Raw genomic sequence first — 288,358 nt, 5'->3', positions numbered from 1 at the left:
GTTCATGAACAATTTGGAGCTTAAAATGTAAGGATCCTAATGTTAGCCTTCATTTAGCCTAAGTCAAGACCCTTTTTTGCTATTGTCCACAATATGTATGAAAATAATTTAAGTTTAGAATATTTGATCCAAGAAAGCATATATTTTGGAAATATATGTTTGGTTGTTACTGTATGGTTGTGATTGATGTATAGCATTAGTCCGTAGGTGTTTGTTCAAACATTGTGGTCTAAGGTATTTGTTGATGTTGAATGTCCATCCATATCTTTTGTCTGAAATAAGTATTTTGGTTCGGAAAGAAGTAAGGTTATTTATTAGAAGACAAGGATGTATTTAGGTGTATAGAGAAATGGAAGACATATATGTATCCAGAAAAATGGAAGATAAGTATGCATTTAGAATAGTGGAAGATGAGTATGTATTTTGGGGAGTGTGAGAATGATGTTTTTCAATGCTTCATTAAGTTGTTTTGCTTGGTCAAAAACTCAATATTTTTGTTTGGATTTCAATGGTTCAATGAACAAGTTATGAAGTTAAAGATGATAGTTGTTTCAATTGTATTTTTTTGGAAAGTTTCTAATCCATAAATCATGCTAGATGATGCATAGATGTGATTTGAATTGTATTCAAGCTTTGGTTTTGGTTGTGGCTTTTCACAGTGATTTAAAAATCATTCTTGGTGATCTAGAAACATGTGCTAGTTGTATATGAGCAATGTTAGTATGCTAATAGAAACCAAATTTAAATAAAGCTTCTACAAACTAAACAAAATTCATAAACTTCAAGATAGACTAAGATGAGATCTCAATTGAGAATATGAGCCATTAATGGGCTCTCTCAATGAGAAGCTCTCTTGTTGAGTAGCTTTGTCTAAATAGATAGGATGTATGCTCAAGCTTATGCTTCAAAAAGGGCTTCAAATGGAGTTGGAATTTGGGTGTGGGTGTATGGTTTTGATGTAAAATGGCTTCTTAAAATGGCATTATGACTTTACTTCATGGATTGTGTTAAAATGGCTTGGGAGAGGATTCTTTAAATAGGCAAAGGGCTTGAGGGATTAAGGGCTAGGATGCAAGGATGGGAAAAAGCTTATGGAAGGCTCAGATTGCATGAGAGGAGAGCACATGGATTGTGCTTCCTTACAGCCAATCAGGGAGTGACACATGTCACAGGGTGAGAGGATGGAGGAAAGGGGAAGGATGAGTCAACAAAGGAGGCTCAAGGGATAAAATCTTCATAAAGACCCTCATAATGACTTGTAAGAGCAATAAAAGGGCTTGTAAGAGTCATTTATGACCTAGTGGACTTCATAAAGTTTTATGGTTGAGATATTTTGAGGGAGATGAGAGCAATTTCGACTTGGGCTTGATTAGGAGGGTTTTAAGCTTGCTTAGGCTTGTGCAAATGATTAGAGGATGGATTAGGATGGTTTAGGATTAGCTTAGGGATAGGTAAGTGGATGGCATTTAATGAGGGTGGGTGAAGGAGGAGATATTTGTTAACTTTGGCTTGGGTTAGGAAGTTTTAACTCATGTTTAGGGAATGTGACAAGGTTAGGAGGGGATTAGGATTAGATGGCTGGATAGGATGGTAGATAGCTAAGATTATGATGGATATAAAGAGATGGCATTGGGTTTGCATGAGGATAGCCTAGAGCTAGATACCAATGACAAGGGAGGATGGACAAGACAAGATCTCCAAGGAATATAGTGCCCCCAATCAGAAGATAACATGCAGAAGGAGGTCTTATGATGGATGTGATAGGATTGAAGCTAGGATGGAAAAAGCTGAAGGGGCTAGGGAGATGGATGATAGCTGGGATGGTTGGCTGAAGCTGCAAGAGATAAGTGGATGGTGTGATATGGAAGATGGAGGGTGGAGGATAGGTGGATAGATTGGAAGATGGAGGTGGATGTCAAGAGATGACCAAAAGCATGAGGGTGATAGGCTAAGCTGGGGATGGCAGGATTACGCATGACACTTGTTTGCCAAGTTTTCATCATGGTACTTGTCCAAGGCGCTTGAATTGCCAAGTTTTCACCAGTGGACGCTTTATTTTTCTTTTCTTTTTTGAATTTTTGACTTTGGACTTAGCTGGAATGATTTTGGCTTTCTTCAGCTATTTTGGCTTTTTTGGGATTTGTCACTGGCTGTTGGAATGTTCAATTTTGTTGCTAGCTGTTGGTACACCGGATGTGTGATTTATGCAATAGATCGGATTAGATGAGATTGATGGTAGGAGATGGAGAGATGAAAATGTTGGAAAGGAGCATGAGATGGGGATGCTTGCAAGAGCAACATTGGCACATGTTGGGACGGGTGTGAAAAGAGCATATGGGGGATAGATGGTAGATGCCGGCGTGATGGAGGATTTGTGGAAGCGTGCTTGGGGATATAGGCACCCAAGATGGAGTTAGGAGATGGGGGACATGAGTCACTAGATGGGGGATTAGCAATGGTGGATGCCATTATGCATTGGGTTTCAACTTTTTTCTTGGGGATCCACATGGTTTTGGATTTTCTTTTCATAGGCTTTTGCATTGTTTTGCATTCTTTGATTGGATTTTGCCTTTTTGGAGTATGTCTTTTAGAATAGACATATGATTGCCTAGGATGTGGATTTTTAGCTTTATGCATTTTGAAGTTGGCATTCACATTGGTGTGGTAAGCTTTGGGAAGATGGTTAGGAGAAGCTTTGTGAGATGGAGAGGATATGAAAGAGCATGTAGGGGGATGATGATGGATGATGTGCCCTGATATGTGCCTTTGTTGATCTTACATAGAAATGGATGGAATAGGATTTTTATGATGGCTGATAGGAGGATGGAGGATGGTAGATTTTGGGACATAGGGACCCAAAATGGATTTAGCGGATGAAGGGGGGATATGGTAGGTTGTTTTGGGTTGCAAAGATGGTGGAGGGGGGATGACATAAGATTTCCTGAAGGAGTGATGGGAGGCTGGCATGGTGGGCTTGGAGATAGGCTTGGTTTGGGGGTGTGGTGTACCAACACCTTTAGATGGTGAGCCTTTGGATATATATCCAAGACCATGAAATCCTAGATTTTTTTGTGCAATAATAGGCTCTCTGATTCCTTGCTCTTTTGGTCCTAAACCTTGACCTTGATAATGCCATCGATTGAGCATTTGAACAAGCTGAGGAAACTTTTTGCTTACAGAAAATGGTAGAAGTGATTTATTAGGTGTATTGCAATGGGGAGATACTGTTCTTAATTCTTCTACTGAGAGAGGGCCACCATGGATGAATGTAAGTGAACCAAGAGGGTAGATTATAGGTGGTGGAATAGCTTGGATAGGTGGTAAGATGGAAGCATGGAGCGGGGGAGATGGAAGGATAGGATCTTGATGTAGCTGGTGGGATGACAAGATATCTTGTAGTGGAGGAGATATGGCTTGAGGTTTTGGAGATGGAGGATATGGTGACTGCACTATGGATGGAAGACATGGTACGATGATATCTTCATTTATGCTTTGGGGGATGTCAACATGCTTTTGGGCAGGATCTTGATAGGATTGGTTTGGAGTGGATGATGTGATAGGAGGTGAAGGGATGGATTCTTCAAAGGCAGGGGATGGATAGATGGGAGATTCAATAGTGGAGATGGGTGAGTAGAAGATGGATGCATAAGTGTCATTACGAGAGATTTGGGAAATGCTTGGAGGCGATGTGGATAGGATTTGGAGGGATTTGACAGGTGGTGGGATTTTGATGCTTGCGGGAAGTGGAAGGATTTTAAGCAATTTGATGGATGGTATGGGGATAATAGCTATGGGAGATGGAGGTGATATTATAGATGGGGAATCTTCATCACTGACTACTTCACATGGTTGGATTAGATGACATGGCTTATCGACTGTTGGAGGCAACTTTTCTTGTATTTCCTCTAGGAGATTCCTTGGAGACTCGTGTGTCGAAGGTGGAGGTGGATTGACAGGAATAGCTAGTGTGATGGGGGTGGAAGATTGGAAGCTTGGTTGATGGGGTGATGGAGGGGAAGCTGGAATATCAGATGGCATGACTAGATAGTTTGGAATAACTCTTGGATTTTGGGGGATGCTTGGGGGAATGTTTCTAAGGCTTTCAATATACCCATCATAGTCAACAATTTTCATCATCATTGGAATAGGAGGTGGTGGGAGCAAGGACAATGTGACCAAACACATCATGATAGGATTGGTACTTCATGCTTTGATGATGATTTTGATGGGGATGGGGTCTTGCATATGGATGAACACGGAAGCTCATGGTTGGATTTGGATTAAGCAAAATTTTTGGATTGGCTGATGAAAGATTTCCTAGGGAGAGTCAAAGCTGTATGATAGACCTAAGGAGGATTGGCTGGAGATTTTTGGCTTTCTTGTGGGTGGAAGACTTCAAGGGTATGTTATCAAAAAGTGAGAGTTTTTCTTTCCTATGCACTAGATTTGGTGGTGGCTGTGTCAACTTGAGGATAGACTAATGATCCTATGGGCATGACACGAGATTGATCACTTGTGGATCCCAACCTTTAGCTCAAGGTGATGAGGGATAACAAGTGACAAAGCTAGATTACCCTAGACAAAGCTCTGTCAAAGGGATAACCTTGGTGATGCTGGTGGATTGGTCAGATTGATTAGATAGAAAATTCTAGCAGAATGACAACAACTCTCTAAAGGCTTGGGTGTGATTTTGGATTGGGTTGCTAGCTGGCTGGGGGGGATGATTTGGAGAGACTTTGGATTTGAGATTGTTCTAAAGCAAGGAACTAGATAGATTTGGTTGCAGCGGGGGAGCTTGGATGATTTTCTAATAAGGCAGTGACCACGCTAAGTATGCCTTGAGCTGGGAGATTTCTGCTTTTCTGGGATTTAGACCAAAGTTGGCAAACATTCATTCAAAAGCTATGAACAAATAAGCAAACAAAAGTTTTGAGCAAGCATGTCAAACAAACCAACATCTTAGGAAGCTTTCTACAAGGATGAAATTTGGTTTAGCTAGGGAGTCCTCGATATACGCAAGGTATGTGAGGCCCAAATCCGTAGATGAAACCAAAAAGATGTCACACAGCCGAGAGGAGCGGTAACCCACTTCTCCTCTTTCACTTCTCAAGGGTATAAAGTTCCTTGAGGCTTAGCCCGAGTGACAAAATTTTGATCCCAAGAGAGGTGTCTTTGGATTCACCTCCCGATCTTTATACTCCGCTAGAACGCTAGAGTTGAGGTCGTCCCAAGGGGTGATGAAATCCCCAAGAAGGCCTCCTAAAAAGCTAAGACAAGATTTTGGATCCTAATATTATGCACCCAAGATGGCCTCGAAAGACGACAAGGGGAGAGAAGACTTGGATGATCTTGGGCTAAAAAACAGAATTCTTTTCCAACTGATGCTTAAGTTTTATGATCTAGACTTTGCAAGCACTCATGTTTAAGATACAATGTTTATTCCAACTTTGAAGCATCGACAAAAATAAAATCGATCGAAGAATGCGAACAAGAAGAAGAGTTAGGGTCAACAAGAAAGTAAACTCGCACGCCCGGAGGCCCTCCACGTCAAGTATCGATTGATTTTTCTTTAAGGCATTCAAGATTGAGTGTGAGTTTATTTTAAGCCCAAAACAAAGGTGTGTGAGATTCGACTTCAAGCGCGCGCCCGGAGGCCCTCCACGTCAAGATTTGTCCAATTTTTATGCCCAAATGAAATGTGAGCGAGATTAATGCGCATTCAAGGAATTTTCTAACTTAGAAAAACCACTAAAAACCCAAGTGAGTGGAGTTTGATTTGCGTGGAGCACTTAACACCCTCTTAGGTGGACCCATCCCCATAGATGGCACTGAGATTGCAACCAATGGTTAAATTGATGGGTGATTAAAGAGGGTGAGTCCAACTACAAACTTACTCAAAGCGTCTTTATTAGTTTTTATAACTTAGAAGATTTCAAAAATGTGGATTCTTTTTATGCTCCAAAAGATGATTATTTGATCTATGGCATTCAAGAGTGATTTTAGCAACATGCATCCAAAGACAAGTGATTAAACATTCAAGTTTTTTCCTTTGAGCATTCAAGATTGAGATTTTGTGTGTTGTTTTAAGAACTTTTAAGTGCTTTGTTTTAACCTTAGATCATTCAAGATTGTTTTTGGACTAAAAAGTGAAAATGACTCTTTGGACTTTGCTTTTCATTCAAGATTTTGTGTTCTAGTTTGCATGTTTTAAGCCCAAAAATGATATTCTTAGATTGTTTTGATGCATGAAAAACCTAAGAAACATTCAAGATTTTGCAACAAGACATTTGTTTGGAACAAATAACAAAGCTTTTTAGAACAATTTTGGCAACCATTTAGGACTCTTAGTTTTCATGAGATTTTTAAAAGAACTTTAACATATTTGCAAATGAGGTTCATTTTATCCTTGATTGATGCTTTGAGTTTGATTTAGATTTTAGTGTGCACTTAGTGTTGATTTTGAACCTTTTGAAATGGAAACTTAAAGTTCTTTTTAAATTCCCAAAAATTAAGTGTTCCTAACTTTGCATGAATGCATCTAAAACCTTGATGTTGCAAGGATGCAAATGATTAGATTGGTTTAGTTTCACTTGTTAAAAGATTTTTTCTTTTTTGCAAATTTTTAATTTTTTAATGGATTTAAGTATGATTTGGGGGTTCATTTTAAGCACTAAAAAGAAGTGTGTATGATTTTGCTTCCTTAAAAAAAAAATGGCCAAGATCTCCCACAAGAAGAAGAAGAAGAGGTAGATGGAATAAGAAGAATATAAACAAGAAGAGGAAGAAGAATTCCAAGTGCTTTGTCCACCTATAAGCTTGAAAAATCTGCAAATACTATGAGATAGACTATGAGTTCCTTTGTCTTCTTCATGCTCATGTGGACCTACAAAACCAATTTATACAATCCTACCAATCACAAAAACAAGAAAAATTAGCCAAAATCAGCAAATGACATACAAAACTTGACTTAAAAAGCTAATGAAGATAACCCATGCGGGGTCCCACCGGGCATGCCAAAATGTATATGAGCAATGTTAGTATGCTAATAGAAACCAAATTTAAATAAAGCTTCTACAAACTAAACAAAATTCATAAACTTCAAGATAGACTAAGATGAGCTCTCAATTGAGAATATGAGCCATTAATGGGCTCTCTCAATGAGAAGCTCTCTTGTTGAGTAGCTTTGTCTAAATAGATAGGATGTATGCTCAAGCTTATGCTTCAAAAAGGGCTTCAAATGGAGTTGGAATTTGGGTGTGGGTGTATGGTTTTGATGTAAAATGGTTTCTTAAAATGGCATTATGACTTTACTTCATGGATTGTGTTAAAATGGCTTGGGAGAGGATTCTTTAAATAGGCAAAGGGCTTGAGGGATTAAGGGCTAGGATGCAAGGATGGGAAAAAGCTTATGGAAGGCTCAGATTGCATGAGAGGAGAGCACATGGATTGTGCTTCCTTACAGCCAATCAGGGAGTGACACCTGTCACAGGGTGAGAGGATGGAGGAAAGGGGAAGGATGAGTCAACAAAGGAGGCTCAAGGGATAAAATCTTCATAAAGACCCTCATAATGACTTGTAAGAGCAATAAAAGGGCTTGTAAGAGTCATTTATGACCTAGTGGACTTCATAAAGTTTTATGGTTGAGATATTTTGAGGGAGATGAGAGCAATTTCGACTTGGGCTTGATTAGGAGGGTTTTAAGCTTGCTTAGGCTTGTGCAAATGATTAGAGGATGGATTAGGATGGTTTAGGATTAGCTTAGGGATAGGCAAGTGGATGGCATTTAATGAGGGTGGGTGAAGGAGGAGATATTTGTTAACTTTGGCTTGGGTTAGTAATTCTTAACCCATGTTTAGGGAATGTGACAAGGTTAGGAGGGGATTAGGATTAGGTTTAAAGACATATTCTAGAAGAGTCTAGACTTTGGATGAGGATAAAGACTTTCTAGAATAGTCTAGAATTTTCTAGGATGAGGATGAAGACTTTCTAGAAGAGTCTAGAACTTCTTAAGATGAGGATAAATTAGATTTTTAGGAAATAAATAGAGTTTTATTTATTTCAAGGGTTTTGGTTGAGGAGATATTTATTAAAACTTTTTTAATAAACATGAGGATTAATATTTAATCTTAATTAAATATTTTGAGTTGGGATTAGGGGTAGGAAATGATGGGATTAGCCTTTAATCGAAATTAAAGAAGGATTAGAAGATTTTGGAAGAGGTTATTGGTCATAAGGAAATTGGCCAAGTTTTGGGCAAAAAATACATTTTTTATTTATTTTAGGATTTTTGGTCAATTTATTAATTAAATAATTAATAAATAAGGAAATAATGTTTAAATAAGATTTAAACATTTTTGAGAGGGATTCCTTAATTAAATATTTTTAATTAAGATAAAGGGATTTAATGGCATAAAAATTAATTAATTAATTAATTAACTAATTAATTAATTAATAAATGATGATGTCATCAGGGATTTTTTAGAAAATAAAAATACTTTATTTTCTAAAGGTTTTTTAGGTGTCTACACTAGTAAGTGGCATAGTTATGAATAGTTTGTGTATGATCTAAAAATATATTGATATGGCTTATGATGTGGCATTTAGAGGCACAAATACAATTGGCAGGTGATATGGTTCTTAGAGAAGTGTATTACTATATTTTTGAGATGATTGTAGAATTTGTTCCAATAATTGTGGATTTGGTGTTTGACTATGTGAATTTTGAGTTCATGGTCCCTCTCTCTCCTTAAGTAGATCATGCTTCATGTTTTTAGTTTGGATTTTGAAATTAATATTTATCTCTTATCTGAATGGATTTGTATTATATGCGACCTATGTAATTTATGTTTATCTCTTATTTGGATGGGTCCATGTTATGTATAATATATGTTTTTCTCTAAATAATTTTGGTATTGAACCTTATTATATTATTTTGGTGACATGGTTGAGTTGTAACTTAATTGTACTATGATTTTAGCATGGATGAGCTTGTTGTATACTTCAATCATATATATTCTATATGAGTATTCTATGTGCTTTGGAAATGTAAGATAGAAGCGAGAAAGTAAGAGAAGGTCTATAAGAAGAGTCTCAAAAGATAAGATTTTGGTTTATGAGGCCACTATTTTTGAGTTAGTGGCAAAGACTAAAAGAAACTAATAGTGTGTGATTGATATTGATAGTGTTATGCAAATCAACTACATTATTCAGAGAATTTCTCTTTATGCATTGTGAAGGAGTCCATGTACCTTATTCCTAGGACAAGGAATCTTAGGCGCACGTGTTCATTACTATATCTTGCTACTTTAGCAATGAGCCTCTAGTAATGAGTTTGGATTAGTGAGCTCCTTCTATCTTTGTAATCATACTATATACACTAACGAATTATCTTTGAGGGCACGTGCTGACAGTGGATTTTCCTAGTTTGGTTTTTCCACATATAAATGTTTTCAATTAATATAAAAAAATAACTTTCTTAAATGCATTGGAAACTAATAAAAATTATATGGTATGTTTATAAATTTTGTTAGATAGTCATAAGAGTTGGGTGTTTATTAATGAGTGTTGTAGATGTGACTTTCTATGCATATTAATTTGTGGGTACTAGCTAAATAGCTAACTAAAATTTAAAGTAATATAAAGTGGAATGGAATTAAAACTATCTCCCTTGGTAAGATATGTGTTTTAGTTTGTTGTTTAGATGTTTTGTGACATGCAAATGTGAACTAATAAACATGGATTCTCAACATGTGGTCATCTTGATCTTTAAAGTCTCATAAACTTGTAACAACCATGATATTCACAATCATTAACCAATGGAAGCTAGGCAAGTATGCAAAATGTGCATTCTTAAATTAGAGTAATCCTAATTGTCTACCTTATTAATTGTACAAAAAAAAATTAAATATCAAGAAATTGTAAAAATAAATACCAACTTTTTTCAATGCATTTGATGCATATTGATAATATGTACAATATATATTCCTAAATTTTGGTAGATAGTCATAAGAGTTGGTGGTTTAATAATCACTGATCTTGATCTTTGTATGTATAGTTAATTTGTGACATGCAATTTTGAACTAAGAAATATAGATTTGCAAAATTAGTCATTTTAATCTTTAATGTCGTATAACCTTTGTAACTACTATGTTGTTAAAAATTATTAGAGCCAAGTTTTAATGCTCAATAATGTCAAATCAATCGTACAATTATGAGTCAACCTAGTATTGGCAAGCATGTTGTAGATCTAACTATTTTATGCATAGTTAATCCCCCAAATGCATATTTAAATTACTAAACATAGACTTTCAAAACTTGATCATCTTGGTCTTTGATTCCTCATAGACTTGTATCAACAATGTTATTTACAACACTTAAGAGGCAAAACTACCTAGTCAACACTTGTCAACCCATTATATTAGCTTACATTGTTTAGCATTCGGTATCATTAGAAGTTGTATTGGTATAATTAATTTGAAAAAGTAATACAAGTAGTATATTTATCATTTTTCTAATTGCATAAAACTATCACCATATTTTATTGCATAAAACTATCTTAGTATATTTTCCCACAACAATCATGAGCTAAGGATAGAAGTTAGTATCATCATATTTTTATGTAGTTCCTCTACCACCACTCTCAAATGCTCCACTCTTGGGCCCCTCATGATTCCTTCGATGGGGGAAGAGATCTATGGAGGTGTTTCTCAATTTCTCCACCTTGTGGTGGTTTTGTCTTTGATTGGCCTTCTGCTAGCTCTACTCTTGCAACCTCTGGTGGCTCTAGTTGCCTAGATCCTATTGAAGATTCTTCTTGACCCGCATCTTCCAAGTGGTTCTTGCAACTAGCTCTTCCAAATTACCCTGTTGATGTATGGGGCAAGAAGGATGACCATGATCTTGTCCCTTGATTGACATTGCATTGACCAACTATGCTAAAAAAAAAAATTGATAAATAATTGATGTTAATTTTGATTTTTGGGCTCGGTCCCATGCAAATTCTAATAGGATGATCTTATATCCCCATTTTGTGAATATGTTATAAATTAATTGAAAAAAACATGTTAACATGAATGTAGATGATACTACATTGTGGGAGTATCTTGAACATTGGAGAGTATTGATATGTTGCATTCATGATTGTGTTTGTCATTGATGTCAACATAGCATTGATTCTGTAAATACTGGTAGAGTAGCAAATATAGATCTTGATGGTACAAAAAATGGTTTGATTTTCTAGTTACGTGTAGTTATGGACATGTACAACATAGTGTCTTGATGACATGGTTAAGTGCCCATAGTCTAATTCAAAGATGTACAAAAGTTGTACCTGATTTATAGAGAGTAGTTTAGAGACAGGGTATTGGGAAGTAGTTCCTAATGTTTGTTGCCTATCTATCATCTGAGATGTAATGAAGAGATGTGTAGTAAGATAGTGACAGAGGATAGTCAGATGATGACATCAGTGAGTGCACAAGCCTTAGTATCACATGTGTGAATTTTTGTATAGACTATGAGCCGACAATGCTATTATAATTGTAATTAATTAATTATCTTATTTTAATTAATTGAGAAAGCCTTAAGGCCAACTCAAAGAATTATTATGAAGATATGGTATAAAGAAAAGATGTTTTCCTTGATTTCAAAGAGTATCTATGGTAGCAAGAAGTGCGAAGTTTGAAAAGGAGTCAAGTGCTTACTAAATGTGTGTAAGCGATCCAAGGGATTATTGGATGCAAGATTTGAGATTTTTTTACAAGATCTGATGGAGCAAAAGTCCATTTGACAGGATAGAGATAGAGCAAGGAAGTACAATTCAATTCTATTATTCTACAAAGAATAATATAGAGATCATTTAGATAGTGGATTCATTGGTTTTTCCATTGAAGCTACTTCAGTAGTGGGTCCAATTGTCTTCCACAACTCCTAACAAGGTTGGAATCTCCTAATAGGGATTCAAAGTCTCCAAATAGGGACTCATATGTACTAAATGTTGTAACAAAATCCTAACGGGGTGTATCCTCTAACAAGGAATATTTATATTAATACATCATCTTGTGGGTACCATCCCCACTAGGGTTTTCCCTCTGATCAATGGTTTCCGTAGTTAACATATGTGGTGTTATTATGTATGAGTATCTTGTTGTGGTTTTCATTTATATTTCTCATATGGTTAAGATTGTTTAAGGTTGTTAGTTATAATATTAGTTGGGTAACTAATACCACACCCCTCCTCCCCTCTTAGTTATATCAATAGACTATATATTCTAGCAATTGGTATCAGAGCCTTAGGTCCTTGACAGATAAGATGAACAACTTTGAGAGATCTATGGAAAATATTTTTAGAAAGGATAGTCCTAGATTTGATGGGCCAACTATGATAGTTGGAAGGAGAAGATGAAGACTCATCTATTGTGCATGGGTCTAGGATATTAGATCTTGACAAAGAGTGAGAAGACAATCATTGAAGAAGAAAAGATTGAAGGTTGTAGTGAAGAAGAGAGACATCTATTCATGTATAACATGAGAACAAGAGAATCCCTATTGACAACTCTTCTAGAGAATGAATACAAATAGATAAAATCACTTGTAACATCTCATGAAATTTTGAAAGCATTAGAATCTAGTTTTGAAGGTGATGATCATGCTAAGAGAATGAGATTGTAGAATTGGATATCTGCATTTCAAGATGCTAGAATGATGGAAGATGAATCTGTAAGAAGTTATATTGGCAAAATATCAAAAATTATTGTAGGAATTCAATCTCATGGTGGAACTAAGGAAGATGATGAAGTCATATGGAAGATCTTAAAAAGTTTGACTCCACCATTCAAGCTGATAGCTCAGATGATTCAACTAGTGAAGCCCTACACTAAGGCTTTCACAAAGAAAACATTGCTTGAAATATTAGACTCAGTAGAAGAAGATCTAAGATAGTTTGAAGAACTTACAAGAGTCAAAACTACTTTCAATTCCCTAAACATTCGACCTAATTTGACAAGGAGTATAAGCACCCATGGAGATTTTATTGGCAGCAGCGGAGCTAATGAAGACAAGAAGATTGAGGAAGGAATAACCCTTCTAGTGAGAAGAGAAAAAGATGGTAAGAAAATATTTAAATGTTAGACTTGTAATGAATTTGGTCATTATGCATCCAAATGTCCTAAAAGAGAGAAAAAGTATAAGGGAAAGTTTAACCCTAGAAGAGATGAGATAGAAATTGTTTCTATGCAAATGAAGATGAAGAATCTAATGAGAAAGGTCAAAGTGAAAGTTATGATCAATTAGGATTTGTGGCTATCAAGGAAGATGATCTTGATAGAGAAATTAGAGAAGAAAGAGCTCTAGTTACCCAAGTAGAAAAGAAGTCTGAATTGATAATTGATAATGGTTGTTCACATCACATGATTGGTGATATGAATAAGTTTTTTAATTTCAAGATCATGATTGAGGAATTGTTAGAGTTGGTAACAATCATCCTGTCATATAATAGGAATTGGATCCATTACTCTTGAAGATAAAACTAACACTAATGATGTCTATTTTGTTGATGGGTTGAAGCATAACTTTTTGAGTGTTGGATAGTTGGTGGACAAGGGTTATCAGTTGCAGTTTAATGAGAAGACCTGCACTATCAAAGACAGAGATGGTAAGATGACTGGAACTAGAACTAGATCTAGAGGTAATGTATTTTACTTAAATCCTACTAAGATGACATTTTTGGTAGCTAAGTGGATAATAGCTGGTTGTGGCATAAAAGATTCTATCACATAAACTTTGATAATATTGTGAAGGTTAGTAGCACTTTTGTAGTTAGAGACTTTCCTAAGATTGTTAAGCCTACTAATGTTGTGTGTAAGGAATGTATTTTGGCTAAGCAAAAGAAAGTATCATTCCCTAGCAAGAAGTTCACTACCACTGAGAAGCTAGAGATCATTCACACAAATCTAAGTGGTCCTTCTAGAACAAGAGGATTCTATGGTGAAAGGTATTTTATGATTTTTGTTGATGATTTCACTAGAATGATGTGGGTAGCATTTCTTAAAGAGAAATCTGAATCTTTTGGGAAGTTCAAGATATTTAAGAATAGAGTTGAGAATGAATCTAATGTTAAGATTAAGTGTTTGAGATTTGATAGAGGAGGAGAATTCACCTCTAAAGAATTTAATATATTTTGTGAAGAAAATGGAATCAAAAGACAGTTATCTGCACCTAAAACACTTGAGCAAAATGGGACTGTTAAAAGAAGAAATAATTATATAGTAGAGGTAGCTAGAGTGATGTTATTTGAGAATGATCTTTCTAAGACATTCTAGAGAGAAGCAGTTAATACTGTAGTATATACTCTGAATAGAGTATAGATTAGAAAAGGTATGGAAAAGACACCTTATGAACTATGGTTTGGACATTCACCATTAGTCAAGTATTTAAGGATATCTGGGAGAAAATGTTATATTAAGAGAGACAATGGCATTGGTAAGTTTGATCCAAGAAGCAATGAAGGTATGTTTCTTGGTTATTCATTGAAAATTAAGTGATGGGGACACAACCCAAGCACAAAATGGACACAACAAGAAAGAGAAAATTTTATTAACTATGAAAATATGCTAGTACACTTAGTGTAGAGAAATAAACTCCAAAACATGCCTTGTGGGCTTACAATAGCATAAATCTGGAGATAAATTCTTCTCCCAGTACCTTCTCTCAAACTCTACTCTGAACTACCTTTTACAATGCTAGAAATGTTCTTAAATAGACCCCAAAGGGTTAAGGATTAGGAATACATTCTAGAAAGTGCTAGTTGGCATCCACCGCCAAAATGGAAGGTTCCAGAAGTCACTTTAGAAGTCAGTGCAAAATTAGAAGATTTCAGAAACGGTAGCCAAACTTCTGGGAGGCATAACTTTTGAACTGTAGCTCTGATTGACGAACCATTTACATTTCTGAAAAGCTCTCAAAGCACTCTATAGCCCTATGGACAAGCTTCATTTGTCCCCCATTTTTTGGCCCTATTTGAGGTCATTTAATGCCCCTAACTTGACTTTGAAGCATTCTTAGGAGGTCTCCAAAAATCAAAAAATTGCAATAACTTTCAAACCATGGGGCCTTTTGTCTTGTTTCTTTTTCTGGAATGCTCTAAATTACAATTACAATCATCTGACCATTTTACACCTTCTAATTCACCAAAATTATGGTTCAATTAAATACTCCTATTTTTTTGGCATTTACACATATCCCAAGGTGCTCAAATACTCTATCCTAGAACACTGATAGTGGAACTGTGAGAGTTGGAACCTTTATTTGACTCAAATGGGTATCTAGAAATGAAAACACATGAAATAGAAACTAAGTCTAAGTACATTTTTTTGGGTGACACAGGATTGCCCTTATACCTCTGGATGCTCCTGCATCATTAAGGCTTACAGATGCTTTAACTATTGAACTAAGACAATAGTTGAATGTGCAATTTTAAGGATTGATGAGAATTTTGGAATTAAAGAAAAGATGGTAAATTATAATTTAGATGAAGAAGAGGATAACTCTAGAATTGTTAGACATAATGCTAAAGTTTTGTTTAAGACTAATAATGACTTGCAGAATGATGTGCTAACTTTTGAGCATAGAGGAGAACATAGTTTAGAACCTAGAGAAGAGGTAAGAGTTGAGATGTCAACTCCTACCCCTAACAAGAATTTGACAAAGAATTACCCTTCTAAGAAGATAATTGGAAGTAAAGATAAAGGCGTAATGACAAGGAATAGAGTAAATGAGGAGATATGTTTGATATCTCAAGTTGAACCCAAGTGCACAAATGAAGTAGTCAAAGATAATCATTGGATCAAAGCAATGAAGGAAGAATTGGATCAAATAGTAAAGAATGACACATGGGAATTAGTTCCTTGACCAAAGGACAAGAATGTGATAGGAACAAAATGGGTTTTTAGGAATAAGATGAATGAACAAGGAGAAGTTGTGAGAAACAAAGCCAACCTAATTTGTAAAGGTTATTCACAGAAAGAAGGCATTGATTCTGAGGAAACATATGCACCCATAGAAAGAATGGAAGAAGTAAAGATCTTCCTGGCTTATGCAACGAATAAGAAATTCAAAGTTTATCAAATGGATGTTAAATCAACTTTTCTAAATGGAGAACTAGAAGAAGAGGTTTATATTGAGCAACCTGAAGGGTTTTCTTTATTTGAAGATAAAGACATAGAATGCAGATTAAAGAAAGCTCTTTATGGTCTGAAGAAAACACCGAGAATCTAGTATGTGAGGTTAGATAGTTACTTGGCAAAGCTTGGATTTGCTAAAGTTATGGAAAACATTGACTTGTATCTAAAAGAAATTGAAGATGGATTGTTGATAATTGCATTTTTTGTTGATGACATCATTTTTGGGGGTAATGATGAAGCTAATGATAAATTTTCTTTGGAGATGAAGAATGAATTTGAAATGAGCATGATAGGAGAAACAAAGTTTTTCCTAGGTTTGCAGATTGTGCAAAATAATGATGGTATATTCATTTCACAAGCTAAGTACCTAAAAGATTTGTTGAAAAGGTTTGGTTTGGAAAGTTGTAAACCTGTTGACACACCTATGATAACTGGTCACAAGTTATCTAGTAAAGATGAGCCACCCATAGTGGAGCAGAAGAAGTATAGATCCATGATTGGAGGTTTGTAGTATCTAACTCACACTAGACAATTATAGAAAATGTAGTTGGGATTGTAGCTAGATTTCAAGCTGATCCTAAGGAATATCATTTTGTAGCAGTAAAGAGAATATTTATATATTTGAAAAGGAAATCTGACTATGGTATTTGGTATAAAAAATTAAATAATTTCACACTTTGTGCATATACTAATGTTGATTGGGTCAACAGTATGGATGATAGAAAGAGTACAAATGGTGGAGTATTCTTTTTTGGAGGAAGATTGGTTTCTTAGTTAAGCAAGAAGTAATCTATTGCATTTCATAGAGAACTATTGAAGCAAAGTATGTTGTAATCAAGTTATGTGGATGAAGCAGATGTTGAAGGATATCAAAATCAAGATTGAAGAACCTGTTATCATTTACTGTGATAACACAAGTACAGTGAGTATGTCTAAGTGATGCAGGAGCATCCTAGGTTGCCTTGTTATCCTGCTCATTTTTGTTCATTCTATAGTTAGTGTCCAGTTACCTAGTTGATACCGAGTGATGCTAAGTAACCAATTTCTAGTTGATGCCGAGTAACCAATTTCCAGTTGATGCCGAGTGACCAATTTCTAGTTGATGTCAAGTAACCAGTTTCCAGTTGATGTCGAGTGACCAGTTTCCAGTTGATGCCGAGTGACCAGTTTCCAATTGGTGCCAAGTGCCAATTTCCAGTTGATGTCGAGTGATGTTGAGTGCTAGTTTTCAGTTGATGTTGAGTCATCCAATGGGTGCCAAGTTGTTTGTGTCTAGTTCCTATTTGGGCTGACTTTGCTCACATTTAATTTTGGTATAGGTAGTTATATTTGCTGAGAGCCGACTTGTGGCTTCTCTATGTTCTAGAATGTTCTGTAATCTATTTTGGAAAGTATAAATAGAGTGCTTAGGCTTAGATTAAAGAAGACTTTTTTTTTTTTGTGGGGGGGGGGGTTTAGAAAGAGCAGGGTGTGAGTTTGGAAATGTGAATTTGAAGCTGGATCATGGATCTGGAAGTTGTATTCTATATCTGGCAGTAACCTAGAAGGCCTTGCAGTTGGGCATGTATGTTGTTTACTTGATGAATTAAATAAAGATATCTTGTTCTCTCTCCTTGGTGTTGTGTTCGTGTTTTTTTTTTTCATTGTGTTAACTCTTGTAGGGTGGTTTGGATAGTTGGGTGAGCCATTTGCCCTAGTTATTCATCCTACTTGCCTACGTCAGTTGGTATCAGAGAAGAGTTGTTCTTGAGTGTGCAAGCAGATCACTGAGTGTGAGGCAGTTTGTACCAAGACCTTATTTGCATTAAGTTTATTAGAGCTTGAGGTTCATCCTTATGGAGATTAGATCATGTAGAACCCTAATTTGGATTTGGTTGTAGGGTGGCAGATTTTTGGATTTGACCTATAACTTACAGAGGGTTACGATCTTGCAGGAACCTAATTTGTAAAGATGATTTGTGGTAGAGGAAATAATGTTGATAATGCTATATTGGATCAGTTGAGATAAATTGTAGCCAGATTAGATGTTGTGGAGACAACCCAAAGGATCTTGATGATGTAAGTGATGATGAAGCAACATCACCAAACCCTAATCAAGAACCTAAAGAGGACCAAGATGAAGCAAGATTGTTGAGAGTATTGTCTAGAGTGAATTCAAAGCCTACTGTACAAGTTGTTCCTTATGATGGAAAATTGGACACCAATGTTGTGTTGGATTGGATCTCTAATATGGAGAAGTTCTTTAAGTATGAAAACACTCCTGATAATAGAAAGGTGAAGATTACAGTCACTAGGTTGAAAGGTCATGCATCACTATTGTAGGAGCATTTGCAAACTGATAGACAAAGGAGAGGAAAGGAGAAGATCAAAACTTGGCCAAAGATGGTGAACAAGGTAAAGAACAAATTCCTTCTTGCTAATTACCAAGTTAGCTTTTTGAGAAAGATGCAAAATTTGAAGAAAAAAGACATGACTGTGAAAGAGTATACTGAGGAATTCTATAGATTAGACATCAAATCTAGACTGTGGATGATGATGTTGAGAAAATTACAAGGTACATTAATGGATTGAGATCTAGAATACAAGATGAAATAAGTTTTGTGAAGCTGGAAAGTGTAGAAGCAGCATATCAATATGCCTTGAAAGTTGAGGAGATCTTGACAAAGAAGCATGAACAAAGACAGAGACGTAGAGGTGGTAGATTCCAGAGGTAGAGGTAGATCTTATGGAGAAGGTAACAGATCTGATAATTTTGTGCAAGATAAAGGCAAAACTGAATGGAAGAATGATGACAAAGGAAAGACTGAGTGGAAAGGTGGTAATTCTTATCGAGGAGGCACTAATTCTTATCGAGGAAGAGGTAATTCTTATTCTAGAGGTGGATTTCATGGTAATTGTTTTAGATGTGGCAAAGAAGGGCATAGATCCTTTGAATTTAGATCTTCTAAAGGTGGGCAGAATAATAGAAATGTTGTGATTCAAGAAGACATTGAGAGTTCACCAAGTGGACCTGAGGCTGGAGAAAATTTGATGGTGAGAAGAACCTTATGTAATAAGGAAGGTGATGAGGAACCTATTTTAAGGAGAAAGCTTTTCAAGACAAGATGTAAGATGGCTAGAAAATGCTGCAAAGTGATCATTGATAGTGGAAGTTCTACTAATCTAGCATTAGAAGAGTTGGTTACCAAGTTGTAGTTGTAGAGGCTAAAACATCCCAAACCTTATCATGTTTTGTGGATCAAAGATGAGCATAAGATATTGGTAAGTGAGTAATGCCTTGTGAAGTTCAAAATTGGACATTACTTTGATGAAGTTTTGTGTGATATTATGCCCATGGATTGTTGTCATATTTTGTTAGGTAGACCTTGGCAATATGATAGATATGATGTATATGATGGAAGGTTGAATCAATATACTCTTTGGGTAAATGGGAAGAAACAAACATTGTTGCCTTTGATCGAAAGTTCAGATGAGGTTAATTGTACTACTATAAAAATTTGCATGGTTAATTGGAAACAATTTGAAAAGGAAATGAAAAAGAATCAAGTTTGTTTTGCTATCTTTCCTAGAAGACCTAGTTGTATCAATGGTGACTGAGTGACAATAGAGACCAATGGAAGCCGAGTACCAGAAGAAATTATTGAATTTCTGAATGAGTATAAAGAGATTGTTGTAGAGGACATTCTTGATGGTTTACCTCCTATGAGAAGTATCAGTCATTGTATGGATCCGATCCCTGGAGCTAGTTTGCCAAACAAAGCACCATATAGATTGACACCTATAGAGAATGAAGAACTTAACAAACAAGTGCATGAATTGTTGTAGAAAGGCTTGATCAGAGAAAGCTTGAGTCCATGTGTTGTACCTATTGTATTAGCACCTAAAAAGAATGAAGAATGGAGAATGTGTACTGATTCCAGAGCCATTAACAAGATAACAGTGGAATATAGGTTTCCTATGCCAAGGATGGATGACATAATGGATTGTTTGAGTGGAGCAAAGTATTTTACCAAGATTGATTTGTAGAGTGGCTATCATCAGATCAGAATCAGAGAAGGTGACAAATGGAAGACTGCTTTCAAGACAAAAGATGGTTTGTATGAATGGTTGGTTATGCCTTTTAGTTTGACTAATGCACCTAGTACTTTCATGAGGTTGATGACTAATATTCTAAAAAGATTATTGGGTAAGTTTGTGATTGTTTATTTGGATGATATTTTGATATTCAGCAAGACTAAGGAAGTACATCTTGAGCATATTAGACAAGTATTGTAGAGGTTGAAAGAGGAAAAGTTGTTGATTAATCTGAGTGTTCTTTTATGCAAGAGGAGATTGTGTATCTAGGATTTGTGATTTTAGCTAATGGATTAAGGATGGATCCTAAGAAGGTTAAAGCAATTTTGGAATGGCCTACACCTGAGAATGTGAGTGAGGTAAGATCATTTCATGGTTTGGCTAGTTTTTATAGAAAGTTTATAAAGACTTTTAGTGTTGTTTGTAATGCTATGACTGAAACAATGAGGGGAGATAAAAAGGAATTCAAGTGGACGCATGGAGCTGATAAGAGTTTTGAGACTTTAAAACAAAAGGTTGCTAAATTACCTATATTAGCTTTACCTAATTTCAAAAAATTATTTCAATTTGAATGTAATGCAAGGGGTAATGCAATAGGAGCTATATTAAGTCAAGAACGTAAGCCTATTGCTTTCTTTAGTGAAAATTTGAATGATGCTAAAAGGAAGTATTCTATGTATGATCAAGAGTTTTATGCTATTGTTCAAGCATTGAAGAAGTGGAGACATAATTTGATGCCTAAGGAGTTTGTGTTGTATACTGATCATAAAGCTTTACAATACTTGGGAAGTCAACATAAATTGAATCAAAGACATATGAAATGGGTTGAGTATTTGCAGAGTTTTACATTTGTGATCAAGCATAAGAGTGGAGTTACTAACAAAGTTGTTGATGCATTGAGTAGAAGACGTTCTTTGTTGATTGAAATGAAGGTTGAAGTTCTTGGTTTTGATGAGATGAAAGAGTTATATGATGTTGATCCTGATTTTTATAAGGCATGGAGAGAGTGCAGAGCACCAAATCTAATAGATAATATAAGTAAGTATGATGAGTATTTCATTCAAGAATGTATGTGGTTCAAAGGTATTTAGTTGTGTATTCCTAGAAGTCCTATGAGGTTGAATTTGATTGAGGAAAAGCATAGTGGTGGATTAGCTGGACATTTTGGAATTGATAAGACATTGAGTTTGCTGAAAGAGAAACATTATTGGCCACAAATGTATAAGGATGTTCAAAAATTTGTAAAGAGTTGTGGAGTTTGTCAAGTTGCAAAAGGAGTGAGTCAAAATACTAGTTTGTATACACCTATTACTATTCCTGAGAAACCGTGGACTGACATCAGTATGGATTTTGTTCTCGGATTGCCTAAAATAGTGAAGGGGTATGATTCTATATTTTTTGTAGTGGATAGATTTTCTAAGATGGCTCACTTTATACCATGTAAGAAGACATTAGATGCTGAGCATGTTGCTGAACTTTTCTTTAAAGAGATTGTGAGATTGCACGGATTACCAAGAAGCATTATTTCAGATAGAGATAGTAAGTTTGTTGGTTATTTTTTAGAAGACTTTGTGGAAGAACATGGGTATTGAATTGAAGTTTAGTTCTACATTCCATCCACAAATAGATGGAGAAACAAAGGTTGTGAATAGAAGCTTGGGTAATTTGCTAAGATGTTTAGTTGGGAATAAGTCGAGTAATTGGGAGATAGTATTGGCACAATTTGAATTCACATATAATAATTCTGTGAATAGGAGTATAGGGAAGAAACCTTTTGAGATTATTATTGGAATGCATCCTAGAGGTATATCAGATTTGAGAGATGTTGCTAGTGAAGAAAAGAGAAGCACTGTAGGAGAAGAATTTTTTGATTTCATGGAATCTTTGCATAAATAAGTGAAGTTGAGGTTGGAACAAAGAAATTAGAAGTATAAGGAGAATGTTGATCAGCCGAGAAGACACCATGATTTTCAAGTTGGTGATGAGGTGATGGTTCATCTAAAGAAAGGAAGATTCCCAGTTGGAACATACAGTAAGCTGAAGATGAAGAAATTTGGACCTTGTAAGATCTTAAAGAAGTTTGACAGTGGTAATGCTTATGAAGTTGAGTTACCTAATGACATGGATATATCACCTAAATTCGATGTTGCTAATTTGTATAAGTATCATGAGTCAGAGGATGAAGTTGTTATACCAAATGATTATCTTAAGAAACAGATTGAGGAAGTTGAACAGATATTGGATCAGAGAGTTGGCAAGAGTACAAGAGGAAAAGATTACTATGAATATTTGGTGAAGTGGAAGAACAGACCTATTGAAGATGCTTCATGGATTTCTCAATTTGAGTTGGATTCAGCTTAGTTTGGGACATCACAATGATTCAGGAGAATCATTTCTTTCAACCCCATTTGTCTAATGCAAGAGCATTCTGGGTTGTCTTGTTATCCTACTCATTTTTGTTCATTCTATAGTTAGTGCCAAGTTACCCAATTGATGCTGATTGATGTCGAGTAATCAGTTTCCAATTAATGCCTAGTGACTAGTTCACAGTTGATGTTGAGTAACCAGTTTCCAATTGATGCCGAGTGACCAGTTTCCAGTTGATGCCAAGTGACCAGTTTCTAGTTGATGCCGAGTGACCAGTTTCTAGTTGGTGCTGAGTGCCAATTTCTAGTTGATGTCGAGTGCTAATTTTCAATTGATGTCAAGTCATCCGGTGGGTGCCAAGTTGTCTATGTCTGGTTCCTGTTTGGGCTGACTTTTCTCACATTTAATTTTGGTATAGATAGTTATATTTGTTGAGAGCCAACTTGTGGCTTCTCTATATTCTAGAATGTTATGTAAGCCATTTTGGCAAGTATAAATAGAGTGCTTAGGCTTAGATCAAAGGATTTTTTTTTGGGGGGGGGAGAGAGTTTAGAAATAGTAGGGTGTCAGTTTGGAAATGTGAATTTGAAGCTAGATCATGGATCTGGAAGTTGTATTCTATATCTGGTCGTAACCCAAAAGGCCTTACAGCTGGGCATGTATGTTGTTTACTTGATGAATTAAATAAAGATATCTTGTTCTCTCTCCTTGGTGTTGTGTTTGTGTTGTGTTTTTTGTTGTGTTAACTCTTGCAGGGTGGTTTGGATAGCTAGGTGAGCCATTGGCCCTAGTTATTCATCCTACTTGCCTGTGTCACTAAGAATCTTGTATTGGATTTTAAGACTAAACATATAGCTATTAAGTATCATGTGTTGAGAGAGAAAGCAATAGAAAAGGAGATCAAATTGGAGTATGTAAGTACTAAGGATCAAATTGTACATATCTTTATGAAGCCTTTGCCTAAAGATACATTTGAGCACTTGAGAGGTTTGCTTGGGGTTATGTCATTGCTTACTTTTGAGTAGGTGATGTAGAGAGTGCATCAGTCTAGTGGTAAAGAGCAATTTTATTTGACTAGACTAAATGATGATGCTTCTTGTATAGGGGAGTATCTAGTATGTACTGAGTCATTGAGGACTCTTGGTGTTTGATATTTGATATTAAATAGTGTATTTGGACACTTGAGCTGGTTGATGTCTTGGAGCAGCTAATTAATTATTGGTATGTAACAATTGGTAACATTGAGATTGAGACCTTTGACATTGATGTCAATGGGGGAGAATATGCATGAAAAACATTTCCTAAAGCATGGGGGACAGTATGCATGAGATAAGGACAGAAGCAACAATAGAGTACTACTTAGTATTCTTGGAACTTAGATGTTTTCATCTATATTTCCATCAATGCCAAATGGGGATATTGTTAGCATGAATGCCAATGATACTACTTGTGGGAGTATCATGAGCATTGGAGAGTATTGATATGATGCATTCATGATTGTTTTTGTCATTGATGTCAACACAACATTGTTTTTGTAAAGACTAATAGAGTAGTAGACATAGATCTTGATGGTATAGATAATGGTTTGATTTTCTGGTCATGCGTAGTTATGGACATGTACGGCATGGTGTCTTGATGACACGGTTAAGTGTTTAGAGTCTAATTTGAAGATGTATGGAAGTTTAACCTAATTTACAAAGAGCAGTTGAAAGATAGAGTATTGGGAAAGTAGTTCCTAATGTTTGTTGGCTACCTTCCATCTGAGATGTAATGAATAGATATGCAATCAGGCAGTGATAGAGGACACTTAGATGATGATGTTAGCAAGTGCATAGGCCTTAGTATCACATGTGTGAAGTTTTGTATAGACTTTGAGCCAACAATGCTATTGTAATTATAATTAATATTATCTATTTTTAATTAATTGAGAAAACCTCAAGGTCAACTCAAGGAATTATTATGAAGATATGGTATAAAGGAAAGATGTTTTCCTTGATTGTAAAGACTGTCTATGGTAGAAAGACATGTGAAGAGTGAAAAGTAGTAGAGTGCTTACTGAATGCATGTAAGCAATCCAAGGGATAATTGGATACAAGATTTGAGATCAGGTTACAAGATCTGAAGGAGCAAAAGTCTGGTTGACAAGACATAGACAAAGGATGGAAGTACAATTTAGTCCTATTATTATGTAAGGAATAATACAAAGATCATTTGGACAGTGGGTTCATTAGTCTTGCCCTTGAAGTTGTTTGAATAGTGGGTCCAACTATCTTCCACAACTCCTAACAAGGTCGGAATCTCCTAACAAGGATTTACAGTGTCCAAACAAGGACTCATATGTACTGAATGTTGTAACAAACTCCTAACAGGGTCTATCCTCTAACAAGGAATATTTATATTAGTACATCATCTTATGAGTACCATCCCGGTCAAGTTTTTTCCTTTAATCAAGGGTTTCCCTAGTTAACATATTTGGTGTTGTTGTGTATGAGTATCTTGTTTTGGTTTTAGTTTATATTACTTATATGGTTAAGGGTATGTGCAGGATCATGGTGTACCAAACTAAGGCCTTAAGTGGCAATGAAAAATTAGCAAATCAGGGTTATGTCAACTTGACATATAATTTTAAAGTGGTTATGGACTTTATATCAAAAAGTTGTAAGAAAATAATCTATAGGAAAGTGAATGTAGTTTCTAAACTACTAGGCCTTATCTGGAGAAAAAAATAATTGATTGGTCAAAAGTTTGGATTTTAATGTAGTACTACGAAAATTTTAGGGCAAAAAAAAAAGTACGTGTATGTCTGACCACCTTAATCAAAATCAAACGATAATATTTTTTTAAAATAATTATAGATATAAAAATTAGACTTATGCCCAGATGTGATGCATATTTTTGGGTATTTTTATTCCAAATAAATAATTAAATATGAATTTTCTCCCAAAACTTTTTTGAAAAAAAAAATCCCGTGTCTGACCACCTTAACTAATAGAAAATTTTACCCAATTAAATTTTCTTTTTTCTTATACTCAGCGAAGCATAGAATGTGACGCAACTTTTATATTTAAAAAATGTTATACCATTTGAAAGTTATAGCTATTTTTCAATCAATATGTCAATCAACACTTTGCAATAAATTTCATTAAAAATTAACTAATAAATACTTATCAAACTCAAAATTTGATAGAAATTATATCGACAGAATCTCAAGAGTGATATTAAAAAACCCTTTTCGTTTCATTCAATTTCGATCAAAATAACATTGTCAAATGGCTACCTGAAGTCTAAGTTTCACTAAAACCATTTTCAAACACATTTTTTGGGTTGATCGAATAGGCTTGGTAAATACCAGGCCTAATTGGATATCTAATTTGAAATCGGATATCTGATTAGGTCTGGCAAGTTCACACTCATATTTGGAGGGAAATTTCAAAAAGGAAGTTTTTTTGAATTTTAAATTTGGAGGGAGACAAATTTAAAAGGAAATAAACTTCAGAGGGCGACTTTAGACAGTTTTAGAGGAAAATTTATTTCGTGAATGTGTGGACATTAATATTGTTATTATTATTATTACATTATAGTAATATGTATAATTATTATTACATTATAGTAATATGTATAATTATTATTAAATATAATATAGTTCTAAATATAATATAGTGATATATATGATATATATTATTATTATTAAATATATATAGTAGTATTACATGACAAAATTATTCTATATAATAATATATATTGTTATTATTATTATTAAATCTATAATCTAGTAACATGTATGATTATTATTGTTATATAATCTAATAATATATTATTATTATATTAAAATATACAATATAATATAATTATTAAATATAATATTGTCCCTTCGACCCATATGAAGGATTCTAATATGTCCCTAGGGGTCCTACAACCCCTAGGAACATATGTCGTCATGTAATGTGTCGAAGAGGGTCATAGGTCAACCTATGACCCCCTTTGACCCATATACAGCATTCTAATGTCCCTAGAGGTCCTAGGACCCTTAGGGACATATGTCATCATGTAATGGGTCGAAGGGGGTCATAGGTCAACCTATGACCCCCTTCGACCCACATGAAGCATTCTAATATGTCTTTAGGGGTCCTAGGACCCCTAGGGACATATGTTGTCATTTAATGGGTGGAAGGGAGTCATAGGTCAATCTACGACCCCCTTCGACCCATATGAAGGATTCTAATATGCCCCTAGGGGTTCTAAGACCACTAGGGACATATGTCATCATGTAATGGGTTGAAGGGGGTCATAGGATGACCTATGATCCCCTTCAACCCATATGAAAGATTCTAATATATCCCTAGGGGTCCTAGGACCCCTAGGGACATATGTCATCATGTAATGGGTCGAACCCATATGAAGGATTCTAATATGTCCCTAGGGGTCCTAGGACCCCTAAGGACATATGTCATCATGTAATGGGTTGAAGGGGGTCATAGATCAACCTATGACCCCCTTCGACCCATATGAAGCATTCTAATATGTCCCTAGGGGTCCTGGGACCCCTAAGGACATATGTCGTCATGTAATGGGTCAAAAGGACCTATGACCCCCTCCGACCCATATGAAGGATTCTAATATGTCCCTAGGGTCATAGGACCCCTAGAGACATATGTCATCATGTAATGGGTTGAAGGGGGTCATAGGTCAACCTATGACCCCCTTCGACCCATATGAAGCATTCTAATATGTCCCTAGGAGTCCTAGGACCCCTATGGACATATATCATCATGTAATGGGTCAAAAGGGGTCATAGGTCACCTTATGACCCCTTTGACCCATATGAAATATTCTAATATGTCCCTAGGGGTCTTAGGACCCCTATGGACATATGTCATCATGCAATCGGTCGAAGGGGGTCATAGGGTGACCCATATGAAGCATTCTAATATGTCCCTAAGGGTCTTAGGACCCCTACAGACATATGTCATTTTGTAATAGATTGAAGGGGGTCATAGGTCACCCTATGACCCCCTTCGACCCATATGAAGCATTCTAATATGTCCCTAGGGGTCCTAAGACCCCTAGGGACATATGTCATCATTTAATGGGTCGAAGGGGGTCACAGGTCACCCTATGACCCCCTTCAACCCATATGAAGCATTCTAATATGTCCCTAGGGGTCCTAGAACCCCTACGAACATATGTCATCATGTAATGGGTCAAAGGGGGTCATAGGTCACACTATGACCCCCTTTGACCCATATGAAGGATTCTAATATGTCCCTAGGGTTCCTAGGACCCCGAGGGACATATGTCATCATGTAATGGGTCAAAAGGGGTCATAGGGTTCAACCCATATGAAGCATTCTAATATGTCCCTAGGGGTCTTAGGACCTCTAGGGACATATGTCGTCATGTAATGAGTCAAACGGGGTCATAGATCACCCTATGATTGCCTTCGACCCATATGAAGGATTCTAATATGTCCCTAGGGGTCTTAGGACCCTTAGGGACATAATGGGTCCAAGGGGGTCATAGGTTACCCTATGACCCCCTTTGACCTATATGAAGGATTCTAATATGTCCCGAGGGGTCCTAGGACCCCTAAGGACATATGTCGTCATGTAATGGGTTGAAAGGGGTCATAGGTAAACCTATAACCCCCTATGACCTCCTTCAACCCATATGAAGTATTCTAATATGTCCCTCAGGGTCCTAGGACCCCTAGGGACATATGTCATCATGTATTGGGCCGAAGGGGGTCATAGGTCACCCTATGAACCCCTTCGACCCATATGAAAGAATCTTATATGTCCCTGGAGTCCTAAGACCCCTAGGGACATATGTCATCATGTAATGGGTCGAAGGGGGTCATAGGTCACCCTATGACCCCTTTTGACCCATATGAAGGAATCTAATATGTGTATGTCATCATGTAGTGGATCCCCTTCGACCCATATGAAGCATTCTTATATGTCATCATGTAATGGGTCAAAGGGAGTCATAGGTCACCCTATGACCCCCTTCGACCCATATGAAGCATTCTAATATGTACTTAGGGGTCCTAGGACCCCTAGGGACATATGTCATCATTTAATGGGTCGAAGGGGGTCATAGGCTCTTCAACTCATATGAAGCATTCTAATATGTCCCTAGGACCCCTAGGGACATATGCCATCATGTAATGGGTCAACAAGGGTCATAGGTCACCCTATGACCCCCTTCGACTCATATGAAGGATTATAATATGTCCCTAGGGGTCCTACGACCCCTAGGGACATATGTCATCATGTAATCGGTCGAAGGGGGTCATAGGTCACCCCCTTCAACCCATATGAAGCATTCTAATATGTCCCTAGGGGTCCTAGGACCCCTAGGGACATATGTTGTCATGTAATGGGTTGAAGGGGGTCATAGGTCACCCTATGACCCCCTTCGACCCATATGAAGGAATCTAATATGTCATTGGGGGTCCTAGGGCCCCTAGGGATATATGTCATCATGTAATGGGTCGAGGGGGGTCATAAGTCACCCTATGACCCCCTTCGACCCATATGAAGCATTCTAATATGTCCCTAGGGATCCTAGGACCCCTAGGGACATATGTCATCATGTAATGGGTTGAAGGGGGTCATAGGTCACCCTATGACCCCCTTTGACCCATATGAAGGATTCTAATATGTCTTTGGGGGTCCTAGGACCCCGAGGGACATATGTCATCATTTAATGGATCGAAGGGGGTCATAGGTCACCCTATGACCTCCTTCAACCCATATGAAGGATTCTAATTTGCCCCTAGGGGTCCTAGGACCTAGGACCCCTAGGGACATATGTCGTCATGTAATGGGTTGAAAGGGGTCATAGGGCTTCGACCCATATGAAGGATTCTAATATGTCCCTTGGGGTCTTAGGACCCCGAGGGACATATGTCATCATTTAATGGGTCGAAGGGACCTATGACCCCCTTTGACCCATATGAAGGATTCTAATATGTTCCTAGGGGTCCTAGGACCCCTAGGGCTTTGACCCATATGAAGCATTCTAATATGTCCCTGAGGGACATATATATTAATATATGTATTATATTTATAGATTATAATACTAATAACATAATATATTATTATATATTAATAACATAGGTCATAATAATAATAATAATATATTATAGATAATAATAATAATATATATTAATAACATATATATATATATATATAATATTATGTTATTATATTTAATAAAAATATAGTAAAAGTTATAATAATATAGTATAATAATATATATTATATTTATAGATTATAATAAGAATAACATAATATATTATGATATATTAATAGATTATATGTTATATCTTTACATTACGTTATTTGATATATATATATATATATATATATATATATATATATATATATATATAACTTTACATAGTAATATAACTCAAATAATTGATAACTCAAACTATGACCCACATATTCATTTTTCCCTCCAAAATCTTTTTTGCGGCACATCACTTTTTGAGATTTTTTTCATGGGTTTTACAAAAGGTCGTGTTTTGGGGCCTAACTAATCGAAAAAAGTTTGAAAATATAACCCTAGGTGTCTGATATTGTCGTCTAAATGGGGACCAGCAGTTGTTGAAAGGCTAAATGCAAAAGGAAGGTATCCAATGAAGAGATTGCATCATATAGGGAAAGGGACAAAATGGAATGCCGAAGGAAAAGATAAGATATGTTTAATATCAGTCAAGTTGATGATGAATTAGTTGAAGGTGAAATCATAGAGTCAGATAATGAATATATACAGTTGGGGAATGAAAATATACCTATTGAAAATGATAATGTCAGAATTAAAAATTTAGAGAATAAAAATTTTGAGGAAGAAATGCTATCAGGTCATAATGCAAATTGTATAATTGACCATGTTGAACATGACAATGCACATGAACCTAATGCACAAGAACCTTACATATCTCCTAATTATAATCGACATGAAGGTTCTAAAACACCAAAATGGATAATTGAAATTGATGAAATGATCATTACCAGTTTGGAAGAGAAAAAATTAGAAAGAACCATTCGGTTATGGGCTTCAAGACTATATAAGATGTTTTTCAAAAACAAGACAGTGCTAAAGCAATGTCACCTTTTCATGCACTTATTAAAGATGCAAAAGATGAGACCTATGCTTTCCAAATTGAAGATTCATGTCAATAAAAAGTTAGAAAGAAATGTCATTATTGTGAAGAATCTTTTCAGTACTCTCAATAGCATTGGAAAAAATAGTAGGGAGAAGGATAATAGAGTTGCTTGAAGGGTTATTACAACCTCTTTGGTAAGTCATCATTTGAGAAAGGGTAGATATATCAGACAAACTTGTATTGATTTGAATCTAAATCGTACTACTTTGAGAAGAGCACTTAGTTGACAAGAGAAAATTTATGATCCTCTTCAAAATGAAACATGGGCATTTGGTGGGAGACTTTCATGTTTTGATAAGAAGCTATCTAATGATGTGAAGGAAGAAATTACACAATTTTGGCACTCTAGCTCACAAGTATCACCCAATGCTAAAGATGTGTTAAAGTTGAGAATTGGCATCAAAGACCGCATGCCACATTCTAAACACTATTTGGAGGTAAGTCAAACTATGTTGTTCAAACAATTTAGAGAGTCATCCAAGTCTTCATATATCATAAAGGGCTTTTGAATCTTTGAAGCCATTTTATTGTGTGCCACTGAAAATTCAAAATACAAGTTGTCGCAAATATCATGTTGAGTTTTCTATGCAACATGAACTATTATGCTCCATCCATTCTACTTTGCATAGTAAAGAAATGTTGGAAGATTGTGGTGCTAGTGGGCTTCCAAAATCATCAAGAGACTTGCTAGATCAACTTTTATGTCGTAGAGTTGATGGTTGTTTCTTTTATAGAAATGCTTGTTTAAATGAGAAGTGTTCAAAATCTAGTGGCTTATCCAAGTTTGACACATGTTTCCATGAGGGGTGCGAACAAGATCTTGGAAAGACAATAGTGAAAAAAAAGGTATATGAAACGGTGAAATACACATTGAAGAGTGGGGGTGAGAGCTCTAGATATGAATTGGTTGGAAAAGATATCAGTGTGGCTAGTTTTATTTCAGACTTCAAGGCAAATCTTTTCTACAAGTATGCAAGACATAGTCACAGGTCTTAGTGGTTGGATCAACAATTTAGAATGTGTAAGGAGACTTTTCCCATTGGCACTATTATATCAATTGTTGATTTTTCTGAGAACTACACATTACAACCTCAAAATGAGACACAATCTCAGTATTAAAACTCCATTCAGATTGCTATTTTTGTTCACATAACATATAAACATGCCCCCGATAGTGCAGAAGATTATCGAAAGATTATTAGAGAGTATCATTTTTATTTGAGTGATGATAGATCTCACTCTCGCGAGTTTGTGCAACATTGTTTCGAGAATTATTTTGATTTCTTACATGAGCATGCAATTGATATGGATAGACATATCATTTGGTCAGATAACTATATAGATCAATTCAAGAATGCTCGTATGTTTTATTGGTTGTGTAGAATGCACATAGAGAGAGGGGTGCCTCATATTTGGAGTTTTTTTGAGTCTGGCCATGGAAAAGGGGAACATGATGGTGCAGGGGCATGTGTGAAGAGAGCTCTAGTTAAGGAGCAATTGAAGATTTTAGCAGCACAGCTTCTTGATGCTCGTAGCATTGTTGATTGGTGTAGTTTAGCATTATCATAGGGGGGGACTCTTGATTCAGTGGTATGTAGGTTCTTTTGGTTGGTTGAGGAAGGATCCATAGCTGATAGATTAGATTGTGCTACAATGAGAAACTCATCAAAAATGCATTCATTTCGAAGCTCTGATTCTAGTACATGGACCATTTAGACATGACAGCTAGCTTGTTTTTGTCCTAGTTGTTTTTAGTGTGATTGGGATCACTGTGAGTCAAGTGATAAGGTTGACACATGGGCTCCACATTATCTTACTCCATTGTCTATCATACCCTCTATCAGAAATGATGACATGGAAAGTTCACTATCTATCAAATCTACTTCAGCTAAGACATGTCTTTCCATTGGTTGCACCATAAGGGAATGATGAGAAATTTGATTATTGGTTAGTACGTTGTGTAAGAGGTAAACAAAAACTTGCTCAACCAATAACAGATGATGATGGATTCACATATCCTACTGGTTCAGTGGTTGTCGCTGGAACATGGCTACCGACATACATGCTTAGAAGGAATGGAATAACTACATTCAAAGACTATCAGAAGAACAAAATAATTCTCATATATTCACATCTTATTATAGCAACAAATGTAAATTTGTTGAAGCATAAAGGAAGACTAAAAGTAAAAGAAATTTTTACTATTACTAATGCTAATCATGAAGCCCTATTGAAGATCCTAAAATAGAGAGAGGACTCTACTGGGACACTCGACTAGGTATATTTACTTCTTATGTTATTTTCTTCATAATAATTCAATGAACTGATGATTATCTTTTTTAATACAATAAGTTACTAATTTTTTTATGATATTGAAATGTAGGTACATCATGAAGAGTTTTGGAGGGGGGGGGGGGGGGGGGGGTGTGGTGTTGGGGAGAATTCCTAAGATTTATGATGTATTATGATGTAAAATGTGAACTTTTTTTGTATATGATTTTTGTAATAATGAAAAAGACAGGTTAAATTAGTTGCACATTCTAATTTGTATTTTGGTAGGTTCTTTGTAAGGAATTATAAGAGGAAGATATTGAACAAGTTCTTTCAAATCATATGTTTTCTATGTTTTTTGGTTATCTCTATGTTTTCTAGGCAGTCTAGGTGTTTATAACAGTAGTAGGGTCCCTAGGAGTTTGTGGAATTCATTTACAAGCAAATTTGCAATAAAAATTGTCTTAGTGCAAAAATTGCAAAAAGTTGCTTAGCAACTTTTGCAATTTTCTTGACAACTTTTCAAAATGTAACTCCTAATAGAAAAATCCTCATTATGCCCATTTTGAGGGAGGTTGTCATATTTGCATTGAATTGGGTGCATGTGGTTTTGGGTCATACTTTTGGAAGGTAAGTCTAGAAACCTTTTTTAGTGTTTGTTAGGAGGAGTATCCATTCAAGGAAGTAGACCAAGTCTTTTGTTAATTCCTTGTAAAAACCTTGAAGGTTGTGTAGGAGTTGGCTTGATCCTTTCTTCCATTGTGCTATCTTTGCATCATCCATGGTGAAAGAGTCCCCTCCTTTTATTAAGGTAGCTCAAAGTTCATAACAACTATCAACCTGCTGAATGCTCTTGAGAAATGGATCCATCTTGCATTCATGCTTAGAATCATTAGGAAAAATGTATATACTCTGACTTTTTAGTAGTAAGGTTCTCACGAAAAACTTTTACAATACTATAAAAATAATCTTCTAAGCTTTGGTTAGCTACCATCTCCAAATGATCTATTCATTAATATGGTGATTTAACATCACCAAAACATGTTGAGCTCTTAGGCCCACCCCTTGAAACAAGAGTAAAATTGACAAGAATCCCTTTGCATGCAGTCTCAAGCCTCCTCAAATGAACTAGTCATTACCAAGGTGATTCAACATCACCCATTAGTGTTGAACCCTTAGGCCCACCCTTCCAACTGAGAGGAAAACTAGTTCTTAGTCCAATAACATTAATGAAATACAAGGTTGTTGATCATCCACATACCTACTACATCTAATAAAAATAATTTTCAATAATGCATGACATGTTTCCAAATGCATATCCATAAAAATGCACAAAAATGAAATTCTATAATATTAAAGGATGCTAGTCCCTTTGCATACACCCTTTAGCATCTCTAGAAGAGCAAGTGATTTTCGTGTGGATTCAATATCACCCAAACATATTGAACCCTTAGGCACACCCATTTGAAGTAGTAGGAAAATGGATTGGTTATCCAACAATTCTCATGCTAAGAAAGCTTGTTAATCGATCAAATACCAACCACATCTCATCAAAAATATAAAAATCAAGTAACACATACATGAGGTATGCACAATCACTAAATCTATAAATGGAACACTAGTGCAAAGCACCTAATCATTTTTATTTTCTTGATGTAATAAGGTCTAGGGATAGATCTAATGATCTCCCTGTGACCATCCACATTTGTAATAGACACAAGACCCCATGGTGCAACTATAAGCCTTGGCCATCAGTTGGTCCAATAAAGTGGATTTTTTAGTAAATTCCATGTTTTTTAGGTAAGTCTAGATGTTTAGAACATTATTAGGATCCCTAGGAGTTTGTAGAGTCCATTTGCAAACAAATTTGCAATAAAACTTGTCTTAGCGCAAAAATTGCAAAAAGTTGCTTAGCAACTTTTGTAATTTTCTTGACATCTTTTCAAAATCTAACTCCTAACGGCTAGAACTATTTGAATCATTAGTGCCATTAGCTCTAGGTGGGTAGGTGAACCTTAGTCACACCCTTGTTCCATCCATGGAGACCATCCATCGTCCGCGGCCACCTCGTTCCAAGGAGTCTCCAAGGTGCTCTAAGTGTGTTTCAAGGTCGATCTTTCAAGGGTCATAACTTGGAGCTCGTGAGGGCTATCATTGAATTGTCAAATGTTACAAGATGGTGATGTTGATGCCTAAAATAACCTATCTCATTCTTAAGAGATCACATTCTATTTGGATTCAGCACAGCGATCTCGCTCGATGCCAAAACTCATAGTGTGCCTCAGTTCATAGGTGCACCACAGCGTAACTTTGAAATTGTTGATCATGGCATCAAATTGTCAGTGCCATTAGCTTCGAGTGGGTGGGTGAACCCTAGTCACACCCTTGTACTAGCCATAGAGACCATCCATCATCCACGGCCACCCTGTACCAAGGAGTCTCCAAGGTGCTCTAAGTGTGTTTTGAGGTCAATCTTCCGAGGGTCATAACTTGGAGCTCGTGAGGACTATCGATGAATTATTGAATGTTATAGGATAGTGATGTTGAGACCTAAAATAACCTATCTCATTTCTGAGAGATCACATTTTGTTTGAATTTGGCACTACGATCTTGCTAGATGCCAAAACTCGCAGTGTGCCTCAGTTCATAGGTGCACCACAGTGTAACTTTGAAACCGTTGATCTTGGCATCAAATTGTCAATGCCATTAGCTCTAGGTGGGCGGGTGAACCCTAGTGACACCCTTGTTCTAGCCACAGAGACCATCCATCGTCTGCGGCCACCCCATACTGAGGAGTCTCCAAGGTGCTCTAAGTGCATTTTGAGGTTAATCTTCTGAGGGTCATAACTCAAAGCTCATGAGGGCTATCAATGAACTATTGAATGCTACAAGACGGTGATGTTGAGGCCTAAAATAACCTATCTCATTTTTGAGAGATCATATTCTGTTTGGATTTGGCACAGTGATCTTGCTCGATGCCAAAACTCGCAGTGTGCCTCAGTTCATAGGTGCACCACAACATAACTTTGAAACCGTTGATCTTGGCATCAAATCGTCAGTGCCATTAGCTCCGAGTGGGCAAGTGAGCCCTAGTCTCACCCTTGTTCTAGCCATGGAGACCATCCATCGTTCACGACCACCCTATACCGAGGAGTCTCTAAGGTACTTTAAGTCCATTTTGAGGTCAATCTTCCGAGGGTCATAACTTGGAGCTCGTGAGGACTATGGATGAACTGTCAAATGCTATAGGATGGTGATGTTGAGACCTAAAATATATTATTCCATTTTTGAAAGATCACATTCTATTTGGATTCGGCACAGCGATCTCACTCGATGCCAAAACTCGCAGTGTGCCTCAGTTCATAGGTGCACCACATCGTAACTTTGAAACTGCTAATCTTGGCATCAAATTGTCAGTACCATTAACTCTGAGTGGGTAGGTGAACCCTAGTTACACCCTTATTCTAGCCACGGAGACCATCCATTGTTCGCGGCCACCTCGTACCAAGGAGTCTCCAAGATGCTCTAAGTGCATTTCGAGGTCGATCTTCCGAGGGTCATAACTTGGAGCTCATGAGGGCTATTGATGAACTGTCATATGCTACATGACAATGATGCTGAGGCCTAAAATAACTTATCTTATTTTTTAGAGATCACATTCTGTTTGGATTTGGCACAGTGATCTCGCTCGATGCCAAAACTCACAATGTGCCTCAGTTCATAGGTGCACCACAGTATAACTTTGAAACCACTGATCTTGGCATCGAATGGTTAGTTCCATTAGCTCCGAGTGGGTGGGTGACCCCAAGGCTCACCCTTGTTCTAGCTATAGAGACCATCCATCATCCGTGGCCACCACGTACCAAGGAGTCTCCAAGGTGCTCTAAGTCTGTTTCAAGGTCAATCTTTCAAGTGTCATAACTTGGAGCTCATGAAGACTATCAATGAACTGTCAAATGCTATAGGATAGTGATGCTGAGACCTAAAATAACCTATCTCAGTTTTGAGAGATCACATTTCATTTGGATTTGGCACAGAAATCTCACTCGATGCCAAAACTCGCAATGTGCCTCAGTTCATAGGTGCACCACAACATAACTTTGAAACCGTTGATCTTGGCATTGAATCGTCAGTGCCATTAACTCCAGGTGGGTAGGTGAACCCTAGTGACACCCTTGTTCCAGCCACAAAGACCATCCATCATCCACGGCCACCTCGTACCGAGGAGTCTCCAAGGTGCTCTAAGTGTGTTTCAAGGTCAATCTTTCGAGGGTCATAACTCGGAGCTCATGAGGGCTATCGATGAACTGTCAAATGCTACAAGACGATGATGTTGAGACCTAAAATAACCTATCTCATTTTTAAGAGATGACATTCTGTTTGGATTTAGCACAATGATCTCGCTCGATGTCAAAACTCGCAGTGTGCCTTAGTTCATAGGTGCACCACAACATAACTTTGAAACCATTGATCTTAGCATCAAATCATCGGTGCCATTAGCTCTGGGTGGGTGAGTGAACCCTAGTCACACCCTTTTTCCTGCCACAGAGACCATCCATCATCTGCGACCACTCCGTACTGAGGAGTCTCCAAGGTGCTCTAAGTGCATTTCGAGGTCAGTCTTCCGAGGGTCATAACTCAGAGCTCGTGAGGGCTATCGATGAACTATCAAATGCTATAGGATAGTGATGTTGATGCCTAAAATAACCTATCTCATTTTTGAGAGATCACATTCTATTTGGATTCGGCACAGTGATCTCGCTCAATGCCAAAACTTGTTGTGTGCCTCAGTTCATAGGTGCACCACAATGTAACTTTGAAACCACTGATCTTGGCATCGAATCATCAATGCCATTAGCTCAGGGTGGGTGGGTGAACCCTAGTCACACCCTTGTTTTGACCACAGAGACCATCCATTGTTTGTGGCCACCTCGTACCGAAGAGTCTCCAAGGTGCTTTAAGTGTGTTTCGAGGTCAATCTTTTGAGGGTCATAACTCAGAGCTCGTGAGGGCTATTGATGAACTATCAAATTTTATAGGATAGTGATTCTGAGACCTAAAATAACCTATCTCATTTTTGAGAGATCACATTCTATTTGGATTTGGCACAGCAATCTCGCTCGATGCCAAAACTCGCAGTGTGCCTCAGTTCATAGGTGCACCACAGCGTAACTTTGAAAATGTTGATCTTGGCATCAAATCGTCAGGTGCCATTAGCTCCGGGTGGGCGGGTGAACCTTAATGAAACCCTTGTTTTGGCCATGGAGACCATCCATTGTCCACGGCCACCCCGTACCAAGGAGTCTCCAAGGTGCTCTAAGTGTATTTCAAGGTTGATCTTCCAAAGATCATAACTTAGAGCTTGTGAGGGATATCAATGAATCGTTGAATGCTACAAGACAGTGATGTTGAGGCCTAAAATAACTCGAAGCTCATGAGGGCTATCGATGAACCATCCAATCAAGTCTCTTAAGTTGAGATATTTTGAGGTTATGTTGAAATTGAAAAGTCATAGTATGAGGATAGTAACAAAGTGAAGTGCTAGTTAATAAAAGATTATGAATCTATGAATGACTTGGTGGTTGGGAATAGAATCCATGGTTGAGGAGTGGAGTCCTTAACTGTGTTGAGATTATATTTGAAGCCAAGAGTTAGTTTCAAGGTTGAAGATGGTGTTTAAAATCAGATTTGGGGTTATCTGAACCTTGTGTAAGAGGTTAACAAGTGTGTTTATGTCATGATAGCATTTCAAATTATACATTGCATCCAAATTTGATAATAAAGGTTGTTAAAATGTTATTAAAAAATATTGCATTTGAATCAAATATAACAAACATAATAAAAATTAATGATATTCCATAAACATGAACAATACACATGATCTACGATAAATTGAACAATACTAGATACTAAATTAATATGTATATCATTTTGCACATAAATGAAAATGTGGTATATCCCATCTCAAAATGTCTCATGATGCATCCTACGACAACTATACTATCCTAGGGTGCTAGTGGATGATCAAAATGCAACCTCTTCACTGCACTAGGTGGATTGGATGCCTCCTACATAAACAAAAAGGGAAAACCCAAAGTTAGACTACTAAATTTATATGATTCTTTGTATCTAACATTGAATTACTCAAATGCATAATGATCTTTTAATAATGAAGATTTATACTATCAAAATTTCATAATAAATACCTCTCTCGTCAACCTCCTACATCGGTCAGGAGTCCTTTATATGCCCTTGCCAATGCTTGTACCTCATTGATTATGGATTTTATATGTTCAAATATGTTTGTCAGATGAATCTACAATTTAAACTATAACATTATAATTCATATCATGCTAAAATTATAACATATTTAATCATGAATTCAAACTACAACTTACTATTGTAGGCTCCTCCTCAGAATAGAGTGGCCACATCATCAAATCTACATAACTCTCCCGTCAGACCTCATGTGCACTAGGAGTCTCCTATGAGATACAAAATAGTAGTTGAACATTAATATCACAGAAATCAGCTTTGAATTTATTTATGAAGATAAGGAAAATAAAAAATAAATGATACTTATACATACAATGGGGCTCTTAGTGTGAATGGAAATCCCTGATCGTCTACGACGTGGAATCTGTATAGGGTCATCGCCAGTAGCCATGTCCTATATACAATAAAGAATGTAATTAAATGAGATTACCACAAACATTTTACAAGAATGCATCGATATTTAATCAAATAAAAAGCACCTAATTACCTTTCCTTTGTCAATGTGTGTTGGCTCATCCCCCACACTTTGTCCCCCTGGGATAGGTGGTACCTACAAGATAAAAGAAAGATTAGCAACCATATATGCTACAATATCAAATAGAAAAAAAAATGCGAACACAACATAATGTACCGTAGATGTCTCAAGGCCAAATGAAATGGCCGAGAGTGTGGCATCATCAATCTGTCTGAGCTCCTCCTTGGTCATCAACTAAACATGAATGAAGATCACATACATGTAAAAGTCAGTATGCTTAAAAATTAAAATTACTCTATTATAAAAATCAACTTTAAATCGCATATGTCATAACAAAAAAATGTATACATGTATCGACATCGAAGGAGTCCATGCCTCTGCATTCCTCTCCTCTCTCACATTAGGGTATGTAGCCTCTGCACGTGTTTGGTGTATCCTCTTCTAATACAAAATGATACTCAGGAAGATCACCTATGGGACCCAGACAAATATTCTTGCACGTAATGCAAGTGTGAGGCACACAAACGTGTGATGAGCTAGCCGATTATGAACTGGCACCAACATCATCAACACGAGGAGGCAGGACTGACCTAGCCTGAGATATCATTAGGCTACTCAGCCTATGAATGACTCTGATGGTCTGAGAGCTAGCCTCTACCATAATATTTGGATGTTGCACTTGAGGAGTGGGGGAGATATCAGTGGGGGGGACAAAAGTGCCAGCTTTCTTCCGTTGGGAAGAGGGTCTATCCTGAGGAGCTCCTAGTCCTATGCCCATGTTGGGCTTCATGCTCCAATAATTCACTTTAAGTTTCAACACAAATTTCACATATAATTTTCTAAGGAAGTAAAATGGTATGTCTAAATTGCCATGTGGAGGAATATCAAAGACCATCCACCAACGATCCCAAAAGTTTGCACGTATGGCATCATTTGTGCACCATTTAATCGATAGTTTAGATTTTTTTGAGTTGACTGGTAAACCTGTTTTTGGGTTCGCAAAAAGGCTAGCCAAATCGTCTTTGGTTATATTGAGGGCCGCAACCTCATCATAGTCCACACCATCATCAAACATCTCATGCATTTCATCATGCCAACGAAGAGCGGCATTTTGTTGGTTCGTAAGGGTTTCAATGTTATCCACTATGGTGTTTAACATGGATAACATAGGAGCCAATGTAGGTACATTATTATATGTTCTATGCAAACCTCTCAATTCGATGAGATTTTCATTTATCAAATCCTTGATTCGAGGAGGGTTTTGAGGGGGTAGAGGATCATTTGGTGGATGGTTTTGTGGGGGTACTGGATTGTTTGGTGGGGGGTTACGAGGAATATTATTCCCTGCCTCAGTCTCATCATTTTGATCAACCATTCCTATTGAATTGCAAAATGTAATATATATTAAAAAAAAAACCTAATATTTGATATCTGATTCTATATCGTATATCCAAAAGCTGGTGCAAATACTGGCCCCCAAATATGTGAAATAAGGGCCTGCGGGTTTGTGATTTTTTTAATGTAATAGCACAGGTATTGGATATCCGATATAATATCAAATATCCAATATTGTATCGGATATCTGATATTCGTTGCATATATTATATATTAATTATAACATATATTATATATTAATTATAATATACTACCTTTTTATTATATATTATATTAATATTACATTTTATTATTATATTATATTATATATATATATTATATTACATTATATCTTATTTTATATTATATTATATTTGTTAGGAACCTGTGTGTTCCTTCTGTTTATTTTGTTAGAGTAGTGTTGTTGGACGCATATGCTTTGTAAGTCGTCCCGTGAGTATATTTTATTATCCCACATGCATAGGTAGTATTACTTTTCTAGATCGTACTCAGTATATAAGAATAGGTTGAGGCCCTTGATGGGCACAGACGAATTTATTGTATTGAGCTTGCTCAAAGGAGGTTACCCCCTCGAAGTGGCCTGCGATCAGTAGATTCATTCTGAGTTCTGCTATCATTTTGTATTCTGTTATTTCGAGCATTCTCACGATAATGTTATAAGGAGGTTCATCACATCTGGTATCAGAGCACTCTCTTGGGCTCGCTGGGTGGAAATTACATCAATTTTTTTTTTTTCTGTCGTGGCCTTCAGGTTCCTCTCACTTCTAATATCTCTTGTTATTGCAATAACTCTTTTCAGTTGTTCTGTCTGTGAGTGAATTTTTCTAAGTCGATTGTTCAAAAAAAAAAAAAAAAAAAAAAAGAGTAAAAATTTTTCTGTTTTTTAGTCTTAGCTTCCTTGTTTGCTTTCTGTTTCTGCTCATACTTCCGCAGAACGTCTGCAATATCATTTCGCATACTTCCTTCCTTGGCGACCCAACCCCAAATTTTACATATCAAAGCCCTAAATCCCTCATTTATCTAATTTTAGGGTTTGCCTTATCTTTTTCACCTCTCATCCAATCGCCACCAAACTGAGCCACAAGATTCAATTCCTCATTTTGCTCCCTTATCCCTCTTGGACTGTTCGCCTCATTTCGCCTCCCTACCCTTGAAACCCTCATTTTTCTGTTTCCCTTGTCCCCAGATAGTCTCCCACCACCCGTCGAACACCCATTTCCTATCTGAGTTTTACCCAAATCCAAGTTTGCCGTAACTAAAAAAGTTTTTGTTTCTCATCTTCTACCCATTCCAAAAAAAAAAAAAAAAAAAAAAAAAAAAAAAAAAAAAACCTTGCTTTATGGTTGTTACGCGTACAGGAGCAAAAATCATGGAAGAAGAAATGGCATCCCTCAAAACCAAACTTCAAGATCTGGATGACAAAATTCTGGGTCTTAACTTTCAGCAGTCAGCCATGAGCCGAAACCATTCAGGAGATACTGGGTCCTCTTCTGGCAATTTCCGTGGACCAAAGCTTGATTTTCCACGCTTCGATGGTTCTGATCCGACTGGATGGATCTATAGGGCAGAGCAGTATTTCAGCTTGCATAATACTTTGGATAACCACAAAGTCCCCCTTGCATCTTTTCATTTGGAACATGAAGCTCTTCAATGGTTCCGTTGGTACATCAAGGCTAATGTAGGCCCAACGTGGAGAGAATTGTGCACCCTCATTTTGGAGCGCTTTGGCCCTAGTTCCTTTGATGATTTCACAGGAGCACTCACTAAACTGCGTCAAACAGGCACTGTCAGAGAATACCAGACAGAGTTTGAAAAATTAGCTAATCACACAGAGGGCTTGTCTGATGAATTCTTCCGTAGTTGTTTTGTCAGTGGTCTGAAGGATGCACTTCGCTCAGAAGTCAAAATGTTTCGACCTACTACAATGATGGAAGCCCTTGGGTTGGCTAAGTTAGCGGAAGACAAGATTAGTGCTCTACAACGCTCCAGATCTAATTTTGTTCCATTCAGAAATACAGGTTCTCACAACCCTCCAGTCATACCAGCTCCCAGAACTACTCCGATCAAGCAATTGTCTGAAACAGAGATGCGAGTCAGGCGAGACAAAGGGCTTTGTTATAATTGTGATGAGAAATGGTCTCGGGGCCATAGATGTGTTCAGCAAAAGCTCTATCTCTTGGATGTGGATTCTCCACCGGAACTGGAAGAATATGTAGATGCTCAAGAAACAGTGGATGATGAGGTTGAGCCTCACCAGCCTGAACCTCTTTCACCAGAAGCTCCACCAGAGATATCTGTCCATGCTTTGGCAGGAGTCACTACTCCACAAACCATGCGGGTCCAGGGTTTCTTCAAGAAGATCCCTCTTACTATACTCATTGATTCTGGTAGCACTCATAACTTCATTGATCCACGAATAGCCAAACAGGCTGATTGCTTTATCCATCCCTGCTCTAGCTTTGAAGTCATGATTGCCAATGGGGGCACTTTACCTTGTAAAGGGAAATGTCGCAATGTGCGTCTCTCTATTGGAGATTATAACATGCGCTCTGACATGTTTGCCTTACCCTTAGGTGGCTGTGATGTGGTTTTGGGTGCCCAATGGTTACGCACTCTTGGCCCCATTCTCTGGGATTTTGCTGAACTTTGGATGCAGTTTTCAGCCGAGGGGCACCAACACACTTTGAAAGGCTTACAACCAGGGTCTCTCAGCATCATCAGTTCACACCGTATGGAAAAACTTCTTAAGAAGAATTCACATGGTGTCATCGCTCAGCTCCATTCCATTCAGATGCAGCCATCAGCAGTCTCTAGCACTCCTGCCGATCTCCAACACATTTTGGACAAGTATTCTGGTGTATTTGCTGAACCTGTGGGATTACCTCCTTCTCGTCCAGAGGACCACCGTATTCAGCTCCTTCCTGGCAGTGTTCCGCCCAACATCAGGCCCTACCGCTACCCATTTCATCAGAAGACCGAAATCGAGATACTTGTCCGTGACTTACTGAAGCAAGGTATTATTCGCCCTTGTACCAGTTCCTTTTCTTCTCCAGTTCTGCTCGTTCGCAAAAAAGATGGGTCATGGCGACTCTGCATTGATTTCCGAGCACTTAATCATCTCACTATAAAGGACAAGTTTCCCATTCCAGTTGTTGATGAACTTCTTGATGAACTTCATGGGGCTCATTTTTTCTCCAAGTTAGATCTTCGTTCTGGGTATCATCAAATTCGGGTTAATGAGGAGGATATACCTAAAACTGCCTTCCGCACACATGATGGTCACTATGAATTTTTAGTCATGCCCTTTGGCCTCACGAATGCTCCTTCAACATTTCAGGCAGTGATGAATAACATATTTCGACCATACCTCCGAAAATTCATTCTGGTCTTCTTTGATGATATCCTCATATATAGCAAAACTTGGGCTGAGCATCTCCATCATCTGGAGCTTGTCTTGCAACTTCTCTCTGATCATCAACTCTGTGCAAAACTATCTAAATGTGTGTTTGGCCAGGAGGAAGTGGAGTATCTCGGGCATATTGTTGCACACCATGGAGTGCGGGTGGATCCTACAAAAATAGATGCCATGAAAACTTGGCCGCATCCTAAAACTCTCAAGAGCCTTCGGGGTTTTTTGGGGTTGACTGGCTACTACCGCAAGTTTGTCAAAGATTACGGGAAAATTGCAGCACCATTGACAGCTCTGTTAAAAAAGGATGCCTTCTCCTGGACCCCTGTTGCTGAGACTGCATTTGAACAACTGAAACAGGCTATGTGCAGTACACCTGTTCTCGCAATGCCCGATTTTTCCAAACCCTTCACTATTGAGAGTGATGCTTGCGGCAATGGATTGGGTGCTGTTCTCCTGCAAGATGACCATCCTATTGCGTTCACTAGCAAAGCCCTCTCTGGTAAGAATCTAGCCCTCTCTACTTATGAAAAAGAAATGATGGCTATTTTGCATGCTGTACAGAAGTGGCGGCCATACCTCTTAGGGAGTCATTTTTGCATCAGAACCGATCACCAAAGTCTGAAATACTTCCTGGAACAACGGGTATCCTCTCCTACACAACAGAAATGGGTCAGCAAACTCATGGGGTATGATTATGAGATCACCTACAAGAAGGGTAAGGAGAATATTGTGGCAGATGCTCTTTCTCGCACATTTGATAATCAAGCTTCCCTTTCCACTATTTCTATGCCCATTCCCAATTGGTTAGCGTCTGTTCAGCAGGGCTATGACAGTGACTCTTCTTTATCTCAAATCATTCACCAGCTAGCCAATAATCCTTCTGCTATACCACATTACTCTTGGGATGGTGCTTCTCTTCAATACAAGGGTCGGCTAGTGCTTCCTCAGAACCCAGCTCTACATCAGGCTATTTTTTATGAACTCCATGCTTCTCCTTCAGCAGGGCACTCAGGCTTCCTCAAAACTTATGAGCGAGCAAGGAGAAACTTCTTTTGGAAAGGGATGAAACAGACGATTCAACAGATGGTGGCTGAATGTGATACTTGCCAACGCCACAAGGGTGAAACGACCCTCCTTCCTGGCTTGCTCGAACCATTGCCCATCCCTACACGGATTTGGACTGATATTTCTATGGATTTCATTGAAGGGCTTCCTAAATCCGGTGGCAAGACAGTGATCTTGGTTGTGGTTGATCGTCTCTCGAAATATAGTCATTTTTGTGCCCTCAGCCACCCCTATACTGCCTCCTCTGTTGCACAAATCTTCATGGACCAGATATTTCGTCTTCATGGACTCCCTTCTTCCATTGTCTCTGATCGTGATGCAACTTTTACCAGTCATTTTTGGACTGAACTGTTTCAGAAAACTGGCACCAAACTGAAGATGAGTTCGGGCTATCACCCACAAACTGATGGTCAAACTGAAATTGTCAATAAATGCTTGGAAACTTATCTTCGTTGCTTCACTTCCGAACAGCAACATCAGTGGGCCAAGTGGCTCCCTTTAGCTGAATGGTGGTACAATACCTCTTACCACACTGCCTCTAAAATGACTCCATATGAAGCAGTCTATGGTCAGGCACCTCCAGTGCTCCTTCCCTACACTCCCAACAGCTCACCAGTCCAGGCAGTTGACATAGTTCTCCGCAGCAGGGATCAGATTCTTCGTACCTTACAGGATAATCTTCACATGGCCCGTAATCGGATGAAACAGCAAGCAGATCAACACCGTTCTGAGCGCTCATTTCAAGTTGGGGATATGGTTTTTCTTCGTCTACAGCCATACAAACAATCCTCCCTAAAGCTGAAAGGGCGTCATAAGCTGGCCCCAAAATTTTATGGGCCTTATAAGGTTCTGCAGAAGATTGGTTCAGTTGCTTATAAACTGGAACTTCCTCCTTCTTCCCGCATTCATCCAGTCTTTCATGTTTCTTGTCTAAAGAAAGTTCTGGGTACCACTGTCAGAGCACAAACTACTCTCCCTGAAATGGATACAGAAGGATCCATTATCCTGGAGCCGGTGGCAATCATTGACCAGCGCACTCGCCAGCTTCGCTCTTGCTCCATCTCTGAGGTCTTGATTCAGTGGCATGGCATGCAACCAGAGGATGCTACCTGGGAACCCCTTCTTCAGATTCAACAACAATTTCCGCACCTTAAGCTTTGAGGACAAAGCTTTTTTCTAAGGGAGAGGGGATGTTAGGAACCTGTGTGTTCCTTCTGTTTATTTTGTTAGAGTAGTGTTGTTGGACGCATATGCTTTGTAAGTCGTCCCGTGAGTATATTTTATTATCCCACATGCATAGGTAGTATTACTTTTCTAGATCGTACTCAGTATATAAGAATAGGTTGAGGCCCTTGATGGGCACGGACGAATTTATTGTATTGAGCTTGCTCAAAGGAGGTTACCCCCTCGAAGTGGCCTGCGATCAGTAGATTCATTCTGAGTTCTGCTATCATTTTGTATTCTGTTATTTCGAGCATTCTCACGATAATGTTATAAGGAGGTTCATCACAATATTATATATTATATTTTTTTAATACATTATATATATATAATATTACATTACTATATATTATAATATAAAATATTATATTATATTATTATAATATAATAATATTATTATTTTATATTATTATAATGTATTATATTATATTATTATAAATAATATATTATACTTTTTTATTATATATTATATTATAATATATTACTTTTTTTTTATTATATTATATTTTATATATATTATATTACATTACTATATATTATAATATAAAATATTATATTCTATTATTATAATATAATATTATTATTATAGTATAATATTATACGATTATAATATAATAATAATATTATTATATTATAATATTATAATAATAATAATAATAATAATAATAATAATAATATATTATATTATATATTATACTATTATAATATAATATTTTTATATTATTATAATATAATAATATTATTATTATATTATAGTATAATAATTATAATTATTATATTATTATAATATTAATATGTTAGTTATCGGATATCCGATAAGGCTCGGCCTTGCTTTCCAGGTTTGGTACCTGGATAGGTGAAAAAAAGTCAGAGCAGATTTTGAAGCACTTTTAGACGTTTTCAAACTCTATTTTTTTTACATCGCCACTTTTTGGCACACCATGATCCTACACATACCCTTAAGATTGTTTAAAGTTGCTAATTGTGATATTAGTTGGATAATTGATTCACCTCCCCACCCCTCTCAATTATATTAGTGGACTATATATTCTAACAAAACAATTTCCCAGGAATATGAATGGAGCCAACTTCAGTGTCTATAACAAGTATGCTACTTTTTATGTTGCCACAAAAACATTAGTCTAAAATTTGGTATATTGTTTCAAACTACTCAAGGAATTGTGTTGTAATAAATAAGTTTATTATTATATTAGTTTTGTGCATACTAAATCTAGTTAATTCATTTTGGATCAACCTTGTTTCTCTCTATACATAATTCAGTAAAATGGTGGTGGTGATGTAGGATGCTTGTTGGGTCACTTGGGTAAAAACTACTAAGGGTACTTTGTAGGGTCATTCGTTAATTTTGGTGCGAGTGAAGAACTAACTCAAACTGAATCTTTATCTTATGTTTTGGTAACTGAATCTACTCCATAAGGTTCTAGGCCAACAAATCGAATGCTTTGGCTTTTGACAACATCTGAACTAAACTATAGTTGCCCTCTTTTCTATCCCCAAAAAAGATCCATAGCCGGGAGCAAGCATAAAAGACAGAGTAAGAGGCTTCCCCCTTTAATAGTAGGGGGCGATAGAATAGTAGGGGAATAATCTAATAATAAGGCAGAACTATAGTGAAGGGGCCTATGTATGCATGTGTGCAGAGCATCACCCTAACTTGACACAATACACCAGGGGTAGGGGTCATTGCCAATCATCTCAACTATATCCTTCCTATGTGTGTGTGTAGAGTGCCCCTACTATTTGCCAAGGCATCGCCCTAACCCGACACAATGGGTCGGGGGTAGGGGGTCTAGCTAACAACACTCCTACCATTGCATGCGTGCAGAGTACCCCTACTATTATAAGGTGCATTAGATAGTAGGGGGCCTGACTTGACACAATAGGCCAAAGGTTGGGGGTCTAGCCAATGGTCTCGGCAGCCTTTGACTAGTGAAAAAAGTTTTCTACCGCCTGACACTAATATGAAGGGTGGCACGTCTGCAAGCCCTAGAACTATTAATGAAAGGGTGCTACAAAACATCAAATAATTGATGCAACTAAATTAGTTTCTTTAGTAGCTCGATGCCTACTATAATGACTCTTATCGGTAGTTTTCTATGTGTCGACTCAATCTTTTCAGATGATTAGCCATGCAAACTCTCCTAGGTTCCATTGATGTGATCAGAATCTTCTTATGGACCAGGTTCAGAGAGAGAGAGAGAGAGATGCTTAAATAGAACTCAGGTTATAATTTTATGGGCATCAATCCCCCGAGTAGCTAGAATGAAACTAATCAGTCCCCATCAGCCCTTACAACTATTAGGAACCCTTCTCCCTTCTCCCTTCCTTCCTCGACCCCATACCTAACCCGTTAGGGGGGTATGGAATAAGTCGGGCAATATCTATAGATTCCGATAACCTGAAAGATGCACCCTACTATTCTAAGGGGCATGTGAGGCCCCCCCTTCCCCCCTATATATAAATCACACAGAGCAAAGATCATACCCATAGCACTTCACGGGGAATTCTTAACCGAGAATTGACAAGTGGAGGGCCTTGCATTTGCATGCATATTGGATTGAAATTTTCTTCAATGCTAAAGTAATAAGAGTCAATAGTTAGTGGGCCCACCAAATAATAGGATGCCTAAGGCTAACACCTCCTCATGGCTAGCAACAAGAAAGAATACAACCTCATGACATCTCAACCTTATGAATGGAACTAGATGCAATAGGGACAATATATTTGAATTGGAAGGTCCAAAAGGCCCCACCCCCAGGTAGTAAACAATTTATTAGGGTTATCGAGGGCCTACATATTCAAGCACTTAGTTTTTGGGGATGGTCTTTACTGACCTAAAACATCAACACATTGTGTTGCTTTCTCGCAAGCTGCGGATCCATACTTACTAAACCAACTGGAAGCTTATGCCCCATAGTTATGTGCCTACAAACATTCGAAGCTGAGCCACACTTGGGGTTACACCGAAGTGGGACTATCCTATCGATCCCTACCTTTATATTGTTCATTCACCCTCGTACTCCCATCCATATGAAGTAGTAAGTATTAGAAGAAGTAGTGAGGGGGCATTGTTTCACGATCCATTGGTGTAGTTTCAAGAGCTTAAGGTTTGAGTAGCCCAGGTTGCTTGCCTTGCCTTAAAATAGTGGGGTGGGGTGGGGTGGGTTGCATAAGTTTGTCTTTTGATTCCTTTGTCATTATAGAATATCTAAAATTGATTTGATGTGAATTCTCCACCTCTGTCAGATCTTAGACATTTCATACTTTTATCTGTTTCCTTTTCAACTCTAGTAGATAGACATTGGTGAACACATCGGTCATGATTGGTGATTGGTTCCACCAAAAGCCTAAAATTCAATGGGGAACCCAGAGGATTGAGTGGGCAGACCCGATAGGTGGACATGAAACCGAAGAAGTTGCAAACTTGATGCAGAAAGAGTCGCAAGCACCAACGCCCCTTGGCTAGATAGTAGGGCCTTGTTTACTATTGATAGTCTGTCATTATACCTTTCCCACTTATGCTTTTCTCTAATGAATAAGTGCTTTTCTCTAATGAATAAGGGCCCTCTGATCGACCCAGAACAAGCTCTTTCACTAGCCTTATAACCCCATGAACACTGCCATTATGGAAGTAGGGTGATAAAGCCATTCGACACTATAGTGGGGGAAGCCCCCCTTTCTAGAGTTTTACTGCCCTACTAATATTGCTTGCTCTAGCCTATGTCCTTGTTGTTAAGGGCTCTGTTGTCTTTACTCTTGATCGAGATCGAGACCTAGCTTTTGCCTTTTGGAAAACCAAGCTACTGTACATGTTGGGACCAAGCTACTCGTTGATTAGTGAAGCTACTTCGTTTCTTGAGATGATAAAGTAGTACATGCCCCAACAAAATAGAAGTGAAGCATGGCCTTAGAGTGGTGCATGCTAGCATGCATCTACATGCAAGTCATCCAAACTTTGTTTTTGTCCAGTTGCTTTGTTTCTTTCTGTGAAAAAAATCCATCTTTGTTCATACCTAACTATAGAGAGAGGGGTCAAACATCGAGTATCACGCCACTGTAAACATATACCAGAAAACCAACTATTTTTTTCTGCTTGAGAATTGCCACTTTTTTCTACCTGAGAATCCTTCTTCCCACACCACCTAAATGAACTCACCATAGAATAGTGGGGGGAAATGTAGGATCCCATCCCTACCATTTTAGAAGCGTTGCATTCATAGCTACCCTGCAGAGAAGTAGTGAGTATGAGTGGGTGGGGCACTATTTCATAGATGTAAGAGATGCAAGGGCATGGGAGATGGTTCTACAGGCAGATGTATTGAGAATAGTAGGGCCAAGCACCCAACTACTGAGAACTTTGTGAGTAGAGCATCCATAATTTGTTATAAAAAATTTAGGCTAATCAAATAAACTATAATAACAAACAAAAGAAGAACAAGTGGATCTACTTATGCAGTAGTCAAAGGGAGGATAAACAAGTCCTAGTTCAAACCCAATGTGATTGAATGGACCAAGATGGGAGCATGCACTCATGCAGAGGTAGGTTTGCATGCAAGGTAACGAGGAGACTGGGTGGAGTAATATCTATCTCTTTGCTTGTGGGGTATGCATGCAAAGGCCCCCCTTCTAGATTACTGCATAGGCATGGGATTCGAACCCCAGCCTCCCTACTATTCTAAGGGGCACCCTACTATTCTAAAGGCCCCAGAGAGAGCACAAGCACCTACAGAGACTTATAATAGTACACTCTGACTAGCTATTGGTGCTCCCTAAGCCCGAAGCCTCGCACTCGAGCGAGCCTTCCTACGACTCTCTTTTTCATTAGAATAGTAGGGCCATAGAATTGTAGGGGCCCCCTGCTGGCATGCACCACCCAGATATCCCATATCCATAGATGTAGAGGAGCAGTTATAAGGGAGGGAGGACGACTCTGTCTGCACCGGGTGCGTCGCCACCCCTTGGTTTTACTCTTTTGCATAGCCACATAGGTGTCTCTATAGGTGCCTCCCATTGGTAACATAATCGTGGCTCTGTCATTAACCCAGTAACCCAATCAAACTCTCTTTCTTTATACTCAAAATTATTAAATTTCCACTTTTCTCTAGGTTATCCCGTCATCTTCGTCGAACATCCAGAGAGGATCTATCTGGGGCCCATGTGCAGTATATATGGGTGGGATTGGGTATCCTCTAGGTGGGGTTCAAGGCATGTTGGCCCTAGAAATCCAATGAATGTTTCGATTGAAAATTGAATCTCCTATAGGTTAACAACTAACTGGAGAAGGCCCCTTAAAACCAGAAAATGATCCAGCAAAGCCAAAGACAAAGACCATAGACTATAGATAGTCCCCTACTATACTAATGGGGTAGCCATGTCATTTTTCCATAGAACTCGCATTAGCTGGTCGATCAACATCTGCTTAGTCAGCTGCCCCATAGCCCAATTATTCTAGATAGCTCATACCCTACTCTTCTAATGGGCCCCTACTATTATATCCTTTAGAATAGTGGGGGCCGCCTATAAAAATATGGGCAGTTGATCCGGTTGCCCGACCCATAAAAATAAATTAATTGAAAAAACAACTTTCCATCTTCCCCTCCAAAAAAAAACAACTAAAACCGTACGTGCATTAATTGTACATAATAAAAATATTTTCTGTGAGAGCCACATTGTTCGATTGATCTGAGAGGAATTCGTTATCCCCAATTTAAAGCTTACAACCATATGTGCTATGTTAGCCTAGATGTTGCTTTCACAGATTAGAATTGACAATCACCATTCGGTTCATTTCCTTTTATGAGTGTTTTGTTTCGGTTGCTTCCTTCATATCACAAAATTGAGGTGGAATTTCAACTTCCTTCATAATTCTTAAATTATAATACTAACTAATTCCCAAACTGCATTAATTGCAAACAATACAAATCTATACAAACCTCTTGAACATCGACAGCTTGTTCCGCAACAATTACCACCTTGGCTCTTAAAAGCCAATCTGCCAAGCCACATTCTTCCTCATGAATGTGCATCTAACAATTCATGTACAGCTCAACAACATTCCAACTGCTATAAATCGATTAATGCAAGAGGAAGTAGTTAAATCCAATTTAAAGCTTACAGCTATATGTCGACTGTTAGCCTATAAGTTGTATTCATACATTAACAGTAAAGTTGAAGACACCCACCATTCGATTCTTTTCCTCTTATAGCTCCTGTGTTCAGCTTCTTTCATGCATCAAATTTGCTTCCTTCATAACTCATATTTCAACATCGGTTCAGACTGGTCATGGAGCACGGCAGAGGTCCTTTATTTGGGTGGCCTTGGGAGAGGCTTAACAACTACAAGGTGAACAAACAATTAGATTTCTCATACTCTTGTTTTGTGTTATCTTCCATTCATTTGTTCTTGTGGGTTTATTTCTTGTGTTGTTGTGTGCTTGTGGATTTGTTTCATTGTGTTCATACTCTTGTTTTGTAATTTGATCTTCCATTCTTTTTGTGCTTATTTCATTGTGTTCTTGTGTGTTTACTTCATTGTTTTATTGTGTGTAGTACTTTCTGTATGCGCCATTAGTGTTCAAGGCAGCAGATGAAATATGGGGAAATGGGGGAGAAGGCTATTGGTTTGTGCACATTCTTGTTATAACCTTCTTAAGATATATTCTCTACCAAGTTTGGCACTCTTATTCCAGAGCTGAATTCCTCTCAAGAAGACATCAAATCCACTGGAACTCCGTGGATTTCGATCAGGTCGATAGAGAATTTCACTGGTTAGTTAGCTCATTCATTTCATGGATTAAAGTTAGCTTTTCCACTGCTCTGCATTAGAAGAAACATTAATTTCTAGTTTCTGGTTTTTAATAGAAACCATGTTTAACACGCTCCTCTTTAATAGAAACCAACTATTTTGGACTTAGCCTATTTAATGCAGCTCTATTTCAATCTATTATAATAAAAGATTTGGGTTTGATCTAATTTTGGGAAAATTTCTAGTGTCTTAACTTCTTATTTTAGAAATTTCAATTTATTATTATTATTATTTTCTTTGTTGTCAAGGTCGGATCCATATTCGGATCTGATCCGGATCTAAATTCGTGCGGCGGATCCTAACAGATCCATGACAGGATCAAAGATCCTGTCCAAATCCTCAAGCATCCAAGCCACAACCTAAGGATCCTCATGGATCATAATTTCATTTTGTAATCCAGCAATTCAATGTGAATGTGTTGATTTTCTTTATAATCATGAAAATATATCAATTATCAAGTATACTAGATTCGTAGATCCATGCTAGAATGATAGATTCATTCTATGAAATGATTTAGTTTTAGAAATATATATAATTCTCTTTTTTTTTTTAGTCTCTCTCTCTCTCTCACACAAACACACAGAGACACGCACACGCACACACACACACACACACACACAGGCACACACACATAGACACACGCACACACACACACAGAGACACACACACACACAGACCGACACACACACACACACACACACACACACACACACACACACACACACACACACACGAATCATAATTGGGAAAAAAAATCATGAATCTACGGATCCGATTCACGTGTCCCACTTGAATTCGTTTAACGAATTGGCAACTAAGATTTTTCTTACAATACCTTGTTTTATAATCCTTTATAATTAATATTTCAAAAAGACATCGTCAAATATAATACCAAATGAACATGTTTTTTGAAAAGTTATGGAAAAGAGAAAAGGTAACTACAATGAAATATAACAAAAATAAATTTGATTAAATTATACATAAGTAAATGTGTATGTGTACGCACGTGCACACATGTATACATATATGTAATGCCCCTCCAAGGGAACCCAAAAGAATAGGCCAAAGTTGATAAGTTTGATAAGTAAATATATATTTTAAACATTTTTTAATTGCTAAGTTTACTTAATCATAGGTGTAAAATCCTATTCAAGTTCCCTTAACTTTCATTCTTTATCGCTTAAGTTATTCCATGCATTAGTGTTATTGTCATGAAGATTATATAGTTCTTAAATCCAAAACACAATTGCCATGTCGTAACTAATTGATCTAATCTTACAATGACGATAATCATGTACATCAACTATAACAAGATATACATTAAGATCTTTAGTACAAATTAGCATGATTTACATAAAGCAAATGATAACATAAGTAATCATCATCATATACATATAATTTTGTATTTTATAAAAGAGAGACAACGGTTTTTGTACTTTTACTTTACAAGTTTCCCATATACCAAATTCCTTTCTTATCTACCCAACCTAAAACATGGATTTTTCTCTTAAATGCATCAATCTAAATCCCCTTTTTCATTATTACATCAATGCAAGCAACAAGAACATCCTTAAATATCTTCAAGCATCATCCAAGCATCTCTCCAAGAAAGAACTCCAATACAAACCATGAACAAACCTCTTGTTTTGCCACCCAACCACATGTAACCATAGGAACCATTCCCTCGACCTAGGATACAAAACCATGATCCAAAGGATTGAAGGATAGACCTGGGGTCAACCCCAAACCAAAATAGAGAAAGAACCAAAATGACCAAAAGTGAGAGTGAGAGATTCAACCATCTCTAGGTGAGTATCATCACGCATTTCCATAGTGTTGGGACCATTCTCCCAAGCCAAAGATCATCCTACCACATAGAATGCATTTTCCCTAAGTACTCCAATGAAATATGCATGGCCTAGTAATGTTGGGATCCTTCCCTTTAGTTAGGGACCATGATCTACATAGATTGTCCCCTCTTTGATTACTCCAACAATACTCAACTTAATCTTTATTAATATGTAAAAACCATGCCCAACCCACTCATTTATTATGTTATCACTTATTATCCAACTCACTTATAGAGCCAATTTATGTAGGGCACTGGTCTCTAGGCATAGGATCCTTCAGCATCCACTTCTGGGCCCCAACACCTATGGTGAGCCACTCACCTAGGGTTTTCTACCCTACTCCAAACCTAATATATGAGCCATGTAGAGTTACACAAGTCAAGACATCTAAGAAAAGTCATGTAACATAAACAAAGCCAATAGGATCAACCAACGGAGAAAATTGACTGCAAGATATTGAACAATGAGCCACAAAACCAAGAAAATGGTAAAACAATGCATCTATTTCTTATAATCATGCATCCATTCCATTATGTCCTACATACATCAAGCATAATTGGGCATTTGTTCGATATAAATGTGCACCCATTCCATTATGTCGTACATATGTCAAGCAAAATTGTGCATTTGTTCAATATAATTGCTCATTTGTTCAATGCAACTGCACATTTATCAGGCAGAGTGGCACATTTGTACTAATAGGTGGAGAGAAGGGGTTAAATGCAAGGTTGTGCATATGCTTAGTATAACTATGCATATGTGCAGTCTTCATGTGCATTCATTCCAGCAAACTCAAAATAATATAAAGAAGGCTATGAATTGAATTTGGATGGAGGAGGGTTTTCCAGTATCCCTTGGGCTGAGATCCCAAGCTAAAACCCTCACAGTCATTCCTAGTCAAGGGATTCAACTCCTAGCATTCTTATCTAAATATGACCCACACACATAACTTCATCACAAGCAATCATGTAGTGCAATCATCCTCAATCCCGAGCACAACATGCTGAGATTCTTTTGTATATTTAACAGTAGAATATTGATTTGATCTTACTTGTTCATGATTTTAAAATTAAAATGGGATAACAAGACCTACTTGATTTCCTGGTGCAAGTGGGGGGTGGTGATTGTTGTTGTTTGGGTTGTGCCTTTCCGCGATCCCTAATCTGTGTTGATCTAGCCTTCCTCTCCTTTTGGTTTTCTCCAAACGTGTGCTAATTTTCTTCCTATTTTGCTTCTTGTATGTTTGGACTATAGTTTCTTTTGCCTTAATCTCCTCCCCTTTTCTTTTTGTTGGGAAGGCCTAATTTATAGGGAGAAGATGTCATTTCTAAATAGTTGAGTTTGTTGCAACCGACACCCTCCCTAAGGCTTGATTAAACAAATGAGCCTTTAATTAATAATTATTTTTGTTTTGCTAAACCTCTAGTTTAACTACTAGGTTATCTATGTCACAACAAGGTCCTTACTTAAAGAATTCATTTGGCACAATGGTTAAGTCTCTATGATCATCCTTAAGAGGTCAAGGTCTCAAGAATTGAGACCTTTTAACTATAACATAGTTTTCAATAAACACATTGGTTAAAATCCATTTTATGATTCATGAAGAGCTAGATGGGTGAGATTGAAAGGTGGAAGGTTTTAGGTTCTAATCTCTAAAACATTTTAATCTCTCTTAAACATTTTGTTTATTTCCTCTTTCATTTTTTATTAAAAAGATTGCAATATGATTATGCAAGAAACCACATCCAACCACTGACGTACTCACACATCTATACATTTAATGAGGTATATATGTGTGTGCACCCATATATACTCAGATAAACATATATTGAGACTTTCAATCACAAAACTAAAATCTCCGAATTAATAGATAATATAGAGGCTTTTAGTACCTGCTTTTGCACACACCTGCATCACCAATCAATACAACAAGTATCTCCACAATAACATCATCAAGTAATCCTAAGATGGGTTAGTAGGATTAGAAATCTATACATGAAAACAAATAAACTACATCATAGAAACATGGCTCTAAACTCAATATGGAAATGTCTCATAAATGGTAACTTTTGATCTAAAGTAATTTTAGTGTATAAATAACTTCTAATCATGTCGCTAGGGCATATGCATACACATGTATGTATGTATGTATACACACACACACTCACATATATATATATGCAAAATTCAATCTAATTTTTAAAAATTGCTTAATTTTTTTTTTTTTAAAATTGTTTATCTAAGACATGTCAACAAATATTGTTATTAAAAAATAAATTAATAAACTATCTCTTTAAAATGGTAAAAATATAAGAATAAGTTAATTAAATAGTTTGTCATTCCTTAAAAATTCAAAAGAATCTATAATAGTAGACATTAAATTTCTACAATTCAAGCATTCATAGCATTTGATTCTGGATTGGATTGTGTTAGAATTTTTAATATCATGACGCTCTATGATCCATCATCAAAATTAATGTAATCAATTTGTAGTTTAAAAACTGATTTTATTTCATTGCTATTGATTGTTCTTCAAACATGATTCTTTACTTTTTAAAATCTAAAGAGTGCATTTCATTAAATTATTAGTTATTATCACAACTAACAACTTTAAAATCACAATGACTAATATAGTTTTATTAGAAATTTTAGACATTAAATTATTAAATGCTATAACTACTTTTAAAAGATTCTCAACTACTCAACCTTTTTTCCACTAAAAACCAAATCTAAAAGCATTTTGAACTCTTATCATTTATTTCATATTGCTAGTTGTTTAATTTATTAAATTGCTCTGTTTTTACAATTACAGGGACAACTATGTGATATTACAAGCATGGCTGTTAACAGTGGGGCACAAATTGGTCCCTGGGCTTGTGGGAATACTTCCTATATGGAACTCCAGAGGGGTCTTAACAGTTTTGTTGTTGCATATGGGCCCTACAGAACTATTTTACTACTATTCTCATAGGGCCTTTCACAAGAGTTATTTGTTCCAAAATTATCATTATCTTCATCATCAATCCATTAGAACTGAACCTTCTACAAGTAAGTTAAGCTTAGTTACAAATCAGGCATGTTGTGCTCAAATTTAGTTTAATATTGTGATATTGTTATTAAGATTTAATTGTGTAGTTTTTGAGTCAAACTTATTGATCCATGTTTCATGAGTAGTGACTAACACGAACCCATCTCTCATGAGAATAAATGGAACATTTAGCACTCATTAGATCTAGTTGATGCTCACAGAGGTGAAACACCGGATCAGCATTACTCCATCGTTAAACCCATCCTCGTCACAACTCCATTTGCAAAATCTTTTCTTGCAGCCCACAGTTTATTAGTTTTAACATTTTAATATGGTATGTTAATCGCAGGTGGGACAAGAAGTTTCTTGGAGCAGTTGGTAATGGTGGCTTTGATGAGCATTCCAATTGGTGCGGCAGCTGCCATGGGAGAGGCATCCATTGGCATGTTTTTTGTGTATCTTCTAGGGTTTGATTTCCTCAAATTTATGCAACATTCAAATGTTGAGGTGGTTCCCCTTTGGCTTTTTGACAAGTTACCATTCCTTAGATATCTTATCTCCACACCCTCGTAAGTAGACTCGTCCATTAAGTTTGAGCTGGTTTCATGAGTAATCAATTGGCATTTTTCATCAAATTTCATGGCAGAATTAAATAATAATAATTTAAATCGTAATCATAAATTACTGCTATGTAAACCTAGATAATGGATCAGCATATGTGATATTGTTCATTTCAATATTTGCTGACCTTTTAATTTGTATAATCTTTTACTCATCTCAGGTACCATTCTATCCATCACACTAAATTGGATTGCAACTATTGCCTCTTTATGCCTTTCTATGACTATCTTGGAGGAACAATGAACACAAAGGAGTCCTCCATCCTCCATTCAAAGTTGAGAACCCAAGGTGGGCGTGTGACTGAATTTTAATTAACTACAACTCAAGTCTGTAATCCTAAGTAAAAATAGAATACTTAGTTTTTTGGTCAATTGCTGATGTTTTTGGATTGTTAGAATATAGAATATCTAAGCGGACATAATTTTTCTTCATATTGGATGCAGGGCAGGAGAGGAAAGTTCCAAATACAGTGTTCTTAAGTCATTTGGTGCACCACATTCACACTCTTCATATTCCTTATATCGGGAGAACATTCTCTGCAAGGCCCTTTACTTATACAGAATGGTATCTGTGGATCTGCTTGCCACTAGTCTGGATTGGTTTTCCAATTGCATCACTTTTGGCATCTGCACAAACAATTTGCAAGTATCATATAAATGAATCATTTTTTGTGGAGACTTGGGGTTTAGCGAAATCAGGTTTTCAGGTAATAAAACATATCATGATATTTGTTTTTTAGCATTATTTTAACTGTAACTATTCTCAAACATCATCTAGTTCAATTATTAAAGTTACAAAAAGATAAAAATATATAAACCACAAATGAAAATGATCAGTTTCTAGCTTTTTCTTTATAGCAATATAGAAACCTATCATAGATGTTCTTCATCCCAAGGTTTGAAAAAGAAATTTGATATAAAATATATTGGGTGTGCAGTTTTTCCTCCCATTTGGACAGAAGCAAATTAACAAACTTATAGAGGATGCAATCCTGGATGCAGATAGATTAGGAGTGAAAGTCTTTGCACTTGGAGCTCTAACTAAGGTGCTATCTTGTGCCGTGTTTTTATTTATATATCAATATTTTGAATCATATTCTATGATCTATTATAATCTGTTTGGTTACAGGCATAAGAATGGAGAATAGGGATGCAATATTGGGAATAGGAATGGCTATTCCGATAACAACTATTTTTTGGAATGGACATAAGTTCATTTTAGACTCTAGAGGTAAAATGGGAATATGTAGTCCTATTCCCTATTCCATTTGACAAACCAAATGGAGAATAGAAAAGGTATTCCAAATTTTCTATTCCTATTCCAACAACCGAACAGGCCCTTAGAGAATTCAAGAATAGACAAACATCCCAATGATTAGATGAAGAGAAATGCAAAAAAAACATAAAACCGTTTAGCGAGCAGAACCTTTCTCTTTGTATTAGAATATTATTAAGTTGCATTTTTGTTCTTTGATGTCGTTATTGGATTTGATTGTATACATTTTATTCATCATTATTCATCAGTATTTTGGAGCATATTTAATGATTTATCATCGGGAAGATTTTTGGGAACATTGTTGTGATGAATCAGAGAGTGTAAACCAAAACATTGATGTATAAACACGTACACAATGAATCTAGAAACAAGCAGCAGCATTGTAGATTGTAGAAAACTGATATCATTACACGGATTTCCTGTAATTTTGTGCAGAATGAGGTTTTGAATGGAGGAGGCGAATTGTTTGTGAGGAGGAATCCCAATCTGTCAATTAGAGTTGTGCATGGAAATACATTAACAGCAGCTGTACTTTTACATGAACTTCCAGAAAATGTTGATCAAGTGTTTCTCTCCGGATCAACATCCAAAATTGGCAAGGCTATTGCTCTTTACCTCTGTAGGAAGAAAGTCACAGTTTTGGTGAGATCACTTCTATATTGAAATCATTCTCTACCGAAGTGTAATGTACAACTGAATGATAAATATGATAACATTTTTCACATTTTGGCAGATGCTTACTGCTTCACTGGAACGTTTTAAAGCAATTAGAAATGAAGCTCCTGCTGAATACAGAGATTATCTGGTTCATTCCTCCACATATGAAGCGGGCAGTAGATGCAAGGTAAGCATTGTCAACTCCATCAAATGATTAGATCGCCATTTGTCTCTACAGCTTCAAAAGAAAAGTTATTCTAATCTTATTCCTTTAAAGAAACATGTTGAAAGACTAGCCGCCTGTTAATATTGCTAGGGTGCTGAGTAGCCTTTTCTAAACCAGGTGCCTTTGGCACATTCTTTTGAAATGTTCGTGGAAACTAATCATATTAGAATAAAAAATGTCATCTGTGTGAGGTGTGATGACTAGAATGCAGTATGTTTTTATTAGGGGTACAATAGGTTTTGAAGGTGTCTGAAATCTTATACAAAAAATCAAAGTGGATCCAAAACAACAGGTATTGAACAGTTTATACAAAAGATCGAGCATATCCAAGCCAAGAGGTTTGGAAAGGACCCAAAATTCTATTCCAAACACTGTCTAGAGCTAAGACATTGCCAATCAGCAGCCAAACAACAAGAGATAACAAGAGAATAAGCAAAGAAATCCAAATGCTACAACACCAAGGCCAAAACCACAACACAAACCTGCTAAAAAAGACATCAATTCTGAGATAAGAAAAACTTCAAGCAAAACCCTTCTACATAATCAAAACTTTTTAATGGCTTCCTTAAATAAGTATTCACTATTTACACTTTACTTAAGTTTACTTAGGTCAATGCATTATTTTATTATTTATTAGGTTGGCACTTAGGAGTTTGCGTACTTTTATGAGTTGTCATGTTGACAACACAGAAGTAAACAACTCTAATTTAGCACATGGTGTCTGGGTGAGTGCACCAAGTTGTGGTGCCAAAAAGAGGGTATAAGTGGACACCTTTTTCTTGAAATCTACAAATTTTGAACTTCAACAAGAATTTGAAGATAGTTATGCTGAAAATTTTAAGATATGACAAAAATAAAAGTAGTAGTCCTTTGAATCTAGTTTGTAAATTACTGATTTTTTTTCAAAATGGTTTAGTTTTAGGTCCTCAAAAAAAGGGGTCACAAAAAGTGGTACTGTTTATTCCAAAAAAGCATAACACAGTACAAAGTGTGGCCCTCTCAAAATTTTGACCTTTTTTTTTTGAAATTCTTTAATCGCTCTAGTCAAAAGTTACTTAACACTATGTAGTTTGTCCCAAATTTTTCGGGTAATTTTATAATGTGTATTTTTTTAAATAAATTTTTTAACTATACACATCCCAAAAACGTGAAATATCTGTGTGCTCCCTCTAGAAATAATTGAAAACTAATTTAAAATCAAAACTTTTTTTTTTAAAGTGTGTAGAATGGAGTCTAGTTTGTAAAAAACTAGTTGCAAAATTAGATGAACAAGCTAAAATCTATAGCCAAATTAGTATATGGTGATTTTTGACAAAAAATAAACATACATTCAAAAGAAATTATAGATAAAAGGTTTGAAATAGTTTAAATTAAAAATAAATTATATGGTTAGATAGCTAACACAAAGATCTATAATGCTATGTAACATGATCTTATCGATACCCAACCACGAGAAATTTTGAAGGGGAGCACACAAGAAAAAGCAATCATTTTTGGTATGTTTGCTAGAAAACACGTCTCAGACTTGTTTATAAACTCCAAACCCTTGGGTTGGATCTCCAAGGCAAAACCAAGCCTTAGGCTTGGGTTTAATGCAAAACTTTCAATAGTGCGCACGAGCTATTGAACTTTGCGTTCCTAGTAGCGCGTGCGCGCTATAGTGCGCACGCACTATCAATACCTAAATTTTAAAAGAGAACTAGGTGTGGGGGGGGGGGGGGGGGGGGCATGGGAATGGCTATGTGTGTGTGAGAGAGAGATAGAGAGAAAGTAGGGGATGGGAGAGGGGAGAGAGTACAGGATGGGAGAGAGAAAGTGAGAAAGAGTAGAGGTGGCAAAGAGAGTATAGGATGGGAGAGAGAGGAAGTGTGAGAGAGAGTACAGGTTGGGAGAGAGAGATTGAGAGTAGGGGATGGGGGATAGAGAGAGTAGGTAGTGGGAGACAGAGTGGGAGAGGAAGAGTGGGAGAGAGGAGGATGGGAGTGCATGTGTGTGAAAGAGAGAGAGTATGGAATGGGAGAGGGGGAAGACAGAGTAGCTCGAGAAAGAGTAGGGGATGGAAGAGAGAGTAGGCGATATGAGAGGGAGTGGGAGAGGGAGAGAGAGGGGGGATAGAAATGTGTGTAAGAGAGAAAGAGAGAGAGAGTAGGGGATATGAGAGAGTGTAAAAATGTAAGAGAGAGTAGGGGGTAGTAGAGAGAGAGCGAGTAGAGAGGAGGAGAGAGAGAGAGAGTGAGAGTGAGAGTGAGAGTGAGTAGGCAGTGGGAGAGGGTGAGCGAGTGAGAGAAAAAGTAGGGGATGGGAGAGGAGAGATGGGGATAGGTGTGTGTGTGTGTGTGTGTGAAAGAGAGAGAGTAGGGAATGAGAGAGGGGAGAGAGAGATAGAGAGAGTAGGTAATGGCAGAGGGATGGGAGAGAGAGAGAGAGAGAGAGAGAGAGAGAGAGAGAGAGTAGGTGGTGGAAGAGGGAGTGAGAGGGAGAGAGAGGTGGAATGGAAGTGTGTAAGAGAGATAGAGTAGGTAGTGGGAGAGGGACTATGAGAGAGAGAGAGGGGGGGAATGGGAATGTGTATTTATTTATAAGAGAGATAGAGTAGGGGATGGGAGAGTGTGTGAGAGTTTGAGAGAGAGTAGAAGGTGGCAAAGAGAGCTCGTATGGGATGGGGGTGAGAGAGAGAGAGAGGATGGGAGAGAGTGTGAGAGAGAGTAGGGGATGGAAGAGAGAGAGTGAGAGTAGGGATGGGAGAGAGAAAGTAGAGAGGGAGAGAGAGTACTTGAGAGAGAGAGAGAGAGAGAGAGAGAGAGAGAGAGAGAGAGAGATAGCAGGTGGTGCAAGAGGGAGTGGGAGAGGGAGAGAGAGGGGGGATGGGAGTGAGTGTGACAAATCTAGAGAGTAGGGGATGGGAGAGAGTGTGAGAGTGTGAGAGAGTAGGTGGTGGCAAAGAGAGCTCATATGGGATGAGAGAGAGAGAGAGAGAGAGAGAGAGAGAGAGAGAGAGAGAGAGATTACGAGATGGGAGAGCGTGACAGAGAGTAGGGGATGGGAGAGAGAGAGAGTGAGAGTAAGGGATGAGAGAGAGAGAGAGTAGAGAGGAAGAGAGAGAACTTGAGAGAGAGAGATAGTAGGCGGTAGGAGAGGGAGTGGGAGAGGGAGAGGGAGAGGGAGAGAGATAGGGGGGATGGGAGTGTGTGTGACAGATGTAGAGAGTAAGGGATGGGAGAGAAGAGTGAGGGGATAATAGTGTGTGTGTCTATGAAAGAGAGAGAGTAGGGGATGGGAGAGAGTGTGAGAGTAGGGGGTGGCAGAGAGAGTACAACGATGGGGGAGAGAAAGTAGGTGGTGGGAGAGGGAAAGAGAGAGGGGGATGGGAGTGTGTGTGTAAGAGAGATAGAGTAGGGGATGGGAGAGAGTGTGAGAGAGTAGGGGGTGGGAGAGGAGAGAGAGAGTAGGGGATGGGGGAGAGAAAGTAGGCGGCGGGAGAGGGAGTGGGAGAGGGAGAGAGAGAGAGGGGGGATGGGAGTGTGTGTGTAAGAGAGACAGAGTAGGGGATGGGAGAGAGTGTGAGAGTGAGTAGGTGGTGGCAGAGAGAGGTCGTACTGGATGGGAGAGAGAGTGAGATTAGGGTATGGGAGAGTGTGAGAGAGAGTAGGGGATGGGAGAGAGAGAGTGAGAGTAAGGGATGGGGGAGAGAGAGAGAGTAGAGAGGGAGAGAGAGATAGTAGGCGGTAGGAGAGAGTGTGAGAGTGTGAGAGTAGGGGATGGCAGAGAGAGAGAGTACGACGATGGGGGAGAGAAAGTAGGTGGTGGGAGAGGGAAAGAGAGAGGGGGGATGGGAGTGTGTGTGTAAGAGAGATAGAGTAGGGGATGGGAGAGAGTGTGAGAGTGTGAAAGAGTAGGGGATGGGAGAGGAGAGAGAGAGTAGGGGATGGGGGAGAGAAAGTAGGCAGTGGGAGAGGGGGAGAGAGAGGGGGGATGGGAGTGTGTGTGTAAGAGAGACAGAGTAGGGGATGGGAGAGAGTGTGAGAGTGAGTAGGTGGTGGTAGAGAGAGCTCGTACAGGATGGGAGAGAGAGAGAGAACTTGAGAGAGAGATAGTAGGCAGTAGGAGAGGGAGTGGGAGAGGGAGAGGGAGAGAGATAGGGGGGATGGGAGTGTGTGTGACAGATGTAGAGAGTAGGGGATGGGAGAGAAGAGAGTGGGGGAATAAGAGTGTGTATGAGAGATCTAAAGAGTAGTGGATGGTAGAGGAGAGAGGGTGAGAGAGGTAGAGAGAGTAGGCAGTGGGAGAGGGAGAGTGAGAGAGAGTGTAAAGGATGGGAGAGGGGAGAGAGTGTGTGTAAGGGATGAGAGAGGGGAGAGAGAGTAGGAAGAGAGAGAGGGTAGGGTATGAGAGAGAGTAGGGAGGAGAGAGAGTAGGGAGGATGGAGAGTGATGTGTTTTCATATAGTACGTACACACTATAGTCTCTATGCACTATGTGAAATCACCTAAAAATGGTCAAAAAGCATCTCTGGGGCCAATTTCATCCATTTTTTGCTTTTGGTCTATTATGCACTCTGTTATTCCGATAGAAATCACGGGTTTCAACATGGGTTAGGTGCTACAGGAATGGAATTAGGAACTAGGCTTTGGAGTCTTAAATAAATTTCAAAAGGGTGTTTGAATCTACCCATAGAATAGTTAGATTTCAACCTAAGAGGAATCTAAGTCTAGAAAATCAGAGTAGGAGACCTACAAGGAATTCTATGATAGTCAACATTTTGTACTGTATGACAATTGGAGGGTTAAACCAAGAGTTGATTCTCAATTAGTTCAACATAAGGAAGGTGTCCCAATAGAAACTTGGGGTTGTTGAAGCCAATAGAAACTATAGAATAATAACAACACATTCCAATCAACTTGTGATTATGTTACAATCATTAATGTATGAAAACACATAAACTATTAGTGATTATGTTACATTTATGATTTTTAAAATAACTTTTTGTTTGCAAATAATCCATCTTTTCTCTACTATCTCTGACATTTTTTGACTGATGATAAAGAATGGTGGTTATGTATTGAAGCTCAAAAAGCTAATTGTGTTTTTTCTTCTTGTCTATATTCTTTTTGTAACAATGATTTTTTCTTCTACACAAATTTTGTGACCACTTGTGATCAAATTTTTATCTTATTTTTAACATAAATGTTTAGAGAACTTTTGATCTAATTTTGTTGGATAGAGTAATTTCAAACTACTAATTTCTTTCATGGAGTTCTGATGGGGACACAACCCAAGCACAGAATGGAGACAATAGGAAAAGGGAAATTGTATTAACTGTGGAAATAAGCTAGTGCATTCAGTATAGAGAAAATAGACTTCAAAACATGCCCTAAGGGCTTACAATAGCACAAAATTGGAGATAATTTCTCCATTTGGTACCTCCTCTCAATTTCCACTCTGAACTGCCTTTTACAATGCCAAAAATGTCCTTAAATAGACCCTAGAGGGTTAAGGACTAGGAGTACATTCTAGAAAGTGCTAGTAGGCATCCACCGACCAAGTAGAAGGCTCTAGAAGCTGCGTTAGAAGTTGGTGCAAATCTAGAAGAATCCAGAAATGATAACTGAACTTTCGGGAGGCATAACTTTTGAATCGTAGCTCCGATTGACGAACCGTTTACATTTTCAGAAAGCTCTCAAAGCGCTCTATAGCCCTATGGACTAGCTTTGCTTGTCTCCCATTTTTTGTCCCTTTTTGAGGTCATTTAATGCCCCTAACCTGACTTTGAAGCATTCTTAGGAGGTTTCCAAAAACTGAAAAACTGCGATAACTTTCAAACCGTGGGGCCTTTTGACCTGATTCTTTTTCTGGAATGCTCTAAATTGCAATTACATTCATCTAGCCAATTTACACCTACTAATTCACCAAAATGATGGCTCAATTACATACTCCTATTTTTTTAGCATTTACACGTATCCCAAGGTGTTCAATTACTCTATCCTAGAACACTGATAGTGGAACTGTGAGAGTTGGAACCTTTATTTGACCCAAATGGGTATCCAGAAATGAAAACACATGAAACAGAAACAAAGTCTAAGTACTTTTTTTTTTTTGGGTGACCCAAGATTGCCCTTATACCTCTGGATGCTCCTGCGTTAGACACCCAGGGTAGATTGAAAAGTGACCCTGTCACTTTATGAATGGTAGAGAAAATCCCAAATGGGAAACCTCAGCTGCTAAAATCTAGGTTGAGTCCTCTATCGGCCGTCCTTTCCACTTGACCAAATACTGTTCATACTGCCTATTTCTAGTGCTCCTACCCACACAATGATCTAGAATGTCTTCTATCTCCTCCTTCTTAGAAGCAAGAATTTGACATGGCTCTAACATCATTTCCTCATTTGCACCATCATCATGATACTCTGTTAAGTCTGCAATGTTGAAAATAGGAGAAATGTGAATACCATCTGGCAACTCCACCTCATATGCATTTCCTGAGTCATGTTTCTTCAGAATTTTGCAGGGGCCAAATTTCTTCATTTTCAGCTTGTTGTAAGTACCGACTGGAAATCTTTCTTTTCATAAGTGTACCGTGACTAGATCCGCTACTTAGAATTCCTTATGTCTTCTCCTTTGATCAGCTCTAGCTTTATACTCTTGATTCATCTTGGTAATGTGTGCTTGAACCTCCTCATGTAGACGCTTGATATGTTCAGCAAATTCTTCAGGCATTTGTCCTTTCCCCTTGCTCTATCTTCCTCAATTCTGTCGCAATCCTTGGGCTACTTTCATATACAATATGGAATGATGATCTACCGGTACTCCTATTTACAGAGTTATTGTAAGCAAACTCAGCTTGTGGTAGAATCAAATCCCACCCCTTGGGCTTATCCCCAACTAAACATCTCAGCAAATTGTCCAGACTTCTGTTTACCACTTCTGTTTGGCCATCAGTCTGTGGGTGATGTGTGGAACTGAATTTCAAGTCTGTTCTCAACTTTTTCCACAAGGTTCTCCAGAAATACCCCACAAATTTAGTGTCTCTGTCAGAAACTATACTCCTTGGAAGACCATGTAGTCTTACCACTTCTTTGAAAAACAAGTTTGCAATATGGACAACATCATGAGTTTTGTGGCATGGAATGAAATGTGCCATTTTGGAGAACCTATCAACCACCACAAATACTGAGTCATTACCCCTTGGTGTCCTCGGCAATCCAAGAACAAAATCCATACTTATGTCCTCCCATGGCTTTGATGGAATGGGCAATGGCTGATATAGTCCAGTAATGTGGCTAAATCCCTTGGCAACTTGACAAACTTGGCAACTTTGTACAAACTTCTTCACATCTTGTGAAATATGAGGCCAAAAATAATGTTCTCTAAGAATGGAAATGGTCTTGTCTCAACCAAAATGTCCTGCCATCCCTCCATTGTGTTTCTCTTTAATCAAATTTTTCCTCATGGAACTCCTTGGAATGCACAATTGGCTGCCCTTGAATAACATACTAGCCTGAATCAAATAGTCTAACCACCTAGTTCTATCTACAGCAATAGGCTCTTTACAAGCTTTCCACGCTTCAGCAAAATCAGGATCTTTAGGGTACAGATTCTTGAGTTCATCAAACCCAACTACTTCAACCTGCATTACTATAAGCAACAACTGTCTCCTGCTTAGTGCATCTGCAACCCTGTTAGATTTTCCACTTGTATGTTTCAACACAAATGTATAGCTCTGCAAGAACTCTACCCACTTCATATGCCTCTGATTCAATTTACCTTGGCTATTTAGGTATTGTAATACCTAGTGATCAGTATACAAAACAAATTCCTTTGGCAATAAATAATGCCTCCATTTCTTTAAGGCCTGGACTATTGCATAGAACTCTTGATCATAAACAGAATACTTCTTCTTTGCATCATTCAAATTTTCACTAAAATATGCAATAGGCTGACCTTCTTGGATCAATACAACCCCAATAGCGCTGCCACTAGCATCACAATCCACTTAGAAGACCTTTCTAAAATCTGGAAGTGCCAACACAGGTTGTTCTGTCACCTTCTTCTTCAATAATTCAAAACTTCTCGCAGCTGCTGTAGTCCATTTGAACTCTTTTCTATCCCCTCTTATTGTGTCAGTTAGGGGTGCACATATGCCACTAAAATTCTTAATAAACTTCCTGTAAAAACTAACCAGACTATGAAATGATTTTACCTCAGTAGCATATCTTGGAGTAGGCCATTCCAAGATGGCTTTTACCTTCTCTAGATCCATTTTGAGACCTTCAAGTGATATAACAAACTCCAAATAGACTAACTCCCTTTTTGCAAAGATACACTTCTTCAAATTAATTAATAGTTTCTCTTCCCTTAACCTTTCAAGGACATTACGAATATCAATAAATGTTCTTCCAAAGTCTTGCTGAAAATTAAAATATCATCCAAATAGACAATAACAAATTTTCCCAAGAACTTCTTAAGTACCTCATTCATATGCCGTGTGAAGGTGCTTGGGGCGTTCGTTAATCCAAAGGGCATGACTAACCACTCATAAAGACCATCCTTGGTCTTGAAGGCCATTTTCCACTCATCTCCTTCTCGAATCCGTATCTGGTGATAACCACTCTTGAGATCTATCTTTGTGAAGTACTAAGCTCCACTCAAGCAGTCCATAAGATCATCCATTCTTGGCAAAGGAAATCGATATTTGATGGTTATCCTATTTATAGCTCAAGAGTCTATACACATCCTCCACTCTCCATCCTTCTTTGGTGGCAATACTGCAGGTACTGCACATGGACTTAGGCTCTCCCGAATCAAGCCCTTCCTCAATAACTCCTGAACCTGTCTATTTAGCTCCTCTATTTCAGTAGGAGTCATCCTGTGAGCAGCCTTGTTAGGCAAACTAGCTCCTAGAATTAGATCTATCTGATGACTGATTTGCCTTACTGGTGGCAATCCTTCTGGAACATTATCAGAGATAATATCTCCAAACTCACCTAGTAAATCTGAAACTTCAAGTGGTATTTCACTACTACCTTCTTTATCTTTCCTAAGAATCAAAGCATAGCACATACACTGATGTTTCATTCCATCTAAAAACTTTCTTCCATCAACAAGACAAATCCTAGCACTACTAAATACCTTTTCACCTTCCTTTTTCATGGGCTTCAATTTGTGGCAAACTCCATCCTTTTTTAGAGAGTATGTGTTTGCATGACCATCATGTACCACATGTCTATCAAACTGCCATGGTCTACCCAACAATAGATGACAAACATCCATTGGAATAACATCACAGAGAACTTCATCATGGTAACTCCCAATTTTGAATTTCACGAGACATTGTTCACCTACCAAGACCTTATGATCATCTTTCACCCAAGCAATCCGATAGGGCTGGGGATGTTTCTCCCTCTTGAGCTTCAGCTTAGAGACCATCTCCTCTGACACCAAGTTGTCAGTGCTACCACCATCAATGATCACATCACAACATTTTTCCTCACATTTGCACTTGGTACGAAACAAACTCCTCCTTTGTCCTGGTTCAATCTCACCACTTAATAGGACCCTTTCATTTACCAAGGTCTCTCCTCTTTCTGCATCCTCTGAATGTGATGACTGTGCATCCTCATCCACATGAGCAACCCTAGCTTGACCCTCAGCTCTCCTATCTGTCCTTCCTTGTCGTTGAGGGCATTCAAAGGCACGATGACCTTCTTCATTACAATGGAAACAGGTGCCACGAAAGCTTCCTCTTCCTTGTCCATGTCCTCTACCTCTTCCTCTCTGATTTCCAAAGTCTTGATCACGGGAGCGGTTGAAACCCTCATTCCTTTGGTTCCTGCTAGTACCCACATCTTCATTCTTTTTTGGGGTTTCATTTCGACCTCCAGATGACCTACCATTTCCCCTTCCTCCTTGACCACACCCTCTTTGTCTCCCTTCAAACCTCTTATTTAGCTTCTCTTCAACTCGTAGGGAAAACTAGTATGCCTCTTCAACGCTGGTCATTCTTACCAGACTTAATTCCTCCTGGATGCTAGGTCGCAACCCACTGATATAACGAGCAACCTTCTCCTTATTTGCTTCTGCATGCCCTGCTCTAATCAAAAGTTGATAAAACTCCTCTGTATATTCTTGGACTGATCTTCCTACTTGCTTTAGCCCATGCATATTCTTAAACAAATCAAGCTTGTAGTCCACAAGAATAAACTGCTTCTTTAATTTGTCCACTATGCGATCCCACCTTGTGATCTTCTCCTTTCCTCTTCTGTTTCTTTCCAATTGAACCTCTTGCCACCAAATTTTGGCATAGCCTTTCAATTTGGCCTTTGCAAACTTAACCCTATCTAGGTCCCTGATATCCTCATACTCAAAGTATTCTTCCAGTTCATTGATCCAGTCAATCAACTCATCTGGTTTTAGATTTTTTGAAAATACTCCCACATCAATTGTAGGTCTTTTCCCAAATTTAGTAATGGCTCTAAAAAGCCTTTCCTCTGCCTGATTCAAAACTTCCTCGTCAAATTCCCCTTTTGGTCCAATTTCTTCTTCTTCATGGTCATCCCCACTATCGTCACCTGCGACAACATTTGTTCCTCTACGGAGCTCCTCCTGCAATGCTTGTAACTGCCTTTGGAGGGCTCTAACCTCCTCCGGATTAATAGCTCTGGCCCTTCCACCATGCTCTTTTCGTGGAGGCATCTTCTTAAACTCAAACCCACAACCACACAGTCCTGGTGCAAACTGCCTCACAATCGACACTCTATCTACACACTCAGGAAAACCAGCTCTGATACCACTTGATGGGGACACAACCCAAGCATAGAATGGACACAACAAGAAAAGGGAAATTGTATTAACTGTGAAAATAAACTAGTATATTCAGTATAGAGAAAATAGACTTCAAAACATGCTCTAAGGGCTTACAATAGCACAAAACTGGAGATAATTTCTCCTTTTGGTACATCCTCTCAATTTCCACTCCAAACTGCCTTTTACAATGCCAAAAAAATCCTTAAATAGACCCCAGAGGGTTAAGGACTAGGAGTACATTTTAGAAAGTGCTAGAAGGCATCCATCGACCAAGTAGAAGGCTCCAGAAGCCGTGTTAGAAGTTGGTGCAAATCTAGAAGAATCCAAAAACGGTAACCGAACTTTCGGGAGGCATAACTTTTGAACCGTAGCTCCAATTGATGAACCGTTTACATTTTCGAAAAGCTCTCGAAGCGCTCTATAGCCCCATTGACTAGCTTTGCTTGTCCCCCATTTTTTGGCCCTTTTCGAGGTCATTTAATGCCCCTAACTTGACTTTGAAGCATTCTTAGGAGGTTTCCAAAAATTGAAAAACTGCGATAACTTTCAAACAATGGGGCCTTTTGACCTGATTCTTTTTATGGAATGCTCTAAATTGCAATTACATTCATCTGGCCAATTTACACCTCCTAGTTCACCAAAATGATGGCTGAATTACACACTCCTATTTTTTTGACATTTACACGTATCCCAAGGTGTTCAATTACTCTATCCTAGAACACTGATAGTGGAATTGTGAGAGTTGGAACCTTTATTTGACCCAAATGGGTATCCAGAAATGAAAACACATGAAATAGAAACTAAGTTTAAGTATCTTTTTTTTTTTTTGGGTGACACAGGATTGCCCTTATACCTCTGGATGCTCTTGCATCAAGTTCCTAATAAATCTCAAGGTTCTCATTTAGGTGACCAATTGCTAGGAGGTCGATGAATATTGCCTAATAAAGTTTATTGCCAGGAGGTCCTAATTGATCTTGACTGATAAATTTTATTGCCAATCAATATTGTATCAAAAATTCAAACTAATTAGGTATTGAATTAAACTTGATAAACAAATGATAGAGAAGGAAAACTTTAAACATGAACAAGATCATAAATCATATGACAATGACATATTGCAAATGATTAACTTATGCTCAAAACAGTGATAAAGTTTATTGTTAATCAATATTCTATCAAAGTTTTGAATAGATTAGGTATTGAATTTAATGTCATACATAAACATGTCTAATTTAATGTCATACATGCACATATCTAATTTAATGTCATACATGAACATATCTAATTTAATGTCATACATGAACAAACATATAATATAAAATGATAACCAATAATGTCATGTACATTAACAAACACATAATATATTATGATAACCAATAATGTCATATATGAACAAACATATCATATATTAACCAATAATGTCATAAGTTGAATAATGTCATACATCAAATAAATGTCATATATCAAATATAGAATGTCATATACATCAAATGTGTATCGAATATGTCCACTGATGCCTATATATATACATGTCTAGATTAACTATATCTTTTCCTTCCTACAAGGGGAAGGAAACAAGTCTCTTGACGTCTTCTTTCATTGTTTGGAGATGACGAGGTCCTCCTGACACACTCACTTGTCCTCTTGTTGAGGCTCTTCTCCAACTCCATTTAATACAAAGAAAACAGACATGAATCAATATTTATTATATGTTGAAATCAAATATATGTACACACAAAATCAATTATTTTCTTATCGCCATCAAATAGTCACTCTGTAAGTCCACCTCGAAGGTGTGTGGACGATCAGGAGTGACAAGACCCTACAAAAATTCAATAAATATAATCATTTATAAATAACATTAAAAAATTTGAGACTAACTATTATAAACAACAACTAAAATGAAGAAAATTCTTTCATATATCTGTCAATGGCTATGAGCTAGCCCCAGTTGTGGCCACTCCACTATCAATAGATTGTCGGAGATGAGGAGGTGTGTCCGACATCATGAGCTGCATGTCATACAATAAACATGAAATATGAAATAAATATAATCAAATAAATTAAATTAACATGAAACAACTGTACCTGTACGAAGCTCGTACGATGTCTATGCTCCGAGTCTGTAGTAAAGGTTGAGGGTCCTATGGAGAACTGATGCACATGCATAATTTTTTTTGTCAATCCTTAATATGATTATGTAATATATATATGTATTAATTAAAATGATTAAATCGATACATACCTTTGGACTCGTGGACGGGACAAAAAATGGCCCTGAAGGATCGCTGCTCGGCCCAACAACACTCTGACCCTAAATTTTGAATAATGTCAATAGATGCTAATTAATTAATCATTCACTATACATATGAAATGTCATTAGATTAGTAAATTATAATTGTAATTTACCTGTGTGTCAATGCCAAATGTGTCGTTTAGGAACTGATCAATGACAAGCCCATCATCCTCACCATCTCCAGTATGAGTGCCAAATGTGCATAGGGATCTGCATGAAGTGCACATGTGACCATGACGCAGAGAAGGCTCCCCCTCAACTAATGGGCTTGTGGAGTGGATGAGGGTCAAAGCATTAATGGTCCCTAGAGTGCTGGCCTCTACATGTTCCTTCACAATTGAAAGAATAGTCACATGCTCGCGCTGTGGCTTGACCACAGGTGCCCTAACTACATTAAGGTCACGACATGCTCTCAGCCTCTCAAATGATGACCCCCCACCTCTACCCTAGGAGTCTAATATATCAAAATAATTCGGGATCTCCCCAAGGACAAACTCACAATATAATTTCTTCAAAAAATACATGGGGACCTCATGATTGTTGCAAGGAGGGGCATCAAAAACCATCCACCATCTATCTCAAAAATTATTTCTAATAGCATCGTGTATGCACCAATGGATGGGGAATCATTTAGTACCCTCTCTAACAATATTTTGCTCACCGAATTTTCTAAATAATGTACATATACTACCTTTTGGTATTTCTTTTTTTTGAACATCTTCATATGACAATTTATTTGCATAAAATCTTTTTTGTTCATTCCTCTTAACCCTCCAAATATCTAACTGACCACTAACTGAGGCTATTTGGATCTTAATGGATTCGAGGGATGATGCCAATTGAGCCCTCATTGGATTGGTTTGCCCATATTCTTTCAACCGAGCAACGAGACCTTCTAATTCAGTTTTGCCTCTCTCTATTTCATTTACTATATTTTCTTGTGTGCTTGGTGGAGGTCTTGCAATTGGTTCAGGTTGTGGAATTTGTTGTTCTTCTTGAGGAGGGTTTTGGTTTTGAGGTTGTTGAGGGTTTTGAGGTTCTTGTAGATTTTTCGGTTGATTATGGACATTTCCTGATAAAAAATCAATTGAAATCCAAATAAATAAACAAATCTAAATGAAAATTGTTAAAACCCTACAAAACAATATGAAAAACATATCAAAAAATGAAAAGTTAAGTTTAGATCACATACGGCGTTGGCATGGGTGTGCTTGTGATCTTGGATTTTTTCGGCAAGGAGGCATATTGGCAATGGATGGTGCAAAAATGTTGAAACACCAACCCGTGACGTGCTGCTCTACAGGAAAAGGGCAAAAACACTAATGAAAATGATGGGTTGCGAGTGTCCAACCCATCATATATAATTTTTTTATTTTACTAATAGTGCATACGCACTATAGCGCATACACACTATAACACATATGCGCTATTGAAAATAGAGAAAAAAAAAGTTGGCACCTTTTTGGCACCACAACTCAGTGCATATGCCCATCTACAGCACTGGAGTTTGCATAATTAACTGAGTTTTCATATAGACAACACAGTTCTTTGCACTCTTCATTAAGCACATGGTGTCTACAATATTATTTTTTGTGTTACACCTTTGTAGGCTTATCCTTTCATCATCGCACTTACTCTTGTGCATAATGGAGGATAATCCACTCCTGGTGGACATGTGCTTCGTTGTAAGACTTATCAGTGTATTGACTTGTAGACATTCTAGAAGCATTCTAGAGGCCTCTATATATAGGCACTCCTAGTGTTCTTGTACATTAATTGAATACTATATTGTTATTCTGATCATACTCTAGTCTATTTTGTGCTTGTGCTTGAGTTTCTTGATCTTGGATGATTTTTCCCTAAGGAAAATTCTTATATGGTATTAGAGTTGAGGGAGATTCTCTTCACATAGCCATTGGAGACCTCATTGCTTCACCTCTCGAAGGGACTCAATTTAGATCCAGAGCATTTACAGTCATTGGGAGCATCTATAGCCAAAGTAGACCTCACCATTGCATCTGGAGCATCGATTCGGTGAAAATCAACTCTAAATTTTCCTATATTGGGCCATGGTCAATTTTGAGGCAAATTTTTTTTGCAAACCGGCACTCGAAGGCTCAATTTGCAAATTTGGTATGGTCATTATTGATTTGTTCATTTGTGTTTCAGATTTGTCATTTTAATTTCCTTGCCATTTTCAGAGTATTTTTTTCAAAAAAAAATTTAGGCCAGTTCGGCCTACAGAGTTTTTTTGCAAGAATCAAGCGATCAAACCTTGGCCCCTACAAGGAATATTCCATTTATTATGTCCAGCCAACATAGCACGATGGTCTATCCACTTTTTGGCTACCAAATCTGGTGACCATCCAACTACTCACCAACTAAGCACCAAATTTCAATTGGCGATCAATTTTCTACCACACACGACAACTTCATTTTTTATTCGTGGCTTGTTTGTTTTAAACTCACAATAGTTAATAACTCTTGTAAATGGTGGATAATTTACCACATTCCCGTTGGCCTTGAAACTTTCTACGGCATGGCAATACACTTTCTAGCATGAAGTTATCCTGCAGTGTATAGTTGCTACTAGCAAAATTCTGTCTGCAGCTTCCCAATGGTCTAAACTAATTCTCGCTCACCGTCAAAATGTTTTTCGACATCTAGCAAACATTCCAGATGCCACGCGGAAATCTGCATCCCTGCCAATGCTGCAACACACAACCTAGTCACCAATGCCACGCGGTGCCATGACAACCATCAACAAAGATCCACGTCATTGTGACAGCTCGGCAAGCCAGTCAGTGATCGTACACCCATGTAGGTAGGGCCATGTCTACATTTTTCATATGATCTGTATGATCGTACCTACCAACTCAATGTTTGTACATTTCATACTAGTGCTGACATCAATGTAACATCATCCAAGGATTCAAGTTTTTACTAATGTCATCAATTCATTGTCTTAAATTTGACAGCTATCTAACTATCATTTCCAAGCCAAATAGACCTAATGTGATGGCCATTTAACTATCAAATTTAACCTTGTGTTTTCCTCTCTAGACCCCTCTCCAAATTTAGTTTTGATTTGATAGTTCGACTTTGAGAGGCCATAACTCATTCATCTAAACTCCAAATCAAGTGCGATTATTTTTTATTTTGTGTAGAATTTTTTGAACTTTTGAGTGATGCAGTTCTTTTCTAGTTTTGGTGCATGGATTTGTCAGAAATAACATTTTTTGGCAACTGTACCTATCCAATCCTACATTTTGCAACTTCAAATGCTCCGAATGGGCTCATCTAGACTCCTTTTCAGGTTCTATTTTTTTGAAAGTGCATATTTTTTCATCTACTTTCTAGATCTACAATCAAATTATGGGTTTGTGTGGAAAAGAATACCACTTTTAGAAATAGGTCCTATTTTGCATTGTATTGCTTCAAAGTTATTATATTTATGAATTACATTGTAAATTTCTAGAGTTGAACTCCAAAAGGAGGTTGTAAACAACAAAATCAGAAGCCCACTTTGTCTATTTTGACAAGTGGCCTATTGTAACCGCACTACATATAAAGTGCCAAAATCTTTCATTTGGGGGGGTTTTTTTGATTTAGTGAAAAGAGGTGGGGGGGAGGGGGGGGGGGGGGGGGGTCTCCTTGATATTTTGCTCTTGCATTATGGGTTCTTTTTCAAAGTTAACTCCACATAATTATGCTACTTAGAAAGAAAAGATAAGTTTACTGTGTTATGTAACTGGTACAGTAAAGAAACCTCCTGCTGATGCTAATGAAGCTTGAAAAGAAGACTGGGAATCCAAACAAGAAATGGCCCTAGGAACCTTGCTCAAGAATATCTCAGATCCTATCAAATGTCATGTTAGTAAACTTACCAATCCAATAGAAGTCTAGGCTAAACTTGAAGCATTGTATGGGACTAAAGATGAAGACATGGCCTACACCATTGAGGACAAACTTCTCAAGTTGGATCCTAGGAATTTCGACACCATCAAAGATTATCTTACCCAAGTAGACATGTATAGGGCACAACTTAAGGATTGTGGAGAATCCATCAAGGATGGAAAGATGATCAAACATATAATGACTCATCTTCCACCTAAATATGCTCCGTTTGTTTTCAGTTATCATACTCACAAATTAACGATGGGCAGTGCCTAAATTAAGCCTTCTTTTGAGAAATTTTTAGAAATGTTGGTCTTAGAACATGACAATTTAGTGAGTATGGGAACTCTCTAGTCCTCCAAGACCAAAGCTTTAGTAGCTAATGAAGGCAATTCAAGTGGTAAAAACTCCAAGAAGAAGCAAAAGCAATGGAAGGCTAAGCCACAAGATGACATAGAATAACCCTCCTCTAAACAACAATCTTCCTCTCATCAATCATCTTCCACTCAACAATCTTCCTCACAACAAGGCAAGTCTTTATCCAAAAACAATCAAAAGGGGAACAACTTCAACAAAAGGGAGAAGAAAACTTGTGCCTATTGTAAGAAGAATGGTCATGATGAACATGAGTGTAAAGGATAAGAAAATTGATGAATTGGTAAACCTAATGAGAAAACACAAAATTGATGTACCAAATGCCTATAAGGATAAGGGATTGTCAACCACTTCAAAGGGTAAGGGACATGCTTTGGTAGCAAGTACAAACAATACTGAGGCATGGGTTCTTGATTCAGGAGCTACACATCATATGGGTGCTTCAAGGGAGCATTTTTCCTCTTTGAAACAATCAAATTGACCTTACATCTATGTGGGAAATGACACTCAAGTGGAAGTCGAAGGGAATAGCAATGCTGAGTTGGACAATGGCATCTTCAAGGATGTTCTTCATGTTCCTAACCTTAGCACCGACCTTCTTTCCATCTACCAAATAACTCACTATGGATCTGACAACAAAGTGGAGTTCCTTCCTGATATAGTTTTGGTGAAAAATCTCAACGATGATTCTATGGTGGAAGTTGGAAAGGCTAATCATGAGACAAGACTTTACTCTTTTTCTCATTTTGTGCCTAAGTTCACTTCCCTTGCCTTGTTGACTCATTCCAATTCACAAAGTAAACTATGGCATGAGTGATTTGGACATCTCAATTATCACTACCTTCAACCACTTAGCAGCAAGGATATGGTCATTAGTCTACCTCAAGTCAAGTATTTAGAGGGTGTATGTCTAGGTTGTGAAGTAGGCAAGCATCTTGAAGAGAAAAATGACAAGGGGAAGTCTTGGAAGGCTACTGTTGTTCTTGAATTGGTTCATAGTGATGTAGCAGACCCATTTCCTATACCATCTTTTGATAAGGCTTGCTATGTTCTCACCTTTATTGATGACTTTTCACACTACACTTGGGTCTTCTTTCTTGCTCATAAGAGTGAAGTATTTGATAAGTTTATCACCTTCAAAGCTCAAGTTGAGAAAAAATTAGGGAAATCCATCAAGATTCTACGAACAAATAATGGCAAGTAATATGTCAACTCCAAACTTATAGACTTTTGCACTCGTGAGGGTATTGATCTTCAACATTCAATAGCATACACACCACAACACAATGGTGTTACCAAAAGGAAGAATAGAACCCTTAAAGAGATTACCACTTGTATACTTCAACATAAGTCTCTAGATCAAGTGTTTTGGGTAGAAGAAATGTGTTGTGTCAATTAATCCAAAACAGAAGTCCCCATAAGGCCTTAGATGGAATTACACCTTTTGAGGCTTGGTGTGGCAGAAAACCAAGTGTAAAGCACTTTAAAGTTTTTTGTTGTCCAACATGGGAAATGATACCTCCACAAAAGAAAAAGGAATTAGAACCTCAAAGAAAACCTTGTATATTTGTTGGATATCCTGACCATCTTAAGGCATACAAACTTATGGATCCAGAGACACATGAAATCTTTTTTGAGAGGAGTGTTCACTTTGAAGAAACTTGTCCAAGTTTGGCTTCTTCAACTCCTTCTTCTTCCTCCTTCATGGAAAGTGATCATAGTGATGATAGTGACTCGGAAGATGAGATTCCTTCAACTTTGATTCGCAGGCCACCACCTTGACAGGGTCCACAAATAGTTGAGGACATTCCTTCTTCTTCCACTAAACCTTGTTGGGCACAACAAACCCTTGATTTAGTAGGTTCATTGGTGGAGAATCCTTCAGACACTCAGAGGACAAGGTCACAACACAAATCATTTCCACATGCTTATATTGCCATTGCTTCAGATCCACAATCATTTAAGGAAGCATCAAGGATTCCAGAATGGGACAAGGCTATGGAGGAAGAATATAACTCTTTGATGAAAAAAAACACTTGGGACTTAGTTCCCCTTCCTAAGGGAAGAAAATTGGTTTAGTGTACATGGATCTATTGAACCAAATTTGCAGTGGATGGAAGTGTGGATAAGCATAAGGCTAGACTAGTTGACAAAGGTTTCTCACAGGTTCTAGGTATTGACTATACAAAGACTTTTACACCAGTTGCCAAGATGAACTCCATCCGCTTGCCACTAGCTATTGTTGCAGCTCATGGTTGGGTTGTACATTAGGTAGATGTAAATAGTGCCTTTTTGAATGGTGATCTTTTGATGCAGGAGCATCCAGAGGTATAAGGGCAATCCTATGTCACCCAAAAAAATGTACTTAGACTTAGTTTCTATTTCATGTCTTTACATTTTTGGATACCCATTTGGCTCAAATAAAGGTTCCAACTCTCATAGTTCAACTATCAGTGCGTTTGAAAATCCCAAAAAAATAGGAGCATGTATTTGGGCCATCATTTCAGTAAACTAGAAGGTGTGAATTGGCCAGATGAATGTAATCATGATTTAGAGCATTCCAAAAAAAGAATCAGGTCAATAGGCCCCACGGTTTGAAAGTTATTGCAGTTTTTCGGGTTTTGGAGACCTCCTAAGAATGCTTCAAAGTCAGGTTTGGGGCATTAAATGACCTTGAAAAGGGTCAAAAAATGGGGGACAAGCAAAGCTAGTCCATAGGGCTATAGAGCACTTCGAGATCTTTCGAAAAATGTAAACGGTTCGTCAATCGGAGCTACGGTTCAAAAGTTATGCCTCCTGGAAGTTCGATTACCGTTTCTGGATTCTTCTAGATTTGCACCGACTTCTAACGCAGCTTCCGAAACCTTCTATTTCGTCAGTGGATGCCTACTAGCACTTTCTGGAATGTACTCCTAGTCCTTAACCCTCCGGGGTCTATTTAAGGAGATTTCTGGCATTGTAAAGGGAGTTCGGAGTGGAGTTTGAGAGGAGGTGCTAAAAAGGAGAAATATTCTCCAGATTTATGCTATTGTAAGCCCTTAGGGCATGTTCTAAAGTTTATTTTCTCTGTACTATTTGTACTAGCTTATTTTCTCAGTTAATATAATTTCCCTTTTTTGTTGTGTCCATTCTGTTCTTGGGTTGTGTCCCCATCAAGTGGTATCAGAGCAGGTTTTCCTGAGTGTGTAGACAGAGCACCGAATGTGAGGCAGTTTGCACCAGGACTATGTGGTTGTGGGTTCGAGTTAGAAGATGCCTCCACGAAGAGAGCATGGTGGAAGGGCTAGAGCTATTGATCCTGAGGAGGTTAGAGCCCTCTAGAGGCAGGTACAAGCATTGCAAGAGGAGCTTCGTAGAGGAGCAAATGTTACTGCAGGTGACAATAGTGAGGATGACAATGAAGAGGAAGTAATGGGACCAAAAGAGGAAGTTGACAGGGAAGTTCTGAATCTTGTAGAGGAAAGGCTTTTTAGGGCCATTACTAAGTTTGGGAAAAGACCTACAATTGAAGTGGGTATATTTTCAGGAAATCTGAAACCAGATGAGTTGATCAATTGGATCAATGAACTGGAAGAATACTTTGAGTATGAGGATATAAGGGACCTAGATAGGGTTAAGTTTGCAAAGGCCAAACTGAAAGGCCATGCCAAAATTTGGTGGCAAGAGGTTCAACTGGAAAGACTTAGAAGAGGAAAGGAGAAGATCACAAGATGGGATCGCATGGTGGACAAATTGAAGAAGCAGTTCATTCCTGTGGACTACGAGCTTGATCTGTTTAAGAAGATGCATGGGTTAAAGCAAGCAGGAAGATCAGTCCAAGAATATACAGAGGAACTTTACTGACTCTTGATTAGAGCGGGGCATGCAAAAGCAAATAAGGAGAAGGTTACTCGTTATATCAGTGGGTTGCGACCTAGCATCCAGGAGGAATTAAGTCTGGTAAAAATGACCAGCGTTGAAGAGGCATACTAGTTTGCCCTATGAGTTGAAGAGAAGTTGAATAAAAGGTTTGAAGGAAGACAAAGAGGGCGTGGTTAAGGAGGAAGGGGAAGCGGTAGATCATCTGGAGGCCGCAATGAAACCCAAAAGAAAAATGAAGATGTGGGTACTAGCAGAAACTAGAGGAATGAGGGTTTCAACCGCTCTCATGATCAAGACTTTGGAAATCAAAGAGGAAGAGGTAGAGGATGTGGACAAGGAAGAGGAGGCTTTTGTGAAACCTGTTTCCATTGCAATGAAGAAGGTCATCGTGCCTTTGAATGCCCTCAACGAGAAGGAAGGACAGATAGGAGAGCTGAGGGCCAAGCTAGGGTTGCTCATGTGGATGAGGATGCACAATCATCAAATTTAGAGGATGCAGAAAGAGGAGAGACCTTGGTAAATGAAAGAGTCCTACTAAGTGGTGAGAATGAACCAGGACAACGGAGGAGTTTGTTCCATACCAGATGCAAGTGTGAGGATAAATGTTGTGATGTGATCATTGATGGTGGTAGCACTGATAACTTGGTATCAGAAGAGATGGTCTCTAAGCTGAAGCTCAAGAGGGAGAAACATCCCCAGCCCTATCGGATCTCTTGGGTAAAAGATGATCATAAGGTTCTGGTAAGTGAACAATGTTTAGTGAAATTTAAAATTGGGAGTTACCATGATGAAGTTCTCTGTGATGTTATTTCGATGGATGTTTGCCATCTATTGTTGGGTAGACCATGGCAGTTTGATAGACATGCAATGCATGATGGACATGCAAACACATACTCTCTAACAAAGGATGGAGTTTGCCACAAATTGAAGCCCATGAAAAAGGAAGGTGAAAAGGTATGTAGCAGTGCTAGGATTTGTCTTGTTGATGGGAGGAAGTTTTTAGATGGCATGAAACATCAGCATATGTGCTATGCTTTGATTCCTAGGAAAGATAAAGAAGGTAGTAGTGAAATACCACTTGAAGTTTCAGATTTACTAGGGGAGTTTGGAGATATTATCTCTGATAATGTTCCAGATGGATTGCCACCAGTAAGGCAAATCAGTCATTAGATAGATCTAATTCTAGGAGCTAGTTTGCCGAACAAGGTTGCTCACAGGATGACTCCTACTGAAACAGAGGAGCTAAATAGACAAGTTCATGAGCTATTGAGGAAGGGCATGATTCGAGAGAGCCTGAGTCCATGTGCAGTACCTGCAGTACTCGCACCAAAGAAGGATGGAGAGTGGAGGATGTGTACAGATTCCCGAGCTATAAATAGGATAACCATCAAGTACCGGTTTCCTTTGCCAAGGATGGATGATCTTATAGACTGTTTGAGTGGAGCTCAGTACTTCACAAAGATAGATCTCAAGAGTGGCTATCATCAAATACGGATTTGAGAAGGAGATGAGTGGAAAATAGCCTTCAAGACCAAGGAGGGTCTTTATGAGTGGTTAGTCATGCCCTTTGGATTGACGAACACCCCAAGCACCTTCATGCAGCTCATGAATGAGGTACTTAAGAAGTTCTTGGGAAAATTTGTTATCGTCTATTTGGATAATATTTTAATTTTCAACAAGACTTTGGAAGAATATTTACTGGATATTCGTAGTGTCCTTGAAAGGCTAAGGGAAGAGAAATTGTTAATTAATCTAAAGAAGTGTGTCTTTGCAAAAAGGGAGTTAGTCTATTTGGGATTTGTTATATCACCTGAAGGTCTCAAAATGGATCCAGAGAAGGTAAAAGCCATCTTGGAATGGCCTACTCCAAGGTCTGCTACTGAGGTAAGATCACTTCATGGTCTGGTTAGTTTTTACAGGAAGTTTATTAAGAATTTCAGTGGCATATGTGCACCCCTAACTGATACAATAAGAGGGGATAGAAAAGAGTTCAAATGGATTGCAGCGGCTGTGAGAAGTTTTGAATTGCTGAAGAAGAAGGTGACTTAACAGCCTGTGTTGGCACTTCCAGATTTTAGAAAAGTATTCTAGGTGGATTGTGATGCTAGTGGTAGCACTATTGGGGCTGTATTAAGCCAAGAAGGTAAACCTATTGCATATTTTAGTGAAAAATTGAATGATGCAAAGAAGAAGTATTCTGTTTATGATCAAGAGTTCTATGCAATAGTTCAGGCCTTAAAGAAATGGAGGCATTATTTATTGCCAAAGGAATTTGTTTTGTATACTAATCATTAAGCATTACAGTACCTAAATAGCCAAGGTAAATTGAATCAGAGGCATATGAAGTGGGTAGAATTCTTGCAGAGTTATACATTTGTATTGAAGCATAGCAGTGGAAAATCTAACAGGGTTGCAGATGCACTAAGTAGGAGACAGTTGTTGCTTACAACAATGCAGGTTGAAGTAGTTGGGTTTGATGAACTCAAGAATTTGTACCCCGAGGATCCTGATTTTGCTGAAGCATGGAAAGCTTGTAAAGAACCTGTTACTGTAGATAGAACCAAGTGGTTAGACTATTTGATTCAGGATGGTATTTTGTTCAAAGGTAGTCAATTGTGCATTCCAAGGAGTTTCATGAGGGAAAATCTGATTAAGGAGAAACACAGTGGAGGGATGGCAGGACATTTTGGTCGGGTTAAGACCATTGCCATTCTTAGAGAACATTATTTTTGGCCTCAAATTACACAGGATGTGAAGAAGTTTGTACAGAGTTGCCAGGTTTGTCATGTTGCCAAGGGGTTTAGTCAAAATACTGGCCTATATCAGCCATTGCCTGCTCCATCAAGGCCATTGGAGGACATAAGTATGGATTTTGTTCTTGGATTGCCAAGGACACAAAGGGGTAATGACTCAGTATTCGTGGTGGTTGATAGGTTCTCCAAAATGGCACGTTTCATTCCATGCCACAAAAATCATGATGCTGTCCATATTGCAGACTTGTTTTTCAAAGAGGTGGTAAGACTACATGGTCTTCCAAGGAGTATAGTTTCTGACAGAGATACTAAATTTGTGGGGTATTTCTGGAGGACATTGTGGAAGAAGTTGAGAATAGACTTGAAATTCAGTTCCACGCATCACCCACAAACTGATGGTCAAATAGAAGTGGTAAATAGAAGTCTGGGCAATTTGCTGAGATGTTTAGTTGGAGATAAGCCCAAGGGATGGGATTTGATTCTACCACAGGCAGAGTTTTCTTATAATAACTTTGTAAATAGGAGTACTGAAAAATCACCATTTCAAATTGTATATGGGAATAGCCCAAGGACTGCACCAGAATTGAGGAAGATAGAACAAGGGGAGAGGACAAGTGCTGAAGCTGAGGAATTTGTTGAACACATGAAGTGTCTACATGAGGAGGTTCAAGCACACATTATCAAGATGAATCAAGAGTATAAAGCTAGGGCTGATCAAAGGAGAAGACATAAGGAATTCCAAGTAGGGGATCTAGTCATGGTGCACTTACGAAAAGAAAGATTTCCAGTTGGTACTTACAACAAGCTGAAAATGAAGAAATTTGGCCCCTGCAAAGTTTTGAAGAAACATGACTCAGGAAATGGATATGAGGTGGAGCTGCCAGATGGTATTCACATTTCTCCCATTTTCAACATTGCAGATTTAACAGAGTATCATGATGATGGTGCAGATGAGGAGCTGGTTTTAGAGCCATGTCCAATTCTTGCTTCTAAGAAGGAGGAGATAGAAGACATTCTAGATCATCGTGTGGGTAGGAGTACCAGAAACATGTAGTATGAAGAGTATTTGGTCAAATGGAAAGGACGGTCGATCGAGGACTCAACTTGGATTTCAGCAGCTGAGGTTTCCCATTTGGGATTTCCTCTACCATCCATAAAGTGACAGGGTCACTTTTCAATCCACCTTGGGTGTCTGATGCAGGAGCATCCAGAGGTATAAGGGCAATCCTGTGTCACCCAAAAAAATGTACTTAGACTTAGTTTCTGTTTCATGTCTTTACATTTTTGGATACCCATTTGGCTCAAATAAAGTTTCCAACTCTCATAGTTCAACTATCAGTGTGTTTGAAAATCCCAAAAAAATAGGAGCATGTATTTGGGCCATTATTTCGATAAACTAGAAGGTGTGAATTGGTCAGATGAATGTAATCATGATTTAGAGCATTCCAGAAAAAGAATCAGGTCAATAGGCCCCACGATTTGAAAGTTATTGCAATTTTTTGAGTTTTGGAGACCTCCTAAGAATGCTTCAAAGTTAGGTTTGGGGCATTAAATGACCTCAAAAAGGGTCAAAAATGGGGGACAAGCGAAGCTAGTCCATAGGGCTATCGAGCGCTTTGAGAGCTTTTCGAAAATGTAAACGGTTCGTCAATCGGAGCTACGGTTCAAAAGTTACGCCTCCCAAAATTTCGGTTACTGTTTCTGGATTCTTCTAGATTTGCACCGACTTCTAACGCAGCTTTTAGAACCTTCTATTTCGTCAATGGATGCCTACTGGCACTTTCTATAATGTACTCCTAGTCCTTAACCCTTCGGGGTCTATTTAAGGATATTTCTGGCATTGTAAAAGGAGTTCAGAGTGGAGTTTGAGAGGAGGTGCTAAAAAGGAGAAATATTCTCCAGATTTATGCTATTGTAAGCCCTTAGGGCATGTTCTGAAGTTTATTTTCTTTGTACTATTTGTACTAGCTTATTTTCTCAGTTAATATAATTTCCCTTTTCTATTGTGTCCATTCTGTTCTTGGGTTGTGTCCCCATCATCTTTACAAGGAGATTTATATGGAGCAGCCATAGGGGTTCATATAGGACTCTACTGTGGTCTGCAAATTGAAGAAGTCTATCTATGGTCTTAAGCAGGCTCCACGGGCTTGGTATTCCAGAATGGATTCCTTCTTATTCTCAACAGGATTCACCAGGTGTCATTCTAATTCAAATTTCTACATTCTTTTGAAGGATGACTCACACTTGATACTTGTGCTTTATGTAGATGACTTGATCATTATAGGAAGTACTTCATCCATCATTCCCAATGTCAAGACTTCTTTGCAGGACAGATTTTCTATTTAGACTTGAGTTTACTACATTATTTCCTTAGTATTGAGATCACTCAATTTTCAGCAGGGATCACACTTTCTCAACGCAAGTATGCTCTTGACCTGCTTTCTCGATTTCACATAAGTGACTGTAAGCCTACTCCTTCTCCCTTTCTTTTAGGTGTCAAGTTAGAGGCCAAGTGTACCACTCCACTTGTTGATGCTACATATAGTTAGTTGGGAGTCTCATCTACTTGACACATACACACCCTTATATAGCTTTTGCAGTAGGCATGGTTTTTCACTTCATGCAAAAGCCACATGAGCTTCATTGGAAGGCTGCCAAATGCATCTTGCACTACATAAAGGGTACAAATACACATGGGCTACACTATGCAACAGGTATAGGACTTGAACTAGTTGGATATATAGACTCAAACTATGCAGGGGACCTTGATTCTCAGAAGTCTACTTCAAGTTACATGTTTCACCTTGGTTCCGGCCCCATTTGTTGGTAGAGTAAGAAGCAAAATAATATTGCTCTTTCTTCAACTGAGGCTAAGTATCGAGGAGTTGTCAATGCAACTATAGATGCTCTTTGGTTACATCACATCTTGAAGGAGTTGGGATTTGATCTACCTAAACCTATAGTCATACATTGTGACAATTAGAGTGCTATTGAGATCTCTAAACATCCAGTTTAGCATCAACAGACCAAACACATTGAGGTTCATATGCACTACATTAGAGAGTTGATACATGAATAGATCATTGTATTACAATATTGTCCTACAGTAGAGTAGGTCGTAGATATCTTCACCAAACCCTTCACTGAGGTCAAGTATATTCATTTGCGAGATCTCTTGGGGGTGGGGGATGTTGCAGAAAGGGGAGTCCCTTGACTTCTCTCTTCTTTCTTTTGGGAGGGATCTTTTCCTCATTTGAGGTCTTCTTCTCTCTCATCTTCTTTATTGTACTTATCTCTCTTTTTGGAGGAGTGTTTTTCCCATGAGGTTTTCCTTTTTTCTCCACTTTATGAGAGATTGCATTGCATCACATTGTATGTAGAGAATTGTTTTTGTACATGGGTGCCTAACATGGCCTCATAGTCGGGACCCATCATGCATTTGTGAGCTTAAGTGCATTCCTCTAAGTTGCACTTAAGGGGGGGTGTTGGGGTAAATAAGTATTCACTATTTACACTTTAGTTAAGTTTACTTAGGTCAATGCATTATTTATTATTTATTAGGTTGGCACTTAGGAGTTTGCATACTTTTATGAGTTGTCATGTTGACAACATAGAAGTAAGAAACTCTAATTTAGCACATGATGTCTAAAACACTGAAGTTTGCATAATTGACTGAGTTGTCATGTAGGCAACATAGTTATTTGCACTCTTAATTAAGCACATGGTATCTACAACATTATTTTTCATGCTACACCTTTGTAGGCTTATCCTCTCATCATCGCACTTACTCCTATGCTTAATGGAGGATAATCCACTCCTAGTGGACATGTGCTTTGGTTGTAAGACTTATTAGTGTGCTGACTCCTAGACATTCTAGAAGCATTCCAAAGGCCTTTATATACAAGCACTCCTAGTGTATTTGTACATCAATTGAATACTATATTTTTATTCTGATCATACTCTGGTTTATTCTATGCTTGTGCTTGAGTTCCTTGATCTTGGGTGATTTTGCCCTAAGGAATTCTTACACTTTTGTATGATGCATATTCAAGATCTCATCATCCTTAATCATCCTTAATCTCCACCTCAATAGAAGAAAAATGACTAAATTTTGGAAAAAGAAAAGCATTAAAACCTTGCAACAACTTCCGACCTTGTAACACCCATAGAAATGTAGTACATTGATAAATCCAATAAGACTAAGTTTTTTGTTGGATCCCTGAGTTCATAGGTCTTGTGTGTTCACTAGATCTTAAAAGAAAAATTTGAATTTTCTCAAAAGAATATAAAGTAGAAATTAATTCTATCAAATTGAACATAAAATTAAGAACATTATTCAAGGTGTGGTTAGATGGTTGAAAATGTAGAATGTTTTTGGTAATTTCACCACTGCTTTTAGCACCCAAAATGCTTGCTTTGCTTGAAAATTAAAACACACAGATCTCATTTTACATGTAACAATCATAATAAGATTGTCTCAGGATATCTATAGTTACCTCTATGTTTATATCAAGATCTATATAATTGTTGTTATGGATAGTCGGTGGAATATCCCCTAACCCACCAATGCTCAAACCAAAGGATGGATGAGAGAAAGTAGAAAGACAAGAAGCATGAAAGAAGGTAGGGCTTCCTAGAAGGATAGCCACTGCCCTATTAGATTTTCCTAACATAAAGGAATTGCAAGGGAACTTTCTAGTGCTTTAGTGATGGCCCTTGAGGCTAATAAAAAAGAAAATAAATGAGGATTCTCTCATGGAATACGAGAGGCCTAAACAGCTCTTAGAAATAAACTACTTTGAGATGTTGTATACAAGATAAGAAAATTGATATCCTATTTCTTGAAAAGGTAAAGAGAGTTTGAAGAAACTTTGAATGGAATAGCCAATTATATTTGGTTATGATCCTCATTTGTCATTAGTGATGTTGTTCATGGAACTACCCGATTATCTCCTTCAACAATGCTGATTGTAAATGGAACTCAATGCATGCTTATGCACCTAACACCCAAACCACTAGGGGTATTTTGTGATAGAGACTACAAATGCAGTTAAGGTAGATAATGACTCTTCTTGGAGGAAATGCCTAAAGTCTAAACTAAAATGTTATATCTTACCAAGGGGACACTTGTTTTTTTTCAAACCTCCCTTATATGTTTCACGTTTTAAGTTTTAGTTTAGGATTTATCCAATACCACATCCTTTTATTATTCCAACTCAACAAAACTGGATTATGATTAGACACTTTGGGAGGGCAGTTAGCATGTCATAATATACCACATCTCATTGAGCTGAGATCAAATAACCTATCCAATTTGACCTAGATCATACATCATCCCTTCCTATTATTCAACCAAGTAAACTGTTTCCCAAGTAGATCCACATCAAGAAGACCTATATCATTGAAGAATGCAATAAAATCCATCATATTGTTAGAGTAATCAGTGATCTCTCCCGTTTTCTATGAGGGGAAGAGTGGTGTGTTAAAGTCACTTGCAATCATCCAAGGAGGGTACTAGATAAATCCTAAACTAAAACTTCAAATGTGAAACTTATAAGGGAGGTTTAAAAAAAAAAGAGTGTCCCCTTGGTAAGATATGACGTTTTAGTTTAGTCTTTATACATTTCCAAAGGAATTAGGGTTCTATTCCTTTTAAATATGAGATTATGTGGTCTACTCATCCTGAGTTTAAAAATTGAATTGAAAATTGTTGGAACACTCCAGTTTAAAGATCAGTCATGTTCCATGTAGCAAAAAACTTTGACATAATTAAAAAGTCAGTAAGAGGCTGAAGTAATTCAACCTTTCAAAATATATTTTCCCAAAGAAAAGAAATCAATTAGAATTTGAAAAGTATCCAAGACAGAATGACTAATGGTGATTGACTGTAGGACCTATGCGAAAAAGAGGATGCTCTACGTGACCAATGGGAAGAAAACTTTAAGATAGAAGAGATATATCGAAAGCAATAATGAAGGATACAATTGCTAAGGAGGGGGACATAAACCCTAGCTTTTTCCATTTGTCAGCAACGCGATAGAAAAGAAGCAATAGGATAAAAAAGATTACTCAATTATAACAAACAGATAATTAAGAGGGACAAGTAGTTGGATGCCTTGGTTACTAGATTATTTCAACAAGATGTATTAAGATCAGGAGACAAGGGACACAATTACTTTGGATTAACTTCTTCAATGTATCCATCCTAGTATTAACTCAGAGGACAATGAGAAAATCCTTGCTCCAATAATGAAGGAAGAGGTTAGAGCTACGATCTTTCCATGGGGGCATATAAAGCACTGCAACCTAATGGCTTTTATCTTTTTCTTTTTTCAAGAATTTTGGGATGTGATCAAAATGGGAATAACTTTGACCACCAATTTTTTTTTTTCAGAGCTAGAAAATTCCTGAGATGAATCAATAATACCTATGTTCCATTGATTCCTAAAGTTCAAGTGCCTAAGGGTACGCAGGACTTGAGACCCATTATTTTATGCAATACCATTTACAAAATATTCACCAAAGTGTTAGTTCATAAGATAAAGCCTTTCGTTCTAATACAACAAACAAAAAGGATTTGTGTTGATTGCCAAATTCTAGAACTAGTTATCATGACTCATGAGATTCATTAACTCACAACTAAATGTGGGTCATTGAGAATGGCTTTCAAGTTGGATATTTGAAGAGCCTATGACAGGGTAAGATGAGACTTTCTTTATGAGGTTCTGAGAAAATTGGGCTTCAATTTTGGTGACGGTTTGTGTTAAAATGATTCAACTCTCTGATCTTGTAAATGGCATCCTGATGGGACCAATTAAAGCATAGAGAGGGTTCAGACAAGGGGATCCCTTTCCCCCTTATCTCTTTATCATTCTAGTGAGGTCCTAGGCAGAAACTTCTTTCACCTTGTTAGACAGGGCAAACTTCAAGGGATCAAATTGATAACCACAACATCTTCAATGGTATTGGAACAATTTGTCTATGACACAATTTTTTTCTAGAATGACTTAGATGGTGGAAGCAAGAGCTTGAAAAGCTTTCATTAAGGAGTATGCTACAGCATAAGGTCAGCATTATCAACTATAACAAGATATCTCTATTTCCTTAACACTAAGGAGGATTAAAAAGGAAAAATCAGAAGCATCTTGGAATGTCAGGTCTATGCTCTCCCTAGAATCCATTTGGGACTTCCCCTCATTGTCAAGGAAATTTCGTAGACCTTGTGGAATTCCTTAGTGGAGAGGCCCCAAAAAATGTTGGCTGGTTGGAAGGGGAGATTGTTAAGTAGTGTGGGTAAACTTCAACTACTTCTAGCCTCTTTTCAGGGTGTCCCACAATACTTTCTCTCCATTTTCAAGATCATGGGAAACATGGCACACCAGCTAGAAAGATTTCAAAAGACTTTTCTATGGACAGGTATGTAGGAAAATAATGAATAACATTGGTCAAATGGGGGTTTGGGATTAAGGTGAAGTATTCCTATGAAAAAAAAATTGATGGCGAAGATTGGATGGAAGTTGGCCCCATCCATAGTTTTGGTTGATGTGATATAATGTGTGCAAATTACCTCCATTTTAAAAAATTCAATAAGCACACTTTCAATCCCACAACCCAAATGGGTCCAAGATCTGGAATAGCATAACTAAGGGAAGAAACATTATACAAATATGGCTTAAATGGCTAATTGGGGATGGTACAACAAAAAGAATCTATGAGGTTTTTTGGGCTGATGACAAACCCTTGGCTATCAATCAAAATTAGAAAAAATGGCAAAATGGTTGAATTCTCAACAACATGAAGATCTTGGAACGACATTACTAGTTTCTTTCAATTCATTCCGAAACTGCATGTCAAAGCAGTGGAACTTCATAACCTTCTCATTAGAGTAATAATTTTGATGTTCCCTTGTGATGACCAACTTTATTGTGAGGACTAAAGAAGGTAATTTCATAGTTAAATTTTCCTAACTAATGATGTTAATAAAGGTTTGCACCCCACCTTGGAGTGCTAAGTTATGAACCCTCTTTTACTTCCCAAAGAGTTTTTTTTTTGGTGGACTGTAATGCATGGCAAGAAACTCACTCAAGACAATCTTCTGAAAAGAGGATTCTAGTTACCTAATTAGTGTATTATCATCATGTTTAGGGTGGAAGAAGAGACAATCCAACACACCTTCATCTACTTTAAGTTTGCACAATAGTTGTGGCAGATGATCCTCTGCAAATTGAACGTTCAATGGGTTATGAACAACATAGTCCAGTCCCTCCATATGGAATAGAATGACCCTAGTAACAACTCCTTTGTTAGACAACTGTGGAAAAAGATTCCCCTTTCCCCAACCATTTAGCTTGTACTATTTAGAAAGAGAGGAATGATAGATTTTGAAGAATTGGAAGCTTTGGTGGACTGGTTTTTTAAAACCTTCCACAATCTTTTGATAGAGAACATAAAGGAAAATGTGGAGAAAATTCCTACTGGCACCCCAAATCTTTATGATAATTGAATTGCTAAAGCTTTGTAGAGAAGAAAATGAAGTGGAAACCATCAGATTTGGGTTGGTACACATTAACTTTTGATGGGTTGGCAAAAGGTATGAATGCTACTATTGGTGGCATAATCAAACCTCATACTAGTAGAACTATGTTGTGTTACACTAGCAATTATGATAGGTTTACCAATAATCAAACAAAAGGGATGAGATTGCTTTGAGGAATTAAGTTTTCTCTCTCAATTGGCATTAAATCACTAGTAATAAAAGGTGATACCAAATTAATCAGAGAAGGTGTTACAAGCTAGGGTTTTCATTGCACCAATAGATCAACTTGTCCATGCCCGATACAACCACTAGACATATAGAACACAAGGGGTGGTTAAGCTGTGTCATGAATCCTAAAGAGGAACTTTTGGTGATAAGTCCAACAATCTCCCCCTCAACATTTCCTGAGGAGATTCGAACTTGTGAACGAGCTCTAATACTAGTTGTTATAGCTAAGGTTGTCATTGCACCAATAGATCAACCTATCAATGCTTGATGCAGCTACTAAGCATATAGAATACAAGAGGTGGTTAAGCCATGTCACAAATCCTAAAGGGAAACACTAGTGATTAGTCTAGCAGAGGGTGCCAAAGGAATGTTAAAATAGGATGCTCTATTGAGGGGATCTTAGGGGATGTTATGAAACTCCTACTTGGGCTTGATGATTTTGTGGTTACCCATTCTTGGGGAGAACTGAACACAGTTGCGTATGCCTTGGCTGTTAGTCTTGAATTGAATTGTATCAAGGACACAGAAATAATTGACTCTAAGAACCATGGGGTTGTGGAAGAGAGATCTCAGTGATAACCACCTAATTATGAGGGACATGACTTGCTCATGGAAAATAAGACAACTTATTTCGAAGGGGTCAAAAGTTTCTTGACCTAAGTTGGGTAGTAAACAATGATTTAATGGAAGGTACACAATCCATTCCATAAGGCTTGGGAGAGGGTGTCCCCCCACCACCCAAATTTAAATTGGTGGCTTTTTTGTTGTCGTTTGCACAGAGATAAACATGGCTCTAACAATAAGCAACCTGAGTTTGGAGGTTTTGTCAATGAAAATTCGAGTAACAAGGTCATAATGGAAAATGACAGTGGTGAACAAGTAGAAAGGAAAGTGTGGGTAGTTGATCAAAAGTTCAATAGAGAAAAAGAACCAATGAGTCATAAGCAAAACTTACTCACATACTTTAGCAAGTGGAAGATAATGGAAAGGAGAAGGACTTGCCTGGCAATGAAACTCTATGAGGGGGTCAAACAGGGGTTTTGTAGCCGATTAGGCTCCTGATGTAGATGGTGTTGTTACCGTACTGGAGAAGAAGGAGAGTGATGTTGTGGAACCAAAGGGGAAGATAGTCAAATGGGTAGTAAGAATAGCGTTACTCCCATTTCTGACAATCTAGAAGGCAAAAAGGAGAACAAGAAGGATCCAAATTAAATATGTCATCTTTCAACAATTGTCTTTGCTGCTTGAGGTTGTTTGAAAGTGAGTACCAATGCCACTGTGAAAAAACTTGCTACAATTGACCATCAGGTGCTTAGCTCATGCCATGGCAATCCTTCCTTGCTCTCTTCCACATCAATGATTAGAGGAGAGAGTGGTGAATGCCAAGTAGAATGCTTCCAGCTTTCCACAAAGTGTCTTTGAAGATTTTGATTTCCCAAATATGCATGGTATCATATGAAGCCCTTGCTCTGGTATCACTCCTAACAGATTGTAATAATAAAGATTTAAATAGCCAAAATAATCCAGAGAACCAAGCTCCAATGAAATATTTCCTGAGAAATTGTAGAGAGAAAAGTCTAGCGATTCTAACTGACTCAGGTTGCCCATGCTAACAAGGATCTCTCCATTCAAATTGTTTCTAGAAAGATTTAGAACCATCAAGTGTTTTAAATTTCCTATTTCACATGGAAGATGGGCTCTTTATCTATTGTATGACAAACCAATGGATGTCAAATTATGTTGACAGTCAGACTTAAAAACATTTTTATATTCTAATATATCTACACTTAAAGACTATTATATATTAGTTATAAATTAAGGCAGATAGTTTTATATATATCAAATGATGTCACTCTAGTGTTGGCATAGAAAGTTTTCTCATAATATTTTCGATGCATAGTAAAACATTGGTAAGATAATATTTAAATCTTTATGATTTTCTCTTTCTTGGTACCCCATGGAATACTCCTTGTTAAATATTTTCTTTCATCAAGGTTCATTTGGTCTTTTTAATAATTTATCTTCTTCACAACTTTTTTTAGTATCTTTGCACCATTTTTCATCTATAATAAACTTTATAGGATCTTGGTCATTATGGCTTGTACTTTGATTATCGTCCTCCAAAAGCATACGTGCTATAGGAGCATAAGAATTTTTATTAATGAAGTACAAAATGTTATCGTGGTTTCCATCATGATATGAGACATGGAGTGGGGGTGTGTTTGAACTATCAAAATTGTAGATTTGGGATACTTGTCCATTCAAATGGTGCACATGAATGCTAGTTTAAGTCACCATGGAGGCTTCATAAATCTTGCAATGGTTTCCCAAGTTCCATATTCTACGATTTTTTCATAATATTCTCTAAAATTTATGTCATCTTTCTGAGAAAAGAAAGGCTCAAAGTCTAAATGATTTTCTAGGGCTCTAAAAAAACAATTTCCATCGAGTAGCATTTGCACCATTTTTATTCACAATCCATTATGTTGAGCCTTTATTTCTTGCTTGATCTCCTCATTTTCCACTTCATTTGATAGGATGCTCAATTGAGATTGTTTGTCTTCTTCTTTGATGGACATGTATGGCTAAGGAAGAGGTAGTTTTGGTTAAAGAGTTCTTTAACATATAATTCATATAGATAATGAAATGTATAATTTAGCCTTACATATAAACCATAAGCATTTTATTTCAAAATAGCATAATGTTATGCTCAACTATTATGTAATGGTCTCAACCTTTGCATAAACTATCAAATTTATTCAAGTGTGATGCTAGAAAATATGAAGATGACCAATTGTAAAATTCAATTAAATGCAACCCTACATAATACAAATTAGATGAATTCAAGTTTATGTACATATACATAAGAAATTATGTCTTAAGATGTAGGAGACGAATAGTTAACATTCAAAAGTAATGAGAGAGCCAAAGCCGAGGCTAATACATCTTTGGTAGGATGTGAGAATTTCAAGTACTAATATGTCTTGTATATGTAGAAACCACTAATATTTCCTTGACATAGTGTGAGAAGAATGCAATTGCATGTCTATGATATAATCATATGATTCTACTTGAGGCAGTAATAGATATAGTTTCTCACTTCTATCATGTTCACATGCATATTTAGTTAAATTGAGACATTGCCACATTCATGTCCTTGTCACGAGATTTTACCATATATAGTACTTATACTTGCATTTTACAATTCCCCTTCAATGATGATTTTTTGAAACCCTTTTTCCTTAGTATGAAATATGCTACAAAGGTCATCACTAACTCTAAGATTGGCCTTTAGAGTTGTTGATTTTCCATTTTTTCCCCCTAAAAATGGTTTTTTTTCTTAAATTTTTTAAAAAATATGAAGAGGGCCATTGCATTACATAAAGTCAAAATGGCTAAGCTCAAATGATCAATATACCCAGATGTAAATTAGGTATTTATGATGGTTAATGTTGTCATTAATAAAGATCAAAACTATTTGTCTATTTAAGTTTTAACAATGATAATTAGACATAATGGTGACCTACAAGAAGTGGATGTTAGAGAGGGACAAGTGAGTTGGGTATGTTTTTGCTAAACTTGTTGCCAGAAAGATCAAAGAAAATCAGATTTTTTAGTTTCCCCAAACCTTCAGATAAGTTTCTACTCAATGAGTTATGTTATAAGTTTCTGAAATAGTTACATAGATTAAGGTTAAAAGAAAATTCAGCTTTATCTAGAACATATTCACTCTTAAAATGTCCATAGTAATTAATAATATATACAGGAATTTCAAGTTTAGAAGATCATCAATCTATGGTGATTGTTCCTTAGAAAGGCCTTGTAATCCCAAGTCACTTTTATGTCTATTATATAAACTATTCAATCTATAAGATCTAATATGAAATAAGAATGATATGATTAAAATTACACCTTTGTTAAGTGGTTTTCATTGTCACATGTGACATGAAGCCATGTATAGGGGTCGACCAAGTTATGATGTACAAGGCAGGAGAATCCCCAAAGGAGATGTCCTAGCCCCCAAAAAATAACCACCTAGTGGAATATAAACAATAACATAGAGATTTAGATCCAAATATGTCAATTCTCACAATAGAATTATAAGGTTTTCATTCAACATACCCAAGTGTAAGCCCTTCTGGGTTACAACCAAATACATAAGCAATTGCAATAGTAATTCTATAAGACCTTGCAAGATCCAATGACAAGCTAGCCCATAACTACTATCTAGTACAAACCTCAAGAAGAATCCAGACTTATGCTAACAAGCCACTGAGAAACCTTCTTGTTTCCCAAGTCCACACTTAGTTACTAGCTCTTTTCAAATGTCACTCCTCTCAGCTACTCCATCTTCTCTTATGTTGAATGAAGGATACCTCTAGACTCCACAAGACCCTCTACTAATACTAAACCAAGCCACAAGTTAGCCTAGCGTAATAGACATTTAATAAACACTCACATTAAATATACCCTCAAGCCACAAGTTGACTTGGCAACAAACATTAAATATGTATGAAATAACTAAATAATTTGGACAAGCCCCAATTTTACAAAGCATAACTAACTCAAATGACAACATAAAAGTATGTTCCCTTAGGCATAGGTCCATGGACCATCCAACAATCCAAATCCAAGAGCGTACATGCTAACTCCCATGGATCAAAGCTTGCAAATACAATCTCCAATGTCTACCAATCAATCAAGAACACACAACCAGCTATCACCAAAATGGATCTAACTCCAAGATGATTACTTCTATCATCATGCACACATAGGTCAAGGTCCACCAATATACCCTGAACACATCCCAAATCACGCGAACCATAATTCCACAAATTTGAGCTCAAAGCCTTACATACAAGATCACTAACTATCCTAGGATGCTCCTACATCACATACCCTAGGTGCAACGAAAAAATGTTCTTAATAGATGGAAGAACATCTTTTAGGGTTTAGCACATAAACCCTGAACTTGTTCTTCACATACATGTCCTCCACCACATCAACTTTTACACTCTTTCCTTTGTTTCACTTCTGCAAATATTTTGTTGTAATTTTCATCTTCACAACTAGCTTTGGTGTACCACACGTCTTCCTTCCACACTAATCTTTAACGCTTTCAAAATCCTTCAACTCAACTCAGCTACCAAAACTCAAATTCCTCCTACCAAGTTTTGTATTCTACGAAGAAATCAAGGAATGCTTTTTGCCACCTTCTCAATAGTAAAAACATTCCTCACATAATCATGCATAGCTTTGCAATCATATTTCCAAGTAATATGTGACAACTACTCATGTCCACAATATCACATAACACTTTATCAACATACTATCCAATTTGAAAATTAACAAGGCTTTGCTCCTTTACTTCTAAGCATGTCTATCTTGAAACCAATTGATCCTATAAGGAAAAGGATGTCCCAATCTATTCAAACCAAGTTTCTGAACCATCTCCTTAGCAACTAGGTTATCAATACTACCACCATCAACAATTTCATTTCAACATTTACCTCTAGACTAGCAATGAGTCTTGAACAAATTCCTCCTGTGACAAGGTTCTAGCATTTTCTTACCTAAAAACATTCTTGAAAAAATAAGTTCTCCCCATCCTACTCAGGTTCATTCATTGAATGATCAGCCTCATTCACCATAACAATTCTTCTATCACCAGCCTTTTGGGAATATTCAAAAGATTCGTGTCCTTCTTCACCACATATATAGCAAGTACCCTTAAATGCACCTCTATCTATTCTCTTCCTATTAGGATCAAACACAAATAGAAATAAAAATTACATGCAAATATAACCAATATCAAAAAATAATAAATTGCATAGAAGAGAATACAAGACACAAAGATTTAACGTGGTTCACTCAATCCTTGGGCTACGTCCACCAAAAACAAGTCCAATATTATTATTATTATTATCTAGTGATTACAATCCACAATCCTTACAACTCAATACTATCGCAAGAGGCTACAATATCATCATACATGGTGAAGCCCCTAACCCTAAGCCATTTTATACAATCTTTTTACCACTTACAAAATTAGTGCTAGAATAAGTCATCCAATAGAAAAATAACATTTGACACCTTTTACAATAGTGGTCATTTTTGGCTTTGGGGGCACTGCACCCAAACCATTCTAGAAATAGTCTAGAAGGAAACTGTGTTAAATAAAGCGGGGGGGGAGGGGGGAGGGGGGGTATTAACCTTTGAGTCTTATTAGGTTCTACATCACAACACTTCCTTTTTTTAATAGGTTTTGGTTCATCCTCAACTATTTCTTTATCCTTCATAGAGTGCTCCTTCTTTTCCTTCCCACAAGAACTACCTTGATGTCTTCTCTTTGACTTCTCTTCTGCCCTTAGAGCATACTGATAAGCATCATCAATTGAAGTAATATTCAAAATACAAATCTTCTCTTGAATGTTGAATCTCAGACCATTAATGTACTAAGCTACCTTCTCCTTAGATAGTTCTCTATGTCCAGACCAAATAGTCAACTTATGGAACTCCTCAGTATAATCTTTCACAGACAAGTCCTTTTGTTTCAGATTCTGTAATCATTTAATTAACTCAAGTTCATAATCAACAAGAATGAACTTAGCCTTCAATTTTTTAATCATCAATCTCCATCTAGTGATCTTCATTTCACCTTCTTGTTCTCCATCTCTTTGTAATTCTTTTTGCCATAAAGCAACATATCCTTTCAACTTAGTTTTTGTCAAGCTCACTCTAAGAGGATCTCCAATATCCTCTAACTCAAAGTAGTCTTCCAATTCACCAATCCAATTAATTAGGTCTTTAGGATTCAAAGTACCTGAGAAATTAGAAACATCCATCTTATGCTTCAGCTTCAAATGAGATCCAAATCTATCAAATTGACCAACCCTATTTCCCATAGGCCTCTCCATCTAATCAATTCTGTCTTCACCACTAAATCCAACAACTTCAAAGTCTTCAACAACTTCCTCATTGCCATCTTTAGTGCCCACATTCCTAGGTACACCAACAATAGGTCTCATGATCTCATTCTTTATCAACTCCATCTCAGATCTGAAATCTAATCTAACTTTCTCTAAAATCCTGGTCTCCACAATATCACAAAGATCATAAATCACCCTAGGGTCCAACATTCTTAGAGGCATCTTCCAATATGTTTGCAAACCCAAAGAAACAAATCTATAAGATTGATGTGATCAACCAGATCTAACCTTCGCTCTGATAATCTCCACCCTGATCAAACCTTCGCTCTGATAACACTTGATGCAGTACAAGGCAGGAGAATCTCCAAAGGAGACATCCTAGCCCCTAAGAAATTATCACCTAGTGGAATATTAAAAATAACACATAGATTTAGATCCAAATATGCCAACTCTCACAATAGAATCATAAGATTTTCATTCAACATGCCTAGTTGTAAGGCCTTCCAGATTACGACCAAATATGTAAAAAATTACAATAGTAATTCCACAAGACCTCGCAAGATCCAACCACAAGCTAGCCCAAACCTAAAATTTGGTAGAAACTTCAAGAAGAATCTAGACTTGTGCTCACAAGCCATGGAGAAACCTCCTTTTCTAAACCCACACTTAGCTACTAGCTCTGCTCAAACATTGTTCCTCTCAACTACTTCATCTTCTTCTTTGTTGAATGAATAATACATCTAGACTCCACAAGACCCTCTACTTTTACTAAAGCAAGCCACAAGTTTGCCTAGCATAATAGACTTTAAACAAACACTCAAATTAAATACACCCTCAAGCCACAAGTTGGCTTGGCAACAAACATTAAATACATGAAATAACTAAATACTTAGAACAAGCCCCAAGCTTACAAAGAATAACTAACTAAAATAACAACATAAAATTACATGCCCTTAGGCATAGATCTATAGGTCATCCAACAATTCAAATCCAAGAGCACATATTCCAACTCCCAAGGATCAAAGCTCATGAATACAATCTCTAATGTCTACCAGTAAGTCAGGAACACACAACCACTACTGATCAAAAGGGCTCTAACTCCAAGATGATTACTCTTATCATCATGTGCACATAGGATGAGGTCCACCAATATACCTCAAATACATTCCCAGTTGTGTGAACCACAACTCCATAAATCTAAGCTCAAAGCCCCTGCATACAGGATTTCTAACTATCCTAGGATGCTCCTACATCAAATTCCTTAGTAAGGCCTTGTAATCCCAGGTCACTTTTATGTCTATTATATAAACCATTTGATCTATAAAATCTCTTATGAAATAAGAATGATATGATTAAACTTACACACTGGGTGAGTGGTTGTTGTTGTCATAGGTGACATGAAGCCATTTATAGGGATCAATTAGGTTCTCATCTCAACTTGATTGAGTATTTTGTGGGTCATTCATATTCCTCTTCACAACTATCAATGCATCTACTTTTGCATTGACATTGCATTGAACAAAAAGGATATTTCACAAAATAAATCCTCCTATAAGAAAGTATATAACCATCAACTTGGGTATTGATGTAGCAGTCATGACTAGATATCTTTATTCTTTTCTTCCTCTCTTTCAATTATCAGCCGATATGGTATTTCTTGTATTGCCTCGGTGATCATATTAAGTTAGATAGGATTTTTCAATTCCATAAAGGTGGTAACAAACTTCTCACACTACCATAATGCCAATGATAGAAAACTATTTTTTAAAGTTGGCTTTTGAAAAATACATTCAATAAATGCATATTTATATTTTATAGAGAATAGTAATGTGACATGGAATTTATTAATGTTAGTAATAAATAAATAATTTTGGAAGATTAATTAAACAAAAAATATATTATATTTAATTGTTTTTAAAAAAAGAAGATAATATTAATTTATTTAGATTTCAAGAAGCTATACTTATGAAATTAATTTTTTATTTTTAATACATAATTGTCAACTTAATTTTTTTGAAATTATATCAAAATTTTAATTAAAAGTGGGTAAAAGTCTAACAAAATAACAATAATATTATAGTAGTAGATAGTAGTTTTCCACAATCCATTAGAATTCTTAGCTGTGTTTTCTGGGTAGATTGTGTTACAATTTTTGCATCACTATATAACTTATTATACTATAATAACTTTTTTGCATCACTATATATACTAAAATTTTTGTATAATATTATACTATATAACTTTTGAATTTTATATTTCAGTATAGTCTATCCCACCCAATGACACATCCTCTCCTAGCCCTTAAAATAGTAGGAAATGGGCAATTTATTGTAGGGTAGTTCTTGTCTAAGAATTTGAATCAATGACATATGAACCAATTCACTATTCACTCTCTATTTCATATAAATTTTGAATAGGAGAAAGAAGTTCTATATAAGTTTTTCTTACTAGTTTTAAAAAATATTATATTCAACACCACCTTCCATTTTATAACTTTTTAAGCGTGAGTGTGCAATTTGTAATGCTAAAGAGATTTAAGTATATAATTACTTTGTAATATATAAAAAATCTAAGATGTTTCCTACTTTTCAAAGTTAATTTATTTTGCATGAAACTAAATTAATCTTAATCTTATAAATTCTTCAATTTTTTTTTTTAAAATTATATATTTTATTTTTTACCTACTTAAAACATCATAAATCATCTTAGTAATGTGAATTGTAAAATTTATATTTATTTATTTTGAGAAAAATAATTTCATTTAATGAATACTCAATGGAGAAAGTGCTTTGACACTATTTGGAGTGCCATTACAAAACCCAAGATTTCCCATTTTGCTTTGTGCCTAGTTTTTCAAGGTCTTCCCCTTGGGCCTTAGCTCAAACATATTGGGGTTTTGGATCCTAGGTGTCCATTCTGTGGCCAAGCAGAGTCTTTCTTGCATATTTTTTGGTTTTGTAGACATGCTTAAAATTATTGGCACTGGATTCATGATTTTTTAAAGCCATTTTGGCTTGAACCCTTCTCTTGGCACATGGTTATTTTGAGTGAATCTCCCAGGATCCCTAGAAATTTTACCTAGATTTGGCATACCTTCAGGATGGAGATTTTGTTCACTTTGTGGAAAGATAGAAATATTGTTCTTTTCACTCATAGTTTTCTTGATATAAATATTGCTATGTACACTAAGACATGCATTTGTAATAATGTAATGATGCAGATTCAAGTGCAAGAAAACAATGTGGCCTTGGAGGTGGCCGACCTTTATGAGCTTCTTAATCACTAGGGCAATGCCCCTTGTACTAGTGCCAAGGTACCTCCAAGTGCCTCAATTGATACCTTGATGCCTAGAGGCCACCGCTAGAGACACAGTTCTTTAGGGCATTCTTGCACATGCCACATTTGCAGGCTTCCCGCCACTGGATGGTGGATGGAGGCAATACTTAGTTTCCCCACCTAGTGGTCACATTCGTTGGTCCCTAGCTCCTCCTCTTGGCTCTCTGTGAGTGGTTTCTGGGAAGTGGCCTTTTCACTTGGAATTGGCTATCTCACCTCTGTGGCATGATATGGAGGATGCTAACCAGGCCCCTGATGCTACTGCTGACGGCTAGACTATTCCCAGCCCACCTGCCAATCCCAAGGATGACTGGGATTTCATGATTAGGATGAATTACTGCCCTCAGCTGGCACTGCTTTAACTGCTTGAGGGTTGCTTTATATGTTTTATTATTATGAATTGTTGTTGATTTCGACTTCAGCTATGTGAACTCTCGTAGGGTGATCTTGTATCCCCCAACCCCTTTTTGTGAATTGTAATCGTAGTATATTATTTATTAATAGAAAAGGTCTATTCATCGAAATAAATGTGGCCAATAATACAAATAATCAATCATCAATCAATTTCTTAGATCTTCAAACAGAAACAAATATTTTAAGAAGGAAATATTTATATATTCCTAAATTCTCAAATGTGGCCAATAATACAAATATTCAAACCCACTACCATTTACTTTGATAAATCTATATTAACTCTTTACTATGAAATAATATCTTGTAAAATCAAATACTCCCTTTCAAAATTCCATTCATTGTACTTGATTTAGTCGTAACATACCAATCTGACATCATAACATATTAAAATTTTATTTCTAAAATAAAATGTAACACTATTTAATAAGAATTATAAAAATGATGTAACGGGATCAGAACAAAAAAATAAAAAAATGAAACTATTGTGCAACTCTATGTACAACTTCCACTTCAATAATTTTCATGCCCTACAGAGTCTGGAATTTGTGCAACATTTTTTTGATAGTCTTAACCATTTAACTTTTATGACACCAGTACATGTTAAAGGAGGGGGTCTAGTCCCATTTATGGAGGTGCTGAATGGTTATGATGAAAGCTATTCACTTCAATTTGTGAATTCTTGGGATGACAGAAGGGTGACGGTGAATGGTATCACTTTCTAGGTGTTTGAGGAAGTTATTGCTTTGGCGACGAGCTTTACTCTGAAAGGTAGGAAATGGTAGAAAGTGAAAAGGGTTGCAAATGAGGCTAGTCTAAACTGTTTCTTTTAGGAGGAAGAAGAACTTGTCCACCACTACGGTCGGTTTCTTAGGGAGAAGCTACTAGAGCCCTGGAACAAGGTCTATTTAATTTCAATGAAGTATCTCACTCTTGAAGGGAGGTATGAAGTGTGTTATTATTACCATTTCGCCCTCCTTAACCATTTTAGACACAGTGATAATCTTTTCATTTATTTCTTTTTGTTGCATGAGTAAGTGGACACTATTATGAATGTGAAGGAAAAAATGAAAAAGGGTGCTAATTACACTATCCTTCACTAGGGCTTGATGTTTCATCTCTACCATTTTCATTTGGCCCTATTACCACCTAGAATTGTAGAAGTTGATATCCATGCTTATCATGACCCTCACCCTCTACATGTCCCTCTTAGAATTACTAGCCCTAGGGCCCCCACCCCCTAACCCTCGCCTAGCAGGTCATCTACGAAGATTGAGAAGACCCCACTGATGACCATTGGGAAAAGGATAGAAATGGACAAATGAAAGGAGAAGGAACTGGTGGATTCAGAGGAGGAGGCTAGAGGGGGTAGAAGAAGGTCTAGGAGACTCACAAAAACCACTGCCAAGAGGAGATTAAAAACCACTGCCTCATAGGAGGAGGATGAGTCAGAATCTGATGATACCCCCACCCCCCCCACAAAAAAAGGATGAAAGAGAAGATAACAACTTACATAGTGGAAAAGGAGGAGGATAAGGAAATAGAGGTGGATATTTCAGATTTCTTGGTGTTAGGTTTAGGAGAGGAGGAAAAGGAGGGTAAGGAGGAAATTCACATCTTTGTGTCCCTCGTGATGGCTATGGTGGATCTCACGTAGGATCAATTCCTAGAGATGGTGGATAAGGCCCCCTCCCCCATGAAGGTGTCATCCTCAGCTTAGGTGAATTCTAAAAGGGAAATTAGTATTGACTCCCCAATTTTGCAAGTTAATAGCTTGGAGATGGAGAAGGGTAAGTCATGCGGCTATCTAGAAGAAATAATGGCAGCTCTAAAAATGGAGGTCAAGGAGCTGAGAGAGAAAATGATGGTCCTGGAGGAAAAGTTTGGCCTTTTGTTCAAATTCACCATCAAAGTGACTCATACAGTGGTTATGGCCCTGCATTTTTTGAAAGATAACCAAGATGAAGATTTGAACCATGAGGACTCCAAATTACTGTTCAAGTTCCTAGTGGAAGACTGGGTGAATGTCCTCCTCAAGAGAAAAGGTGATGAAAAGGCTTAATAGTGCCTTGGCCCTCTTTTGGTTTTATGAGATTTTGGGTTTTTTTGGTGCATCTCTAACTTTGTCAATTTTAAGGCAGTGTTGCCTTTGTTTGAAAATTCTTTATGTTGAAATAGTGTTGGTAATGGTTATCTTAGTAGGATGCCTAGTTGTTCTTATGTTTTTCGTACTATGTTTTTTATTTGCTAAGATGGGGTAGGGGGTATTTCTATTGGATTGGTAATCTACTGGTAGTTGGCCAACTTGACCTTTTGTAAGGGCTAGCCCCCTTGTTTTGGCTGCTTAATATTGGAAAAACTTTTACAACACCATTTTTTGTGTTAATGGTGTCTTATCGTTGAAAAGTCCAAACAAATCAACTAAAGTTTCTCAAGGAGTGAAGCCTATTGGCTTGATCATAGTTTAGTTTTAAATCAAATGTAAGTAGAAATTAATTAACTCTTTCAATATTTAAATGGGATAAATATAACTTAAATTATTATAATTAAATTTATATTTAATCTTGAATTACATAAAATCAATAATAATAAATTAATCGTGAAACTATTTTAAATTAAAATTGTGAAATTTTAATAAAAGACAATATTATAACTATACTAATTATTTAAACATGTTTAAGATTAGAAGATTTTCTAAATAATTTGGTGGAATATTAATAGAAAAATACATTATTTTATTTGATCATGTAAAATTAATAGATAGATTATAAAATTATTTATTGTTGACATTAAATATCAATAAAAGTTTAATATTTAGGATTAAAAAAAATTAGGGTTTGGCTGTGAGAGTTTGTGATTTATCATTTTTAAACATGTTTTATTGATCATTGATTATTTATTTCTTAATTAAATAAAATTAGATAATGAAATTTATTATAAGGTGTCTAACATTTAAATACAATGAAATTATTTGATACAATAGATCATATATAAATTGTATAGAACAATTTAACTAAAAATGTTGATCGACATATGGAATTGTGTTATACATATTAATTTTTTTTGATATAAGTAGTACAAAGAGGGTCTTGGCCCATGGTACAAACAACACTCTAGAAGTACATTAACAAAGGATTAACAACTTCCAAAGGGAAAAGAGATTAGGCCTCAGATTAACTTACCTCTATCAAAAACCAACTTATGAAACAACTTACTCTTCATAGTTCTAGCATTATTAAAAATTAGAAACCAAAATAAACTACAAGAGTTCATCATAACATAGTAAACTAAACTAATAAGCCACACATGGCTAGTTTTTTTCAACATAAACATCATATTAGAAGTAATGAAGCCCTACATGTTAGCACAACAAAAAGGAACCAACATAAAGAAACCTAGATACCCCCAAGCCTCTTGGATAGCATAATGTCTGCCCATTCCTCATTAAGGAACTTGAAGATCTCCTTTGCCTCTTTTTTCTAAGTAGCACCCACACCAGGAATCCTTCCCTACATAGTACATAAGGTGGTTGTGCTAGTGTGCATGATCTTCAAGGTAAACTTGCTAATGTCCCTAAACCTTTTGTTAAGGTAAGCCATCTCATCTTTGAGTTGGTCCATTGCTTTCTCAAGCTGGTTCACCTGGGTTTTGAGAGAGCCAAGAACACCCCTAGACTAGCCACCTTCAACAATATTTTCACCTTCCATAAAAACATTAGTGGGAGAGGTGTGGGGGGAATTAGGGGTGACAATCTAAGGAAAAGTGGGAGACATGGGCCAGATAGGAGACATGGCATGTGTGAGCAACTAATTATCTTAGAGGTTTTGGTATCCTTGGAAGAAGAGTTTGAATCAAACTCTAGAGTCTCTTTGACAATAGTGTCCTCACCTTATTCTTTGCTTCCCTTTTTCCTTAGCAATCCTAGATGAGCATCGAGTATGACAAGCATTCTCCTTGTCACAGTCCACAATGTTGAGGGTGGTCTTTTTAGTTTCTTTCCTTGAACTACTGGCAAGGTTTTTGAGTTCCTCTCTTTTCCTTTTGACACTCGGGGTTCCCAGATAATCTGCTAAGGACACTAGGCTAGAATGCTTAGCTTGACTAGAGGATGAGGGAGTAGTATTGGGCTGATTAGAAATTAGAGGAAAATTAGGGCTAGGAGCAGATAGCATAGTAGAACTAGTACAAACAAAAAAATTATCCTTAGTAGAAAATGACTGACTTTTTCCCTAGGCTAAAGGCCTCTAATGCCTCCAACACAATATTTTTAAAAGAGCACAAAAGGAAGAACAAGATGGAAATAAGGTCTTTATTGTGAATATGGTTGAAAAATGGGAGGTGATAGTAGTAATAAACTCCATACCTACCTTCTAGAGTAAAATACTTGACGATAATTTTACATATTTTTAGCTAGATGTCCAGGAGGTGCTCCGTGTTGTAGCCACCATGTTTCTTGATAGGTTTCTATTTGAAATGCTTGAAAAAATGGTCCAACCCAACCACATCTAGAGACCTACTAGTCTTTTTCCACTTGCGCCTAGTGGTATCCATGTCGTTAGGTTGGGCAAAAACCTCTTTATGTATCTCAAAATTGAGCCCTCTCATCATAACTTTCCTCTCCTTCCATGTCTTGACAAAGTAGACTGAGACATTCTCTTCATAACCCATCATACTTTCCATAAGTGATAGTATGTCTCAATCCTTGCAAATATACATGACAATGGGGTGTTTCTTAAATTCTTCCTCAATTCTATCAGGCTCAATACAATGTCTATCCCCTCCCATGTTCACCAAATAGAAACGTGTAGAGAAAGCAAGATCCTAAATACTTGTTGAGAAATCAAAATTAATAGAAACACCCAAGTATGGAGACAAACACAACTTATAGACAAGAAATAAAAACCTCTCAGCGATTAAAAACTAGAGAGACAATAGTAACAATAATGATGGTTCACATCTCTTTAGTGGTACTTGTAATTAATGGAAATCTATCATAATGTCTGAAGATTAATGTGAAGCCTAAAGTCACACGAATGATCATGCCAAATATGTCTTTTCACAATACAAAGGACCTTCCAAATGAGGGTAATTTAGTATGGGCAATCTCTAAATTTCCAAGCAATGTGCATCTTTTTCCAAGAAACCCAAGTAACCTCGACATGGTCTCAAAAAATCCAACAACCAACTTTATGCATGATAAAAAGATAATTAGTGGATCCCATCAAATCTTTCATCCCATTCCACTAACATTCACACAGAAGCTATGCAACCTACAACAGAGAATGAGTTGTACTTGCTAGCTCACCATGATCACCACATTGTCATTATGGGTCCAATAGGGATAACTTTAAGAATTCATAAGGTTGGCAACATAGCTAGGAAACCAAACTATCTTCTTAGCCAAAATTTGAGAACCAAAACTTGTAGTTACCAATCATTTATATTGCTTGAGGAAACTCCCACCTCTATATTAATAAGAACTTGGGTAGGCTAAGGTAGTTGATTAGCATTATGCCAAATAGTGAAGTTGTCCAAATCTAAGCCAATAGCAACAATTAAGTCTACAAAATAGTTTCCTCCCTATAAATGTGTTGCACCGAGAGAACTTGGAATCTTTGTGGAAGGTTGCAAATATCAATAAGGATTGGATCCATTCTCCACCCTGCATTGTGATGGGGAGTTTCTCACACGTAGAGCCTTCTTTCTCTATCCAAGGCTTTCTTCTAGCCTTCCTAGGGTCTTTTATCTATACCCTACTTTAGAGGATCTCTATCACCTTGAAAGTTTATATGAAAGAGTTGAGAAAAAGTGGAACTATTGTTTAGATACAAAAAGGAAAATTAGAGAAATTGCACTAGCTCAAGTTATGCTTGAACTTAGTAAGGCATGGATAGCCAAAGCCATAAAGAAATATGTTGTTACATTTTTTCCTAAATAAGAGCATTTAGCATATTACAAAACAATATAGAAGATGTAAATAAGACCACACAAATATGGAAAATTACATATGGGCTAGCTACAGTCAAAGTAGGAGAACAAGAGCCTATTGAGGTTAAAGATGATGAAGATGATGATGATAATGAAGGCACAGTTGAGGGAGGTACCAAAATGAATGTAGATGATTAGGAAGTAGCTGAGAAAGAGAAATAATAAGAACATAATGTACAAGATACACAAATGTCGAATGTCAACCCTCCACAAATAATAAGTCTAAGTACTGAAATTGTCATAGTAAAGAATGTTTTTGATCTCATTGTTTAGAACATCAATCTCATAACAGATGAAGACTTAAAAAGGATACTTGATCAATCTACACTATAGGCAAAATTATGTGATAATCCCTTACTAGTAAGTGTAGCTAAAATTTAGAGATTAGTGACTAAAACTATAAGGGAGAAGGTGAAAATACAAGAACCACCTACAATCACTCCTCAAGTCACTAATGAACAACCTTCAAACAATGTACTAGAAGTTTCACTATAAAAGGTTGAGATAATTAGAAATGATACAATAGAAACACAAGTCTCGAATGAACCATAGAGTCAAACAGGTCAGATAGACTCATCTGCACCTCCAGTACAAATTCAAGGTGCAATCCAAAGCAATGAGGCAAAGAGGGACAAGCATGAAGAGACTAAGTTGACACCCAAGCTAAAGGAGCAAGCAACAATTCAAACACTAGTAACTCTACTAGTATCTAGTACTCCTTCTAATCACATTCTTTAAAGGTTGAGTACAAATGCAACACCCTTGCGATTCTTAGTACCAAGTCCAAGTTTATCTAAAGTAGAAGAATTAATAACCTATGGAGATGTTAGCCTAGATGAAGAAATTATATTGCCCAAGTTTGATCTTGCAACAATCACAATTGAGTAGATGGGTATACTCCAACATGCCTTGGATAGAAAGAAACATCAAGAATTACTCAGAAGGGAGCATAGACAGAAGCAAGCTTTGCTTGATATTAAAGACATCTTCTTGGATGCATTTAGTCTTCTTACTCTAGATGAAACAAAGCCACTTAATTGACTAATATAGTGGAAAAGGTAAGTGATACAAATATTGATACTAATTCCAAGTTATTAGAATGGTTTGAGAAGAAGTTTCAACATAAAGTGAATGAGAAGATATCCAGTGATATAGCACTTACACAAGTTGCATTGGCAACTAAGATAGACAGTGTGAAGAAGGTACTTGAGAATATTTTCTCTCTATACACTAAACTCTTTAATCCTACACTCTTCACATGAGAGACAAGGAATCACATCCTGAGTTTGGAAAGTCAAATGTAGCCATGTGGAGCCAAATTGCCCAAGACTCCAACTCAAAGTGAGAAACACTTTAGGACCCTATTGCAAACCCAGAGTCAGTTAGCAACACTATTTGTAGATGAAGCCAACATAAGGGCCAAACTGATAAGCATCCAGAATGCATTGACTCCTCACATGGAGATTTTTCACAAGGAGTTAGGCTATGTAGAAAATATTATGAAGAAAGACCCCAATCTTTCTACATTAGATGGCCTAGTCTACCTTGCTGTCGAGTCGGTCATCCAAATAAAGTCTTTGGAGGTAGCTTTTGATAATTGGGATGCTACTCTTAAGATTATTCTTAAAGTTCATAAATATTTTTTAAACATACACACTATCAGTGTATAACCCATTGACATCATTGTCAAAAAGGGGGAGTAAGAGCATAAGAAGAGTAAGAGCATGGGGGAGCAAGCATGCAAGAGAAAAGGTGGAGAGAGAGAGAGCACCAAGGGCTAGCAAAGAGTATCAGTCAATAGGAGACATTTTGATTGTAGAATACAAAATAGAATAGATAAAACAACTGAGGGGGAGTTATAAGCTTTTTGATGTATAAGTTGCAGAATTTTGATATTTTGAAAGTTTGTATAGAAGCTGAATAATTATGTTATGTTATGCTCATAAGAATAAAAGTATTAATGAATGAAATTTTTTTTTTGGCACTCATGTCAAAGGGGAGAATATTGATCTTAGATTGGTTTTGACATGTAAGTGTCTATACACTTAAGTCATTTACTTAGTTCATGTCAAACAATTAACATATGTCGAGCACAACATATGAGTTAGAGCATGTTGAGTCAACAATGAGTGTCGAGTCACTCATGTGCCAAGTCACTTAGGAGCTAAGCAAGTAGTATATGCCAAGTGATTTAGGAGTTGAGAAAGTAGTGCATGATGAGTCATTGAGATGCTGAGCATCAGGGACTTCAGGTGTCGAGTAACACAATTTTGTCATAGTTGTTTGTATTGGCATAAACTACTATGTAAACCATTTTTGAGCTGACTTATAGATTGAAATACAATATTTTGATGAGTAAGGATGAATCTTAAGTTGGAATCCCTGCATTACACACATCCAATTAGGTAAAGGAAAGGTTTAAGTGGCAAAATGGATAAATCATAGCCATTGATTCATACCTAACCCTAAGTCACCTAGGTCTTCTTAAGGAGGACAAACCCTAAACTTTCTATGAGGATGAAAGGGAATGAATGAATGATCAAGGAGAGTTTTGCATGAGAAAACCAAGACATTAATGGTGACAAAGGTATTATGATCTGAAATTGCATTGCAAAATCACTTAAAGGAGAAGAGAGGAAGGAAATAGTGAACATCGTAGAGACATTTGATCAAGAAGGATCAAGTATACAACAGTTTAGAGGTGATCTATCATCAAGCAACAAAGTGTTAACCACAGGATCAATGTTGAGACATTCTAACAGATGAATCAGTTAAATCTCTTAACAGAGTAGTCCTTATAGGCTGTATTGAAATCCTCTAACAAGGTGCTTACTTAATTGTGAGTTAAAGTCCTTTAGCAAGGCACACTTTTAATAGGATGTTGAAATCCTTTGACAGGGTAAGACTTAAGAGTCTTTGTAAGCCTTTAATAATCCTAGAAGTCTACTTTTCCTATTTTAATTCCAACACCTTGTTATTGGGAACACATATTAGAGAGGATCTAGCATAAATAATCCTAGATATGTATGAATCATATAGCTATATGGCTATTATCCTCCCTGTTGAACTACCTAAAATAAAATTTTGCTTTTAAAAAGTAGCAATATCACCTAAAGACCCATTTGAAGTATTAGTATCAACCCCATAATTTTTTAATAGATAAATATTTGTCCACTCTCTCTATAGACATTTCATTTCTTGAATCACCATAATGTTTGGCTTATGGTTCCTAACAAAATTTGACAAAATATCCTTATGACAAGAGTTAATTATCCCTCTAATATTCCAGCACATGACTTTGTATTTTTAATAGGGGTGCTACTCAAGAAAATCTTTGGGATAATTATTTTAACCAAATCAAAAATACTTTGAAGCATTATTGTTACCTATTAAATTTTTAAATTTTTCTTTCAAATGTATTTATGACCCCACAATATGTCATAGACCTATTCTTGGTATAAACTCTAATTGAAGGAACCTTTATTGCATCCTATTTTCCTTTCAACTTTAGTAAAAGAAATTCATCATCCATATTAGTTTTCTTGGATCATGTTCTCTTTTACCATAGTCTATTTCCTCGTCCATATTACTTTTCTTGGATCCAGTAACTCTTCCCCTATATTTGAGTTCTAAAACAAGTGAAAATTTCCACATCAAGGAAATTATGGTTAGCAATTAGTGAAGAATAAATAGTTACGGCCTTGATGCACCAATATTAGGATCACCATTTATAGGAGACTAACATTTGTTCATCGACTTAGATAACTTCTCTACATTACAATGAGAAAAAATATTCTTAGCACAAAAGATACTTTCTTTAGGGTCCTCATATTCCGGAGGTTTTTCCTTAGTACTACCATTCTCATTACCTCTTTCACCAAAACCAATCATTATAATCTCTTGAAGGTTCACATATTAAATCTCGTTAGGATTCCTATCCCTTTCTTTACCTTTTTCCTTCCAACTTTTTACTATCTTCTCCGGCTTTTTTTGGAACTTTTAAAGGTCATCTCTCCACCCAATGCCCTAAAGTTTTTTTTTAAAATCATACAAAAGGAAATAATTCAAACTCAATCAATAAAATCTATGAATCTAACTAGTAATATATATATATATATATATATATATATATATATATATATATATATATATATATATATATATATATATATATATATATATATATATATATATATATATGAGTAGATTGGTAGATTGAACAATACTCACTTTAGTTCTAGAAAACACACCTTTTTGGCCGTCATCATTGGTCACTAAAGAGAAACCCCCCAAAAGAGCTTGAAATTCCTCTAAAATTGTCCTCATTCTAGAACTCCATAGGCAAGCTAGGTAATCACACACATATGAAACCACCTCAAAAATAGTATCAAGTAAATCTAGATTAGGAGCATGTTTCTTCAGATCCAAAGAGGATTCTTCAATAACCCAATGCCCCCCACATGAAAGAGTAGAAATATCATCTTGATAAGAAAAAGAAAAGAAGAAATCCCTTTCAAAAGAGATGATACCTTGAACTAACCTTTAAGAATTCATTATTTCTTGACATAAGCCCTCATAAATTTTATTTTGGGTGTAGGAACTATAAACATGCCTACCAAGTGGTGGTGAACTTGCTTACCTCATAGGAGCTTGAGGTTGTTAGTTGGCAGTTGCCTATTGTTTTTAATTAGACTCTTCTCTTGTATACCTCTATTAAATTCATCAGGTTTACATTCCTGGTGAATGGAATAGAGTTGTTGATTGTTTGGCCAAATGGGCTTCTATTCATGCTCTGAGCTAGAATATTATGGATAGGGGTCAACTTCCCCTTGATCTATTACAAGAATTTGATGATCTAGTTGCTTAAGACAGAGCTCCTGGTTGATTTCTCCTTGTTGTAATCCTTTCTATATTAATAAATTTTTACCCCTCTTTTTCCCAAAGTAAACATTCCTATCAAAGAAATATCCATTAACAAAATAGTATATCCAAGGACCAAATTGGGAACTAAAATAGAAGACTTGGCACTTTGGGGGTTTAAAATGTCATCCATTGTAGTTAGAGAAGTTTTTTTAATAGTTATAACCCCAAAGAGAGAATTTTAGGGTTTATTTACCCTATCATTTGAGACCCTTTTCCTCAATTTTAACCATCCTCACTAACTCCAACTTGGACCTTCTTATTTTAAGCCCTAAAGTCAAGCTCTGGCCCTCCAAATTTTAAAATATTTTCATTATCAACTAGACCCATAAGGTTCTTTTTGTGTGAAGATAGGTTGTATCCCTTGAAAGATATTCTAGAGGTTACCATACCCCTAGGATTCATAGAGACCTCTATATTCTTTTCAAAAGCCCCATTGTCCTCATCTTGATTCATGGAAGACTAGCCCACACCTTCCCCACTATCATAAAATCCTGCATTCAAATCATTACTCAACACCATTTTCGGGGATCTATCAACCAAATATTGGTCAAGACCTCTATAATTTTTCATGTCTACTTAAACCCTCACTCCAATCCTCTCCACTCCATTAACTATGAGAGGTTGATAGATGGATATTGTTGTTCTATATTATTGTAAGTTTATATTTTTTAAATATTTAATTATGTATTAACATCCTTTTAACTATCTATCACTAAAAATACTAAAATAAAAAAATGATTCTTTAGATTAAAATTTGGAGACTTGATTCAATAAGTTCTAAAATACTAGCCAATGCATTTTTATAGAGGTATTAAATGGTTTAGTTAGATATTACTATTTTATAGAAATTAAGATCAAGAATAAAATAGCTTACTTGTATCTTTTCTATGAATCCAAATGGTTTTGTGATTCATGTTCCTTTGTTAAATTATTTTTTATTGCATACTACATAGAAAACAAAATATAAAATCCTAGAAAGGCATTTAGATGTTAAAATTTTATTTATTATTTATAAAAAGAATCTCAAAATAAACTTTATTAATGATTAATATGTATGAGATATATATTTTGTGAAATATAATCAATTAATCTTTATATATAAGTACTATAATATTTTAATTTTGTGTAGACATGGATCGTAGGAAAATGGGCGGGTCATAAAGATCAAAAGTGGGCACCTAAAGGAACTCAATTTCATCAATTTACATTGCCTGAGATAATTAAGTTTAGAAGTGATTGCACATATAGAGATTCGGTATCGCTTGTGCTTCCACAAGAAGCTAAAGGAGTCAATTGTTGTGAGGTAAAATAAATGTATTTTTAATTTTATAAGGCATGGTTATTTATAAAAGAAGATATGTCTAAATTGTATCACTTGTATGTGTAGTACACAATGCCTCGAAGAGTAGTATATGCTTGTCATGCAGGAGGAGTTATTCATGCACTTGAAGGTTATGAGAACCATGAAGTTGGAGCAATTAATGTTGACCACATCGATCGTGTATGGAATGCAGCAATGAAACATGGATTTACTCTTGTTCAATAATCTCAGGTTAAATGACTTTCTTGCATGTATAAATGAACCTTATTTTATTTCTTAAAATAATATTTTTTCACAACTCTTTGAATAAGATATTATACTAGTTTATCACATCATTCATTTTTATCATCAATCATGTTTATAAAGGAATAACTTTTCATTGAAATTAGCCATTATAACAATTAATAGCTTTGACTCTTTCAATCTTGGAATATTGATTAGAAAGGAATATAATATAAGTGCTCTTCAAATAATTGCAATATTTTTGAGCTTATAAATCAATAAATTCATCAATTATTTACCATATCAAAATAATGATTAGCATAGGATATCTTAAAATAGTCATCATACTTTGGTGTGCAATGGGTATGTTGAAGAAGTATGGAAAGTTAGTTAAGAACAAAATTATTCTATTTTTTGCATATATTTGTGTAGTGCATGAGGCCAATTGGTGGGCCATGTAGAAGTGACATTTTATATGCAACATTCTAATGGAGAAGTGATAACTTCAAAATAATTATGCATTTTCCTATATGGGTCCAAGCATAATTGAAACAAAACCTTTAAATTAGGAAAACAATAAGAATCCACTACCAATAGACATATGGTGCATGCGTGCGTAAAAATCATATCTTCATGTGTGTGTGTGTGTGTGTGTGTGTGTGTATAGGAGGGACTGCAAAAAAATCATATCTTCATGAAGACCAAGTGCAAGATACGCAAAAAAATGGTGTATTGATTCAACATTTCAAAAGTCATGTGGCTTCCACGCATTCTGTCAAACAATTGGTAGTGTATTCTTCTATTTAACTTGATGCTTGCTATTGTACCTCCACGCAATCCATCCAACATTTCACTCACATTCTCCATGCATAGGCTCTATTGTTGATCTTGGCAGACATTTGATTAAGTCATGTGGGACCTCTTTGAAACTTATGAGGCGTCGATCACATTGCAACTTTATTCCATTCGTAGAACAGCTCACTGTCATCCTCCCAGTGTTCAAAAGACACCCATGATGGATTGTGAAGAACAAATGCCACATGATGGGTTAACATTGAGATGTAAGTAATGTGTTTCTTTGCTGTGCTTTCAGTGGAATCACCCAATCTCGGTACCCACTTAGTAAATGGTGAGTCGAGTTGTGCCTTCTTCCCTTGAACTTCACCAGGACCTTCGGTTGTTATGCAAGGATAACCGATAGGGTGATTTGAGAATGAGCCTTCATATTCACCATCATATCCAAAGATCTCCACAAGCCTCATATGTGAGCATTATGTCAAGAAAATCACACACCTACATCTGCAGACATCCCGTGTCTCAAGGCATGATCACAGGCTCTCCTTATTCACATATGAGTGTTCAATTCAAATATTGGTGTATCATCTCCAATTTGAATTGGATAACTTCATGGGTTTACACCTCATAATGCCCTTTGGATATTTGTGAAACATATCAGGTCCCATGGAAATTACATTAAAATCATACTCTTTTAATGCTTCAAGTATGTGATATAGTCTCACATCATAACCCACCAAGAAGATATATTATCAAGTTTAAACTTGGAATCTTAGTCTTACCAACATCAATTTGAAAAAAAATTGGGAACAAAGAAGGGGGCTTTTGGTAGAGAGAGAGAGAGAAAATAGGGGACACAACCAAAGCAAACCAACAACACAACAATTTAACAACTACACTAAACACCACTAAAAATGGAGAGCAACAAGATTTACAAATGTACATAGGTGAGAAGAACTCACCACAGGACTAGAGGTGAGGAAAAACTTACACGAAGCCATTTACTAGCTACGAGAAGAAAGAACCCTTTTGAAATAATGAATTGCATCAGCATGACACAACCCAACACCACCTCCATTTGGAAAACTCATCTTCTTGGTATCTCAGTCTGTTCACATGTAGGAACCTTGTCCACCAATCATCACATCCAAAGAGTTGCATTTCATCATAAAATTTTGAGTTTTCCTGGACACTTTGCAAAGAATTTTCAACTCCTTTTCCAACAATCCACTAAAACAAAACTTGTTCAAAATTTTTCAAAGTAGGGATTATGTCATTTTTAGCACACATACCCTTGGGATCAACACACAAAAGAGGCTTTTTAGAATTCAAAACACCCTTAAGATAGAAGTGAGCCTTTTCAAGCATAGGGCCAATCTTGGTCTAGATAAATCCATCGTCTTTTGCTAAAAGAAAGTTTGAAAGGTCTTTACCTAAAGCAAAAGAATGGAAAAGGCTTATACCTAGAGTTTTTATAAGAACAACTCCTTCATTCACTGAGAGAAAGTGTACTGAACTACATTTGCTAAAAAATTTAACAGTCTTTGGGACTTTTCTTGTAGTATATTTGCTTTAGTATTCTCCATACCAAAGTGAAATAAATAATCTTTCCCACCTGGAGGTGATTCTTGGATTTGGAAAAGAGGGTTTTCTCTAACAATGAAATCTTCATGGAACCCTATTGGAAAGTATAGCTGGTTAAGCTCATTCCAAGTTCACTTATCATCCAACTCTGCAAACATTGTTTTTGTCTCACTTGCTAATCCATCCATTGTTTGGAGAGTGTCTTCTTTACTTGAGCATGTGATAAGTTCTCCCTTTTGGGAACCTTTGTTGTCATGAGTAAGTGTGATTGCTTCTGATTCATGAAGATTTCCAAGCTAGGGTCTAACCTTAGGCTGTAAATTAGCATTTGAACACCTCATAAGAGTGCAGAAGTCCTCTTGTGTATCAAGTTGTAACCATTGCTCTCAAGAAGAAGGGAAATGAAATAAAAAGGCTTCATATTCTACCTCTCTATCACCTTGAAAGATGCCTTTCATTTCTTCCTCATGAATATTTCCTTTGTCATACTAATCTTTTATATCTTCCTAAATAACATCACTTGATGAAATATCATTAGCAGTTTCAAATATAAAAGAATCAAGTTCTGAGTTTGAAACATCTACTACCACATTTTCATTTGGTATTCCACTCTCCAGCCCTTGTTCACTTGGAGGTATATCAAGGCCAATCATTGAGTTAGCTGATTGAGAAACATATTCATCATCAAACTCAACATGTAGATGGTAGGGTCCAATTATACTATGGGAAATACTTTCAATTACAAGAGGAATTAGAAAATCTTCATCATTGAAGAGTATTAGATCTTGACCAAATGAAACAATGGGCATTGAATTTATAATATTGAGAATATGCTTGTTTTTTAGAGGCTTTACCTTTGGATAGTGCTACTGTTCATAGAGACAGATTTCTGCCTGGGCAACTTCTTTATACTTCATTCTACTTAGGATCATGTCATCATCCAAACTAATAGCCTCGCTTTGTGCATCTTGCAATGTTTGGACTTTTAGATGAAGAAGGAAGAATTTAATTTCTGTTTGCATCGCAGCAATGAAAACACACAACTGATTATTTTTGGTTGGTTGGCTAGTTAGAGGAATCGTACCAACAGTTCTATTGAATCTATCAATGAAATCTCTCATGACTTACCCTTTTTCCAACTTGATTTGAAAGAAATTAAATAACAATTTAGCTACATCAAGGGTAGGCATAAACCTTTGAAGAAATTTCACCTCAAGATCATTCCAACAGGTGATGCAACCATCTGGCAAATTCTGGAACCAAGCTATAGTATTTTCCACAAGGCTTTGAACAAACAACCTAATGAATACATTATCTTCTTATACACCAAGAATACCACATGCAACAATGACTACTTTGATGTGGTCATTTGGATCCTGGGTCTTATCTCCAGAAAACTTCGGAAGGTATTCCCATGATCTTTTAGGCAGGGTTGAATACTGGACCAAGGCAAACGGTCCAATCTCAGCCCCCCATGGCTGAGTGGAAACTAGAGCCATAATACACACTCGAACTCCAAAATCAAAGATTTAGTAGGTTTGAAATATAGAGTCACCAACCTCCATTCTAGAGGAGGTACCTTAAGATATCCAAGAAAAGAAAGCACTAGAACTTTTCTTTCTTTCCCCAACGGAGTTGCCAAAGACTGTTAGTAAAAAGTTTTTTTCCCTTCAACAAGAATTACAAAACATGACTCAATACGCTTGAAAAGAAGGAAAAAATGTACTACTAGTTGGATTAGTTATCATTGATTGATAACTATCCTTTGAATTAAGAGGTACAACTCCCTTGTTTGTAGATTTGCAACAAATTTAAATGATAAGATGTATCTTTAACCTGAAGATACTAATGAATCTGACATTCATTAATAGACATGAAATGAATGCAATCATTTGGATTTATAAACTATATAGAAAGGGAAAGACGAATGAGCAGCCGCATTGACTACCCAACAAATCTTTCCTGTTATGGAAGAGAGAGAAGTTACAAATGTTCTTATGCAAAAAACATGAGTATATAAACACAAGACTACATACATCATGTTCGATGTAGTAATAAAAGACTGTATCTCAAAAAGGAAATTAAAAAATACAATATTCTTCAAAACCAGAAATATAAATGTATAGACCACAGGATCGAACACATTTATTCCTCTTCATTTTAGAAACATGATAAAACAACAATAGTATAATTATGTCCCTCTATTACAATCAATCTAAATAAAACCAGGCTCCTTCCCCTGTTGCAAAATAGAATTGTCTTCTCCCTATTGTAGTAGCTGTAGAACTTCTAGACCAGAAAGAAGAACCCCTTCAACCTCATTTTGCCATCTATTTATCATCTACTTTTTCCAGTAACCTTTAAGTTACATAACTGATTCTTGGAATCCTTTTTATTTATTTATCTTCTTATTTACCTGACTAGCACCTATGCTCTGACTATATTAAGAGATACCCTCAAGAAGTAATATTTGTCACAATCGTCATTTGGGTTAGTACTATGCTAGTTTGTCCATGTGACACATCATATATAGGACAACCATGTAGTAGGGAAAATAATGAAATGGATCTCAATAGGTGTTAGTTTCTTCTAAAACTTATTAAAACACTTTAATTGACACCCTTCAGACTTATATGGCCCAAAACTATTGACGGTCTTGGTGTGTACTCCAATTTTGTATGCATGTCTTACCCGATTCATTATTACATGAATTATTTAGAAAACAATTTCACTTCAATCTCTTGTAAGAGTTCGCTTATCCCTTGTCCCTACATAGCCATACTTTGACAAGGTTTTGGGCATTTGATAGCACCATTGATAGGATAATAAGACATGATTGAACAGGGGTATAGTCATCCATCCATTTTTGAGACATATTTAAGATTACACCAACCTGATGCAGGACTGTGCGAGCCTTGATCTTTGTATCTATATGCTCTTGAGGATTCGGGTCTTCCATAAGCCTGACAATGAATATATATATATATATATATATATGAGGGACTAAAAAAAATTCCTATCTTCATGAAGACCAAGTGTAAGATACATGGAAAATATGGTGTATTGATTCAACATTTCAACAGTCACATGGCCTCTGGGCATTCTATCAAACAGTTGGTAGTGTGTTCTTCTATTCGGCTTGGTGCTTGTTGTTGTACCTCCACATATTAGAAATACCTCCAAGCACTCTATCCAACATTATACTCACATTGCCCACGCATAGGCTCTATTGTCAATCTTGGTAGACATTTGGTTAAGTCATGTGGGAGCTCTTTGAAACTTATGAGGTGTTGATCACATTGCAACTGCACCCCATTCTTAGAACACCTCGCTCTCATCCTCCTAGTGTTCAAAAGAAACCCATGATGGATTGTGATGAATAAATGGCACATGATGGGTTAACATTGAGATGTAAGTAATGTGTTTCTTTGATGTGCTTTTAGTGGAATCACCCAATCCTACTACCCACTTGGTAAATGGTGAGTCAAGTTGTACTTTCTTCCCTCAAACTTCACTAGGACCTTTAGTTGATATGCAAGGATACCCCAATAGGGTAATTTGAGAATGAGCCTCCATATTCACCATCATATCTAAAGATCACCACAGGCCTCATATGTGAGCATTATGTCGGGTAGATCACACACCTTCATCCACAAACATGGCATGTCTCAAGGCATGACCATGGGCTCTCCTTATTCACATATTAGTGTTCAATTCAAACATTGGTGTATTATCTCCAATTTGAATTGGATAACTTCATGGGTTTACACCTCATAATGCCCTTTGGATATTTGTGAAGCATATTGGGTCCTATGGAAATTACATTAAAATCATAATCTTTTAATGCTTCAAGTATGTGATATAGTCTCACATCATAACCCACCAAGAAGATATATTATCAAGTTTAAAGTTGGAATCTCAGCCTTACCAACATGAATTTGAAAATAATTTGGTCCCTTTGATAATTTGGCTTTTCAACTAATCTAAGTGTCTAAACTTGAATCTAGATTTGCATTATCAAATTCCTTTCACTTTGAAGATAAACTTTGAACTGAACCTCAAAACTTTCCAAATCTAGACCTTGAACCACTTTGTATGTTCAAAACCTGAAACTAGATCTGAGTAGTGATGAACTTTGAGTCATTGGGCTTCTGAATCTGCATTTAAAAATATGACAAAGTAGACTACTGAGCTTGAGGCTTGAGCCTTGATTCTACAAACTTCTGAAAATTGACACTTGGTCTTGATGTTGGATTCAAACTTGAAGTTGAAGTTGAACTTTGAAAATTATGGTTCGAGTTCAACTTGAACTTAGGATGCTGCCTTTAATTTTTTGGAAACCCTTTCAACTCTTTTTAAAGGCTTAGGTTTGATTATCTTTAAACAAATTTACCTGTAGATTGTTAGTTATTTGCCCAAAATATTCCATCAGTCAGACCATCGACTTGAACTTGAAGTTGAACTCGAACTTGAAGTTATGAACTTGATGATTCAAGCTCAACATATCCCCACAACACTATCTTCTTCACAAGTCATAGTTTATAAATCATCATTAGCAATTAAAACCAAGAAAAATTTTCTCTATGGATTTGACCTAGAAGTTTAGAATATAGGAGCTAAAAGTAGGGTAACACTCATAGAAACTCCTCACTTCAGTAGCAAACCTAGGAGTGGGCCAGCTCAAGATTTCCTTCATCGTACTCTTGTCCATCTTCAAGTTATTTTGGCAAACTACAAAACCCAAATAAAAAAGTTCCTCCTTCATGAACTCACTTTTCTCAAGATTTGTTGTCAACTTCTCCTCTTGGAGTCTCCTTAACAAAATTTCCAAGTGTTTCATATGCTCTTCCTTTTTTTGCTAAATATTAGGATGTCATCCAAATATACTACCACAAACACACCTATGTAATCTTTTAGGACATCATTCGTTACTCTCATAAATGTACTTGGTGCATTGGTAAGACCAAATGACATTACCAACCACTTATAGAGTCCTTAATTAATTTTAAAAGAAGACTTCCACTCATTACCCTTTTTCATCCTTATTTGATAATATCCACTCTTAAAGATCAATTTTTGAAACATATCTAGCCCCACCAAGACAATCCATTAAGTCTTCTATCCTAGGAATAAGAAATCTATATATTATTATTATCTTATTTATTGACCTAGAATCTATACACATTCTCCACTTACCTCCCTTTTTAGGGGCAAGGACAACTAGAACAACACATGAGCTTATACTTTTTCTGATCAACCCTTAGTCAAGCAGCTCCTAGACTTGCCTTGCAATTTCCTTGTTTTGCTTAGGTGTCATCTTGTATGCAATTTTGTTTGGCAAAGATGAACCTGGTATAAAGTCAATCTGATGACTTATTGCTCTCTTTGGGGTAATGTAGGTGGTGCTCCATCACACATGATATACTTCTACATGTATAGGTGCTTGTTTGGGTAATTCCTCTTCCTTTGGCTTCACCATGATTGCATAACCAATTCCTTCTCCCTATTTCAAATCCTTAAAGAACTCTTTCCTACCTAGCAAGAGTGCATTAGTTGTTGGAAGATGGGTTGGAAGCATGAATGTTGATGATATGTTACATTCATGACTGAGTTTTTCATTGATGTCAACATAGCATGTTTGATATCTTCTATGGTATCTGACAGAAGAACAACATAAAGATCAAGTTGGTATTAATGGCTAGTTGAGCATGATAACCACCCAAGGTTATGGGAGATACTGTTGAGTATCTAGTATATAGAGTTAATGTTGGAAGCAAAAAGGATAAGTCTAGAAAAAGTTATGTAAGTTTGGCAATGTTTGTTCTGAGATAAATTTTACAGAGGCATATTCTAGTAAACTTGTTATATCTCTTAGCATAATTGATATCTTGATGATCTAGGTTAAGGACATGAAGATGAAATATTGAGGATGTCATGCCTAAGCTTGCTCATCATAGTATTGTGTGTACAGAAAGTTATTGAAGTTACAAGGCATAAGATTTGTGTTATCATTAAGTGTAATGTGTTCTTAATGAGGTCCTATAATAATTAGTTGAGAAGGACTAACAATTGACTTAGGAATTGTTTTATGGACTCAGTATAAAGGAAAGGCATTTTCCTTTATCATGACATGTGTTAATATGAGGATATGCAAATTGTAAATGTTAAGAAAGTAGTATAGGATGTGAGGTTGAGCAAAGAAGTGTGAAAGTGAAGGAAACTTCATTGCTGAGGTTTTTCTGATTGATCCAAGGTTTGGTATTTGGATCTGAGGTTTGTGACTTGATCTGCAAGGTTTGATAGTGATTGGTCTGGTTAACAAGATAGAGGAAAGTATAGAGGAAAGAAGAAGATACCAGTAAATTACTTGTTTGAGTAGTGAGCTCTTTTTGTAGTTGAAATTGCATGTTTGGGCAGTGGGCTCTTCTTGCATACATTATACCACAACTCCTAATATGATTGGAATCTCCTAACAGAGATTTAAAGTCTCCTAATAGGGACTCATTGTACTAAATGTTATAACAGACTCCTAACAAGGTCTATCCTTTAACAAGGAATGTTTATATTAGTACATCATCTTGTGGGCATCATTCCCACCAGGGTTTTCCCTCTAATCAAGGGTTTCCCTAGTCAACATATTTGGTATAATTATCTATGTGCATCTTTGTATGGTTGTTGTTTACTTTGATTGAATTCTTAAGTTTATTTAATGAAGATAAGTGGTTTAATTATTGGATAACTGATTCACCCCCCTCTCAATTATCTTGGTGGACTATTGTTTCTAACAATTGGTATTAAAGCATCAGGTCCTTGAAGAAAAAGTTTAACAACTTTGGGAGATCCATGTAAAACATGTTCAAGAAAGATAGTCTAAAGTTCAATGGAACAAACTATAATAGCTAGAAGGAAAAGATGAAGACACATTTGTTGTGTATGGGTTTGGGATATTGGGTCTTGACAAAATCAGTGAAGACAATCATTGAAGAAAAAGATTTGGAAACTTGCAGCGAGATAGAAAGAGATCTTTTCATGTGTGACATAAGAGCTAGAGAAGCACTATTGACTGCACTTCCTAAAATTGAGTACAATCAGGTAAAATCACCTCCTACTTCACATTTGATTTGGAAAGCTTTGGAAAATAGTTTTGAAGGTGATGCACATTCTAAGAAGTTGAGGTTACAAAGATGGATTTGTGCATTTCAAGATGCTAAGATGATGGAAGATGAATCTGTAAGAACATATACAGATAGGATATTAGAAATTACCACAGGTATTAAAGCTCAAGGAGGAAACAAAGAAGATGATGAGGCTATATGGAAGATATTGAAAACTCTAACACCACCATTCAAGCCAGTAGTTCATATGATACAGTTGTTGATATCATGTACCAAAGATTTCACAAAGGAGACATTGCTTGGAAGACTTGAAGTAGTTGAGAATGAACTTAGACAATCTGGAGAATTAACAAAATAGAGATAACATTTAGTGCCTTGAACATTCAGCCTAACCTATCAAGAAACACAAGTGCTAGAGGATATTTTGCTAGCAACAATAGATTTGAAGAAGAAAGAAAGATTAATGAAGTAGTAGCCCTTCTGGTAAGAAGAGAAAAGGGAGGAAAGAAAATATTTATGTGTTGGACTTGCAATGAATATGGTCATTATACTTCTAAGTGTCCTAAAAGGGTGAAAAAGTATAAGGGAATTCGTAAGCCTAGAAAAGATAGAGATTGTTTGTATGCAAATCAAGATAATGATTTTGATGATGAAATTGGATTTGTGGAAATTAAAGAGGAAATTCCAGAGAAGATAGCTTTGAGAATGAATCTAGTGTAAAGATCAATAAGGGAGGAGAATTTACTTCAAATGAGTTTAACATGTTTTGTGAAGAAAAATGGAATTAAAAGATAGCTATTAGCTCCAAGAACCCCTAAATAGAATGACATTGCAAAGAGAAGAAACAAGTCTGTAACAGAAGAAACTAGATCTATGTTAGTGAAAAATGATGTATCCATGTTAGCAAAAAATAATGTATCCAAGACATTTTGGAGAGAAATAGTGAATACAATAGTCTACACTATGGACAAAGTTCAAGTTAGGAAGGATACAAACAAGACACCTTATGAACTATGGTCTGGTAACTCACATATAGTTAAGTATTTTAGAATATTTGGAAGTAAGTGTTACATAGAGAGAGATGATGATTTTAGTAAGTTTAATGCTAGATGTGATGAAGGTATGTTTCTTGGTTATTCATTGAAAAGAAAGGCTTATATATGTTATAATCAAAGAACTAAGACTATTATGGAAAGTGCAAATGTGAGAATTGATGAGAAATTTAGAGTACAAGAGAGAATAGTTGATTACAATTCAGAAGATGATGTTGTTACTAAGCCAAGGAATGATTAGGTATTTCTTGAAACTAACAATAATTTGTAGAATGAAGGAAAGAAAAGGTAGGAACAAAGCTCAACACCTTCAGTAGAGCCAAGGGTTGGGATAACAACTCCTACTTTAGGAAAGAACATGATAAAGAATCACCCATCTGAACAGATCATCAGAATCAAAGACAAATGTGTGATGACAAGAAGCAGAGTTGATGAAGAACTATGCTTGATATCTCAAGTTGAACTGAAGAATGTAGATGAAGCATGTAAAGATTATTACTAGAAACAAGCCATGAAAGAGGAATTGGATCAAATAGTAAAGAATGAGACATGGGAGTTGGTCCCCAGACTAGCAGATAAGAATGTAATAGGAACCAAATGGGTATTCAGGAACAAGATGAATGAGCTAAAAGTTGTAAGAAACAAACAAGATTAGTATGTAAAGGCTATTCACAGAAAGAAGGAATAGATTATGAGGAGATTTATGCTCCAATGGCTAGAATAGAAGTCGTAAGACTATTCTTAGCCTATGCATCATAGAAGAATTTTGAAGTATATTAGATGGATATCAAGTTAGCATTTTTGAATGGAGAACTTGAAGAAGAGGTATACAATGAGCATCCTAAAGGATGTCCTTTGACAAATGACAGGGACATAGTATGCAGACTAAGGAAAGCATTGTATGGATTAAAGAAAACACCCAGAACCTAGTATGCAAGGATGGATAAGCTATGGACAAAGCTCAGATATAGCAAAGGTATGGCAAATAGAAATCTATATTGGAAAGAAACTGATAATGGTTTGATGATTTTGGTAATATTTGTTGATGAAATCACATTTGGAGGAAATGATGAAGAAAGTAAGAAGTTTTCTAAAGAAATGAATAAAGAATTTGAAATGAGTATGATAGGAGAGATGAAATATTTCTTAGGATTACAAATAGTTTAGAATAAAGAAGGAATCTTTATTTCTCAGACTAAGTACTTGAAGGATTTATTAAAAAGGTTTGGTTTGGAAGCATGTAAACTTTTTGGAACACTTATGGTAACTAGAAATAAGTTATCTACAAAGGATGAGGCAACTACTATTGAGAAGAAGTACAGATCTATGATCATAAGTTTGCGATATCTAACTCATACAAGGCTGGATATAGCAAATGCTATTAGAATTGTTGCAAGATTCTAGGATGATCCCAGAGAAGCACATTATGTAGTAGTAAAAAAGATATATAGATATCTAAAAGGAACTTCAGAATTTGGACTATTGTATGATAGATCTAATGACTTCACTTTAAGTGCTTATACTTATGTAGACTGGGTAGGAAATATGGATGATAGAAAGTGCACCAGTGGAGGAGCTTTTTTTCTTGGAGGAAGATTGGTTTCTTGGTTAAGCAAGAAGCAAGATTGTACATCTCAAAGTACAACTGAGGTAGAGTATATTGCTGCAGCAAATAATTGCAATCATGTTATCTGGATGAAGTAGATGCTAAAGGATATAAGAATAGAAATTAGTGAGCTTTTTGTTATACATTGTGACAACACAAGCATGATAAATATGTTTAAGAATCTAGTGTTGCATTTGAGGACTAAGCACATTTCTATTAAGTATCACATGTTGAGAGAAAAATTTGTAGAAAAGGAAATTAGATTGGAGTGTGTGAGCACTAAAGAGTAGGTTGCAGATACATTCACGAAGCCTCTTCCCAAAGAGACTTTTGAGTATTTGCAAGGTATACTTGGGGTTATGCCCCTTCCTACATTAGAGTAAGAAGATGCAAGAGTGCATCAGTCCAGGGTAATAGAGTATCATTGTTTGTATGGACTGGATACTGATGCTTCTTGTATGGACTGGATACTGATGCTTCTTGTATGGGGGAGTATCTATGATAGACATAGTCATCTAGGATAATTATTGATATTGTTGTGAACAATGTAGATTTTGATGTTGGTTGTTGAAACCTTCGACATTGATGTCAATGGGGTAAAAGTATGGCATGAAAAACATTATACTATGGGGGAGAAGCATTGAGGTGAATGAATCATGAAGAAAGATTTGATTGATGAAGAGGATTTGAAAAATGTTTTTCCTTTATTGGTAGTCTTCGAACTAGATGTTTTTCATTGATGTTTCCATCAATGCCAAAGGGGGAGATTGTTGGAAGATTGGTTGGAAGCATGGATGCTGAGGATATGATGAAATGTTACATTCATAACTAAGTTTGTCATTGATGTCAACATAGCATGTTTGATGTCTTCTGTGGTATCTATGGTACAGATGACTAGTTTGAGCATGATAACAACCCAAGGTTATCAGAGATACTACTAAGTATGTGGTATATGTAGTTAACATTGGAAGTAGAAAGGATAAGTATAGAAGAAGTTATGTAAGTTTTGGTGATGTTTGTTCTGAGATAGAGTTTACAGAGGCATGTTCTCATAATTTTTTTATATCTCTTAGCAGAGTTGATATATTGATGATTGAGGTTGAGGAAATGAAGGTAACATGTTGAGGATGTCATGGCTAAGCTCACTCATCATAATATTGCATGTACAAAAAATTATTCAAGTTGCAAGGTGGAAGATTTGTATTATCACCAAGTGTAATGTGTTCTTAATGAGATCCTATAATAATTAGTTGAGAAAGACTAAGAGTCAACTTAGGAATTGTTTAATGAACTCGGTATAAAGGAAGGACATTTTCCTTTATCATGACATGTGTGAATATGAGGATATGAAAATTGTAAATGTTCAAAACGTAGCAGAAGATGCAAAGTTGAGAAGAGTAGTGCAGAAGTGAAGGAAACTTCATTGCTGATGTTTTTTCTGAGTGATCTGAGGTTTGGTATTTGGATATGAGGTTTGTGACCTGGTCTACAAGGTCTGATAGTGATTGGTTTGATTAAAAGGATAGAGGAAAGAATAGTGGAAAAAAGAAGATACCAATAAATTACTTGTTTGAGCAATGAGCTCTTCTTGTAGTTGAAATTGCATGTTTGGGTAGTGGGCTCTTCTTGTATACATTATACCACAACTCTTAATAGGATTGGAATCTCCTAATAGCGACTCATTGTACTAAATGTTGTAACAGACTCTTAATAGGGTCTATCCTCTAACAAGGAATATTTATATTAGTACATCATCTTCTAAGCATCACTCCCATTGGGTCTTCCCTTTGATCAAGGGTTTCCCTAGTCAACATATCTAGTGTAATTGTTTATGTGCATCTTTGTATGGTTGTTGTTTGCTTTGATGGAATGGTTAAGTTTTTTTAATGAAGATAAGTGGTTTAATTATTGGATAACTAATTCAAACCCCCCCCACCCCCCTAGTTATCTTGGTAGACTATTATTTCTAACATTAGCTTCTGCCTTCTCCATAATGTCCTCTTCTAGTAATGACAATATCTTATAAGTGAATAAATTCTTCTTGAATGAGTACTTGCTCTCCTTGTCATGGTGGGCTACTTCCCTATCATACTACCATGGTCTTCCAAGCAACAAATGACATGCATCGATTGGTAAAACATCACAGAGTATCTTGTCCTAATACTTAGCTATGGTAAACTCAACCCATACTTGCTCATTAACCAATATGTTCTACCCCTTGTTCAATCAAGTGACCTTTTAGGGACACACATGAGGTATTTTGGTAAGTTTCAACTTTTGAATTGCCTCTTCTAAGATAACATTATGAGTGGACCTTGAATCGATGATGACTCTACATACCTTGCCCAATATCTTGCATTTGACCCTAAAAATATCCATCGTTTACTTATTCTCATCCTTAATAGGTTTGTTTATCAACACTCTTTTGAACATCATATTTTCACCTTTCTCTGAGTCCAAAATTACCTCAAAATGTTTATAGTCCTCCTCTTGCACATAGGTTACTTTCTTCTCTCCATGTGAAAATGATTATTTATCTGGACACCTATAGGTAGGGTGACCCAATCTCCTATAGTTGTAACACTTCATGGAAGAAAAATGTCAGCTTCTCCCAAATCCACTTGATCTTCCTCTTCCACTACATGAAAAACTTTTTCCTCTACCATAGCTTCCTTTGTTACTGGAGTCATGAGTTTTTTCACCTAACTTAGAGTCCCCTTAGCCTCTATTCTCATTGCCTCTTCCACTAGAACCTCCTATATGGCCACCTCTAGAATCTCTACCTCTTCCTCTACCCTTGTTGCTAGATTATTGTTTCTTCTTTAGTTTTTCTTCCAGCTCAACAGCCATCTAATAACAACTATGTAGTGTTGTAAGGGAAAAGAGGCTTAACTCCTCCTATATGTTCCATCTAAGGACATTTGGATACCTAGCCAAATTAATGCTCTCAGTTTCTTGTACTCTGGACCTAAGGCTTAACTTTTTAAACTCCTCTATATATGCAGACACATCTAAATCTCTTTGTCTCAAGTTTTATCTTTTCTTATGTAACTAGATATCATAATCCTTTGGTAGGTAAGATTCCTTTATGTTAGCTACCATAGTCTTCCAATTTGTTATGGGCTTCTTGTTTTCTTTTTCTCTTTCTTCGTACAAGAACTTCCACCAAGTTAATGCCTATCCTCTCAATCTTGATTTTCCTATCTTTACTCTTTAGGCCTCTGAAATTTCATCACATTCAAAGTGATTCTCCATGCCTTCAATCCATTCGATAACTGCTTCTACATCCTTTTTTCCACTAAAAATAAGTATGCCTTCTAATTCTTTGCCACTTTGTGCCTTCAAGGCTTTGAGATGAGGTTCCTCTACTAATGGAGGATTTGGTGTTGGTGCTACCCTGTCTTCTTCTTTTTCCTTTCCTTTGTCTTTCTCTCTTTCTATCTATTCATTCATCCTATTTGCAGTCTCTACCACTTGTTCCAATTTTTACTTAATCTTTTCAATAGTTTCCTTAATAAGTTTGCTCTTCTCTTTCTTCTCTGATAAATCCCTTGCCAATTTTGTATTGGTCACCATAATGCTTTTCCTTATGGATTCTCCTTCTATTGACATCCACTACTCACTTCCCAAGCCTTTCAGTGGCTCTACTACAACATTGATGGGGAGTTTCTCACATTTAGAGCCTTCTTTCTCTACCCAAGGCTTTCTCCTAGCCTTGCTAGGGTATTTTCTCTATACCCTACTTCAAATGATCTCTTCCTAGTCCTCTCCAACCTAGAAACTCACCTATCAATTCAAGTCACTCTTCTAACCCTTCAAACCCCAAATATGCAACTTTATGCTTAGACAAGGAAAAAAAAATCCTTAATGGTTCCCAATAAGGAAAATAAGTGATTTGACCATATTATGTGGTTCTTGAACATTTACCAATCTTTCTGCATCTTCTTTCAAGGTTTTGACCTTCAAAATCACAAACAAGAAAAAAACTCCTCAATGGTTCCCGGCGAGGAAAATAGGTGATTTGACCAAATTTATGCTTAAACAAGAAAAAAAACTCCTCAATGGTTCCTAACAAGGCAAATAGGTGATTTAACCATTTTAGGAAAAGTTGTCATGAGAAACTTTGACACTTTTTGTAAAAATGACTTTATATCATTCCAAACTTGTCAAGTTTGATTCATATCCATCCAATTTGATCCAAAAACACCTATGGAGTTAGGGGAGTTCACCTAGTCTCCCTTTTGTCCTTAGCTTTAGATTCATCAAATAGGAAAAAATTGTTGTCAATCTTATAGTTCATAGAAATATGGAGCTACTCACGTTTAGGAGGGAAACAAGGATTTTCCCTTCTGGAGGTCAAGAAATTTTCCCTACAAAATGAGAAACCTTTCCTAAAAATAATATCTAGGTCTCTGAAGGTCCTGTCATTTCTTTCTTTCCAAATTCACCAATAGATGTGTGGGGGAATCTATTGCCTAAGCAACTGGAGGCTAGGATTTTAGTAAGGTGACTTCCAATCCAAGAATAATTGTTGGTTATAAGAATTGAACACCCAAGATATATTAAGGTTGTCTTACACATGACCACATATGGCTTAATCATAGTCATAGTGGATGAAAAGGTGGTTGATACTTTACTTAGCATGAAAGCATAGACAACATCTATTAGCCATGCTAAAACCTCTTTTGGATAGGTTGTCAAGGGTGAGAATTTTCCCCTGAAGGACAAGAAACCAAAAGAAATTCAATTTAGGAAGAAGTTGATGTCTCCTTGCCCTCCCCCAACAGGTACAATAAGTTTTATCTTTCATCAATAGATTTCAATTTGACTTAACAAAGAAGTACCCATTTTGATTTTTTCTCCAGAGCACCTTATTTAGGTTGTCGCTCAAGGGAATTCTATAATCTAGCAAGACTTTGTCAAGCTCAACAACAAGTAGTTTCAAGCCTTGGTTATCCCCACAAAGGCTTCTAGGCCAATCCAATTACTATTATAAATGTAGCTCCCATCTAGGGAATTGATTCGAAAAAGGAGGTTATCACCAATAGGGGAAAACCTACTTTTTGAGAGTAGAGAATTTTGAAACCAAGTGTCCTCCCAAAACCTAGTGTCCCATCCATTACCAATTTTCCAATGGATACCATTTCTCAAGAATATTCTTACTTTTTACGATGCTATTCCAAAATTTAGAGCCCTAGGGGGGGTCATTTTCAAAGAAATATTTATAGTAGCTCCCTTGATTCAAACACTTAGCTTCCATGATTTTATGCTAGCTAGCCTTCTTTGTTAGGAGGTTCTAGGATACCTTGGCTAGGAGAGCATAGTTCAAGTTGTGGATCTTATGCAGATCCAACCCTCCTCAATCTTAGGTAGACAAACTTGGTCCCATCTAACCAAAGATAATATTTTGTGTTCTTCACCCCTTGTCCAAAGGAAGTCTCTTTGAATTTTCTTCAACTTATCAACCATAGCTCCTGAGATTTTGAAGATTTAGAGGAAATAGACTGGGATGCCTTGGAGCATAGTAGAAACTAGTTGAAGCTTGCCAACACTACTAAGAAACTTACCCTTCCAACCAACTAGTTTCTTTTGAGTCCTTTCAAGGATAGAATTCTAAAACTCCCTCTAACCTCCTTGATAGTAAGGGGGAGACCAAGATATTTCAAAGGGACAATAGCCACTTGGAAATCTAATATACACATAATCTTATCTTGCAATTTAACAAAGAAGATTATGCTTTGTGATAGTTAATACACTAACCAGAGGCAATAGTGTAATTTTTGAAAAGATCTTTCCATTCTCTAGCCTCCAAAATAGAGGAAGCCCCAAAGAAGAAAGTATCACCAATTAATTGTTGAATGAATTCAAGAGGGAGAGTAGAAGTGGGCTTGAAACCTCTCACAACTCTGATGTTGATGAGGTGGGTCAAGTTATGACTAAGCACTTCCACAACCAAAATGAAAGGGTAAGGGGATAGGGGATTCACCTAATGAATCCCTTTGCTGGCTTGAACTTTTGTCCAAGTTTACCATTAAAACTAAATGCAAATTTGGTAGTTTTCATGCATTCTTTGATAATGGTTATGAATGTCTAATTGAAACCAATGGTAGACATAACTTTGTAGACAAAAATCCAATTGACTTTGTCATAGGTTTTGGAGATGTCCAACTGAAGCACCATGCCTAGAAGTTTATTGTGGTCCATAGGATGGATGACCTCATGGGAGATTATACCACCATAAATTATTTTCCTACCAAGGAAAAACCCCTTCTGGTTAGAGCTAACAATTTTTCAAATGAAGGGCATGATCTCATTGACCAAAATCTTAGAAAAAGCTTTGTAGAGAGTGTTTCATAGGCTAATAGCATGGAAATCCATCATGAAGGTGAGGTTGTCTATTTTAGGGACAAGGAAAACAAAGGTATCATTTAGCTATCTCAACATCTTGCCCAATTTGACAAAGTACTTGGCAGCTTGTTAAACATCAATCTCCACAATATCGTAATAGATCTTAAAGAAGGACAGGGGGAAGCCATACGGGTCTAGGGATTTTTAAGCATTCGTGGAGAAGATCATCTTTTTAACCTTGTCATCAGAGACCTTAGAAAGAAGTACAAAATTGTCCTCCTTTGAAAATGGTCTTGGGTAGATTGGAGAGGATTTGGTCTTGTAGCTGATCTATGTTAACATCCCCATTATTGTCAAAGAGTTGACATAAATAGTCAGATGCTATATCTTCCAGTTTAGCCAAGTCATTAACCATGTTACCATTTGGGTCCTTAATAACTTGGATAGTATTTATTTTCTTGTGTTTATATGTTGATCTATGAAAAAATGTAGATTTTTTATCCCCCTCCTTTAGCCAAGTAGTACAAGACCATTGCTTCAAGAAGATTTAAATTTTGGCAAAGGTGTCCCTCTACTTTTTCCTCACCATTTCTTCCTTAATGTGCACATTCATGAAAGTGTCCCCTTTCACAATATATTTTTATAATCTATCAAGCTTGTCAGTTAGCTCCTTTTTGTTGAAGATGTTACCAAAGTTAGTTTTATTCTATCCTTTCACTCTGTTTCTTATAAGTTCCAAATTTATTGTGGTCCTAAACATAGCAGACCCTTGGACCCTTGAAGATTAGTACTCCAAAAAACATCTTTGAGCTCTAGGTGGGTAGTCTAAGCAATCTCTAACCTAAAGTGTGAAGCCTGGGGGTTGTGGTCAGAAGTCATTATCAACAAAGAGGAGATGGTAGAAGAATAACCAAGATCCCAATTAGAAGAGATTAGGAATCTATCTAGTTTGACCTAAATAAGGTGAGTTCATTCTTGGATCAAGTCAAGTGGGAGCTAATAAGTTCCATGTCAAATAGGTTATTGGAAGCAAGGAAGTGAGCTAGGTCTCCCATTCTATTAGAGAAGTCCACCAAACCTCCAAGCTTCTCCGAAGGGAACATGGGGGAGTTGAAATCTCTAGAGACCATAATCTTGTCAAAGGGGAAATCCTAGAAGTAAGGGGAGAGGTCTCCCCAAAGAGAATATCTACCCTATCTAGTGTTCAAAGTATAAACATTGGAACTTTGCCATTACATGGTTAGAGTGGAGAAGGTGATAGCCAAAAAGTGTTGAGAAGAGGAAAACATATCCGCTCTGATAGAGGTGAGGTTCCAAATGGTGGAAATACCCCTAAACAACCCATTAATCTTTGAGTAAATAAATAGGGCATTGGGCCACATTTTACCCATAAGGGTAGAGAAATTTTCAAAAGTCATTTTAACTTGTTGAAGGAGTAGGATATCAACTTTATAGTCAATAACATAATCTTTGACAACAAACTGCTCGAGGGTTTTGTTTAGGACCCTAATATTCCAAGAAATTACTATAATTTCTTACCTTTGGTATTAAGGTCCAAGGTGATTTGTCTCCCTACAAAAATCTCCCAAGAAACCTTCTTGTGCCTTGATACCCTTTTAGAAGGTTTTCCCACCTTATTGTCATTGCCTACATCCATCTTCTTACTTCTAGTCTTTTTCTTTTTAGTTTTCTATTCCCGATCCCCATTCAACATACTGAAAGTCCCTAGGGGTGAGTTCAAATACACTTTACTAGTAGACATAGTGGGTATTATAGGTGAAATCAAACCTGAAATAGGATTGGTCTCCTCATCTAGGGCCAAATGATGACTTCCCAGAATGCCCTCCTTTGACCTAGTAGGAGGCACCAACTCATTGGCATTGACATTGACTAGGGGGATCTCCCCTTCTTCTAATGAGTTCTCCACATAGGGGCTTGGGTAGATGTAGGCGTCTTCACTTCCAACAGGAAAGAATCGGTAGTTTCTTCTTGTCCTCCCAAAATCTAGATAGGTACAAGGTTATCTTCTTCTACCTTATCTTTGAGCTTTCCCTCCTTGGCCTTGGGTTGCTTGTAGTCAATGCAAGTGTATCCTTTGGAGTTGTAGATCTAACACAAAAGGGAGGCATATTTGTATCCCACCACTTGGGTCCAACAACCTAGCTTGGATTTGAGCTTAATGATGTTGGGGAGTGAAGAGTTGATGGAGATATTTACACAACACCATGTAAAGGCAAGCCTCAATTTTTCCAAAGTAACCAGGTTTGTCAAAATGTAGTTGCCAAAGGAATCATGAATCCATCAGAAGACTTGGTAGGTGGGCCTAAAGAAGGACCTTCTAGGTTAGTTTAGAGGGATCACAACCCAAGTTTCATTTTGCAAAGGTAAGGAAATTCTTCCCATGGAGCCAAGAGACCAAGAGCATAGCAGATAGATCCTCTGTGGTTCTAAATTTAAACAAGAAAATCTCACCTGACATTTCCAAAGAGGAGACACTTCCTTTTAGTTTCTAGTTAGTGAAACCCATTTTTGGACCATGTTAATGGAAGGCCTAAAGTTAAAGAACTCTCCAACTAAAGCCAAGTTAAATTAGTCATCGTTCTATTCACCACTTCATTTGGGAGAGTAATCCCAGTAAAATCCATATGAGAAGAGATGCCAACAACAAAAGATTCCAAGCCCCCTTTTTGGGGCCCAAAAGGAAAATCTTTCTACTAAATTTGGTAGGGAAAAGTGGAACAAGCGAGTAGGATTCACTTTAGTGGTGAATATTTTCAATTTGGCAATTTTTTAATGCATATGTGGGTTGGCACATCGCCCCAAGTTGACCAAATATAAGTCATGTTGGACTAACTACTAGCCTTCCCCTTCTATAAGTTTAGTGGTTGTATTGGGCATTAATAGGTCAATCTTTTGGTGCAACGACAACACTAGCTTGTAACAAGTGGTATTAGAACTTGGTCACCGGTTTGAATATCCTTGGGTAACATCGAGGGGGGAATTGTTGGACAAACCGCTAGCCTTCCCCTTCAATATTTGTGACATAGGTTAACTTCCTCTTGTGTTCTATAAGTCTAGTGGTTGTATCAGGCATTAACAAGTCAATCTTTTGGTGCAACAACATCTCTAGCTTGTAACAAGTTAAACCATTAGGCCCATCACTAGAGGATTTATGCCATCAAATCTCTTTTCGAAATGAAATAGCCAATCATAAATATTTTTTGTACATGGAAAATTAAACACATTTGCCTATTATTTCCCAAGTGGATTTTTTTTTATGACCTCAATTCACCCTTGGTTTTAAAAAATGTTTTAGGTGAGGGAGGTTATTTGCCCCCTAAATATATAGATGTGTGTCTACACAAATTCAATTTTGCCAACTATATTATGCATGGCCATATAATGGATGAACCATATTTGCCTTGGAAATTCTAGAATACAAGTTTTTTTTACACGGGCTTCACGAAATATTTGGTATGCACTATAATATTCCAGTGGATTTCACCAAAAAAGAGTGGTATAAATACATTCATAGATCAATAGGTTGCCTCAATTCCAATCAATAGAAAAGTCTCAATTTCTCATACTGTGAAGATCACTATCGAGTAATTTGCAAGTGCAACAACTACATTTTAGACAAAGGTGAGTAACTTAGATCCCTATCTATTTTTTCTTTGTAATTTCAGTTCATTCTTATATTTAGTAGATACAAGTTAGATTTTTAATGGTAAGTTATCAACTTATCAACTGGGACTAGTGACCAGTACCACCGAGTCATGTAGTAACCAAGGAGACCTAGGACATCTATATTTTATAGTGTAGGTTATACAACCAATGAATACTATTTAGATAAATATATGAAATAGACTATAGTTAGCTGTCATATTTTGAACAACTTGAATTTTATGCCAGCCTATATTTCTTGGGAGATGTCGAACATGAACAAGGGTAAGAGTCTTACATGTGGTGGAAGTCAAGAAAGACCAACCAAGTGTACTCGCAAAACCTTGGCATCATATTTTGGTGGCCAAAATCAAGAAGCTACATCATCACAAGTGCATTTACAAGATTCCCAACCACTACCACTACCAGTTCCACTAGCACATATTGAAGAAGTTGGCAAACTTGGTATATCTGATCATGATGAACTTGAAGAAGATATTCAAGTAAATAGTTAGAGTAGCCAAGATGTGTAGGTCCATACCCAAAGTAGCCAGAATAATATAATAGACTTGGATGATAATTCCAAAGATGGTGATGGTGCATGACGAGGGAAGGAAAAAAGGAAATATAATGCAAAAACTGGTGCAAAATCTAAAAAAGATTGGCATTGGGATCCATCAATTAGGAATTTTCAAATATAATGGGTATCAAAGTATCCATTCATTGAACCTTTACACAATTTAAAAGAAGGTGAGCCTTTGGTAGAATGTAGATGTACAATATGCACAAGGATAAATAAAAAGGAAAAGAGGTTGCAACTAAAAATTGACACCATAGAATAACATATGGGAAAAGTTTATGAGAAGAAAATCATAGATGGAGTGGAGAAATTAGAGACAACATGGAAAACCAAGGATGAATGTCAACATGTTAAGAATGTAGAAATCTTAGAATTTCAAGAGAAAATATAGATGGAGCCTACTAGAGTAAAGGGCTCCATTAAATCTCTTCCTAGAAAAGAAATGGAAGTTCAAGAAATGGGTAAAGTTCTTCAGTTAAGTATTGTCTTCCATATTTTAAGCAAAGGGCATGCCATGACAAACTACCCATCATTGAGTAGTTTATTACACTTTGCAAAAGTTTTTTATTATCTAAGGAGTCACTAGTCAGTAAACATTAGATGGGAATGGGCAATTTGTCTTGTTGAGGTTGAATAGGAAAATATCAAAGCAAAAATTAAATAGTCAAATTTCATTGCATTATCTTTAGATGAGGTGACAACAATAGACAATACTTCCTAGGTATGCATGCATGTCTATACTATACACAAATTTGTCCACTAACCCAATCTACTAACTGTTGTTAAAATAAAGGATAATTCAATGATAAAAAACATATTTGAACTAGTAAAGAGTTTCCTAATTGAATATGGAGGTATAAATAAAATGACGATTGCCCAAAAGTTGGTGTGTGTTGGAGCAGATGGAGCTTCAGTAATGCAAGGCTACAATAATGGTCTTGTCACAAAGTTAAAAGAATTTCTTGCACCTTACATTTTTGGCATTCATTGTATGACCCATAGAATGAATCTATCTTTTGGAATTGTCAACAACTCTTCAGAAATATATAGAGTTGAGGTTTTAATCAAAGAGATCTATAGCCACTTTTATTGAAGTTCTAAACGATTCAGGGAATTTCAATAATTTTCTAAGGGCCTAACTAATGGGAGAAAGATGATTAAGGATAATGATACCAAATGGATCTCTTTGGATGGACCAGCTCATCAAGTTTTTTATGAATATCCATCATTGCTTGGTACAATGGAATCAATTCACAACAATTAGGGTGATCAACTGAAATATGGTGATCTACTTGAAAGGTTAAGTAATGTAGAGACACTCTTAACATTAGCATCCATTCTCCCCATGGTAGAGGAAATGAGAAATATAATGAAGAAGATCAAACAAAGATTTATGTATATTACATAATATATTACACTGCATAAAATGACACGTGTGGCCTTCAATAATCTCTATAGAAATCTAAATTCATTTGTGTGGATGAAAAACTTTTAGGGTAGATGAGAATCACAAATTTAGATAATCCTAATATTCAAATATTGATGCAAAGGGGGAATTATGTGCCAATATATGGGGTGTTGAGATACTAATGCACTACTATGGAAGGCTCGTGTCCACGAGAAAAGGAAAGAAACTACGTAGCCAAAATTAACTATTACAAATGAAGTGTTTGAATAGATTGTTGAGTCTATAAAGAATTCTATGAAAGATATTTCGTATAATCTTTCCTCAGAAATTAGATAAATATTTCCTTGAAATGAATTGCTTGAATCAATTTGTATTGTATTTTCTCATTATTGGAGTTTAAGAAGTCCTAAAGATTTTAGAGATAAGTTATTGGTTTTGATAGATAAAATTTGCAAAAGAAAAGAAATCAATGGGTTGACTGTAAATGGAGTTTTAGATGAATCTCATTTGAGAGAGAATTGTTGTCATTTTTCCAATACAATGATGGAACAATATGATCTTATTTGGAACCCCAAAGAAGAAGGATCAATAACCAAACTTTGGACAAATCTCACTCAGAGCAAAGTGTTGTGAGATTCAATATAAAAAAATTTCAAGCTTGTTGAATTATGTTTGACCATGATATTGGGGGTTGTGGAGGATGAGAAATTTTTTCAGTGCTTTGTGGTTCCTAAAATCAAAGGTAAGAAATAAACTAGACAAGAATTTGGAAAATTGTCTGAGGTTGTATACATCCAGATATGAAATCAATACTTTTCCTTACAAAAGGTCACTAAAATTTTGGATGAAGAAATGCCAAAGAAGAGGTTTGGGCAACATTTCAAACAATGAGATCAATAACTCAGGTAGTGGTATTAATATTGGTAGCATTGATGTTGAAGTTGAGGATTAATATTTGGATGATGAAGGTATGCCTAGTGGAGAAAACATGGAGCATGATGGACTGTTTGAACTTGACGGCAAGGAATCTGAAGATTCAGATGATGAGATGATGTGGAAAGTTTAACAGTGACATTATGATGTTTCAATTCTAAATTTATTACTTATTAGTAATTACTATAGTCTAAATTCTAGATTTTGGATAGACAATATCCTCTGAATCTAATCATGATTCATCTATCATGCATAATAATTTATATCATTTTAAAAATGTCCAATGTCAAACAAACAAGTACATTTTATGTTAGATGATGCCATGATTCATGAATCAAGATTCATTCAAATTTTACCATTACTATTATTTTTTATTTTCATTATTATGCTCATATGATACATTGTTATGGTACAATCCTTGATGATTTTTATGAAAATATAGAAATTCAAATGATAAAATTCATATTCATTCTCATTACTTTTTTAACACATGAAAAATGATAGAATTCAATGAATTTTATTTGCAAAAGTTAAATTTGAATGCCCAAATTCATAATAATGAGTTAAAACTACTAAATTTATAACTATAACATTTAGCAAATGACCATGAACTCCCTTCTATATAAATATAGAAACAAGGAAGCAAAAACAACTTCAAGTTGTTTTGCCTCATGGGAAGAGTCTTAGACTAGCATCAATTTTAGTATTAGAAACATTTTTTGCCTTTGCATTTGATAGGCCTAGTAAGAAAAATAACATTTTGATTCTGCTATGTTTATCCTATTCAAGAAACAAAGTTCAAACTTTAAAATCATATCAAATAATTATAAATAGAAATAAAGTAAACACTACAAAGATGATTAAAATCACTTTCCAAGTGTCACATACTTTGATGCTTAATGGATGTCTTACGATATAATTGAAGATTCGGTCAGTATTTTTAGGATGTTGAAGTCTGCTTCATTTGGTGTTTTAACATTTTTTATGTTATAGTAGATGACTTTTAACTCCGTTAGACTTCCATATTTGGAAGATTAACTTGAAAGCAATGCTATGTCCAATAGTGCATTCATATTTTCTAATGGTTTGATGCAATTCAAAATTCCTTCAAGAGTTGAATTCTAAGTAAACTTGACTACTTCATACATCATTTTGGCCTCCAACTCTTTTTGGTAAGTTTCCCTTCCAATGAATGTCATTGATGAATTGCTAGAGCAAGGAGTAGGAAAACCAAGACTTATCATTAATTTTTCTTTGCCATCCATCTTAGTGAGTTTTCTCCCAATTGATTTAAAATATTCCTCTCCTCCCCTTATACGTTGGCATTTTTGAATGATAGTTGATGTCTTTATTGATGCACTATCACAGTCATGAACTCCTTGGCTGGCCAAATACTTTTCACTATGAGTGTTGATTATGTGTATAATTTGCCTTGCAGTCTTCTCAAGCTTAAAAATACCATTATTCTTCTCAATCTACTTTTTGATACTCCCACAAATAGCTCAAAAACTATGATGCAATTCAAACCAATCACAGAACCTATTAGTATTTTCAGTAATCCCCCCCTTCATTTTTTCTTCAATTAGCTTGACTAATTTTTATTTTTTTTCATTTGAGTCAAACACATTGTTCTCAAAGGTTTTGATTATTTTATTAGCTTTCTGTACCTCTTGCACCATTTGTGACAATCGATTTTCACTTTGTTTCTTTATTTCCTTTCCTTTCTCTTCCCACTCTTTTGCTTTTCCCCTCTCATTTTCCAATTCCTTATTTATGTTACTGATTATATGTCCACTAGATTCAATTTTTTTGAAAATATCTTTTACAGATGCTCTTTCATTTTCAAGTTGTTTATTTGATTCTTGCAATTTGTCCCTGAGTTCTTTGAATTTTACATCAACTTCCATATTAACATGGTTCAGAGTATCTCTAAGTTTTTATTGCTCTATTATAATTGTTTCTTTAACATATTGTGTTCTACTTCTCTCTACATTTACATTAGATAGCTTTTTATTCCTTTCTTCCAATTGTTCCTTTAGAATTTTCATTTTTGCCTCCATATTTTCTGGTTGAGGCTGCGCACTTGGTCCTTGAGAGGAACAACTTGTAATCCTTTTCTCTATTTTTTTGCGCCTACTATTTGCTTCTTTCTCCCTTTCCTTTGCATTTTCCAAGTCTTCTTTTCACTTTTCAATTACCTTCTCTAGCACTTTTTTTTCTCTCTTCACCTAAAATAGTGAACTGTAGACCATAGAGTTGGTCTTTTTTGCCACACTAACTTTGTCCACATTTTGTACTTTGGAGAAATCCATAGATAATGTGCTAACATGAAAATCTAATGGATTTATCTCACTCTCTGGTGGATTCTTATCTAGTTGTGGGGGAGAAACAATCATAAACTCTATCATTTCTTTATTAGTGTTATATGTTGGAAATATCCTACTTGATGCAGGTTCTTGAGAATGACCCACATCAAGTACATCCTTCTTGAATGCCTTATTATTTTTTCTATTCATTTTTGTCATTTCTAGAAAATTTGTTACAAAATTATTGAATTCAAAATTTTGGTCTACTGATACAATATGATGGTTGAAAGGAGAAAGAGAACTTGCAACATTGTACTTGTCTCCACCAATGCTTGAGTTTGTAATAATTGTATTTTGAGGATTACCAATGGAATCACCCCTTCCTAATCCTACCCGACTGCCACTAAAAAGTGGAGTTTTTGGACTGTTTTGAAAGTTTTGTACTAAGGGAGTTGTGATTGGCATTGTATCAGTATGAGTATTTGAAACCTTTTTCTTCTTTGCATAGTGACCTTCAAATACAGGAATCTGGTCAAATTTTAGTTGCATCATACCTTTTGAAGAGGAAACAAATTGGGAGGTTATAAATCCACCTTGGATGAATAATGGCTTGGGTTCAACTTTTCTTGAAGAACTTGATGGGTTATCTGACTCATCTTCAATGATTGGCTTATGACTCAATTTTTGTACCTCTGGTATTAGGAGTGGATACCAATTTCCTTGACCTATTATGACCAACCCACCATCACCTAGATAACTCATTTTTTCTATCATCTTTTCCCCTACGCCATATTTTCCCTTTTCTTCTCATTAAGTATAACATATTGTCCAATTGAATAAAATGTACTAGTAGTAGTACTAGTTGGAGTAGTGGATTTAGTGGAACCAATGGTAGAGCCTATAAATATGGATGAAGGATCCTTACAAACCTCATACTCATTTCCTTCATCATCTACATCATGTTGTGTTGCTACTGCATCTGGATGCTCATTATCCCATAATTTTATAAATGTTTCATCCTTAGGCAAGTCTTCAAAATTTGTAGAGGTATTAGGTTTGTCGAGATTCTTCCTCATCTCCCAAAATACATCAATGTTTGATCGAGACCACTATGTAACTACACAATCTTTATTTATGGCATCTAGAAGATGGTTTTTACTTGTAAATCTACTTTTTGATAGAAATTGTAAGATTTTGCGGGCTGCACTTTTTTTTAATTTTTAATGTCTGTTCAATTCTTTAATTTGTGTTGACAATTCCTATATTGATTATTTTTCACTAGAGCATTTCTCCATCTCCATTTTGACCTCTTTCCATGAGTCCATATTTTTTAAACCTTTTAATTAATGGCACACTCTCATGTTGACATTTTCTTATGGAGTTCCCATTCTGTACAAGATTTGTACTAATTATGTTTAGTGGATCATACTGTCAGTGTCTGGCAACATCAAATTTAAAAACTGCAAGAAATTTATTTACCACATTGAATTATCTTCTCTTAAATGTGAACCCTCTACATCCGATAGGCAAGGAAGGAAAAATGGTTTTCTTTTGCTAACCATAAAACAATACATCCATGTTTTCCATCTACCATACATATTCCAATACAAATACTCTCTTTATCACATGTATTGGAAGTTTGTAGGGTTCTACAACTAAATTGTAAAATCTTTATATAGTGTACTCTTCCATAAAGTACTAGTCGACTAATTAAATTTGACTTCCCAATTGAATTAATAGATTATAAGACATAGAAAATTTAGGCATTGAAGTGCTTATAATTTTATGATAAAGTGGTACCAAAAAGAATTCTACAAAGTGGTTGTAGTTCCCTTGGGGATCACCCATCCTAATCATAGATGTTCATTCAAATATTGGTTTATCAAACTTAAGATGAAGCTTGTTTGTTTCAAACATTTGATGATGCTTTGATAACATAAGATAGCACAAGTAGGTCATGTATCTAAATGTCTTATGTGATAGTGGGCTTGACCCTCTTTTAATCATTAATAATTGTTCATTCATGCAATGTACAATGTGCCCAATATAATTATATCTTATAGGTTGTTTTAGCTAATGAATATTGAAAATAATTTCCAAAACACTGCCACCCACTTTCTCATTACTTTCCAAATCTAAACACATTGATAGCAAAGTTACAGTGTCCTAAAATCAGTATGAAAAAATATCCAATTCATAAGAAGGTTTGTCATCATGAGGTAGATTGAATGCGTCTACTAACCCTTTGATATAATAATGTTTTTATCTAAACCTAACTTGGTATATGTTTCTATTAGTTTTTCAATAGATAGGAAAAATTGCCTAATAAAATATATATTTTTTCCAATAAACGAGAAAAATTGCCTAATCAATTTTTTTTTTCAGCAAATAGGAAAAATCACCATATATAATATATACCCTTTGTATCAAAAGGGACAAAATCACCTTGATTTTATAAAATTTCATCATGGTCGAAGAAAAATCACATCTAACATTAAAATTTTGCTAACATCAAGAAAATAATTTGCCAATAGAAATTAATTTTCCCCTAAAAATGATACTAGATTCATCATGAATTTATATATTTTTCAGGGAGGGGGTTTTTTAAAGTTAATTTGGCAAAGAAGCCCATGCTTGAGCTATCGGACACCTCAGAAGCCATCGCCTAGGCCATAGGACCCTCAAGCAGAATAGGTGGGGGCAGGGAGGGTTGCTAGGCTGGCAAAGCTTGGGGCATGAAATTCAAATTCTAGAGAATGTGAAAAGTTGCAAAGAGAATGCTAATAGAGGGGCTAGAAATAAATTGAAGATAAATTAAAATAAAGAAGTATTACTTAGTATGAAACTACCATTTTCATATGTTTTCAGTTATTTTAAAAGATTGTTAGTATTGGAAAAATCATTGGGCAAAACAAATGTGTTAAAATTGTTCAACTTCATTCTTAATATAATCTGATTGATTTTGGTACTTACAAATTTGAAGGATTTAATTATTTTTTGAATTTGATTCCTAAAGTTTATTCACATTATTATCCATTTTAAAATACTTAATATACTTTAAATTAAAGATACTGTATTTCTATCATGAACATATTCATCTTTTTCTAAAATAGAAAATATAAGATAATTAAAAATTCTAAATTAATAAATACCTTAATAGTTACCAATGTTTAAATAGTATTTTACTCTTTATTTTTCTAAATCTTTTATTAAAGAGTAAATACTATTGGTTTTATAGTGATTTTAGGGTTATGAGAAAGTGTCTTTTAGATCTTCTTGATCTATTTCCTTCTTCTATTTTAACCAAAGAGAACTTGTATCCTTTACATACCCAAATTCTTCACACTCTTCAAATGGAAAAAGGCATAATAATGTGTTCATCCTTGACAACAGGCACAACCTTGCACAAAGATTCTCCAATGTTAGGCTAGTGTTGGGTAGTGTTGGGATTTAGGTGTGTTTGGCATATGAAGAGAATTGGAATAGGTTATTAACATCAATTAAAGGTCATTAGCATCTATTAGAGCATAAAGAAGAGAAGGATTTTGTAAGAAAATGTTGCAACTTCCCTCCTAGGTATAACTATCAAAGCATAGCCTAGGCATGTGGAATGTTTCAAAATATTTTTCTCCATAGAGAAAGAGTATTGTTCTAATTTACTTTATCACTTGGAAGATGAGAAAGGTGGGGGGGAGGGGGGTGATGAAGTTGGGAAGAGAGTTTATTTAAATGGATATAAAGAAAGAGTATGATGACATTGTGTTTAAAAATTATTTAAGATACATGTGTGTGTGTGTGTGTGTGTGTGTGTGTGTGTGTGTGTGTGTGTGTGTGTGTGTGTGTGTGTGTGTTTAATGGGGCAAATTTGAGATTAATTATTATTATTTGTACAGTTTAGTGCACTTGAACCCAAGACCTTTTAGATGAGAGACTCATAACTTCTTGTTGTTTGCATGGTTGTTACTAATAATAATATATTTTTTATTTGTATGCAGTTTTAACTTTTATCTTTTTCAAAAGTTATCTTTCACTATTTTCATAATTCTTTTTTTTTTCTTTTACTTTAAAAATGTAATAAATTTTAATGTGTCACAAATTAACACCGAGTAAAAATTTAATATAATAGGTGTGAGTTCTAAATAATTTTTCTTCTTAGTTTATAAAATTATTATAATAATTATAAGTATAGAGTTTTTAAGTTATAATAATAAATAAAATGTATTTTCTATTTAATCAATAAGAGAGGCAAAGGTGAGGTAACACTTGGTTTTTATAACATATAGCTCCTATTTTCACTAAGCTTAATTTTCAAAATTTATGGTGAAAATACTGAATTGGTGTTGTAATTATTAGGGTTGTATATTTTTGTTTTCATCTATAGAAGAAACCCTAGCATGTTTTTCCCTAATCTGATTATTTTTCATTGTTTTCCCAAGTGTGAAATTTAATGCCCTAGGGTTTTAATTTTATCTAACATTGCAAAATTTTCATAAAATTAGAGTTTAGGCCCTAACCCTAGGTTTTAAAAGCTAAGCAGGATTTCATTTGTCTTTTACATTATTTTCTATGATGTTATGACTAAAAGGTTTTCTATTGTTTTGAACTTGAACCTTGATCCAAAACCTAATTCTGATGCTTAACTAAAATGGGCTTTGAACTTTAAACTTTTTGAACTAAGCTTTCAAATTTGTGACCTAACAAATTGTATCTTTGAATTGGGAATGAATCACTGAACCTAGGTCACTGAATTGCATATGTGACCCTCTCAAAATAAACCATGAGTCTACAAGACAATCTTCTTTGAACCACTTTGAACTGATTTGAACTTAGTTCAAAGAGGTTCGAAACCTTATACTAAAAATTTGATTACCGAGGTCTACATGGGCACTAATAGGGGCTCTAATTGTGGGACTGATTTTGATGCAAAAATAGAGAACTCTAGCAATCTCTAGTCAAAGATGAGTGCCTTATCCATTGGGCGATATAATTACTAAGAAGAGAAGACTAGGAGCTACTTGCAGAGAGGGCAAAGGGAAGCAGGGCAAAGCCAACTAACCAAAACACCTAAACTACTAGCAAGCACGAAGCTTGCACATTATTCAAACTAACACTACACACACCAAAAGCGTATTTACAAAATATTTACATAGGTAGGAAGAAAAACCTATCACAAAACCAATAGTAAGAAAAAAATAACATGAATCCATTTACCAGCTAGGAGAAGTAGGATCCTTTCTGCATCAACAAACCATGCCTCAATAGAGTAGCTTCGAACCACTTCCTTCTCTTGATCTCTTCAATGCTGAAACTCAAGCTCATAGTATGCAAAATTTTGGCAACCCAACATTCTATCCCAAATAGCCAAAGCTAATTGTAACACTCTTCATCTTCAGGTGGCCTTTCTACATCATTTTCCAAATCAAGAAAGGTCTTGAATTGGCATGAACATTATTTAGGAAATTCTTCATAATCATGACCCACTTATTATCATAATCATGAGAATCATGTTTCACATCATCAAACAGAGAGAATTCATATAACATGGGATCAATTTGATCAAAACAGATTTCTCCAACTCTATTAAGAATTGGGGCATCGTCAAATATGTAAAAAATTTGACCTTTCTTTTCTCCCAATGCATCTTCAAATTTCATAACATTATCGTCAATAGGATCACACTAAAAAGAACGGAATGAATCACCAAACTAACCTTTGCAGCCCATTTGTTTTGTATTCATACCTTGGTTGTCCAAAGAGGAATCTTCTTGATCAAGAGATGATAAAAATCTTCTTATGATGTCTTCCTCTTCCTCGTAGATGAGAATTTCACCTCGTGTTTCAGTAGAGTTTTCAACCGACTAGGGACTAAGTCCAACCTTTCCTCCTTCCATCAGAATTTTAGCATTTGCTAATATGGAAGAAGTCCCATTGGTAAAAAAAGTGGATTGAATTCACTCTAGGTGACTTTATCTCCCATATTTTCATACTTTTCTTCACTCTTTCTTATTGTTGCTAAATTTTGTCGAAGCCAAATTGCCTCTACTTGAAGTGCAACATGATCATCTTCTTGAAAACTGCACAACTCAGAGGTCTACAAATCTATCTTTGTTTCAACATTCTTATCATTCTAAAAGGAGGTCTCATTCTAAAACTTATCATCTTCAAATTCAGTTGGTGAGTCTATCTTCTCAAGAATGGCATGAAAATCTTCTCCTTTGTTATCTTCTATACATGACAAAAAAATTTTAGCTCTCTACTTTCAGCCAGATTTAGATCGATAACTGAAACACATTTGGATGGATCTTCTTGATTATGAAATCTTTCTTCTTCTTCATCAAGAAGGCAAACATTAAATATTTTCAATAGATTGTCTATAGGATGAAAGTTGGTGTCAATGCTTTCCTTCTCTTGGTTGTCCTGGCTACTATAATTCTCGCTCTTAGCCTAAGTGTTATTGTTCTCCTATGTCTAGCTTTCTTGTGGATGGGTTATTGCTGTTTGGATTCCTTTCTCACCCAACATTGAATAATTACATGAGATGAAATGTGAAGATGAAACTGAGGCTTCATCATCATCCTATTCTAATTTTTTCTTCAACCGAGACACTTTCTCCTCAAGCTCTTGCAAGTCTTTCAACTTGTGAAATCTTGTACAAAGGCTTTTCCATAGTAGCCAAGATGAGGTATCATCTTCAAGACTTATATTATTCTAGACACCCTAAGAAATCTTTCTTTAAAGCTATCCACAAGTTCACATAACACTTTATCGTCTATTTGATAAAGTTTAGGAAGAAAAGGGTCTGGCCTTGATCTTCTCATGACTTTTATAATCGGTATGATCTTTGCAATAGAGTTGCCAAACTCTTTCACATGGAGATAATCACAAAACTGAGGAAACAAATATTAGGCACTAAATTTTTGTTTCTAGATTCCCCAATAAAGTTGCCAAAAATTTGTTAGTGAACATATTGTCTTCCAAGAAAATATATACAAAATGACCCTAAATGCCCAAATAAGAAGACTAAATCAGCACTAATAGTAGGATAGGTTATCATTGAATTGATAACCTTCCTCTGAATTTATCTGGGTATAGCTCCCTATGTAGGATGTACAATGAATCAACTACACTACAAATACAAATCCTTTTAACCAGAAACCACAAAAGGTTTACAAACATCTATCCATAAACACGAAATAGATGAGGAAAAACTAAGTAACTCAATGAAATTAAACAACAAACAACACCAAGTTTGTTTGCCCAATCATTACATTATGAAAAATACAGAAAGAGAGGTGGACATTCTTTCCAAATACACAGATAAAAAAATCCCAAAGTCTTGATAATAATTGTGGCAATGATCATAGGTGTCAAAATTGCATTTAGAAGAAATCAAGATAATTCAAAGTTTAACATTGATTAGAAAATTTAACATGCAAACTCAAAGTCTTGATCTAAAAAATTTTCCTCTTCTAAATACAATAAAACAAAGAAAGATTTGTTCTTTGACCCACACAATTCACTTATTCAGAAAAATACTACCCTCTTGTAGCATAATGTCTACAGAGAATACAATTCCCCTTTTCTTCCTCTGCAAATACAAAATAAAACTAGATACATAAACCCTTCTGTCTATAGCTCAAAGTCTCTAGCCCAGAAAGAAAAAGTGGAATCCCTCTTTGCTCAATGTTTTTACAATAAATAGGCATAACCAAATTGTATTTGGTTTTCATAATGAAATCTTGAAAATAAAAAACTTTAAATGTTTGTCAACAATCTCTATTGCCCCTTATGTTTAGTACTTTGAATTTTATCATATATGGAAGAAAAATAACTTGAAATTATCTTATGCCAATAGGTGAATATTTCTCTATTTACATGCCTCTTTAAGACTAGTCACCATTACAATAAAAAAATGTCACTTGTACAACCATGAGAATTGGCTTGAGTTCTTTCATGTTGCTCCTTTTTAATTATTCATGACATTTGCTATCTACATTAGAATGTTCTAGTGTAAAACAAATCCCGCCCCAGACCCATGATGTCTTTCAACCCATATTTCAATAATGTTGATATGATTGTGCAATATGTCTTATTATATCATTTGAGCTCAATTAGAAAAACTGATATGAGCATGAGCTTGATGTGGCTCACTACAATCATATTGTGACTTACCCATGTGTAGACTTCCGCCTTTAGGCTAGTCAAACAAAATTAATATCAATAATGAATTTCAACCCTAACTTCTCAACTTTGAGAAAGAGATGAATCGAGAAGCCTATCCATGGCACCCTCAACAAACATGTAGTCATCAGTTTTCCCAAAATTGTTTTTCGTGATAATATATAGACCTGTGGGATGAAGTAAGTGATTTGATAGGTACTCATGGGATCGATGTTCATCATTATGAATGAGGACATTCTTTATTTCTTTATGTTTGGTGAACTTAGGGACATGCAAAAATGTGAATTTGGACCTCCATGTCTTCCATCAGTGTTGCTAATTGATTCAAAGAAGGCTAGAATGTTATCAGATGCACCATTTGAAAGCTCATCACATTTTACCTTTAGCTTTGATCAATAGTCGACTTGTGATAACCACATCTTATTTGGTAGTTAAAGAGTTCAAGACCACCATGTTTTTCATCCTTCCATCATGGCTGAGCTTGGGCCATTGGCATTGCCTTTGAACTTGCAAATTACTTAAGTTTCCCTTTCAAATAAATGATTTTGTATAGAGAAGTGAATAGGCCACGGGTTCTAAAAATTATTCAACATTAATTCAAAATCTTTATTACACCTATGCAAGGCTCAGTTGCATCTTCACATTTGTGCTTTGACTCGACATTTTTATTATTTTTTTGATGCTTTGTATATTTCATAATCTCTTCATGTTCTTTGTGAAGAAACCAATTTCATTTACAATAGTTTCCTTACCATAGCAAGCATTGATAATTAACTCCTCAACAATATCTTCTGCTATCGAGAACTGATGAAGCCTGATTCCTTCACCATTATCACAATGCAAAAATTTAAATGATGGAATTAGGTTGCTTATGATTTTCATCTACACAAGTCATTTTTATTTTTATTTTTAGAAATATTGACTTAGAGCAACCGTAAATGTTCTTTTCCAAATGATACCATGAGAAATAAACAAGCAGTATCTGGAGATGAAGGATCTAGCCATGAATGATTCTCCCTCAGTGTGCCAACCAGACATGACTTCTCCCTTGCCATCATGTCCATACCAATTCTTTTTGATCAATGACTTGGGTTCCTTGTGAGTTTCTACATTCAAAGTCTTTAAACCTTTCTTGGTGACCTCGATGTCTCCACCTAGCATACGGCAACAATGATATCACTCAGTTGGTAAGCTGTGTTACATGCAATTATTAAACATGCTACTTTTTTTTTCAAATAATGACAAATGCCTCTTTATCCATCCATCTTTGGGATAATGTGGAATTCATATATATATTGAATCACTTTAACTTTCAAGATCTATTACATTATTCATATGCACCTTTTATGTTTACTAATCTCGGTGAGTAGGGTATGAATATCTATTCACAGATCAAAGCACTCAATTTTTAAAAAAAAGATAACTTTTTTTGTAGAAACATATGATGAGGGATAATAAATGTTTTAAGCTCACAACTCACTAAATCATCATCCCACACATTATATTTTCATCTGCAAGCTTGAAATCCATATTTTTGAATATTAACTTCATACCAACTTGTCTATCATTCTGAACTTGAACCTTGAGCCAAAACCTGATTTTGATGCTTAACAAAAATGGGCTTTGAACTTTAAACCTTTTGAACTAGGCTTTCAAATTTGTGACCTAACAAACTACATCTTTGAACTGGGAAGGAATCACCGAACCCAAGTCACTGAATTACATATGTGACCCTCTCAGAATAAACCATGAGCCTGCAAGACAATCTACTTCAAACCACTTCGAACTGCTTTGAACTTAGTTCAAAGAAGTTTGACACCTTGTACTAAAAATTTGATTACTGAGGTCTACATGGGTAATAACAACATGAAATGTGCTTGTCACTTTTTTGAGCTAGGAATGATAATGAGCTTCTCAACCAATAAGATTTGGGCATAGAACAAAAAGTGCATTGTTGGATAGTAATGGTGACGCTCCCACGAGTTGACGGAATAAGTTGATATTATGTTTCAAGCATGCTGAAAATCAATGCAAAGTGAATGTTGATTTGCATACGTTGAGTTGTAAATGCTTTCCTACTTCACAATTACAGTTCACCATTTGCATAGAAAGAGAATTTGAGCAGTTTTAGAGCTTTTAGTGTATACAGATTGTTATTTTAGAGCTTTAAGAATGGTTTCCATACCCTATTTGCTAGTATATTGTCAAGATGTCTAATAAAGAGGTGGAAGAAATTCAAGCATCAGACATGAGAGTTGCAGAGACTTCAACTTCTAAAGGTGGGAAAACAAGACAAAAGATACCAAATAGGTTTGTAGAGGAATGGATAAAACTTTTCCCTAGTTCTTCTAATGCCAATGCTACAGATGATGACGCCTTCATCGATCCATATGCTCTTTACAGAGATGTTGTGTGCCCTAGTGTTATTGGTTTAGACCTATTCAAGTATTTCTATTATAATAGGGAAAAGGAAATTCCTTTGTGTAACCCATGGAAGAAGAATTTAGCCAAGTTGATATTTCCATAAGTTTTTGTAGATGTAGACTTGATGGAGTCTTTGTTGTGTTGCTACAATCCAACCACTAAATCCTTTCATAGGAAAGATGCAACCATCCTCTGCACACTTGACCATGAATCATTCATTGAGGCTTTTGGACTGGATGGAGCTATGGGCTAGCCTGTAGATTTAATGGATTTGTAGATGAAATTTGAGGCAAATACAAAGGCCTATACTGGGAAATCTATGCTACAACATATTCCCATTGGATTTGAAAAATGTGTGTGATTACCCTAAAAAGGTAAGAAAAATGATTCCATTGGACATCTTTAAATATTATTTTGTAAAGATAGTATATGGTGTCCATAAGGTGGTTGGCAAGGATGGAACTAATGTGGTATATGGAGCTGAATTCATAATTGCTAGAGATGTACAAGACTCCTACCATGGTGGGGAGTATGATTATGTGAATTACATTCTAGAGGTGATGAGAGAAAATATTACTAGGGCTTAGAAAGGAGAATTAAAGGATTTCATGTTCCATCATTATTCATTGCTGATGCACTTGATCCTCTACAAGAATGTTGGGTATATAAGTTTTAATTTCATTGACCATACTTTTGATGCAAATGGAGACCTACCAGTTTAGTTGTGGACACGGGTATGGGTGATCTATAAATGGATCTAGACTATTTATAGTATTGAATTCTTAAATAAAATAAAATTAGTGGAAGTCTTAATACATTTATCATAAATGAAATCAAAACTTAAGATGAGAAACAGAATTGAGAGAGAAGAAGATAGAAAGTGCAAATAAAGTTTGATTTCGGAGTTTGCCACAAACGTGACTACATCTTCAGGTTGGCTCTAATAGAGTACAACCGATCTGATTAATCTCTAGAAATCAATTACAATTATGCACCAAGACCATTTCTTCTAGCACTTCGACAACATAACAATTCTTCAAAGTACGAAAATGGCTCAAAAAAAAATCTCTTAGAAAAATCTCCCTAATCCTTCAAAATTTCACCACTTGGATCAATTGAAAGCCTACCAAGACCTCTCTCCATTTCATGTTTTTCAAAATGACCTACCCCCTTCCTTTTTATACATAAAATTTTCCTAAATTGGCCCAAAACCAAAAATTTACAATAATAGGCTTTAAAACAAAATTAGCCTTTGTTTAACCTCTTTGCCATTTTATAAGTTTGCATTTCATGAATTTGAGGTTAAAAACATTTAACAAAATAACCATAAATACCTATTTTAAGGGTGGGCAATTAGCAGTTTAAAACTTAAATAAAAACTTTGCCAAATATCATCCAGGTTCATCACGTGGTGTAGTGGCACTTAAGATTTTACCCAGCTAGCCGGTCCTGGGTTCAAACCCCGCCGATGGCCATGAAACAGGAATTGGCAGAAATTTTAATCATAAATAGTAAATTTGTTGTATGGTTGTTAAGAACTCCATGTGGTCTAGTGGTGCTCCTCAACAATAAATACTTCAGCAAGGAGGTGAGTTGAAAAAGAAGATTCCAATGTTTGCAAACTAAATTCAACCACTATTTGACATTGTCCATCAGATTGAAAGGTATTTAGCTATTGCTGATTTATGTTTTTTTATTTCTTGCAAACCCTAGGTAATCAAAATGGCAACTAGCTCTTTTGCAATTATTAGAAAAGATGGGAAAGAGGTTTTCAATGTTTAATTGATAAGTAGTGATGTTAGGCAACCCTCGTTTCATGTTATTCCAAAAATTTCTTAAAAAGTAGATATAGTTGGTGCATTATTTATGATACCACCAAAGGCTCTAATGATCCAAGATGTTAGATATTCTTATACTGCAATGTTGGAGAAATAGGAGATATGAAAATAAGAGATGCCTACAAAAAACTTTGTGATAATGGAATCTTGAGGGAAGAGTATAAAATTGTTAAATGGAAAGGGTTAACCCATGTCCTAGATTTTCCTCAAATGTTCAAGACTGAATGGATTCAAATTGTTCTAAGTCGGATACATGATAACTATATTTTGTTGGAAGGTGGACCAATTAAGATCACATAGAGGATTATAAATTAAGTATCAGGGTACCCTACCCTTGATCAACCTAAGAGTATGAGGAGTGATGTAAAGGAAACCATTAAAAAGAATACAGGTATCATGTGGAATAAAAGAGGGATGTCTGTTGATACTATATTAGATCCCCTTGTTGCCTTTGTAGTAAGAGTGATAGGTCACAAGTTCTTTTAGTCTAGCCAATTGAATAGTAATTCATGTATGGCTATTGATTTGGGTTACAAGATAGTAAAGAGAAACCATTCCTATGACCTTGCTGAGTTACAACTGCAACAACTATCAAAAAACTTTGAGACCATCAGGAAAACTAAAAGTACATCATGCAAGTTTGGTTCTTTACTTGTTTGCATATTATTTTATGTACAAAATACCCCACCTTTGGTCAAGTTTCTTGGAAGACCAATAGGTCAATTGCACAATAGATTTCATAATTTATTGAGCATCATAGAGATAACTTTGAGTCAGTGATGACTAGTTATTTTGAGGATTTTAAGAAATCCATGAAGTAGAGATTAAGGGTTCATGTATCCTTAGTGGAACAACATTATGATGGTGTATGTTTCCTAGAGGATGCAGAGCACACATATGGGAAAATAGCAATACCTAGGGTCAGATGGTTGAAACCCTTGCCATATGAGATCAATGTGGATGAAGCTTCTACAACAATAAAAACTTTATTAGCAGAAGATATTGACAAGAGTGCAACCTCATTTGGAAACTATGATAAAGCCAAATCCAAGATCACAATTTATTTAAAGACAAGTATAGTTATTAGAAAGAAGAACAAACTGGTAAAGAAGCTGAAAAAGAGGTTTGGTGAAGGAGGTGAAGAGGAAGAACAAGGCCAAGCCCTAATAGAATTGACACAAGGAATAGGTAAGATTAAGGTGATGATGTAGAAGGTGCTAAGGGAGAAGAAGCCAAGGAACCACCTAGGAAAAAACCAAGAAGAGGAAAGCTAAGGAGAAAATAATGGAGACAAAAAAGAAGCCTATGAAGAAACCACAACATAAGCCAACTATACCTATGAGTAGGTCATGCACAAGGGAAACCACTATTAAGGGTACATATGTGACAAATCCTAAAGGTAAGAGAGCAACTAATATATTAGAGTTGAGTGAGCCTCCTAAGAAGAATTACAAAATATTGAGGAAGAAGAACACACCTTAGAAGGATTTAGATAAGGAGAAGACTGAGTCAGATGACTTGATTCAATACAAGGTGGTAAGCTACAATCTGTCTTCTAATATTGATAATTTGTGTGAAAATATTCTTGCAAATGTTGATTTATCTAGTTTCGCACATGTAGATTTTGATAAGTTAGTAAAATTTGATAACAATAAAGTATAGGAGGCCATTAATGACATGATGGTTACATTTAAGACAACTGTAGAAATTGCCAACTCTTTACCTAAAAGTCTATATAATAGAATTGAGTAGAAATGGCAATATACCTTGCAAATTGAGAGAGAAATCAGAGAAACAACATTAGCCCAAGTTATGCTAGAATTAGATAAAAGGAAGATTGCAAAGGCTATGGAAAAGAACAAAAGTAAATTTCCCCCAAATATAGAGCTTTCCATATCTTGAAGAAGAATATTGAAGATGTGGTTAACAAAAGTACATCCATTTGGAAATCAATCTATGGGCTACCCACTCCAAAAATCACAGAGAAAGGTGAGCAAGAAATGCAAGAACTTGAGAAGAATGTTGAAGGAGAGAAAGAAAAGGATGAAAACCCAGTCAAGGAAGTTGATGTGGTAGGTACTGAGGAAATAGAAGAAGAGGCTATTGCTAGAGATGAGCAACAGGATGTACATGATGTACAAGTGTTGAGTACCAGTCCTCCAAACACAAATAAAGAGAGCCAACATGACTTAATTGTTATTATCAAGGATGTTTCTGATAGTTCAACACAAAATGTGACTCCTTTGACTAAGGATGAGTTGAAGAAAATCCTACAGGACTTTACCAATGCAACAATGATATGCACAAATCCTGTATTGGTGAGAGTTGATGAATTTCAAAAGGTAGAACTTGTATTTGTAGGGGAGCAACCAAAAGACACATCAAATGTGCCCCCACCATCTATAGAGGTGAGATAAGAGAAAATGAGTCATAGGATTTATCACAAGATCAAAGTATAAACCAAGAACAAAAAGAGGTCAGACAATTGACACCATCTAAAATGGCCATAGTTGTATTCCAGATGAAAGAGGTAGAAACACAACATGTAGATACATCAATGCCAAACCTAAAAAGTTAAGGTTTGTCAGTAGAAATAACTATTGAGAAGGATGAAATTGAAATACACATGGGTTAGGAAGCAAGTCTTGTACCTATACCACCATAATAGGGTGAAGTACATAAGGAAGATGTCAGAATTAAAGAGTTGGATTTGACTTCTAAGCCTAAGGAATAGATTGCTATACAAACACTAGTCACATTTCCAATTTCTACATCTCCTCTTAGTAGTCAAACTCTTCAACGATTGAGTACACTAGAAACACCACTACAAATATCAAGGTTGAGTACCAGCAAACCGAAGAGTGATAAAATTACATCATTTGAGGATGTAAGCCTAGATGAAGTGATTGCACTCCCAAAGTTTTATTTAAACACAATCACTATTGAGGAAATGAGTATTCTACAGAAAGCTCTTCAAAGAAAAAAGAGGCAAGAAATATTGAGGAGGGAATATAAGAAAAAGAAAGTCTTACATGACATTAAAGACATATTCTTTGATGGTTTTAGCCTCTGAGAACTAAATGAAAATAAGCCTATCATAGAGTAACTTAACACTATTATGGACAAGATAAAGGATGAAGACTTAGATTCTAATGTCAAATTATTAGAATGGTCAGAAAGAAAGTTTCATACCAAGGTACTAGAAAAGATATCTAGTGCTATTGCACTTAGACATGTTGATCTAGCAACCAAGATGGAAAGTGTGTACATAGTATTAGAGAATATCTTCTCTGTATACACTAAGTTATGAAATGTTGAATTATTCACACAAAAGACCCACATGGCTATTGACCAGCTATAGGGAGATCTATAGCTCATAGGTAGTACTATCAAGCTATCTCCTAGTCAAAGTCAGATACATTTCCATAGGCTACTTAGAGTAGGCTTTCTGAGGTTTAAGCACAAGATGCTAATATCAGATCTACTCTTATAAGTATCTAGTCAATGCTAACTCCTCACATTGAAGTGTTTCATAAGAAACTAGCCTATGCATCAAAGATTCTCATCTTTCAACACATGATGGCTTAGTTGATCTTGCTACCCAACTAGACATTCAATTTCAATCTCTGGAGGTATCATACAACAATTGGGATACAACTTTGAAGATAATCATGGAGCTTCACAAGCCATTTTTGGACAAACACACAGTAAGTGTACAACCCAAATGATATTAGTGTGAAAAAGGGGGATTATGAAATTTTGAAGGAATTTTTTTGTCAAGGTAGATATCTACTTAGCAGGAGTACAAGAGAAGAAAATACAAATGAAGCATTTACTTAGGGGGAGTAATAAAGTATGGGAGAAATAACAATTTTTCCAATTTTTGAAAATTTTAAGTTTTGTATATGAACTAAGTAATGAAGTGTATATTGTCTAACTTATGCATAATGTATGAATGTATATGCCATGACAAAATGTTTTTTCCACTCACATCAAAGGGGAGAGGATTATTAATCTTAGGTTGGTTTTGACAATGTAGTGAAAAAATATGTAGTCATAATCTAGCAGAACTACAGTGCGAGCCATGCACATTGTGTATGTTGAGTGATCAAAGCGAGCCAAGTGATCAAGGCATGCTGAGCATAAGCTATCAGCCAATACATGTTGAGCAATATGGATAGTTAGTGTTGATTCACTCAAGTGCCAAGAAGACTATACATGATGAGTGACTTAGGTACCAAGTAAATAGAGTGTGTTGAGATATTAAAAATCCTAGTTACATCATTAAGAGAACAATGAAGGCCAAGCATCAGAGTCTTTGGATGCTGAGTGAACAATTTTTAGCATAGTTGTTTGTAATGACACAAACTTCTATGTAAACCATTTTTGTGTGGACATAATCATATTTTATGATTATAAAAGCCATTTTTGTGTGGACACAGTCATATTTTATGATTATAAAAGATAAGCATGGAGATACATTATGCAGTACATACAACCAATCAGAAAAAGGGAAGATTAAGGTGACAATATAGTTCAACTATAGTTGTTGATTCTTACTGATGGGGACACAACCCAAGCATAGAATGGACACAATAGGAAAGGGAAAATTTTATTAACTATAAAAATCTGCTAGTATACTTAGTGCAGAGAAACAGACTCCAAAACATGCCCTATGGGCTTACAATAGCATAAATCTGGATATAAATTCTTCTCCCAGTACCTTCTCTCAAACTCCACTCCGAACTACCTTCTACAATGCCAAAAATGTTCTTAAATAGAACCCAAAGGGTTAAGGATTAGGAATACATTCTAAAAAGTGCTAGTTGGCATCCACCGACCAAATAGAAGGCTCCAAAAGTTGTGTTAGAAGTTGGCGCAAAATTAGAAGAATCTAGAAACGGTAATCGAACTTCCAGGAGGCATAACTTTTGAACCGTAGCTCCAATTGATGAACTGCTTAAATTTCTAGAAAGCTCTCAAAGCACTCTATAGCTCTATAGACCAGCTTTGCTCATCCCCCATTTTTTGGCCCTTTTCGAGGTCATTTAATGCCCCTAACCTAACTTTGAAGCATTCTTAGGAGGTCTCCAAAAATTGAAAAATTGCAATAACTTTCAAATTGTGGGGCCTTTGACTTGGTTTTTTTTCTAGAATGGTCTAATTTACAATTACATTCATCCAGCCAATTTACACCTTCTAATTCACCAAAATTATGGCTCAATTACATACTCCTATTTTTTCGGCATTTACATGTATCCCAAGGTGCTCAAATACTCTATCTTAGAACACTAATAGTGGAACTGTGAGAGTTGGAACCTTTATTTGATCCAAATGGGTATCCAAAAATGAAAACACATGAAACAGAAACTAAGTATAAGTACTTTTTTTTTGGGTGACATAGGATTGCCCTTATTCCTCTGGATTCTCCTGCATCAGACACCCAGGGTAGATTGAAAAGTGACTCTGTCACTTTATGAATGGTAGAGGAAATCCCAAATGTAAAACCTTAGCTGCTGATATCCAAGTTGAGTCCTCTATCGATCATCCTTTCCACTTGACCAGATACTCCTCATACTACCTATTTCTGGTACTCCTACCCACACGACTATCCAGAATCTCCTCTATCTCCTCGTTCTTAGAAGTAGGAATTGGACATGGCTCTAATATTAGCTCCTCATCTGCACCATCATCATGATACTCTATTGAGTCTGCAATGTTGAAAATAGGAGAAATGTGAATTCCATCTGGCAACTCTACTTCATATGCATTTCCTGAGTCACGTTTCCTCAAAATTTTGCAGGGGCCAAATTTCTTCATCTTTAGCTTGTTCTAAGTATCGGCTAGAAATCTTTCTTTTCTTAATTGTACCATGACTAGATCCCTTACTTGGAACTCCTTATGTCTTCTCCTTTGATCAGCCTTAGCTTTATACTATTGGTTCATCTTGGTAATGTGTGCCTGGACCTCCTCATGTAAATTCTTGATATGTTCAGCAAATTCTTCAACTTCAGTACTTGTCCTCTCCCCTTGCTCTATCTTCCTCAATTCTGGTGCAGTCCTTGGGCTACTTCTATATACAATTTGGAATGGTGATCTACCAGTACTCCTATTTATAGAGTTATTGTAAGCAAAATTTGCTTGTGGTAGAATCAAATCCCACCCCTTGGGCTTATCCCCAACTAAACATCTCAGCAAATTGCCCAGACTTTTGTTTACCACTTCTGTTTGGCCGTCAGTTTGCGGGTGATGTGTGGAACTGAATTTCAAGTCTGTTCTCAACTTCTTCCACAATGTTCTCTAGAAATACCCCACAAATTTAGTATCTCTATCAGAGACTATACTCCTTGGAAGACCATGTAGTCTTACCACCTCTTTGAAAAACAAGTCTGCAATATGGACAACATCATGAGTTTTATGGCATGGAATGAAATGTGCCATTTTGGAGAACCTATCAACCACTAAAAATACTGAGTCATTACCCCTTTGTGTCCTCGACAATCCAAGAACAAAATCCATACTTATGTCCTCCCATGGCTTTGATGGAACAAGCAATGGCTGATATAGTCCACTATTGTGACTAAATCCCTTGGCCACTTGACAAACCTGACAATTCTGTACAAACTTCTTCACATCCTGTGACATTTGAGGCTAAAAATAATGTTCTTTGAGAATGTAAATGGTCTTATCTCTACCAAAATGTCCTGCCATCCCTCCACTATGTTTCTCCTTAATTAAATTTTCCCTCATGGAACTCCTTGGAATGCACAATTGACTACCTTGAACAGCATACCATCCTGAATCAAATAGTCTAGCCACTTGGTTCTATCTACAGCAATAGGCTCTTTACAATCTTTCCATGCTTCAGCAAAATTAGGATCCTTAGGGTACAGATTCTTGAGTTCATCAAACCCAACTACTTCAACCTACATTACTGTAAGCAACAACTATCTCCTACTCAGTGCATCTGCAACCCTGTTAGATTATCCACTTCTATGCTTCAACAGAAATGTATAGCTCTGCAAGAACTCTACCCACTTCATATGCCTCTAATTGAATTTACCTTGGCTATTTAGGTACTGTAATGCTTGATGATTAGTATACAAAACAAATTCCTTTGGCAATAAATAATGCCTCCATTTCTTTAAGGCCTGAACTATTGCATAGAACTCTTGATCATAAATAGAATACTTTTTCTTCATGTCATTCAATTTTTCACTAAAATATGCAATAGACTTACCTTCTTGGTTAATAGAGCCCCAATAGTGCTGCCACTAGCATCACAATCCACCTGGAACACCTTTCTAAAATCTAAAAGTGCCAACATAGGTTGTTCTGTCACCTTCTTCTTCAGTAATTGAAAACTTCTCGCAGTTGCCGCAGTCCATTTGAACTCTTTTCTATCCCCTATTATTGTGTCAGTTAGGGGTGCACATATGCCACTAAAATTCTTAATGAACTTCCTATAAAAACTAACCAGACCATGAAATGATCTTACCTCAGTAGCAGACCTTGGAGTAGGCCATTCCAAGATGGCTTTTACCTTCTCTGGATCCATTTTGAGACCTTCAGGTGATATAACAAACCCCAAGTAGACTAATTCCATTTTTGCAAAGATACACTTCTTCAGATTAATTAACAGTTCTCTTCCCTTAACCTTTCAAGGACACTACGAATATGCAATAAATGTTCTTCCAAAGTCTTGCTGAAAATTAAAATATCATCCAAATAGACAATATTTTTTTTTCCCAAGAACTTCTTAAGTACCTCATTCATAAGCCGCATGAAGGTGCTTGGTGCATTCGTCAATCCAAAGGGCATGACTAACCACTCATAAAGAACCTTCTTGGTCTTGAAGGTAGTTTTCCACTCATCTCTTTCTTGTATCTGTATCTAATGATAGCCACTCTTGAGATCTATCTTTGTGAAATACTGAGCTCCACTCAAGCAGTCCATAAGATCATCCATTCTTGGCAAAGGAAATTGATACTTGATGGTTATCCTATTTATAGCTCAAGAGTCTGTACACATCCTCCACTCGCCATCCTTCTTTGGTGCCAGTACTGCAAGTACTGCACATGGACTTAGGCTCTCCCGAATCAAGCCCTTCCTCAATAGCTCCTGAACCTATCTATTTAGCTCCTCAGTTTCAGTAGGAGTCATCCTGTGAGCAGCCTTGTTAAGCAAACTAGCTCCTGGGATTAAATCTATCTGATGATTGATTTGCCTTATTGATGGCAATCCTTCTGGAACATTACCAGAGATGACATCTCCAAACTCACCTAGTAAATCTAAAACTTCAAGTGGTATTTCACTACTACCTTCTTTATCTTTCCTAGGAATCAAAGCATAGCACATATGCTGATGTTTCATGCCATCTAAAAACTTCCTTCCATCAACAAGAAAAATCCTAGCACTGCTACATACCTTTTCGCCTTCCTTTTTTATGGGCTTCAGTTTATGGTGAACTCCATCCTTTGTTAGAGAGTAGGTGTTTGCATGACCATCATGTACTGCATGTCTATCAAACTGCCATGGTCTACCCAACAATAGATGGAAAATATCCATTGGATTAACATCACAGAGAACTTCATCATGGTAACTCCCAATTTGGAATTTCACTAAACATTGTTCACTTACCAAGACCTTATGATCATCTTTCACCCAAGCAATCCGATAGAGCTGGGGGTGTTTCTCCCTCTTGAGCTTCAGCTTAGAGACCATCTCCTCTGATACCAAGTTATCAGTGCTACCACCATCAATGATCACATCACAACATTTATCCTCACACTTGCACCTGGTACAGAATAAAGTCCTCCTTTTTCCTAGTTCAATCTCACCACTTAGTAGGACCCTTTTATTTACGAAAGTCTCTCCTTTTTTTGCATCCTTTGAATGTGATGATTGTGCATCCTCATCCAAATGAGCAACCCTAGCTTGACCCTCAGCTCTCCTATATGTCCTTCCTTGTCGATGAGGGCATTCAAAGGCACGATGACCTTCCTTATTGCAATGGAAATAGGTACGATGGAAGCCTCCTCTTCCTTGTCTACATCCTCTACCTCTTCCTCTTTGATTTCCAAAGTCTTGATCATGAGAGCAGTTGAAACCCTTGTTCCTCTAGTTCTTGCTAGGACCCACATCTTCATTTTTCTTTTGAGTTTTATTTCAGCCTCCAGATGACCTACCACTACCCCTTCCTCCTTGACCATGCCCTCTTTGTCTCCCTCGAAACCTCTTATTTAGCTTCTCTTCAACTCGTAGGGCAAACTGGTATGCCTCTTCAACGTTGGTCATTCTTACTAGACTTGATTCCTCCTAGATGCTAGGTCGCAACCCACTGATATAATGATAAACCTTCTCCTTATTTGCTTCTGCATGCCTTGCTCTAATCAAGAGTCAGTAAAACTCCATATATTCCTGGACTGATTTTCCTGCTTGCTTTAACCCATGCATCTTCTTAAACAAATCAAGCTCATAATCAATAGGAATGAATCGCTTCTTCAATTTGTCCACCATACGATCCCACCTTGTGATCTTCTCCTTTTCTCTTCTGTTTCTTTCCAATTGAACTTCTTGCCACCAGATTTTGGCATGTCCTTTCAGTTTGGCCTTTGCAAACATAACCCTATCTAGATCCTTGATACCCTCATACTCAAAGTACTCTTCTAGTTCATTGATCCAGTCGATCAACTCATCTGGTTTCAGATTTCCTAAAAATACACCAACATCAATTGTAATTTTTTTCCCAAACTTAGTAATGGCCCTAAAAAGCCTCTCCTCTTCCTGATTTAGAACTTCCTCATCAACTTCCCCTTCTGGTCCAATTTCTTCTTCTTCATTGTTGTCCTCACTTTCGTCACCTGCCGTAGCATTTGTTCCTCTATGGAGCTCCTCCTACAATGCTTGTACCTGCCTTTGGAGGGCTCTAACCTCCTCAAGATTAATAGCTCTGGCCCTTCAACCACACTCTCTTCATGGAGGCATCTTCTTAACTCAAACCCACAACCACACAGTCCTGGTGCAAACTGCCTCATAGTCGGTGCTCTGTCTACACACTTAGGAAAACCAACTCTGATACCACTTGATGGGGACACAACCCAAGAAAAGAATGGACACAACAGGAAAGGGAAAATTTTATTAACTATGAAAATATGCTAGTACACTTAGTGCAGAGAAACAGACTCCAAAACATTCCCTATGGGCTTACAATAGCATAAATTTGGAGATAAATTCTTCTCCCAATACCTTCTCTCAAACTCCACTCCGAACTACCTTTTACAATGCAAGAAATGTCCTTAAATAGACCCCAAAGGATTAAGGATTATGAATACATTCTAGAAAGTGCTAGTTGGCATCTACTGACCAAATAGAAGGCTCTAGAAGCCATGTTAGAAGTCGACACAAAATTAGAAGAATCCAGAAATGGTAACCGAACTTTCGGGAGGCATAACTTTTGAACCATAGCTTTGATTGACGAACCGTTTACATTTTTGGAAAGCTCTCAAAGTTCTCTATAGCCCTATGGACCAGCTTCACTCATCCCACATTTTTCAGCCTTGTTTGAGGTCATTTAATGCCCCTAAACTAACTTTGAAGCATTCTTAGGAGGTCTCCAAAAATTGAAAAACTGCAATATCTTTCAAACTGTGGGGCCTTTTGACCCGGTTCTTTTTATGAAATGTTCTAAATTAAAATTACATTCATCCGGCAAATTTACACCTTCTAATTGACCAAAATTATGGCTCAATTACATACTCTTATTTTTTCAATATTTACACATATCCCAAGGTGCTCAAATACTCTATCTTAGAACACTGATAGTGGAACTATGAGAGTTGGAACCTTTATTTGACCCAAATGGGTATCCAAAAATGAAAACACATGAAACATAAACTAAGTCTAAGCACATTTTTTTTTGGGTGACACAGGATTGCCCTTATTCCTCTGGATGGTCGTGCATCACTTACCTAATCCATCCTTGCCAATGCTTATTAATAAGGAAAACCCTAAAGATTTTGTGTGTGTGTGTGTGTGAAGAGACAAATGCTAAATGCAGAAAGAGAATTCATGGTGGCTAAGATGGCTATGACAGAGCTATGCATTGAAAAATTAGTTTGAGTAGAACAAAGTATAGAAGTGAAAGGACAAAGAAGAGCTATTTGATCACTAGGATCAAGGTTTATTTAGTAAAGAGAAGATCTGACATCAAGTAGAAAGGTGCTAATAGAAGGATTGTGGTGTTGAATCATTCTAATAGGTGATACAAAATAAATCTATTAACTGAGTGTTCCTAATAGGCTTTTGTAAATATCTTAACCAGGTGTTTTCTTTATTGTAAGTTTAAATCCTCTAACACGGTGAGACCTAATAGTCTGTGTAAGCCTTTAACATGGAAAACCTTTCACAAGGTAGATAATGGATTATGATCATTATAGCCATGATAGGAAACACTTTACAACTACAGTAGTGAAGATTTATGGGTGTCATCTCCACCCCATTTTTACCTTCTCATTATAAGTTTTTTGGGTAACCAATTGACTGTGCTATGTGTTATTTACTTTATGCTACAGATGTGATGCATGTTACGCTATTTCAGTTTACATGTTAAGCTATGAGATGGATGTTGGTGATACATTTTATAGGCAAAAATTTTAAGTGTCGATTCCCCCCCCCCCCCCCACTCTTAGAAATTACTTTCCCATTGTTATTTCCAACAAAATGTTTGTGTCTTGTGTTACCTTTTGTTTTCTTTATTATTCTTTGATGTTTGTTATATTTGCATGTTATTGTTATTTATTTCTTGTTAATCCATAGAATTAATCTACATATTAATAGTCCATGAAGGATTTTGAATCCCCTTGAGGCATTCAATAATTTTGTTGGAGTCTCCTTCTATCCATACTCTTTTTTACAATTAAGAAGATTAACAATTTTCAATCCATGGAAGAGAACAATGGATTTAGCTAGATGGTCTATCTGACAACCCAAAGGGAGTTTCACCAATTAAATAAAACTTTCATTATCATCACTAACCACTCCCTTGCACCTGATTAGCCTAGGGTTTCGCTTCACCATCCCAAGAAAAATTGGCTTTCACCCATCCAAGAACGGGAAGGGTTCATAAATCATTATCTCTAGGATTTTGTATTAGATTGATTGTATGAAAATGTCTAATTTTAAATTCTAGAAAAAAGCCACCCAATAGTCATAATCATAACATAGTTTTTTATACTTTCTCTTATAATTAACACTCTTAGCATTAGATACTTACATAATGGTTTTGAAAATATTAGCAAAAACAACATTAGGTATAAGGGAAGCATCCCTAAATACTCTATTGTTAGGTTCTTTTGATAACCCCAAACCACATGAGGGAAGATAAAGGACGATAAAACCTTCAAGTATTGGTTATTTTTAGGAGTCCATTCACGAAAAAATACATTATAGAAGAGGGGAATGCCCAATCTAGTTTCTAATGTTACAAGATAAGACTCCATACCTCATGGTAAAGGAATAGTTTAGAAAAATATCATAGGAAGACTCAACTTGAACAAGCTAAAAAATCCATCTATTAGGTAAAGAGAAACCTCCCTTATACATATTTTCAAGATTCAATGACTCATTTTGAAGAAATATCCAAGAAACAATATTGACTTCAAGAGTAAGGGTGTTCGCCCACATACCAAATCAAATAGGGGGAAGAGACATAAGAGAAAGAAGAAAAGATATTGTTGAAGCCATTGATAAGACACTCAAAGGGCATGCCTTCCAAATCAATTTTTCCTCCAATAATTATTGATCTATCATGATAGAACTTAAATCCAACTAGATAGGTGTTAACTGATTATCAATGGTGAGAAAGTTGACTCACCAATTGTCAACCCAATAATCCAAAACATACTGACCAAATATACTAATACAAACTTCATGGTATATCTAAGGCTAGGATTATTGAACAAAAGTTCTTGACCCAACTAACTATCCTCCCAAAATTTTATTTCTCCTTGATTCAACTTTCCAACCTAAATCAAAGGAAATGCTTCTAAACTCTCTATAGATTTGGAAATTCTTGAAATAATTTAAAACAAACTAAGAGTATAGACCCAAAGATTTTGGAGTGAATACTTTACAAGGTGAACCTTTTGAGCTTGGCTTAATAGAGTACTTTTCCATCCAACTAGCTTTTTATTAAAATTTTCAATCAAGGATGGCCAAAAATAATTAGGAATTTTGGAAAAATGTATAAATCCTAAGTAAATAGCAGGAAGGGATCCAATCACATGGCCCACAATATCGACAACCTTCATCTATCGAGCCTCAGGAGTGTTGAAAAATAAAAGAGAGATTTTAACATGATTAATTGTCTACCATGAGACTTCTTCACACACTATTAAAATTATCTTATGAGATCTAGCTTCTCTAATAAAGGAACCCTCAATAATATTGGTTTCATTTACAAATTTATGGTGGAAAAAAACCAAATTATTTGAGGAGGGAGATTTTGAATGCCTAGACATAACAATTTTATTCATAAATGTTCCACAATTTTTATCCATGATAGTAAAGAGAATAGGGGACAAAGGATCACCCTATCTAAGTCTTCTAGACACCTTAAATAAATGAGAAGAGGAACCATAAAAATTTACCAGAGATTACGTTGAAGAAATGAGATGCCACACTAATTGTAGAAATTTATAATTGAAACTAAAGGCGTCTATGACATTAATTAGGAATACCCAATCCACTCTAATCATAGGCTTTGGAAAGATCTAGCCATAGAAAAAAAACCTTGATTCTTGGATACCTCCAAAGAATGAATATTCTCATGTACAATCACAATGGAATCTAAGATTTGCATGCTAGACAAAAAAATCATTCTATTATACAACAATGATAAGAGGCAAAAATAAAAATAAAAATTTAAAGGTCAAAACCTTATCTACATGATTTTATAAATGGAATTGTACAGACTAATAGGATGAAAAGCATCAAAGGAATCAACACCCAAAAACTTGGGAATGAAACTATAAAGGTAGAATTTAATTCCTTTAGGATCTTCCTTGACCAAAAAAATTCTTTCATCACATTCCTGACATGTTCCACAATAATCTCCTCAAAAAATTCAAAAATAAACATTGGGGAGTCATTAAGCTTCCTTTAGAAAAGAACACAAGTTTATAAATTTCTTCCAACGAGGTAATAACACCAACACTATATTGTTCTCTTCAATTAAAATATAAGGAATAACATCAATTGTTTCTATATATTTACATCCAAACTCTCCTTAGTTACAAGAAGATCAAAGAAAAATTAGATGACCTCCAATCGTATTTCATCCTCCTCCACTCTAGACCCATTCTTAATAATATGAGAGTTCTATTTTGAAGCTCTGTCTTTAGAAGTGGTCAAATGAAAATACCTAGTATTTCTATCCTTAGATGATAAGAAAAGATATTTGGATCTTCATCTCTATAATTCTCTTCCTTCACAATGACCTAATGGTACTTAGAGATAATTTCATTTTCCTTCACCCAATAATCAACAATATGCTCATATCTTTGTATTTTATCCTAAACATCAGGGTGTTTTTTAGTGGTGAATATTTGTAATTTTGTGATTTTAGAATTTTTTTGCTAGTAATTTGACTAATAATTTAATATTTGATGAAACCTAAATCACCACATTTTTATTAAATTTAGTTCTAAAATATTTTAAATCACTCAATAATTCATTTGATTAAAAAACTTGAACTCAAAAATTTGCCACAATATTCAATACATGATTAGATTTGATTCATCTAAATATTATATATTATCAAAGAAAATAAAATTAATTCACCAATAATTATCATAAATATTAGTTACTTTAGGGTTATATTACCAATATTTAGTTTTCACTATTGATTTAAAATATAATGTAATTATATTCATAATTTCCATGAGATAAAACATGTTCAATTTTGATTTGTAATATTCCATGACGATTAGTGAACTTCCTATTATTATTGAGATTCACCAATATTTTCTACTCAAAAATTATGATTCCAAAATAATCGCCAATGTAAATAATATTTAAAATTTAAAAAATTAAGAGATTTGCTAATAAAAGTAATTTAGCTTTTTAAAATAATGAAAGAATTTCCCATAGTTTATATATTTTTCTAGAGGGGGTTTCTTAAAGTTTACCCTGCTAGACATCATTCAACTCCAACTGAAGGGAAACATTTATTGAAAAACTATTTCCAAATGTTTATTTGTTCCATCTCCTAATATCATCCTTAACTTCACTTAATTTCTTAGTCACTTGGAATATAGTCATCCCATTAACCCTTATACTTCACTTTCCCCTAGCCCTTTCAAATAATAAAGGGTGGGATATACACATTTTCTCAAATAAAAGATAAAAATTTCTCTTTCCATAATTTTTTTCCACCACAAAACTAATTGGATAATGATTCAATCAAAGAGTAAAAATTGTGAACAAACTCTTTATTTGTGATAATATTTTTATCTAATCTTACCTGAACATGATCATGTGTTTACTTGTTGGTCCAAGTGAAGAAGGCTCCCTTTGGATCCAAATCATTAGGACCTTGGCTAATGATAAAATTCATTAATTATAATCTACTATCAATATATATTAGAGATCCACCAAACTTCTCATCTTCTTGCAATAAGTATTAAAGTCTCCTGCCACAATCCAATTGCCTTCAAGACTTTGATCTAAAAGAAGCCAAGTTCTTCCAAAAATTTCTTCTAGCTACTTTGTGTTGATCTCATTTTGGTTTTGACATGTGAGTGTCTATACACTTAAGTCATTTACTTAGTTCATGTTGAACAAGTAACATATGCCGAGCACAACATATAAGTTAGAGCATGTTGAGTCAATAGTGAGTGCTTAGTCATTCAAGAGCTGAGCAAGTAGTATATGCCAAGTGATTTAGGAACTGAGCAAGTAGTGCATGTTGAGTGATTGAGATGGTGAGTCACAGTATTGAAATCACTATATGTTGAGCATCTGGGACTTCAGGTCCCGAGTAACACAGTTTTGTCATAGTTGTGTATATTGGCACAAACTACTATGTAAACCTATTTTGAACCAACTTATAGATTGAAATATGATATTTTGGTGATAAGGACAAATCTTAAGTTCAAATCCCTATGCATTACATGTATCCAATTAGGTAAACAGAAGCTTTAAGTGTAAAAATGGATGAATCATAGCCATTGATTCATACCTAACCCTAAGTCACCTAGGTCTTCTTAAGGAGGACAAACCCTAAACTTTCTATGAGCATGAAAGGGAATGAATGAATGATCAAGGAGAGTTTTGCATGAGAAAACTAGGAAATTCATGGTGACAAAGGTATTATGATCTAAAATTGTATTGTAGAATCAGTTGAAGGAGAACAAAGCAAAGAAATAGTGAGCAACATAGATACAATTGATCAAGGATCAAGTATACATCACTTTAGAGGTGATATGTCATCAAAAAACAAAGTGCTACCCACATGATCAATGCTAAGACATTATAATAGGTGAATTAGTTAAATCTCTTAATAGAGTAGTCCTAATAGGCTATATTGAAATCCTCCAACAAGGTGCTTACTTAATTGTGAGTTAAAGTCCTTTAACAAGGCACACTTTTAACAGGGTAAGACCTAACAATCTTTTTAAGTCTTTAACAAGGCATACCTTCCACAAGGTAAATCATGGTTCATGATCAAACATTGTAACCTTCATTAGATACACTTTATTATTGCAATATTAAAGATTTGTTGGTGTCATCCCTAGCCCAATTTTACCTTCTCATTGGAGGGTTTCTGGGTAATCATATCTAGTGTCATACATGTGTGAATGCATATTTTTTTACATGCTTTAGATGTACATGCTTTACATGGTATTTTAATTTACTTATTGAATATGTGAGATGGATGTGTGGTGAATATTTTATGGGTTAAAAGTTTGAACTACTGATTCACCCCCTTCCCCCTCCTCTCAGAAGTCTATCTTTCCTATTGTAATTCCAACAATTGGTATCAGAGCATTGGTTCTCTAAAAGAAAAGCTTTGCAACTTTGAGGAAAGATCTTAGAAATGGAAGTTTACAAGTTGTGAAAGATCATTGAGAATTAGGGAATTAAAATACAACTCATTCTACATTAGTTGAATGAAGCAAGAGATGATCTAAAGAAATCACCGATGAGAAGGAAGGAAATCACCATTGAGGAGAATGACACACAATACAAAGAGATGGACACCACTAAGCTATTTTCAAATAGAGACTCCAATGAATTTGATGTAGCAATTGTAGATCTAATGGAAAAGAACATAGCCCAAGATGAAGAAATCAGAAATCTCAAGTTAGAACAAGAATCACAAGCCATATCACTATGTGAGGTAACCAAATAGAAAAAGAGACCAGTGGAAGACAAAGCCATGATTGAAGATGACAAAAGAATTTTGACTAGTATATTGGAAGAAAGATCATCAGAGGTAACTAGGGTTGCTAACATGCAATTAGAAACTTTGGTCAACTAATGAATGCCAACCATGAACTAAATCCCAAGGAATATGAGATAACAATACTAAAGTTGCAGATTAAATAGTTGAGAAATGACCTAAAAAGGGAAAAGGAGTTTGCTAAAAGTTTCAATAAACCTAGTGAAGCTATCAAGTATTTTAAACAATTGATGAGATCCCCTAGATCTAACAATGATACATCTAGATTGGGATACACAAGTACTGAAGAAGGATAATCATCCAAAAGTGTTGAAGAAGGAGCAAAAAAGGTAAGAATTCTAAACCTACTTGTCATAATTTTGGTAAGAAAGGAAATACTACTAATGTTTGTAGGAACAAGACTGTAAATTAGAATGTTAACTAGAAAATAATGTGTCACTACCATAAGTGCAACAAACAAGGTCATTAGGCACATGAGTGTAGAACAAAGACCATATACACTCAAACATTTGAAGGTTACTGTTATAACCATCATAAGTATGGATATAGATCTTTTGAGTGCAGATCCAAACCACTGTGGTCATCAAACAAGAAAACAAAGGTGAAGAACAATGGAAACTCTTATAATTGGGTTATAATACAAGGTATAGTTGTCACTACTATCAAGAGTATGGACATGTTCCTAATAATTGTATTAGAACACACTTCAAGAGTGACTAAAAAAGGTGGTTGAGCCAAACCACATATTTTAGCTATTTGAAGGTTGGTCACATCAGTTGATATTGTCCAACAAGGTCCAAGGCACCAAGTTGTGAGTTCAATAAAGGAAAAAGCAAGATAGATATTGAAAATTTTAGAAATGAAATGAAAAATACATGGAAGAAAAAGGAGGATTGCATCACATCAAGTGGATAAGGGATCACTTCACCCAATGGGTCAAGTGATCACACCTCATCAAACTAAGAAATCAAGAGGTATGTGGGACTAATATTCAAAAGCAATATCATACATTAGTTCCAAAATATTTAGTTCTAAAAATATTACATAAGCATGAATAAAGATGCAAGGTGTTATTAGGAATCAAAGAAAAATCTTTAAGTTTTGTCAGTTTTCCATGTTACTGCCGAGCATGAACAATTTCCTATGATTTCCAAGTGAAATGTTAGTTGATGTCGAGCTAACAATCTGGTTAGTTTTAGCTGAGCTTGTAATGGTTACCAAATGAATAAGAAAGCAAGTGGATGCCGAGTGATCCAAAAATTAGTTGATACCAAGCTTATAGCTATGTAAGCACTCAACATTAACTGCAACATTTTAAAGGGGTATTTGATCGATTTCTACACATTTAACATCATTCAAATTTGAGATCGAGCACGAATAGCTAGAGGAAAATTTGAAATTTCATCAAAAGAATTTAAAGGATATTTGAGCACCTATTTGACATCATTTCATCAGCTTTACAAGGTATTTATGGTGTGTTGAGCTACACTATTTCAAATTTTGTAAACCCTAGTTTTGTATAATGGTGTCCAATTCTTCAAAAGAAAAAGGTTTAAAGGGTAAATAGTTTTTAAATGTTTAGTTGATTAGCAATGAGTTAAAACAACCTTCTTTCAAGGCCATTCTAGACATAGCATACAAAAAGGATCCCTCTAGTGCTTTATCTATGATACCACCGCAAGTTTTAATGATTCAAGATGTTAGAAAATGTTATAACTGTAAGATTGGTAGTATTGGTAACATGGAAATTAGAGAAGAATATGGAAAAGTATGTGAAAATGGTGTGTTAAGGGAAGAATTCAAGATAGTAGAAAAGAAAGGGTTAACTCGTGCCCTAGATTTCCCTAACATTTTCAAAATTGAATGGATCAAGATTGTTTTGAGTAGAATTCATGATAGTTCTATGTGGTTAGATAATGGGCCAATCAAAATCACAAAGAGAATAATCCATAGCGTAATAGGGTATCGAGCCCTAGATTGGCCAAAGACCATGAGAAGTGAGTCTAAATAAGTCATTGAAAAGAACACAGGAGCTATGTGGAACAAGAGAGGAATGACCATAGACATCACAGATCCTCTAATCAATTTTATAGTAAGGGTAATTGAACATAAATTTTATCAATCAAGCATATTGAATAGTGTACCTTGCATTGCAATAGATATGGGCTACAAGATTGTGAAGAAGGATCATACATATGATCTTGCTGAGCTATAGTTACAAAAATTGATTTAAAACCTAGGAGCAATAAGGAAAGCAAAGAGTGCTTGGTGTAAATTTGGATCTATTTTGGTATGTATCTTCTTTTATGGTAAAAACACATTTCCTACATTTGGTACTATTGTAGTTCAAATAGGAGAGTTCATTGAACAATTAGGTGAAAATTTTGAGTCAGTAATGACTAGTTATTTTGAGGATTTCAAGCAATCTATGAAGAAGAGATTAAGGGTTCTAGTTTCATTAGTGGAAAAATATTATGATGATGTTTGTTTCCAAGTTGATGTTGATTACACATTTTTTCAAGAAGAAATTTCAAGAGTAAGATGGCTAAGGTCATTAAGTTATGAAATTAATGTTGATGAGGCCTCTGCAGAAATAACAACATTACTTGCAAAAGAAGTAGAAAAAGATGTCAGAGCTTTTGGTAACTACGAGATGGCCAAGTCAAAGATTACTATGGAATTGAAGACTAATTGTATTATAAAAAAGAAGGAGAAACTAGTAATGAAATTAAAAGCAAACTTTGGTGAAGGTGTTGAGCAAGGAGATGAAGAGGAAGAAGCCACTCAGATTCAAGAACCACTTGCATTGACACAAGGTTAGGGTGAGGATAAGCAAGAGGAAGAAATAGAAATTGTAGAAGGTGTTGAGGATGAAGAAGTTGAGGAAGTACCTATTCCTATTGATCAGAAGAAAAGAAGGGCTAAGGCACAAGCAATAACAAGACCTAAGAAGGTTGCTAAACCCAATCAGCCAAAAATTACATCACCTACCACAAGAGCTAGCACACATGTCATTACACAAAAGGCTAAAGAGAAAACCAAGCCTACAGAGCAACTAGGTGGAGCACATAAAAGACCAAGGAGAAAATTTATTGCTTAGACTAAAACTGATGAGGAAAAAATTGAATCTGATGACAACAGCCAATTCCAAGTGGTGAGTCATGATCCATCCTTAGATCTAGACAACTTATGTGAGAATATTAGAAATAATGCAAATTTATTAGATTTTTCTCACATTGATTTTTAAAATCTTGGAAAATTTGAAAAGAATCAAGTGGAGGAGGAAATATATGCCATGATGGCTACTTTTAAGAAAGTTCCTCTAGAGATTGCCAACTCCATGCCTAAAAGTTTATATGAAAGAGTTGAGAAAAAGTGGAACTATTGTTTAGATACAAAAAGGAAAATTAGAGAAATTGCACTAGCTCAAGTTATGCTTGAACTTAGTAAGGCATGGATAGCCAAAGCCATAAAGAAATATGTAAGTTACATTTTTTCCTAAATAAGAGCATTTAGCATATTACAAAACAATATAGAAGATGTAAAGAAGACCACACAAATATGGAAAATTACATATGGGCTAGCTACAGTCAAAGTAGGAGAACAAGAGCCTATTGAGGTTAAAGATGATGAAGATGATGATGATAATGAAGGCACAATTGAGGGAGGTACCAAAATGAATGTAGATGATTAGGAAGTAGCTGAGAAAGAGAAATAATAAGAACATAATGTACAAGATACACAAATGTCGAATGTCAACCCTCCACAAATAATAAGTCTAAGTACTGAAATTGTCATAGTAAAGAATGTTTTTGATCTCATTGTTTAGAACATCAATCTCATAATAGATGAAGACTTAAAAAGGATACTTGATCAATCTACACTATAGGAAAAATTATGTGATAATCCTGTACTAGTAAGTGTAGCTAAAATTTAGAGATTAGTGACTAAAACTATAAGGGAGAAGGTGAAAATACAAGAACCACCTACAATCACTCCTCAAGTCACTAATGAACAACCTTCAAACAATGTACTAGAAGTTTCACTAGAAAAGGTTGAGATAATTACAATAGAAACACAAGTCTCGAATGAACCATAGAGTCAAACAGGTCAGATAGACTCATCTGCACCTCCAGTACAAGTTCAAGGTGCAATCCAAAGCAATGAGGCAAAGAGGGACAAGCATGAAGAGACTAAGTTGACACCCAAGCTAAAGGAGCAAGCAACAATTCAAACACTAGTAACTCTACTAGTATCTAGCACTCCTTCTAATCACATTCTTTAAAGGTTGAGTATAGATGCAACACCCTTGCGATTCTTAGTACCAAGTCCAAGTTTATCTAAAGTAGAAGAATTAATAACCTATGGAGATGTTAGCCTAGATGAAGAAATTATATTGCCCAAGTTTGATCTTGCAGCAATCACAATTGAGTAGATGGGTATACTCCAACATGCCCTGGATAGAAAGAAACATCAAGAATTACTCAGAAGGGAGCATAGACAGAAGCAAGCTTTGCTTGATATTAAAGACATCTTCTTGGATGCATTTAGTCTTCTTACTCTAGATGAAACAAAGCCACTTAATTGACTAATATAGTGGAAAAGGTAAGTGATACAAATCTTGATACTAATTCCAAGTTATTAGAATGGTTTGAGAAGAAGTTTCAACATAAAGTGAATGAGAAGATATCCAGTGATATAGCACTTACACAAGTTGCATTGGCAACTAAGATAGACAGTGTGAAGAAGGTACTTGAGAATATTTTCTCTCTATACACTAAACTCTTTAATCCTACACTCTTCACATGAGAGACAAGGAATCACATCCTGAGTTTGGAAAGTCAAATGTAGCCATGTGGAGCCAAATTGCCCATGACTCCAACTCAAAGTGAGAAACACTTTAGGACCCTATTGCAAACCCAGAGTCAGTTAGCAACACTATTTGTAGATGAAGCCAACATAAGGGCCAAACTGATAAGCATCCAGAATGCATTGACTCCTCACATGGAGATTTTTCACAAGGAGTTAGGCTATGTAGAAAATATTATGAAGAAAGACCCCAATCTTTCTACATTAGATGGCCTAGTCCACCTTGTTGTCGAGTTGGTCATCCAAATAAAGTCTTTGGAGGTAGCTTTTGATAATTGGGATGCTACTCTTAAGATTATTCTTAAAGTTCATAAATATTTTTTAGACATACACACTATCAGTGTATAACCCATTGACATCATTGTCAAAAAGGGGGAGTAAGAGCATAAGAAGAGTAAGAGCATGGGGGAGCAAGCATGCAAGAGAAAAGGTGGAGAGAGAGAGAGCACCAAGGGCCAGCAAAGAGTATCAGTCAATAGGAGACATTTTGATTTTAGAATACAAAATAGAATAGATAAAACAACTGAGGGGGAGTTATAAGCTTTTTGATGTATAAGTTGCAGAATTTTGATATTTTGAAATTTTGTATAGAAGCTGAATAATTATGTTATGTTATGCTCATAAGAATAAAAGTATTAATGGATGAAATTTTTTTTTTGACACTCATGTCAAAGGGGAGAATATTGATCCTAGATTGGTTTTGACATGTAAGTGTCTATACACTTAAGTCATTTACTTAGTTCATGTCAAACAAGTAACATATGTCGAGCACAACATATGAGTTAGAGCATGTCGAGTCAACAATGAGTGTCGAGTCAATCATGTGCCAAGTCACTTAGGAGCTAAGCAAGTAGTATATGCCAAGTGATTTAGGAGTTGAGAAAGTAGTGCATGATGAGTCATTGAGATGCTGAGCATCAGGGACTTCAGGTGTCGAGTAACACAATTTTGTCATAGTTGTTTGTATTGGCATAAACTACTATGTAAACTATTTTTGAGCTGACTTATAGATTGAAATACAATATTTGATGAGTAAGGATGAATCTTAAGTTGGAATCCCTGCATTACACACATCCAATTAGGTAAAGGAAAGGTTTAAGTGGAAAAATGGATGAATCATAGGCATTGATTCATACCTAACCCTAAGTCACCTAGGTCTTCTTAAGGAGGACAAACCCTTAACTTTCTATGAGGATGAAAGGGAATGAATGAATGATCAAGGAGAGTTTTGCATGAGAAAACCAAGACATTAATGGTGACAAAGGTATTATGATCTGAAATTGCATTGCAAAATCACTTAAAGGAGAAGAGAGGAAGGAAATAGTGAACATCGTAGAGACATTTGATCAAGAAGGATCGAGTATACATCAATTTAGAGGTGATCTATCATCAAGCAACAAAGTGTTAACCACAGGATCAATGTTGAGACATTCTAACAGATGAATCAGTTAAATCTCTTAACAGAGTAGTCCTTATAGGCTGTATTTAAATCCTCTAACAAGGTGCTTACTTAATTGTGAGTTAAAGTCCTTTAGCAAGGCACACTTTTAATAGGATGTTGAAATCCTTTGACAGGGTAAGACTTAAGAGTCTTTGTAAGCCTTTAATAATCCTAGAAGTCTACTTTTCCCATTTTAATTCCAACACCTTGTTATTGGTAACACATATTAGAGAGGATCTAGCATAAATAATCCTAGATATGTATGAATCATATAGCTATATGGCTAGTATCCTCCCTGTTGAACTACCTAAAATAAAATTTTGCTTTTAAAAAGTAGCAATATCACCTAAAGACCCATTTGAAGTATTAGTATCAACCCCATAATTTTTTAATAGATAAATATTTGTCCACTCTCTCTATAGACATTTCATTTCTTGAATCACCATAATGTTTGGCTTATGGTTCCTAAAAAAATTTGACAAAATATCCTTATGACAAGAGTTAATTATCCCTCTAATATTCCAGCAGATGACTTTGTATTTTTAATAGGGGTGCTACTCAAGAAAATCTTTGGGATAATTATTTTAACCAAATCAAAAATACTTTGAAGCATTATTTTTACCTATTAAATCTTTAAATTTTTCTTTCAAATGTATTTATGACCCCACGATATGTCATAGACCTATTCTTGGTATAAACTCTAATTGAAGGAACCTTTATTGCATCCTATTTTCCTTTCAACTTTAGTAAAAGAAATTCATCATCCATATTAGTTTTCTTGGATCATGTTCTCTTTTACCATAGTCTATTTCCTCGTCCATATTACTTTTCTTGGATCCAGTAACTCTTCCCCTATATTTGAGTTCTAAAACAAGTGGAAATTTCCACATCAAGGAAATTATGGTTAGCAATTAGTGAAGAATAAATAGTTAAGGCCTTGATGCACCAATATTAGGATCACCATTTATAGGAGACTAACATTTGTTCATCGACTTAGATAACTTCTCTACATTACAATGAGAAAAAATATTCTTAGCACAAAAGATACTTTCTTTAGGGTCCTCATATTCCTGAGGTTTTTCCTTAGTACTACCATTCTCATTACCTCTTTCACCAAAACCAATCATTATAATCTCTTGAAGGTTCACATATTAAATCTCGTTAGGATTCCTATCCCTTTCTTTAGCTTTTTCCTTCCAACTTTTTACTATCTTCTCCACCTTTTTTTGGAACTTTTAAAGGTCATCTCTTCACCCAATGCCCTAAAGTTTTTTTTTAAATCATACAAAAGGAAATAATTCAAACTCAATCAATAAAATCTATGAATCTAACTAGTAATATATATATATATATATATATATATATATATATATATATATGAGTAGATTGGTAGATTGAACAATACCCACTTTAGTTCTAGAAAACACAAACCTTTTTGGCCGTCATCATTGGTCACTAAAGAGAAACCCCCCAAAAGAGCTTGAAATTCCTCTAAAATTGTCCTCATTCGAGAACTCCATAGGCAAGCTAGGTAATCACACACATATGAAACCACCTCAAAAATAGTATCAAGTAAATCGAGATTAGGAGCATGTTTCTTCAGATCCAAAGAGGATTCTTCAATAACCCAATGCCCCCCACATGAAAGAGTAGAAATATCATCTTGATAAGAAAAAGAAAAGAAGAAATCCCTTTCAAAAGAGATGATACCTTGAACTAACCTTTAAGAATTCATTATTTCTTGACATAAGCCCTCATAAATTCTATGTTGGGTGTAGGAACTATAAACATGCCTACCAAGTGGTGGTGAACTTGCTTACCTCATAGGAGCCATAGGGTGTTAGTTGGCAGTTGGCTATTGTTTTTAATCAGACTCTTCTCTTGTATACCTCTCTTAAATTCATCAGGTTTACATTCCTAGGGAATGGAATAGAGTTGTTGATTGTTTGGCCAAATGGGCTTCTATTCATGCTCTGAGCTAGAATATTATGGATAGGGGTCAACTTCCCCTTGATCTATTATAAGAATTTGATGATCTAGTTGCTCAAGACAGAGCTCCTGGTTGATTTCTCCTTGTTGTAATCCTTTCTATCTTAATAAATTTTTACCCCTCTTTTTCCCAAAGTAAACATGCCTATCAAAGAAATATCCATTAACAAAATAGTATATCCAAGGACCAAATTGGGAACTAAAATAGAAGACTTGGCACTTTGGGGGTTTAAAATGTCATCCATTGTAGTTAGAGAAGTTTTTTTAATAGTTATAACCCCAAAGAGAGAATTTTAGGGTTTATTTACCCTATCATTTGAGACTCTTTTCCTCAATTTTAACCATCCTCACTAACTCCAACTTGGACTTTCTTATTTTAAGCCCTAAAGTCAAGCTCTGACCCTCCAAATTTTAAAATATTTTCATTATCAACTAGACCCATAAGGTTCTTTTTGTGTGAAGATAGGTTGTATCCCTTGAAAGATATTCTAGAGGTTACCATACCCCTAGGATTCATAGAGACCTCTATATTCTTTTCAAAAGCCCCATTGTCCTCATCTTGATTCATGGAAGACTAGCCCACACCTTCCCCACTATCATAAAATCCTGCATTCAAATCATTACTCAACACCATTGTCGGGGATCTATCAACCAAATATTGGTCAAGACCTCTATAATTTTTCATGTCTACTTAAACCCTCACTCCAATCCTCTCCACTCCATTAACTATGAGAGGTTGATAGATGGATATTGTTGTTCTATATTATTGTAAGTTTATATTTTTTAAATATTTAATTATGTTTTAACATCCTTTTAATTATCTATCACTAAAAATACTAAAATAAAAAAATGTTTCTTTAGATTAAAATTTGGAGACTTGATTCAATAAGTTCTAAAATACTAGCCAATGCATTTTTATAGAGGTATTAAATGGTTTAGTTAGATATTACTATTTTATAGAAATTAAGATCAAGAATAAAATAGCTTACTTGTATCTTTTCTATGAATCCAAATGGTTTTGTGATTCATGTTCCTTTGTTAAATTATTTTTTATTGCATACTACATAGAAAACAAAATATAAAATCCTAGAAAGGCATTTAGATGTTAAAATTTTATTTATTATTTATAAAAAGAATCTCAAAATAAACTTTATTAATGATTAATATGTATGAGATATATATTTTGTGAAATATAATCAATTAATCTTTATATATAAGTACTATAATATTTTAATTTTTTGTAGACATGGATCGTAGGAAAATGGGTGGGTCATAAAGATCAAAAGTGGGCACCTAAAGGAACTCAATTTCATCAATTTACATTGCCTGAGATAATTAAGTTTAGAAGTGATTGCACATATAGAGATTCGGTATCGCTTGTGCTTCCACAAGAAGCTAAAGGAGTCAATTGTTGTGAGGTAAAATAAATGAATTTTTAATTTTATAAGGCATGGTTATTTATAAAAGAAGATATGTCTAAATTGTATCACTTGTATGTGTAGTACACAATGCCTCGAAGAGTAGTATATGCTTGTCATGCAGGAGGAGTTATTCATGCACTTGAAGGTTATGAGAACCATGAAGTTGGAGCAATTAACATTGACCACATCAATCGTGTATGGAATGCAGCAATGAAACATGGATTTATTCTTGTTCAATAATCTCAGGTTAAATGACTTTCTTGCATGTATAAATGAACCTTATTTTATTTCTTAAAATAATATTTTTTCACAACTCTTTGAATAAGATATTTGACTAGTTTATCACATCATTCATTTTTATCATCAATCATGTTTATAAAGGAATAAATTTTCATTGAAATTAGCCATTATAACAATTAATAGCTTTGACTCTTTCAATCTTGGAATATTGATTAGAAAGGAATATAATATAAGTGCTCTTCAAATAATTGCAATATTTTTGAGCTTATAAATCAATAAATTCATCAATTATTTACCATATCAAAATAATGATTAGCATAGGATATCTTAAAATAGTCATCATACTTTGGTGTGCAATGGGTATGTTAAAGAAGTATGGAAAGTTAGTTAAGAACAAAATTATTCTATTTTTTGCATATATTTGTGTAGTGCATGAGGCCAATTGGTGGGCCATGTAGAAGTGACATTTTATATGCAACATTCTAATGGAGAAGTGATAACATCAAAATAATTATGCATTTTCCTCTATGGGTCCAAGCATAATTGAAAAAAAACCTTTAAATTAGGAAAATAATAAGAATCCACTACCAATAGACATATGGTGCATGTGTGTGTGTGTGTGTGTGTGTGTGTGTGTGTGTGTGTGTGTGTGTGTGTGTGTGTGTGTGTGTGTGTGTGTGTGTGTGTGAGAGAGAGAGAGAGAGAGAGAGAGAGAGAGAGATACTTAATTTATCAATTATATACATAGAAACACACGTGTGTGTGTGTGCGTGCGCGCGCGGGTGTGTGTGTGTGTGTGTGTGTGTGTGTGTGTGTGTGTGTGTGTGTGTGTGTGTGTGTGTGTGTGTGTGTGTGTGTGTGTGTGTGTGTGTGTGTGTGTGTGTGTGTGTGTGTGTGTGTGTGTGTGTGTGTGTGTGTGTGTGTGTGTGTGTGTGTGTTGATAATCTTATGTTAATTAATTATATATGTATAAGTTTCATACCATTTACTTTATAGATATTGATGTGATCTAGCAAGAATATTAATATCAAGATTCACTATTGGTAATAGAGAATTACTTTTTGTAAGATATAAATTTGACTATTTTTCATACAAATATATTTTTCTTAATGTGCATGATCACTTGTTTCATTCTTCATGTCAATGCTAAAAAAAAATAAAAATCTAACTATTAAATCAAACATTAATTATAATTGTCTAACCAAAACTTAATAAAAGATTAACTAAAATATGAAATTCAATATAGAAACTAAAATAATTACTAATTAGGAATACAATCACAATATAACCAATTAAACTATTCATAGATATTTTATAACTATTTTAAATTTTGAGGTAACAAATGATAATTTAAAATAATATTATATATATTGAAACATTAAAATTAAATAATTATATAATTTAAATAATCTATGTATTGCATCACTAGGGAACACAACATAAATTATCCCAAATATAATATTGAGTTCATTGAACAACTTGTTTTGTTAAATATTTATATGACATTTGTCCAAATAAAGTATTAATTTAATTATTGATTAAATTAACTTTACTTCTTTCTTAAGATTTCCCTTTAATGCATTAGTAACATTTAATAATTAAGTTAATTATTAAATGTTTACCTCTTAAGGTTTCCCTTTTAGATTTTTATCTCTTTTTATAAGGATTGATTCATTGTATATTGATTTATTCTTTTAGTCTAATAATATATTTTTAGAACACAAACTCTTTCATTTTTATTCTCTATACTTCTTTGTGATAGGTTCTTGCACAAAGGTGTTCTTTGGGTTCTATGAAGTTGCTTTCTCAACTTCTACATGGTATTAGAGTTGGATCTATTGTAACTTGTTTTAGGTTTGAAGCTATCAAAGAAACAAGGGTTTGTGTAGGTAAAATTATGAAATTTTAAGCCTTTTTAATTACAACAGGGGGTCACTAATTTTTGGTGCACTTTGAATTTAAACAAACCTTACCATTCAGTTTGCAATACCCAAAAATCTCTATTTATATATAAGACATGTCCTGTTTGGACGTTGTTGCACTAGGATGCAAAAAAAATTGCCTACCAGGGTGTACAATCTTGGCATGCATCCCAACGATAATTTTTTATCAAAAAAACCATCAAAAAAAAAATAGAAAATCATTTTTTGAAAGAGGATTAAAAAAATTAAATAAATAAACTTCTTTTATAAAGCACTTAGATTTTTTTTAAAGACACTTCTTTTTTAAAAAGAAATGGATGTTTGCATCAACTATACATTTGTTGACATCAATAGTATAGGTATGTCTATAGTTGTAGGTCATTACGTCATCAATTCTAAGCCAAATTTTGATGGCCTACAATATTTGATTTCTCTTTTAATAAAAAGTGTTTGATGATTGTTTGGTTTTATCTTGGGCATGTGGTGTCAAAGTTGGGAAAGCAAGATATCATTGAAAATATGGTTTCGAGCCTATTGCAACTATGGATTTAATCATGGTAAATTTTTAATTTTGGGCACATGTTTGTTCTTTTGAAGCTAGATGATGTTTTTTCCACTCTAGGGGGCATAACTTTCTCAAATTAGCTATTTTAAAAAATCCCAAATAGGTATTAGAAATCTCTTAGTATCTCTTCAAATCTTCTTCTCTATTTCATAAAAAAAATTCTTAGGTACACTTGATTTAGTTTGAAGCATTTATTACTCTTTTCCAATTCTGGCTATCTACATTGCTTCTAGGGTTTGGTTTGTTGCATTGTGGGGGGGTTTATTTCTTGTTTATGTAATTTATATAAGAAAACTAGAAATTCTTCAAAAACAAACCCTTATAAAATAGTGGTCAAGACCTCTTTGTCTCTAGAACTTTAGGCCTCAATTAACTTTCATACATGGAAAACCACGATGACATGATATCTTTGTTCAAAAGGGTTGTGGTCTTATTTAGATGTAATGCACCTAGTTTTACACATATCATTTGGGTATATGCAACACACAAACAATATGGTTGAGGTCATGGTTTTATTTCCATGCATGTTTCAACAAGTTGCTTCATATTGATGAGTGTAACAATCCTTAGAAAATGTTGGCCAATTTGTAAGGTTTATTTGGTACCACCAATGAATTTAGAGAACTTCAAATTGAGGTCGTTCTTAATTCATTAATACCTGATTCTTTTCCCTCTATTAAGGAACTTTTGATGAAGTTCAAATAATAGAGATCTTTGGTATAAGGTTGTGGCAAGAACAAGACTAACAAAAAGTACATTTACTTGATTCATTTTAAGCTTAATGGGAACTTTCAAATTTTTTCTTTTACCTTTTGTTCCACCATGGATGGCTTGGGTCCTCAATTTACCATGCCATCCTTTGAGGTTTTTGGTGATCATTTGAATCAAGAGCAAGCTAAGCTCTCTTAGTTCGATTCTCTTATAAGGTCAAAGAATTAAGCATTGGCATCTCACACATCTTTAGGAAAGAAGGAGAAAAAATAGAGGTCATAGCCTATACAACCTTAGAAGGATTCTAGAATCAAATCTCCTCAAGTCCAGCTTCTATTAAGGAGGGTAAATCAAAGACAAAAAGGATGAAATGTGGTTATTTTCAAGATATCACTCATGATGGGTCATATTTCTATGAGAAGAAGATAGACGGATACAAAAAATAGGTTTCAAATTTGACTACTCTTCTTCTAAATAGAAAGGTTGATATTTCTTCTTCTACTTCTCATAGGTGTTCTATGTCACCATTTTAGTTAGATGGGAAAGCCATAGGAAAGGGTCATGCATTATGTATAACTAATACTCCACATTCTTCTAGATATTTATTGAATTCATGTGCTTCACACCATATGGCATCTTCTTTGGATTTGTTTTCTTCTTTTTAGTCTTCTCCTACTCCACACATTTTAATAGGGAACAACATTGTTGTGAATGCATGTGGTAAATGTTCTATTTACCTTTGTGATGATGTGTTCCATGATGTACAATGTGTTTCATCTTTTTCATCTAACCTTCTCTCTATTTATCAGATTACTCATAGTGGGACAAGGAAAATAATTGAGTTCATACAACATTTAGTGCACATCAAAGATATTGAAATAAACAATATTTTTTCTATAGGGATGATTGATAATTCTTCTTACTTGTGCTCTTTTTCTCATTTTGGTCCACCATCTCCACTATTAGATAATCATCACTCTCTTTCTTCTCAAGATCCTATTGAGGTGAAGTTGGGTCACTTGAACTTATATGTTGAGACTAGTGTTGTGACTTTTACACCTCCACCTCTTGTTCAGATTCCATATGTTGCATAGGATTACTCTTCTACATCACTTGACATTGCTTCTCCATTCATCAAGCCACCTAGTTCAGTTGTTGAGGATATCTTAGATAACATTTATCTCCTCTTAGACGACAAATTCAACATGCCTATTATCCCACCTCCATTGGAGATTCTATTGTAGGATTCCCATGCATTTTCTTTTTAGCATCAACCAAGACTTTTAGCTTCACCTCATATTTAGGGGTTTCATCTTCTTTATCCATTTCCTTTTTCTCTTCTAGGTCAAAGCCACATTGGTTCATCGACACGAGAGTTCTACCATTTTGGGGTGGTTATGGAGTCTTGAGCGTCTATTATGGTGGGTTTCATTGTACTTAAGGTTTTTGAGAGAGTCTCTTGAGACATATCATTTATACTTTCTTTCTATCTCTTTTTTAATTAGAGTTTCTCCCATGAGATTTTCTCTATTTCTCTATTTTATAGAGTTTTGGTTGTGACTAGGTGCATCATTCGACCATGTTTTGAGGACCCAATTTTTCTTTTAGCATTGTATTTCCTTTGCTTTCTTTCTTGTACTTTTTGTAGCTGCATTTTCCCTCATATTAAGGGGTGTTTTAGAGTAAAGTATTAATTTAATTATATTGATTATATTAACTTTAAATCCTTCTTTAGATTTCCCTTTCCTTCATTTTATTTCCTTCTTAATATTTTCCTTTCAATCATTAGTGACATTTAATAATTAGATGAATTATTAAATATTTACCTCTTAGGGTTTCCCTTTCAGGTTTTGATCTCCTTTTATAAGGATCAATCCATTGTATATTGATTTTGTAGTGCCTCTCATGTTTGCAGTCTATACCTTGTTTTTTTTTTCGAGAGATACTTGATACTCATATTATATATACTTTGAGATGACTTGAGGGTTGGATGTTATACTTTGATTTCAGTATCATAGATGTTATATTGCTATGCTATTCAGTTAACCGTATTTACATGTTGATGCCATTTTGAGATGATAGTAGCTCTATGATGATATCTAGTTATTTGATATTTGCACATATCTCTGATTTTGTTATGTGATGGATTTTATGCTATGGATATTTATGTCATTCTTGTTTCATTATGCTTTATGCGAATGTGAGTGATGTAAATGGATTATTTGAGTATAATTTAATAAATGATTAAATTAGTCATTTAATGCATTTATTACTTCAGATATAATATTATATGCAACTGCAATCGATTGTGTGTTTTAGTGTGCAAAAAATATATCCCTAGTAGTGGCACATGGAGTTAGTGATTCAGCTATTCATATTTCACCAATGTCGTCCCTATATGGTCGATGTATCTTCTAAATGTTAAATTAAACCTTCCATTGATTTGTTAAATCTAGAATCATTTACATTATGTGATTAGACCAATGAGTTTGTCTATGCATTTAGAGTTTCTCTTTGTTGTAAAGTTGTTAAGGCCCTCTATGATTTTGGGTTCAAGGTTTTCAAGCTTTATTTATTTGATTTTTTATTTCTGGCAGCTTTGCCTTAGGTGAATTCCTATTACGAGGGATAACCTATTTTTATTTGGTTCATTTTAGAGTCTAACTAGTTTAACTAGCTATTTGCCCTAATTGATAATTCACTAAAAAAGTGAATAAGTATTGAAAGAGGAATTTAATTCCTCACTTCTCACTTTTGTAAAACACAAAATTGAGAGCTTTTTTGAGAATCCTCTTCTAGAGGATCACGTTTCTTCTTGTTGTGAGAGCTATGGGCATGAGATCTTTGTGAGGTCAGTCTCATTGGATCTAGCTCAAGTAGACCTTTCTTTGCCAATATTTCTAGTAGTTTCAACAAGCAATTTATTTTATTGTGTTGTTTTCAGATTCAACCCTTTTTGTTGTCAAGTAAGACTCTCTCATTTTCTTGTTTCAGCTCATATTTTGTATCTATTTTTGGTAGTTGTTAGTTTAGAGATTGAGAACTAGTGTTCCCCTCCATTTCTATGTTTTGGTTATGCCTTGTTGATTGGATATGAACATTTTCCTAATTTTCAGATGAGGGTTTGGGGTTTCGCATCATTATGCTGGTCATTTTTGCATACGATGTCTAAACCCAAATTTTATTGGATTTTTTAGGCTTTCGTGCCCAAAGACCATATGGGAAATATTTCAAATTTTCCTATTTTTGGGGTTTTTACCTCATTTTGCATGCCACCCTATTTTCTTAGGTTTTCTTGTGATAAAGTTGGTTGTGGACTTGGATCATCCATTTGGATGTCAGTCCGATGATTGTTGCACTTTTATGTTACATTGGGATCCATGTCACATCCTTCCTCCCAAGTCTATTTTAGTTGAGCATATTTCTACATTGTGTTCTCATCTAATCCTTCTATTATGATCTTCGTGATGGTGGTGCACCACACACAAGTACATGCATGTACATTTGATAGGTGACTTGTGAGGACTAATCTTTTGTGGTACTTTCGAGAGTTATAATCATTGGGGTTGGGTTGGGAATATGCATGCCTATGGGCACTCATCATTGGATGAGCATGGGTAGGGTAGGGTAGAATATGGAGGGGGCTTCTTTTCCACAACTTGGTGCGTATTTATCAAGGGTTGGCATACAAAAATTTAAATCAAATGATAACTAAAGAAAATACTAGCTCGTAATAAAACTTGAGATAATAAAATGTATGTGTGGGAGCCTTCTGTTGAGGAGTTGAGCCACATGATCCGAGCTTGGGCTTGTTGATGCCAAGTGATTCTCCATGATGTTAGCCCCTACTTAGTAGCCCATTGAGTGTCTAATTAGGACCTATAGTTTATGCATTGTCTCTGATCTTGGTTTTAATTGTCATATTGGTTGGCATGAGTGTTAGCCATGGATGTTATGCTTTATGTGTGTTCATGGTTGGATCATTATCTCCATTAACACAAATAAGTGGACCTATGAGCTTCACATGGTTGGGAGGTGTAGCTACCTTCACCATTGTTGGGGACTGATGTACAGAGACGGTCTATTATCCCAATAAAATCATTGTTGGATGTTTACACTTGGTGGTTTGGGTTTTGTAATATGCTTTCTTGTGATTTATGATTACATTGGCATGCTTGAATATCATGTTTAGATGATGTTGGTATTGACACATTTCCTTATTATGATGTTTAACATATGATTTTATGATGTTATCTTCTTAGTTGAAGTATCTATTGGTTTTGGTTTAGCATGTTAGATTTCTAGTTCTTATGATGTTGTTTTGCTTTAGTAGTGATGTCTTTATAAGATAGCTCTGACTATCTAGTTGGTAGTTTGGGATGTTATGCATGGGAGATGGCTAGGACCTTCGAGGTCTCGTGATGCTATTATTGTTGGGAGGAACCACTTAGTTCATTGTTTTAGCTCATTGCAATGTTGCTTCTACACACTACAATATTGTTTTTAGTTATTTCCTTTACTACTATATTAAATGGATAGATGCAATTATCCTTTCGTAGTTAGTGTTCGAGTGTCTATGTCTCAATTGTGGATCTAATACTCCCCAGTATGGAGGTTATGACTTTTGATTTAGTCCTTTGTTTGTCTTGGTACTTTTCTTTTTATTCCTAGGGAAACCATGTATTAGCATTGGGTGATACTTTATTGTGTCACATGCCCAAGGGAGAAGAATTGTGTGATATTAGAAAGTATCGCACATTCATAGGAGAACTATCATGTGATATTTTAAAGTATCACACACCCTTTTGAGAGACATTGTATGATGCTCATGAAGTATTGTGTGCCTTCTTGAGAAGTGTCACCTAAACCCTAAAAGAATCACATAACTTCCTTAGAAAGGTCATATGGTACTGGAAAGTATCGCACAATGTTCTATTATTGTATCACCTAAGTCTTAGGAAAACTTGTCTGAGAAAATAGTGGGTACTTTTTGGATTATCCTTAAGTTTTTCGAAGGTGTTTTTTCTACCCTGTTCAATGTTCCTAAATACCTTGGAATTTCTTTTTGTTTTAGACTATTTTGATTTTGGTTTTGATTGCATCCTTTTGTGGTTTGTCGTCATTGGTCAGGTGTGGCATTTAGAGATTTTTTGGTGTCTAGATGTTTGTGTAGTCTTCTATTGTGATCTTTTTGATCCTCATATGTCATACATCATGTGCATCCATGCTTTTAAATTTTTTTTTATCTTGGCTTATATGTATCCTTGTTCCAAGGATCTCTAGGTAGGGCATTACATCTCATATCAGAGCCCATGTTGCAACATTAGGATCTCTATGTTATGCTTCCACTATGGTTTTTTTTTCTATATGTGTATTGTTAGTTACTAATTATTATTTTGATATCATATTGTGACTCTTATGTTGGTGACTCATTTGTTCTAACCTTATCTTGTTACTTCCATAGTGATTCCTCATGCATGTAGACCTAGTAGTTGGGGTGGTACCCATAGCAACAACCATGGAGAAGAACACTAGGAAGAGGAATGGAAGGATGGGGAAGGAGAATTGGGTAATAATGAACATAATGACATTGGAGTATTGAGGTTAGTACTTTAGGAGATTCTTTCTTGGTTGGACCCTTGTGTAGAGGAATGCCAATAGGATCATGATTAGGAAGAGGGATTCCATCAAGGGAACCATTAGGGTGGTAGGGACTACAACAATGAAGATTCCATCCATTTGGATATCATGAAGTCTTTTCATTAATCCAAACTACCATTGTATGATAGTAAGGGAGGTGGCCTCAAGGAAGAAACTTGGTTGTTGGACATGAAGCATTATTTCACCATGTACCCTTGTGCAACCAACATGAAGGAACATTATGCAATTATGTAGTTGAGGGACCACACATCCATATGGTGGAATATTGTGGGACAGAAGCTCCAAATTAACATTGTAGATCTCACATAGGAGATCTTTAAGGAGAGGTTCCAAGGGAGGTTCTTATCTCCTCAGTTCAGAGAGGCCCATGCTGATGAGTTTAGTAAGATCAGACAAGGTAGCATGACTATGGATCAGTACAAAATTTGGTTCCTTAAACTTAGGTAGTATTCATATGACAACCACAATGATTTACTCTTGACTTGTCATTTCATCTAAGGCCTTAAGGATGCCCTTATTAGAGAAATCTATATGCATTAGCCTAAGACTCTTGTTTTTTTTGTTGAGAAGGCATGTATTGTAGAGGAAAATTTGGCTAGAGGTTTCAATGGAAAATCTAGTTCTTAGAACCAAAGTGCAAAGAATTCTAGATAGGATGCATAGTTTACCTAGGCCTCAGGGAATGACCAAGCCCATTCAGCACCCTCTTAAGGTGGTTATCATCATAACTAGTAGAAGGGGTATTGGACCAAGGGTGGAAATTCTCCTAGTACCTTAGAAAAGAAAGGTGAAAACTAAAGAAGAGGATAAAAATCTTAGCAGGATCATCCTCCTTAGAGTGGTTAGCACAACTCTAGCAAGGGTAGTGCACCTTATACTAGTGCTACTTAGGGTGGCCATGGAATAGGTTCCATCTTCGAGGGAAACTATTATTCTTGTGGTCAACCTAGCCATAAATATTTTGAGTGTTCCATTAAACCATCTATAGGACCTAGTAAGGGTACACCTAGATCCGAGCCTACAGTGGGAGATGCTGGAAGGAATCATCAAGTCTTTCTAAAGGTTGACAACCATCAAGCTAAGAATCAAGGTATAGTAGTCGAGGCTATAGCTACATTGTATGGTGTTCCATCTTCAATTTTGTTTGACTCCAGTGCTTTTGATTCTTTCATTTCACCATCTCTTGTTCAAGGATGTGGGGTAGTGGTAGTATGTTAGGTCGATAGGTGGTAGTTTGAGTTAGCTATGGGTTCCAAAGTGGCTATAGATTCTTTGGTCAATAGTTGTAGTTTGAATTTGAGAACCATTGTAAATATTGATTACCATTGTAAGATGATATAGTGTATCGATGACATAGGTGGGTAGGTGGAGCTTTTGGAAGTCCAAAGACCAATCTCACTTTGGATGATCTTAGCTAACAACTAAAGCAGAGTGTGCGGAAGGGTTGTTAGTTGTTTCTTGTTTCTATCAGTGATCTTGAGGAAGTCAAGAGTCATATGGTGACACTCAATGATCACCCACTCCTTCATGAGTATGCAGATGTGTTTCCTAATGAGATTTGAAGTATGTCACTATAGCATGAAATTATTTTTCAGATTGATCTTGTACTAGGAGTAGAGCTAATTTCATGAGCTCCTTACGACATGACTACTCAGGAGTTGAGTGAGCTCAGATTGTAGTTGGAGGAATTATTGGCCAAGGGCTATATTTATCCTAGTGTATCCCCATGCGGTGCCCCAATCATATTCATGAAGAAGAAGGATGGGTCATTCTATTTTTGTATTGACCACCGGCAGTTGATTAAGGTGATGCTGAAGAAGGGGTATCCTTTCTCAAGGATAGATGACTTGTTTGATTAGATGAAGGGAATATGAGTGTTCTCAAAGACTAACTTGAAGTTGGGATACCATTAGCTACGTATCTAGGAGGTTGATATTCATCAAACAACTTTTTGTACGTGGTATGGGCATTATGAGTTCATGGCTGTACCTATTGGGTTAACCAAAATACCATCGGTGTTTATGAGTTTGATGAATGGGGTATTTCACACTTACCTCAATCAGTGTTCATTATATTTCTGGATGACACATTTATCTATTCAAAGATTTTTGAGGAGCATGAAGTCCATTTACATCAAGTGTTGCAGTGTTTGAGAGAACATCAGTTGTATGGCAACTTGAGTAAATGTGGGTTCTTCTAGTCAAAAGTGAAGTATTTGGGACACATCATCACTGGTAATGATATTGTAGTGGATCCAAAGAAAATTCATGCTATCATGCATTGGCTGGTACCCACTAATATCTCTGAGGTTCATAGTTTCATGGGATTGGTGAGTTATTACCATCACTTTGTGAAGGATTTCTCATGAGTAGCTCATCCCATCACTTATCTTCAATAGAAAGGGAAGAAGTATGTTTGGCCAAATTAGTGCAAGGCAATGTTTAATGCTCTTAAGGAGTGTTTTTCTAGTGCACCATTCCTTGTAATGCCTAATCCTATAGGTGATTTTATGATTTATATAGATGCTTAATTAGAAGGCATGGGTGTAGTGTTGATGCGTGATGGTCATGTAAATGCATAAGTCTAGAAAAATCAAGGACCGTGAACTTAACTACCCCACTCATGATTTCAAACTTGTAGCCATAGTTCATGATCTAGTTCATTGGAGGCATTTCCTTTTGGGACATAGGTTTGAGTTGCATAGCAATCATAGGAGCTTGTAGTATATCTTAACTTAGCTGAACTTAAATGCACGACATCATCATTGGATGGAGTTTCTATGTGAATATGACTTTGATGTTTATTACATTAAAGGGAAGGCGAATCTTATCGCAGATTCCTTGAGTAGGAGGTGACATGAGCTATTAGTGTTTCATTGGGAGTGGATTTGTGAGGTTGTATCTTGGAGGCTTTTCCTAGTGATGCTTGGTATCAGGAGGTGAGGGCAAAGATCAAGTCAGGGTGTACCCTTGAGGGGAGATTTTTAGGTTACTTGCTTGAGTTTGATGGACTATTGTGACACTTGGGGCATATATATGTACCCATGTTGGGTGCTCTTCGTGCCTTGGTTTTATTAGAAGTGCATCGTGCAATATATTCTGCACATCTTGATATTAAGAAAATACATGTTGATCTTAAATAGTTTTACTTTTGGGTGGGGATGAGGCGTGATGTTGTAAATTTTGTTACTCGATGTCTTGAGTGCCAGAGAGTGAAAGTAGAGCATCAACATCTAGCAAGTCTTTTGCAGCCGCATACCATTCCTAAGTGGAAATGGGATACAATATCTATTGATTTTATCAAAGGGTTTCCTATGTCATCACAGAGTCGTGATTGTATAATGGTGATAGTGGACAAGTTGTCTAAGGTAGTACATTTTTCACCCATGAGAGCACCCTACACAACTTCTTCTATAGTGCATATTTTCTTGGAAGATATTATTTGTTTGCATGGGATTTATTGTCAAATTATTTTGGATAGAGATATAGTGTTTACTTCTACACTATGGATGTCCCTCCAACATGCTTTGGGTGTGCAGCTCAATTTTAGTTTGTCTTATCACCTAGAGACCAATGGTCAAACTAAGAGAATGAATCAAGTTTTGAAGGATATGCTTCACATGTATGTGATGGAAAGGCAAGTGAAGTGGGAGGATTATTTATACCTTATTGAGTTATATACAACAATGGGTATCATAGTTCTCTTGGCATGTCACCTTTTTAGGCCTTGTACAGTAAACTATGTTGTACCCATTTGAGTTGGGAACATTTAGATGACCAAGTTCTTTTAGGTCCAGAGATGCTTTAGGATATGAAATAGTAGGTTGTTCATATTAGGGAGCATTTAATTACTGCTCAGGATATGTAGAAGAAGTATGCAGATGCCCATAGGTTGGATCATCACTTTTCTATTGGTGATAGGGTATTTTTGAGATTGTGGCCAAGGAAGAGCCCCATCCATTATTGGAAAGGTTCTAAGTTGGCACCATGTTTTGTTAGATCATTTGAGATCCTTGAGAGGATTGGTCCTGTTGCTTATTGGCTATCATTTCCACCTACCTATCATACATCCATGATGTCATTTTTGTTTTGTTTTGAGAGGGTATATTCCCGATGTGACCCATGTTCTCGATTGGGATACTTTGCAGGTAGCAGATGGGCAACTTACTTTGGAGACCATTCGTATCCTATAGCATCAGAGGCTAACCTTGCAAGGTTGGGACATCAAGTAGGTAAGGATCCAATGGGACCCAAGTGATGAGACCTTTGGGACTTGGGAAGATGTGACATGGTTCAAAGATTTGTACACCTATCTTTTTGTAGGCTTCCAGGAGTAAGCCTTTGCCAGTGGGGAAGGATGTAGCGCCCCTCATGTTTGTAGTCTATACCTCTCTTTTTTTCGATAGATACTTGATACTCTTATTATATGTACTTTGAGATGACTTGAGGATCAGATGTTATACTATGATTTCAATATCATACATGTTATGCTTCTATGTTGTTCAGTTTATCATGTTTGCATGTTGATGCAATTTTGAGATGATAGTAGGTCTATGATGATATCTGGTTATCTAGTATTTAGAGATATCTCTAATTCTATAATGTGATGGATTTTATGCTATGGATATTTACTTCATTCTTGGTTCATTATTCTTTATGCGAACATGAGTGATGTAAATATATTATTTTAATATAATTGAATAAATGGTTAAATTAGTCATTTAATGCATTTATTGCTTCAACTATAATATTATATGTAATTACACTTGATCATGTGTTTTAGTGTGTAAGAATTATGTCCCTATTAGTGGCACATGGAGTTAGTGATTCAGTTATTCATATTTCACCAATGTCATCCTTGTATGGTTGATGTATCTTTTAAATGTTAAATTAAACCTTCCAGTGATTTGCTAAATCTAGACCCATTTTCATAATACGATTAGACCAGTGAGTGTGTCTATGCATTTAGAGTTTTTCTTTATTGCAAAGTTGTTAAAGCCCTCTATGATTTTTGGTTTAGGGTTTTCGGGCTTTATTTATTTGATTTTTAATTTCTAGCAGCTTTGCCTTAGGTGAATTCCTATTATGAGGGATAACCTATTTTTGTTTGGGTTGTTATTTGGGTTGATTCAGATTCTAGCTAGTCTAAATAGATATTTTTCCGTATCAATTATTCACTCAAAAAGTGAATAATTATTGAAAGAGAAATTTAATTCCTCACTTCTCACTTTTGCAAACTACAAAATTGAGAGCTTTTTTTATCATCCTCTTCTAGAGGATCACATTTATGCTCACTATGAGAGCTATGGGCATGGGATCTTCATGAGGTTAGTCTCATTGGATCCAGCTTAGGTAGACCTTGATTTGCCAAGATTTCTAGTAGTTTTAATGAGAGATTTATTTTATTGTGTTGTTTTTGGTTTCAACCCTTTTTGTTGTCAGGTAGGGCTCTTCCTTTTTTTGTTTCAGCTCATATTATGTAACTATTTTTGGTAGCTATTAGTTTAGAGGCTGAGAACTACTGTTCCCCTCCATTTCTATTTGTTGGTTCTGCCCGGTTGGTTGGGTATGAATATTTTCCTAGTTTTTGGGATGAGGGTATGGGGTTTTGCACCGCTATTTTTTCATACGGTGTTTGAACCCAAATTTTATTATATTTTTGAGGCTTTTGTACCCAAATACCAAATGCATTTTTATTTTTAATTTTTCCAATTTTGGAGTTTTTACCTTGTTTTGTGTGCCATCTTATTTTCTTGGGTTTTCTTGGCATAAATTTGGTTGTGGACCTAGATTATCCATTTGGATGTCAATTCAACCATTGTTGCACATTTATGTTGCATTAGGATGTGTGTTGCATCCTTCCTCCCAAGTCTATTTTTAGTTGAGTGTATTTCTTCATTATGTTCTCATTCAGTCCTTATGTTATGATCTTTGTGATGGTGGTGCACCACACACGAGTATGTGCATGTACATTTGTCGAGTGACTTGTGAGGCCCGATCTTCTATAGTACTTTCGAGAGTTATGATCATTGAGGTTGGGTTGGGAATATGCATGGGTAGGGTAGGGTAGCATATGGAGGGGGCTTCTTTTCCAAAATGTGGTACCTATTTTTCAAGGTTTGGCATGCAGAAGTTTTAATCAAGTGATAACTAAAGAAAATACTAGGTGGCAATAAAACTTAAGATAATAAAATGTATGTACGAGAGCCTTCCATTGAGGAGTTGAGCCACACAATCCAAGCTTGGGCTTGTCGATGCCAAGTGACTCTCCATGATGTCAGCCCCTACTTAGTAGCCCATTGAGTGTCTAACCAGGACCTATAGTTTATGCATTGTCTCTGATCTTGGTTTCATTCATCACACTACCTAGCATGAGTGTTAGGCATGGATGTTGTGCTTTATGTTTATTTTTGGTTGGATCATCATCTCCATTAGCACAAAAAAAGTGGACCTATAGGTTTTGTGCAGTTGGGAGGCATAGCTACCTTCACCACTGCTAAGGATTGGTGTATAGAGATTGTTTATTATCCTAGTATGATCATTGTTGGATGTTTACACTTTAGGTTCTAAAGTATGTTTTATTGTGGTTTATGTTTTCATTGAAATGCTTGTATATCATGTTGAGATGATGTTGGTATTGATGCATTTCCTTATTATGATGTTTAGCATATGATGTTATGATGTTATATGCTTAGTTGGAGTATCTATTTTTTTTGTTTAGCATGTTAAATTTCCAGTTCTTATGATGTTATTACAATTTAGTAGTGACATCCTTATAAGACAACTCTGACTATCTAGTTGGAAATTTGGGATGTTATGTGTGGGGGATGGCTAGGACCTTCGAGGTCTCATGATGCTATTACAGTTGGGAGGAACAACTCACGTAGTTCATTGTTTCAGCTCATTGTGTTGTTAAAGAGAACAAATTTCCACAATCCATTATATTGTACTAGTATGTTTCTGGATTCGATTGTGTTAAGATTTTGTACACTGTGATATTCCTTTCAATTATTTCCTTCACTACTATGTTAAATGGATAGATGCAATTTTCCTTTTGTAATTAGTGTTTGAGTGTCTATGCCTAGACTATGGATCTAGTATTCCCTGGTGTGGAGGTTCTAACTTCTTGATTTAGACCTTTTTTTACCTTGGTTCTTTTCTTCCTATTCTTAGGGTGACCATGTCTTAGCATTGGGTGTTACTTTATTGTGTTGCATGCCCAAGGGAGAAGAATCATACGATACTAGAAAGTATCACATGTCCATAGGAGAACTATCATGTGATACTTTAAAGTATCACACACTCTTTTGAGAAATGTTGTACAATACTCATGAAGTATCACACACCTTCTTGAGAAGTTTCTCCTAGACCTAGAAAGCATCGTACGCCCTTCGTAGAAGGGTCATATGATACTGGAAAGTAAGACATAGTGTTATATTATTATATTGCCTGGGTCTTAGGAAAATCTATCCAGGTGGACAGCAAGCATTTTTTGGATTATCCAGAAGTTTTTTGGAGGTGTTTTGGCTACTCTCTTAGGTGTTCCTAAATACCTTGTAATTGCATTTTATTTTTATAATGTTTTGATTTTGGTTTCGATTGCATCCTTCTGTGGTTTGTCATCGTAGGTCAATGGTGGTGTTTGGAGATTTGTAGGTGTTTGGATGTTTTGGTAGTCATCCCCTATGATCTTTGTGATCCTTATATGTCATATGTCATGTTCATCCATACTTGTTTAAAAAATAATAATCTTAGTTTATATTTATCCTTGTTCCAAGGATCTCTAAGTGGGGCATTATAGATTCATTTTGTTAGTCTAATAATATATCTTCAATATTTTTAGAGTGCATACTCTTGCCTTTTTCTTCTCTCTACTTCATTAGGAAAAGTTCTTTCATGAAGTGTTCTTTGGGTTTTTGAGTTGTATTTCTCAACTTCTATAACATCAATGATAACTATGCCAAAGCAGTATAATTTAAAGTAGATTACATACACATATATGCAATACAAGAATAGAATAGATTTCTCAAGAGTTCCTTAACATAGTATTAGATACATGTTAATTTTAATAAGTAGATTTATCTTAGGTACAATGCTCTACAACCATATATATATACACACAAAAAATACATCACCTCATAAAAGATTATATAAATACAACTAGTACCATATATTATACTTAATGTCATAACATCTAGTGCACAATCTACAAGGTATGTAATAATAATCCAAGTACAAATATGCTACAATGTATGATAATGATCTCAAATGATACAAGGTACATGCAATGTGAACAATAAATGAGAATAAGAGAAAGTCTCTAACAATGATAAACAAGAATAATACAACTAAAACAAGATCATCCGAAAGTGGTACTAGTCTATCAAAATCTCAATATTACTAGAATCACTGCCACCTAACCACATGGAACCAAACTCCACTCCCACTTTGCTAAAGGGATAACATTGGGTCCCACTCAGATAATGAATCATGAAATCAATAACACAAAACCTATACAAGGATGAAATCTCTTCATCTGAAGTGTTGATACACATAAAAAAAAGGTGGTCATAAATGTAACCAATACATATAGGAAACCTAAGCTTTATATGGAGAAGTTTCATCACATGAGTGAACTCTAAGGTTATTCTAACAGTCTCCCTAGACCCTAGTGCCCTAGTTATTCTATGCAGCACCAATAACCGCTCATATAGATAAGGCTACTAATTATGAAATATCTCAATCAACCGTCTTCTCCCACTCCCATTCTAGTCCATACTATAACTCAAGGCATGAGTGAGGAACACAATTATCTTATTACTTTTCTATACTAATCCCAAAGTTAATAGAATTATCACTTTTTAGGTCAACTAATAATGAGTTACCCTAGCAGTAGCTTAGGGCCCCAACCACCATTGCAAACCACTTATCCTCTACACACCTAGGTAACATACCCTAAGGATCTAATCAAAACAAAATTGAATATAGGGGAAAGAAATCTGATTTTTTTGGTAAAAAATAACTTTGAGAATCACCAAAGTAAAGTGATGGAGGATAAGAAATAATAACACATTCCATACAAGAATTAATTTTATCTCAAGATAAATATTTACAAAGATCATGTAAATCTCATTATAGATATCTCACAATCATAATAAAAATCCAAAAAACTCATAACTCAAGACCCATGATAATAAAGAATCAACGACATCCATCTCTAAAGATGGAGTAACATAATCCATGAAGATAATAATCTAGAATGTAGAACAATCATGGTAGAGAACACAAGGTGAACATGTAAATTAAACTTAACATAATAATGGTTTCCACCCTCTTTGGTCAAAGGACATATTGATTGAGACAAGTAGCATTACTCATAGATACACTCCAAAACCATACTTGGACCTATTGTGATAAAAAATTGGTTATGGATTTTCACATAGAAAGTAAAATCCCATGGCCTCTACAAGCCATGTTCCTAAAGGTCAACATAAGTTCCTTGATTAACATCATAAAATGATGCAACATAAACACCCCAATAAACCAAACCACAACACTAGTTCATCCATATAAATCACTTAATTTTATTTTGTAAAGTTGTATTTTTATTTTGATACAATTGTATAAAAATTTATGCCCGAAGACAAGTCTAATATTTAAATATAAAAAATCATTTTGCATATGTAAGGAGGAATATTAAATGCTTAAACAAATTGAAAAGAATATCATTTCCATAAAATAATGTGTTGGGTAATTTGATATTTTATTTGGAAACTTTAGTTTTTAATAAATATTAATTACATTAGTGGCGACTGGTGTTGAAAGAAAAATGGAAGAACAATGGGTTGTAGGGTTTAATGGCTGGAAGGATGGAGGTTTCAGTGCTCATGGCAAAAAGAATATGCAAAATAAAAGTTTTGAGCCCTTTCGAAGGCATTAAGGTTTGACCTACTAGAGTCATAGGAATGACAAATGGAAGAAGGGGGGTAGAGAAAGTTAGCAGAGAACTCACTGGAAAAAAGTGGGGGATGCTAGTGAAGGGGGATAGTTAAATGGGATTGGGAGGATCAAAAACTTTGGTAATAATGGTCACCCAATGCAATGTTTTACTTCCTATAACTTTGGGGGAAAGGTGGAATTTTGTAATATTTCTCAACGAATATGGAAACCACAAGTAGTGGAAAACTAGGAAAAACAGAGGATTGAGGATCTGTTGCAGGAGAGATGCATAGTAGAGAGGGTTATAATAGAGAAAATCTCTTGGAAGGAGAAGATAATCTTTCTAGGAAGTAATTCCTTCTTTCTAAAATTAGGGAGGCCATGGTTTGTAATAGGAAAGCTAAAAAGATGGTGTGATGAAAAGTGGGGGAGGGTAAAAGAATTTAAAACTTTGCAAAATGGATTTTGCATGGTAATGGTGGACATAGCCTAGGATAGGGATTAGATTTTGAATGGAGGACCATATGTTATGGAAGGCTTTAGCTTTTATATGAAAGCATGGGTTCCAAACTTTGACCCAACAAAGGAAGTCATTAAACAATTTCCTATCTAGGTGGATTTTTGAAAACTCTCGCAGGAATACTAGAATGATTATTGATAATAGTTGATAGGAAATAAGTTGGGGGCCTTTGTGAAAGTTGTGGAAATGGTGGATAAGGAAACCTTTCAAATGTTTACAAGGATCTGTATTATTTGGAATTATTTTCACCCTTTACCAGAAATGATAAAACTATATTTAGATATGGGGTTATTGAAATAATCTCTATCAATAGAGGAAGGGTTAATGTTGTGTGAGCACTACTTGAGTAAAGATCATGATTCTGAAAAAATGTGGGCAAGAGGGACACAAAAATGGAAGGGAAGAGTAAAGTCTATGAAATAGGGGGATTTATGTAATGCCCCACCCAAAGATCCTTGGAAACAAGGATGAAAAACAAGCAATAATTTTTGTTTTTAAAAACCAAGTGTAAGTGCACATGATAACAACCTACACAGATCATAAAGATCACAATGGAAGATTGACAATCAACCAACCCCAATGGATCTCCAAATGCCACTACTAATCAAAAAATCAAAAAGATAACAAACAAGATCAACCAAGCTGATAGACAAATCCTAACTTCTGAAAATTGGCTAAGTCTGAAATCTTGAAGCCCTGAAATTTGGCTAAGTCTAGATTTTTGAAGCCCTAAAATTTTCTAGAATCTTTATCTTAGCTCGTAGAGGTCTGGAACCTATCTCAAATGAATCATCACATACATTAAAATAAATATTAAGTATAAGGAATTAAATATACGTTCAAGTTCAGACCAGACCAAAAAATGCCCACTGCCTGCCCACACAGGTTTTTACAAAAACTAGGCGATACTTTAATATAGCATAGAAAAGTATTGCACAACATTTCTAAAGGAGGGCGAAACTTTCACAGATTGGGTGATACTTCTCCCAAAGGCATGCGACACTTTAAGAGTGTCATATGACATTTCTTACAAGGAGGTGTGATACTTTCTAGTATCGTGCAATATTTCTCCAAGAGGTGTGCGATAGAATTAGGGGATGCATGATATAGTTTCAATGGGTGTGTGATACATTTTTGTGTCTCACCATGCTGATAAAAGGTTTCCTAGGAAACTAAAGAAAAACACCTAAGGAAAAACAAAAGACTAAAACTGAGATCAGAACCTCCACACCAAGGAGTACCAAATCCACATCTTGAGGCAAGAACCCTCAAATTGAATAAGGAAATATAGAAAGAATAACATCTAACCATCTAACAAATAAGAGTAAAAGTACATAAGGAACATCATAGTGAACTAAAGCAACATCGCAATAATTGAAATAACATCACAATGAATAGAATATCTAAGTATGTGGTTCCTCCCAACCATCAATGGAATCATAAGATCATCGTGGGCCCTAGCCATCCCCTGCACATAACATCCCAAGCCATCGATCAAATCATTAGTACTATCATAATAGGTATGTCACTACCAAACATGCTAATAACCAAAAGCATAAGGAAATCTAACATGCTAGCAGTAAAAAAAAAGATAAACCTACAAGTAGTTTACACCACATATCACATGCTAATCATCATAATGAGGAATGCGTCAAAACTGAGATCATCTAAACATGATAAAAAACATCCCAATGAAAGCATAAATCACAAGAAGCATACTTTGTGAATTGAAGTACCAAGTGAACACATCCGGTAGTGGTCGCACTAGGATATAAGACCATCTCTGTACACTGGTCCCTAGTAGTGGTGAAGGTACCTACGCCTCCTAACCACATGGCACCTGTAGGTCCACACCTATTGTGCTGATGGAGATAATGATCCAACCACAAACACATGCAAAACAACATTCATGGCTAACACACATGCCAAGCAGTATGATGACTGAACCCAAGATAAAGACAATGCATAAACTATAGGGCTTGGTTAGACATCTCGAAGGCTACTAAGTAGGGGCTAACTATTGGATACAATTGTTAATTGTGTATTGTCTTTAATGTAACACAAATGTCATATTAGTCATCAGACAGAGTCTACCAAGCTCAGATGATCAGCAAAGTAATTTATAGTGTCTACCGAATGTTCCTAAACATTACACAGTAAAGTTAATGTCTACCGAGCTAACTCGAGTGTCAAAGGATTTTGTAGCAAAAAGTTAGTGTTAATCGAGCTCCCAAGGTTAAAAAAGAAAATTTAATATCTACCGAGCTAACTCGAGCATCAAATGATTTTGTAGCAGAAAGTTAGTGTCTACCGAGCTCACTTGGTCATCAAAGGAAATGTGGCAGAAAGTTAGCTTCTACTGAGCTCACAAGGTCAGCAAAGGAAGGTCAGTGCTAACCGAGTTCACTCGGTCTCCAAAGGATTTTTGCAGGGTTTGCAATATTTACCAAGCTTCACTTGGTTAACACTAGAAAACCATTTTGGAGCAGTGGTTACCGAATTGGGTCGGCCAATGAAGGATTTTATTTTTTTGATATTAAGTTCAATTGTTTCGTGCAATAAATGTAGCTGACTGATGTAATGATTTTTTTAGTTGTTGTAACTTATATTTGAGCCGACTTGATAATCTAAAAGGTATATATAGATGTTCAAGTTGTGAATTCAAGCGTGTGAGTGAATATATGGATGAGGATGGAATAAGTGAATATTCTGCAAATTTTCATAAAGGATTAGATTTCCTAGAGGAGCTACAAAGTTGTATTTGATCAGTAAGAATTCCGTAAAGCATATTAGAGATCTATAATCAACAAAAGATAAGTTGAATATCATTCAGGTCACTTCATTGTTGCTTTCTAATAATTGTAATAGTGAATCTAGAATCTCTTTATAGAGTTGGTTTAACAACCATTTTGTAAATCCTCTAAAAAGGTGACAATTTAGTTGAATTCTTCTAAAGACCTCTAACTAGGCCACTCCTAATAGGGTGATTAAATCCTCTAACAAAGTCACACCTAACAGTGTGTATTTGTAACCTTTAATAGGGTTGGCTCCTAATAGGGCTCACTTCAAAAGAGTGAAAAATTGGTGACTAGTTACTTGGTGGTTTTTTCCATATTAGGTTTCCATGTTAAATCTAGTGTCAGTTGTGTTCATGTTATTTTTTTTATTCATACATGTTAATCACTTTGAATGGTTAATAAGTTAACAACACATCTACAAGGTTTTAGCATTTCTTTACGTGGCTATCGAGTATCAATAGTAATTAAATATTAAGACATCTCAAAGATTTGTGGTTTTATTTTTGTGGTAACTGATTCACCCCTCCCCTCTTAGTTACTCTATCTATAATTCCAACAATTGGTATCAGAGCTTTTGGTGCTTACAGGATAAGATTTCAAGGATCTAAACCAAAGATCAGGATGTCTTATAAGAGAGAAATTCCAAGACTTAATAGGGACAACTTCTTAGCATGGCAAGGGTTGATGAGACTTCATCTAGCTTCTATTGGAGATTCAAGACTAAAATATCTTGATGAAAAATATGCAGAACCAGCTAGTACACTATCTATTAATGATATTGCTAAAAAGAAGACCCACAACATTATGATGATAGATATAGCATCTGCTCTGAGTTATGAAGAATTTGATGACATCAAGGACTACAAATCTACCTTTGAAATGTGGGAAAAGCTTAAAGAAATCCATGGAGGAGATGATAACGTAAGAAGAGCCAAAGCAAAAATTCTGAGAGGATAGTTTGATCAAATGAAAATGAGAGAGGATGAAAACATTGCCAAATATGTTGAAAGAGTCAAAGCATGTGTTAGTGCAATCAAAGCATCTAGAGGATATATCAAGGAGGAGACAGTTATAAGTAAAGTTCTCAGAACATTACTACACATTTATGCAATTAGAGTCTATGTAATTCAAGAAAGAAGATGTGAAGCAAATCATAAGATAAATCTAGAGGCCATAGTTGGAAGATTAATTGCATTTGAACTAGACAACTTTGACAACTATATTCCAGCTTCCAGGAACATTGAATTAGCATTTGAAGCCAAGCTTTCACTCAAGGAGAAAAAAAAAAAGAAAAAGGAATCTCTGTCAAAAAGTGAAGATGTATCAGACCAAAGTTCAAACAATGATCTTGAGGTGATTAAAGCTCTACTAGCAAGGAAATATTCTAGAGGAAAATATAAAGGTAAAGTTTCTATAATCTATTTTTCATGTGAAAAAGTTGGTCATATTGCTGCTAGGTGCCCAAACAAGTAGAACAAAGATGAGAAGAAAGGTTACAACTACAATGGAAAGAAAGACTTCAAATCATTCAAGGATAAAGGTAAGAAAGCATGTTTTATGGCTAAAGATTCTAATCATTCTAATTATGAAGAAGATGATGAAATTGTCTACATTGCTGTGAAAGATGAGTCTGATAATGATGAGGAAATGGCATTCATTTCTCATATGAGAAAAAATGATACATGGATGATAGATAGTGGTTGTTCTCATCATATGACTAGTGATAAAAATAAGTTTGAATACTTTGAAGACTATGATGGTGGTAGTGTAAGATTTGGTAACAATGAACCTTGTTGTATAAAAGGAAAAGGAAGAATCTCACTAACCAAGGAACTTGTATGTGATAACGCATATTGGGTAAAAGGACTAAAGCATATTTTTTTGAGTGTGGCATAGCTACTCAATAATGGATTCAAAGTAGAATTCATGCATGGAAAAGCAAGATTGCTGGATGGCAAAAGAAAACTGATTGGATCAGGCACTCAAACAAAAGGTAACTTATTTTATCTTGAACTTGGTGAATATTCATGTTTTATTGCTCAAATTGAAGAAAGTTGGTTATGGCATAGGAGGTTGTGTCATGTAATATTTGACAACTTAATTAAGATCAGTAAATTCAAGAAAGTAAGAGGCATTCCTAACATAAAGACACCTGGGGTCAATCTATGCAAGAATTGTCAGATTGGTAAAATGGAAAAGACTAGTTTTAAAAGTAAAAACTATCAATCTAAAGATATATTAGAAATTGTGCATACTGATTTATGTGGACCCATTGGAATTGAAAGCTATACTGGAGAAAAGTTCTTCATTCTTTTTGTTGATGATTACTCAAGAATGATGACTGTCATGTATCTAAGGAACAAATCAAAAGCATTTGAGAAATTCAAATGGTATTTGGCCAGAGTAGAAAAAGAAACAGGGAAAAGATTGAAATACTTGAGGTCAGACAGAGGTGGAGAATTCATTTCACATGAGTTCAATAACTTTTGCATTGAAAGAGGAATCAAAAGATAGGTATCAGCCCCTCGAACTCTTGAGAAAAATGGAATAGGTGAAAGGAGAAACAGATCTATCATGGATTGTGCAAGAACCTTAATGATTGAAAAGAGCATTGCTATGAAATACTGGAAGGAAGCTATCAACACTTTATTTCATACCTTGAACCGAGTACAGCTAAAAAAGGACTCATTCAAAACTCCCTATGAGCTATGGTATGGCTATAAACCTAATGTAAGTTACCTAAAAGTATTTGGAAGTAAATGTTACATTTTGAAAGAATCTAGAAAAGGCAAATTTGATGTGAAACATGATGAAGGAATATTTTTGGGATACTCTTGCAAAAGTAAAGAATATAGATGTTTGAACTTGTCTACTTACAAAGTCATAGAAAGTGCACATGTGAAAGTTGATGAGTTTTTAGAAAGCACTGAAGAAGAAAGCAAAAGGGAACCAGAAGATTATAGAAGGTTTGTTTTCATTGAACCTGATATAGTACCAATAAATCAAGAATCTTCTACTCCCAAGTCATCAGTAACCGAGTTACAGGAAGTGTAAACTGAGCTACAACAACCCGAGTTACATTCAGATGCTATCAAAAAAGTGTCTACTAAGTCTGAAAGACCGGAGCCAATATCTACCGAGCTAGAACAGCCAGAACCTGAAGTTGAAGTGCAAGAGGATAACAATGAAATTCATTCAAAAGGCAAGGAACTTATATTAGCAAAATATGTCAAAAGACATCATTCAGTAGATCAGATCATTGGAGACAAATCTGAAGGAACCATGACAAGAAGGAAGTTGAAAATTACTTGTTTACTTGTTGATTTTGAACCTAGAAATATCAAAGATGCATTGGGAAATGATAGTTGGATTGAGGCTATGAATGAAGAGATAGAACATAAAGAGGAAAAAAAGACATGGAATCTTGTACCCATGCCTAAAGATAAAAATGTGATTGGAACTAAGTGGGTATTCAGAAACAAGTTGATTGAAGATGGTAAGGTATCAAGAAACAAAGCTAGAGTAGTATGCAAAGGATATGCTCAAGAAGAAGGAATAGACTATGGAGAGTAGTATGCAAAGGATATGCTCAAGCAAGAATTCCTCAATGGTATACTGGATGAAGAGGGTTACATTAAACAACCTGAAGGTTTTGTTGATCCAGATAAGAAGACCATGGTCTGCAAATTACACAAGGCATTGTATGGTTTGAAACAAGCCCCTAGAGTATGGTATGAGGGATTGCATAACTATCTTATTAAGATTGGTTTTCAAAGAACTAATGATACCAGTAGCTTGTATATAAAGGAAGGACCAGATAATAAGATTGTCTTGGTAGAAATATTTGTAGATGATACTATTTTCATAGGGAATAATGATCTTTGCAAAGAATTTTCAGAGCAAATGAACAAGGAATTTGAAATGTCTATGTTTGGTGAGATCAAATTCTTTTTTGGTCTTCAAATTCAAAAAAATAAAAATGGTTTCTACATCATTGAATCAAAATACATCAAAGAGATATTGAAAAATTTTGGTATGGAAGACTATAAACCAATTTGGACTCCTATGTGTACTGGATTAAAACTTACCAAGGAAGATGAATCAAAATAAGTAGATCAAACATTGTATAGATCTATGATTGGAAAGTTGCAGTATGTAGTTCATACTAGGCCAGATATTGCCCTTGCAGTTGGTATTATAGCAAGATTTTTAGCAAAACCAAGAGAAAATCACATGATGGCAATCAAAAGAATAATAAGATATTTGAAAGGAATTGAAGATTATGGTTTATGGTACAAATTTGGAGGTAATCTAGATTTGAAAGTGTTTACTAATGCTGATTGGGCAGGAAACCTTGATGAAAAAAAAAGTACAAGTGGAGGAGCATTCTTTCTTGGAAAGAGGTTGGTTTCTTGGACAAGCAAAAAGCAGAATTGTACATCCCAATCTACAACAGAGGCAGAGTATGTTGCTGCAGCAGTAAACTATTCTAATATTGTTTGGTTTAAACAGTTGTTGGAAGGCATGAAGGTGGAAATCAAAGAACCAGTTGTTATGTTCTGTGATAATACAAGTGCAATCAACATATCTAAGAATCCAGTGATGCATTCCAAAACCAAGCACATTGCAATAAAATATCATTTTGTCAGAGAATTGGTGCAAGATAAGGAGATCATATTGGAATATGTCCATGCAAAGGAACAAATTGCTGACATATTCACAAAGCCATTACCTAAGGATGCATTCTTATATATAAGAGGTAAGTTAGGGGTCACTCCTCTATCTAAAGTTCACTAAAATGGAGTTTTAGTGATGCATCAACGCATACCAAGTTGAAGATCTATTAGTTGATGTAGCATAATTAGGAAATATTGCATATGAATTAGGACTAAAGGTACACTAAAATTCATTTGAGTCGTGTTGTCTTTGGCATGTGTTGTCAAAGAGGGAGAGTTTTATTGTCATATCTTTCTGAAATTTGTTTGAGAGGAAGAGTTTGCTATGTAATTCCTTCACAGAGGGAGATTATTGAAAGAGGGAGAGTTTTCTATCTAATAGAGAAATTTGTTCTGATAGAAAAAGACTTGTTTTCAAATTTTATTCTACTATGACATATTGTGTTGCCATCAATGCCAAAGAGGGAGATTGTTGGATACAATTGTTAATTGTGTATTGTCTTTGATGCAACACAAATGTCATATCAGTCATCAGACAGAGTCTACCAAGCTCAAATGATCAAAAAAGAAATTTATAGTGTCTACCAAATGTTCTTGAACATTACACAGTAAAGTTAATGTCTACTGAGCTAACTCGGGCATCAAAGGATTTTTTAGCAGAAAGTTAGTGTTAACCGAGCTACCAATGTTAACAAAGAAAAGTTAATGTCTACCAAGGTAACTTAGGCATTTGTCTACAAGGCTACTGAGTATCAATAGTAATTAAATATTAAGACATCTCAAGGATCTGTGGTTTTATTTTTGTGGTAACTGATTCACCCCTCCCCTCTCAGTTACTCTATCTATAATTCCAACAATTGGTATCAGAGCTTTTGGTGCGTACAGGATAAGATTTCAAGGATCTAAGCCAAAGATTAGGATGTCTCATAAGAGGAAAATTCCAAGACTTAACAGGAACAACTTCTCAGCATGGAAAGGGTTGATGAGACTTCATCTAGCTTCTATTGGAGATTTAGGACTAAAATACCTTGATGAAAAATATGCAGAACCAGTTGGTACACTATCTGTCAATGATATTGCTGAAAAGAAGACCCACAACATTATGATGATAGATATAGCATCTGCTCTGAGTTATGAAGAATTTGATGACATCAAGGATTACAAATTTGCCTTTGAAATGTGGGAAAAGCTTAAAGAAATCCATGGAGGAGATGATAACATAAGAAGAACCAAAGTAGAAAGTTTGAGAGGACAATTTGATCAAATGAAAATGAGAGAGGATGAAAACATTGCCAAATATGTTGAAAGAGTCAAAGCATGTGTTAGTGAAATCAAAGCATCTAAAGGAGATATCAAGGAGGAGACAGTTATAAGTAAAGTTCTTAGAATATTACTACCCATTTATGCAATTAGAGTCTCTACAATTCAAGAAAGAAGATGTGAAGCAAATCATAAGATAAATCTAGAGGCCATAGTTGGAAGATTAATTGCATTTGAACTAGACAACCTTGACAACTATGTTCCAACTTCCAAGAACATTGAATCAACATTTGAAACCAAGCTTTCACTCAAGGAGAAAAACAAAAAGAAAAAGGAATCTTAGTCAAAAAGTGAAGATGAATTAGGCCAAAGTTTAGATAGTGATCTTGAGGTGATTGAAGCTCTACTAGCAAGTAAATATTCTAGAGGCAGAGGAAAATATAAAGGTAAAGTTCCTCTAATCTGTTTTTCATGTGAAGAAGTTGGTCATATTGCTGCTAGGTGCCCAAACAAGCAGAATGAAGATGAGAAGAAAGGTTACAAGTACAATGGCAAGAAAGATTTCAAATCATTCAAGGATAAAGGTAAGAAAACATGTTTTATGGCTAAAGATTCTAATGATTCTAATGATGAAGAAGAAGATGAAATTGTCTACATTGTTGTGAAAGATGAGTCTGATAATGATGAGAAAATGGCACTCATTTCTCATATGAGAAAAAATGATACATGGATCATAGCTAGTGGTTGTTCTCATCACATGATTGGTGATAAAACTAAGTTTGAATACTTTGAAGACTATGATGGTGGCAATGTAAGATTTGGTCTAACTTCTATGCGAACAAATGCAACAAATCACTTAAAATAACAGAAAAACCCTTAACACTTTCGCAACAAATGCAAACTTCTAAATGTATAGACACACTCACTGGTCTAATCACATAATGTAGATGAGTTTGGATTTACTAATCACTAAAAGGTTTAGATTTAAAAAAGTAAATAAGGTCTAGGGATATAATTCCTACACACTAAAACATGATCAAGTGCAATTGCATATAATATCATAGCCAAAGAACATGTATTAAAATACCTATTTAATCCATTTACATCACTCATGTTCGCAGAAAGCATAAAGATACAAGAATGAAGTAAATAACCATAGCATAAAACTCATCTCATAACATAATCAACAAATATGTCCAAATAAACCATATAACCAGATATTATCATATGTCTACTATCATCTCAAAATAGCATCAACATGCAAAATGATAAATTGAATAGCATAGCAGCATAGGATCTATGGAACTGAATCAAATTATAACATCTGACCCTCAGGTCATCACAAGGTACAAAATAAGCATATCAAGTATCTCTTGAATCAAAATAGATAAGGTATAGACTACAAACATAAGAGGCACTACAATTGATATGTGTGGAGTTTGGAAGGAGGGCAAAAATATAAAGGAGAAAAACTTTGGAGACACTAAAGCAGATATGGAAAGTGTTCTAATTTTGAAAGAAAGAGTCAATAATATACAAGAGAGTGAGTGTGTGGGAGGAGGGGAAGTTATGATTAAGAAGGTAGATTTCCAAGTAGAAGGGAAATTTTTTTAAGGAGAATGAGAATATGAAGGAGCATATGGAGGTTTCAAAAGAGGCTCAACTCTTAGAAGAATTAAGAGACAAGATAGAAGTGGAATGTCAAAGGGTGGATGGGGAAAGGGACTATGAGGAAAGCTTTTTGCTAGGTGGGTCTAATTCACAAATATTTAGAAAGGAGGTAGACTAGAGCCAAAGGAATGAGGAATGTATAGGTGAAGAAGGGGGGTGGATTCAAGTAGGAGTTCTATCATGTTATGGCAAAGAAGACAATAGCGTTTCCCAAGGAGGTGAAGGAGTAAGGTGTGAGGAAGAAGTCTTTAAAGATATAGAAATCTCCCTAATTAGAAACTTGAAGGGTTGTTCTATAGATTTGAGCATGGATGAGAGTTTGAATGAGCATAATTTGGAAAGGGAGGATTTATGGGATGAAAAATTCCTAGGTTTGCAAGATGTAATTTTTTTGAAAGAAAATAGAACCCTAGCTAAAACTGAATGAAAGAGTCATAAAATTGAGCTAGGGGAATGTCAAAAAAGAGGATGGAGGACTCTAAATGCTTTAATCTAGATAGCAGGAAGTGTAAGGGGCCAAAGTACACTGAAAGCAAGAAGGGGGAAGACCCCCTCCCAAAGAGGATGAAGATCCTATCTTGGAATGTCAGGGGCTGCAATGCCCCTAACAAACTTTGTTTGATCAAGCAAGACCATATGTGGTCCTTATGTAGGAAACAAAGATTAAGGGAGAATATTGTATAGCAGTTAAAATAAAATTTGGAAAATGGAGAATTGAATGGGATGTTGTTGTAGGAGCTTCAGGGGGTCGTAGTGTGTTATGGAAGGAGGACTCAGTCAATGTGGTGGTGATGCAACATGAGAGAAAATAGAAATGGTTAAAGGTAAGGTCAAAACAACTTGAAGTGGGATTTAATGTGATAAATGTTTGTGGTCTTGTGCAGACCAAGGACAAAATATAATTATGAAAATCTTTAACAAATGTATTGGTGGCCATGCAAGATGAGATATTAGTGTAAGGAGCTGATTACAATTCTATTCTTTACCCAGGGGGAAAAAAAGGAGGAAGGGGTTGGTGAACAATAAATCAAGAATATTTCTCAGCCTTTGTGATAAAAAATGGTCTAATGGATATCCCCTTTAAGCAAGGAGAGTTTATATGGACAAATAGACGACCAAAGTTTGTAAATATTTGAAATAATGTGGTTGAGGGCAGATGGTTTTAAAGATTTGGTAGAGAAATGGTGGAGAAATTCCCTAAATTTTTCAAGAAATGAGGCCTTTATTATTTTTAAGAAGCTGCAATTCATAAAGGAGAAGTTGAAGGTCTAGAATAGGGAATCCTTCCAAAATATTTTCAAGAAGAAAGTTGAGCTGGAAATTTCTTTAAAAGAAGTAAATGATAGAGTTATTATGTAGGGTATGGAGGAGGATGACTTTTGGGAAGGAAAAAAGTTGAAAAAAGAATATGAGGAGATCTTGTCTAGAGAGGAAGTGTTTTGGAGACAGAAATCTAGGGAGATATGGTTGAATGAAGGGGATAGAAACACCAAGTTCTTCCATAATTCAATAAAAATCATAAGAGCTCATAATAGGATTTTCTCTATTGAAAATTCATAAGAGTATTTGGTGAAGGACCCAACAGAGGCAAAGTGGAAGGTTGTTTCCTTTTTTCCAAAATAGGGGAAGGCTAGATAAAGGAAGAGAAGGAGAGGTTAATGTTCTGGAATGCATTCCAAGTTGTGTTTCAGAGGAACAAAACAAGATGTTGTTTGCAATAGTGACAAATGAAGAAGTTAAAAGTACTCATTGGGGGTTAGGAAAGGATAAAATTCCTAGGCCTAATGGGTTTATAGGAAGGTTTTTAAGGCTTTTTTGGTATTATTTGGAGCAAAAGTTTGGGAAGTTGAAGAGGAATCTAGACAAGGGGTATTTGTTTTGAAAGACTTGAACAACACCTCTATAGCATTGGTGCCAAAAAAGGATGCATATAGAACTTTTGAGGAGTTTAGGCCTATCTCTTTATGTAATACTCTTTACAAAATTATTTCAAAGGTTATAGCAAATAGACTAAAGAAGGTCTTAAATGTTGTGATCTAAAACAAACAAACTAGGTTTACTCCAAGTAGATCCATTTTTTAAGGTGTAATAATAGCTCATGAAATGATCCACTCAATTAAAGTCAAGAAACTTAGTAAAATGATGGTAAATTTGGATATTAGGAGAGCTTATGATGAAGTTAATAAAAAAAAATTACTAAAAGTTTTGGAAAAGTTTGGTTTCACTACTAGATCGATCGGGTGGGTCGAGGGTTGTATTTGTTATACAAGGTTCTTTGCTTTTGTTAATGGAAGTCCATAGGGTTTTTTTGAAATAGAGAAAGACATCAGACAAGGGGATCCCTTATCCCCCCTTCTCTTTATTATTTTAGCTGAAGTGTTGGGTATGCTGATTGATGGTAAAAGAGATAGAGGTCAATGGAAAGGAGTAAAAGTTGCTAATGGAGTAAATGTTGTGTCTCACCTTCAGTTTTTATATGACACTTTCCTTGTTGGGGATACTTCAAAAAGAGAAGCTAGACTGATGAAGAAGATAGTAGAGCTTTATGGGAAATTTTCAAGACATAAGATTAATTAGCTAAAATATGAGATTTTCTTCTTTAATACCCCTATTAGTAAAAAAATGGTTATTAGTAGAATTTTAAATATTAAATAAGGGTTACTACCAAGTAGATATCTAGGGATTCTATTGTTTCAAGGAAGAAATAAAGAAATGGGGTAGAAGTGTCTTTTAGAGAAGTGTTTTAAGAAGATGGAATGTTGGAAAAAGAAGTAGTTATCTTTCGTTGGAAGAATTTTGATGCTAAAATTGGTGATTTCAATTGTCCCCATTTTCTTGATGATGTGTATAAATATACCTATGAAGGTGATTAGTAGTGTGGAAAAATAAATGTGAAGGTTCTTTTGGAGTGGAATAGGGGATACTGATAAAATATCATTGTTAAGATGGGAAAAGATTTGTAGGCCAAAAAAGTATGGTGGAGCAGGCCTGAGAGACTAGAATCAAATGAATGTGGCTTTAGGTGCAAAGTTGGTGTGGCAAATGGTTTTAGATTCAAAGTACTTATGGACTAAAATTTTAAGAGCCAAATATTTGGACTCTAATGATGAAACAAGAATCTTGATAGTTCAAAATCCTTTAAGATGATCAACTATATGGAACTTTATTATCTCATGTTGACATGTCATCATTGATCACATTTCATGAAAGGATAGAGATGGGAGAAATAATTTTTTGGGGAGTAAACTTGGAATGGATATAAGGTTCTTGATGAGTAATGTCAAGATAGAGACCTTAAACAAAGACTATGTCACTTGTGGGGGTGTAAGGTAAGAGACTACATGATAGAGTCTGATGGGTTGTTGGGAAAATCTTAGGTTTGGAAGGATTGGAGGGTGGAGGGTCTTTCTCTCCAACAACAACAACTTCAAAAAATGTCTTTTAAAAAAGAAAAGTCTATTTAATAGAGAGAAATGACAAGATTAGTTGGTGTGCTTCTTCCTTAGGTGAGTATTCTGTAAGGTTAGGTTATGAATTACTGTCACATAGAATGGAAGATAGCTTTGAAGCATGGGATTTGTGTTGACATAAAGAGATTTTTCCTAAAGAATGGACTTTCTCTTGGTTATCTTTTCAAGGCTAAATTCTAACAAGTGAAAGAAGGAAGAGATTAGTGTTTCAAGGTTTGACACAATGTGTGATGTGTAGAAAGGAGGAAGAATCAATAGACCACCTATTATTAAATTGTAAAATTGTAGAGAAATATTGGAGACATGAGCAAGTTAAGTTGGGTTGGCATGGACCTTGGAGAATTTCTCTAAAAGAGTTTGTGAGGTCTCACCCCGACCCATCCTAACACCGATGATACATTGTTATTTTGATACTCATGCTGACATGTCAGAACATTATTGGATACACTAAACATTGTTGTGCTATTTTGTGATGTGTGATTCTTACTTCAGTTATTTTATTTTTCCATGTAATGCTATTAAATATGTATAATGATGAAAGAAAATGTATGCAACGCTAACACATTTGGTTATGCAAGTCGAAAGGTTAGAAATATGAGTAGAATTAGATGAACAACTATTTCTTAAGAAATGGATGCTTTAATTTATATAATTCCTCTAATATGTAATTCGCATTATGCATGTGCTTTTGGACCTACTGATGTGTGCAATGAGTGTGCAAGAAAATTAGCCGAGACAACTCAATGGAAAAGTGGAGCTAAACTACTTGTTAATTTTGTGCTAACCTTATATTGTAATTCTTTAAAGGTTGTAATTTGATCTTGCTATTCTCCTAACCTTCAATTGTTCCAAATAAGCCTTTAAAGGCTTAGAAACATTAAATTTAAGTATCCCTATGGGTAAGGGTATGGGTGGGGGTGCTTTCCAACCCTTTAGCCTCCTAGGTTGACTCTTAGGGTCACTTAAAAACCCTATTATAGGCTGATTTCGAAAATGGGTTTCTCTTTACTTGGGTTAGTAAAACCAACCTCCATCTTGAGTTACTTGAAGCTTAGTGGAGTTAAGGACCATACTTAGAGGTCTTTTGGGGGGACTTTAGTTTTTGGTCACCCAATCCTCTAGTTTTGGAGGAAGCCTTGAAGATTGAAGAAAGAAAAAGGGAAGCTCTTCTCAAACCACCATTGCCATAACTCTTTTATGAAGGTAGGAGATCTTCACTCCATGAATGGTTCTTTATGTGTGTTCATGTTTTGAATCTTGCTTGAATCATGTTGGAGACATTATGTAATGTTGCATTCTTGTTGTGTGTTGGGGTGGATTGGGAGGGATTTTATCTTATTTTCTTTGATGTTATTCATATGCCTTCTTGGTGTGTTGATTGTTTTTGAGAGATTTTCATGGGGATGTATTTGGCAACACTCACCCTTGGATAGGGAAGAAGTGGCCATGCTTGGGGAAAGGGCATTAGTTGGACCTCAATAGTGTAGAGTCTCCTCTCATAGAGAGAGGAGGGAGAAAGGGTAGGGTGTATGGGCCCCTACTTGTCATCCCATACCTTGTTGTTATTGAGAATTCTTGAATGTGGAAAAGAATGAAAATCCTTGTGGATATAGCCCTGAAAGGGCCTTGAGAAAGAATGAGAATTCTTGAATTTTTAAGCCCCGAAAGGGCTAAGTGAAGGTATGGTGATTGACTTCTCCTATTGAGAAAATCCACCTTTCCCCTATATTGGTTCATTGTTGGACCTATTGTGCAACCGGGTGGGAATGTATGTTATTTTTGCTTGTCTCCTTGTGTTGTTATCTCCATGTTGTTTCTTGTCTCTTTCATGCTTCCCCTTGATGCAAGGTAGACATTTGATAAAAGTTCTATTGTGGAATCCTTGAAGAAATCCCTTTGAATTTTAATATTTTGTAAGTTGTAATTGATTTATGATGTAGTGGCAAAGACATCAGGTTTTCTTACTGGTTCTTTCTCGATGGAGCCTTGAACTAGGATGAATAATAGAGAAAGAATATGATCATGAATACCTCCTCGTATTGATCTCATGTGATTTCAATTTTTGCATATGTTGTGAGAAAATTAGAATGATAGTAAATGTCTAGAAATGGGGAAATTTTGAGTTTCAATTATAATAGTAAAAGGCAATTGGATGTGTTGAAGTTTCAATTCAATGTTGAACATTACCATGTTATAATATCAATCCTATATTGTGATCACCAAGCTAGCATTTTCATTGTTAAGTTACAATAATGATACAATTGAATTTGATAAAAATTATTCATCACCTCTTTTTTTTCATTCTGAATTTAGGTTCATGATTCCTTGATAAGATTCACAAAAGTTAACTCCTTCATTGCCAAGTTTCATGTTGAATATAAACAATTAATCTAAAGATCATGTATTCCTTAAATTCAGATAGAAGGAAGATTCACCATTGTGATGTAGTGAACAATTAAATCATAAATTATAAGATGTAAGACACAAATATACCCCTTGCATAACCTTGGAATTTGATACTGGTTGTAACAATTCATGTTGTCATTAGATTGGAATGCATTATTGAGATAAAGATGTATATATATGCCAACACTTACATAAATTGGCCTTCAAAAAAAAACTTGACACAAAGAAATATACACACCCAGGAGCAAAACTGCTTTCTAGAAATTGTATGTGCAAGCAAATTTAATTCATGAGACAACAGAGCATATACTCTTCCAGATTCCCCATTAAAATAACTCTTATTCAGATTTCTTGCACATATATATATATAAATGATTGAAATGGTGGGAAGTAATGTACACAATTTAATAATTCATTTTGTTTAAAATTTTCACCAAACTAACTTTTGGCATTAACTATTTTACCCCCCCATTTCCAACTTGTTAACCCATCCCTATTAACAAAAAATGTGGCAACGTGTATCCACCTGTGTGTGGGGTCTGTACCGTACTGTACCACCGATGAGGGAGCAATGTAAATATTTTATAAAGAAACAAAATTTACTCATTCTTCTCACCTACCCCACCAGACCCCTCACCCACATACGCAAGCTTCCTTGTGGAAGCCTCGACTCACGCAAGGACCAGGAGAGTCAGGTCTGCGCTGATAGACCTAGGTCAGCGTGGAGGTGCCTTGGGCAGCGCATGATTGGATGGGAGGGAGCCAAGTGGGGGGGGGGGGGGGGGGGGGCTAGGCCACTTGGCTAGCAAGGGGGAGGGTGTAGGTAATTTAGGGTGTAGGTATTCTAGGGTGTAGGTAATTTAGGAAAGTATTAGATTAGTTTAGTTATATTATGAACTTTCTAAATTTTAGAGTAAATAGATTTAATTGTAATTTTAATTAGTAATAGTCATGTTTAATTAGTAAATTAGGTTAGTTGTGTTGATGAACTTCTAAATTTTAGTTAGTTAAGTTGTGGTTTAATATGAAGTTTAGCTAGGAATGTTTTAAATTTATTTGAGTTGAATTTAATTGTTACTTTGTTAGTGTTGTGGTAGATCATGTTAATTTAAAAATTTAATTTATGTTAATTTATAAGTCATAGTGTGTTCTAGTTAATATTTATGTTTAGTTAGTTGAAATGTATGTTAATTTTTACATGAAGATTTGTGGTTATTGTTACTTGATCACTAGTATTCTAAACTAGGGTATTAGATGGCTAGATAAATTATAGATTGTTTATATTTTTAATTAAAGATGACATTAATCGATATACTAGATTGTAATTTGATGGCATTAGGAGGAGATGCATTGATGTAAGAAATGATGTTAATATTAAATTAGTTTTTTTTTTAAGTTTTAACTTAGAGAACTGAATATAGTAATTTAAACAAATTTGATGTCTCATTAATTAGTTTTATTCAATTACGAGCTTCATAGATTAATTTTAATATGGACTTAAATTGCGATAATTTGAATAAAGATTAAATTAAAATATGGATTCATTGAACATAGGCCCAACCCTAATAGTGAACATTAAATTAATTAATTAGATCGATATGAGAACGAAGGAAGTAAAGTTGAAAATTTAAACGTAGAAAGTAAAATCGTTAACATTGTTATCTCCTTGGTATGTACAGTAAAGGTTAGTTGGATTCTAGTTTAAAAATTTAAAAAGGTAATCTGAATGAAGTTGAAAGAAGTAATTTATGACATTAAGCCTAGGGCAATGGATTAAAGATGTAACGACAACCTAGTTATTCTTTTAGCAGTAAGAGCCTAGTTAATTAGAGCATCCTTAAGGTCGTAACAATTAATCACAATTAGTTCCATTATAGTTAAACCCTAAAACCTATTCGACCTTGTTGTCTTGCTTAATCTTAGTTCATCACAAGAACATTTGTCGATCTCATTATCTTTATTAGTCAAAAAAAAAAAATTTGTGTGTGTGTTTTGTCCTTACCTTTTTGGGCATGACATTTCGGTATCAGAACACATGTTTCAACACTAGGAACCTCAAACCATTATGCTTCTCAAACTAACTAAAAACTTAAATTGTGTAGGATGCCTCCTATTACACGGAGCAATCGACGAGGTAGAGGTTGTAGGGCGAGAGGTGGTAGAGCAGGACAGGAGGATGGACCTCCACCCCCACCACCACCGAACCTGAACCAGGACATTATAGATGCACTTCAGACATTGATTGGTGTAGTTCAGCAGAGAGTAGTACCTATAGTTCAGCCAGGTCAGCAGATTCCAGTTGTGGAAGCAGAGGGACCCAGAGGAGGTGGACCCAGAGTCTGAGAGAAGACTAGGAGTCCCCCACGGAGATAGTTAGAGGGGCAGGGTGAGCACAAGGAAGAGTCAATACACCAGAGAGGACCCCCACATGACAGACCTCCTAGACATATAGGAGATGACATCAAGGAATTGATTCAACTCAGGCCACCTTTATTTACTTGTTCCACTAAGGGGACAGTAGCAGAGGCATGGTTACAGAGTCTACAGCAGTGATTTGGATTACGTCCGTATGGGAGAAATCTAAAGGCACGACTAGTAGTTCATCAGTTGAGAGGTGATGCCTCCAATTGGTGGCATTAGGAGGAGACCATTGGAGGAGTGAGCATGGATACCCTCACCTAGGAGTCATTCCTAGAGAGATTCAGGGAGAGGTACCTGTCTGAGCATTTTAGGCAGAAGCAGATAGAGGAATTTCATTCACTACATTAGAGGGGTCTCACCGTGGCTCAGTATGAGAGCAGGTTTCTCGAGCTCCTTCCTTATGTCGAGTACATGAAGGACAAGAAACTGCGAGTGCATTGATTTATCATTGGCTTGAATTTCTCACTTCAGGGTCCAGTTCACATGGCCTTTCCTACCACCTTTAGAAAGGTTGTTGAGATGGCACTAGTGGCAGAGGACACTCGAGGTAGACAGGAGTCACGGGATCGATCTCAGAACTGAAAATCTACCCAGCAGAGACCCCCTTGGAAAGGGAATCAGAACTACACAGTAGGGTCCTCTAAGGGCCAATAGCCTCAGCAGCAGAAACCCTAGCAGCAACAGTAGCAGAAACCCTCATAGGGTTATCAGGGCTACAAGCCCAAGCAGTGGCATTCACAGGGTCTGAGGTAGGATCAAAAAGTACAGGTTCCACAGTCATAGCCAGCAAAGACTCAACAGTCTTCTAGGGGTGGATTCAATGGATCTAGCAGGTCAGGAGGCCCACAGCAGTCTGGATCATAGGGTGCCCGATCCTATACACGAGGCTCATGTTACACTTGTGGTGGCATGGGGCATATTGCTAAAGAGTGTTCTCAGGGATAGTCCTCTAGTGGTCAAAGAGGGGCTTTTTCAGAGTCGACAGTTGGCAATGTAGGCAGATCTCACAGAGTCTTTGCAGTGGTTGACAACTGCCAGGCTGAGCATCAAGCCATGGTTATTGAGGCTATAGGTAGTATACGAGGTAGCATGGTTACTATTTTATTTGATTCTAGAGCTATTGATTCATTTATATCTCCTTTCGTCATGGAGCGTTGCGGGCTAGTGGCAGTTAGTCAGGATGTTAGCTGGGAGGTAGAGTTAGCCTCAGGAGCCAGAGTGTCAGTCAGTTCCATGGTACATAGTTGCTCGATTTAGATTGGAGACATGTCCACGATGTCTGATCTACATATTACCCCTCTAGGTTCTTATGATGTTGTCCTTAGCGTGGACTGGCTATATGGCCATAGTGCAAAGATGGATTGTCAACAAAAGAGAGTGGAATGTGTGGATGAGTATGGTATCTCTAGAGTGATTCTTGGGGTTAAGAGACCCATATCGCTTCGTATGATTTTTGCTATGCAACTTAGATGGTGCATGCGAAAGGGATGTTAGTTGTTTGCTATCACCATTAGCGACAGGGAGGAAGATCCTGAGGGGGAGCCATCCCTTGATGATTTTCCTATATTGCAGGAGTTTGCAGATGTCTTTCCTTTAGAGCTTCCTGGTAGGCCTCCACCTAGAGCAGTGGATTTTCATATTGATCTTGTGCCAGGAGCAGAGCCAGTGTTGATAGCACCATATAGGATGACTACCCATGAGCTTAGTGAACTTAAGATTTAGTTGGAGGAACTCTTAGAGAAAGGGCATATTTGACCTAGTGTGTCACCTTGGGGCGCACCAGTGATCTTTGTTAAGAAGAAGGACGGGTCACTTAGGTTGTGTATTGATTATCGGCAATTGAAAAAAGTAACCATCAAGAACCGATACCCTCTTCCTAAGATTGATGACCTCTTTGATTAGTTGTAGGGCGCTTAAGTATTTTCAAAGATTGATCTCAAGTCAAGCTATCATCAGTCGAGGATTGTGGATAGTGATATTCCTAAGACTAAATTTTGTACTAGGTATGGCCACTACGAGTTCACTGTGGTACCATTTGGCCTCATGAATGGAGTATTTCATACCTTTTTGGATAAGTTTGTGGTTGTTTTCTTGGATGACATCTTGATATATTCTCATAATGAGCAAGAGCACGAAGAGCACTTGAGACAGGTATTGAAAAAATTGAGGGAAAACCAATTGTTTGGTAGCTTGTCAAAGTGTACATTCTTTAGACCTGAGATACGTTATTTGGATCATGCCATATCAGGTGATGGTGTCTCAGTAGACCCATTGAAGATTAGGGCCATCATGGATTGGCCGGCACCCACCAGTGTCACTGAGGTGAGGAGCTTTATGGGACTAGTAGGGTACTATCGACGCTTCATTGCAGGATTCTCTAGATTGGCACATCCCATCACATCTCTTCAAAGGAAGGGAAAGAAGTATGAGTGGACGAAGAAGTGTGATAGAGCTTTTCAAGAGCTCAAGAGAGCCCTCACGAGTGCACCGATTCTTGCAGTACCAAATCCATCCGCAAACTTTGTAGTGTACACTGATGCATCTTTGGACAGCATAGGGGCAGTCCTTATGCAGGATGGCCAACCCATTTCCTTTGAGTCTAGGAAGTTGAAGACTCATGAACTCAACTACCCTACTCACAACCTTGAGCTTGTGGCAGTAGTTCATGCCTTAGTGAGGTGGCAACACTTTCTACTGGGTCACAGATTTGATCTTCATTCTGACCACCAGAGCTTACAGTACATATTCACACAGCCGAATCTTAATGCTAGGCAGAGAAGGTGAATGGAGTTCCTTTGTGAGTACGATTTTGATGTTCATTACATCAAGGGGAAGGAGAATGTAGTTGTGGATGCCTTAAGTAGAAGGCGTCATGAGTTATCATCTATGACTACTTGTACTGATTTGAGGGAAAGGATTCTTCAGCACTTGCCAGCGGATGAGCTTTATGCAGAGGTTAGTCAGGTGGTGCATTCTCAGAGACCCTTAGAAGGGAAGTATTCAGAGTATTCTTTGGAATTCGATGGGCTCTTGTGCCATAGAGGATGTATGTATGTACCCCTCACTGGGGAATTGCGTGAGTTCATTATACTTGAGGCTCACAGAGCACCTTATGCAGTGCACCCTAGTGTTAAGAAGTTACATGAAAATTTGAGGTAGTTATATCATTGGCCAGGCATCAGAGTGCAGATTGCTAACATAGTTGCGAGATGCCTTGAGTGTCAGAGGTGAAGGCAGAGCATCAGCATCCCGGTGGGCTCCTTCAACCTCATGAGATCGCTGAGTGGAAGTGGGATATTATATCTATGGACTTTATTGTTGGTCTTCCCTTTTCGTCTCATCGCCATGATGCCATTTTGGTGACAGTTGACACATTGACCAAGGTTGCCCACTTCTCTCGCCTGCATACTGCATATACAGCACAGAACATAGTGCAGGTGTTTCTACGGGATATTGTTAGACTTCATGGCATTCCCCGTAAGATCATCTTCGATAGGGACTCGTTGTTCACCTCATCTTTTTGGAGAGAGTTGCAGTTGGCATTAAGCACTAAGCTCAATTTCAGTACAGCGTACCATCCTCAGACTGATGGGCAGACCGAGTGAGTGAATTGGGTTTTGGAGGACATGTTGCATATGTACGTGATGGACCACCAGGTCAAGTGGGAGGAATACCTACACCTTGTCGAGTTTGCCTATAACAATGGGCACCATTCTTCCACAAGTATGTCACCTTATGAGGCCTTGTATGGAAGACCTTGCAGGATGCCATTGAGTTGGGACAGAATCAAGGACCGAGTATCTATCAGCCCTCAGTTGGTTAAGGAGATGGAGCAGCAGGTGACTTTGATTAGACAATGCCTGAGAGAGGCATAGGATCGACAAAAGAAGTATGCAGATGCGAAGAGGATAGATCGAGAATATCAGGTTGGCAGTAGAGTTTTCTTGAGGGTGCGGCCCCATAAGATTCTGATTCAATTCAAAAAGGGCTCTAAGTTGGCGCCCCGATTCGTTGGACCGTTCGAGATCCTAGAGAGGATAGGACCAGTTGCCTACCGTTTAGCCCTGCCACCTAGCTTGTCATGCATCCACGATGTGTTTCACATTTTCCTACACAGAGGATATATTTATGATGAGTCTCATATTATAGATTGGGATGCTTTGCAGGTGGAGTCAGACGGCCAGTTAGCACTACAACCCATCCGTATTATTGCCCGACGGACCCTAGCACTTCGAGGTCGAGAGCTGGACCAAGTTAGAGTCTAGTGGGATTGCTACGATGAGGTTATAGCTTCTTGGGAGGATGCAGCACAGATGCGGGCACAGTACCCTTATCTTTTTGATGAACTCCAGGAGGAAGTTCATGCCTAGTGGGGGAGGATGTGAGGCCTCACCCCGACCCAATCTAACATCGATGATACATTGTTATTTTGATACTCATGCTGACATGTCAGAACATTATTGGATACACTAAACATTGTTGTGCTATTTTGCGATGTGTGATGCTTACTTCAGTTATTTGATTTTGCCATGTAATGCTATTAAATATGTATAATGATGAAAGAAAATGTATGCAACGCTAACACATTTGGTTATGCAAGTCGAAAGGTTAGAAATATGAGTAGAATTAGATGAACAACTATTTCTTAAGAAATGGATGCTTTAATTTATATAATTCCTCTAATATGTAATTCGCATTATGCATGTGGTTTTGGACCTACTGATGTGTGCAATGAGTGTGTAGAAAAATTAACCGAGACAACTCAATGGAAAAGCGAAGCTAAACTACTTGTTAATTTTGTGCTAACCTTATATTGTAATTCTTTAAAGGTTGTAATTTGATCTTGCTATTATCCTAACCTTCAATTGTTCCAAATAAGCCTTTAAAGGCTTAGAAACATTAAATTTAAGTATCCCAATGGGTAAGGGTATGGGTGGGGGTGCTTTCCAACCCTTTAGCCTCCTAGGTTGACTCTTAGGGTCTCTAAAAACCCTATTATAGGCTGATTTCGAAAATGGGTTGTTCTTTACTTGGGTTAGTCAAACCAACCTCCATCTTGAGTTACTTGAAGCTTAGTGGAGTTAAGGACCATACTTAGAGGTCTTTTGGGGGAACTTTAGTTTTTGGTCACCCAATCCTCTATTTTTGGAGGAAGCCTTGAAGATTGAAGAAAGAAAAAGGGAAGCTCTTCTCAAACCACCATTGCCATAACTCTTTTATGAAGGTAGGAGATCTTCACTCCATGAATGGTTCTTTATGTGTGTTCATGTTTTGAATCTTGCTTGAATCATGTTGGAGACGTTATGTAATGTTGCATTCTTGTTGTGTGTTGGGGTGGATTGGGAGGGATTTTATCTTATTTTCTTTGATGTTATTCATATGCCTTCTTGGTGTGTTGATTGTTTTTGAGAGATTTTCATGGGGATGTATTTGGCAACACTCACCCTTGGATAGGGAAGAAGTGGCCATGCTTGGGGAAAGGGCATTAGTTGGACCTCAATAGTGTAGAGTCTCCTCTCATAGAGAGAGGAGGGAGAAAGGGTAGGGTGTATGGGCCCCTACTTGTCATCCCATACCTTGTTGTTATTGAGAATACTTGAATGTGGAAAAGAATGAAAATCCTTGTGGATATAGCACCGAAAGGGCCTTGAGAAAGAATGGAAATTCTTGAAGTTTTAAGCCCCGAAAGGGCTAAGTGAAGGTATGGTGATTGACTTATCCTATTGAGAAAATCCACCTTTCCCCTATATTGGTTCATTGTTGGACCTATTGTGCAACTAGGTGGGAATGTATGTTCTTTTTGCTTGTCTCCTTGTGTTGTTATCTCCATGTTGTTTCTTGTCTCTTTCATGCTTCCCCTTGATGCAAGGTAGACATTTGATAAAAGTTCTATTGTGGAATCCTTGAAGAAATCCCTTTAAATTGTAATATTTTGTAAGTTGTAATTGATTTATGATGTAGTGGCAAAGACATCGAGTTTTCTTACTGGTTCTTTCCCGATGGAGCCTTGAACTAGGATGAATAATAGAGAAAGAATATGATCATGAATACCTCCTCGTATTGATCTCATGCAATTTCAATTTTTGCATATGTTGTGAGAAAATTAGAATGATAGTAAATGTCTAGAAATGGGGAAATTTTGAGTTTCAATTATAATAGTAAAAGGCAATTGGATGTGTTGAAGTTTCAATTCAATGTTGAACATTACCATGTTATAATATCAATCCTATATTGTGAACACCAAGCTAGCATTTTCATTGTTAAGTTACAATAATGATACAATTGAATTTGATAAGAATTATTCATCACCTTTTTTTTTTCATTCTGAATTTAGGTTCATGATTCCTTGATAAGATTCACAAAAGTTAACTCCTTCATTGCCAAGTTTCATGTTGAATATAAACAATTGATCTAAAGATCATGTATTCCTTAAATTTAGATAGAAGGAAGATTCACCATTGTGATGTACTGAACAAATAAATCATAAATTATAAGATGTAAGACACAAATATACCCCTTGCATAACCTTGGAATTTGATAGTGGTTGTAACAATTCATGTTGTCATTAGATTGGAATGCATTATTGAGATAAAGATGTATATATATATATATATATATATCAAAAGATCTATGCCAACACTTAGATAAATTGGCCTTCAAAAAAAAACTTGACACAAAGAAATATACACACCCAGGAGCAAAACTGCTCTCTGGAAATTGTATGTGCAAGCAAATTTAATTCATGAGACAACAGAGCATATACTCTTCCAGATTCCCCATTAAAATAACTCTTATTCAGATTTCTCGCACATATATATATATATATATATATATATATATATATATATATATATATATATATATATATATATGATTGAAATGGTGGGCAATTTAATAATTCATTTTATTTAAAATTTTCACCAAACTAACTTTTGACATTAACTATTTTACCCCCCCATTTCTAACTTGTTAACCCATCCCTATTAACAAAAAATGTGGCAACGTGTATCCACCTGCATGTGGGGTCTGTACCGTACTGTACCACTGATGAGGGAGAAATGTAAACATTTTATAAAGAAACGGCATTTACTCCTTCTTCCCATCTACCCCACCAAACCCCTCACCCACATACGCAAGCTTCCTTGTGGAAGCCTCGACTCATGCAGGGACTAGGAGAGATTGGTTTGGTCTGACAGACCTAGGTTAGCATGGAGGTGCCTTGGGAAACACGTGATTGGATGGGAGGGAGCCAAGTGGGGGGGGGGGGGGGGGCGCTAGGCCACTTGGCTAGCAAGGGGGAGGGTGTAGGTAATTTAGGGTGTAGATAATTTAGGATAGTATTAGATTAGTTTAGTTATATTATGAACTTTCTAAATTTTAGAGTAATTAGATTTAGTTGTAATTTTAATTAGTAATAGTCATGTTTAATTAGTAAATTAGGTTAGTTGTGTTTATGAACTTGTAAATTTTAGTTAGTTAAGTTGTTGTTTAATATGAAGTTTAGCTAGGAAAGTTTTAAATTTATTTGAGTTAAATTTAATTGTTACTTTGTTAGTGTAGTGGTAGATCATGTTAATTTAAAAATTTAATTTATGTTAATTTATAAGTCATAGTGCGTTCTAGTTAATATTTATGTTTAGTTAGTTGAAATGTATGTTAATTTTTACATGAGGATTTCTGGTTATTGTTACTTGATCACTAGTATTCTAAACTAGGGTATTAGATGGCTAGATAAATTATAGATTGTTTATATTTTTAATTAAAGATGACATTAATCAATATACTAGATTGTAATTTGATGGCATTAGGAGGAGATGTATTGATGTAAGAAATGATGTTAATATTAAATTAGTTTTTTAAAAAAGTTTTAACTTGAAAACCGAATATAGTAATTTAAACAAATTTGATGTCTCATTAATTAGTTTTATTCAATTACGAGCTTCATAGATTAATTTTAAATGGACTTAAATTGTGATAATTTGAATAAAGCTTAAATTAAAATATGGATTCATTGAACATAGGCCCAACCCTAATAGTGAACATTAAATTAATTAATTAGATCGATATGAGAACGAAGGAAGTATAGTTGAAAATTTAAATGTAGAAAGTAAAATCGTTAACATTGTTATCTCCTTGGTATGTACAGTAAAGGTTAGTTGGATTCTAGTTTAAAAATTTAAAAAGGTAATCTGAATGAAGTTGAAAGAAGTAATTCATGACATTAAGCCTAGGGCAATGGATTAAAGATGTAACGACAACCTAGTTATTCTTTTAGCAGTAAGAGCCTAGTTAATTAGAGCATCCTTAAGGTCGTAACAATTAATCACAATTAGTTCCATTATAGTTAAACCCTAAAACCTGTTCGAACTTATTGTCTTGCTTAATCTTAGTTCATCACAAGAACATTTGTCGATCTCATTATCTTTATTAGTCAAAAAAAAAAAATTATGTGTTTGTTTTGTCCTTACCTTTTTGGGCATGACAGAGTTCTTTTTATCTTGGCCACAGATGAGTAAGAGAAATATGCTTGAAAGTGTATGGAGGATAAGTCCATCAATTGTAATTTGGGAGCTATGGAAAGAAAGAAATGGGAGAATCTTTCAAGATTTGTCTGAACCTGTAGAATAGCTCTTGAGAAGGATTGACCATTCCATAGAAGTAGTTAGTGTTGTTGTGTTTAGAAAGGATTAGTTAAAGTGTATGTTTACAAAAGAAGATAGAGCTATTAAAAAGAATGGTCAGGGATTAAAATTAGACAAGTTGGAGCTCTAAGTAGGTATAAATTAAAGAAATAATGGAGACAAAAGTAAGTGTGAAGAGCTCTAGAGGAAGGTTGGGTTAAGGTCAATTTTGATGGGGTTGTAATTGGTAATCTTGATAAATTAGGGGCAGGTTTTATAGTTCAAGATCGATATGGGAAAACTCTAGCTTATGGGGCAAATAGATTATTGGATGGAATGAATAATGAAGTGAAATTCCAAGTAGCTTTATTGGCAATTTAGTGTGCAAAGAAAATGGGAAGAGGTAAAGTGATTGTGGAAGGTGACTTGATGCTACTGGTAGAGGTGATCAGAAGAAATTAGATCTCGACTTGGCATTTAGAAAGTTTTATGATATCTATAAATAAGGAGATGGAATATTTGGAAGATTTCAAAATATGTCATGTTTATAGGGAATCAAATGATGAAGAAGATAAGGAGTCAAAATGGGCAACAAAGTGTTTGGAGGTAGCAAAAGTGTGTTTTGAATAGTGTAGTTGTTGGGTTGAGATGTTTAGTTGAACTGAAAGTTCTCAAAAAGAAAAATCATTATATATTGAGTAAATGGAGGTGACAACTGAGATGAACTATTAAATTGAAAAAATTATTAAAAGATATAGGTGATATGAAATAAATGCACACATAATAAAACAAGATGTTTTAACTGAAAAGGACAAAGAGATGATGAGTGATGGATGAAAACGTCAGATGAAAGTGTGTGATCTGAGCAAGGTGGTAGGTAACTTTTCTATAAAATAAGGTAGTCAAAAAGGTTTTATTTTAAAAAGTGTAGAACTACTTGGAAAGTGATATGAAAGGAAAGTGATAGAGTATAGGAATGGAGGCTACCTTTACTTTTTGGATGGCTAGATAACAAAAGTGCTCTATGGCCCTATCCAAAACCATTGACTTTGCTTGTTGCTTCTTTGATCAACACCAGGAGTGATGGAGACAGTGAAGGGAATGGTAGGAGAGTTGTTTTAGAATTTGACCCACCATTGGAAAATAAATGTGCATATAGCTGCAATGGTGATGGTGTGGGGACTAGAATTAGCCTTCTTAGAAGCAGAGGTTGAATGGATGATGAAATCATTATTTCTAAAAGACCTAATTATAGGGGTTAAATCCATCTTAGAGTGGGCATGGTTGGGGATGGGATTTAATTATAGTGAATGTTTCAAGGATGAAGCAGAGTGGGAGATGAGAGGGAAATTTGGTTTCATTTGGTGGCCAAAAATGTGAATAAGGAAGCTTACAAGGAAAAAATAAAAGTAGAATGGATCAAATTGGTGGAGGAGATTCTCTCTTTCTAGGAGAGGGTAGGAAGAAGGGTTAGTGGTTTCCAATTTCATCACTCACATCCTCATCGCATTGCAGGCTATTGTAAAAAGTGAATGGTGGTGAGGGTGGTCTTTTTGGTGAAGTTGTAAGGGAAAATGAATAAATGATCAAATTTTGCTTTTTGCCTTTTTCCTATATTTTTTGCAAAGGGGACAATAGGAGTTTTTTTTGTGTAAAGATTCTATTTAAGAAGACATGGGATAAAGTGTTCAATGGAGAGAAGGGAATGGTAGAATTTATTTTTTTAAGTTGATAGCCATGGAAAGTTGTGGATATGTTCTGGATAAGATATTAAAATTATGAGGAGGGCAACGAGCTTAAGAAATGAATAGATCATGGAGAAACCTAGAGTGAGGAAGGATGTTGAAGGGTGCGATGAAGGTGAAATAGTTTCTGTTTAAAATATGAAGGGTTGATGTAGTATTTTGTCACAGATTGAAACTAGGGCTTTTATCAGTGTTAAATCATGTAGAAATTGATATAAAAATCTTAGTTATTTTTTAAAGAACCTCATACAAGGAGGATAGTAGGTGAAGCATATATGCTTGTTTAGTGAAGTTTGGAAATGTAGTAAAACACAAGATGTTTTTTGGTGTGTGATGGCTAAATTTAAATATTAGTCTCTCTATGTAACTATGCAGGTTTATTAATAAAATATCTTATTTCCAACCCAAACAAAACATTATTTACATTAATATTTATGAAACTAAATCATTCATCAAATCATTAATATTTAACATTAGTTAAATATTCAATTCATCCCATAATTAAACAAGAGCTATAATAGAGCTCAAGTCCCTACCTATTGTTTATAAAGAAGTATAGAGGGTCATTTAATAGAATAAAATATTGTGGCAAAAATCTTATATTTTAATTTTAAATGTAGAAAATCAAAGTCTTGTAGCAATTATTGACCATTTTGAGTAAAAAATTCAAGTTTCCAATACAGACAAGTAAGGTGTGAATTAATAGTTAAAATAATAGTAATGTTGTATCTACCTTTCACTTCACAAATTTATTATTTGTCTTTTTCTTTCCTTATTTAAATATTTGTCCACACTTGCAAAACCCCACTTGTTAGTTGTAAATGTTCCATGGTATATTTAATAAGTTTTTCCTGGGACATTAAAGAGAAAATATTCATTCAACTAAACAATTAAATTAATTAATATTACTAAATCATTATAGTTATCAATAAATGTTGAAATTATCTATATTTTTGGTCTTAAAGGTAAGATTTTAGTTCTGACCAATAACATTTTAAATCACTTTAATAAAAATTGAACATTTGTTACGAGATTTAATATATTGTAATATAAGATAAATAAAACTTAAATATTTTTTAAAAAATTAAAAGTTACATTTTTTATGTGGAAGTTTCTACAATATTGTCAATTTACACCTGCCAAATATATTTTTGATCTAGAAGTGTCAAGAATATTGCCAATTCAGAGAAAAATTGAAAGGGCTTGAATGTATAGTTAAACAATGACCATTCCCAGTTGAAATCATGGACCATGATTAAATTTTTGGTATGAAATTTTTTTTTGAGATTGAGTTTTTATATTTTAGTGGAATAGTGGAAATATACTCAAGATTGAACTTTTTTTAAAGTAGAATAGTAAAAACTATTTTTATCTCTGTCTAAGAAATATCATCATTTCCTTCATTCATTAATCCTTTTAGAGGCTCTTTGAAATTTCTTAATAAGTATTATTAGAAACATTTGAAACAAGAGCTCTTCCTATGAGTGTGAATGTAAGAGAACTTGTCAGCAAAAAATGATCCTGTCAAAACATTATCAATTACTCCTCTTGTTGGTATGCTTATTCAAATTCATCTTGCAAATCACAAGTTTGTATTTGAACACAACGGTCATGAACTCTCAAAATCTTCTATTGCTGAATATTTCTCCATCATTGTCTATTCTCATGTTTCCATGTCAATTCTTCTAGTATTGGGATAAATCAGTAGCGGTTTGTATGGTCTTTCAAGTGCCCCTATCTTTCTTCCTTTCATTACATCCTTCTTTTTCCTTTCTAAATCTTGGCTATTTTCCCATCATATTATGATATTTCCAACTAATAATAAGTCACCAAGGCACAACTAGCTAGATGTTATGGTAGCTTCTAAATTGCCCATGGTACTATGCACTACTATTGCCTCAACAACATTAAGCCCTGCCATGGCAGTAGGCTATTGCAATGACATGGGTGTTGTAGGGGTGGGGGACTAGGTGCCCACTTATAATTTTTTTAAAATATATATCTTTTTTAGATACTTACATACATGCATGCATACATATATACATACATGCATGCATGCACATACATATTAATGAAGGGTGCTCCCCTTAATACCATAAACACATAATAGAAACAAAGAAACCATAGTAAATGTGAGAACAAAATATGGACTTCTTATTATCAATGAAAATGTGAATTATAGAATTCACAAGTACAATATGCTAACCCACACATGCGCTTTCATTACAGTAATCTACAAGACTAAGCTATGAACTACTACCCCGAGTTGTTCTAGACAATGTTTAGGCCTTTCTTAAATAGGCAATTTTATGTCACCCAAGAAGGTTCTAGACATTCAAACTTAATACCTAGTGTTGATAGACCCTAACAATACATATTGAGTTGGCCAAACACATCTTTGACTTTTATTTTGGAAATTTCGAGTAGCCCAACTTTGGAAGGTCATAACTCTCAAACTATTGTTCCCATTGGCTATTATAACCACTTTTTAGAAATGGAAACTCATGATATACATGCTCGAAACTATGCTAACACTCTTCTGTCAATTTTTGGTCCTCATTTGGGGCCTCTAAGGCCTTCAAAACTAAGCTCAAAGAGTTTTCTCTAAAATTTTCCATCAAAAATCCATAATAACTTCTCTAATACTTAAGCTAGAGAAATGAGATTTTTATGGTAGGCTTCTAATTCTAAAATGAACCTTCATGTAGAAAATTAGAACATTCTGAGCTCGTATGAAAAAATTACTAAAAATAGAAAGTTCCCAAAAATAGTAACCCCCTATCTACTAGTCCTTATTAAAATAGAAAATGCTGAAAATAAAAATATTTTTGGTTGATGCAAGATTTCTCTTACACCCAGGATGCACCTACATCACATACATACATGCGCGCACACACACACATTTGTCATTGATCATTATGCTTTAAACTTTATTATCTGATGAACTAGTCTATGTTTTGAAATTTTATTTTGCATTTTTGTAATTCAATGTATGAGTTTCTTTACAATCATGAACGAAAATTAATGAGCAAGTATTTAATGTTTATCTTTGACATTTGGAATTGATCAATGATCAAGGAACATATATTCATAGCTTGAATCTTTCTCACACATTGTTTATGGTGATAAAGAAATATTAGTGCTAATGCACATATTTATGAATTTTTTATCAATACCTAGTGCTCTATAGAAGGTTCAAAGTCAAAATAGATCATAATAGCTTGTGTTTCTTTCTATACCAAAAGGACTTAAATGACAAACATCAAAAATAGGTGAGAAGGATTCAGGGTATGAATATATATCCCTTAATCATTAATGAATGCCAAATGTCAAAGATAAACATTAAATACATGTTCATTAATATATGTTCATGATTGTAAAGAAACTCATACATTGAATTAGTAAATGGAAAAATGGAATTTCAAAACATGTACTAGTTCATCGAATAATAAAATTTGAGTAGAGAAGTATTAATCTATTTATGACAAAGAAATTTTGGTGATAATGTATGCATTTATGAAATTTTGTCAATACCTAGTCTACAAAAGGTTCAAAGTCAAAATATATCATAATACCCCATGTTTCTTTCTAAACCAAAAGGACTTAAATGACAGACATAAAAAATGGGTGAGAAAGATTCAAGCTATGAATATATGTTCCTTGATCATTGATTAATGCCAAATATCAAAGGTTAACATTAAATACTTTCTCATTAATCTATGTTCATGATTGTAAAAAAATTCATACATTGAATTACTAAATTAAAAATGAAATTTTAAAACATAGACTAGTTCATCAAATAACAAGAGCTCTGAGGGAACTTGAGTCCCTACCTTTTGTGAAAAAGGGAAGAAGGAAGAAGAAGATTCTATTAAAATTTATTTTGAGATATAATAATGGATCAAAGATGGAAAATAAATAATATTACATAATGGAAATTTGAAACCATTTGAAATAAGTTTAGTTACCACTCTTGTGAGAATTTACTTTCTAAAAGCTAAAACTTCTTGACTATTTGGACCATATTTTTTTAAAAGTTGTAAAATTCTTGATTGTTCTAAGGTAGAGAACAATTTAATGTCAATCTTTTTTATAGATACACATGCAAAAAAAGTAAATATAAAATTAAAATACCAATGAAAACATATTTTTAATATTTCTAATAAATATTTATTATTTTTAAATAATTTACAATTTAAAACCAATAAAATTTCAAATTTCAAACACAAATTTAAAATGAAAATTTAAAATGGACTTAAATAGAATTAAAAAGTAATAAGTAAAATATAATGTAAATAAATTATAATATTATTTTTTAAAAAGATTGAGTCACTATGGAATAATAATAAAATTTAAAAATAAGAATGAATATCATCTTTCTTAATTTATATATGTTTGCAAATTTTCCTTAAAACATGAAACATGAGTCAATGACTTTGACTCAAAAACTACATAGTTAAATCCTGATAGCAATATCACAATTTGACTTGGTGTGGATATATCTCCTACTTATCAATTAATGAGCTTAAGGGGATTTCTAATGAATGGTTCATAAGGCACAACACTTGGTGAAGGTTTTGAAAATGGGATTGTAAGCAGAGTGGGTTCAACTATGGAGAGAAAGTTGTAGTTAAGCATGCTCACGCTAGAGTAGTCTTAGGATGGGTGACCTCCTAGGTAGTCATAGTGCTTCATCTCTATAAGCATCACCTAGATCCAATGAGTGCTAAGTGTTCAATTTATTCTCATGAGAGATAAATTCATGTGTGAATCTCTACCCATGGAACATGGGTCAATGAGTTTGACTCAAAAACTACATAGTTAAATCTTGATAGCAATATCAAAAGTTGTATGAAGATAAATATATAGTTGGAGACTGCAATTTTATTAAAAAGAATAACCTATATTTATAAACACAGATAAACTTAACGAAAAACAATGGAAGACAATTAAAGTTAATAGAAGCAACACTTATATTTACAATTGTCATCGTGTATCCAGATCAAAAGATTAATCTTTAAGAAATAGTATATGTCTTCCATGTATTTATGTCTATACTTCATGTATGATTTTCATCCATGTTATTGCATTTTCAACATAATCACTTTAATGTGTTTTGTCCAATAATAAATCTTGAGTCATAATTTGTAGTTGTGCTATCCTAAAATCATAACCCACTTTAGACCTATAGTCATTTAAGGTGGTTAAGATGTGAAAATTAACACTATTGCAGTCACTAATTATTAATCTCCTATCATAAATGATTATTAAACTGTTGGAAAAAAATTCACAGTTAATATCAAAAAATAACACAACTGCAACTTCACCAATAAAAATATGGAAATAAATTCAGAACAAAAAGAACACAATATTTTTGGATAAATTGTCCCTAGAAAACCCCCTAAGAAAAAACCAATTTTGTAGATGGAAAATATATTAACTTTAGCAAATCAAGAGATACAAAATTCCTTGCCTCTCACTAGTAGAATTTAGACAACCTCCTAATTTCTCCTATTGATAGTTCCACTGCTATCCCAAATGCTATCATTGTGCCCTTGCTAACACTGCAAGATTGTTCGCTATCACTGCAAACTCATTTGCTAACACTACAAATGCTTCTACAACTCTTTGTTGTTCTCCATATTTTTATGTTCTCAAAATGCCTCCCTTGACCCCCTTTTATACTACTTAACCAAGAGGTTTCTAGTTGCTTCTTGATAAAGACAACTCAACCAATAAGTTTCTAGTTGTTTCCTAACCAAGAAGTTTCTAGTTGCTTCTTGATTAAAAAAACCTAACCAATAGGTTACTAGTGGCTTCTAGAAGGAGTCAATTAATTAACAAATAATTATCATAACTCTTAACAATTATTTTCCAATTAATCACATGTGGATGAACAACTATCCAAGCTACCTAAAACTAACACTCCCTCTTAGCGAGGAAGTTGTTTCACATGACACCCAACTTATCTATGAAGAAGATAATTTTTTCCTTCCCCAATGCCTTTATCAGAATCTTTGCTACCTACTCCTATGTAGGTATGTACTATAGCTAAACAACCCCCCATTGTACATTATCTCTGATGAAGTGATATTTGATGTCAATATGTTTAGACCTATCATGAAACACTAGATTCTCAGACAACTTGATGCAACTTTGATTATCACAGTGTATCATAGTAGTCTCAACCTTCTAACCAAACAAGGCTACTAACAACTTTTGAAGCCATATAGCTTCACATGTCACCATGCTAGTTGCTATGTATTCTACTTCTATTGAAGTTAGAGCCACGAATTTCTACTTCTTGTTAAACCAAGATACAATTCCTAATCCCAAACTAAAACAACACCTTGAAGTGCTCCTTTTTTCTATTGTACTTCCTACCCAATCTACATTAGTATTTCCCATCAACTTGATACCTTCACCTTGGACATATTTGATCCCATACTCAACTGTACCATGCAAGTAATGCAATACATGCTTGGTCGTTATCCAATACATTCTCTTTGGTTCAACCATGAATTGACTAAGAGAGTTTATTGCAAATGCTATTTCTAGCCTAGTGTTGACAAAATACATAAGTGAACCAATCAACTATTTGTATAAGGTGGGATCTACATCCTTCTCCTTAGATGTATCTACCTTCCTCCAATTCATGATCATGGGTGTAGACATGGCTTTGCAATCCTCCATCCTGAATCTCTTCAAGATTTGAATGCAATATTTCCCTTGACCAAGGAAAATCTCTCCATCTATCTACCACACCTCCATGCTTAGAAAGTAGTGCATAAGTCCTAAATCCTTCATCTCAAACTCTTTTGCAAGGTCCCTCTTGTAGTCTTCTATGAGTCCTAGTGAACCTGTAAGAAACAAGTCATCCACATAAAGAACAAGAATGAGAATCTCACCCCCTACCACCAAGTAGTAGAGGTTAGCATCTACTTCACTCTTCACAAAGTCCATTCCCTAAAAGTATGTATCAATGCACTTGTACTACACTCTAGGATCTTGCTTGAGTCTATACAATGCTTTCTTCAATCTACACATGTGAGTCCCTTTATTGTATGCTACAAAGCCTTTTGGTTGCTCTATGTATATCTCCTCCTTTAACTCACCATTAAGAAATGTTGTCTTGACATCCATTTGATGGATCTGCCATCCCATCTATGCTACAAATGAGATCACAACTTTTATAGAAGTATACCTAGCCACTAGAGCAAATGTCTCCTCATAGTCTATTCCCCCCTTCTAAGAGAACCATTTGGCCATGAACCTTGCCTTTTATTTCTTGATGCTACCATCTACACCATGCTTTATCTTATAGATCCAGTATGATCCAACTACTGCTCTATCTATTGGTCTAGGAACTACCTCCCACACATCATTCTACATTATTGAGTTATACTCCTCAACCATAGCATCTCGCCATACCTGATGCTTTGTAGCCTCCTAATGGCTAGAAGGTTCACTATCTACCAACTGACTAACTAATGCCACATAGTCATTAAACTTGGATGGTTGTCTCCACTATCTAATACTCTTCCTAGGAGCTCCCACAAACTCCTGAGTATCCCTTTGTGTCTCTTGAACCTCGTGGTTCCTACTACCAATTGTAGGGGATGAAATATCAACCTCTAAGTCTTTTGGATGCATTTCCTTTTGCACATGCTACTCCATGCTCTACTAATCTTCACCACCTGAGCCTAAACTAGGGCAACATTCTCCTATTCTGCCTCACTTTTTTGACTCTTGTTGGCCCCATTGACAAGACTTAATCTAAAATTCTCTTGAGTGAAATCAATCCATAGTTAATCCCAACTTAGTAAGGTATCTCATCCACTAAAAAATTGAAAAAAAGATACTCCACTATTTAGAAAACTCATTTAGGGCTATTCTCACTAGCTCATCATCACTAGGACTATCTCCAATAGCTACTAACTCATCCCTAACAAGTCTAAGCCTAGTGAGGTAACTTAAAAAATCTTCTCCCTGGTTCATCTAGGTATTCTTTAGCTTCTCTCTGAGAATCATCTTCCTATTGGTGATAGCATTCTAGTATAGATTCATAATGGTGTCCCACATCTTCTTCATTGTGTCCAGCTCCATGATATGTGGAACAATATGATCCTTGACATCATCAAGGATAATCCTCCTTGCCTTGGCATCATCCTTCTTATATGCTACAAGATGTGTCACATCCATTGGTATAGGTACAACACTGGTAGCATAATCTTTGATACCATTCTCTTCCAACAATAAAGAAATTTTGGCCTTCCAGACACCAAAATTCAAGGCACCATCCAATCTATCCTAATAACTCAAACTAGTTGAAACCATCTCAAGGGATTAAAGCAAAAATAAGTCTGAAGAGATCACAATTTCTTTCCTAGGGAAAAACTCTTCTACCCTCAACAATGCTTTGATACCATGTGAAGATTAACACTATTGTAGTCATTGATTATTAATCTCCTATTGCAAATGATTATTAAACTATTGGAAACAAATTCACAATTAATATCAAAAGATAACACAACTAAAACTTCACCAATAAAAATATGGAAAGAAATTCAGAACACAAAGAACACAATATTTTTAGACAAATTGTCCTTGGAAAAACCCTAAGGGAAAACCAATTCTGCAGATGGAAAATATATTAACTTCAGCAAATCAAGTGATACAAAATTCCTTTCCTCTCACTGGAAATTTTTTGAAAACATCCTAATTTCTCCTACTGATATTCCCACTGCTATCCTCAACAACACTACAAGACTATTTTCTATCACTGAAAACTCATTTGCTAACACTGCAAATGCTTCTACAACTCTTTGTTGTTCTCTTTACTATTATGTTTTCCAAATGCCTCCCTTGACCCCCTTTTATACTGCTTAACCAAGAGGTTTCTAGTTGCTTCTTGATAAAGACAACTCAACCAAGAAGTTTCTAGTTGCTTCTCGATTAAAACAACCTAACCAATAGGTTACTAGTGGCTTCTAGAAGGATTCAATTAATTAACAAATAATTATCATAACTCTTAACAATTATTTGCCAATTAATCACATGTGGATGAATAGCTATCCAAGCTACCTAAAACTAACATAAGAAATATTCATTCAATGAAACTACTCTTTGTTTGGAGTGACTGAGAGCACTCCAAAAATAATTATACATAGTTGCATTGCAAATCCACTCTAGAATTTAATGCATCGGCACTCCTAAAAAACAAATCTAAGATCTTGAAAAAATGATCTTAGCTCTACTTTTCTTGAATAAATCATATTAGATTTAGGAACTCTATCCATGGAAATGCCCCTCAAAGTTTAAAATATTCAAGGATGTTTACTAAAGTTTAGTCTTAAATCTATAAAAAAATTGTATATTCTCTATAAGAAATTTTTATTATGTAAGCAAAATCATTTTTGGTTAGAATAGAGAGGAGTCTATGAAACTACCAACATATAGCATGAGATGATTTGAAGGGAATTGATTGGGCATGTAGTTTCTAGAACATTGTAATGATAATAGGAAGTGCTAGAAACTTCTAGAGTAGATAATTTGGGTTATTTTTTAATATTTAAAAAATAATATAACTCTTAGAAAAAATAGAAATGACCAATAGTAAAAAATTATTTTAAAAAGAAAACACTTTTAAACTTTAGTGTTTGACAAATTTTTGTCTAAAAAATTAATTAGTCTAGAGCAAGTGAAAACATTAGTTCCTTGAAGGATTAATAAAGTTTGAAACATAGTGATAAATGACAAATGTTTAATAGTTTTTGTGTGTGTGTGTGGGCGGGGGGGGAGAGAGATAACCTATTACATATAAGAAATGTGATCCCATCTCCTACCTATGAAAAATGTATAAATGTATCTTAGGGTGGAGAGTTTTTGGAAGGGAGAGGAAGAGTAATTTTAGGCACATGATAGATTATCCTGATACTAGGGTTAGGCCCTTAGGGACATTGCTTGTAGTTTATTTCACACAACCTTCACACAATAATTCTACAATCCTAGGAATAACCTTAGTAATGGAGAAAGCGATGAGATTTCATTAAATATATATATGAAAAATATTTCTAGACTACTAAACTAAATGAGTTATTATTATTATTTGAACACTCTTGATTTACATTTCTTAATTATAATGTTAAATATGGAGTAGTATGTTTAGCTAATGATTTCCTAACTCAATAACCCTAATTAGCACTATTTAGGATATGTAGGTTAATGGTACAAAAAGGGATCAAGACAAATGGTATTAAAGCATAATCCTACCATAATGTACATGAGGTTCATACAAAGGAAATAAAATAATTAATAATTATCCAATTGGAGAATTCATCAAGAAAGCAATAGTTGGGATTAAAAATACCCAAACAAATTAATCAATAGAGATTCTAATTTCAACCACCAAGTGAGTATATACCTACCTCTAGAACATATAGTGGATAGGGATTTTGTGAAGGGTGAGAAGAGTAATCTAATCACGTTGAGGTAGAGATTCCCGAAATGGGGTTTTTCCATGAGGGAGCCTCTATTAGACTATTTCCACACTTGAGTACAATAATCCTCACATTCAATATAAGAACTAGTTGGTGTAGATGAACAATCACATCAGAGGGATGCAAAATCAATATTAAATATGTTTTTATTTTCTTTGATGCAGGAGCATCTTGAAGGCAAAAATAAATTTAAATTTTTTTTTAAAAAAATTGTGAAGGAGAGAGAAAGTGACAAAAATAGAAGGGAAAAATAAAATTTTAAAAAAATAAAGGAAAAACGAGAAAAGAAAAAAAGGGGGAATTTCTATTTTCAAGGTGCATAGGTAGTGTAAATAGAAAAAAAAAGGGTTGTCATTCCATTAATCGAAGTGTATAGGTGGCATCTTCAAAGCTTGTGGAAAGTTCCTTAAATCATGCATTTAATATTTGTTGTGATCCATAAAAGAAATTTAATTTTCTAATTGGACCGCATGGTGGTGCTTAGTTGTATTTAGGTGGAATTCTAGAAAGTTGTGGATATTGTATAGGTGGAATTCTAGAAGGTTGTGGATAAATCATGCATTGGGTGGTAAGTTCCTATTTTAGCAAGGCATATGATCATTTCTAATCAAGCTTGGGAAGGTAAAGCTTTGGAAGGTCAAGGTGTGAAAGCTAGAAGGTGTGAAGGCTTCAAGGTGTGATCTCTTCTTAGTAGAAGCTTGGAGAGAAGGAGGAAGTGAGGAGCAAGCTTTCTAAGTCTATAGATAGAGTGTCGAATGTGAGGTAGTTTACATCAAGATTGTGGTAGAGTTGTGAGTTTGTGAGAAGAGTTAGTAGCTGCAGCTTGGAAGACAAGGAGATTTCTTGGTGGCTTGTGAGCACAAGTTGAGATCTTGGAGGTTTCTACCAGAGTGTGGATCTGGACTAGCTTGGGTTTGGATTGGATCTTGAGAGATCTTGCAGAAATGTTATTATAATTGCTATTGGATTTTCAAGTATACTAAAATTTCTTGGGAAGCATTTTGTTGTGTCTTGGTCTCCATATTTTTGTGATCTTGGTTGTGAGTTGGTAAGGGTGGTGTGGCCCTTCATCAAGTGGTATCAGAGTAGGAGTTCCCAAGTGTACAAGTAGATCACCGAAGTGTGAGGCAATTTATACCAAGACCTTGGTTGGGTGAAGTTTATCAGAGTGGGAGTTCTTGAGCATGTAGATAGATTGCCGAATATGAGGTAGTTTGTACCAGGACTTGGATTGGAGAAGTAGATCTGAGTTGATCTTGATTTGGTGGTAGATTTTTCTTTCTAGAGTCCTAGATCTCTTGGTTGTAAGGTGGCATATCATGGTTCTAACTTGCAATTATAAAGGGATTTCAGATTGATCGATGAATGTGAAGATGGAAGACTAATCTTGTTGAGGCATGATCATAGAGAACTTGTAGATTATAGATTCATGGTCCTAGACTTTTGATTTGGTACCTAATTATTCGTGTGAGGTGGCAAGTTGTGATCTAACTTGCAAACAATTCAAGGTTGTCACAAGGAGCATGGGAAGGATTTGTTGTAGAAGGTTTACGAAGATCTTGTGAGATGGCTTCAAGAGGATTGGACCCTGAGATGATTGCAAAACTCCATGATATAGTGGAGAGGAATTTTTCTAAGATGTCTACTTGGCTTGAAGCTAGCTTGGCTGATTGAGTTAAGGATGTTTGAGAAAGAAGATGGCATCGCAAAGTTGAGCTGGAAGAAGTTGGTTTTGTTGATCAGTTTGTGAAGCTTGATACAGAACCTGTAGAGTAGCTGGATGTTGTTGCTAACCTTGTTGATACTAGGGCAAAGGTTGGTTTTCATGATCAATTGGTTGGGTCTGACATGGAAATTGTAGAGCACTCAGTCATGGATGATCCAATTGTTGTTGGTGATGACTTGTATGTTACAGAGCATCTTGTTGTGAGCAATGAGATGGTTGGTGTTGAGAGTTTGGCATGTGTTGATGGAAATCTACATATTTCTACTGATGTAGAGTTTGTTGTTGCCGGTGTGGATTCACTAGTTTTTGATTTGGATGAGGGGTTGCTATTGAAGAATCATGTTTAGTTTGTTCATGGGGATGACCATGTTGATTGGATGGTTGAGATTCTATTGTTTGATAGAGTAATACAAAAGTGGAGGATTTGCATGTTGGTTTTCTTGTCCCTGTTGAGGTGAGAACCTTTGGTGAAGATGAAGATGGTTGTAGATCTTTCTTTTTGGCATCAAAGTGTGGGAAACACTTTTCTATCTACCAGGGGAGTCTGGTGCAAGAGCATCTTGAAAGTGAAAATAAATTTAAATTAAAAAAATAAAAAATTTAAATTATGGAGGAGAGAGAAAGTGATGAAAATAGGAGGGAAAAATAATTTAAAAATAATAAAATAAGGCAAAAAGAAGAAAAGAAAAAAAGGGGGAATTTCTATTTTCAAGGTGTATAGGTGGTGTAAATAGAAAAAAAAAGGGGTTGTCATTCCATTTATCAAAGTGTGCAGGTGGCATCTTAGAAGCTTGTGGAAAGTTCCTTAAATCATGCATTTAATATTTGTTGTGATCCATAAAGGAAATATAATTTTCTAATTGGGCCACATGGTGGTACTTAGTTGTATTTAGGTGGAATTCTATAAAGTTGTGGATATTGTAGAAGGTTGTGGATATTGTGTAGGTGGAATTCTAGAAGGTTGTGGATAAATCATGCATTGGGTGGTAAGTGCCTATCTAAGAAAGGCATATGAGCATTTCTAATCAAGCTTGGGAAGGTAAAGCTTTGGAAGGTCAAGCTTTAAGGTGTGAAAGCTAGAAGGTGTGATCTCTTCTTAGTAGAAGCTTGGAGAGAAGGAGGAAGTGAGGAGCGAGTTTTCTTGAGTCTATGGACAGAGTGTTGAATGCGAGGCAGTTTACAGCAGGATTGTGGTAGAGTTGCAAGTTTGTGAGAAGAGCTAGTAGCTGTGACTTGGAAGACAAGGAGATTGCTTGGTGGCTTATGAGTACAAGTTGAGATCTTGGAGGTCTCTACCAAAGTGTGGATCTGGACTAGCTTGGGTTTGGATTGGATCTTGAGAGATCTTGTAGAAATGTTAATGTAATTGCTATTGGATTTTCAAGTACAATAAAATTTATTGGGCAGCATTTTGTTGTCTCTTGGTCTCCATATGTTTTCAAGTACTCTATTTGGTTTATCTAGAAATATTGTCAAATCATGAGTAGAATATATTGTTGCTTGAGCACAAGAAAATTTGGGAGGGGGTGGACTGTCAAGAACCATAATTGATACACTAATATTAAATTTATGGCTAACTAATTAACAATATCAACAATCAATGTGCAACTAGCTGTCAAAATGAGCCCACTAAGCTGAATTTCTAGACCTTGTGCAACCAAAAAAAATAAGAAAATTGGAAGTTTTTTTACTTTTTTCAAATTAAGGATTTTTTGAATTTGATGTGTGAAGTCTATTTATCCATTAACAAAATGTGGAAGATCAAAATAAAAAGAACAAGAAAGCTGAAAAAATATCACTCACAAATGAAGATTATTTGACTCTAGGGCATTCTGTGGACAAATTTGGGTAATTTTCTTAGTAATCTTATTAGGGGTAGACTACATATATAATTATACCATGTCAGAATAATTTTTTAGAATTGCATATGCAATGAAATAATTTTCCCATCATATTTATTGGTTTTAAATTACATTTTTTGAGACATGATTTTCAGTGAATCATGTTTCCTAAAAAAAGAGTTACAATGATCAATGAATCATAGTCACTTTCAACAACAATGTATTCCTACCCATGGATAGAAAATCAAATCTACTATAGCAATGAATCTTGTTGGGAGTTGAAGCCTTAGGGCGGACAATAATTATGGGCATTTAAGGTATATTTATCCACAAAATTAGAGATAAAGGAGGGGAGAATCAAATTGAACATGGTTATCCTCCCTACAAACTCTACAATTGATCAATTTTCAAAAAATTAAAAACATCATGGATTTTTCTGAAAATTTCACCATTTGATCTTCATGTTTGTAGTTGAAAACAACAACAAAAAATGAAAAAAAAAATCACTACATTTTGTGAATCTGGAAAAAAAGAAAGTTTGACTTTGTTTTGTCTTTAGTGCATTTTTTTTTGTTTGTCTCAATAAAATCTATAAAAAATTTATCTTTGACATCAAAGACTTTTTAATACATAACTAAAATGTATACATGTCAAATCAAACAAGTGGCATAGAAAGATAGCAAACAAAGTAAAAAATAAGAATTTCATTCCAACATACAATGAACACATCAATAGAACACTCTTCAACAACAAAGTTATTAGACAACAAATTTTTTTTGATTGACATCAAATCCTCTAGATTTGCAAGGCATTATTCTCAAACATAAGCCAAAGAATCAATGATCAATTGTGATTTCATAGTGATCCATCTTCTCCATAATGTAATGACTAAATTTTAAGGTGTGAACACAAAAATTTTACGAAGGTAGCAATCAAGTGCAATAAAAGCCTACCTTTTTCCTTGTACAAATGATTTTATTTTCTATAAATAAAATATTTATTCCTAGATCAAGTTAGTAATTATTTTAATTATTATTTGAAAATAACCTAAAAATATGAATATATAGTTTCATATTAAGATTTTGGTGATTAAAATACCTAAGGTAAACAAATATTTTAAAATTAAAAAATATCTTAGCCCCCTAGGTTCAAAATCTTTAAAAAATCAATTAAAGTGAGTTCCTAGGAGAACTTATCAAATCTAATCTTAAGTTCATTTAATTTAATCAAAGGTGATTGTGTTCATACTAGTAAGTGATCTTCTACAATGATTCAACAATATCCAATATATTTATCAATGACATTAAAAAAATTAATTCAACTTCTAAGGATTTGGAGCAATAATTGGACTAGTCTTAATAAGATGTGAATTAAAATGCATTCACGTGTGAAAATGAATTTAGTGAACTCTTCATTTTTTTCAATCTACGTGAGCCAAGTAGCAAGAGAAAAATTTTATGGACAATGATTTAACTTTCAATGCACCAAATATGCCCTCCTCTTTTGCTACAAATCAATTTCAGACATGGTTCCCTAGAATATTTCTAAACTAGAAAATAATGAATCTAAGGAGGAGGGTTGAATTGTTGTAAAATCTAAATGATCTAGATGATAAGAAGCAACATTCAATCCCACAAAAACTCAAATTCCTTCCCAACCTTATCCTAAGAACTCTCATAGGTGAAAATCCCCTCTACAAGTAGACCAAGAATGACTTAGTGCAGACAACATTTGGATTCTAATCCTCCCATTCCTCTGAGAAATTAGGTTTTAATATAACCCTTTTCTAAATTAATATCTAATCCCATATTTGAACCAACTAGGAAGGAACCCCTAGCAAACCAACAAGAGGTTGTCATCCCTAATCTATTGATAGATTACAAGGAAGAAATTATTGCTCTAGATCTTCAAGGTTGTGAAGTGGAATATACTAGAAAATAATGCCATAATTATTGGTCCTGACTAGTACTAAGAGGGGCGTGAATTAGGTACATCCATAAAACCTATTGTTCCTCTAACTGTGTCAACTAATATAAGAAATTAAGCTCACACATAAAAGAATTCATTAGGATGACACAACTAATTTTTCTATATGGAAACCCTTGGTTAGAGAGTGAAAACTACAATGGGGATAATATACCCACTAGCCCTTATTATGCATGTAAAGGGGTACCATATTAAGAACTACAAGTGCTTCTTCTAGAAAAACATCTTGTTAGGAATGTCTACAACCTATCAGGGCTATGAAATCCTTTGAAAGATACCTTGTTAGAGGATTTACAAATCTCCTTTTGAGAGATGTTAGTTGGTGTTTTAACCTCAATTTTAAAACTTGATGACTTGGCCCCCTTTGATAAATTTTCATTATTTTGCCTCTTAGTCTCCCCTAATCTATGTTGAAAAATGATTTATGGAGTCTTGTTTCAAGAAGGTAATGTTTAGATTGATTGTTATAATAAAAAATCTAGTAACACATGTGCCAAAAATTGAGATTCAGAGAATAGGTTCAAATGGTACAAAGAGGTTCCAAACCTCTTGTACCTATTCAATAGGTTTTAGTGATTCAATGGTTTAGAGTTTGAGTTTGTAGAGCCTAAATTCTAACTTCATTTTTAGATGTACACCATTTTTACACTTGGAATGTGAATTAAAATGCAAATTCACTAGTCAGCCTTTAATACGTTAAAATGGTTCAAAGGGCACAAAGGGTACAAAGGTTTAATATGCTTTTCAAATGGATTCATTGATTTGATATGGCTCAATAGTTCAAAGTTCAAATGTGGATCCAAGTCATACTTTGATATGCAGATTTAGATATCCTAGTTTAAAGTTCAACTTCAAATTCAAATTTCAATTTAGAGACATGATTATGGGTGTAACTTAGTGTTTCAAGAGGTTTAGTAATTCAAAGATTTAGTTTTAACAACTATAACAAGTTTTCTAAAAATTGAAAATTGGGTCTCAGTATGGTGGTCATAACTTTCATCATAACTTTCAAATCTACCATTAGATTGTGCTCAATTTTGGATATGTGTGAGTAAATCTAATTTTCTAAATTTGTACAACATAAATTTTCAGAATGTGTCCTGATTTGTGAGATACATATGATTTTTTACAACACTATCGAATCAACACTAACAACGACAGAATGCAAATCACAAAAAATTAGTCATATTTTAGGGGCCATATCTCTCAATCTAACCATTGGATCAAGTTGCATTTTAGATATCTTTCTCTAAATCTCCTCCAAATATTTTTATTAGATTCATTATGGATCAAAAGTTATGGGTTTTTGAGTACAACACTGTCAAATAAGCACTAATAGTCACAAAATGTAGATCAAAAAAAAATTGTCATATTTCAAGAGTCATAAATTTTAATCTAACTGTTGAATTTGGCTGATTCTTGGATATGATTTTGTAGTCTTGGTATTCTAAATATTCGCAAAATAGTTTTGTCATATTTATTATGGATCAAATGTTATTGGCATTGGAGTGGACTATCAAAACTATCATGACAATTCTAAAATGATGACAACATATCATCACCAGTAAATACCACATGTCAACGTCTTCTTATAAACTTTATAAAATAATATCCATAAAATCTTAATTCTAATTTTTATAAATACTTTATGTTATAGAAGGAAATGGATAAAGGAAAGTGACCATGAACAATGTTCAAAGGAAAGGAGATTTAATTCATGATAATTTCCAAGAAATTGTTCTGAAACTAAATAAAGCTCTTGAGAAGTTTATTTAATAGGAGAAATTTGGAAGAAAAGGGATTCTTCTTTTTCTAGGAAGGTATATTGTGTGCTACATGTAAGGGGGATTTAGAATGTATAGGGTTAGTAGTTTTTGATGGATATCAAATTATGAACTTCTATTTAAAGTTTTAATAGCTATGCCATGTTTTAGTTTTCCAGCATTGTACTTAAATAGGATTGTTTTTGGAATGAGAAATTTTGCTTTGGATTTTTCACTATCAATTTAGTCTTGAATTTGTATTGAACTACTAAAGTATCTTTCTGATGTTAGATAATTATATTGTGCAAATGTTAGACAAGTTGTCCATTTTATCTTTTCTATTTCTTTTAGTTGTTGTTTAGTTATTTGCCCACTATCCAAGAATAGTGAGGGTTGCCTTCACTTTTAGGTTCAAAGCATTGTAAATCTCATTCTCTTCATATCTAATTAGGGAGTTGTACCCAGTAAAATTTAGAGGACACTTTCTCAATCCAATGACAAAGCGACCCAACTGTTGGTAGATTATTGTATCTTCATTTTTTATGCAGGAGCATCCAAAGGTATAAGGGCAATCTTGTGTCACCCAAAAAAAATATACCTAGACATAGTTTATGGTTCATGTGTTTTCATTTTTGGATACCCATTTGGGTCAAATAAAGGTTCCAACTCTCATAGTTCCACTATTAGTGTTCTAGGTTAGATTTTTTTAAGCACCTTGGGATATGTGTAAATGCCAAAAAAATAGGACTATGTAATTGAGCCATAGTTATGGTGAGTTAGAAGGTGTAAATTAGAGGGATGATTATAATTGTAATTTAGAACATTCCAGAAAAAGAATCAGGTCAAAAGGCCCCACAGTTTAAAAGTTATTGCAGTTTTTTCAATTTTTGGAGACCTCCTAAGAATGCTTCAAATTCAGGTTTGAGGCATTAAATGACCTCATACATGTCCAAAAAATGAGGGATGAGTAAAGCTGGTCCATATGGATATAGAGCACTCCAAGAGCTTTCTAGAAATGTAAACAGTTCGTCAATCAGAGCTACGGTTCAAAAGCTATGCCTCCCAAAAGTTCGGCTACCATTTCTAGATTCTTCTAATTTTGCACCAACTTCTAATGTGACTTTTGGAGCCTTCTATTTTGGCAGTGGATGCCAACTAGCACTTTCTAGAATTTATTTCTAATCTTTAACCTTTTGGGGTCTATTTAAGAACATTTTTGGCATTGTAAAAGGCAGTTAGGAGTGGAGTTTGAGAGGAGGTACTGGAAGGAGAAATTATCTCTAGATTTATACTATTGTAAGCCCAAAGGGCATGTTTTGGAGTTTATTTTTCGTTGTACTAAGTGTATTAGCATATTTTCATAGTTAAGAAAATTTCCCTTTCCTTTTGTGTCCATTTTTTTCTTGGGCTTAACCCCATCAATTTTGGGCATTCTTGAGTCATTTTTGTAATTATTTTGTGTGAAGACAAAGTTTTTTACTAACAAATTTTTGGTGACTCCACTGGGGACTTGAAATTGATAGATCAATGTTTTTCTTTCCTCGGTTAAAATTGTTATCTCTACAAGTAGACATTGGCAACTCTATTATAAACTTTTAGAATTTTTGGTTAAAGAGTCCAATGTTTTCATTTTCAGAATTAGATGTACCTCCCCTAGAATGGAGGTTGGTGGATCTATTGAAGAAGGATACCTAGTAACCTTCATTATATATAAAGAAATCTTAAAAGATTGGGTTCCAGGAAGAGATGAAGATAACTCTAATGTCCTTATCTTTATCACATCATTCGAAGGCAGCCCTATCAGAGAGGTTACCATAGAAGTTGCAACAAATGTAGGTTGGCTGAAATCTTTTTATGGTGCCATCCTTATAAAAAAGAGATCCCAAGTGCAAGATCTAGAAAAAGAAGGAAATGTGTGTGAAAAAGAAGAAATGGCTGAAGTGGAATACAAACAAGAGAAAGATCTTGAAGAAGAAGGAATTGGAGGTCGACAAGATGATGAATATCTAGATGCCTTTCAGACACACATGATTCCCATCTCCACATCACCTCTAGTGAGTCCTGAAGTTGAGGTAAAGACTTTAGATTATCCATCATTATTTTTGTTTGATCTAAATTTTAAGTGTATTCAAAAAGAGGACGATGTCTCTTTTCAATTTTTTTCTATGACTATGGAGACTTGTATAAAATCTTTTCCTGTGACTTCATGCCATGAGGATAATTCATCTTTTGATACCCAAGAAGTGAGTAAAAAATCTAATTTCCCTTTTATGTGCCAAAATGAAAATGTGGAGAATATTACAATGGTAGGGAACTAATTAGAAGATGTGAATAATGAGTGTGTGTAGGATAGTGGGAATACATTATGCTCACCTATAGAAATCATGGAAGATTTTAGCAAAGAACTATGTCCAAAGAATGATAGTCCATTAAAGTCTTCCCCCATAAATGATTCTTGGTTATTAAAGGAAACTGAAGGAAGAATAGTTAATGATTTCCAAGAGATTGCAAAGATACATGATGAAAATCATACAAGTCTAGCTGAGGTAAAACATAGTTCAAGTTTGATGCCTTTGATTTCTACAACTAATGATGTAGATACCTACTTTTTTTTTATTAGATAAATAGGTTGTACAGGGACCTTGAAACCCAAGAGTTAAAACAATAATAAGGCTGAAAATAAGCGTGAAAAGCCTAGCCAAAAGAGTTCAAGTTCAAAGGCTGAAAATAAGCACAAGGCCCAACCAAAAAACAAAGAAATTAGAAAAGACCAAGAACAGAAACAACATGAATTGACAAAGGAAAAAGCCCTAACAGAAAGCCAAAAAAAAGGCACAGATAGAAACAAAAACATAGGCATTGGATTAGTCCTCGTTCTTTCTCTCCAGCTCTTGCATGACTTGAGTAGCCTCATAGGCCATCTAGTTCTCCTCAGACTCCTGCTAGTGCACCCTTTGATCCTCTTGGTCCTAACCATTGTTGATGTTATCCTTTGCAAGGTTGAACTCCAATCTGGCTTTCATATTCCTACATAACTCTATCTTTGATCCAACCAGTTAAAGATATGATGTTGTTGTTAATGGAGCTTAGCAACAAAATCATTTGGTTTGAGAGATTGTGGTTGTATTTCTCAAGATTGTTAATCCTTCTCTCTACTAGACTAAGCCTCTCACCATGGAAAATTCTATTATCAGAACCCATTCCATTCCTATTAACTTCCATATGACCCACCTGCTCTTTGACCTCCTCCAACTCATGAAACAGCCACTTGATTGATCTGTAGTTATCAATCATACTATGTGGGCATTGTTCAAGAGGTTCATTCCAATTTCTCTAGTTTTATCCAAAATAGCCACAATTGCCAGGTCTATGAGTTCTTCAAGCATCAGCCCTTCTTGGTTTTCCACGAGAACCTATAGATTCATGGCCTCTCTAAAAATGCCCATTTTCAAGGTCCTAACATTAAATTTTTTCCAAGCTTTCCTCCTATCTTTGACTTGCACCTCCCTTCCCTCAGTCTCATAATCAATTTTTTTCTCCTTAGGTTGGGCTTGAAGATGGATAGGAGAAAGAGGCAGTGAAGAAATATCTAGTTATTGCTACATTCTCTCATCCTTTAGACCCTCCCTCTTGCATTTCTTCCCTCCCCAGTCTTCCTTATTTTCCTCCTGCATCTCATTTTCCTCCTCTTCCATCTCCACATCCTCATGATCATTATCATCCTTCACAGGTTGCTTCTACCCATGAGCCCTAGGGCTTTTTCTACTAGGGGTTATGGAAGAAGGTGAATTCTTAACCTGATAGGTGACTGTTTTACTAGCAGATGAAATCCCCCCATCCTCAGAGCTTAAGCTCTAAATATCATCTAAGTTAGAAGAGAAGTTGGAACTTCTAGAGGCCACATTCTCAACCTGAGAGGGGGCATTTCTTATTGTCTAAGCCTTAAAGTGCTCATAAATTAGCAGCAAGAGCCCCTCACGCAGAGCGGGGTTAACAGTGGGATTCTTTTTGAAAATTTCCACTACCTTGTTCATGGAAGTTAACAAGCAAAAAGGAAAAGAAATTTTACAGCTATGCCAAAAATGATTCAAAAGAAAAAAGTGGTGGGTACGAACCTGATCAAACCTAGGGTCAAGAGTGATGTACTCGATTACAGCTCTTAGAACATACCTCCATAATTTCTTCATTGTATCAGGAATATAGTATGTGTCAATCTTCTTTAGGGCTTTCAATTCCTTCACATCCTTCACAAAATCTTGCACAACATTAGTTGAGAGCTTCTTGTCCCTGAAGAACTTAAACTTGTCAATCGAGATTTCAGAAATGGTCAAAATCACCTCCTCAATAATCATGAAAGAAACTCCGTTCACCTTTACTCTAACATCCTTCCATGATCCAACCATACTATTGGTCACCTCCTAATAAAATCCATGTAGTTTCGTAATGTATTTGGTTATCCCACCCTGATCCAGCTTCTCCCAAACTTTTTCCCTACTTCTCCATTTATCTATTTCACCCAACGGCTCCTTTCTACACCTTTTGCCAACCATATCTGCACTCTGCACAACCTCAATTCTCATATGCACCTCATACTATAACTGATAGGAACCTTTGCTGATCCTACTTTTTTGATCCTAAAGTTGGTCATAATATGCTAATTGATGAGTAATAAACTAGACTTTATATATTCTATGAGAAAGATGGAATAAAAATCTCTATGCAGATGTCATACACTAACTCTAATGATTTGGAAGTATTTATGTTTGATGATGAAAATAAGTTGACTGAAAGTGATCCTATGTTAAAACCTTTTTGTTTTGAAATAGATGTGAACTGTGACTTCTTGGCATGTGGATTTTTGAAAAAGGGAAAATTAAATTTTGATAAGAAATAGCCTACACAAGGAGCTATTGATATTCTTTATCTAGAAGTCTATCTTGCTGATGGTTTTCTTGGTCTTCATATGTCACCCATGAAACTTCTTTAATATGTAACTGATAAGTTTCTCTTTGTAGCAGTCATTCTTTCTTTATTTATAGTGGTCACACTTTCATATCAGCCACTCTTTTGAGCTAGAACATATTTTTCATAGCCTATTAATGGCTTCGCATGAGTGGATGGGAACATTCTCAAAGGTACAGGCTACTAGCCTATCTTTTTGTAAATAAAGTTTTTGTGGTGCCTAGTTTAGATTTCCTTTCTTTACTTTGTTGTTGCTTTGTGTAGTTTTTCTTGCTTTCTATTTGGTTATAGTTGTTGCCTTGCTCTCCCCGCAAGTAGCCCCCCTTTTTATCATGTGCTTTGACTCTATTTCCCAATGGACTAGGCACTAGTTTTTTGATCAGAAATGTTGGATTCTTCATGCACTTTTCAGCACATGCTCCCTAAATAGATCTAATGTTAGTTGGTGTTTTAACCCCAATTTTAAAACTTGATGACTTGGACCCCTTTCATAACTTTTCATTATTTTGCCTCTCAGTCTCCCCTAATCTGTGCTGAAAAATGATTTATAGAGTCTTGTTTCAAGAAGGTAATGTTCAAATTGATTGTTACAACAACAAATCTAGTAACATATATGCCAAAACTTGAGATTGAGAGAAAAAATTTAGATGGTACAAAGAGGTTTTGAACCTCTTGTACCTATTGAATCGGTTTTAGTGATTCAATGGTTTAGAGTTTGAGTTTGTAGAGCCCAAATTCCAACTTCATTTTCAAATGTACACCATTTTCAGACTTAGAATGTGAATTCAATTGCAAATTCACTAGTCGACCTTCAATAGGTTCAAATGGTTCAAAGGGTACAAAGGGTACAAAGGTTCAATATGCTTTTTAAATGGACTCATTGATTCAATATGGCTCAACAGTTTGAAGTTCAAATGCATATCCAAGTCATACTTTGATATGTAGATTCAAATATCCTAGTTTAAAGTTCAACTTCAAATTCAAAATTCAATTTAGATACATGATTATGGGTGTAATTTAGTGGTTCAAGAGGTTCAACAATTCAAAGATTCAGTTTTAACAACTATAATAGGTTTTCTAAAACCTAAAAATTGGGTCTCAGTATGGGGGTCATAATTTTCAAATCCACCATTGGATCATGCTTAGTTTTGGATATGTGTTAGTAAATCTAATTTTTTAAATTTGGACAAGAGAAATTTTCAAATTGTGTCCTAATTTTTGAGATACATATGACTAGTCATAACATTGTCGAATCAACACTATCAATCATAGAATGCAAATAATAGAAAATTAGTTATGGATTTCAGAGTCAACACTGTCAAATTAGCACTAACAGTCACAAAATGCAGATCGTAGAAAATCAATCATATTTTGGGGGTCATATATTTTAATCTAAATGTTGGATTTTGCTAATTCTTGGATATGTTTTTGTAGTCCTAGTATTCTAAATATTCCCCAAAAAAATTTGTTAAATTTGTTATAGATCAAATGTTATTGGCATTGGAGTGGACCATCAAAACTGTCATGACAATTTTGAAATGATGACAACATTTCATCACTGGTAAATACCACATGTCAAAGTCTTCTTATAAACTTTATAAAATTATATCCATAAAGTCTTAATTATAATGTTTATAAATACTTTATGTTATAGAAGGAAATGGATAAAGGAAAGTAACCATGAACAATGTTCAAAGGAAAGGAGATTTAATTCATGATAATTTCCAAGAATCGGTTATGAAACTAAATAAAGCTCTTGAGAAGTTTATTTAATGTGAGAAATTTGGAAGAAAAGGAGTTCTTCTTTTTCTAGGCAGGTAGACTATGCACTACATGTAAGGGGGATTTAGAATGTATAGGGTTAGCAGTTCTTGATGGATATCAGACTGTAAACTTCTATTTAAGGTTTCAATAGCTATGCCATATTTTAGTTTTCTAACATTTTACCTGAATAGGATTGTTTTTGGAATGAGAAAGTTTTCTTTGGTTTTTTCATTGTTAATTTAGTATTGAATTGATATTGAACTATTAAACTCTCTTTCTGATGTTGGATAATTATATTGTGCATATATTAGACAAGTTGTCTAGTTTATCTTTTCTATTTCTTTTAGTTGTTTAGTTATTTTCCCACTATCCAAGAATAGTGAGGGTAGTCTTCACTTTTAGGTTAAAAGCATTGTAAATCTCATTCTTTGCATATCTAATCGAGGAGCTATACCCTATAAAATTTAGAGGGCACTTGTTCAAACCAATGGATAAGTGACCCAACTATTGGTAGATTATTGTATCTTCATTTTGGGCATTCTTGAGTCATTTGTCTAATCATTTTGTGCGAAGACAAATCTATTTACTGACAAAAGACACCTTGTTAGAAGATTTTACAATAAGCTTCCTATAAGACCTAAACTGATATTGTAATCAATGATGTTATTCTTGTATGTAAAAGAGTCATATAATTTTTATATTATGATGCAGGAGCATCCTAGGTTGCACTTTTATCCTACATGTTTTCCATCTTTCTTGTTCTACTAAGTTGCAATGCCTTGCATTGCTGAGTTTCCTAGTAGTTGTCGAGTTCACAATTTATGCTGAGTTATTCTTTGGTTTCCAAGATTTCTTTGGCTTTTGAGTTATCCTTTGGTTGTTGAGCTCATGTGGTTACTGAGCATTGTGTCCAAGTTCCTTTGGTTGTTGAGTGTTCTTGAGTTTTCTTGGTTGTCGAGTATTGTTGAGTAGTTTGTGTTCAGTTCCTTGTTGAAGTTGGACTTTTCATTTAATCTAGTGATAGGTATCTATTTTCAACCAACTTTTGGATTATCCTAACATTAATATGAGATTTTATTTTGGTTGTATTTGCAACAGGCTGATTTTTGCTTGTGCATGTATTTAAAGAGGTCTTTGGTAGAGATTTAGAGAGTTTTTTTTAGAAGGTAGAAGTATAGTAGAAGCAAAAGCAGGCTAAGATGCAAAGTTTGATTTTTGAAGTTTGAAATCAAATTGTAATGTTGGTAATAACCCAAAAGGCCTTACAATTGTGCATTTAATTGATACTTTGTTGAATAAATGAAAGTATTTGTTCCTCTATCTCTTCAGTTGTTGTTATTTGGTGTTTGTTTTCCACTATGTTTACTCTCATAGATGGTTTGGATAGTTGGGTGTGCCTTTGGCCCTAGTTATCTCATCCCTCCCTATGTTAGGTGGTATCAGAGTTAGAGGTTCATCCTTGTGGAGATTAGATTGTGTAGAAACCTAAGTGAATTTGGTTGTAGCATTGTAGATCTAAAAATTTCACCTATAAATTGTAGAGGGATACAATCTTGCAAGATCCTAATTATAAAGATGGTTTAAGGTAGAGGAAATGCTAACAATGTCCTATTGGATAAGTTGAGATAGATTGTAGCCAAATTAGATATTTTAGAGACAACCTAGAGAAGAAGAGCACATCTTGATAATGTGAGGAATGATAAAATCTATAACTCCAAACCCTAATCTAGAACCTAAAGAAGATCAAGATGAGGCAAGGTTGTTGAGAGTGTTGTCAAGGGAAAATTCAAACCCTATTATAGAATTTATTCCTTGTGATGAAAAATTGGATACCAATGTTGTGTTGGATTAGATCTCTAAAATGGAGAAGTTCTCTAAGTATGAAAACACTCTTGATAATAGGATGGTGAAGATTGAAGTTACAAGGTTGAAAGGGCATGCCTCACTGTAGTGGGAGAATTGCAAATTGATATAAAAAGGAGAGGAAAGGAAAAGGTCAAGAATTGGGAAAAGATGGTGAACAAGGTAAAGAAAAAATTCCTTCCTATTGATTACCAAGTTAGTTTGTTAAGAAAGATGCAAAATTTGAGACAAAGAGACATGACTATGAAGGAGTATACTAATGAATTCTATAGATTGGACATCAGATCTAGACATGTGGATGATGATGTTGAGAAAATTGCAAGGTACATAAATGGATTGAGATCTAGAATTCAAGATGAGATAAGTTTTGTGAAACTAGAAATTGTGGAGGAAGCATATCAATATGCCTTGAAAGCTAAGGAGATCTTGACAAAGAAGCATGAACAAAGACAAAGAGGTAGAGGTAGATCTTATGGAGAAGGTGGAAAATTTGATAGTTTTGTGCAAGATAAGGGAAAATATAAATGGGAGAATGATGATAAAGGAAATATCAAGTGGAAAGGTGGTGATTCTTACTGAGGAGGTACTAGTTCTTACCAAGGAAGAGGTAATTCTTATTCTAGAGGTGGTTTTCATAGTAATTGTTTTAGATATGGTAAAGAAGGGAATAGATATTTTTAGTGTAGATCCTCTAAAAGTGAGGAAGGTAATATAAATATTGTTGTTCAAGGAGACACTGTGTTGAGATCAGATTTAAAAAGATCATTTTTGAGGGATATTGTTGAAGAAGACTATATGTTTCAATCATTGTTTTGTCACTGATGTCAAACCTGCTATTTATTGGTGAGACAATTGCTTATAAGATTTAAGTACTATCATTTATTTGATTGATGAAGAGGATTTGATCAAATGATGTAACAATAGCACCTAGAGGAAAGGTTGAGTTATGATTATGTAATGAAGTACAAGAATTAGTTAAGATAGTGATTAAATGATGCATTGATAATCTACTTAAAGTTACCAAGGCTGGATACACTAAAAAAGTTTAGAAGAATAAGTTACACAAAGTTTTTCTACCAAGCTTGACCAAGTGGATAGTAGGTGTTGAGCAAAGTTAGTGCAAGCCAAGTAGAAAGTTAGTTGGATTTGAGTAAAAGAAAATTCTAGTGGATTGCAAGCAAGATATTTGATGTTTAGTAAAGTTTAGTTGATGTTGAGCAATAGTAAACTTTAGTTGATGAGAGGATGCCAAGTAACATAGTATCTACCAAGCATCAGAAGCAAGATAGTGTCGAGATGCTACATTATTTTAAAGATCATGGATTTGATGAATCTGAGCTGACAAGTTTGTTTTCTTGGATTTTGTGAACCGAGTGGAATATAAGGATGATGATTCTATGGCACAAAATTCATGGTAAACCATTTTTAGGCAAATTCAAAGAGGATTCAAGGAGAAGTTTCTAGAAGAGATATGGAATATGGGATAGATACATTGTATCCTAACCCTAAATTGGATGATGGAGAATGAGAAGAAAAGGATCTTGATTTCCTATTTATAGAAATGGCTAGTCATAGAGCAAGGTTGTCATGTGTGAGAACCTAAGGAAATGAAGGAGTTAATAGTTTTGCTTCACCAAGTGACCTAGAGAAGAGTTTGTATTGGCATGTCAAGCAATAAGGCTTAAGAAGATGAATGCTTGAAGGGTGAACAAGGTATCAAAGCTACAATGAGTGAAGGCCAACTAGAATGGAGGATTGAATAGTGATCTATAATCTACAAATAAAGTTTTAAGTTGTATCAAATCAAGCCTTACTATTCCTCTCTAATAATTGTGTTAGTCTAGGGTAGATTATTTAGATTAAAGCTGACCTAACAGTCATTTGTAAATCCTTTAACTAGGTGACATTACAATTGAATGGTTTAAATTCCTCTAACAAGGCTCACTCCTAATAGGGTGATTGAAATTATTTAACAAGGTCACCTTTAATAGTATGTATTGCAACCTTTAATAGGGTTGGCCTTTCACAAGGCATCACTTCAAAAGAGTGAAAAAAGTAGCATGTTACTAGTGGTTTTTCCCAAATTGGGTTTCTGCATAAATCATTGTGTCAAATGTGTTGTTGAATCTTTTATGTCTCGTGTTTACATTTTTGCAAGTTGATTTGACAATAACCTACAAGTTTTAAGTGATTGCATAATCTTATGGATGCATGCATGAGTATAAATATTTTATGGGTTCACTAAGTTGTGAAAAAAATATTTATACATCTGGACCTTGGATAACTAATTCACTCCCCCCCCTCCAACTATTTTAAAGAATTCCAACACACTAAGGGTTCACCTAGCAAAATTGATGCTAGAGAAATCTGATGGTGAGAAGAAACTTATGTAATAAGGGAAGTGATAAGGAACCTTTCCTAAGAAGTCTTTTCAAGACTAGATGTAACATGGTTGGAAAATGTTGCAAGGTGTTCATTGATAGTGAAAGTTCTACACATTTGGCATCAGAAGAATTGGTTACAAAATTTTAGTTTCAAAGGTTGGAGTATCCTAAACCTTATCATGTTTGATGGATCAAAGATGAGCACAAGATATTGGTAAGTGAACAATGTATTATGAAGTTCAAGATTAGACATTACTTTGATGAACTTTTGTGTGATACTATTCTTGTGTATTGTTGGCATATTCTGTTGGGTAGACCTTGGCAATATGATAGATATGTTGTAAATGATGGAAGATTAAATCAATATACTCTTTGGGTGAATGGGAAGAAGCAAATATTGTTGCCTTCGATTGAAAGTCTAGACGAGGTTAAGAGGATCACATGGTTAATGGGAAGAAATTTTAAAAGGAAATGAAGAACAATAAAATCTATTTTCCTATAATCCTTGGGAGACTGAGTTGTACCAATAGCAACTGAATATCAGAAAATAGTGCTAACTAAGTGTCAATCAGTGGTAACCAAGTGACAGCAAAAACTGGTAGTATTAACTAAGTGCCAATAGAAATTACAGAATTATTTAATGATTATAAAGATATTGTTGCAAAAGATTTACCTGATGGTTTACCTTTGATGAGAAGTATAAGTCATTGTATGGATCTAATTTGTGGAGTTAATTTACTAAATAAAGCACCATATAGATTGACACCTACTGAGAATGAAGAACTTAATAGACAAGTGCATGAGTTGTTGTAAAAAGGTTTGATCAGAGAAATTTTGAGTCCATGTGTTATATCTTCCATACTAGCACATAAGAAGAATGGAGAATGGAGAATGTATATTGATTCTAGAGCTATTAACAAGATCATAGTGAAATATAGGCTTTCTATGACGAGGATGGATGATAGAATGGATTTTTTGAGTGGAGCAGAGTATTTTACCAAGATTGATTTGAATAGTGGCTATCATAAGATTAGAATTAGAGAAGGTGATGAATGCAAGACTACTTCCAAGACAAAATATGGTTTGTAAGAATGGTTGGTAATGCCTTTTGGTTTGACTAATGCACCTAGTACTTTCATGAGATTGATGAATGAAATTATGAAAATATTTTCAAGTAAATTTGTGATTATTTATTTGGATAATACTATGATATTCAGTAAGACTAATGAAGAACATCTTGAGCATGTTAGGCAAGTATTACAGAGATTAAAAGAGGAAAAATTGATGATTAATCTGAAGAAGTGTTCTTTTATGCAAGAGGAGATTGTACATTTGGGATTTGTGATTTCAGTTGATGGTTTGAAGATGGATTCTAAGAAGGTTAAAGAAATTTTGGAGTGGCCTACACCTGAGAATGTGGGTGAGGTAAGATCATTGTATGGTCTGTCTAGTTTTTACAGGAAGTTTATAAGGAATTTTAGTTTTGTTTGTAATGTTATGACTGAGACAATGAGAGGAGATAAAAAGGAATTCAAGTGGACACATGGAGATGATAATAGTTTGGAGACTTTGAAACAAAAGGTTGTTGAGTTACCAATATTAGCTTTGCCTAATTTCAATAAGGTATTCAAGTTGAATGTGATGCAAGTAGTAGTGCAATAGGAGTTGTATTGAGTCAAGAAGGTAAAACTGTTGATTTATTTAGTGAGAAGTTAAATTATGCTAAAAGGAAGTATAATGTGTATGATCAAGAGTTTTTATGCTATTGTTCAAGCCTTAAAGAAGTAGAGACATTATTTGATTCCTAAGGAGTTTGTGTTGTATACTAATCATAAAGCTTTACAATACTTGGGAAGTCAACATAAGTTGAATCAAAGACATATGAAATGGGTTGAGTTTTTGAAGAGTTTTACATTAGTAATCAAGCATAAGAGTGGAGTCACTAGCAAATTTTTTGATGCATTGAAAAGAAGACGTTCTTTGTTGATGGAGATGAAAGTTAAAGTTCTTGGTTTTGATGAGATGAAGGAGTTGTATAATATTGATCCTAATTTTTTTAAGATGTGGAGAGAGTTTAGAGTACTTAGTTTGATAGAACAGCCAAGTAATTTTCATGAGTATTTTATTCAAGACGTTATGTTGTTTAAGGGTACTTAGTTATGTATTCCTAAGAGTTCTATGAGGTTGAATTTGATTAAGGAAAAACATAGCGGTGGATTGGTTGGACATTTTGGAATTGATAAGACACTAAGTTTTTTAAAAGAGAAGTATTATTGGCCTCAAATGTATAAGGATGTTCAAAAGTTTGTAAAGAGTTGTGGAGTTGGTCAAGTTGGAAAAGGAGTAAGTTAGAATATTGGTGTATATAAACCTATTACTATTCTTGAGAAACTTTGGAGTGACATTAGTATGGATTTTGTTCTTAGATTGCCTAAATTAGTGAATGGTTATGATTCTATATTTATTGTTGTGAATAGATTTTTTAAGATGGCACATTTCATACCTTGTAAGAAGACATTAGATGTCGAACATGTTGCTAATATTTTCTTCAAAGAGATTGTTAGATTTCATGGATTACCAAACCATATTATTTCTAACAGAGATAGTAAGTTTGTTCATTATTTTTGGAAGATTTTGTGGAAGAAGATGGGTACTAAGTTGAATTTCAGTTTGACTTTCCATCCACAAATAGATGGACAAATATAGGTTGTGAATAGAAGCTTGAGTAATTTGTTGAGATGCTTAATTTTTAATGAATCACATAATTAGGAGAAGATATTAGCACAAGTTGAGTTTTTATATAATAATTCTATGAATAGGAGTACAAGAAAGATACCTTTTGAGATTGTTAATGGGATACAACCTAGAGGAGTATCATATTTAAGGGATATTGTTGGTGAAGTGAAGAGAAGTGAGGCAAGATAAGAATTTGTTGATTCTATGTAGTCTTTGCATAAGGTAGTAAAACTAAAGTTGGAACAAAGTAATCAAAAGTACAAGGGGAATGTTGATAAGTCTAGATGACATTATGTTTTTGAAGTTGGTGATGAGGTGATGGTTCATGTGAAGAAAGGAAGATTTCCTATTGGAACATATAGTAATTTGAAGATGAAGAAGTTTGGACCTTGTAAGATCTTGAGGAAGTTTGATAGTGGCAATGCTTATGAAGTTGAGTTACCTGATGACATGGACATACTTCCTATATTCAATGTTGTTGATTTATACAAATATCATGAGTCAAATGATGAATTTTTTGTATCAGATAATTATCCTAAGATGTAAATTAAAGAAGTTGAATAGATACTAGATCAAAAGATTGGTAAGAGTACAAGAGGAAAAGATTACTATAAGTATTTGGTGAAATGGGAACAAACCAATAAAAGATGCTACATGGATTTCCCAATATTAGTTGGATTTAGCTTAGGTTATGACATCTCAATGATTTGAGAGAATCATTTCTTCCAACCTTGGTTTTCTAATGTAGAAACATCCTGAGTTGCATTGTTATCCTACATGTTTTACTTATTTCTTATTCTACCAAGTTACAATGCCTTGCATTACTGATTTTCCTAGTAGTTTTCAAGTTTGTAGTTGATGCCAAGTTATTCTTTGGTTGTGTACTTATCTTTTGATTTTTGATTTCCTGTGGTTGTCGAGCATTGTTGTCAAGTTCCTTTGGTTACCCAGTGCTCCCGAGTTCCTTTTGTTTTTGAATGCTACCGAGTTCCTTCAGTTGTCAAGTGCTACTGAGTTTCTTTTGGTTGCTAAGTATTGTTGAGTTCGTCGAGTTGCAATATTTTTTGGATTCTTCATTTGCCAATTTTTCTATGTGTAGTTCCATGTTGAAGCCAACCTTTGCATTTAATCTAGTGATAGTTATATGCTATGAGCCAACTTGTGGTTTATCCTAGAATTTAATATGAGAGTTTATTATGGTTGTATTTACAATAGGCCAACTTGTGGCCATGCATTTATTTAAAGAGGTCTTTGGTAGAGATTTAAAGACACTTCTTTTTTTGAGAAGGTAGAATTATAGTAGGAGAAAAAGAAAGTTGATATGTGAAGTTTGGCCATTGAAGTTTGAAATTGAATTATAATATTGATTGTAACCAAAAAGACCTTACAATTGGGTATGTAATTGATACTTTGTTGAATATATAAAAGTATTTGTTCCTTTATCTCTTGAGTTGTTTTTATTTGGTGTTTGTTTTCCACTATGTTTACTCTTGCAGGTGGTTTGGATAGTTGGGAGCCTTTGGCCCTAGTTATCTCATCCCTCCCTACATCATATTGTCATTGATGTCAAAGTATTAATTAGTTGGACATTATGCTAACTTAGTAAAGTACCATATATTTGATTAATGAAGAGGATTTGAATAAAGTATGATGAAGATAGAGTTGATATGGAAGGTATTCAATGGGTACTTGAATGAGATGGACAATGATTATGTAATATTGGTTTGATTATTTTAAAATATTGTATTGTCACAATATGTTGAATTTCATAAGCTTGAATGAGTCACGAGGTTCGTGATGGGAGACTTTATTCACTGAGTGACTACAGTATTGCTTGAGTGATCACAAAGAGGAATGAAGAACATAATGTTGCTTGAGAAAGTTAGTATTAATAGAGTTATGTGTTGTACAAGTAAATGTAATGTTTACCAAGTGACAACCAGATGAACAAGTTTGAGAAGTTAGAATATGAGGTTGACATTTGATGGAAATGTGGAAAGTTCTAGAAGGTCTATTGCAAGACTCAAAGTTTATTGCAAGATCAATGATGGAGAAAAATCAAGAAGGATCTAGCGAAGGAAATAAAAGAAGGATAAGGATTGACACAAAGTTATAAGTAAATTTATATTTTATATGTGTCTAAATTCATTGTATGAATGAATTTGGTTGTAAACCTAAGAATGATGATTCTGAGTAAGCGACAAAATATGGAAGGATCTGGAAGCATTGAGAAATCTATTTTAGGAGGAGAAAATAATAGTTTAGGTTGTTCATTTGTTGATCTATTGAGTTGGTTTGAAGCATTGTTCAAGAGTTGATGAAGCAGGAATAGATATGATTGAAGGTTGTTGTGGAATACAAAGTTGTTGGAGAAGAAGAAAGAGTTAAGTCAAGTGCATTGAGAAGAATAGAGAAGCAAAGAAAAAAAAATGTGGAAGACAAATTAGCCAAGTGAGTAAAAGACAAAGAAAGAGAAAGAACTAAGATATGATCAAGAAAATGTAGTTTATATTCTTAAAAAATCACTTTACATTGTTTACAGTTTAACCATTGTAGTAGAAAATCTTGGAAGTACTAAGTGGACCTAACAAGTCTACAAAATCCTATAATTATAACATCAATTAGTGGTGTTTGTAAGTCCTTTAAATCAAGCCACTATTTTTGGTCCTAAATAGGAAGTGATAAGGTCTAGATGATCTTTTAGTGGGATCCTCCAACAAGGTTACTTTAACAAAGTGTATGTAACCTTTAACAAGGTAGTCTCCTAACAAAGATTAGTTCAGAAGAGTGAAATTTTTGGGTTGTCGGTCCTAGGTGGATTTTCCCTTAACAAGGTTTCCATGTTAAATATTGGTGTCAAAATTGTATGAATATTATTTGTGTTGTAATTTTATTTACATATTTTATCATTTATCGCAACTCGATAATAACTAAGTTATCACTAGGTAATCATTGGAAATTACTAGCATTCGGTAATGCAAGGAATAGTTTGATAATAGTTTGAGAAGAAGTTGACGTATGAATCAAGTTTTATGTTGGATATGTCTATCGAGTGATTGGATGTATTGAAAAAATATTGTGCTCAATGTTAATTTTTCTTTGATGGTTATGAAATGTTTGAAGGGACTATGAGATAACTGGAGATAATTGATTCACACCCCTCCCCCTCTCAGTTATCTAACAATTTGGTATCACAACTCAAAGTGTTTGAAAGAAGAATTTAAAAGGAACTCAAGAAAAATATCAAGATGCATAAAAGAGATCCATCAAAGATGAACAAGGAGAAATTTTCCTCGTGGAAAGACAAATTGGAGCTACATCTTTCAGGTATTGGAGATGATGTCACCTATTGGATGGAAAATGAATTTGTCACACTTGTTCATCCTATTATTGTGGATCAAATGAATGGAAAGAGGAATCATAATAGTGTTATGATTGATATTGTATATTCTCTCACTAATGTCGAAAGTTATGATGTTAAGAATTGTACCACTACAAAGAAAATGTGAGATAGACTAAAGCTATTCTATGGAGGAGATGGCAATGTAAGAAGAGCTAAAGTTGAAAGGTTGAGATACAAGTATGATGACATGAGAATAGAAGAAGGTGAAAATGACATTTCACAATATCTTAACCAAATCAAAGATGTTGTGAGTGCAATAAGATCTATTGGAGGATAAATCTTGAATTCTAAAATTGTAAATAAAATCTTGAGGACTCTTTTGCTTGTTTATGCTATCAAATTTTATGTTATTCAAGAAGTAAGCACTATGCCTAGTAATGATTTGATACTTGACGGTCTAGTTGGTCAGTTAACTACATTTGAGTTGAGAAATTATGATAACACTATGGTTATGATTGGAAATGATTTTAAGTCTTCACTAACCATTAGCAATCAAAGAAAGAGAAGAAATCCAAAGAAGAAAGTAAATTTGAAACTAAAGTTGATTTAGATGAGATTGAAGCCATGCTACATTGTTGAAGAAGAGCATACTGAGACAAGTCCAAATGATGATAAAGAAGTAGTTGAAATGGTCTATGTTGTAATAAAGGAAAATCCAAATGGTGAAATGTATTAGAATGAAACTACCCTTGTTCTACATGTTACAAAGAATGATTCTTGGATTATTGATAATGGTTCTTCACATCATATGATTGGTGATCTAAGTAAGTTTGAAAAACTTGAAGAAATTCATGATTGTGAAATTGTTAAGTTTAGTAGTGATATTCTATACTCAATGAAAGGTAAAGAATCATTAATGTTGAATGATAAGATCAAATGTGATGATGCATATTAGGTTCAAGGACTCGTATATAATATGTTGAGTGTTTCTTAGTGGAATAAATCAGGTCACAAGCTAGAATTTGAGAAAGGGAAGGTCAAAATATTTCATGATGAAAGTAATCTGATTGGCAGAGAAGTGCAAACCAAAGGTAACTTATTTTACCTTGATCCAATAGTTGATACATGTTTATTTACTAGAATTGAGGATGTGTGGTTATGGCATAAAAGGTTGTGTCATGTAAACTTTAAAAATATGGTGAAAATTAGTAGAAATAAAAGAGTACAAAGCTTACTAAATCCACAAAAACCTGATAATGTTGTATGCAAAGAATTTCAGCTTGGTAAGATGACAAAGTCTACTTTTTCTAGAAAGTCACACACTTCCAATGATATTCTCCAAAATTAGTGCATATTGATTTAGGTGGTTTAGTTAGAGTTGATATTTACTATAGTGATAGATACTTTATATTATTACTAAATGATTATTCAAAGATGATTATTGTAATGTTCATGAAAGTGAAATTGCATGCTTTTGATATGTTTAAATGGTATAAAGAAAGAGTTGAAAAGGAAACTAGAAAACCTTTGAAATGTTTAAGATCTGATAGAGGTGGTGGATTTATGTATGTTGAATTCACTAACTTTTTGTGTTGAGACTAGTATCAAAAGACATATATCTCACTGAGGACTCCACAAGAAAATGGTATTGTTGAAAGGAGAAATAGATCTATCATGGACTATGTAAGGACATTGATTATTAAGAAGGGGGTCTCTCAAATATTCTAGAGAGAAGCAATATGTACTCATGTTTAAACACTCAACTGAGTTCAATTGAAGAGAGGAATAAATAAGACACCTTATGAGCTATGGTATGGTCATACACCAAATATAAGTTATTTTAAAATATTTGGAAGTTGATTTTATATTTAAAAGGATGCTAGGAATGGTAAATTTGATGTTAAAAGAGATCAAGGTATATTCCCAAGGCTTACAAATATTTGAACAAGGCTACTAACAAGATGATTGAAAGTGAAAAGGTAAAATTTGATGAATTTGCAAAGAACAACGATATGGAAAGCAAGAAGGAACCTGAAGATTACAAAAAAATTATGTCTATGATGATGCACCAAATACTCTACCTAAGTTATAGCACATGCCTACTAAGCATCATGCAATGGCACCCAAGTCACAAATAGTTGTGCCTAAACATTAGATTGTTACACCTAAGAATCAAACAGTGGTTACCGAGTCTTAGAAAAGTATAGTCATGTTGGAATGTTTAGAATAATTGAGAGGGGGGTGAATCAATTATCCAAGGTCCAAATTGTACAAATAAAACTTTTTATTACTTTACCTTATACTTATGCATTCACTAATCATTCAATATCTTAAACATTTGCATATTGATGTCCTAGGTCAAAATAACTTTGCAAAAATGTAAACATGCAATACCACAAAATCAATCACACATTTTGACACAAGGATTTTGCATGGAAACCCAGTTTGGTAAAAACCACCAGTAACATGCTACCAATTTTCACTCTTTTGAAGTGAGTCTTGTAAGGAGCCAACCCTATTAAAGGTTACAATGTACACTGTTAAATGTGGCCTAGTTAACAAATTTCAATCACCCTATTAGGAGTGAGCCTTGTTAAAGGACTTTAGAACATTTCATTAGAATGTCAGCCTATTAAAAGATTTACTAATGATTTTTAGGTCAAACTTAGTCCAAAGGATTTATCCAGACTAATACAATTGTTAGAGAGTAATAACATGACTTGATTTGAAAATAAAATAACTCACTTTCATATTATAAATCTCTCATTTAGTTCTCCATTCTACTTGGTATTCATCATCTTCATCTCTGGCAGCTTGTTCATCCTTCAAGCATTCATCACCTTAAGTCTTCTTGCTTAGTATGTGAATTGCAAACTCTTTCATTCGGCCACCATATGAAGCAACACCCTATACTTCTTGTCTTTTTCAGGTTCTCGCGCATGATAAGTTTCTCCTGGCCTATTATCTCCTTAAATAGAGAATTTAGGTCTTTTTACACTTAACCACAATCGTCCATTTTAGGGTTAGGTCAAGTTCATTGAATCTACCCATCTTTCTATTTTATTCCCTCTAGAAACTTCTCTTACAATCTTCTTTGAATTCATCTCAAAAATAGTTTATCTTGAATTCTATGCCACTAGCTCATCAAATTTATCTACCACACGCTTCACACAATTCAAAAAATCAACTTTTTTGGCTCAAATTTGTCAAATCTTTGATTTAACTCATTTTACTGGCACTCAGCAATAACAAGTTGTTTACTCAACAAACACTATCTTTTGATGCTCGGCTAACACTGGGTTGCTTGGCATACACTAAGTTTCACTCAATCACTACTGTCATCTTCTAATGTTTGGCACATACTAAGATTTATCTTTTCTTGGCACCAACTAGATTTCACTTTGCTTGGCACATACTAAATTTACATCTTGATTTCAACTAATTTTCTACTCAGCCTGCACTAACTTTCTCTATCAACTTCCATTGTTTGCTCAGACAAGCTTGGTAAACACACTTCTTTACTTAGCCTTCTTCTAGTCTTTTCTCAAGTATCCTTTCATTATAGCCTTAAGTAGATAAAAAATATACTATATCATCAATTTCTTGCTTGGTCTTAGGGCTTCTTTTATACACCATATAATTCAACCTTTCTCTAGGTTCTCTTGTTATCCTTTCTTTTTAAATCATCTTCATCAATTAAGAAAATGATAGCATTCAAATCAAAGTAAGCATTTGTCTCACCAACAAGTAATAGGTTTGACATCAATGAAAAATAATGATTGTTCCATGATAGGTTTCAACAATCTTCTTCATTTCAAAAATCTCCCTCATTCGCATTGATGGCAAACCAATACCAACAACAATACCAAAAAGAAACTTTATACCTTTTATTGAAATCTCTCCCGCTATTAGTATGTGTGCCTTCCTCTATATACTTTGATCTCTTTCTCAGATTTCTCCCTCATCTAGTCTTTTCCCTCTTTGACAATATTTCTCCTTCCTTCTCTGATCTCTCTGATATCTCCTTTGATTTCTCTGATATCTCCCTCTTTTACAAAAATGCCAAAGACTTGTCATCTATATATGCAAATATAATCAATTCACATTCTCCCTCTTTCACCTTGCATGTGACTGTAAATCTTTTGTTTCATCTCCTTCCTTACTTCAAGCAAGTCTTAAATTAAGATCCACTGTATAAATTTCTAAAATATGTCATTCAACTCAGTTGATGCAGGACACTATTCTTTCTTCTTAAGTAACTTTGGATAGGGGTATCACCCCTAGTTTACCTCTAGGATATTCATGTGCATCCTTAGGTAAAGTCTTTGTGAATATATAAGCTATCTTTTATTTTTTATTCACGTATTCCATTCTTACTTATTTGTCTTGAACCAACTCTCTCAAGTAATGTTACTTGATTGCAATGTGCTTTATCTCTGTATGCATCACATGATTCTTAGATATGTTTATAGCACTAGTATTGTCACTGTAGAGTACCACAAGTTCAATAATTTCCTTATTCATTCCTTTGAGTAAATGTTTAGTCCATAGCACATTTGTGAAATTCACTATAGCAGCCACATATTTAGCTTTAGTAGTAGATTATGAAATACAATTTTGTTTCTTGTTGGTCCAAGAGACTAATTTTTTTCCTAAGAAAAATGACCCACCACTTGTACTTTTTCTATCATCAATATTTCTAGCCCAATCAACATTTGTATAGGCTCTCAATTCAAACTTGTCATTTTTCTTGTAGTATAGACCATAGTCTTTTGTTCCTTTCAACTATCTCATAATCCTTTTAACATCCATTGAATGATTCTCCTTAGGACTTGCAAAAAACCTTGCAACAATCCCAATAGGTAGTGTAGTGCCAAGTCTTCTATGAACTACATGTTGAAATTATTCAATCATAGACATCTACAATGTTTGATTTACTTCAGCAGAATCATCAGTTTTGGATAGTTTGTGTCATGTCACCATAGGAGTACTAATAGGTTTTGAATCTTCCATACCAAAAAAAATCAAGATTTCATTTACATACTTGGACTAAGTGATGTAAATATCATATTTCATCTGACATACTTGCAATCCAACAAATAACTTTATTTCTCCAAACATAGACATCTAAAATTCCTTCATCATTTCATTTGCAAATGTCTTACACAATGCATTTTGTCCTCCAAATATGATATCATCAAAAAATATTTTAGTTAGTAAGATTCCTTTATCTCCTTCTATCTTTAAGTATAGATTGTAGTTGTCATAACTCTTCTCAAAACCAATCTTCACAAGATAGTTATGAATTCTTTCATACAATCCTTTGGGAGCTTGCTTTAAACCATATAAATTTTTGTGCAACCTACACACCATGTTCTTATTTTTTGGATCAAAAAATCATTTAGATTGTTCTATGTAAACCTCCTCTTCTACTATACCATTCAGAAATGTTGACTTAACATCCATTTGATAAACTTTAAATCCTTTGAAAGTATAGTAAGCAAGCAAATTTCTTACTCCTTCCAATCTTGCAATTGGGACAAATATCCCTCCATAGTCAATTCCCTCTTCTTGTGCATATCCTTTGCATGCTAATCTTTCCTTATTCCTTATAACTTCACCATTGTCATCCAGTTTGTTTCTCTACACTCACTTAGTTCTAATAACATTCTTGTTCTCAGGTCTAGGTACTAGTGTCCAAGTTTTGTTCTTCATAATCTGATCAATTTCTTCTTTCATGGCTTGATTCCGGTCTTCATTATCTAATACATCCTCCAATGACTTAGGCTTATGCATTCTTAACAAACATGTGTCATTTCTCAACCTATACCTTTTCATTAGTCTATCTTCATTATCTCCAATAATTTTTTTCAGCAAGGTGATGTTTTCTAACATACTTTGACAACCTTGGCTATATTCTCCTTTCTATAAGGGGTCTTTCATTAAGTTCAATTTCAGATTCACTGTGCACTTCTCTATCAGGTAACTCAACATTACTTTCATATAAATTGATTTCAATATCAGAATGTAACTTAGCTTCTGACTACAACTTAGCTCCTGAATGCAACTCAACATCCATTGTATGTGACTTGATAGTCACTAATTCTTGTTGATCATCAAATTGGTTTACAGAATTATCATCATTATCAACCATAGCTTCATGGTAGTACATAAAGGTTTTGTAATTTTTAGGTTCCTTCTTTGGTTCATCTTCATGCACTTATGTATATTCATCAAACTTTACATTTGCACTTTCCACAACTTTGTTAGTGTTATTATTTAAACACTTATAAGCTTTAGTTCTTGTGGAATAACCTAGGAATATACTTTCTTCACTTTTAGCATCAATTTTACCATTTCTATTATCATTAAGAATGTAACACTTTCTTCTAAATACCTTAAAATATTTGACATTGGGTGAGTATCCATACCATAATTTAAATAGTGTGGAATTTGTACCTTTCTTGATTTGTACTCAGTTCAAGGTATAGATAGTTGTACTTACATCTTCTCTCTATTATTTCAAAAGCAACATTATTTTCCATTATCTATGTTTTAGCACAATCCATTATAGATCTGTTCCTACTTTTAGCAATCCCATTTTGTGGAGGGGTCCTAGGTGCAGAAGTTTGTCTCTTGATTCCTCTATCATTGTAGAAGTTTTCAAACTCATTTGATGTAAACTCTCCACCTATGTCAGATCTCAAACATTTCAGACTTTTACCACTTTCCTTTTCAACTCTTTCTAGATACCATTTAAACATTTGAAAAGCATAAAATTTTTCTTTTAGAATCATTACTATCATCATTCTTGAGGAATCATCAACAATTAGGATAATGTACATGTCACCTTTGTATCTTTGCACATCAATTGATCCACATAAATTAGTATGAACTAATTCCAAAATTTATTTTGAAGTATGACTCTTACTTTCAAAACTAGACTTTGTCATCTTGCCTAACTAACATAGTTTACAAATCACATTATTAGGTTTCTTTAATTTTGGAAAACGTCTAACTCTTTTCATCTTACTAATACTGACCAAATTGTCAAAATTTACATGACATAATCTTTTGTGCCATAGTCAAACATCATCAAATTGTATAAAAAGACAAGTAACATCATTCATGTCAAGATAAAATAGATTACCTCTAGACTAATCTCCACTTCCAATTATTTTTCCATCAGTGGCATAGATCTTAGCCTTCCTATTATCAAATTCAACTTTTCATCCTAAACTATTTAATTGTGAGACACTTAACAGATTATAGTTAGTCCTTCCACATAGTAAGAATCGTCACACATGATCTTTTCTATCAATCTTATTAATCCTTTTCCTTTTATCAAATAGGGTGCATCATTACCAAATCTAACACTATTTCCATTGTAATACTCAAGGATAATGAACTTACTTTTGTCTCTAGTCATGTGATGTGAACATCCATTGTCAATGATCCATCTGTCACTTTTGTTCACATAAGATATCAATGTAGTTGTCTCATCTTCATCAAAATCATCCTTCATAGAAACATAAACAACTTTATCATCATGATCATTAGATTCATCATTTGATTCTTCTTTAGAAATGTAATAGCCTTCTTTCCCTTGTCCTTGTAGCCTTTGTTAGGGTCATCTTTTCTAACTCTATATTTGTCTTCATTCTTGTTGTTTGACTTTTCAAGACACCTTGTTGCAATATGACCAACCTCATTATAGTTAAAACATATGATGAGTAACTTACCTTTGTATTTTCCTTTGCCTCTATGAAATTTCCTAGCCAACAGTACTTCTAGTTCTTCTAGCTCTGCATCATCTATATCACTATCACTAGCAGCAAGTTTGACCTTTTTCTTTTTCTTATCTTTTGGTTCTTTTAGTGCTAGCTTAGATTTGAAAGTAGATTCAACATTCTCAGATTTAAAATTATCAAAATTTGAAATTTCAAATGAAATGATTCTAGCAACTAGTCCTTCAAGGGTCAAATTACTACCAAGGGTACACCTCAATTATTGTATTCAAGAAACTCTAATAGCATAGATAGGCATCAAGGTTCTCAATACTTTTTTTATCATAGTCTCATCTTCAATTTGTCCATCATATCCTCAAATTTCATTAATAATATCTTTGATCCTTGTACAATATTGGACTATAGTCTCACCTTCTTGCATTCTCATTTCATCAAGTTATCCTCTAAGACTCTCAACTAAATTTCTCTTAGCACATTCTTGTCTCCTCTATAGATATTTTGTTGGGCATCCCACATCTTCTTTGTAGAATAACATCCTTTGATGTCATCAAACTTTGAATAGCTTAGGGAAGATGCAATCTCCAACATTTCTTGATTGTGTTCCTTCTTCTTTTTCAATTGTTTAGCAGTTGGGGCTCCAGTTGGATCAACATGCTTAGTGGTGATAATTGATTGTGCATAATTTCCAAGACCTTCTAGATATAGCTTCATCAAAATTTTCCATGCAGGAAATTTTTTCTTGTTTAATTTGGGCACCTCCTTTTTATACATCTTCATCTTTAGCTTTAAGTACCTTCAAACTTTTTCCTCACAAGCACTTAGGGCTCTAATACCAATTGTTGGAATGTTCTTCCTTTTCAATTGTTTAGTATTTGGGGCTCTAGTTGGATCAATATGCTTAGTGGTGATAGTTGATTGTGCATAATCTCCAAGACCTCCTAGATGTAGCTTCGTCAAACTTTTCCATGCAGGAAATTTTTTCTTGTTTAACTTGGGCACCTCCTTTCTATACATCTTCATCTTTAGCTTTAAGTACCTTCAAACTTTTTCCTCGCAAGCACTTGGAGCTCTAATACCAATTGTTGGAATTTTTAGAATTAGTTATCCAAGGTCTACATGTAAAAATAAAACTTTTCAATACTTAAACTTATACTTATGATTTCACTGATCATTTGATATCTTAAACATTTTCATATTGTTGTCTTGGGTCAAAATAACTTTGTAGAAATGTAAACATAAAATACCACAAAATCAATCAGACATGTTAACCCTAGGTTTTTATGTGGAAACCCAATTTTGGAAATACCACAAGTAAACAGCTACCAATATTCACTCTTTTGAAGTGAGCCCTATGAGGAGCCAACCTTGTTAAAGGTTACAATGCACACTATTAAATGTGACCTAGTTAAAGTATTTCAATCACCCTATTAGGAGTGAGCCTTGTTAGAGGACTTTAGAACATTCTATTAGAATGTCACCTTATTGAAGGATTTACTAATGAATGTTAGGGAAACCTTAGTCTAAAGGATTTATCTAGACTGATACAATTGTTAAAGAGTAACAACAAGACATGATCTAATAATAAAACAACTCACTTGAAAATTATAGATCTCACATTCAGTCATCCATTATGCTTGGCATTCATCCACTTCATCTCTAACAGCTTGTTCACCCATCAAGCATTCATCACCTTAAGCCTTCTTTCTTAGTATGTCAATTGTAGACTCTTTTATTCAGCCACCATAAGAAGCAACACCCTAGACTTCTTGACTTTCTTAGGTTCTTGTACATGAAAAGTTACTTCTGGCCAATTATCTCATTAAATAGAGAATCTAGGTCTTTTTCCACTTAGCCAAAATTGTCCATTCTAGGGTTAGGTCAGATTCATTGAATCTATCCATCTTTCCATTTTATTCCTTCTAGAACTTCTCTTCCAATCTCCTTTGAATTTGTCTCAAAAATAGTTTCTCTTGAATTCTATGCCACCAACTCATCATAGTTATCTTCCACACACTTCACATAATTCAAGAAGTCAACTTTGTCATCTTAGATTTGTGAAATCTTTGATCTAACTCATTTTATTGGCACTCGGCAATAACAAGTTGTTTTCTCAACAAACATAATCTTATGATTCTCAACGAACATGGGGTTGCTTGACATTCACAAAGTTTCACTCAGTTACTACAACCATCTTCTAACACTTGATATATACTAAGATTTCTCTTTTCTCGGCACCAACTAGATTTCAATTTGCTTGACACATATTGAACTTACTGCTTGGCTTGCACTAACTTGCTCAGTCAGGCTTGCCACACACACTTGTTTACTTAGCCTTCTTCTAGTCATTTCTCAAGTAGCCTTTCATTATATCTTTAACTAGATAAACAATACACTATATCATCAATGTCTTGCTTGGTCTTAGTGCTCCTTTTATACACCATATAACTCAACCTTTCTCTAGGTTCTCTTATTATCCTTTCTTTTCAAATTATCTTCATCAATAAATCAAATGATAGCATTCAGACCAAAGTAAGAAATTGTCTCACCAAAAAGGAGTAGGTTTGACATCAATGAAAAAATAATGATTTTTCTATGATAGGTTTCAAAAAATTTCTTCATTTCAATAGTCTCCTTTCAACAACTTAAACACTGGACAATACAACCCAAGAAGGAATGTGAACTCCGACCAAGCAAAGAAAATATTGAGAATCAAAGAATTGGACCTATATTAGCCAAGTACATGAGAAAGAACCATTCACCTAGACACATAATTGGAGATAGAAGTACTAGAGTAAAAACAAGAAGCAAAATAAGAGATGGTACATGTCTAATAGTTGATTTTTAGCCTAAATCAGTTAAAGTTGCATTGAATGATTAATGTTGGATTAATTCTATGAAACAGGAGATTGATCAAATTGAGAAGACAACACATGGACACTTGTACCGAGAATTGCTAATAAGAATGTGATTGGAAAAAAGTGGATTTTCATAAATAAATTGAATAATAGTGGAGAAGTGGTAAGAAATAAGGCTAGATTGGTTTGCATAGGTTATGCTCAAAAAGAAGGAATTGACTATGATGAGACTTTTGCACCTTATGTGATATTGGAAGGAGTAAGAACTCTATTGGCTTATACTAATACAAGAAATTCAAGGTATATCAAATGGATGTTAAATCAACATTTTTTAATGGAATACTTAAAGAGGAAGTCCACATTAAACAACCAAAATGATTTGTTGAACCTAGAAAGATGGACATGTTTTGAAAGTTTAACAAAGCATTGTATGAACTTAAACAAGCCCCAAGAGCATGGTATGAAAGGTTACACTCTTACTTGATTAAGATAGGATTTCCTAGAATAAGTAAAAGTAGAAATCTATATTTGAAGAATGAAGCACAAGATATATTGGTGATAATTATTGATATATTGTTGATGACATAATATTTGGAGGAAATAATATGTTGAGTAAGTCATTTGTTGATCAAATGAGTAAAAAATTTGAAATGTCAATGTTTGGAGAGATAAAATTTTCATTGGTTTACAAGTCTATCAAATACCAAAAGGAATCTATGTTTCTCAATGCCTATGGTGACTGGAGTGAAATTTTCAAAGGAAGATACTATTGGTGAGGTTCATCAAACTAAATGTAGACACTCAAAAATGGTTTGCATCTATGATTTCATCAAAATGAAGCTCCATTTTACATATAGCACTCCTTTTGAAAGAAGAAGCTCCATTTTACATATAGCACTCCTTTTGAAAGAAAGTCTTCTCTCCATTCTAGTTGATCTTCATCTCATCTCTTCAGTCTTATTTCATTCATATCTTCATTCATCACCATGATCATGTATTCTGATGCACCAAATCATCTTCATCTTGCATTCCTGCATTCATACAGCATCCCACACTATCTATCAATATTTCAGGACTTTCCACCTAGTCCAGCCTTAGTCTAACCCTTGTTTGACTGATTTCACTCATTGTCTGACCTCTCTCCACCATTTTGGGCACTCACACAATGTTTTAGGTCATTTTAAGTCTAGTCAAGCTGTTTTTGGCCCCAGAGCCTTCTAGGGCACATTCTGTACCTTTTGAGCATACTTGGGTTTCCCAAGAGCACCGTTGGTACACATGGTATTTTCATGGAACACATGGGCTTACCAAGTGTGCACTTGGTGCACTTGGGTGAGTTTTGGGCTCACTTGGGGTAGTAGGATGCTCAAAAATACTCCTAGAGCCCCTATGTTGCACTCCAGAGGCCATAACTTTTGCATTTCAACTTCAATTTTTGAACCATCAGTTGTGTTGGATTTGTATCTTTATTGTGGACAAAATGAGCTATCACTTTCATTATTTTTCACTACCTTGAGTGGTAACCATTGAAAATACTCTCAGGCCCTTGGATCAACATCACTTTTCATACTAATTCATCCCATTTTCTCATTCCACTAACTCTGATCTTTTGGCCAACCTGATTGTATCTCAGCAGTGTCTATCATCATTCATATCCTCTTTCACATCAATTTCACATCATTTTGGAACAAGTTCAACATCATCAAAAATCATATCAAATCAACTTGCAACCATTTCAATTCAACTCAAAACCATATCACATCAACTCAAAATTATTTCAAATCAACTCAAAATCACCCCTAATCAACCCAAAATCACACAAAATCAGTCCTAATTAGCCCAAAACATATCAAACATCCAAAATAAATCATCATTTATCCAATCCTAGGAATTTTTATGGCTTTCAGTGTCTTGGAAACCTTTCAATCTATCAAACCTTATCAGTTTGACCTTAGTATTGTCATGGCTCTCAATGCTAGGTCAAACTATCATTCTTGTCATTTGATCATGGAAATTGTCGAGTCCCTTAGTGTCATATCATGAAATCATCAAACCACTTTAATAATATTGACTATGTCTATCAATATTATTATGATCAACCTTATCAATCAATCTCAATCCTGTAGCATTTACAATGTCAGTTAAACATTACATATCTTTAGTTCATGCCTTGTGTCCTTGGCATGTTATCAATTTCAATCAATCAATCAATTTGAACATGGCTTTGGTCTACCTGTCATCATCCTATTCAATTTGTATCATCATCACATTTCATCAAAGGATATTATCACACTTATTTAATCAATTTGGCCAATCATTTACTAATTTTCTCTATAGGGTTAAGTAACCCATAATTTAATCTTATTAGTCTTACTAATTATTCATCCTAATTATCATCCTCAATTAATTGATATTTTATTAATTAATTTTTTCATCATTCGTAAACCATGGAATTTCTTAATTTCCTAAGTCACATTTTCCACCATTACTTCCATTTTCACTAATTTCTATTTTGTGGAATAAAGGATTTTTAATTCAAATATTCCATAAAATATTGACATCATCATGACACATGGGTGTGACACCTCATTGATTCTCCATTGACATTTGTCCAAGATATTTCATAATCCAAGATTCTTATTCTCTTATGTGCATCCATATTTGGCTTCATTCATCATAGATTCTTGGCTTTAAGTGGCTTGAGGTGACATATGATGCGTCATAGATTCTCTTCCATCTTTAGCCAAGTTTGACTTCCAAGCATCATAGAATCCTACACTTGGCATCTTGTGTCATATGTTTCATAGATTCTCAAAGGAATCTCATGCCAAGTCACATATCTAAGGTTGACAAATCCAATGCTCTCACCTTGTCTGTTGATTATAAAATGAGCATTCTTTCTCTCATTTTCGGTCCCTAATTCTTGAGTTCTTAAGTTCCTAGTTTTCTTATCTTTTGCACTCTTTCTCTCACACTAAAATCACAAATTCAAGTATTCTCATATCACTATCATCATCTTAGGCTTTTGCTTCAAATTTGTGTGCACTATAGGCAATTTTGGAGCTACATCATTTGGAGGAGAAAGAAGGACATGGGAGCTAAAAATGAAAGAGAGGGTTTTAGATTTGCTTTCTTTTGATTCATTTGGCTTTCATGGTAGACTAGAGGGTGTTAGCATATTATTATTGAGTTTGTGATTTTCTCATAGTATGTTAGACATTAGCCCATTTTTTGGTCCTACATTTGGTTAACCTAACATGAACATGCTCATCTAACTTGGGTTTTCTTGTTTTGTGCTTGTAGGTGCAAGGAAGGAGCTCACTTAGAGGGGTATAATGCTTATTCTTTCTTGTTTATCACACCTAGTCTAATTAGGTGGCCCAGTAATGTGATTTTAGGCTCTCATTTAGACATTTTGTTAGCTTCTTGTCCTAGGGTGCACTCTGCTCTATCAGGGCACACTTGGGACCCCTAGGAGGCAATTTTAGGAGTCTAGGAGCCACTAAAACCCCTTTCTACTGCTCCTAACTTACCAACTGCATTTAGAACCTACCAAATTCACCCTTTTGGGCCCCAACTATTTCATGGGTGTATTTTTCACTGTCTAGGTGCATTTGGGAGTATAGGTTTCAAAATTTGCAGTTTCTAGGTCTTATTTAGGCACTATTTCCCCACAACTTGCCTTTGACTTCCCAACTGCGCCCAGAAACTACCAAGTGCACCCTACTAGACCCCAACTACATCATGGGCATATTCTACACTGTCTAAGTGTAATTGGGGGTGTTCTAAACCATTTTTTCCTTCTGGGGAGTAGTCTCTCTATCAGAGCATACTTAGTTCATAGAAAACACACACATAACATAGAATCTACATCTAAGGTTTATATCCCTTTCTAGGACATAGGTTAGGTGATTTTGTGTTACTGATGGCTTTTTTGTGGAATTTGGAAATCATTAGATGAAGACTAATCAGTGAAAACTACTAATGTTTGTTTGCAGGACATTGTTGAATACCATTGTATGTTTGTCAAAACCATGTGTGTGGATTTACTAGATTAGCTAACACTTCATTTGCTACTTAAAATAAAAAATTTCTTTTCTATTTGGTGTGTCTATGGTGTTTAAATCCCTAGGGGTTACATTGGACATATCCTCTCCCCTCACTATTCGTGGATCTTGGGTGTAAGAGAAATCTATGTAACTTCTATAGGAGGCCTATCTTAGACAAGGATACTTGATATTAGGTATGCCAAGGAACAACCTCAGAGTGGTAATGGGCAAAATAATAGGTCAATGTTCCAGCTTCTATATAAAATTTGATTATGGTGAAAGTTGTGTTGGCATTATTCCGATGTGATAGCTCTCCTCTAGTACCCTTGTGGTGCGTGAAACCTCGATTCTCAGGGCTAGGAGACATTTTGCGAAAGTTCATTATTCACTTGCCAAATGGAATGCCCTTACTATTAAAAAATAATTTAGTGGCCAAAATCCTTTCTATCCATTGGCTAAAGGGGTCACCCATGCCTGTGAAGACATCCTACATTCTTGTGATCCTTAGTAGAGGCAACAGTCCCTTAGGAAGTCATGCCCCTTGGGAAGCAGATCTTGGTAGACCTGAGAAGTGAGTGTGCTATAAGGGGAAGCCTATGGTGCCAAGATCCTAGGTTTTCTACTCTATATAAGTGCGTTTGAACTTTAGTTCAAGTAGGAATTCAGTGGATATAGTCTTAAAGCCTAGGTTGTGGTGTGTTTGTTCACTTTTAACAAAAGCTATTATTGTCTTAACGTGTCTTGTGTGTGTGTAAAAAATTAATCAAGATAAAAGCCAACATTAAAATTTACACCTTGGATATTTTTTACACCTTCTCCAAACATCAAACATCATCAACACATTACAACTTTGGTAAAAACTTTTCAAGCTTAAACTTGGGAAACATGGAACACTACATCCCTAGAAGTTCTTAGCATACCTTAGGTTGCATCCTTGCATAGAACCACATGCATTCACCATAGTTTTGGCTTCATATTTTCATTATATAGGCTTCATCTTTCATCTTCTAGTCCTCATTGTGCATCCCTCATCATTCACATTGCATTCATTAAGGTTTAGTTTGCATCCTTCATTCTTTGCATTTCAACCCCAAAACTTGCATTTTGCATTACCCATCTTGCATCTTTGCATACCAAACCTTCATCTTGCACACTTTAACCTTCATTTTAGGTTTCATAAACATCATTTTGAGCCTTTATTCTAGTCTTAACATTGTCCCCTACTATTTACCTCATTGTTGCAACAATTTGGAAAACATAGCACCTAGAATTGTCTTAGTTTCAGCCTAATTTACCAACTGCACCCAAATTGGCCTCAATTGCACCATAGGCATAGTTGTTACTATCTAAGTGCACTTGGTGGTTTGAGGACCCAGTCTAGGATTCTAGATAACATTTTGAGGCTTCAACAATGTCCCTAGGTACCTGGACAGGTCCCCTTGCATTAGCATGCCCTGATTTGCATCTTGCATCTCCTAGTCTTTATTGATTTCACTTAGGAAGTCATTACTTAGTTCATAAACCCTATTTTGTACCTCCTAGCCCATCCTAACACCAACCCTAGCATCTGAGCTTCCTGGCATATCAATTTGGTAACCACATCACTCAAAATCACGAAACATTCATCCTAGCTTCCCAACTACACCCAGAAACTACCAACTATGGCCAAACTAGCCCCAACTACACCATAGGCATAGTTGGTACTATTGGAGTGCACTTAGCACTATTAGAGCACACTTTGGAGCCTGCATGACCATTTTGGGCCTCCAAACTGCACTTTGGAACCCTAAAACTGCATTTAGGAGCCTCTGTACCTCCTCATTCTTCACTTGACCCAAAATCTCATTTTGCACCTTAGTAAATTTTCATATTTCATATTTGATCAGCATAACCAACATTTTAAGTCACCTAAACATCATTTTGAACCCCAAAACCTTTGAACTTCGTAAAAAATCTAAACACAGTATGAGTCTTAGAGTATCTCCTAGTGTTGATGGATGATGGATCTTGACTAGTCTTTTTATCTTTTCTTACCATTTTATTTGGTCAAAATCTATATATGTCTTGATATACTTGACCTTATCATCTTTTATCAATTTGATCTTTTTTGTCTTTTATCACTTTTTGGTCAAGATCCAAAGTCCACTATCACAAGGTTAAACTCCTAGACAAAATACTTTCTAAAGGTTTCACCTAAGTTCAAAACTTTCCATATACCCTTGTCATTAGAATAATCATATTCCTAGTATTCCTAAATTTCATTTTGACTCACGCTAGTGGCATATCCCTTTCATTTTGCATTGTTCAAATCCTAGCATCATTTTCACTATCAAACCCTACCAAATTAACCATAAATCAAATTGTCTTCTTGATCATTTACCCTCATCTTGAATATCCCAAACATCATTATCAACCCTTGAACACCATCCCTTGCATAGTCTACCTTGCATACATCAACCTTTAGCATCCTTACCAAGTCCAAAACATAACCCTAACCTTCATTTTGCATACCATAATCTTCATTTTGCATACCTTCAAAACATCACCTTGCATTTGCATTTGCATAACATCCCTAGGACATTTGCACTTTGCATATCAAAAATCTAGTTTATTTGGAATTTTCTTAGGTTTCATATTATCCCTAAACATTTAAAAGTCCAAAAAACACTCATGTCTTGTATACCCACATCCTAATTATCAAGTTTTGACTTGTTTTACCAGTTTCAGAGTGCACTCACTAGTTTCAGAGTGCACTTGGTAATAAAGGACTTCATTCTAGGTTCTTGAACCCCAATCTACACTTCCACAACTTTCATTACATCCTAAAACCTTAGAAATCACTCTAAATCACTCAAAACATTCATATTTTGAATTTTAGGCACCCTAACACCTCTATTTACCCATTGCATACCTCCTACTTGCCAACTGGTTACCTTCAGGCCCCCAAGTGCACCAAGGGTGCACTTCATACTATCTGGGTGTAGTTGTTATTTTAGGTGCACACTTGGGAGGTATAAATTACATTTAGTTTTCCCTCCATTGCATCTACATTATTAGGTATCATGCCAGCACTCACTAGGACACAATCAGATCAAAGACCTAAAGAACTCTATCAATCTTTGTTTTCTGAGGTGCCAACACAACCAAAACCTCATCCAAGACAAAAGAAGAGCACAAAGACCAAATTGAGGCACCATAACCTTTACTTGCAGACCCCTTAAACATGTATTCACAAGATCACCATAACCAAGAGGTTATGCAGCAAATGCAAAACAATACACCTACCATGAGGTTTCCTCCAAACACTTCCCCTACACATGGGATGGTTCAATGGAGTCTTGACTTTGAGCCTATATTTGTGCCAATACCATCTAGATGTGGAAGTGTACCAACCACACCCAAGGATGAACAAATGCATTCCTTTGAATTCAACAAACCCAACATGAGTACCTTCAACCCTAATAAATCAAACACACAACAAGGTATTGTACACCTAAGTGATGACTTTGACTCTGACTATGGCATCACTGATGAAGAAATCACTAGGGCATGCCAAGATTAAAAAAATTTCAAGAACTTCAAACATTTAGTAGCCCAAGAAATTGTCAAATTCAACCCAAATGTGGAGGGACCTAAGTCCAAAAATCAAACCAACACAACAATTGAAAACATACAACCCATGATCAATTTGGACTTAGATAAGGGAAAACAACCTTTGGAGTTTTCAAACACAATAATGGCACCTATAAGGTCCCATCAAGAACCCAAAATCAAAATCCTCCAAAGTACATTTGAGCACATCAACATTAATCCCTTGTTTGATGAACCACAACCAATGAAGGGAAACAAGACTCTCCCTGAATATCCCAAGAGGACATTAAGACTTGACTTTACTCACATGATGCAACAACAAGATGCACCTAAAGGGACTTGTGTTCTAGGGATGCCAAACATACCTCCTTTGGAGGAAAATCCACAAAGTGAACCTTTACTCCTAACTCTACCAAGTGTCATGACGTCTAATGTTATGGAGCCTCCCACAAGTACACCATGTGAAACATCAACTACAACAATTCCTATTGACACACAAAGGAAAAGTCTTATTGACATTATATATATTCCCAAAAGGAATGCACCTCATTGTCAAATCAACATGATGTCCAAAGGAGAAACCTCTAACACAAAAAGGTGCCAAAGTAACAATACCAACATGTTGGTCAATTCGCAAGGACTTAATCAACTCCCATGACAACATCAACCTATAATGGTACAAGGACTTAACACTTCCAACCCACAACCAAGTCTACATCCACTTAACACACATTCCACATATCAACAGCAACATCAACCACAACAACAACAACCTCAAGTGGTGCAAACATCGAACATCCCTAATACGTAGTTCAACATAAACCTAGTTGACTTCCATGCAATGTATCAACAACAATCCCAACAACAACAAGCCATGTTTGCTAAACAACAAGAGAAACTCAAACAACAATTGGAATACCAAAGATGCCTTGAGCAAAAAATTTCATACCAGCAACATTTATTACAACAACATGTTCCATAATAACCTCAATAGATACCTCTACAACAAAAATCACATAGATGGTCTCACATATAGCCAATAGAGGTGTCCCAACAACAACCACAACAAATGGCACAACAATAACACATGATACATCAATCACAGTTGATACCACAATGAGTGCCACATCAAATACCACAAAAAGTACCCCAACATGTGTCATAATAGGGCCCCTTTTGTCTTTGAGGTGCCAACATACCTCCACCACCTACTGACACATCACTAAACTCATCAGACACAGAAATGTCAGAACCAAGTAGACATAGCTCCTGCCATAGAAAATGATCTACTCATAGGCACAAAGGACTTGAAGGAAAGACTATTAGGCAAAACCCTGATGAAGAGCTATTGTAAACAATTCAAACAACTTTCCAAATAAGTTGAGGCATTGGGAGTCCAAAAGAAATAGGCTCTATATATAGAAAGGGACCTGTGTCCTAATCCATTTTAGAAAATTATGTATATGCCTCCTGTTGGTTAGACTTTTTGAATAATAGAAATCCTTTGTCTAGTTGTAGAAAAGTCAGATTTTTTCATTTAGTGGTGAATAGGGTTTTTAGGTAAGTCATTTGTTTGCTCCCCTTTTTGAAAATTTTATGAAAACCCTACTTTTCTTTCCATTCATAAATTGTTAGGCGCGAAGTGTTTAAATTTTAAATCGGGCAAATATTCTTTTCCTTTTATATCTTCTGCACCCTGAGCTACTTTCACTCTTAGTTTTCCCGGTCATCCAATCTAAGTAAATCCACCATTGTTGTTTCCTCACTATGAAAACATGGGCACTCTTTACATATAGCGAGGTAGCGAATGTCAGTAAATTTTGAGAAGGGACCACAAAATGAAGACACGACAGTTAGAAAATTATCTTTTAACTAATTATTCAGTCATGGACACCTGGAAAATGCTGTCAGAGCCAGAGGAAGGACCTAATTATAAAAAGTTAGAGGTTGGTGCTAGAATGAGTATCTTTCTGACCCTTCACTACATTTCTATCAAAAATCTTCAGCATCTCGCTGTTACTGAAGTAGTGAGGTGCCATAAAATTGGAGAGCCGGTGGCCTTGAAATTTATCGTTACCATGATTAGTCCAAGTGGCATAACCTATAATAACTGCTATTTTTAGAAGCAGTTGATAGGAGCAATAATGATCTGATAGGTCCTTGTATTTTATAGTGTTGACATTCATTAAATTTGTTGGAGCTCGCTATCTCACTATCAAAAAATTCTAGCATCTGGCCATTAGCGAAGTAGTGAGGTACTGTAAAATCAATAGCTGGTGGGACCTCTAATAACATGGGATGATGACTAGGACTAAAGTAAAGTCTTATGGGGTGCCAACT

The 288,358-nt window shown here is 35.4% G+C and overlaps 1 protein-coding gene across 2 annotated transcripts; it reads left to right on the top strand.

Annotated features, from left to right (window-relative positions):
- The first annotated feature begins 52,942 nt into the window (after positions 1–52,942).
- On the top strand, positions 52,943–184,193 carry LOC149562853 (very-long-chain aldehyde decarbonylase GL1-1-like). 2 transcript variants are annotated; one of them, XM_089823928.1, is made up of 12 exons: positions 53,102–53,271; positions 53,478–53,695; positions 58,396–58,631; positions 58,961–59,180; positions 59,393–59,520; positions 59,676–59,938; positions 60,170–60,277; positions 60,943–61,149; positions 61,241–61,351; positions 116,853–117,026; positions 117,111–117,275; positions 184,107–184,193. In XM_089823928.1, the coding sequence occupies exons 1-11, from the start codon at positions 53,212–53,214 to the stop codon at positions 117,267–117,269; spliced, it is 1,884 nt and encodes a 627-aa protein (XP_089680054.1). In that variant the 5' UTR covers positions 53,102–53,211; the 3' UTR covers positions 117,270–117,275; positions 184,107–184,193. The 2 variants fall into 2 exon arrangements, with proteins under 2 accessions (XP_089680055.1, XP_089680054.1); XM_089823929.1 differs by lacking the exon at positions 184,107–184,193 and having other exon boundaries at positions 52,943–53,271; positions 117,111–117,429.
- The last annotated feature ends 104,165 nt before the right edge of the window (positions 184,194–288,358 follow it).

This window comes from Cupressus sempervirens, chromosome 4 (assembly GCF_028749045.1).
Source record: "Cupressus sempervirens isolate cs-2001-9-10 chromosome 4, ASM2874904v1, whole genome shotgun sequence".
NCBI classification, from domain to species: domain Eukaryota; kingdom Viridiplantae; phylum Streptophyta; class Pinopsida; order Cupressales; family Cupressaceae; genus Cupressus; species Cupressus sempervirens.
This window is presented reverse-complemented; position numbering and strand designations above follow the sequence as displayed.

Coding starts and splice junctions, on each gene's coding strand:
- LOC149562853 (XM_089823928.1), top strand. CDS start 53,212: ATGGAGCACGGCAGAGGTCCTTTATTTGGGTGGCCTTGGGAGAGGCTT. Junction 53,272..53,477: donor AGAGGCTTAACAACTACAAG/GTGAACAAACAA, acceptor TATTGTGTGTAG/TACTTTCTGTATGCGCCATT. Junction 60,278..60,942: donor CACTTGGAGCTCTAACTAAG/GTGCTATCTTGT, acceptor AATTTTGTGCAG/AATGAGGTTTTGAATGGAGG.